Raw genomic sequence first — 214,532 nt, 5'->3', positions numbered from 1 at the left:
AAAGTTTACAATAATTAACTAAGTTCAACAACAGTATAAAAATTGCATTGTGCGCTGGAACGCTGGCAGTCACAGAGAATGTTTGCACTTTAACAAAGAGATTAAAGATGAATGCGCACGAAATCACGGTTAGAAATATTCACAACTAAAAACTAGAGTAGCCGACCATTCACTGCTGTGCTGTAAAATCGAAAACTTTTGTCTAGTTTGAAATTGAAAAAATATAATAAAGAAGGAATCGTTTCCTCGGGCAGCATTTTTTGTCGATTGATGTTGAAACAAGGAAAGAGCTAGGGTGGCCTTTTCAAAGTTTCTTATCACTAAAGCCACTAACTGCTGTACTCATTGTGCATTCCTGGCACATTTCTGATGTACCTAAATAGATCTGTGCTTTCATTAAAAGCCAGTATCTCGTTAAGGCATCGATTGGGATTTTTTCCCCTGTGAGTGCGTGGCAGGACGAAACATTAAAGAAATATTAATATCGGACGCAGGTTTATTGTTGTACAAGATTGAGAGTTTGTTTTTAAGTAATTATTAAATTAATGAAAGAAGCGTGCTTTTGCATTTGCACACAACCAACGAATAAAAACTGCGAGCCGCGACAGGTCGTATTTTATAATTAAGTTCTATTGTTTTAATTGAATGTCATGAACAGAAAAATAACTGAAATGAAATAAGGAAATTTACACATTTTTCACTACGTCTATCTTCCGTTACGACAAATTTCGGGTCACTTTGTGGCTCGAGCACTTCATATTTTTTTCATGTGTGGGTTCTCGCTTATCCGCGTCATCGGCGCCGTCTAAGCCGATAAATTATTAGACAATAGTAATATCTTCTCCGTTTGAATTATTCCATTTGCCTATGAATGCCTGTGCCTTTGTTCCTAAGCGTGACAACATTGACAAGACTTAGTCCGATATTATGCCTCGTACGAACTCGATATTGGGCTAGAAGTGTGTAAATATCACAGTCACATGATGTGCTTCACTGAATTTGTCAACGGAGTCCCTCTTTTATTAATACCATCTATCTGTAAATATGTGTCTAACCTTGTCTAATACCCAGAAAATCAATAACGCGGCGATAATTACCAAGTGCGATGATAAAATTTAAATCTCTTTCATGCTCTAAAAACAATAGTTTAAACTCGCAATAATTATTTTAGAACTAAATTTTAATTAGGAATGTAAAAGCCTACAGTTTCTTTTCCAAGACACTCAACCCTAAAATGTGTCACAGCAACTCATAATTAAAACGAAGTATTTTCCTTTGTTCTTCTACGACATCATCTAAATGCATCATTTCTTTTACGACCAACTAATTTCACAATTTTAAGCAATCTCTATGTTTTGCAATCCGCGATGCCGCCTTCTACTAGCTAAAAATATGCTTTAATCTTTACGCTTTATAGTGTACGTCTGTTCTTTATGTGGTCCACTTTACAAATCCACGTACAAGTTACCCCACTGAATTTTCGCCTCGCTACTACGTACTCCAATGAACTAAATTAAAAACTAAGGTCATTAAAAATGCATTATTCCAACATAATTAAATTAACATTTCCAGGCATTATTTAGCCGGTGATTTATATATTATGTTCTGATCAGACGAACAAAATTAGAAAGCACAGCTGCAGCTTTATTCTGGAAAGAACAACATAAAGTTGAAAAGAGGACTTGAACTATTTCAACTTTCTCACAGCAAATTCGACTTGTTTAAAGAAGTTAAAGAAACTGAGAATAATTGAAGTTCAAATTTTTTCTTCAATTTAATTTCTCGCTTGAAACATTTTTTAAGGGACTACACATTCCGCATTTAATTGTTTCGCTAAAAATAGACGCTATGTCGATGACTGAAACAATTCCAACACAAACTTAAGTCATTCAAAGTGAAACATTTCAGTTAGTGGTGGACACAAAGTATCAAAAACCTGTGATTATTTAATGAGATGGATCAGCTTAACTATGGCGAATACGCGTCAGACGCACTTTATCACGTTATGGTAATTAAGTTAAAATTAAGATTCGTTTGTATAGAAACTAAAAAGACATTTTATGTTAAGAATGTGTATACACATTTATCTCACATTTATGCTTTACGCGAAATTGTGTGTAGTACATGCTCAAGCTGCCGTCATTTAATTCTACTGATTGACTTAATGTTATTTCCCATGCACCGCAGGCGTTAACCCCAACTCTCAGGCCCTGACTCGACGAGATTCAGGCCCACTAAGACATCGTGCAAAACTTGAAAACATTTCCGCAGTCTTCCTAGCATCACCTAGATATAGTTACTCAACCTCCTGATTCCGTGTTGAGGATGTCGCCTTCGGCGTCCTAAGTTCCAAGATTTAATTAGTGGCTTGGCGTGTAAGTGTGAATTGCACCCTATGAAGGGGAGAGAAATGCGTGTGTCTATATATTCCTCCCAGAAACTTAACATATGCTTTGTTGGAATTAGTGCTACCACCGGTCAACAGTCAGGAGACTCCTGCGTGCTCTTCGTCTTCCTGGAAACTTCCTCCAGTCCCACTTTCTTTTTTGTTGCCTTAACCCCAAGATGCTACCACAAATCGGTCACCTCTATTAGTACTGGACCATTACTATTAGGAGTTAAGACAATGCCAGAACATTACCGTTAGACCCGTTAAATCTCGACTCTTCTCGCTTCGCCCTACATTCACCTACCAAGACTGAGGCCTTTATATTAAAGACCCAGAGTGGACAAAGTCATTTTTTTTCACTTGACCTCTGCATTCTACCTGATCATATATTGTGTTCTATAACTGATTCTGGAACAAGAGCTACCTGTCATTGGCGTCACCCTTTTTTTACAAAAACCTCAAAAGAATGGGTAACTCAACAAAAACTGCAGTAATTATTTACTAAATTTACTAAAATTGTCAAAATCCTGCTTGATGTTGCAGACGTTGGCAGCGATTGTTATATGTAGAGAAGAATTCGCATAGGACAGAATTGTACGATGTCGGGACACTGATATATAAGTTGTTACGAGATTTATTTCGCAAGATTAATTGAAGTACTACGAGTAATCTCATACAAGGATGTTGAAGTTTTCTTTTTAAACAGAATAACATGTTCCTATTAAAAATTAGTTGAGTATGTAGAGAACTTGCTGACTATTATTAGAATACAACAGTTCTCAATTAGTTCGAAAGTAGAACTAAGTACAAGACTCTTAAAAAAGCATCCAGAGGGCAGAGTCGTGATTATCGTGAATTAGTTCAGTTAACAAGTTACAAGTTTTCTATTCTTTCGTGTGACAAGCGTCATATTTAGACGTGAACGTACGAGAAACCGGTTTTGTCAACATCTCAGACAACAGGTTTGTGAATGACTTGCAGCAGTTAAAGAATCGTGTTTTTGTCACAAGCCTACGTTTCTTAATTTTATTCTTGCAAGGTTTTTAATCAGTGAGCAAATAAATATAATTTCATTCACATTCACAAAAAGCGCAGGAACCCGCGGAATTATAACCCGAACTTTACTTAAAAACGTAAAAATGTAAATGGCCAATATATTTTTAATTACCGAAGCTGTGCGTCTTACAAAACGAGTAAAGATCGCGGGCTGGTAAATAAAAAATTTGTCGCCTTAGAAATCTAAAATTGTCGTTTGTATTTACTAAAAATGGGTGATTGGAAGTTGATAATTAATTAGAAATCGGAACATTGAGTTTTTGCTGGAGGGATGTACATATTGGCTGTTATGAAAAATGACACTTCCGTTGAGGAGGTGGGTCGTCGCCATATCGATAAAAATTCTCGCCGCTAGTGTCTGATGCGTAAGTTTTAAGAAAGTGATTTTTTCCCAATGAGCAAAAACTGCAATTTTCTTATTGACGGAGACTAGTGTGGCTTTTAGTCGAAAGTTCGAATGTGTCGAAGTTTTTGTACGCCGTTGAATAATTTCTTAGGGGATCGCAGTATATGAAATTTCTTTCTTTGTTGATGATCGTAGGACAAAATATTTTGTCAACACGGGTGGATCCGGCGTCCGGATGTAAGTTGCGAAAATTTGCTATGTATTGGAAGACAACTAACTATATCGTTTAGTTTCTTGCGAACGTGGGATCCATGAGAATTGGAAGGAAACAATGTAGCGTTCCCATATATTAAGCGTACGGGACGTTTGCATGCGAGTTCTCATCCATTTGCCGACCGTCAAGATTGCGAAGTCATTTGCCTCCAATTCTCCACTACACACATTCCACTATCTAAATATTCGTTAACATTTTATATGCAAGACGCGGGGGGATTTTGTGATTCTGGGACATAATAACGTGCACTTGTCTGTCTGGCCAGGTCTCGAGATGCACATTTAAAATGGTTATCGCGATATCTACACACAGCAATAAATTCTACTTTGGAAACTTGGTTTGTGCCAGGTTTTGTGTGTAACGAGATGTTTCAAATCAACTTATAAGTTGCTCGATACGTGGCCTGTGGCTTGAAGTCGCAGTTTGTCATTCGCAGGAAGGAAGCATCCTGTCGTACGCCTTACCTGTTGAGTCACATGCCTTCGATTTGTATTTGGTAATGGACCGGGCGGATATCAACCATTCAGACGGAGTTTAGTAGCATGCCGGTCTCTCATTAGAATTACATCTGTCGGAGAGGCCATCCGGCCTTCCTTGGATCCATTAGGACTCTTTCCTGCCTTCCTGACCCCTAGACTGCCCGCTTTTAGTCCAACACGCCGCACGACCTTTCGACCATTCACTTGTCCACACCATCAATACCACTTATATACATTATTCTTTCCACCGATTATTCAGTGCTAATTTAAACACTACGGAAGGGATGTCCCAAAGAAATATAACTGATCTTCGGGACCTACTGACCTTACGGGTATGTAAGGAAACAACTAAGTACTGTCGTGTCATAACCTACCTCAAATACACTTTTAATCGAGTCTATAACCCACCTAGTAAGCAATTTTCAGACTAAAGCCATTAATATCTTGCAACATTCTAACGCTTATGCGCCGAGAACAGCTGCATCTTGGAATAGTTAAAGCGTTGGACGTCCGACGTGGAATACAGAATCAGTATGAATCCAGCCAGACAGCGCCTGGATTAAGGAAACACCTTTCTATGGTATCGGTATATCTCAGTTGCATGAATTGACAATTTTACACTAGTTTTAATACACGTAGCTTCTCATAACCAACTGAATTCAGTCACACAGTTTCCGTAGCAATAAACCTCTCAGGACAAACTGTTGAGAATCGTGAGGAGTTTAGTTAACAACCACGACGCACCTGAGAATCCTCTCAGGGCTCAGGTGTACACGATCGCATCTTCAGCGATTTTCGAGTCAAAAATTTTGGGTACAAACCTAAACCAACTTTCACTGTCAGAACTTGCACTCAGCCTGAGACGGTCCTGTCTGGCCAACATCACCGCTGACCCGTGACGCCCGTCGGCTGTTTTATCACCGACTGTCTACAAATTCACCCTCAACAGCTGAGATATGTGTCTTAAATGGGGGTCAGTGATTAAAACGGATTCATTCTGTAGCTCTTAAGAATGTACTGAAAATTCTGCGCACAGTAGTAAGCACGGAAACAGCGGCAATTTAAGTTTTATGCTTTATTACAAAGTTATCAGTCGACTGATACACATACTGTAAAATTGCGTCAATCTTGGGGTTACGTGAGCGCGATTGTAATCCGTTATGTGTGAAGTCTAATTTCAAAGGTCACATTTACGTTTTATTCGTCAACAAAACTTATGTTTTGGCTATTGATTTCTTCTAAGACGTCGTAAAATTTAATAGAGCATTAGACGATAAAATTATGCCTGAAAGACGGAAACCGTTTCATAACAACGGGTAGTGAAACAATAAATCAACATGGAAGTTACAACTTTACAACTGCGGTGGCTTCTCATCTACTCCGTATTGTGTGAATTATTAATAAATGATTTGTATTTAATTTTGTAGCTATATATAATACCACTTCTATTTCTCGGTTAGACGTTAGAACGACCCAAGGGTCTGTGAAGTAAATTTCTCTATTGACGTTTAAAAATAATATAAGTGAATATGGAATTCTAGAGCAAATCCTTTTCATTTTGGTTGCAGGCAAATGTTTATAAATGTGTATCTGAGAAAATCCTTAAAGGCGACAAAACCAATCAGTTTTAATTATTAACCCCCACTAAGACGCATATCTCAGATGCCGAGGCTGCATTTTGACGGCAGTTAGTCAGAGTCCGTGAGAGTCAGTGGAAAGTAGCCGATGGGTGTGAAAGCCCAGCTGTGAGGTTAGGGTGAACCTGGCCATGGTATGTTTCTGGGCACTGAGGCCGTACTCAGGTCGGGCCTTTGAACCATGACACAGCGGGTGAGCGAAAGCCGTGAAAGGGTTGTCTGCCTGTTGACCGACCGGTGGTGGCGGTGGTGGCAACCGAATGCAACAGAGAATACGTTTACTGGTTTAAGTTGGGAGATTAACCCAGTTTCTGGAGGAAACGTAGTGACGTATGGACGTGGAGGTGTCCTCTCCACTTTGGCCGTGACAGTGCTCCTTGTGAGGGGGAGATCGCGCGCCGAAGATGACGCCGTAGATTAAAGACCATTGGACTGACCTTAAATCAGCCTGTGGATACAGCAGAGCAATTGTATAAACGCTTGGAAGATATCCCGGGGAGAGTAGGTGAAATGGCATTTAAAAAGCTGTAAGATACTTATAAAAATATACCGGGTATCAAGAGCTTACACTTGTCAGCTAAATATTACAAGGCGAAAATGTAGAAAAAGATTTAAAAATGAAACCCTCTGAAATTTCTAATTTTAAATATTCTCGTTTAACATCGTACGAGGTTGGGAGATCCTTCTCTAGGTATAACAGTGTCCTAACAGACAAAAGGAACAACTCTTTTGGCGAAAATTTTGAAAAATATTTAATTTGTTATGCAAATTTTAACGATGATTAGAATCGATAATTATGTAAAATAATAAAGTAAATGTATATCTCAAAGAAAACCAGACGTTGCGTAATGCTTACCTCAAATTTATGAGGTTAAAGGACTGTACCCTTTAATTACTATTGTTTTTTTTTAAGAATAAATCGAAGTTGATCATTTGCTCAAAAGTTTGTTTATTGGAATTTGTGGTGGCAATTCCAGTTGTAGCGGCTTTTGCCCGAATAGACGAACCCGAAGTTCGGGTGTCTGGAAATGCACTTACTTAATTCTTCGGTAAGAAGCTTATGTCAGAGTGCATGTCAATGGGTTAGTTGTTCACAGTGTTTAATAAGAATTCACGGCAGGGGGTAGTAGGCTGCCGCCACGCGGTCTGTGCAGTTCTGGGGTGGAATGGGTGGCACGGTCGTGGCCTCGCAGGATTTACAAACAAACCAGCATCGATTTATTGTCTTGTAACGGGCAGAAATAATGCGATTCAAAATTAAATTTCCAGGCCCTGTTCTGGCATGCGAATGATGGTACGCTATTGCCCTGCGGCCGATACTACGACAAACGGACGAATCTCTGCCGAGCTGAGAGAGAACGATGCCGCTATTACAGCAACACTTATGTGATTCATCTGAACGAATTCGACTTTGCAGGTGGTTTAATATCGGCGCGAATCTACATTCCTTTGTGCATTTATTCACATATCTCGGATAATTTGTTTATAAATGCAGATTTACGGTACAATATGATGAGCTCGCTCGACGTAAGCCTCTACAGAAGAACGCAAGAGAACGCGTTGCTCAAAATTCTTCATAATTCCAGTGTACTTATTAACAGCATCCCTCGCCCCCCGGACTGGCAATTTGCTGCCCTGCAACCCTTCTTGTCTCCTCCCATACCAACTTCTCAACTGCTTGTTTTTGGATTTAATAAATGTTATCTACATTCTGCACATAGTTTTCGCCAGTCAATATGGATCTTAACTAACATTAAATCTGATACGCTTTGTCAACGAACGCAACGTCATAGAACCCTGCCACTAGCTACTCAACAACACACATGTAACTCCAATTAATGAATAAACAGGTAGGTACTTTTTAAAAACATTGAAACACGGACACAATCGTTAATTAATCATATATATATAAGACTTGGGCCATGAGGTTTCCCGAATTCGTGTGAATTGTTTTGCAATTTCATGCATACCAATATGTCGGCACGCATTAATAAAATACGGCGTTTTTCAGAGCTTCGTTCTGGCAGTCGTGTCATTTTCCACTTGCTTGAATGATTTAGAGAAAAGTTGATTTCATTTTTCGATGATATTACCTGAAAGTAGTAATTCGGGTACAATGATGTGTTGTAAACTGATAAATTTTGCATGATTATTTATGTCCACAATTTGACGAGGATCTCTCAAATTAAGTCTGTTTTCCTTGCTTCTTGATTCATTTATAAAGAATTAAACTGTCGTATAGGGAACGATTTTGTATTGGGCGATGCTGAATTTCAGTAAGTGATGTAAATCCGAATGCACAATAAGTTCACCACCCCCCAATTCAGGCGAACAGTATTGGATCAATGAAGATGTTGTGATTTCAAGCTCCCTAACTTATTTAGGATAGTATCACAACAAAGCTGTTTGTTTTCTTAAAAAGAAAGGCGGGATCAAATTTTTTCAATTAGTGAAGGGAATTTTAGAACGTATTTTATTGTAGTGAGTTGGGTAGAATATTTGTGTGTGGAAATGTATATTTGAAGTCAGTCAACGTCTGCGTGATTAAATAAGGTTAAAGCCAGAGTAAAAACCGGAAAATATTTTAATCAACAAAATTACAACAATGAATTAAAAACAACTATTACAGAAGAGTCGGACATAAACAAACACAGAATTTCCGTGGAAATGAGGATAACGAGGGAGGAAGGTAATAACCGGAATAAACTGGGACGTATTATATTATTATATACTCGTATGTATTAAGTGTCGTTTAAAACAGGACTGTGATTGCTTTATAAAAGTTTTGTGGAGTTTTTGATGATTTTCTTTTCCATCGCATTAGCTCGAACATGTTCAGGTGAGAAGATTGATTTTATTATGTTTTCGAGGAAATTTGGATTTCGGTTGTCCCACTCTAATGGAAGTGGAATGGAGATTGGCAACACATTCACTGGCTGTGGTAGTCTTATATATGGGTGAGGAATTACATTTTAGGGTTTTTTTACCCTCAACTGAAAATTAAATTTCACAAAGGGAGCCCTTGTCTGAAACGTCGTTCCATGAAGATCGGTTGGTTTTCCGGTTCGTGCTATATTGTGATGAGGATTGAGTGTCGTGTTCGTATTTGTTGGGTAATGATTGACGAAACTTCTCTTTTAATAACCAAAAAATATCGCTCCATAAAAGTGCAATTTATCGGAAAATTTGCCCTTCATAAAGAACAAAAATGCACTCCGGGACGGGGAAATTTAATGATATTAAAATTTTGTTGGGGGCCTTTGAAATAAATGCACCATTGCGCCGCCCTTAATCCCGACACGGGCACGACAAGACATTGCAAGCGAGCAGGATAACGATATAATCCTCCATTCATTTCACTTTATGATCCGCCGAAATCATATCCCGCACGGAGCATGTTATTAATTATTTCTGATTTCATACTCAAATTAATAAGTTATTGCTACTACGGCCCGAAAAAATGGCTTTTTTCGGAGCCGGCTATCACGCTCCAAAGCAATTAAGGAAGTTTGTACCTTCATACACTACTGATCCGAAATTAGTGAGCGCTTAGACCGCTTCAGATCTACGATTTTGCAGACTCACTGTATACTGTGGATATTGTAATAGAAAAGTTGGATTCATACCTACAAAGTTTACAAAGTAGGTAAGATTTGCATCAATACTCAAATAACCTAAAAATTCGTACACAGGGTCGTATATCATCTACTCTGTAACCTATGCAATTTACCGTGACCCGTCGACAAAACTAGAAAGTGGTTATTCGTCGGCTGGACCCTGTTACAATACTTATTAGCAGAGTTAGGCATAGCCGAAATGATGGGGAATCAATCAGACAAATATTAAATACGACGGATCGACGTCAGGCGATAAATTTGGCTGGCCGACTGGTTCCTCTCATCCTCATGAGTGTGTCCTCGTGTCGATGAGCATCACTTCCGCTATGCCGAAGACTGCTTATTAGCATACGCTCGGGAACTAAAAATACTATTATCTTTTACTACTTTTAAAAAATATATAGTCTTAAATATCACGTGCGAATTAAGATGGTAACATTACTTTGTGTTTTGTCCTGTATCATCAAAGTTGAATGATTTTCCAAATTTTTTATGCGACGTTTTTATTGCTTATTTTAGAGATTGAAGTTATTTGAATTGAAGTAAATTAAAAATCACTATTGCTTTCCAAGTTATTGTGAGAGCGTTAAAGCTTGCATTGTTTAGACTTTGCAGGAATGTTTAGGCAAGGGTTGTGTTTTTGTTGTGCAGTGAGTTTGTTGCTGTCGCTGATTGGCGTATTCCCCTTAGTGAAAACGTCCGTAAACTACAATAAATCAGAACGGTATATATCACCATTATAATTTAGCGAGCCATTGATTTGAATAACGAAAGCTGGAGACTTGCTCATTATGGAGTAGACTATTTCTTAAATCAGATTGCTGTTCAAGTCTAGATTATCTTGGCTCTTTTAAATATCAATTTCAACTGTTCACACCTCATTAAGTTTCAATTTTACAGCTATTGTCCCATCTGGGTTACAGCCTGGGGTAGCATGCATCGGAAATCCAAGCACGACACGCGTATTCCGCCGCCTGTCTACCAATTATCTTCTGCGACCTTCCTACCGTCAAAGAATCTTCTCGTACTACAAGCTCGCAGAAGATGATTAATAGTTTCTTGTTTCAACGTCTGTCCCGAAGTTACCCTAATTGTTTTCCTGTTTAACATTTCTAAGGTGTAATTGTTCCAATAAACATTTTCCATTTGTTAGCATCAAAGGATTATGTTAAAATGCTCTCGTTTAGCCCAATATTAACATTAATTCACTAATTACGCACGCCTATCACCTAGACAGAGCCATTGTCATGAGACAATAATCCCATATTACAAGATAAATTACACATTAACACGCCATATTTACCACAGGTAACGAAAAGCGCAAACGTCTCGTTATAAGAAAATCCTCGTAGGGGAAGGTCGGCCAAAACGATGGATGTGCTTAAGATTCATGATGTAAAAATCTCGATAACTGTGGTGGTGATAAATAAAGAGCGGATTTTAGGGAAAAAAAAAACAAAATAGGCGATAAAATCACGAGATTTAGGCCCGCGTAATGGTGAAATAGGCGCTTTAGGCACGTTTGTCACATTTAACCAAGTATGCAGCGTTAGTAGCAGTTTTAGTTTACCTGTATTATTTTTGTTAGGAAATAAACCCCTACGCTACCCCGGTACGCCGCCTATGGATTTTCTATTATGTGCGGCGATGATGGGTGACTTATCATGACGGCGGCCGGGCGGTGTTCGCTAAAGAAAAGCCTGGAAGCGGAAATCGCGATGGGTATTCTAGAAAGACCTCGACGTTGGAAGACGTTGAGTCTAGTCAAATCCATTCTGCATAATTCATAGTAAAAATTTATCTTAAGGTCTTTACTATGAAATGAGGAACAAAAGTTTGCCTGGCATCTTGAGTAAGATTTGTTTGTGCATGTCAGCATTTTCATGTTGAAAACCATGACATGCTACAACAACACATTTTATTTATTTTATTATTATGCCAATTTATAGAATTAATTTCGTAAACGTGGTGAAAATTGTTGTGATTCCGTTATGCCCCACCATCCCCTACGCGACACCGTTTTTATAATTTAGGATGCTTTCTACATACTTCTAGCGGCAGCTTTTTAACTCCACAGGTTTCGTGTAAAACGACAGTGCAAGAAGTGGAACAGAGTCGGTATGTATTTAATATTCTTCTCAGTGCAACTAAACAAGTGTTTCAAAAATAACCTACGTCTTGAAAAGGGATTTAACAAAAACCGCTTTTCGCACGATATGTTTGACAGCAATACGTTCGTGCATACGTTGCTTCGAACATGCAAGCAAATAAAGCGCGTTATTGGGTGAAAGTTGAACAAGAATGTTTTTCTGTTATACTAATTACATCAGAGAATTTTCTTGCTAGCTTCGCAACTTTGAAAGCTATTGCACTTTAAAACACTTTTGTTTCCAATTTCTTTCGAGTTCTCGCCGTCTACTCATTCATTCACGCTAGATTAGTTTTCATTGTTTCTTAATTTTTCCACCACAAAACCAAATTAAATTTAATTTGCATAGTTCATGTAACTGTTATCATTGCTGCTTATTTCCTTCCTTTTAATAATGGTGACAAGTTATTGTAATATGCTGTTGTGATATATTAGAAAATGTTTTATTAACGTAATAAAGATGAAAACTTAATTTAGTCGTTCGACCTACGCAACTCTGATCGAGTCTGCTATGTGCTAATATATTTTGATCTACATGATCAGACAAGTTTCAAGTTAATGTGAGTTATGTCATGTTTCTTACCGAAATGGAAAACTTACTTTACAGAATTTTAAAAAAATTAGATGATACGTTTATATTATGTATCCCAAATAACACTTGGCAGACTTATATCCTGACGAATAGAAAAATTAAAATTCTGTAAACGCCACTGTTATCAGCTTAAAGGTTAATTTAGTGCATTGCAAATATGATGCACATGTATTTCCTCTTTGTAATGTATTAAAGTAATTGTTCCCTTTCTAGCTAAAAAATGTGTCCAAGGTTGTTTAAATAGAACTAGAGAATGTATGGGGATGATCAATTATCCAAATTTGGGTTAGCGTTTTTCCATCTACGTGATATTTTCTATTACACACCAAATTTGATAACAACCAGTCCAGCAGTTTCGAAGAATATCTGTTTAATAAAAACCAACTCAACACAGACAATGGACAGACAGACAGACGGACAGAGACTCATTTCTTCGTACTCTAGGGGTCATGAAAGGTCGACAAAATATGGAAATAGCTAGTCGCCGCATGGACCCTATTACAATACTTCTTCAGCTTGCGCTGGGAAAGTAACAATTTCAATATTTCTATTTATTAATAACAATTCTCTTAAGAACATAATAGTATGTTGCTCAATGAGGACCCGGGGTGGGCTAGTTAGCATCATGCTTGCCCGCTACACCTTGGGTCGTGGGTTCGATTCCCGCCATGGCTCTGGGTGTAACGTGTATGTCCCGTTCCCCTGTAATTGGGCCTCAGTGCCTGTTGGGGGACGTAATTAATAAAAAAAAAAATAAAAAAAAAAAAAAATTTGCGTTGATTTTTGTCGGATAGATAATCTCCGAAACTACAGGATCGATTGTTTCAGGTTCTTTTAAGAGATGAATGCACACTTTGATTCCGGCAGTGATACTGTAACCAGTGTTATGAATGTTCAAATTCTTTCAAAGTATTGTAGGTAAGCAGAGAAAAATGTTGTGCCTCGGTGGGAGTCGAACCCAGGTCTCTATGCTTTCCGGGCAAGTATCTTAACCACTGGACCACGAAGCCACTTATCTTTCTCTGGTTACCGACGTGTTATTGTGCCGCCACAGTATAAACAGTCGAAGTTAAGCAACTCAGAAATTGAGAAAACATTTTTTCCGTTGTTTATCTACTTCAACTAATATATTCTTTTTTTTATTTTTAGTTTCAGTTTTTTTTACTTTATAGATGATATCAGGAAACAAAAACTCGCAAAATCAAATCTTATAATTTTTCAAAGAAGCGATTTATTGGATTGTACGTCAAGGGCGAGGGAAGTTCTGTCGAAATAACCTTCCACCAATTTTTTACCAGATGATTATAATGATCGAAAACATATTTCCGCCAAAATATAAATGAAAAATTAAGAATAAAAATTCCGGAAATTCATACTATAATTACGAGTCGTCGAGAAAGTGCAGGACTTACGTTGTGCTTGGGGAATATATTTCTACATAAAACTGGAGAATCTTAGTTATGCAGATTATATGCAAAGAATTTCATCGAAAAATAGAAATTAGGAATATTATATATAATCGATAAATTAATTGCCTGTTTGTGTTGAATATTTCTGTTCCTTTGAGGGAATGCGAAATGGATTGCAATATAAAAAAATTGGTCTAAGCTTATTCCGAGAGAAATTTCTTCGCCTCTGAAGTACAGACTAACAAATCAAACTTCTTCGAAAAATTATAAAATTTAATTTTGCGAAATCACAATGTAAGAAACAACTGACCTATGACGTCATCACATTGTTGGCGGGGATGACCCTATTACAATACATCCTTAGCTTACGCTCGGAAAGTAAAAAAGCTACGAAAAAGATTTAATTTTACAATACATATATTTCTTGTAATATCACGCTTATAATTGTTCGAGTCAAATTTAGCTTTCACGTCTATAAGAAATTTATTGTCAGAAAAACAAAATTTGAAACGTCCGGTGAGAGATGTTTGCTACCAAAGTTCAGGATAATGGAGCAAGTCTAAAAAATGCGACGCACGGTAATGTGTTTTCGGCTAATTTTTTTGCTTATCATAAATGTATCAATATAACGAAATAAAAAAGATTTTATATTTTTTATGTAGTTGAACACTCGATTATGCAAATAATATTGTATAATTTTTTTTATATATTTTAGATAAATTTAAATATTTCAATTGATTCTAAAAATCTGTTGAAGTTGTAAATGGATAACAGCCTTCAGAAAGTAGTGTAGTTTCGATTTTCGGCTAAGGCGCTTCTAAATACTGTAAGACAAATTGCCTAAAGTGTGTAAGCAATTTGCCAAGAGTAGTGAACCGCAGTTGCTGAGGTGTCTGGGTATTTTGGTATCTAGAAAGTCGGAAATTTGCGACAATAAAATTTCTGAGGCTTTCCGTTGCTTTATTCTGCAATAAACTATAGGAACTCCAAGCAGTTATTTTCTGAGTATTCTCCGAAACGACGGAGAATTACAGAAATATCCGGAAAAAATGTAGCTTTTGTGTTGTTTTTCACAACATTGACAGGAAGTTTCTGCAATAATAACGCATGTATACGTAAAACGATTAAAAAACGTTTCCCCTTAAGGTAATCGTGTTAACGCGAATCCGAACATCGAAGTAATCTCCTGATTGCAATCGCTGTTTGCAAACGCTCCTTTTAACATCTGAACAACGGTTGCACAATTCCACTTCAAAGCAGAGGATAATAGACTAATAGCGATGGTCAATAAAGTTTTTTTATTACGTTGTTGTGAAGATTCGATTTAAAAAAAAAACAAAAGATATTATTTGTATTTGTTAATTAACATGAAAGTAAAACTGTAGCTGCCAGAGTTAGTTAACACAGAAGTTTGTAAAATATGCTCAGTATCTATATTTAAGTACTTTACATGTTTAGAACGAGAACACGCACATGCTTTTATCTTGTTCTGTGATATTCATTTGAACATATTAATAATTCTATTTGTACAATTTACTTTAAGCAGCTCTAGTATTAAAGCTGTTTTACTCATCTTTTGAAACCTGAGCTACATTACGTCTCGCGAGAGCTAGAACAAACATTTTTAGTTACATACGCGCGACATTCCTCTCGAGTTTCTTGAAGATTATTTGAACACATTAAAAAAAGTTTTATTACAGAAAACTATTACGAACGAAATTAAACAGAAAGGTAATACGAAAAAAAAAGTAACGCAACTTTTATTAGTTTGAAAATCATAATCTTGTCGAAAAAATATTGTATTTTTTAATTTACATACACAGTAAATATCGCAATTTTTGCGACAGACTATTGACAAAAAATATTGAAGGATTCTTTTCACAATGACACATAGGAAACTTAAAAGTTCGAAAGAAAATTATAAAGATTGAGGAAATTTTCCTGTACTGGTGACAACTTACAGTTTTCTTTTAGTATGTGTTAAGGGTGTAGCAGTTTTCTCTTTGTAGCTTTGGAAATAAAAAGGGCTTGGTGCTGCCATCTAACCGAGCTTTATGGAACTTGTAAAAGTTGACTAAAGGTTGTGCGCTTACGTGATCTTTCCATAAACGAGATCGATCTACGAATGTGTAGTGCGCATGGAATAAGTGAAAGCAATTCAATTATATAAATGATTTATTGAATTATGTTATTGTCATCAATATACAAGTTTCACTTGCATGAGGTAAGGTATATATGTATTTATTTATACATTACACCAATTAAATACATAATAACAAAGTCTCATAACAGTTCATTTATATATTCTACTCTAGACAAACAATATTATGATTGTTCTTTGTATTTAATTACAAAATTACTCTTTGGTAATTCGTTTACATTTTATGTATAAAACAATAATAAAATAATAAGAGCCCAAAGTAAATAAAATATATTTTCTAATAAAATAAATAACAAAAATGTAACGTACATAAATACAAATTTACAACGAGAAGAAAAAAATGTTTTTGGTTGTTTTATTACCTAATACATTTGTATACAATATGTAAATATGACTTTATATACCACGAAATGTGTATAAAAAATGATAAATCACAAATATGTATAGTTTTCATTCGGAAGACATGAAGGATTTTATTACTAAATATTAAAACGATCGTTGTATTTCAAAATAAAAAAAAAAATTCAAAACTCATTTCATAAGTGCCTTATATTATATTGTATATGTTTTAAAAAAGGCTATTGTCCTTCATATATTAGGTATATATCGGATATTGTCATTTAAATTCCATATTGTTCTTGATGATGTCAGTTAGGAAAGAATCGATAATGGATATGGTTGTTTTGTGATAGTGAATAGACCCGAAGCGAAAAAGGAGGATTTAGATCAAGTGATGGTTCGTGTATGAAAGTAAGAAACCAGTTATTACTAACAATCGCAAATGGGAAGACATGGTGATATGAAACTCAGAGTGAGTTTAAATTGTACAAGGAAGACGTTTGCCAGATAAAACCTTACTAATTTGGGAGTACTCAAACATATGTTGCGTAAAATATCGAATCAATTGGGTTAGGTATTCCCTTGTTTCCTCCGAATAATGTCTCTAATTTAATAAAAATTAAACAATTTCTCTATATACAGTATACAATTGAAACATAACAAATCCAATAAAAGTATAACAACAAGATGTCTCGAAAGGCAGTCCGACTGCCGTATTTCGATGAAGATGATTCCATGGTGGAGATCGACTAGCACTTGGTACCGACATCTGCGAAGGCGACTGTGTTTTGACTTCAGGTAACAATAGCGTGGTCATTTCTTGATCCTCTTCGCTCCTACTGTCACCGGTTTCTTTTTTCTTTTGTTGTTTGTATTTTTTCTGTTTATCTTTGTTCGGTGGTTTGCGAGGTTTCGTTTCTATGTAGCGGGGTGTGCTTGCGGTGCTAGTAGATTTTATGATTATTTGTCGTTCTAAAACGTATTTGTGTGTTTAAAACGAGCAGTCGATAAGTGATAATCAAGTAAAAGTTTGATGTACCTTGTAGCCGCACGGAGCCCTCCGCTTTGCCTAAGGCGTTCGATGAGCTGCAGGTGTAGCCTCCGAAATCTCTCTTTTCTAAATTACGTATTGTCAAATTCATATATAGCGAATACTCGTTAATCGGAACCTCTTCGATAACGTATTTGTCGCTAGGAATGAGCTTTTCTCCTGGAAGAAGTATTGAGTGTGTAGGTCGTGGCGCGGGCAGATTTTAAAATATGGGAGGGAAAACGTCATGAATTAGGTTTAAGGTGTGATATATGAAGTGCCTAAAAGAACCGGAGTGTGGCGTATAATTTGAAATGTGTAGGTATCGGCCTGTGTCCAGTAATACACTATATATGACTTCGTGTTGGTTAAGCTAGGCCCGAGGGAGATGCTGCGCTTACCGGTATTCCGCATCCAGTGGTTCATGGCTTTAGGGGATGCTTCAACGTAACATTGTATGGCAACGTCACGTGCAATGGGGGCGGCCACTAACTGATTCGATACTTTAATCAGCGGATGAACTGTAAAATACGAGGTTAATTCCGGAAAATGTGCTGATTCGGAGAGGTCACTTACAGTGAACTTTCACAATCAATCGTTTAATGACAGATGGGGGCACGCCGTTGCTCGCAATACATAAGTAAGGCCCCATATCAGTGCGCTGTACATTCGTCAACGTCAGTGTCTCTCCACTGAACTGCGGTAGGGCTGCAAATGAGTACGTATGTGTTAGATCAGCGTTGTTATATTCGAGATAAATACATAGTCAATATATTTGGGAAAGTCAAACACAGCCTTATACACGTATATGAAATGTACGCCCCATACGTCGCGATATTTCAAAATGCCAAGAAATAATGTCGAGCTGGGCCAGCGTGAGCCATTGCTGGCTGCGAATCGTCGCGGTCACCATCCAACCAATTGGAAGAATAAAGACAAATGTTTAGTTGGGTTCTCAAGCGCTAGCGGATATAAATGCCACTCGCAATGCTTGTTCTGTTTGATGAAACGTACGTTCGGTCTGCAGAACAATCATTCTTAAAATTAATAATACCGAAGGAAAATCGCTAGAATGGGCTCAGTTGATGTCTGGACACGCGCATGAATCTCAATACACCTGGTTCATTTTACCGAGACTCCTGAAGATAATGGACAATTTGAATTTCAAATTAGATGAGATTTATCGGGAGCAAAATGCAGTCGTGCGAGACTTGTCAGAGCTACCAATACTATGAGTTAGTTGAATTTTTCATTGCACATGTTCCGAGACATAATGCAAACGGGATTTGGCAGAAAAGGGGATTATCTTTAAAACAGCATCTGCTCGTAGTCTCAACGAGACGCATATTCTGAATATAAATAAAAATATGAACAATTTTCGCTTTACCTTGTTTCTCGCGGATTCCGTCGTGACGCAACACTATTTTCTCGCCACCTTCCCTCTTCCAAACGACGGTGGGTTCCGGGACTCCGGTCGCATAACAACGCAGTGTGATGGTACCACCTTCAACTGCAACACCTGAACCTTGAGTTGATTCGTTGTCGTTGAGTATGTCCGGAGGGATAACGACTTCCAAGTTTCCCATCTATAAACGGTTTCGTTTTACGAGTTTCCAGCCGGTTTTGAGAAACGTACCTGGCTTCGCATGGGATCCGTGTTGATTTGACACATGTAAGTTCCGGAGTCGTTCTTTTGTACGTTGGAGACGTGCAACATCCAAGTATTGTGTCCATTATGTGTCACCGAAAGCCTAGGATTTTGGGCTACCATATGAGTATGAATTGCCAGAATCGCTTTAGTATCCGACTTGATCCATGCTACCTGAAAGTCGACGAACTTCTGTATTTAGGTACGGATATTTGCCTCTAAACGCGTTTGATCGGATAAATTCGTCGCGGACTTTTCTATATAATTCCATTTACGGTATTTGGCGAACGCGCTGAATGCTTGAGGCTTCAGGGAAGGTATACTCACTGATTTTATTACGAACAGAGTTGGTTTTGAAAGTAGTACGTAACAAACTCAATAAGTGTGAGTTGCACATCTGATTGGACGTCTTTGTGTTACCTCCGGGAGTAGTAACACAATGCAATCAACGCGTATATGTCCTACTGGTGACTGAAATGGGATGTTTGATGAAATCATTTTTCGACTCATTTTCTTTAGGTGTCTGCTTTTATCGAATTGAAATTACCCGAACTAGTTCCACTACATGTTTTATTTTATTTTATTTTTTCCCCGTGTTGTGTGTGTGAGTGCGTGCGTACGTGCGTGTGGAAAAGGAAACTTGCTGTTTGTTCTGTGGGAGTGGAAGTATAAGAGACAATTTGACAGTTAAATATTTAGTGTATGGGCCAGAGCGTCGTCAGTGTCAGTTCCGATCACAAGTAATATGTTAACCGGTGTCGTATACGGTTGTTCCTTTTTTCGTCGTAAATGGAAAGAAAGATGTGTTTGAGTCAGCAACAAACGACGTATCCGCAAGTTTTTTACCTTGTAAGAAGACAGGTGATTAACAACGCATGTGAAGTAGACGTCGCGGCCTTGCGTTACTGTGTGATTTTCCAAAGGGCCCAAGAACTCGGGTTCGGGCTGCTCGGCCATCTGACCTGTAACAAAACGAAAGATAACTGCATAGACTTGCCAACGCGATAAGTGAAGTGAAACTAAAGATATTCAAGAGAATATTTTGCTGAAAGCGAGCTGCGGACGTGTTCGGCGTGCAGAATCGTCTCGAAACATAAGAATTCAAATACTCTAAATGTCACATTCTGTAAATGAGACTGATTTACATTGGAATGTTGCTTATTAAATATTTAACTCGCTGTATAGTGGGATCTTGCAGGTGGCGAACCTATATAAGGGCGGACGTCTGCGGAGGAAACGGTGTTAGTGAATGGCCGCTATCGGCTCGTGTGCAACTAACTTCGCAGATGTGGTTTAAACAACAAGGTCTGATACCATTCAAGCTATGCCGCCCTACTGTATCGCTTCGCATACACCCTTGTCGTCCCGTCACTCACGGAAAACGTCACTTCTGGCACAGTAAATCGCAAAATCATTCAACTGAGTAGTCTGTGAAAAGCTCTGGTTATACAGTCTCGTTTAGCGTTTGTCATGCTTGAACGAGATGCCGAATTTGTTGCTGCCAGTGTTGCTATACGAACGCCGATTTCATACTCTCCATTGTTTTCAATTGTGAACACCAAAATTGCGAAACAAATAAATTCCCTCCGACTCATTGTGCGCGAATAAAAGAACGTCGCCAAACCTATTTCTATAAATAATTACAATGCAGCCACCAATATTTTCCCAAAAGAAGTGCACGTTTAGTTTTAAAGCTATATTGATTTCAGAATTGGACGAAGAGGCAAATCCCTATTATTTCTTTAACTCTATCATCATTCCCAGCGAATGGCGCAGCACTCAAGCCTTCCATTCTCTAGAGCCGACAAGCTGAAAATCTGCAATGAATTTGGATACAGTGTCAGCCGCGCGCGTGAGTTGAACTGAGAGAAGGCCAGGTCAGCAACCACATATACGTATTAGAAAATTCTACACCGTTTTAATACAACTAACTTTCCGCCGCTTCCAAAACTAAAATTAATAGAAGCCTTCTCTCCCGAATAACCGTGCCGAAACCGACTCTCTAATCACATTCTCTTATTGTTGCCAAAACAGAGAAAATCCTTACCGGGATACATCGCGCACGACCTATTAGAGAATATTACTAACTCTTCTTACATTAACCCTTTTTGTGTGTAAAGTTTTGACGCTCTAATACTGTCTGCGAGGTGTCATTAAGTGAGGCAAGGTAAACTTTGAATTCAAATAAGGCGGCTGCGAGTTGATCACTCGAAAAGTAAAAAGTCGTTTGAGCAATCAACAGTTCGTTTACCATTTGCTCGAAACAAGGACCTATTAATTTAATTCTTAAGGAAGTTGTGCGAATTAACCCCTTGTTTCAGCAATCCGCAGATCAAGAGCGGATTTTCTCATTTGCATAATTTGGCGATGGTGCCTCAATTATGTTTAATAATAACCCCCGAGGTCTTGCTTTGTCCGCATTTTTAACAATTTATTCTGTATCAAAACTGATCTGCCCTATAATTACTTTACAAGACAAAAATATGGCCAAGAAATTTCTATTGGCAGCGACATGTTTTGTTAGATAATATTAAATTCCTAAAATATCCCCGTTGAGCCTGCGGCAATCTGATGGCTTTTTGTTTATTTGAGAACCTTAAGAATGTGTATAGGTGCATTTTAGGTTTAGGGCATCGCTGATCAATGGCTGTATACGATTTTGGCGACGGTATAAGGGTAGGGGTGAAGGTTTACGAGTTGCCGTCCACAATACATTCAACGCGTTCAGCATGGTATGCTGTCTAGTAGCACATGTGAGCGCTCCCAATAATAATTCACTGTCGCCGTAGTAGAATCAACAAATTAGTATTGCAGCTACTCCAACATTGCTAATCCTGGATTAGCCGGGACTTTAACGCAGAGCCACAGTCATGGCGGCCGATCGCATTCGGTACACTCCCCGCCAAAGGCGTCGATTTTTTCACTGTTTAGGAACTTATCCAGACTAAACCATTTCTACTAACATCACACTCGGCAGTATATGTAATTCACCAAGAAAAGAGAAAAAAATTTAAAATGCTTCAACCGACAGATAAGTTGGAGTCATGTAGTCGGACAAACAAGTGTATGTCTTTTAAATGGGATACTCATTTTGTTGGTCCGTGCAGTCAATAGCGAGTCACGTTTTATGAGACACTGAACTTCAATATCTTTTTAGCTTATATCAACTAGAGCAATTCCGTAGTCAAATTAGCTTTATATGGTTGTGAATAACTTCTTTCAACTCAGTAAGACCTGGAAACGATTTGAATAAGCAGCAGCTAAGCCGTGGACGGTTTAGGTTATGGAGATCTAGTGGTTGATTTTGATGAATGTCGGAATAAAAGTTGGCAGAATCATATACGACAAAGAAGGAGTTTTTAATAAATTTTTAGGTAAAGTGCGGCGTATATTGACGTCGGAACAGTAAGTCAAGCAAGTTAGTAAAGATGAAATCGACAACCCCGCCAAGGCTCCATTCAATATTCGAATCAAATGTTGTTCGTTTTGTATTTTGAGCGATTCTACATGAGGTATCTGTAAACCGGAGCTGGCTGGCAGTAATCTCGATGAAAATATAGTTTCAAATTCATTCGTGTACGGATGTATGGAAATGGTAAAAGTTTTCAGTATTTGTTTTGTTAAGTAGGAAGCTGATGGAGGGATCGGGAGTGGTGTGGAAAAGTGGAATCGTTTTGTCTAACCGCGTTAACTTGAAGAAATGTTATTTGTCGATGCTACAATGGGTGCAGTGTGGAGCGAACAATGGATGTGTGTTTTGTTAGTGGTGTGCCTGCAGCCTGCAACCGACACAGCCCAATTCTGAGGCGGCGCATTGAGCATGGAGGCAGCTGATAGCACCCCGCATTCTCCGTTTGACTAATTTGATGTTATTCAGTGGCTCACGCTACAGAGGTCATGCAGATAAATGGACCAAGAGCGATAACTAAGCTCCTTAACTTTCCATTTTGCAGTTGGTAGCGCATATGTTGCAAGAGATTAGCAGGCAGAGTCCGCAATCAGCGCCGCTCCAAGCTTCTTCAGCGGCTCTTTTTAATACGATGTAAACCTGTTCGGCGTTTATATCTGACATTTATGGGCCAGTGCGCGCTCAAATTGAGCTGCCAGACGTGTGTACAATACAGTTCCATGAGCCGCACATACACTGTTCGAGTCGCTAGCCGGAACTTAACCGAGACTCAATTTACTGGCGGATTAAGACACTCGTAGCTATTCACTAACCCCCCTCGAACAAGCGGTGTTACGGTTCTTAATAAACGAAGACTATGTCATTGTCTCGCGTCATTAAACTCGAAATGCTCAATGCCGGGACTACAGAGCTTAGGTAGACGCTGTTTTTGAATTAAATACAATTGTTCAACAAATATCTAACGATTGACTCAAACAAAGAAGAATGTCCCTACTTCCGACAACCGTAACGCAACCGCGAAATTGACGCATAAACAAAATGCTTAGCAGCTCCCGACCGTCACCGACTTTCTTGATTAACCTCACGTTTTGACAATTCAAGATTGATTAAATCAAAATATAACATCTACTTGTTCGATCGCGAATCTTCAGGTCGTTCGTATCCTTTAAAACTTGTAAGGAAGAAACACTACGTGCTTTGTAGACACCGACATAAAGTGTATTAGGACGACGTTTTCCGGACTGGATCCTACCCTCTTCACTTCTTTCCTTTCCTCGCCTATTCTTGATTCTTGACTTTTCTTTTATGTCTTCCGTTTCTTTCGTTCCTATTCTCCACCGCCACCCTCATTTCTATTACCTCAAATTTTCTTAAAGTGCTCTCTACAGAAATAACCAAAACACTGCAACCATCCTTAAATTCGATCTAATCCTGGAAAGCTTTCCCACGATAATTCTGGTCATGATACTCTTCATATGAACTACGAAATACAACCGCACCGATTTCTTAAACGAAAGAGAAATCTCAAAAATTCTTAAGGCTGAAATTGTGTCGCCTTTTTGAAAACTTGTAGTTACGCTTACAACAAAATTCGCAAGTTTGTCTACGATTTTCTTTTCACAACTGTTGCTTTAACATGACCGCAAGATGTTTCCGTATTTAGTGCATCCTTTGTGAATGCAGACAAGAGCGGTTGATATTGTCTTTTTGAAAGTCATCGTAAAGCCAAGTTAGCATCAATTCACAGTCCTTATCAATATGATACGATATTCCGTAAAACTCCACTCACTTCCTTCTTCCACTTTTTTACACGCTATTAGAACTTCCAAATATTTGACTCCGTTGAAAATCTAAAGACATTCTGGAACTTTACCTAAGCGATTTCTACTTCCCAATTAACATATCTACAAACCCGGAAAATCTTTAAAAACATGTTCTTCCCGTGTTTCAAACCGTTTTGACTCGTCAGCAAGAAGGAGGTACTCGATACACTGCAGAGTTACTACGCAGACATGACTTCTATGAATGGGACAGATCTTTGGAGCGTCCGCTCATTGTTCAAGAACATTCCACAGGTGTAGAATATCCTTCATCGATTGCTTATGCAGCTTGCAACTTCATGCAGAGCAGTTTTTGTGGATTTTCCTAGCTGTAAGCATGCTGACTTGGATCGTCTTGATCCAGCTTCCGAATGTCTTTTTCGTATTATGTTTCTAACGTTTTCAGCAAGAATGAGTTAGGTTAATTGGTTGGAACGATTTAGTGGAGACGTAATTCTGAGGTCCTGGTTTCGCTATAAAGGTAATTTTCCTTTCCGCCATGCGTTCGATATGTAGGCAAAGGCTAAACATCGGATCACTGCCACTACCAACGGATGTAACTCATTGATTCTCCACCGCAGGAGGCTGGAGGTTCCGTTCGTTCAGTTTATTCTACTATCCGCCACCTGTGCAGCTGCAACGCAATTCTTGGATTGGTCAGTTCCATGGCTGCATTCGCAAGTCTTAAACTCTTAGGATTTCTTGCTTCGTGATGGTAAGTCTTTGTCTATATCTATATTTTTTAGGTCAGCTTTAGTTTATTCTTCAGTTATTCACAAGAATTTTTATGTACCAACCATTTGATGATGTCCTATCAAAATTTACATTTGATGAAATCACATGCAAGTGGTTCATGATTCTGCCTTGATTTTTTTCAGAATTACGTTACAAAAATTGCTGTGCAATATTTGTCGCGCGGAACGTAGCCAATATTTGTGTTCTACGCACCACGAGGTCCTGGTGGTCGTGTGGATTTATTTGTGCCTTAGCGTTGAATTTGAGGTCGACCGTGAGTTCGAATCCCGTCCTCGACCAATTTTGTTTTCTAACACATTTTTATTTGAACGTTCAAGTGTAAGGGAAGTCCTAAATAACTTTAGATTCTTTTTAATTATAGGTGTTAGCATTAAATAAACAGAATTTTGTAAAATTAAAGTTTATCCTCTGTCGGTATCGATTTTTACTTCCTGAAGTTGAGCAAAGGAAATGTTGTAATAGGTTCCATCGGGCAACTGGATACTTTCATGTTTTCTCGCATAAGTTCACCCTCTCGTGGGTCGGCTTCCATCTATTTTTATTGAGCAAATCAAGAACGGTTAATTCTATTTTCCAGAAAATTTGAGAATACAGTACTGTTATTACCAGTACTACACTGCACTTATTCAAATTGAGGTATAAGTGTCCTTGGTAAGATGTTGATGACGTCATTACAAAATTTCGTCATGGGAGAACTCACTCGAACAACGCATAACATGCTCCTTCACCTTTACTTTCGTATTACATACGTAACTTTATTTTAACACATAGGTGTTTTATAATTTTTTTTCTTTCAAGATCTCTATATTGTTTGAATTCAGTTTGTATTGGTTGAATTGAAACTCGCTGTTCTTGATGTTAGGCTTGGTTTACAGCATATCTCAGCTTTCGACACATCTTTTGTGAATCTAAGCAAAGTAAAGTTTACTTTTTTAATTAATAAACTTCTACCGTTTCTGTTTGACGGTTGAGTGGTTAGTGTTTTTTTTTCGAAACTTAAATAATAATTTTAACGTCGACGTATGAATTTCTCGCAAATTTTGTAAAAAATTAGGTGGGTATATAACTAAATTCGGTTTTCTGCTTTTACTTCGGTTAGCTTCAATTCAACAATGAAATCTAATTTTTAAATTTAGAAAAGTGTAAAACATAAGTGAATAACTTGTATTATCGTTGGCCTCTTCTTCCAAAAACGCCACTGTGAAAAGCAGAGTTCGTAATTTTTGTTAAGAGTGCGTGAATGAAAGTAGAAGTAATGCTATCTCTGTCGCCACTTAATTACCAAGAACAAATTTGATCTATTCGAAAATGATGTCTTGTTACATTTGCATGGCTTGATAAATCGCTACAATTCCCTTTGAAGCAAAAGTTAAGTGGGTTAACTCAAACAAAGAAAAACGCGTCTCTCCAGCAACCACACCGTTATCGGAAAACCGCTCGAAAAGCGATACGCTCTACAGCTTGATTAAAACAAACTGAACTTAATTTGTCCATTAATATTATAAATACCTAGTCACCCAATGGCTTAATAGATCAGTCAATGAGTTTCAGTGTTAACTAACTTTGTTCCCATTATTTAATTAACTGCCTAAGAGGTTAGACATCAGCTAAACCACTATCTTGAGTAAATCACGCAACAACAAAAAGTTACGAAACACGGATTTCAATCAGATTATACAAAGCAGTGGATAGATATGTTGAACGGTCAATGTAATGAAGTGGAAAATTTTAAATCATTTGGGATATTGGAATTCCAAATTTCTGTGTCGAGGTGTACATAATGGTGGTTCTTAATCGAGGTAGAAGTGAAGTATTGTTTTTCCCACCAGGAATTTCACGCATCATTTTTTCGGCTCTGTCAATCGAAACGCAAAATTAAACATGGGCATAAAGAAAAAACTTTCACCAAGATATACGCCAAAGCGGGGCTACAGAATTTTTAAAACCACAAAAATATGCGAAAAAACGTAAATGTATAAACTAATATTTAGGCAAAAACAGTTTCCAAACTTCTCACTCAAATTAGTTAAAGTTTTACGGAGCATTCATCTAGGAGAACGTTAGCAACTTTTCAGGCTGATTCCGGAATTGGCGTGGCTGGATGAAAAGACACGATGAATGGAAATCCCAACTGTGGCAGAAAATTGCTAAATTTGACTCATCGATGTTGTTGGCGTTATGTCGGTCCTAGCAGCGGAATTAGTGTAGCATTCAGTGTACAAATTATTAATGACACGTTTGAAATTTCTTCAACCTAAGAACAACGGCGTTTACAGAATTTCAATATTTCTATCCGGTGTCAAGATATATGGCACAATCGCTTTCCAGAGTGTCGGTTTCTGTTTGCAGAGCCCAGAAATAATGCTTTATTTACAAATCAGGTAAGGAAAATGCGATAGATACGTGGTAGTTTTTGTTTGCCGCTGAACCGCATTGATAGCTTTGAGCGTTAATTATTTTAGCAGCACGAGTTTATAGGACATGAAGGTCTTTGTGTAAGGAATGTGCAAGTTAATGGCAAACTGTTGAATTTTAGTCAGATATGACAATATTTTCCTATTGTCAACATAGAAGGGGACATCATTAAACTTAGTGTATCTGTGGTAGGAATACAAAAGCAACCCACGCACTGATCTCATAACAAACGAGGGCTGAACACAACTACCGATTAGTGTGATAATTGGCTGTGTAAGATTGCTTATTCAACCGTTTAACTTCCCATCGTCTTTTTTCGAATTTGTTGACTACTCGAATTCGTTGTTTTTGTTATAGATCGTCGCGAAATCTAATTATGGGAAGTTCTCTTGCTTTGTGTAACACGAAGCCAAGTAATCCATTGTGTTAATTATAGTAACAGTTTCCTAAACGAGACTGTACTATCAGACTAAGACAATTGACATTGTGAACATATCATGTGCGAAACCTAGAGTACCTGACTGAGAAGACGCTGTGCAGGGGAGACGTGTTTGTCGAAAGATAAGCTCCAAATTAACTTCCTTTAAATTGCCATGTTTAGAAAATCATCCGACATTGGGTTGTACTATTCTCTTAGTTTAGTTGTAGGAGGGCTAATCCGATTTAACTAAAAACAGTCGCACTTATTTCAACATTAAATGCCGTTTTCAAACAGCGTGAGGCTTGGAAAGCGAACATCGGCAAACCGGTAACAGATGCGTCTTATTTTCATAGCTTTTCGACCTAAATCACTGGTGTGAATGAGGTATTTAAGACCGGGTTTTATCGTGGAAACAGAAAGAAAACTGTTACATTCAACTTTTTGCGAAAAATGAGCTCCACAACTAGCTTTAACAAAAGACAAATTATTTTAAATGTTGCGGCTAACGCTTATGACGCTCCAAGAACGATATCACCAATATGCAGAAATGCTCTTAGTTATACCTAATATTACAAAGATATTTATTATTATTGAACATAAAGCAATCGTCGCTGCCACATTTATTGCGTGGAAATTGACTGTAATATGAGTTTCTAAACATTTTCCAACTAATTTTCAATTAACTCAGTTTGGTAATGTGATTGGTAATAATATCACGAGTAGATTCATTGTGATCGAATGTATTGCGCTGGATACAAAGACCACTACTGTTCTGAAATATGCTAATGCATTAGTACAGTACATTCCAACACAACGAATAAAACAGTGGCATTAGTTGTGATTATACAATGGTCGAAAGCAGAAAACTAAAGTCAATAAAGAACTGATTATACCTCCGAAGATATAACCACTTACCATGCGCGGTAGTCACATCCACTGGTTGATATCCAATAAGCCGTATATTGCACAATTTGTTTCTAACTTGGGGACGGATAGTAATACAATATAAAAACCACGTTGCCTAATGTACCCAGGAAACTTTTACATTTAGACAAACCATAACTACCTGACCCACATTCATCCTAAACACTATTTACGATATAATCCACTTTTCCGCGCAAAAAATGATTGTCTATAGAACTGTCCGGTCGTGCACATAAAAATATGAGAGCAGGATTTAAATCACGACAAAAACGCAAGGACAAAGCCTTTAAATTCAGGGTTATTCGTATAATCCGGAAATAAATTTAATAAGCACAGTTGTTACTTTATTGCATTAAATTGATTTGTTTGTAAACGTGGCAATTAATTTGCGGTAGAATGCATGAAACAAATTTTGTTTTCCATGGTTATCATGTCGGATCGTGTTTTGTTTTTAGTGTCAATAAATTAGTAACCAGAGTACTAAAAACAATTAACCTGGAATTTTTGATGAGGCTTTTTATTGCCACCGCTGTAACAACAATTTTTCATTGTGCTAGTTTTCGTTCTAAATATATCCGAATTTGCAACTGAAAAGTTGCCTTATTTTGTGTATTTTGTGGAAAAAGGTCTTATATTAATGCCTTGTCTAAAATAAAACACGTACAGAGTAGGCCAAAATTAATAAGTGTGTATATGAAACAATATTTAAAAATGGTTATATTTGTGCTGGAAGTCTTAATAAGGGCATATGTAAACTGCGGCGCAACTAATCCGCTGATATTCCCCACCCCATGTAATAAATTGTGGCGGATAATAAAATCAGGTATCAGCCCTTAGTAGGATTACTCGTTTACGTGTAGAAACTGGGAATTACTGGAAACTCATTGCTTCTTCGGTATCACTCGGGTTAGTTCGGGACAATTTCCTTCCCAATTTTAGTGTCGCCTAAAAACGAGGAAAATCGAACTAGGATGATAGTTTTTTTCTTAAGAATCCTTACTAGACATATTTTGATCCTCTTTATAATATAACATTATTTACAAATAACAAAAATAACTAAGTATTAATTTCTGTCTAACTAAACATCGGTTTTTATTCTGACCATTAACGAAACGTGATATTGCTAAAAGAAATGTATGGGTCACTTGCGCGCCCCGGTCGGAAAAATCAGACAGTCTTCAACTTACCGGACAGTTGCGCGTAAACTACCTGGGACTAAGGGACACTTGCGCGCAGCGGTCAGAAAGATGTGCATATGATTTGAAAAGTTAATATCATAAACAGTGACCCTACTAAGGGCTGGTACCTGATTTTATCATCCGCTTTGTAGTGGCATTTACGAAATCAAAAACAATACATTTCCATTTTTTCTCTAAATAAGAGTGAATGACTTCGGACGACCCTGTTTTCGAACCGATTCTATTTTAGCGTTGGAGGTTTGAACCTCACAGTAAATGTTGTCTGTTCGTTATTGTTGTTCGAATTGTGTACAAAATGTACGTAAACTCTGCTAATTTAGTTAATTAGTTGGTGTAAATCAGAGAAGCTACATCCACAAAGAGAGATAGGTTGTTAAGGTAGAATTCCCCTCTACATGTAGCACTGCATGTTAGTAATTCGTTGTGAAATGTAGCCAAATACAGCACTATTTAAATATAATGGGAAAATGCAATATTTGAACGATCATTTATCGCCCCCTAGTGTGATACTGTGTTGATTAACACTGAAATATTAACACGTATTTTCCTGTTGGTAGTGCGATAATTATGGAAACGAGTAGAAAATGCAGATGCGTGACGTCATCGAAACTCGTTAGTATTTTTGTTGAATGTGCGCCTGCTTCGTTTCTGTTTCAGTGTGCCCGTGGATATTTTTAAACTTAAAACAAGATAAAAATAATTGTAAAATATTTATGAAGCAAAAGGATTAAGAAAAATAATGAGTGGAGATACAGAACTGGCAGGCCTCCTCCGCCTTGCTTGTTTTCACGGAGGTTTTATTTAAACGATAATTTTTATTAATATTTTTTTCGTTTGGGATGAAAGCGATCTCTTCGGTAACTGTTTATTTTTCCGTCCTCTTATCCTAATTGTTTTAATGTTAGTAAGTAAGGTGTACGTTATTTTTTAACTTTAATTCGAGTGGAAATTTATGTTAGTTACCTTAGTTGAAATGCATACAGTGCAGGCCTACTCTGATTCGTTTTATTTTCGATAAAGCTTATATTTGCCACTAAGCAATGTAAAACCGTGTATAAGTGGATGTTTGTGCGTAGCTGAAATTCAAAAAGTGATGATTTTTGGAATTCGTTGAGTTATAGCGGGGTATTTTTTCATAAAGATTTCACAAAGTGAATTTATCCCCATAAAATCTGGCGCTCGTATTATCCGGTTAAAGTTCGGAAATGTGAGGTTTGACTAGACGGGGCACTCTTATAAGGGAACGATTTTGATTTGCATTCATGGCTGCTCTGCTATTTTAATATAATAACAAAGACTTTGCTTCTATAATGAGAAGTTGTTGTCGAGTGGCAACTGCTGGTAGCTGTCAATTATACTTGGAAATATTGATATTCCGAAATATGCATTCGGCAACACGTGAATGCAAAAACAATGCGACATGTTGAGAGTCCCGTTAAATGAATTAGGCAAGTAGTTCGAGGGTATAAAGCTAATTCGCGAAAATATTGAATTTGGGGAGCGTCTGCGAGAGAAACATTAAGGTTTGAGGGTGATTGGGGAAGTTGTAATCTAGCAATTGGTGTAAAAAGTGTGGATGAAGTTGGTGCGAGGGTTGATCATAGAATCGTCTGGTTGTTAATTTAGCAAAACCAATATTGGGAAATGGGGGAAAATGAAAGAGCCAAATCGGAGTAGTTATGAGTTTTACCTTCTGTAAGAATGGCCTGCAAGAGAGTGCAAAAAAGGAAAGTTGCTTGCGTGGCTGTCATATTGTGAAGCTGACGCGCACACTGCCTATTTAAGACTCGCATCTTCGATTCCGTCCAACGTTGCACCGATCTCCACCATTCTGGAACCTGCGAACAAATCGCTGGGTGAATATAAGCATTTTTACTCGTATAATAAATTCTCATACTAAACGCCTTGCTTTATGACGTCTCCGGAATGGGATTTAGATTTTAAATCCCGGCAAGGGAGCGTAGGGTGCATGGGTTAACTATAACAATAAAGGGATGGCTTCAATTGTTCGGCAGTAACCGAGTGCCGCAGGTGTTGGGGTGGTTCCAATCTACCGTCTACAGTCTCGACGTGACGTAGCGCCTTATGCTGTCAGATATACGCCATGCACATTATAAACTTTGTTGAGTACATTCTAAATAATTTACGCAATATGAATACGAATATGTGGGGTTTATTAAAATGAGCGCGTTCTGAATTGCAGTAGCAGTAAATTTGCAGAGCGTATCAGGAATTACTGGTATTTTATGGCTTTGCACTCCGTGGCAAATTTCATATGCGTATGCGTGAATGTTCACCAGGCTCGTCATAGCGGCTATTTCCCTAAGAATTATATGAGTGGCGTTATATTTTCACACAATATTCCTTTCCGAAATATCCGCTTTCTAAACCATAATTTCACCCCTTCAACTCGAATAAAATAAAATTCTCATAAATATGCCACAGCTCGGGGCATTCATTAAATATAATAATAGTAACCCAACTAGCACAAAAATCCTCACACAAACTTTATGGATATTCTGGTATTTTAGTCACCACTTATTACGACATATACACATACTGTTTTATCAAAATAGGGTCTATGTGGTAAAACACTAATCAAAATTTATGTAATCATCCCCAACTTGACAATTTGACGACGGCATAACAAACTTTTGTACTTGTCGTTTATGAATCCGCCTTGATTTCCTACCTTAGGCATCAAAATTTTCGCAAAAAATCCAAACTGTATAATAAGCTTTTATAAGCGACGATGAATACGATGATTCCGTGGCACAGAGGGTAACAGTACTGACTTATTTTTATGTGGAGGTTATCAAATAAAATATTCTAAAATTAAATTTTATTGTATGATGAAACAACCATCGAGAAGGACTAGAAAAACATTTTCAAATGTAGTACATTTAAAATTGTCATATCTAATAAATGAAGTACACCGAAATAACATCTAATATTAAAATTTGTAATTTACATAATGAATAATTATTGGTAATTATGGTTGTGATAATCAATGCCCTTTTCATCCACTATTGTGTCGCACTGGTCAAGAATTTAAACATGTGTAAGTCTCAAAAGGGGATTCTTTTATTTACTAGAAATATAAAGGAATAACCCCAAAACGGACACACATTCAAGCACAGGCTCGTATTTATTTTTCTCCTATTGAAAAAGGATTTGTTTGTATCACAACCCATTTTTCTTGTCAACAGTGGGACATAAATTTGACCTCATTATTGACACATATATTGTGTCTTTTAGTAATTATTAATTTCGCTCTATTGATTTAACTTTGTCGATAAACATATTTGCCATTTTTCAAACGTTTTCCAAGATTTAAAGCTAAATAGGACACATTAATTGGAAAAACATGAATCAGTTGATTTTCGTGTTAGTAATTTAGGTAAAGTTGTGGCAAGATTTTACTTTTAGTTTGTTCGTTTGTTATATTCATGTATTTTGTATAACTCTGTTGATATTATAGATTTTTGAAATGTGAATGTTATTTTACAATGTGTTTTTTGTCTGGTCGAGCGTTTTCGGGCCCGGAGGAATGGGCCTAGTACGCGTTACCTCCGAAAGGGAACGCGAAAGACTGCAGTATGATCCGATCTGGTACAACTCTATGTCAACTCCTATGTTCTCGTTGGTGCCGACCGTCCAAAACCTTTAGTTCCTTTTAAAAGGGTTGCAAAATTTGGTACTAGGTACTTTTGTGTGACCCTGGGGCAATATAGGATACGAAGAAGACAAGCGGGACCACAGAATGGCCCAAACCCAGGTGTGGAATGGTACGCACTCCCACGATTGATCGTCGGCCCGCCGGAGCCTACAAGGTTCTTCCAACTTGACAAGCTGGGTTGTTAGCTTGGATGATTGTATTCAGTTAACCTTACCCATATGGTACGCGAGGGAACAGCATACTTTTCTAGAGCGCAATTTTATGGGGAAGTAGAGACGATTATAAAGTAGACACGTCTCTAGAGGTCAACAAATCCACCTACATGCCACGAGGTTTACGGAACTATTTCACATCTAACAGTCTGGCCAACCTCACCTCCCTTGGTACAGACTGGGTAGCGGACACTAGGATGCTCCGAAGGTTCGAGAAGCTTTGGCAAATACTTTAAAGCCTAAACCGCCTTTAGGAAGGCAGGTATCTCGAGAGAGCGTCCCTCTGAGAATGCTTGCAAGACGACATACTACTGGAACGGTTTCTTTCACTGGAATATTGTACCCTTGCTTTCAATGGATACTGACGAACCAGATAAATGAGCCGGGAAAGCTGTCCTCAGGATCTTAGAACTTTGAACCTCCCAATCTAGTTTGTCTAATTCGAAGAGTTAGCCTTTAGCAGCCTTGGTTCCAGTGTAGAAATTCGAGCTATTCCACGTTTGGCTGTCTGTCCCCTTCTTGGTTCGGTTTCCTCTTATTCGGAAGTACCTACGAACCTAACACTAGCTTCAATCCATCGTAGGTCAGAGCCCCGATTGACCAAATAATGAACTTCATCAATTCCTTTCTCTTATACAGAAGTCAAGGTTACGCCCAACTTCTCGAAATCATACTTAATCAGACATGTTTAAATGACTGCATCGTCCTCATGTTTTGACCACCTGAAAGTGTCCTTATACGTAGGCCATACGTCATGTATGTACACTATAGTTCAAGTAATGGTATTGTTTGGAACTGCTTCAAAAATCCCACGATTTGCTTTTAGGGAAGACCTCCTCATATACTGTAGTGTTAAACTTAATCAGTCGAATCCAAGGAGCGGAATTTTAAATATACTATAGTCTGGCTCTCTGTACCAGGGGATTGGTACTCAGTCCTTCTACTATTCCACAAGGACCTCATTCGTTGTACCTTGCGAAGGCTGGTTGCAACCTATCCATACCATAGATCCGGCTTCTTTGTACTTTGTACCTGTTAAATACTTGCGGGCCTAACGTCGATCTCTGTATTTGACTTTGACGATCTTTACATAATGATCGACATGGATGTATAGCTTTCTCGCCCAATAGGATAGCTGTCCTATGGAAGAATGGCTAGGTTTATCAGTACCCTCGAAGAGGTAGTGACAATCTTCTTAATGGTGGTCTCTCCCTTCAGGGAATGCCTTAAATTCTAAAACGTAGAAGACTTTGTCTCGAATGAGTTTCCAAAAAGGCCACCATATTTTTTCCCTTTAAGATACCCGTAAGACTGACGAACCCGACAGGTGTCCGACTTATGGTATTCTGTGAATCTCGTAATACACGCTGTTAGTTGAGAAAGGTGATTGTCGGGTCAGGTCCGGTCAGGTCCAAGGTACCGGGTGCGGACAGAATACCACCAGAGATATGTAAGACTTATGCGAAATAATGTGAAGAAGAATGTCTGGAAAAAGGGCAAGTTCCCAAGGACGTCTGGACGTCCGGAATGCCTTCAACACGGTATCGTGGAGAGGTATTCTGGAACCTTTGGTTAGTATGAGGGTGGAACCGTACCTCGTGAACATGGTGCTGTCCTACCTGAGTGATAGAGTGGTTCAAATGGAGATGGACAAGTTTCAAATGACTGATGGGGTTCCGCAGGGATCGGTCCTGGGGCCGCTCCTTTGGAACATATTTTATGACGAGGTATTAGGAATGGAGGTACCTGATGGGGTAAAGCTCATGACCTGAGAAAGGATCAAAGAAAATAAGAGCGAAGCGGTGCTGTTGGTAGGAAAAAGGACGATATCAGAAATGAGTGTGTGTATGGAAGACAGAACGATTGAGACCCGGGAAGCGGTGAGGTACCTTGGGGTGAAACTTCTAAGAAACCTCAGGGTGGTCGAGCAAGTCGAACGGGTGGTAAGGAAGGCAAAAATGGTTGTAGGTGCCCTGGGCCGACGGCTCCCCAATGTAGGAGGATCCAGGGCGAGTAAAAGGAGAATTTAGTGTCGTCCATGGGATTTCGTGGTTTGGGGCGGAGGCGTGGATCGATGGATACCACATACAGAAGAATCCACAGATGCTTCTGGGTGTCCAGAGAAACATGCTTATGGGGGTATGTTGTGCGTATCGCAAGGTGTCCGGACGGTTAATCCCGAACCTCACTGAATAGATCAACAGGGGGCACGGGGAGGTTAACCACTACACCTGCCAAGTGCTCACTGGTCATGGGAGTTTTGGGGCCAATCTCAAAAACATGGGTAAGATTGCATCCGTAGTCTGCTGGTATTGCAAGAAAAGGGTGGAAGAAAATGTAGAGCATGCTATTTTGAATGTGACGGATGGCCGAGGGTGAGAGAAGAATGCGAACTGGAGGTGGGAAAAAGAGTGAATGCAGACAATATGATTGAGTCGATGCTAAAGAATGAAGAGGGATGGATGGCAATAGAAAGCGTGCTAGTAACAGTGATGAAAATGAAATGTGAGTATGAAAGAGAGAGAGAAAGGAGAGAGGAGGTCAGTGAATAAAAAAAGAGGAAAGGCAACAATTAATAAAGACAGGCAAGAAAGAAATATAAAAAAAAGGATGGACAAGAAAGGAAGATGAAAATAAATAAGGAACGTAAGGAAGTGATTGGAAAAAAAGGACGGACAAGAAACCTTGGATGTGAAGGAAGCAAAAAAAGGCGAAGATTCTGATGGACAAGGCAAAAGAAAGCGACGACCAACCACCCCTCTGAAGTAATGCTAACGGGGTTGGGGGGGGGGTAGGAGAACAACTGGTTGAGGAAGGGGTTTTAGCCGGTAAAAGTCCTGGCACTACCAGGGACGGTCGAACCTAAATGAAGGTTTTCCCTTCCATAGAAAAAAAAAACGAGAATCTTTTAAGCAAAGCTTGTATGGTTTATATGATTCAACCATAAAAGATCTAATATTTCGTGTTAGACCTTGGGAAGTATTAGTACCATGACACTTGATTCACATGCCCATCCGTCGATGTGTACTTTGTTGCATCTTAGAGAGCTACACACCACATTTTCGATCCGACTTTTTCGTGTCAACAAATGTCATCAGAACTTATACCGTCCGCGCACAAGTTGAATCCTATGCCTTTGAAAAACCTGGGCTGCTTTTTTTTAATAATTTCGGATGTTTCCACGGTCGGAATCAATACCTGATCGTTTTCCGGGTTGGAACCGTGTAAATTGAGTTTTTGGGCTCAACGTTTCGCCCACTTTCGTAAGTAGCATCTTCAGGAGCATGGTTAAGAATACGGCAAAAGAGCACGGTAACTCAGTAAAACGTTGAGCCCAAAAACTCAATTCACACGGTTCCAACCCGGAAAACGATCATGTGCAGTTTTTTTTAATTTGCGTGTCTAGCAAATAAGGAACGAATTCTAGAACGTCATTAAACAGTAATGTTTACATTACTTTTACACAAATCAATGTGCAACGAAAGTTCATAGTCTAAAGCTTGGCCTATACCTGTTTTGAGTTTCTACTCTTACATCTTTATATTGCATGTGCCTATATTTCAAGAACGTGCAATCCTGCTGACCGTGTGTTGTGTATCTTATATCTCTTATTTCTCCTCCAGGATTTTCCATTTAATTTTTTGTAGCAGCAACGTCCAGTCTTAACGACTCGGCACCTAACGTAAGTCATAAAGCAAAGCTTCGGTCGTCCTTTAGAAAAAATATTTCTGCTACACGGCTACATTACGAACAAACACGATGTTATTTTTCGTGCGGCAAACACGTAAATATAACACCAATTGTGTGCCATAATAATAATTATAAAACCATAAAAAGGACCTTTTAAAACACTTATCTAATTTTATTTTATTCTATTAGAAGTTTTACATGCTTACTCTAATATTCAGTGTTCAGTGCGACTAATTATACAGACTGTTCATTTTGACACTAACGCGGTGATCAAAAGCTTCCTAGGGTCAATAAAAACATCGTAAACTTTATTGCGTATCAAAGTTGTTACAAAAAAAAATAGTGTCTAAGCGTCTGTTTTCGTTAAAATCGTATTAATTTTGACATTATTTCAAGCTTTTTCTACAAAACTCAGTTAAATAAGTTAATTTGATATTATATTCAAATCCAGGATTCGTAAATCGGTCTAAAACGACTGTAATTGGTGACAATATTCAAATACGTGTGCGTAGGTGCTCACACGCTCTTCATAACTTCTATTTCCTTAAGAATTGTATGAGCGGCGTTATATTTTCACACAAAATTCCTTTTCGAAATATCCGCTTTCTAAACCATAATTTTACTCCTTCAACTCGAATAAAATAAAATTCTCATAAATATACCACAGCCCCGACGCATTCATTAAATATAGATCACACCAAAAATTCTATAGCCTCCATACAAACACACCAACAGATTCGCTACATCAACTCTGGACCTTTAATTGAAAAGCCGTCCAATGAATAATGCCCAAGGACATATTATTCTTAATACAACCTCAAAATTATTTATGAAGCATTACCCTGCTTGACAAGCACCTTTCAGCCGCAAAGCAACAAAAATCGCCCGAGGAGGTTATGCGTTACGCGGTAATTAACTAATTGCGAACCGAATACAGCTGATTTCTTGAAAAATTCCCTCACAGAAAACAACCGACCAATGTTTTAAGGCAATCTGAGAAATGGTGTTTAAATCGTCTCCCAGCGGAGCCATTTGTGTCGTGTTAGCTACAAATAAGTCAATATTACTTTTGTAAATTGTTGATCTCTCTACTCTTGGTGTTTATTCGCCACGCTCACAAAGGTGTACACAGCTCTGGCATCCAGAAACGTTGGAATGTATTCTACCAGAAAAGGTAATCAACGGTTTTATTAAAAACGGAAATGAAATATAAAACAAACTAAGAGACTATTAACGAGGAGCTTCCATAAATTGACTACAATATAATTATAATTCTTAAGGATTTCAATTCAGTTCCAATTAATTTTGTAAAAAATTTAACAACCCCTAAGTAGTTATCTATTAACTTAAGAGAAATATTATTAAATTATTATACACAAGGTAGTGCCGGCATCTTCGACTTCCGGAGCGACGGTGTAATAAGGTCATGTTGAAATTCACTTCTAGAGCTGCGGAGGTTGTAGAACACGAAAACGCAAATTTCGCCTCTTTACTCCCATCATTTACCAATGGGAAAACAAACATAGCTTTATTTGAAATTTAAATTGACAAGCCTAAATTTTGAAGCGTAAGAAGACATACTTCACTCATTAATTGAGACATACAATAAAAGCCAAGTTTAATGAAAAATTGAGTAGTATACCAAAACTGAGTAAAAAGTGTTTTCAATCGGTTCATTGTATAGGAAACAGAGTGCGGAAGCAATAACAGTTACAAGAGTTTCGACGCTATTTTTATGAGCCACTAAACTTGTCATTAAACCGACATTTGACAACATACCCACATCTTAAAGAGTAAAAAGTCAGTAATTGTTGAGTCCTCAAACGCCGCTTTCAATTTTCGGTTAAAAAAACTAAAACTTTTGGAACTTCGGTCAAAGAGAACATAGTATCTCCGAAGTTCACGAATGAATGAAAATCTATATTAAAATAATATAGTACAAACGTTAGTCTTATGTTATTACTGTTAATCATACTTTAATCATCCATACTTCGCCACTGCCTTTGATTCGAACGCATTATGCATGCGGAATGTCAGTTCGTACTTGTTCACCGAATAGGAAACAGAGAGTCGATTACAAATTGCACTCTCTCAACATAAAAAATCCGCAAGCCGTGTAAATCGTAGTCAAAAAGCTTTCTTTCGCATTCTTTTCAAACAACGCGTCATTCTTTGTTATTAAATACCAATTATGACCGGCATGAGGGCTATCCATCACCGAGTATTAAGACTGTTTTTTCTACGACTTCGGACCATCGCGAGAAACAAGATGAAAGAAACATCTTAGCTATGTTTCTTCCGAGAATAAATTCCACCTAAAGAATTTCGAATTTTTGTGCATTTAGAAAACCGCTTAATTAAAATTTGTCAGAGTATTGAGCTACAAGTAAAAAAGAGACTGGGACTTCGTAAGCTTTGTAACCAAGTCTTCTTAAATCTCCGGAATTCGGTGCGTGAACCGCATACATCATGAAGTCGTCGGAACGACTATGACTGACGGCAATTAATAGCTCGGGTAGCATTAATGGAGACACTCAAATCATATCATAATTATATAAACGTAATAAGTAAAATTACAAAAAAATGAGAAACTTTTTTTTTTTGGGGTCAAAAATCAGCGAGGGTGTTTTTTTTTCGGATGATTGGGTCAAATAGCCCTGAAGCAAAAATGTAAATGAAAAATAATTGAAATCTTTGTCGACTTGGCATCTTGTTAAGTAGATGAGTATAAATCTAAATTTATCTGAAGCGATCGATGAATTATGTGTATGTAATGTGTTAAGGTCAGTTCTCCAAAGTTGCAACAACTATGTAGGGTTTTCGCTATCTCTCTACACTTTCCGAGTATATTAAATATTACAGCACACTATAAAACAATGTACTCCGATGATTAAAATTACGGTAAACCCGATAAGATATTATCTATGCCGAGCGAATCCTATTACAATACAACTTTTAAACAAATTTACTAAAACGTTCGGATGTCTGAAAACCTCTGATATTTAACTGAAATAATTTTCGACTAAAGAATCTCCCTTTCATATTTGACGGGCAGTGTATTTCAATTAATATTTTAAAGCTTTGAAGTTAAATTGATACCAATATTACCAGTATCGACAGACTGAATAAACAGGATCAAATATAGGATGAAAGTATTCGTTTGCGATTTCCCGAATAACAATTAACGAAAAATGTGTAATACAATACTCTCGAGGAAAACATGCCAAAAGTGCACATGCTTTAATTAAAATGCACCTCACGCTGAGCTATTTTCAGATAACTAATAGAGAAGAGCCATCGTTTAACAGCTTGGGGCAACACTAGATAAACAGAGACGTAATGGCTACAGATTCGGCTAAATGTATTTCTTCGGAAATCAAAACTAGTAAAAGAACAAAATATGTTAACTGTTTATGTACATAACGGAAAAGTTTTCAAAACTTCGTGTGGAATTTAGTTAATTTATCAATAATGTATGCCCCGTTTTGCTCAAATATTTTAATTATTCGCTTCCGAATTGTTTCCAAATGATACATACTATGTTGAATTAGCGGGTAATGAATATTTAATAAAGTATTTACACATTGTAATCATATCTATTTTAAGTTGCTTTTAATAAAATCATAGAGATACAAATAAAGTGTGGTATCAAACTTCCGCAATATGTTTATACTGCGAAAATTGGCTCCCTTATGTATAAGCCTGATATGTTAAGCTACAATTTGAGATAAGGGCCAGAGTTTTAAGCTTTTCTTAAGATCAATCATTGTGTCATCAATCACTGAAATGTTAGATAACAAAGGGTAACCTTTCTACGCGCTCTAAATCAACAAGCACCGATCCGGTTTTAATAAAGCTCCGGCACTCAGACGCATTAAACCGGTTAAAGTTTTCGGCATTAAAAACTTTCAGATATTTTTGACTATCTGTTTATCTGAAAACTGCATGGAATGAATAAATGTAGAATCACAGCCACTTTAGACATGACGGGTAACGGCAGCAATTTGCCACCCGGAAAAATTGATCAAAATATATCAACCTTCACTTGTCAACGCAGGCACGGTATGCGTCAAAGGGACAATTTATCGGTTTATCGAATTAGAGCTTTTTTATACGTAGCATAAAACGTTTCCATACTTGTTTGGAGTCTTCGGGCTGAGATTAAAACCGAGTTCATTTTTTTTTTGTGACGTCATAAAGTTGAATTATTTTGTACACGCGGCAATATGCGAATAGAGTGGTATATTACAGACCTTGTTTATTGTATTTTATTCTGTCGGTTTTTAGTGTAATTGTAATGAACGCTTTGTGTCCACCACGCATTTTTGTGTCAAAATCACAAAGCGTTAGTTTATAACGTGAACAATCAAAGTGAAAATTGGCGGAGCGTAGTATTCATAATCGCTTTAATTAGTAGTTTTATTTTGACGCAGCAATCTGCCAATGGTTTATAATAAGAACTATATTAGTCTTCAAAATTTAAATTTTCTTGTGCAGATTTCTAATTATTTATATTTGTTCATTACAATAGGACAGAATGCATTCGAGGTTTAATATATCAAGGAACTATTATAGAGTTCATTTTGATGTAAATAGACGGTTTTGTATTAAAACATCTCTCCATCTTGAATTATAGAAACAGGCAAATTATGCAGAAAATTGTTCGTGTCGGAGATCGTCCGTAAAATGCGAACGGGCTGAAAATATTTCCGTGTACATCAACTGCTTCAGAAATATGTTTAAAACTAGGTATTTGTGACAAATCTTTTACATTTAGAGCAGCTAACAAGGGAGATTTAAAATCTGATTAAACTAAATTTACATCTTCCTGATAGTGTAGTGCGCAGCTATGCAGAAGAAATTACGTTTATTACGGGGCGGATTTTAAAATGTAAATTTTAGGTGTATGTTTGTTAAAGCACAAAAATTAATTCGCTTAACGTGTCGGGAGCGTTAACGTGAATTTTTGTAACCTACACGGTTATGCATCAATGTCAATTTGAAACGAGTTTCACAACCTACTGAGCATTTAATTTAATTTATCAATAATTTCCGAACGCCACAATTTTTCACATGAAATAACGATAAATGTCCATAATTCGATACAGTTGATTAGAGCGCTCTCAGTGTTTACTTTAGAATTTCATAACGCGAAACTATGTAACATTTAGGCTGCGACTCTCGCTCAAAATTAGAAATAACCAATTACGAAAATATTCTAACTTCCTAGGTATCACACTCATAGCACAGGACATTTAACAATTTTGTATTCAGCTTGCAGTTCCACTGCTTACAACTTTAGAAACACGAATTTCCACGAAATTCATTTTCTCAAAGCAAGCATGCATCCGAACGTGCTTATTAACTTATTAATTAAACTTAATATTGTTTACTAGTTACCTTAAAACTGATAGTAATTTTGCCCACCGTCTAGAAACTGAAACTACCCTATTAATATTTACGTGTACCTCGTGAGGTATTTAACTATTTAGATGTCATCAGCTAATTTCTTCCCCTCTGACTAGATCAACGTTAATGTATATCTTTCAGATACTGTTTTATTATTCCATCGCCTAAGCGCACCTTGGCTCGATATAGCTCATTCTCTAACTAAAACTATAACTAAAAACTCGGATTCATAAACTACACGTGCAAGACTATGTTATTTTATACAATTTAAAACCCATTTACTATGTAAAATTTGAATTGACGTCGTCACATTATTGGTGGGGATGATTCGATAAAGTTTGGTGAGCGTTTCTACATGATATTCCTAATATAAATACAAAATTTGACAACAATCGGTCCAGTAGTTTCCGAGATTATCTGTCTAACAAAAATCGGCACGGACGACGGACAGACAGACAGACAGACAGCTTAAAAACAAAAAGTCCTCAAACGCAGTGTAAATACGGGCGGCGACATTTAACTTAACTCACATACGTGATATCGATGACTCACATAAATTGATAGCGTTTCTAAGAACTTAAGGATTTTTTTGTAGTTACGTTCCAAAAATATTTTTAACTAATTTAATTAGCTTTTTAACGATTGTTGATTTTCTTAATATCTACTTATTGCAAAGTATACCGCAACAAATATAAGAACAAACTTAAAAAATTATTGGATAATTGTAACGAATTTCATAAAAAATATCCATCGGCTTTGTTACACCTGGTGGTTTTCAGTCGTCTTTCGAACATTCTTTGCTTATTACGAGCTATTTAAGTGTAATTAAGCGTAAACCTGCACCTTTCAAGTAAAATTTTAAATGCTCGTATTTCTGATAAATCCATTTATATAAAGGAATTGCGGAACGTGAAATAAAACCCCAGTGTTTTTCTCAATTCTGTAAATGAGTTTTGATGCGAATTCATACATCAAACGGAAAAAAATGTTTACCGAGTACGCGTAATTTTGGTCAATCTGTACAATTTCCAAACCTTTATTTTACGTCAATGTACTGAAAAAATAAGTATTTAGAGGGTTTAGAGAAGTCTAATTATTTCTTATTGTATAAACGTAAAAAAGGAAGAAATCGTGGACTTCGTATGCTATACGTTAATTTTTAATTATTTTCTATTGTTGAATCTTACATCAATTCAAATATTTTAAATATATTTTTTATAATATGTATAATCCGAACCCAGTTTTGTGTCTGGAAGGGTGGACACACTGAACCGTACAGACCTGCGGGCGGTCTGATCCTTATCGGTCACCCATCCAAGTCTTAATTCCGGGTAGCATGAGTGCCATCCCGGGACTCGACCTTTTATAATAGCATGCAAAATATAGAAAAAACATTGTCGAATTATACCAGTATGAATATATCGGGTGTTTAATTTTTTGAAACATTATCTCTGGCATAAACACAATTAAGTTTAAGAAAAAATTTTAATAACTAGGGTAAAAACTCAAGGCGGATTCATAAATCACACGGCGTGATTTCAGGAAAGAGAGTTGCTGGATATAGTAGGGATACGCGTTTTTATCAAAAATAAAATCGATTTTAAATACTAATGCAGATGTGCCAGGATATGGTGTTATATCATTCCATTTCAGGATTAAAATTAATTGTTACGATGAACGTATATGTAATGTGTGGTAGGGACAACGTTTACGGCCGGATTATGATGTTTAAATAGATTTACAACCATGTTCAGTTAGCCGCATTTCGTTCAAGGAAGATCCAGGTATAAATCTTGACCTGAGCTGACCTGACTTGACCCGAATAAAGACTAATTATGTCTTTTAAAAAACCGAATGTTATAAATCTTAGTTAAATATAATAATCCGGTCTTAAGCGTTAACTCGTTATCAAATTAAAAAGTCGAAAAAGGGTTTAGCGCTTCGTATATGCGTCATGTAACTTGTTGACATTGTGGCCAGAGCTATAAACGGTAGTATTAAGAACACAGCCAGCTTTGATCCCCCTTTTTCAGAGTTTCATTGTTTAAGCGCTGTTGAAGCGTAGCTAACTGCGAGTGCAGCAATGCATTTTGGGGAAATGGTTAAATAAAAAAACATATCTAGAAAAAAACTTCAAATTAAAAAAAACTTCAGGACGTAATATCTTCCTTGAAATTGGCGTGTCGAAGTAACTTTTGCATTGTTTCCGTTCGTTAAGCACATCTGTCGACAGTCAGTGCAGTCGAAATTCATAGAAAGAAATCTCGAAAATAATATAGTAGAAGACATTACTGATAGTGGCAAGTGACATAAAAAATGAGCGTTTTAGAGCGTGAAAAGTCCAGTGCCTGGACGCTTCGTACTAATTTAAATCCGATAAATACATTGTTGAAGTCATCCAAAGGTCGTAAAAAATGTACGAGTATGAGCTTTTGGCGTTGAAAATCGCGCTTGCGCGTTTGTAGCGTCCATTAAAACATACACAATCTGTAAAATTTAAATTTTCAGAAAACCACAAATTTTTTCGCTGCAGGAAATTAGGATTTTATTAAAAATTGCCTAAACATCCAAGCGATTTTAATGGTGCTGCCTTTTATAACAGCTTTAAATTAAATCAATACTCGAATTAAAGCAGCCAAATGTTTTGCGTTTAATTTTGCTTTGTGAAATTTTTAGTAAAGTGTGTGTCTAATTCGGATACTTTTGCATTACTGACCGTTTTTTGTTTGTTAAATACGGTTTCTGTTCGCGTTGTAAATTTAAAAACGACATTTCAAACTATTTAATTTCTCGGGACTCAATGAAATGTATCGTAAATGTTGCAAAATTTATAGCGTTTTGATGGTTTTTGTTATTTGGCCATATATAACCGCGGTTTTCCAACCACTAACTGTTCATTGTTATCCTGTTAGCCAATCGTATTTTCAGAGAAGCAATTCCACTACGACTACAGTTAATCTTGAAGTAATACCTATTTTCAGACATACTGCTCTCTTAAATGAAAATTGCTCACATAAAACAGGTTCGACATATCTTCTTACGTTTATTTGATCGACCCCTTTAATGAAAATTAAACTAAAACAAATAAAAAATCCGCTATACGCGGAACGTACTGATGTAAAATTGCCACGTATGCACAGTTTCAGTTTGCTCTAAAATTTGCTTTCCGGTTTTAAGCTTTTAATGACCAATAGTCGAGTACGTGAATAAAGAATTTAATTAAGCTTCCGCCATTTTCATTAAAATTTTTACTCGTCATTACAAGATAATCGTCATTTAATAAAATCGTTATGCAAATTACCGAATTCTTGAAAGCTTGCTCCAAAGTTTTTTGTCATGTTTGGTTAATTCCACTCAGCAAATTTCGGTTTACTAGTCGCAATCGATTGTCATTTATCACAACGGCGTGGAATAAGAATCACTGCTTTCGCACACATCGTTATCACATTAAAACCTAGTTTAAATCTTTCAACTTTAATTTATGCAACTCGCTCCAGACTTACTAACGCTACTGTTTTCATAAACACCGAATCGACCGGTAGCCGACGCGTTTTCAACATTTGCTCCAATCATTTGATATCTGACGTGTTGTGTGTTATGTCATTTCATATAAAAAGTGTATTGCACAGCTGAGTCTCTGGGGAGTTATTAGAGTCTGCATTATTCGACACAACCAAAAATTAAATGGACTAATCGACTTGGAATAACAACGCTCGACATTATAAAATACTTCCCGATCCGTAATTCCACAAAATTATGATCTGTCAAATTATGAAATGCGGCGGCACGCTTCCATCACTTTCCGTATTAAAATTAACTAGTAGAGACTTTTTGTTTAAGACGACGAGGTACAAGGTCTTGTGCGATGGTGAAGACATTAACGGACGTTCGAGGAAGGGAAGGTGTTGTAAAACGTGGGGAACGTTGGCAGCTAGAGTCACTGACAGAAAAACGAGTGGCTACTCCATTTCTAGAATGATTCTGAGGGGATCTTCGTCCTTGTACAGGGGGATGTCTGTCTGGTAAGCAGGAGAACTCAATATTTTACAGCATCAAATGGGAAAATATTGTGAGACTGAACCTGACTTGTAAAAAAGAGAAGTCGAAAACTTGAACCGTACTCTTATCTTGATTATTGTTTTAAAATGCAATCTCGGATCTACTTATCCGATAGAGCCCGAAAAGCTTTTTAGAAACTCCCATGTTCACGTTCTAGAGAATTAAGCAGTATCGAAGTAAGTATATTATGAAGAACGTCGTGTCTGAGTAAGACAGAACTATTGATATAGGTATTTAAGGTATATGTAGTGTGTTGATAGGGTTATGAATCGTGCTCGGCAAAAGTCTATGATTTATAAACCGTAGCTATAAACAAAGTTTCTACTCAACTGGTTTTTCTCTCTTAGGGTTTTTCGCGAAATGACTAAGATATTTTAGGAGTTTGTATTAAATAGAGAAAGCTTTATTTCAGTCTTGCATTTATGAAGATGGCACACTTATGTTTCTCTTTTGCGCGGAACTTGTTCGTAGTCTAGCGTAAATTGCTATTTCCCGCGAAGCGAGGTGCCTTATTGAGCAATTATTTGGTGTTGAAGAATCCGATTATTAATAATACAGTCATTTAGTGCTTACTCAGAAAAATACGAATTTTGCATGCAAAGGAGATCGGCGAAGACGATCTAGAAATACTTATTTAAAACGGGGTGTTTTTGGGAGATGAATTAAGTGAGAAAGCGGAAGTGTGGTGTGGCATGAGAATTGAATTATTATTTAGTAAAGGAATATTTGATAGTCGAGAGTGAGTGACTTATGCCTATCGGTTTCGATAAAAGGAGCAGGAGCGCCTCGGCGTCTGAGTGAGTTAAAAATGTCGAAAAGCCGTAGGGTAAGACTAATGAACATCCCCTCATAGAATAATGTGCGTTTCTTGCATAATTTCATTAAGTTTTTATGGCATTGTTTTGTGGGATGAGACGAAAGTTAGTTTTGGGGCATTATTACGATGAGTAGCGGCGATTGTTTTGTTGGATAACGGAAAAAAGAATTCGGTTGATGTTTAGTTTTAAAGAAGATTTCAATTGAATAGAATGGCAGCGTGCGATGCAAGAACATCGTTTCTAAACCTTCGCTGTGACATAGATAAATTGGCGCCGCAGAACAATTTCCGTCTTTTAATCACACTACATTCCCACAGAAGACTATGGAAGAGAATGCATCTTTTCGGGAAATCAACAGTGGTTTGTAAATAGAGACAGGAAAATAGAAGAAGGAAATCGGACAAGTTCAAGGGGGCTATTTCAATATTGCATACGATGCAATTGAACGTGTTTGTATGCTCTATAGGTCCGTATCCGACAACGATATAAAGGAGCACAATACGCCGATAGGATCTTATGGTCATGACTTATAACGGAGACACAATGCACGAGCAAACACTGATAAGGGTATTGATCAATGTTGTAAATAATGAAGAGGAGAAGGGTCGATTATTCAAATGAAACCCCAGTATAAGACAGTAAACAATAAAAACGTTTAGGAACGAGTCGTAAATTGCAGTTTGGGTGTCGAGTGAGTGGTAGTAAGCAGTCGTAGGTGGTAAGAAGTAGCTGCGGTTCGGTCGTCTGCAGTAGAATCCGCGTTTCGTATTTCGCGTTTCGCGTTCACCGGTCGGTCAGCTGTAGCGCACTCTCATCCATTTTACTGTGTCGTGTTCTATCACAGTGCCATCTCCAGACAACAGTCAGCAGTACACCACAAAAACACCCCAATATGTAGCTTTTAAATTAATGATCCTGGCAATTGCTTCCTGCCTGTCCTGCTTTCTCTGCAGACTACTAATATTTTGCACACCAACGCCATTTCTATTTGTTTTCAAATTTGCTTTCAGACTGACCGTTGTGCGATAAAATACCGCTAATATGTCAACTGACTGTTAGTGAGGCCATCATTTACTCGTTTGTTGACTGTTGCTTTTTCTGCTTGACGTGGGCGGTCGACTGCATGATGTTTTTGCGCCTGTTTTTTTCCGATAATAATTGCTATTGAACAGGGTTTGTTCAATTGGTGGATCGACGATGTAATTTCTGCTTTAGTCATTTGATGATTGCCGGAGAGGCATAATCGATGCCGATAGTTAACATGTAAGGTAAAGAAATGAAGTGTGGTCCCTTTGATGGCGTCCACTTAGAGAGTTGGCTAGTTAGAAGCAGCCAAGTAATTCCATTACGCCAGTTCGTTGACTACGAATGCTTGCTATCGACGGCACTATTGGAATAAATCGCTAAGCTACCGCACTATCGCCGTCTTTGAACTCCTCCTTTACTTTCCGAAAACATTGTGGCGCATTTTTCTCAATCGACAAAGGTGGTGCACTGACCCTGTTGACCCAAACTTAATGCTGATTTATTGAAAGTGCTAGTTGGATCCAATGAGGTTTTCTCGATATTAGCCAGTCTTGTCACGCGGCCGTCATGCGCAGCGCACTTTGATTGATGATTAGGCTTCAGCCGCCACGCTCATCAATTAGCGAATGTGTCTTAAAGGTAGAACGCAGGAGATGCTCGCAATAAACCCAGGTCTCGTAGACCGCGTCTCCGACTTATAATATCTGGTGTCAGCTGGACTACTTCCTTACTTCTGGAACACCATTCCGAAGCGAAAACTACGCTTCCACTATTAATACCACTGACATCGCAGTCACCGTGTAGCTAACTGCATTCAACGGATCGTCGCCACAAACTTTCAAAAACTAGTAGACGTGACTGTTTTAAAATCATCTATGACGATTGGCACGACTCGTATCTTCTTCGAGAACTATGCCGAATTCCGAAACTTACTAATCGACTTAGGTTTTATTGCATCGAACTCTTAGGCACGCACCTCACCTGAGAGTCCACTCGACTTCGGGCGAATATCGTGCGTTACTAGGTTCCACCAGATTCCGTTGGCTGCTCTTATCACGACGTCCAACTATTAACTATCTGCGTATGACCTTATCTCCGACCGGGTCGCCGAACTCTGTTCACTCACGAACTGACCCTAATTCCACATTCACACCCCTTCTAACACCTGTGACGTGTGTCTCGAGAGGGTTAACAATTAAGAGGGAGCTATCTAGTTTGGCGCGAGAAATTTTCTGAAGAAACGATTTCACCTCCACCCAACGCTATCCCGGCATCAAACGTCCTCCGAATCCGATGCGATTGTCAACAGCCACCTCTCGACGCGTTCGGCTCGCGTTTTGTCGCCGCTGGAGTTGGCTGCAGTTGACGGCGCTGTTTATGGCAGCTTTTCATACATGTTGCCGAAGTAACATGTTCATCTACGCAAGTAATTGATTATAGTGGGCAGGAAGTGACGTGGGCTTGTAGGTGATACATCACCAGCATGTGTGTGTGGCCGGCGCATGCATATTCATGCGGTGAACGCGGTACGAGGCTCAGGTGCTGAACCGCACCGTTCGCTATCCCACAGTCAATGCAGTGACACGGCGTGCGGTGATTGATCACCTCTATTTAGCTAAATCCTATTGCCATATCAGCCTGAATCTCATTATTACGTCAAGCCAAGATGCTACTTGAGTTAATGTATGAACAATAGGCTTCCTGGCTTGCTCCGCCTGTTGCTATAATTTATTAATAGCCTAATAAAAGTACGCTTTGGCAGCCAGTTGTGCCCTATAGCGCCCGGGTAGCCCGCATTTAATACGGATACGACATTCGAAGAAAATAGCCTTCCTTATTGTCGAGCAAAAACAACACACTTTGGGAATTCTAAAATCGCGCTACTGAATAACGACACTTAAAACTTTCAAACAAATTACTACCCAGATTGAGTTTACATAAAGTAGAACGTAATTTAATAAATAAATACGCTCAACTCTATTATCTAATTATTAGTAAACTTATGAATCAATAAAACCATCTCCGACCACTTCTCAGTCTAGAACGAAATTTCTCGTCTTCACTATGATTCCACCGGATGTCTGTCCAATTACGCACCACCGCATTTATCGCAAATAACAAAGAAATATCACACTCCGGGTTTGAATGATGGTCGCTTTGTTTTAGAAAATCATGTACAGACTTGCGAACAATTAAAAACCCGCATTAATCGCGAGTTGAAGACTTCGCTGTGATGATGGAATGTGCATATGGAATTTCTGGTTCGCTGAATCAAGAATGTAGAAAACGCTTAATTCGACAAATGTTTCGTGTCGGGCCTCCAACGAGATTGCATTTTTGCGGTATTAAGTATAAAAGCACGAATATGTCTCACACAACATATTCACCTCTTAAACATTTGTTTTATACATGGATTAAAAAAAAATGCAAAAATTGCGAACTTGTGTTGAAAACTTTTCAACTGCAACAGATTCGATATCGAAAAAATTTTTCGGACCAGAAATAACTCGAACAATGCAGATAAATGCAAACTATGCAATATACGATTTATTTGGGGGATTCTTTTGTCGGCGGTAATTATTCCTGCTCGCTTCCTTTTGTTTGCGGGAAACTAATGTTCATATGCGCAATTTTAAAAATAAATTCTGTTTACGGTTTTAAAATATCATGCTTTTGGCAGAAGAAGCTTCCCATATTTTTCGAGTTAATCCTCTCACCACGGAAAATAACTACCGGAAAAAACATTTAATTTATTCGAAACGGCGTAAGTAGATTTGGACCATAACTTGCACTTTGGAGAACTTTATGTTGCGTGTGCTAAAATGAAATGTACACGCTATGTAGGAGAATAATAGCGCGTTAAAGAATACAGCTGGTTGAAGCGAGATAAGAGCTTACCTAAAAGCACAACACAATTCACCGAAAGCTTTGGCACTGTAGGCACAGGTTTGCTCTTGGGGAGCTTGCCTGCAAATGTGGCTGTAACCCGCCGCACAGTCGCGTGCTGTTGGTAGCAGGCGTGCGCCAACATCTGACCCCTCTCGACCCGCGGCTCCTGTTGCTTCTTTCAGTTAGCTGTTCATCTAGATATGCTTGATGAAAAATACTTGAAATAGTCCCATAAGATAATTATAATAACTCAAACTGTATCCCATGGTGTTAGTGTCCGCTCGAAAAAGAAAGAGAAACGAGAAAACGAGAAAGGGGGAAAAAGATGACGGCAAAATAGAATATTTTAAATGGTTACTGTTTCCAAATACTGTTTGCGGTTTGGTGGTAGGTTTGCGGTATGAAGTTAAATATCAGGAGAAGTAAACGGAGACAAAGCGACCCATACAGCCTAAAGCAGTCGTGTAAACTAAATAGAAACTCTCTAGCATGCGGTCGGGTTATGTCATAGCGACATCAAATGAAAATATCGCAAGTAAAAATAAAAAATAAAAAAAAAATAAAATCTTCATTAGACCGAACATGTATTGAAGCGTAGAATGGGTCAGTCAAATTCGAGGAAAGCCGCAGGCTACTTTCATATCCGCACTGACGCCAACTCGCCACAGAAAATAAAATTATTACCCCTCGATTCGTACGTTATTCTTCCCCCTTTTTTGAGTTCAACTCTATTATATCGTGATGTTTATCGACTGCGTGATGTGCGGATTTATGGAATGAGGTTCCGTTTGGCAAATGATTTATCTGACCGTTATTATAAGTGCAGAGAGTACAACTAAAAAGTTAGGGTATTGAAGCCTTGGCGGACGCGTCCAATATTCAGTTCGTTTATAATGTATGACTGGTCTTGATTGATGTATTAAACGGATCAGAGGCTCCTTCGTCGTTGTATCCACAGCAAACAAAATTTGCACAGCAAATATTAGCCATCAAAAGTGTGAACAAGTTAATATGCATACGTAAATCTTGTATATTCCGGTATCAGAGCAGTAGGCCGAGTCTCGAGAGGTCTCCGGCATTCAACCGACAATTCGAAGTCTACATTTACGGACTTCATCAATCACCGTTCAGGCTTCCCAGTTGTCTGTTAAGTACAGAAGGTCTCATTACTTGTGAAATAACAGCCGCACGTATTCGATATAAATCTGTTTAGCATATATATAGTATTTGTTAACTCATCAAATTATCTAGCGGCCTTTTTTTATTTTTTCTTTTTTGTTTTTTAAGAAGATCAAACCAAATGGAAAATTCAGATAAGAAAAATTGCTTGTCATTCGAAGTGAAAAATGCACGCAGTTTAATTAAGTTTGAAACAACAAGCACCTGCAGCACAATACACTATCGAAGAGGCGAAATTATTACAGATCTATAATGAAAATATAAACGGCAATTTCAGTTTGAAAACTACTCTCGTTCCCATCAAGAATTCTAGTCGGCTATTTTAGAACAGAGAAATCCTTCAAAGAGATTTATAGTTTTATTTCAAATATCAGTTCGAAAATGCTTCGTTTGTTATGAGTAAGCTTTTTGCAAGTTTCAATTCCATATCACTTTACATGTGCGCGTGAAGTGTATATGATATATTCCAGACAGTCGGTAACGCTGATAGCGGAGATTTTGGTCGGTTACATGTATTTTATCGCATTCTTGTTCCTTGGAAACGAAGTGTATTTGTTTAGCCGCTCCTGCTGGTGAATTTAACTCGGAATGCACAGTTTTCAGCTAGCTGATCTAATAAAGAACATTACGGAACAGATTTGACAAGCAAAAGTATTGATTCGGTCTGTGTTTGTGAGTTCTAAACGGTCCAATGGACCATTTTGCGTGATGCTAGTCATGTGAATAAGGACGACACTCACATATAGAAAATTGACTTCCTATAGGCGCGAACCAGAGTCATATCGCGTGTAGTGAGCATAACACCAAGATAGGGCTGGTGAAGTTGGTGACGGTCGCGTGTTTCCCCTCCTTGAAAGAAGCAATAAAAGCTGAAATCGGCAGATAAATTCGAAAGGATTTCATTGCGCAAGGTTCTGATGCTACTCTATTACGGCTAATGTACAGATCCAATAACTCCTTTGTTATTAATAGCAGTTCCTGTCAGCCTATCGGCCGCCACACCACTAACTCATCAGATCAATATCGCCGAGCAATTATCCAACTTAATAGCATATTCTCATTAACCCAAACCAAAACTTTACAATGCCCTTTGCTTGCCAATTTGTGCCCTACGTTCTGTGTTGGCAATAGCCGATACTATCGCCGCCGTCAGCATCGCGCACCGTCATTCCTCGTCCAGTTCGTCATTGCGTTCGTTCGTTCGTTCGTTCGTTCGCGGCTCGAAACTAGTTAGCTATTCAGAATAATGGTGATTGAATTAAGAAACGAGGTACAAGCTGCGGTTATAACTACTCATTTTGCAATTAGCATTAAAAGCCGGTCATTAAAGGCAATTAGCATCTAGGCGGAACCGGACACAAACAGCGGTTGAAAGCCATCGTTACTGTTCAATGAAGTGATGTAATCATTTTATTATACGGCGCACTGGCGGACTGTGGGATTTCGCGTCTAGCGAAGGGATCAGAGCACGTCTACCAGGGGTGTCCCTCTTTCCTTTGTTGTCGCGGTCGGATTTTGCTCCGATCGTATCTCAAGAATCTTTACTTCAAAAGCATTCTGCTGTTTAGATTTCAATACGAGCACTGCAAGTCTTTTTCTATTTAAGAGAAAAAGTGTCACTCAAAAACGGAAGATAGCAAGTGTTACACCCCTGGTTACGGGCATCAAGTGAACTTGATTGAAAACTCGGCGTAGCGGACAAATACGACTAGAGTAGGATTTCCAGCTTCTGAGTCCTCTCCGCCGCATTACGGCCAACGCCTCTCTCTTTCTTCTGCCTCAACTGTAATTATTACAGACGTTCAAAAAAGTGATAGCTACAAGTAACTCGCGCCGTCTACCTAACTTTCAAGCATTCTTACCCATATTAAGGCACCTCCGCCAAAGCGGATTATTCCAAAACTTTTTACTCATCCATAAACTAAATTAAACCGCTTCTCTACTGGCACCAATCCAGTCTCTTTTGCCCCAATTTGCACGCAAAAACACCTTTTCATTTACACCTATTTATTCCTCGCTCCACGCAAACCGATTCTCCATGACACCGACAAAATAAACATAAGCAAAAAATACTATTACTAAAACGCCTTTCCTATTATACTTATATGGAAATGAACACACAGAATTGAAAAAATTACCTTAACAATCGAATGAGAGAATTTTTCTCATATGCTATACTATATCCAGTGCCGCATAAACACCATAGAGGTTATGTTAAAAAATTATTCCCTCTTAGTTAACGATCTGCTATATAACTGTCTAAAAAGATTGCCGCCTGGCGGTATTTATAATACGTCGTATGTAAGTATTTGACAAAAATAACAAATCGTGCAATTAAGAATCTTCAGAAGAATTAGTAACTTCCCGGTAAAAAAGACATTTAAAAAATTTTGGAGATTTCAACGACAGATAAGAACATTAGTCTATCGCTAATCTGTATGAATTACTCTCGTAATGTATATTATATAGTTCTGACATAGTCATTCATTATCCGAACTTTAATCATATCGACAAATTCGTTAAATTTCGACACCGTTTGTTTTTTTAAGATACCTTTATTTTTTATGGACTCATTTCGCGTATAATATGTAAAAGAGGACTATGACAGTCGAGGAAGAGAAAGGTAAAAATATATGAACACAAATAAACATTCAAAATTAAACTGTGTACCTAGAACAGAGCACAGATGAAGTTGGAACAATTCTAATACTGCAAAAATGTTTTTATTGATCTAAAATATGTAACAAGTGAGTGTGCGTCCCAAAACACGGACAAAGACAATCCCAATCAGCCTAGATTTGTACTCAAGAGATTTCAAGCTTCGGAAAATAATAGCAAACAAATAAATATTGTAGTTTTACCACCATTTCTCCAAGTTATTAAATACAAATCAAATTTTGTTTAATATATTCCCCAATGTAATCGCACACAACTGAACCAGTCAGTTTCAAAAGTTAGGGAGCTAATGTTGAAAGTAGATAATGTGGTTAGTGTGACGACGACCCTTTCCATAAATAAATATATAATCTCCCATCTATATTGTTCATGAATACATTTCTGTTTGATCGTGATAATATGACGCGTAGAAGTAATAACTGATGCGAAAGAGTAAGCATGAATGTGTTTGGGGTAAGTACATAAAGACAAACAAATATAATGGAAAAGCAAAAAAAGAGAAATAGATAACAAGTGCGTTTCGAGAGACTAGATAAGATGCAAGAGCACGCATTTTCCATTAGGAAAGTTTAACAACATCGAAATCGGGTTTCGAAAAAGCTTAAAATTTTGTTGTAACTCGTGATCGAATCGTTGCAAAGCAACCAGTGAACTATTCGTTATCGTTCCCGCTTCCGTTCTGTTTTCGCTCTGTCGTCATGGAACTCAACAGGTGTTTTTTACATTTGTATTTAGCGTCACATTTCCGGTCGTATTTTCAACAAAAGATTTGTTAGTGGAAGCAGCATTGAAAGCGGGCTCGTTTTTCCCACGTGACGTGGGAGGAGTTTGACTATTGCACTATTGAACGCGATAATTAATAGAAGGAATAATTTGAGTGGGCGATTTGATGACACTTGAGTTGTTTAGCAGTTGACGTTTAATCGCCTTGAGTACTAGAAGTTCTGATTAGTTACTTGATAACTTTCTGGCGCCTTTTGTATAGCGTATTTTTAAGTACCTAATTTCAGTATTTCGGAAGGGACTTTTATTTTCATATGTTAATGATTAATATAAAGCTTAAAAAACAAAATGGGCCCTAAAATAGGTAACAAAACGAGGGATTTAGTCCCGAAAAATGGGAAAATAGGCGCTTTAGGCAAGTTTCAGGAATACTAATCTTCGTTAAAATTTGTATAACAAATTAGATATTTTTCTAAATTTTCGGGAGACATTTTTTTTCCTTTTGTGTGTTAGAATCAGCATACTATGTTTAAAGAGAATATTTAAAATTGGAAATTTCAGTGGGTTTCATTTTTCAATCTTTGTCTACATTTTCACCTTGTAATATTTTGCCGACAAGTTTAAGCTCTTGGTACCCGGTATTTTTTTGTAAAGTTGTCTTTTCAGAACAAAAAACTTAAATCATGTTTAAAATGGTAAATTCTTGTAGACAAATATGAATCTTGTGATTAAGCTCCGCCCCTCGATCTGGCAACGAATGAAAAATTCATCACAATTGAGAATTGAGATCGGATCGGGTATGGGTGGTGCCTAATATTTGGCTTTATTTTTTCTTAGTATACCTTCATAGTATTCTTTGAACAACACGATACTCAAATCCATGTTTTTAATTTCTCCTAGTAGAAATAAGGACTTTGCAGTTAAGCTCCGCCCCCTTAGCTCACGACGAATAAAAAAGTCATCAGAATTGAGATAGGGCGGGTGGGCGGGGCTTATATTTTACCTTTTTTTCTTACGATACATAGCCACCTCTTCACAACAAGAAACTTAGAACATAGTTCAAATGGCATATTTTTGCAAGGAAATCTGGATTATGCAATTATGGGGCGAAACCTAATTACAAAATCGATATTTCGTTATATCTTAAACATGTTTTAAGTTTCATGTTGTGAAAAGAAGTCTACACATTTTAAAACTTTGTTCTGAATTTTAGATTGCTATTTTTCAGTAAAAAAAATAAGACAATGAAATAGAGAAAAAAGGAGAGCGGAACTGAGTTTGCTTTTTTTCTTCATAGTCTTATAAGCAAGCAGTAGCCCCGCCCACCCACCCCTCTTTATTTCAGGGACCACTCTTAATATTGTTCAGTGTTAACTTAGCAAGTAGTATCCCCGCCCACCCACCCTCTATTTTCTTAGAGTGTATGTCATTTGCCAAAATTAGTCCCAACGTAGCAAAAACTAAGCCCGCCCACCCGCCCTCTATTTTTTTAGAGGGTACGTCATTTTAGTCCTAACAAAAAAAAACGGAAAATTTAAAATTTGAAAATCGAAAAAATGAAGAAAGGAAAAACTAAAAAATTGGAAAACTGAAAAATTAAAAATTGAAAACTCGAACAGTTGCATATCGTAAAATTAGACAAAAAAATGAAAAACTCAAAAATTGCAAATTAAAAAATGGAAGAAACGAATAATTGAAATTGAAAAAACAAAATTTATAAAGTCGCAACACTGAAAAATCGAAAAACTGTAAAAATAAAGGAAATAAAAAATAAAAATGAAGAATCAAAAACAGAAAAGCCGGGTATAAACGGAAAAATTTTAAAATTCAATAATGTTTGAAAAATTATTATTATTACTTATTTAAAATGAAACATAGGAAAATTGCAAATCAAAAATTGAAAAAGTTAAAAATCGAAACATTTTTTCGAAAAAAAAGTCAAAATTAAATTTTATTAAAAAAGAATCTAACCCTAGATTCTTTTATTTATCTATATAAAGTCTAGTTTCCGTTATTCAGAGCTAATAATAATAAATTATCAAAATGAGATAGGGGTGGGCGGGTAGGCGGGGTCACTTTTTCCTTTGTTTTGAATTTTAGATTGATATTTTACAGTAAAAAAATAAGACAATGAAATAGAGAAAAAAGGAGAGCGGAACTGAGTTTGCCTTTTTTCTAAAGAGTCTTATAAGCAAGCAGTAGCCCCGCCCACCCACCCCTCTTTATTTCAGGGACCACTCTTAATACTGTTCAGTCTTAACTTAGCAAATACTGGCCCCACCCACCCACCCTTTATTTTCTTAGAGGGTATGTCATTTTTTAAAATTAGTCTCAACTTAGCAAAAACTAAGACCGCCCACCCGCCCTCTATTTTTTTAGAGGGTACGTCATTTGCCGAAGTCAATCTGATTTTAGCTAGTCTTAACAAAAAAAAGGAAAAATTGAAGAAAGAAAAACTAAAAAATTGGAAAACTGAAAATTTAAAAATTGAAAACTCAAAACAGTTGCGTATTGTAAAATTAGACAAAAAAATGAAAAACTGAAAAATTGCAAATCAAAAAATGCAAGAAACGAATAATTGAAATTGAAAAAACAAACAACTGTAAAAATAAAGGAAATAAAAAGCCGAAACGAAAAATTGCAAATCGAAAATTTTAAGAAATGAAAAAATGAAGAATCTAAAAAAGAAAAGTCGTATATAAACGGAAAAGTTTTAAAATCCAATAATATTTGAAAAATTATTATTATTATTAAGTACTTATTTAAAATGAAAGCTAGAAAAATTGCAAATCAAAAATTGAAAAAGTTAAAAATTGAAACATTTTTTCCAACAAAAAATGTCGAAATTAAATTTTCACATTGTTTTAAATTTTGGATTGCCATTTTACAGTAATAAAATAAGAAAATGAAATAGAAAAAAAAGATGGGCGGAACGGAGTTATTTTCTTACAGGGTATATCATTTGCCAAAATTAGTCTTAACTTATTGGGAAATACTATGCCCGCCCACCCGCCCTCTATTTTCTTAGAGGGTACGTTATTTGCCAAAATCAGTCTTATCTTATCAAGTACTAGCCCCGCCCACCCGCTCTTTAATTTTCTTAGAGCGTATGCCTTTTGGCAAAATCAGTCTCATCTTGGCAGGTACTAGCCCCGCCCACCCGCCCTTTATTTTCTTAGAAAGTGGATCATTTGCCGAAACAGTCTTATTTTGGCAAGTACTAGCCTACTTAATACCTGAATCAAGGAAATTAAATTGTTTGTCATTTAAAGTCTCTATCAACTCTTGTTTAAAGTACTTACATTTTTTAAAATTTGACAATTTTTTTTTCAAAATTAACCACAATTGTCCACAAACAAATTATCGATTTTTCACGCTTGGATGTTAATGAAAATGGTTGTAGCTTATGCAAAAATATAAAATAATCGAATATGTGGAAAGGTCTTGTTCCGTGGACTCCAAGTTTCGCTTTCGTCTTGACCATGTAGACTCTAGAATTTTAGAGTAGTTGTTGGCAAGCGAAGTTCTAGAATTTTTATAGTTTCAGCAGCAACTGAAAAATGGTCTACGGTGATGCGCACGGAACTTCCCTTGCCTCTGAAGCACATACTATACAGTCCAACTTATTCAAATTTTTCGATTTTTTTTTAATTCCTATATAAGTTAAAATAAAGATAATACGTGTGTAGGTAGGTAGAATTTTTTCCTTACAAAATTTTACATATACAGGGTGATTCACTAAGCGCGCGTTCGTCAATATTTCTTTAATCATTTGAAATAGAAAAAAAGTCAAGAGTTGTGCGGTTCTAGAGCTAGAATCCAAAATTATTTTTAATTTTTAATTGACCTCTTCTTAGGCTTCATTGTCACAGTTTATTTTTGGAATTCCAATGCGACGTTGTCACGTTATTCCAATTTCATTGAAATTTTTTAGCAATGGAAGTTGCATTATTTTTAAAATAAAAGTACGCGCTTGGTTGTGGTATAAATATAGTCAAAATTCCATGTACAGAGTGTTTAAAAGAATAATCATTACAATTTTCAAATATCAATATTTTAATTTTTCAAACTGAAGACAACACTGTATTTAATTTTTTTTTGTTAAATATTTTCTATATTTAATGTTCACACTTAATGCGATTTTTTATTCTAAGAAACCATAAACTCAGAACAGTAAACGGAGACGGCCGACGGTTAAAATTTACGATTGTTTCTGCTTGTTTGATAATTTGCCTAATATGTATTTTGAAAGCAAAACCCCCTGAAGTACAGTCCAATAAATTCAGCTTCTTCGAAATTTAAAATAATCCTTATAATTTAAAGTAGGGATATGTACGGACTTCTAAAATGCAGATAAACCAAACACATGAACATGTATGGACTTATTTAAGGACCGACTTTTCAACCAGAAATATTGAATAATCAAAATTATAATAACAAACAAAATCAAGGCAAATTCATAAACCACAAGTACAGGAGTATATTATTTTATAAAGTTTATATGGCATGTATTAGTAAAATTTCGAGACGACATCATCGGTTTCTTAAAGTTATTGATTTCGGATAACTTCAGGTACCTACTAACTAATGAACAATTCGTCACAACTGAGGTTGGGGCGGGTGGGTGGGGCTTATTTTTATTTTTTTTGTTTCTTAACATACATACTTTTCTTTCAACATCCTACTTAAAAACATGTTTCACTTGGTAGTTTCTTGTAGAGAAATAAGCATTTTGCAATTAAGCTCCGATCCTCGGCTCACGACGAATAAGAAAATTCGTCACAATTGAGATGAGGGTGGGTGGGCGGGCTTTGTATTTTGCCTTTCTTTTCTTATATCCTCGTAGTTTTCTATTCACGACAAGAAATTGAAAACTTGTTTAAAAGGGTAAATTTGTAGATAAGTGTGGGAGACAAAATTTACCATTTTAAACATGTTTTAAGTCTTTTGTTATGAAGAGTATGTATATTAAGAAAAATAAAGTCAAATTATAAGCCCCGCCCACCCGCCCTGTCAAAATCCTTATTTTTCTAACAGAAATTACCAAAAAATTCTTAATAATATATTGCTGCTTAAACCTATAAACCTCATCTTGTCACAACCGGTTCTGGAGGCAGCGGAAAATCCGGTAAGGCTTCACGGAAGGCTTGGATCCTCAAATGAGCTTTAAGAAATACTTTCTTTACGTTGGAAATGAAACCATTGACATCTTCATATTGATTCCGGATAACTTCAGCTACTAACTTTGCCTCTTGGTTGGACAACGAATGAATTGAGGTGCGGTGGGCGGGTGGGGCTTATTATTATTTTTTTTCTGAAGATATATACTTTTTATCAACAACATCGTGCTTAAAAACTGGTTTCACATGGTAGTTTCTTGTAGAGAAATAAACATTTTGCAATTCAGCTCCGCCCCTCGGCTCACGACAAATAAGAAAATTCGTCACAATCGAGATGAGGGTGGGTGGGCGGGCTTCGTTTTTGCCTTGTTTTTTCTTATATGTATGTAGTTTTCTATTCACGACAAGAAACTGAAAACTTATTTAAAAGGGTAAATTTGTAGATAAGTGTGGGAGACAAAATTTACCAGTTTAAACATGTTTTCAGTCTTTTGTTGTAAAGAGTATGTATATTAAGAAGACAAAAACAGTCAAATCATAAGTCCCGCCCACCCGCCCGGTGTCAGCTTATTCGTCGTGAGTAAGCAGCCGGAGCTTAGTTGCAAAATCGTTATTTTTCAACGAGAAATTACCAAAATGTGCGTAATAATATATTGTTGAAGATACACATTTATATACAACTTTCATGCATTTGCGTACACTCAAAATAAAAGGGCATTTACTTTAGGATCCGGCCTTTAATAATTATTAAATGAATTTACTTTATAAATATTGAGCTTCTATCAGATAATTTTATTTTGTTTAAAACTAGGCTAATAATGAAGTCAGAGTTTTCTTACTTAAATTTGCATCGATTTGTTTTATCTGTGGCGACAGCTTAGTATATTCCCTATTAGAAACAGGGTGTCGTGATTTCTACGACGGTTTGTCTGGAGCTCATTGTTTCGTAAGAATATGAAGAAAACTGTCTCAGGAAAAAACTTCTTGCTCGTTACTGGTCGAGTACACAAGCAATTAAGAATCAGTGAATTTGACAAGAATGGCTTGTCAGTGGCATGTTGCGCTGGCACCGACGTTTGAAAGCGCTCCAAACAACGCCCTACACTCTTTCTGGCAGTAGACTAACAGTTTATCTCATGCGTGCCAATTCATGAAAATATAAATAAGTTCGCAACCGGTCAAATTGGCGCTTTATCGACATCCTCATATTGACGACCGGAGACATTATGACACTAAGCCAGCTCGTATATGTTTTAGTGAGTGGTGAAAAGCGGCAGAAGAACAGGATTACCGCTATATAGACTGAGGATCCTTCCTTGATGTTTATAACGAAAGCCTGTCAGCGGCTGGTGGATGACGGGCTGCGATTTCTCACTGTCAGCCCACCTTATCCAAATTGCGCTAGTCCACTACAATTCACGGCAGCTCTAAATGATGCCGCGTGACCGGAATGCGTTTGGGCATTTCGACTGCTACGAGTTCTGCCCTCTCTAAATAACATTCATTACAATAATACGACACAAACGAACAATTTACTCGAAATCTCTTTGAAGATACATTTTCGGAATATCTGACTTCATAATTGTCTTTTAAAATACATACCTACAAGCGTGCATGTAAATATACGTTATTAAAAGTCGCCGTTGTTAGCTTCTCCCTCAGGCGTCAAATAGAGAATTCTCACTTATTCACAGCTGCATTCGTTTGATTTATATTCATCACAAGTAATTTTCAAACGAGATGAAATTTTACCCCTCATATTTCTACTAAGATTTTTAACTTCCATGCAACCCAAGTCTTAAATTGTCTTTTATTCTGTCTTCAACAGTCACCACTCTCGACGCACCACTACCAAATTCAGCACTTTTTTTAACGAATTCAGTATCAGCCACAATCAGCAATGAACCAGATTGGACACTTGAATCTTATAAACTGACCACTTTGGATACACGCCAAATCTAAACGATGCACATCCATAATTCTGAATTGTGTTTAGCACAAATTTCTCGAATAAAGCAGCCATTTTACAATGTAAACTTTTAAGTCTAAAGCCCCCGGAGCTGTCGCCATGTAACTAGTTGTAGCGGTTACAATTTCCCGTTTGGAAAAATGCAGAGAATAAATCGCACATTCCACTGTAAACAATGAGCGGTGTGTGCGGAATCACCAACGGTAGCGGACCGACCGCCAGTGAACACGAAGTCAAGAAAAAATATCCCGTAGGTGCGGAATTTTGCTCACTTCAGGCGTGATTGTGACACGATAAAGGCGTTTTATTACGTCGAGAACATGACGAGTTTTGCGTGCATCAAATCACACTATGGAGGGGCGATTAATGCTTAAGGGCACATCGCAATGTCTCTGACTAACTCTAAAAATTATCGCAAATTGAGTAGAAATTAAGCGATAACCACACTACACCTTTAGCCGGATTTTTAAAGATAAAACTACTGTCGACACCCAGCAGCGAGGGGTATTAGTCTTTTCGACCTCCTCGCGGCGGGTTTTCATAATCCCATAAACACTTAGGTAGAATAAAGTCGATAAGGACCAAAATTTCCTTTTAGATAACATTTTAAAGCATACCTACGCACGAGAAAAGTAATCCCCACGTTTCCGTCTGTCTGTCTGTCTGTCTGTCTGTCTGTCTGTCTGTCTGCCTGTATCCATTTTTATTAGACAAATAATCTCCGAAACTGCTGGACCGATTTGGCTAATCATTCCCACCAACAATTTGATGACGCTATTTCAATGAACGGTTTTCTAAAATGATTTGATGTTACACAGAAATATACTCATATACTTGTAGTGTATGAATCCACTTTCAGTTTTTTAGCTAAATTTTCCCAAAAAGATTTACAACGTTTTATTCCCGACACGGTTTGAACGTCTCCGTGGCGCAGTGGGTGTGATAATGGCGACCTGCTGCAGAAGGATGTTTTGCGTGCGTGTGTGCTCTGTCGGAGGTCACCAATATAGGTAAGTGAAGAAAAATGTTGCTGCCCCGCGAGAATCGAACCACACGTCTCCTGCATGCCGGGCAGGTGCCTTGACCACTAGACTACAGACTCGAGGGAAAAATTAAGTATATCAAAAGAAACATATAAAGATATGAAAAACTTAATCTGTCATTCCGCAGATGTTGTTATATCAAAAGTGTCAAATACGCATAATTGCTGCTTCTAAAAGTCTGTGTCCCTTTCTTTTTCTTTTTCTCTTAGATTGTGATGTCTCAAATACAATGTGAATCTGCCACGCAACAGAGTGGAGTAATTAAGGAAGTTTAAAAATGGAAATTATATAATTTTTCTTCTCCTGTATGCGGTGTCAGCAGTCCAAACGCCGTAGGCCATAATCACGGTCGCCATGTTTAATTTCCACTAACTGATTTTTAGCAAATTGTGTATCCAGCTATTTAGCCTGGAATTGTGTGGAACAAGAAAGTCTTTGAGGCGAGAATGATTAAAAGAATAATTAAGTGGAGTACATTGTCCCTTTTAAAAGTGTCATTGTCCCGAAGGTTTGTTGTGCTTTTCAGCTTTACTCTTCAGATTATCTTGGTTTCTTTTCTGCCCTCAGTGAATTCGTGACACTGAATATATCTGCACTTCAAACAACAAAGTGCTTGTGATTACTTAACCCACAATTAATTAATTGAGTGGTAATTAAGTTAAAACGTGACACCGTCAGACGTAAATTACGCTTTCTTTGATGATTTAGATTTGTGATAAATTGCTGGGATTGAAATGCATAACAAATATGAATCACCTGTTACAGTGCTATCTAATTTTGATCAATGCGCATTAATGTTGTAAATGAGACCAATAATTGACAACATATTATTCGTATATTAAGCGTTTCCAAATTGCAATTTATAGCTAGTTTAGACACAAGCTGAATAGTAATTAAACTAATTTTACCCGATGTGTCCAGTCAATTTGAATAATATGATTTTATAGAAGTGTTTGTGTGGAATATCTGTTTCGATTTGAATTAATAATTCTGAATTTGGAAAGTTTAAGAATAGGGATATTTTTTCAGGTTTGACTAAGTTTCTGTATCCCGTTAATTACAAAGTTTTATATGAGTTAATCGATAAAGGATGGGAAAATTAGGTTTTGAAAGAGCTGCTTAAAATAACCGAGAAGTGACAACCCTTTTATCGTATTAAAAAAGATAGGACCGATCACGAAACTTATCAAACTTATCTTATCTAAATAAGACTCGTTGTCATTACCAGGTGTTATACTTCTCACTAACTTGTTAATAATTGTGTCACTTATTCAAATATATCACACAAAACTCCGTCGCTTAACCAGACAAAGGCTAGCACGTATGATTTATTGTATTCATTTCATCTTAGAACAGTTATTTCACTTAATTTATTAGAGGTGAAACTCAACAGCAATCAATACTTATTGAGTTAAAATCGTTACTTTGACGCTGAATTAAAATACAAAAAGCCGACGTCAAGACGGTTACAAATTCAATAACTGTTGCTAAGAGAATAATTTAACGCAGTAAGCCTTCTTTAAAAAGTTCACTGGGAGAGTTATGTATCAATAAAATTGTTACACAATGGAAACTTGTTACAGTTGTATAATTATTACGATGCAACAAAGACGAAACTCCAAGACCAAACTTTACTCAAAGAAACTTTGTTACGTAAACACACTGTATCTCCAAATACCTATAAGATACTTGTGTCTTAATTTAGAATTAATTTTCAAACGGACGGACGCCTTGCAAGAATAATGCTACATCAGAAAAGCCGTGCCGTGCAAAATTGCACGTCTAGTTCTAGAAACTGTATGCTACGACGTGACCAACAAAAATAAAAAAAGTCTAATCGATTTATCAGACTACAGGTGTCCCCTCAAGCATTCGTGATCTACATACATGTTAAGGTAAAATTACACATCTGTCCGATTAATAAGCCGAGCTTGGTGAATAAGTGTTTACCGCGCGTTTTAATATCAACCACCAGTGAAGACAGTGTGTTGACTAAGAACAGCAGATAATTCTTGCAACCACATATTGTTGCGCCATGTGATAGTGTGACTGTTACATAACGTTATATAATTTAATCACATGTTGAGACTATTACCATATGTATGCGTATTTCATGGTGGGGACCTACAATTTACGACACACACTATCAGTTTGAATTTCATCATGTAAAACCAAGATTCTCAAGTTTTAAAACCTGAACAACACTGTAGTTATGACCTGTAAATTATTTCTATTAATGACAGCTCTTGCAGTATGTTGCGTATCTAGCGCAAAGTCGTGCTCAGCACCTCACCATAAATCGCACTCAAAAGAAATTGTTATACTTTATGAAGCTTTAAAGTTTATTGTTGGACATGTTGTTAAAAACAGTATTTTTACGAGTTTACAAGGTTTTCATATCAATGTAAAAATACAACTTTACGCAATAGTGTTACAATGTAGGGTGAAAGCAGGACCCAGTATCACTAAATTACTTTTTAAGTACTTTACACAATTTACGACGGTATCAGTGCTATATGTTTGAAAGACACTTTTTATATGGATTTTGATTATACAACAGCTTTACAAAAGAAAGATGAGTGTAAGATACGTCTTTTATGGTTGCGGCTGATCTATGTGGCAACATTGTTTTTATTCAGTCACACTTGATCCAGGGATCAGCTTTGATTCGCCTTTATGCAACCAGAAATAGGAGTTATAAAAGTCGAAAGAATTGATGTGTTTGACCAACAGAAAACAATTTGTGTACGTCGTAATTTAACTGCTTTGTCGGCGGGAAAACAATAAAGAAACGGAGAATGGCAAATTTGTTGTAACAATGGTGACTAAATTAGCGATATTCTTTAGAAGGAGGTAAGATGTTATCTGGAGTGACACGAAAGAAGGGGTCGGAAGTTTTGCTGAATTCTCTGTTGATGTGTGTCTATAAGACGTTCTTACGAAAATTGGATCATTCTCGCGGCGACGATTGCATTGTTTTGATAGATGGTTTGATTGTGTGTTAACAAAAAATCTATACGAGGACAATTTATTTGTGATTCTTCTAATATACGATATAGGAAGCGATGGTGATAGCATTTTTCAAGTTAGATTACTGACAACCGAACTCCGAGGGCTGTACTTTGTAATACTGACCACTATTTGAACTAATTTATTATTTTAACACTAGTTATTCTACTAAAATTATATACCATAGTCAAATGATGAAATTGTTTCTGTAAAACCGCTTTTTATCCCGAGCGTGAGCTAAGAAAGTATTGTAATTGAGTCCATCGGGCGAAAACACGATAAGGCCCAGTCAAATATCAATTGGTTGTCCCGTGTGTTCGGCTAACGTGTCTGACATGATGATTTTTTCCAATTCAGAGCGTGTCGACATGGTAATGCTTTAATGGAATCGCCAGGTTGGCCCGCGAATTGTGGATTGAAGTGGTCCAGCATCTCCGAGATCATGGTACTTTCAAGCCTCAAACTCACGACCGTGGCCGTAATAGGACCGAAAGAATACTACAAGCTGAAGAACAAATTTTGGAATGCGTCGAAGAAGAGCCCCACATCATCACTCGCCGACTTGCTAAGAGTACAAGGCCTAAATCCATACCACGTTCAACATGTTTGTAGCCCGCTGATTTTCCACCTCGTGTAATTTATTGAATCTCAGGGCCACCATTTTGTCTAAAGTTTGGACCATTTCATTGCGATTCAGTTACCTCAACTCGTAGAAAATGTCGTTTAGTTCTCTGTTTCACTCTCATGTGTATAGTCTTGACAAGCATTATCGCTCTTTGTCTTAAATTACGAGTCTTGATTATTGCTTTTCAGTTCAGTTGCACCTCTGCTACTACACATGGCGGACTTTTCGATATTTTATTGATTAAATGAGATTCAAGAATGGCTGACTTCATGTTCCCGAAACTTTGGGAATTAGTACCGTTATTATTAGTATTCGTATCACACTGCATCTATCCTTACTGATAAATGTAGTGACAGACTTTATGTCCGTCTGTATCCATTTTTATTAGATACGTAATATCCAAAACTGCTGGACCGATTGTTGTCAAATTTTATATGTCTATTATGAAAATCGTGTAGATGGTAAAATGCTAACCAAAATTTCGCTAAATTCCCCACCAACAATTTGATGACGTAATTCCAATGAATGGTATGGTTTAATTAATAATTTTAGTCCTGTTTTGAGAAGATAAACTCATTCAAATCAAACTAATGTCTGCGTGACATTCTTTCGATGTATAAACATAAATAAACACTTGAGCTTATTGCTATTACCCACTGCTGAAGGACAAGGGGTGTTATTTATACCTTTGGTTTTTACTTTACAGCGGGTATCACAAAACGAAAATCGTAAAATTAAATTTTATAATTTTTTTAAAGAGCTGGATTTGTCGGATTATACTTACAGCCTTCGATCAATGTTTTATTGATCTATTTAAGAACCTCATTTTTTATATTTGCTTATACAGTGTCACTCAAAAAAATTAGTGAATCAGTCAATTTATTTTATTGAATAAATCAAAAATTACAAAACTGAATACTGAAAAAATGTTGCAGGCGTTTTAAAGTTATTGTAAGCATGGTAAATTGTTAATTAGAATGAATTTGCTTATCCCCCCTAAAAAAATTATGACGTCTAATAATTTAAATTTGTGGAGGGAAATTCAAATCTTGGACTTTGACAAGTGTCACCAAATGTGCGACATCTTAAAGTTTAGAAATTATATAGTCAAAAATATTGAAATAACATTATTGAATCAAGCGAACACTCACAAAGTGTGCATATTTCTGCAATGAATTAGAACGTTTCTAGTTATGTAGTAGGATATTCTATTATCAGTGATTTTGAAGCAATGTAATTTAATCCCGAATGTTCGTTGTTAACAAAACTGACAATTATGAAATGCATTGTATTGTGAGGTAGTTATTACTCTGAAATTCGAATACATCGAATATGTATCTACGATGCACTTTTTTGACGTTTTGGACAAACCAGAATAATTTGGCAGTCGCACTAGTAAAATATTTTCAAGTTTGAAAAAACCGTTCGTCAGAGATTTGTTTATTTGAAATTTTTAGCGAAACAACACACGCAGAGTGCACATATCGAGCGGTGCAAAGCAAGGAATGCTTGTACTTACCCGTTTGTATTTTTGCAACATTCCTCTAAACTGTCGCATGAGAAAACCGTCATCCTGGTGCAGAAAACTATGCTTTTAAAGAGAAATCAAGCCGACATATTTAAATACCTTCTGATTGCCCAAAGAAATTTCGACTTTAAATATTTCGGTATTACCGATATTAAAAGATCGCGTGTATGACAAAACGGAGTCGGTTTCGTTAAGCGTTTGCGTAAAGCCAGACGTCAGAAAGATGTAACTGTTGAGCAAAATTAACCATCCGCTCATTGTGGTCTTACACGAAACACTAAATCGCAAAGAAATGCCGTCGATATTGTTATCGATGCGTGTCGTTGTATTTGCCGGTAATTGCTCTTTAAAATCACGGGTTTTGTTAGCCGGGTTTTGTAGCTTTCTCGTAAAAAGCAATGTATTAAGTGGGTCAAGTCAAGATACTGAGAATTAGATTCCACTTTGGAAAATTAAACTGTGACTCTTTATTTCTAATCGGATTTCTCGTAAAGAAACAATTTCTTTGATGTATGTAAGAGGCGGAAGCGTACGAGTGACGTAGACTCGCTTAGATGACGATTTAGCTCGGAAATCCCCTAATTTTGGTTAATCTCTGAATAAACCATGCACGTTTGCAACAATTGAAATACTATTGTAATCTGAGCTCAGCGGTCAGCATCAATGTTTCCACGCAATGTACTCCGCTCGGAATTGTTGGTTTGGAGATTGCACTCTGAGAAGTCCCTAGTTCGTGTATCTTTGAGGTAGAACCCGAAAACTTTCCACTACTCTAAGATAACTTCTCCAACTTATCTTTGTATTTAATAAGGTATGTTAATTCATTCCTTCCGGATTAATACTTTACACAACTCCCCGAGAAACGTCCAATTCTCCTCACCGTCAAATTGCGTTATCGTTCAACCTTCATCGTACACTCAAATAAATCAAAATCATTAGTTTCCTTCCGCTTCAATGCCTTTCCCGAACCTTGCTGACTAGGTGTCAATAGTCAGTTTGTTAGCAGAATTGCTTATGTGTGTTTGTATCCACAACAGAACGAATTTTTCTATCAAACATTTACTATTCCACGGATGCTCAGCAAACAACCGTCATAACAACCATTCATAAATCGCGCACGCTCTTCTCCCGTCTGCCACTATTCAAAATTAACGTCACTGTTTATAACCGTTCCCGCAACTCCAGAGAAAAACATTTTTAGTATTGCACCCCAACCGACAACCTTTTTTCAATAATACAGATCTTTTAATCCATGTCGGGGAGACTTGTTTCTTTAAACACAATAACGTCAACAAAACCATTTGTCTCCATCAACGCAAAAGTTACGAATAAGCTCGTCCTTTTTGTTGAACAAATATGTCTTGACAGCGATAAAATTCCTTTACATAGACATAACTTAATTACAACCAAACGCCGAATTATTTTTGCCAAAAACTTACTCAATCCTTTCCAAAGTTACGCTACTTAAAATTTAAGCATGCAGTGTAGCGGAAACTCGATTTTTAGTCATTTGATGACTAGATGCAAAAACTGGAAAATGAACTTCAACGTCGTGCATCACTGAGCTAAGCTAATTTACAAACGGTGCATCAGGAAAAAAACTGGATTTATTTGTTGGTGAAGGTCAGCGTGTTAAATTCCCGGACGCCACATTACTGCACAACATTTTTAATATATGCATGCTAGTATCAACTGAAATTTTTATAGACTTCAATTTTTATTTTTATAGTGTACCAATTCATCTAGAGTCAAGACGTCAGAGAATCGAGTCGTAAAATAAACTATTCGTGATCGTCGTGTGAGTTACCGTTGCCCAGAAAAACGAATTTCGTACTCGACTGAAATGCATAAGCGTACGTGTGACGGTCGCAACTGTACTTAAAAAATATAAACAAAACCCTCTAGGTATTGGTTCGATTTAGTTTCCATAACGTAAGTAAAAGTTCGTAGAAGTCAAAAATGATGACCCTACCAGTGATCCTGTCTTGAAATTCAGCTCAGTGCTCGGTTGCTATGGTTCTAGCTATTCTTACTAAATCAACGTCCTGCGTACGTTTATGGGTTGATAAGTTTATTGGGTAAGGATCCACGGCATTATTAAAATGTAGTCAATGGAAGGAAAGGATCCAGCGCTTTGTATGCATGTATATGCTCCTATAATCTTGAATAAATAATCAGTTCTTTTTATTTTTATCGGCGTCTTAAGAATTTAAGAAAGTTGCGGAAGTTTCAAAGTTTGTCAATAATTTCTGGAGAATTTTAAAGACTTCCTTAAGAAAACGTTGAGAAGTATTGATGCACAGTTTTAATCAACATCCAACCCTTCTAATAATTTAGATCTATTTTCCTCTTTAATAAGATGTGGTTGAGCTAATTTTCAGTAGAAAATTTTGTGAGATAACCTGTTGCATTTTTTGCGAGAAGTTACACGCTCCAGCTGATATTTAATTACGAGGTAGAAGATAACAAAAGCATTTTAAAAAGTTTGCGTGTCTACGTTTCATTTATATGCAATTTAATTTTACATTCTTTTAAGTTCGACTAACTTTTCCAGAATAGGTTTGTTAAGTTCAGTTTCGGAGCAAGAACTTCGTTACATTTTTAGGATCTTAATTGAGCCTCAGTGTGTTCGGTAAGCGATTTCTTGGCGACATACACGACGATTAAGGCTCCGGGGTAAACAGAAGCAAGCTATCACAGCATATTTCCTTGCTAGCAAATGGAGTTATCTCATGTCATCAACTACCTGCAAACAAAGATGATAAACAAAGCAGATCCGGATAATATACTCGTCATGATTTACGTGCGGAGTGCTTTCAGCACTATTCAGCTATACGTCATTATTATTTAATAGAAGAGTTAATTTTATAAGTGCAGCTGGATAAGTTTCAATGTTCTCCGGCAATTATTGAATATGAGAGAAAATTCTGCTCTCGAGTAGTTCCCATTATTTATTACTGAATGAGCATTAACTACTACCTCCACTGTATCCAGAGTTAGCGCTGCTCACCCGCTTTGACACGTTTTAAAGCCGCATCACGTAAATTTTGCATAATTTTAATATTATCACTGATCCTTGGTACATATTTCCCCATAGCGGCGTCTTACTTTAGAGGCTTCGGACATTGACAGAATTTTATCCTGCCTCCGTCTACAAACAACGTTTTCTTAAAAACCTTATTGAGACATTAATTTATTCCAAAGAGGAAATTGAAACATCCAAACAGTTCGTGCGGTTGCTGCTTTAATATTCAATTAAGAAAAAAACTCACACAATTAATTGCATTTAAAACTTGCAGTGATTATACGCATTTGAATGTAGTTCGTTTCATAATTCACGGACGAAAATAAATTGTCTGAAATTGGTCTTTGCAAGTCGACATAAAGAAAATTCCGTGCTAGCCTACGTGTAATATAGCAATTCTCTTTATCTATTTTTCAGTCCTTTGTCCTTATAAATAACGTACCGACATAGCTGACTTTCGTCTGATAACTTAAATGGAATTTTGCGCGTTTTCCTTACACCAGGTTTGAAATCTACTTCTACTTATATAAAGGAAAAATACATACCCAACATAACGTTAAGATTTTTGTTTGGATTAGGTATTTTACTTAACCCTTTGTAACACTGATGGTAGAATAAAAATAAACTCGGGTTAGCGCCTTCCACGGGGAACGTTGCTCGGGCGCCGGCTTTCGTGGATCCCTCTCGACAGAGACACAGATCTCCAGCGGTCTCGTGTGTGCCCACGAAATAAATAATGCAGCCGTTCAAAATATTATACAAGGTGATTTCGAAATATATGCAAGAAATCACCCTGTATTGGCTCTTTATTCGATCGCCAACTACACCGGTAAAACGCAATTATCCCAAAGTAAAAAAAAAGAAATATTGCGATCTTCCTCTAACTGCGCCCTCACCTAACAGGGTTCTGAATCAATGCAAATATTTGAATATCACAAATTTAATAAAAACCAAGAAAAATCTGAAGTAAAGTAACTGGATGCAAATACACAAGTTATTACGGAAGTGTGGCGGCAAATTTAAATTACGGCAGTTAAAAAGAGAACAATATTTTAATAAAACTTTATGGCACAGCGATGGCGGCACCAGAGCGCTATAGTGTGGCGGCAAAGTATATCAATTTCATTCTAAAACACAGCAAAAATACCCATATGTGGCGTTGTAGCACGAGCGGAGTTTGGGGCTCCCGGTCGTGGCTGTTCTCCCACCGCAGTGATTCTATTCTATCGGCAAGCACATGGCGCCCAGCGTTGTTTTTTTTTTCAGCGCGAAATTTTAATTCAAAGAATCATTTAGTGATGATACAATTAAGTTGTCATAAAGTTTGAAATTCACATAGCATAATGGCAATATAACAACTTTAGAACACAATATACTGTTTTCACTAAAACAATGTTACCCTGGTAATAAGTGAGGAGCGATAATCACGTCTGGATAGCTTAGTGGTCAAAATTCCCGTCCGGTAAGTAGGAGACAGGGTTTCGAATCACACTCCAACTGACCACGGGGTGAAAGCTCGTAAAACTTTTCACCAACAAAATATTAAATTTAGTTTTCTTCTAGAAATAAAGATGCGCCAATTTCTTAAAAGACCCTTAGAAAATTCAGTTAACACGCCACTGTGTTATCACTGGATGATGCGGTTTTTACGGGCCGATAGCCGACCCCGACAAAAAACACAGATAACACTAATAACATTCAATTACACGAAAGAAACTAAGCAGCCGCACTATCGTAATCATAATAATCAGTCATCAACACTAACAATAACAACATTAGAGAGAATAATAAGCTCTGTTACGTCGACTTATCACTTCATTCAACTAAAGTTATTTCTGTTTTTAGTTTTTTTGTAGACTGGTTGTAGTTTTAAGTGTATGTGTTTAAAAAAGTATCACATAGTTCGTTCCAAGTTTCTAAATCGTCCTTGGGTCGGGTATTATCCAGTTAAGAAAAGTAAATTATTTTAAATGAGACGTTCTTTGCAGTGGGAAATTGTAATTTGTGTTAAATAGAAGATTTCGCAGCAACTTTGTAGAATTTAGTTTGAAGTCTAAACCTAAACTTATTGAAGGCGAAATGTGCAAGTTGAAAATAATTTAGCAGCAACTGCTCGAAGCATTATTGACTTCCATTTAGCAGACGCATGTGCATCGAAAACACACTTTATGCACTTTAATCATTAGGATCTGATACCAGATCGCATCATAAGGTGACGCTTTTAGTATCGGAATGTATGTTTTATCTTCCGGAATGTTCCCATTTTGATTGCTGTTGTCTCTAACTTCATTACTAAAGGATAAAGTGGAAACACTAAAGTTCATAAAGATCTAACTTCTACGGTGCGTTTCACTTATGAACTTTAACTATACGCCAAGTTTGCTTTGGATATTAGCAAGGTTTAGCATATTATTCTGCAGCGCGTAAATACTTAACAAATTCGAGAGTTCCATGTAAAAATATGAGTTTTAATTGAATCGTTTTTGTACATGTGGTGATAGAGCAAGAGCGGGTAACGATTTGTGATTCAGTCTTTTATTAAGTGCGGTCGTGTAAAAGTTCTGAGAGTTCCATTATATTCATCATCGATAAGCCTTTACTAGGGTCGTCAAGAAGCTATAGAATGCTAAAGCTGAAATTTAGCAAATGGCACTTCGACTCCCTCTTATTTCTATTCGAACCCTATAGCACATTTTAAACTTATTTTCGTATACACCGAGAGTACTTGAAGGGCGATTGTGTAGAGATAAAATACATTTGTTTGCTGCTGTATTTCGGTCTCTCCCTGACAATCGCACAATCACGTAATAGGTGCACCCACGTTTTCTGCGGATGAACTATTAATGATCCTTTCTGCAACTTCAGAATATTGTTCGCATTAGATGTCATTTACACTGGTACGCACGATTTAAGGCATTTGTTCACCTAGCTGGAAAGCAACTGATAATAATAAACAATGTACTTACAAACAATAATACAAACCTTGTATTAACAAATAAATGTAAGGAATTAAGAAGGAGAAGTGATTTAAAAGAGAATATTGATCTGTCATAAAAAGGTATGTATGCAACACGTGTGATTTATGAAGTTAAAGTGGCGTTTATTCTCAGAATTAATGAGTTAATTACAATCGCAGTGACGCGGCCGTTGCTAGTTGATTTTTCCATTTTTGAGTGTTAAAAGTTTTAGAATCCCACATTAAATTTTTATTATATTTCTTTGCAATATCGCGTAATCAAGATGTTGCTTTATGGCGTAGCCTGGCATTCACATCGGTCATTTTCATTTTGATTACGATGTTGTAATTTTTATACTTCCGTATCTGAAATTACAAATTTTATTACATATAAATTCGTTTTAATTTGTGGAAAAAAATGAACAATTTATGGTTCAGATCCTAATTTCAATATTTTGATTTGTTCGTAATAATAAAACGGTGAAGTGCAGAAGAGAGGGGAAATAAACACGAAAGTGATCTGTTTCAAGCGCCTTTAGGAGCTTATAACAGGTGAACAAAAGTCTTAATTCTGTTCGTTTACCGAGATTGCGGACACGAGCGCAAACAATATAGTACAAAGCTGCCGATAACATGTAATTCATTTAAGACTTAAAACTTGGTTGCCGCAATCGTAACGGTTCTAACGAGTTTCCAAAATTGTATAATTTCGACAAAGTTGTAATTTTTGCAGCTGATCTTCCGAGCTCGTCCAAAAGTGCGTAATTTATTTCTCTCAAATAAACAAACTTTGGATCTGCGTATTTATACTAACGGCAAGGAAACAGAATTTTGTAATTTATCACGAGATTTATCTCAAAATGACATCTACACCGTTTAATGCAGAATCAAATTAATTGCCTAAAATACTTTAATATTGGACCTCTTGTTTGTCGTCTTGTTCACTCTACAGCAAACTTAATAAATATCCTATCGATTCGGAGGGCAAAAGTTTGGCATAAATTACTAAAGTGCATGAAAGCACCCAACATTCTGCATTCATTCGTTCGCCATACGTGACACGTTTTATTAAAATCCAACTTTTGCAACAGTTGATGCTTACCTGTTAATAACGGAGATTAAACTCACATTTATACCAAGTTTTTTATAGAACTGTGTTGCGATGAAGAAAAGTGACAAACAGTTCGTTAACTATACTAATTAATTTTAATATCGGGTGATTCTTTAAATTTTTGCTCTAGTTAGTCATGACATTTACGTCGGTTGTGAAATGAATCCGTAGAATCGCGTAACTTGAAGTAGAAGGATGTATGTATACATAAATATAACCTTCTTTGCTGTTTAGGTTGTTTATGTCTACTATCTGTCTTGACTGACAAAATATTCTAGAAATCTATCGAGAAGTCTTCTTACACTGAGACGAAACCCGCGGGTCTGTCGTGACGACGTTTCGGGTTTTGCCAATATCTTGTGACGGGTGTGGCGTACCTCGACGCCGTGCCCTGGACCGACTATTAGTAAAATTGGGTTGCGGTCGTCTTGCTGCGGTTCCTCACTGGATTTAGATCTTGGGGAGGCGACGACGCTGAAGCAAACCGTAGGGTGCAGTCCGGGGTACTTATTCTGTCACCAAAAATTGCTTCAACACACTTTCTCTTCCTTAACTTCAATCAAGTTTCCAAAGTTCAAATAGCGTTATTTTTTCATCGAGATGGTATTTCCAGTTTTCTAAAGCATTCAGAAAAGCATTTTATTTTGAAGTGGGCACAATTCGCATCTTTCAATTCCATGACTTCTGATCCCACTTTTGTAAGTTTTTTTCACAACAAAAGCATACATAAAATGTGATCTGCATTTTTTACTACAACATATTTTTCGAGACATTGGGGCTCACTACACAATGTAGCTAATTGTCAACCCGTTCGCCAAGTATGGCATTAACTATACAATACTTGCCTAAAGTAAAATGTGAATGGGAATAAAATGGAGCAGTAGTGAGTGTTGTGGCCGTTTCGTTTAGCAGATTTAAATCTTTTAACTCTATGCAGTGAGGCGCACAGAGGCAGCGGCACCAGAGCGTTATAGGAGTGTGGCGGCTAACTATCAATTTTGTTCTAGAACACAGCAAAAATACCCATGTTGTAGCACCAGCGGAGTTTGAGGCTCCCGGTCGTGGCTGTTCTCCCCCCACGATCGTGATTCTATTCTATAGCCAAGCACATAAAAATGTGATCTGCATTTTTTACTACAACATATTTTTTGAGACATTGGAGCGCACTACACAATGTAGCCAATTGTCAACCCGTTCGCCAAGTATGGCATTAACTATACAATACTTGTCTAAAGTAAAATGTGACTAGTAATGAGTGTTGTGGCCGTTTCGTTTACCAGATTTAAATCCTTTAACCCCTCTGTGGGATCACGGTCTACTCTACATACATCAGTTTATACAATGGAAAAAGAAACTGCACGTGTACATGTCTCAGAAACAATTCGTCGAAATTTCGATTCCAACGCAGTGAAACTTGACAACTGTGTAACTTTATTGACGTATTCTCAGGCATATTTTGCACTTTATGTTTGCATGTTACATTGTGTTTATTGACAGTTTTTGTCAGTGTTGCGGTTTTCATGAAAAATCTATTGTGAATTTTATCTCCCGAAGGATCGATTTTCCAAAAACCTTTAAGAAAAAGTTGGAGATGTTGATGCATTCTATTATCAGTTCTTAAGCATTCTTGTTACGCTTTATATGAACCCCAATTAGTGTAGAAGGTGACAAAAACGGCTCATTTAAATAGGAAATACGTTATTATTAGTATTTATTGGAGTTTCAGAGTATAAACTGCTCTATATCTAGTTTATATTCTAAACGTACACTTACAACACCCTTGTGTGTAAAAGCTACTGAAACATTTTCTGATTACAGTTCCATATTTTAAACAAACTGCGAGTGATGACTGGTGTTTGTTTCGTGTAAATATAATTTGCAGTGGTAAATGAAGCAAAGCGTGTAATCCATTTGTGTTTAAAAATTTGGTGTGTGTGTAAAAATTTCTCTTCGAGCAATTATAGCAGAAGAATAAATTTTATTTTAAATCAGTGACCTGGAGTCCGCTGTAGAGCAGTGGAATGTTCCGCAGGCCGGCGTCCAGTGCGAATTTCCAGCGAATGTAAACCCTAAGAATCGGCCGAAATATTTCCAGCAGGCACTAAACGTTGTTACCAGAGAGCAGTTTTATTGTGTGCCGCTGACCGAAGCAATATTTTTAATTAAAGGGCACACTTTTACAATCGGATCTAGGTGATATTGAATGGAGTTTGCAATGGACCGATGAGATAGTCTACTTTTGAGTAAGTGGAAAGTTTAGTACGGACGCAAACAGAGGACACAGGAGGGAGTTGAGCTTCGAACAGTATATGACATTCCGCGCTGAGCGCGGCATTTGGGAACTATGCCTTAAGTTCAGATGAAAAGCATTCCACGGAGACCACATGATAGTGAATAAACATATGGCTAAAGGCAAAACATTGTGGTTGCAGCTTATCTAACGGTCGCCACATACATATACGCTCATTATTTAATTCTATGGCATACTCGTTAATATCGATCATAACCATGTATTAAACTGTTGATGCAATGGAATTCCAATCACGCGTTCGCCCCTTCCACCCCTCAAGTAATTATTTTCTATTACCCATCTATATACTTAAAACCGAACCAGTTGCTACCTAAAATTCATTTTCTCGATTGCATCGAGCTGAGCAAATACAGGCTGCGCTTTCTTAGATGGAACTTTTCACAATCAGTGTCACTAACTGTTGGAACAAAAAAACATTTACAGTTGCAGCTGCATAGGCAGGGATCGGTCGATATTTGTATAGCTTCACTCTAATGGGTCTAAACCACAGTAAATACTCTAACAGCGTCAATTTATCTGCTTTTATTAAAAATGCTCTGCGGCTTTTAACGCTTTTTTCTGTGTACTTTTTCAGGTGTTACCAATTGGACTACACGTCCAAACATAAATTAACGTTACAGAAATCTACATCATTAAATAAAAAAAAGCAAACAGCTTTTATTATACGGCGAAATAAAAACAACGTGATGCATTAAGACAGCAAGCAAAAATATGTACTATTAAAATAACGTACAAACAAACTTCAATTAAAACTATGTACTTTATTATAACGTTAATGAATTATGTTAAATTAAAACACGCTGTGAGTAATGGTTCATTACTTACGATCTTGCAGTGAGAAATGGCTATCATTGCAACCAATCGCAATATTTATAACTTCGATGCCATCAACGACATGAAGACAACGTTTGAAAGAATATCACTACAGTTTTGTAGTAGGAAATTTATAGTTTTCGTACAATCAAATTAGTATATTGTTACGTAATATGTGTATTACCAAATACTTGATTTTGTCTGTCTATCTAAACAACATTTAGACCGCGTTAGTGAATTTTATTTATATTCTTCAAGTAGTTATTATGTGCTCGCGCACTGGCGTTATTGATTACAACTCCATATAAACGTTTTTAGATCTAACGCTTCATCCGCGATATCAACGCCTCCATTTGATATCATATCGATACAAGACTCTTTTCATGAACGCCTATAGCAACAAGCACCATATGAGAAAAGTAACAACTGCCGTTCTGCTGATTGTTGTCAGCGGCGATTTGTACAAAATTAATATTTGCATAAACTCTCCACTTAAACATAAACAGATCGATAAATGAACAGGACACTGTTAAAAAACACGCAGTGAATGATGTTACCCAATATAAAGCCATGAAGTGTCGGTAGACTTAATGCAACCTTCGGATTATTACTGAATACACACACATTTGTGATCCTATTTCTTCCGTCTGTCTGTCTGTCGTCTGTGTCGATATTTTATTAGACAGATCTTCGAAACTACGGGACCGATTCTTTTGAAATTTTGTACGTATGTTAGGAATATCGTGTCAATGGTGAAACACAAACCAAAATTTGTTCGATCATCCCCACCAACAAGTTGATGACGTCATATCAAAATTTTGCATAGTAACTGCTATTTAAAATGGTAAAGCTGTTACATATTGCGAAACTACGTCAAGCACGGCTCGTGGTCTAGTGGTAGAGCGCTCACTTTGCATATGAAATTAAGTTACAATAATAAGCCATGTGCAGTATGTCAGACTGAACTGAAAGACATCTTTACTGTACATGTTATTCTAAATTGTGATGTACGAGTCTATGCATAAAAAATAGCTTTATAATAATGTTACTAGAAAGCCATTTCATGTAATATGCTTAATCTCTTGTTAAATAGTGGCACACATTTAGTTATTGATTTGATAAATTAGTTGCGCTCAATTTATCCTTTCTGATACCATTGGCGTCAACTTACAGGTTCATGAAGTCTGCATGCATACATCTAGAAATCAAAGCAGTCGAACTAATTCATTTCAGTTCACAGCTTATTTAGGATCGGTAATATAGCAGAATGAAATTCTGTATGCACATTACGGCTATTATGTTCTGGTTAATTTAAGATGATAGACCGAAACTGATGACGAATAGATTATTATTGTACCAAACAAACAAACAAAAACACAAACCGACAAAGTTACTAAAAATAGTTTTCGTTTGATATTTTAAATTTTAAAATTAGTGTAGTTGGAGTAATTTGAAACAATTAAGTAGTTGGCGACTTTAGGCGCGTAGAAATACTGATGTTGGACAAACAGGAAGAATTCCGTGGAAATAACTTTACAGATTTTTTAGATCTGGATTTATCCCTGACTTTCACTAACAAGAGATCATCGTGTCCAATGTGTTTAAAACCCTGTGAGCAAGTGTAACATATCTGATATCCGATCAGTTATCGATAATAAAGTTTCTTTCTAAATCCAGTGTAATAATGGCAGTTTCACGCTGAATACTACTGCAAATGAAACAATGTTGAGTACGTAATAATTGTACACTCACAAATTCTTTGTAGCTAATTATTATCAGCTCTGTGAACATTAAAGCTCTCTTAAAAGCGAATATCGGAAGAAGTATATGGAAGAGTACTTGGTTTTTATGACATGTAATTAATAAAAGCCCGCAAATAATGTAAACAAGCTTAATTATGTATGGATATATTCCAGAATTTGTTTTATATGAACAAAGTGACTCAAGCACGATAAATTGTGTGATAGAAGCATGTAATAAATACCATGCAAACTCGCACATTCGAGATTGAGCTCCACTTCTACTTTAATATGTTGAAGAATTTACGCATTTCCAAATAGTTTGAATTCCTTAAGAGGTGTACTTACCATATTGTTTTCCATTATAGGTTTATTACCCCACAACAGCTAATAAATGAGTAAATTAAATTGTACCTCTCATCCAAAATAATCTGATTTTATCATTAAAATTTTACGGTTCATTATACCCAAACAAAATTATGAATTTCAGCAATGAGTTCAAGTGTTTATTTGGATCTTTGGCATAGTTTGTCTAATATGTGGCGACAAGGTGTTTAGTAGGACAAACCACAAACCCACAAGCATACCGGAGACAACTTCCACAGTTTGAGCACTATAAAACAAACTTAAAAGAAGAATAGTCGCTAGGTTAAACCGGTTTTGAAACCAGAAATATTGATGAAATTGAACAAAAAACACTGTCACGATCTATATGTTTCAGTTGTAAGTTCTAGACGACTGCTTTGAAATAAAACAACCCTTCGTCATTCTTCCATTTCGTTAATTTAGTACTTTTACATTCGTTATGAAATTCTTTAAAGTAACAATGTAATTATATGTGAATACTAAGGGTGCAACACATTCTACGCTAGTGTATAATAGGTATGACGACTGTTTTGTAGTATCCAATCAGATCGAGCCTCTCGTAATATCAGATTGTCAATTGTCCTCCAATATCACTTATTGTCTTATCAGTAAACCTGTCATTTATTCTTTTGAGGGAAAAATAAGCAGATGTATACCTGTATGAAACCTGAACTGAGATAAATGAAAGGGGTGGATGCTTTAGCGCCTTTTGTTTTATAGTTTGAATATTTGCGTCAATACTGGCTACAAGTTTTGTTTAAAACTGGGGTCAATTATAGTGCACTAACGCTTCGAGGAAATTTAGTCAACAAAAATAATTTGTTTTGTTTTTGTAGATTGCAATAGATGAGTTTGGACAGATGGTTCAAATTAAAAAAAAAAGTTTTGATTACGTTTTGAGTTATTTGCGTTATTAGTGGAAACAAAAATTTCCTATATAATTATTAAAAAAAAAATTTCTGTCGTTTTGATCAAAACGTTGTAATATAAGATGAATAGGTTTTTGGATATTCCATGTTGTTTATTTTCTTATAGCATGGTTCTGTTTAATGTGTTGATACATGGGCGCACCTAATTGACACATTAGTGTGAAAATGCACAGGACATTCATTAATGTGTTTGCTCTTCATGTTTCCTGTCATTAACGTCGATTTCCAAAATAAACATAGTCAACTATTGCATATAAAATCATGTACAATAAACTTTTTTCTAGAGTCTCAATGAATCTTTTAAAATTTTCTGTAACGAATACCGTGAAGAAAGTGGCAGAGCTTTGAATACACAGCCGTTACAGTTTAAATGTGAAGGAAAAACAATACCACAGTGAGTTAATTCAAGGACTTTGCATTAATGGGAATTGTTTTAGGAACGCGATTAAGTTATCTATGAAAGTCATTATTAGCTTATTTCTGTTAATTGTTTTCAGAGGTAAAGCTTTCGACCGAAAGAAACTCTTTTCATTTACAAATCCCCGCAAATTCGCGTTTTTTGCGGTAAATCCGGGAAACCATAATTCATCGGAAATTTAACTGTAACGTGTTTTATTAGGTTGCGTTACAGTACGTAAATATAAAGCTTCCTTTAATGTTAGGATGGCACAATATAAAAGCGCATTAAGATTGATTACATTCGGAAGAGCAAAATTTATTGGCCAGTTTCAAGGGAAATCCTGTTTATTATGATGTAAAGTTGAATTTTCCGGCAAAGCTGTATCTCCCTTACTTCAACACTAACATGTGGTACATTATTTATTTCTGCATGAAAAATTTATGCAGAGAATTAATAATTTAGTTAGTTAATCAATTATCTGCTCCTCAACTTTCGTAAATCTATTTTTAACGTTCTATTGGAGGTTACCGCACGATGGAGATTTCCTTTAGCAAATTGCTCCCTCAATTTCGCTCCTATAATTATTCTGAAGTGTTTCTAACAGAAAGTGTCTTTTGGCTGCCTAGTCCAAAAGTTGAATTAATTTTATCACACTCAAGCTCTAATGTCACACGTCTGTTCTAAACTGTCATTGTTTTCCAAATTTTGTTTCTAACAAATGCGGGTTTTCTCCACAGTTATGTTAATGCAGATTGCTGGTATTTGATTCGACTGTCTACGTAATCAAATTCAAAGCGCGAAGAGAATGACACTGCATATCCGCGACCGATTATTAGTCTTTTACCTAACTTTTGTGTTCGGTACATAACGGATCTAATATTTTTCATAAAACTTTTACGATTTTCATAAAACTTCACTGCGAATTCAATCTTATTCGACAGGGCTTTAACCTTTTATGTACTGTTACCAATCTAACTTCAATAAATAAAACATGTCTAATCCAATATGGCCGACACACTTTCATAAGAAATCGATCATGTCGATAGCGCGGTAATTAAGGATAACACTAATTACTCGCATTAAAAATTAATTTTTTAGATTAGCGCCATCATTGGCGTTAGATGAACTGAATTTTTATGTGCACTTACTATATTTTAATACTAAGTTTGCATATGTGAGTAAATTCGCAACTATATTTAGCTTATTAGTAAATATGTCGACATATTAGGAACATCAAATTCTTACATTTTTTAGTCTTCGGTCATTGACCGCGGTGATAATTTTCTATGCTCGAACCCTAATAAAAATTATCCCACTTCGGAATTTGCTGGCCGATTTCTTTGGCCCGGGCTCGAGGCGGCAATACAAAACACACCTCTACAAATCCGGAAACTACAGCTCCTCTATGTACAAAAATTATAAAACCTACAATCAAGGCAAAACATCTATCTCTATGAATAAATTCCGCGTCAAGGACTGACATATCTGGTGCTTAATGACTTTCGATCAGGAACGTTTCAATTTTATACTTCTAAACAACGGGGTTCCACATTATTGCTGGGTCCCATTGTGTAAAGCGCATCAAACCGTATTTTTACTTCATATATTAGTAATTCGACGTACATATCGATGTATTTCATGACATCAAACAAGTAAGAAACGAATTTTTCTAATGAAGAAAAATTTTGCGTCAAATTTTATTCATCAACTTTACAAATTTAAAAGTAATGTGAGTGCCTATTAAAGTATATTTTACAACTGTCGGCACCGTTGTATACATATTGATTGTTCAAGCTTGCGATTCTACAAGTGTTTTAATATTGACAGCTTTGTCAAGCGTTTCGCGGCGAATAAAAACGAATAAATTGGAATTATACATGGGGACTTCAGTGCAGAATTTATTAGTATCGTCTGTCAGCAATTTCTTTCTCGGTTAATTATTATTTAATCACTTGGTTCCCGCTTATTAAAATTCACCACGGTTTCGAAGTGGAATGAAGTAAATTATAATATAAGCCCAATATTCAGTAATACGCGATCGTTTGGTACGAGAAAGGAGAACCACAGTGAATTTCAGTATTTAATGCTAAACTGTCATCCGTGAAATCCGTGAATCTATTAAATTACTAGTTTGAACTTCTAGTACTTGATCTATATCTATTTCGTTTAGAGTATTGTCGCATTAACTATTAAGTTCGAGACTAAATTGTAATTAACGAACTACAATGCCGTAAAATTGATCATTCCGGACGAAGCTATTCAATAAATACTTGTTTGCCTAGCAAACAGCCTAAATTGATTCGCAAATTTACATGCAGTGTCTGGCGAATAAATTTTTTTCGACAATTACCATTTACAAAAAATTAATTGTGATTTGATAATGATAACTCCGCGTCAATCTGTACTAGTGTGATCACATTGTGTGATCCCGGATTACCATCGGCAATTTTGCACGTTATCACATTTACTCGTTGTATGATAAAGTATTAAACGCTGAACAGGTAATGTCAAAATGAAACATTAGCAATGGGGCTGTTTGAATAAAAAACAATTCGTTTAAGCCCAGATTAACCTTCGGAGCCTGTGTAACGTAACAAATGCCTCATGTTGACTATAAAACACGTTTGTACTCTCTAAACTCGTAAATTCGGTGTTATGAAACGGTAGAGAGCAGGTTCGATTTCTTAAAATGTCATTCTTTGCGAAAGAGGTGACAAAATTGGGTAGTGGAGTAAAACCGAAGAGTTACTAGACCACGGTGACTAAGGATGATGTCTGAAAAGACACAAAAACGGAAGTGGAACAAATTACACAAAAGCTCCATTTTAAATCTTAAAAAAATTAAAAATATTAAACACTACTGTTTTTTGGCGTTTCGTAATAATAGTTATTACAATTTTAAATTTAAAGACTCGTAACTAATCGATAATAATAATAAATAGACTGTAATAACCTAAACCTCGTGCCAAAAACTAAGGCGTGACGTCAACAAAATTTCTCGTGACTAGCTACCTACTTATTTATCTGAATAAATGCTAATTTGGTAATCTGTGACAAATCGTTACAACTCTAATTGTCATTCTACTGAAAAGTAAACCCGTACAATTCTTGCTTGTAAACGAATACAAGGAGCACAAATAAGTGGCGTCCCGATGACGTCATGTCACTAAAAATAGCCAATTCGGTTAAACAGTCCACTTACCTCGATTAAAATATGTATCAAAAAACGATTCATTCCACAAGAGAATTCAAGGTGCCAAAATTTGGATTTACAATGTCATGTTGTTATTTACCTGTTTTTTACTTTCAGAGCCTAAACTAGGCCTGTATTGTAATAGGGTCTATGCAGCGAACGGCTACTTTTATGTTTTCTCGACGTTTCATGATTCCCTAAAGCCTGAGAAAATAGGTCTCCCGTTTCAGTCTGTCTGTCCCCTGTCATGTGTGTCTATTTTTATTACTGAAGTGATTGTTGTGTTATTATAAATGTTTTAGGCCTATCATGTAGATGGTCAAATGTTAACAAAAAATTATCTCGATTGCGGAGTCCAGAATAACCTCGAGGCGGCGTTCGCGATCCATCCAGAGGAATGTATGGGTTTAAATAGAGGCCACCTGACTTGACCTGACCGGATTTGTATTGGTTGGCATCTAACGGGTTAGTCACCCTCACCTGCTACTGTAAAGACTGGGTACCGAGCGAAATGGATTACCCTGGACTACGTGGGACCAGGATACTGTGAGGATTTAAAATCCTTTGGAAGGGGGACAACATCCAGTGTCTCACTAGATTGCTTTGGTGAAGGCTTACTTACTTGTTTACGCGCCCCCTCGACAGATGAAACCTGGAACCTCGGGGCACGGGACGATTCTTAAATATTTCACTATCGCTAGATGTTTGAGTTCGTGGTTTATAAATTCACTTGACGTGACAGTTTAAATCGGCAATTTAAGTACAGGGTACCAAGATTCATGGTTAAGTACGAATCAGTATCCTACCACCAAATACAACTCCTACTCGCCCCTGTGTTGTAGCTCTGAAGGAGTTTTTGGAAGTGGAAGCCGACCACCGTAAGTACCGTCTTAGGTTTTTCGCCTGTTTGCGTACCGGGTTTTTCCGTTGATCCCACGAAACCGAAATCGTTGAGCACGTGTCCTTTTCCGCAGCCTCGCTTTCCTCCTGCGTCACTCTACCGTCCACGCGCAATGCCCGTTCTAGGGTCGACGTCCCCAAGACCAAGAGGAGCCCATCCCGAAGGAAACAACCGTGCCGGAAGTTTTGTTCTTTTTCTTGTAGTTCAAACCCATTTGTAATTTTATTTTTTTAAGATAAACCGTAAGATTATTTTAGGAAAGGGAGCTGGCGCCCGAGCACCGCCGCTACCGACCGAAGGCGCTACCCCCGGTGCCGTGAAGGTGACCGCGTAAGCCTAGGTCGATCAGACATGTTTCCACTATTCAGCGGCACTATTTGGCCCAAGGCTTGGCACCGAGGCACGCCACCCCCACGTGATTTCGGCGAAATTTTAGACCGTCACCTTATATGAAAAGATATATGGAATATCAATGAATCGGTGTCAGTTTTATAACCTTTAAGTTTTGTGAAGAAGACTGTTCGTGTAATATGATGTCCTAGCAATGAATTCTGGAACAACACATTATAACCTCCCTTTCGCCGACATTTTAAATTTCGAGCCAGGTGGTTTTGCTCAACTATTACTAGCCTAATGAAGATGGGTGATGCGACGAGGATACGTTTATCTGCTTTACCCAGAACGTGTTCAAGAAAAATTGGTATGTCCAGACAGGATCCTACAAAGCGCTTTTCTTGATCAAACTATTTGACCCCGAAGATCCATTGTTTTGCAGTGAAATAATTTTAAATCAATAATATGTATGAACGAATAACACTGGCACTTAAATAAGAAAAATTTTTTGTAATTATCGTAAATGACCCGACTGAATGAGTCTTGTGTTGATGTAAGAATGCTGTGATAACTTTTATTATTAATGATTACAGACCAATAAACTCCCTCAAAGAGAACAAAGCAGTCCTGGCTGCACAGGTTCGACACAGAACATATACTTAACTGCGAACATTTTAGTATTTTGGATCGCGGAAACAACATCACAAAGAGGAATGTCGCGTAAATGATCTGGATCACGTTACAAGAGCGCTCGATTAACTAGAGAGCAGACACAAAAAACTTAAACAACATCTAGAGAAGTCAATTAAGTATTAGTAATTAAAATATAAGAGGACAAGCAAGGTTGGGTTAACAGTTCAATGGTTTAATGAAGGAACACTTTAACGTGAAGGAAGTGGTAATTAATGTCGATTTTAAATCTAACATGTGTGATTACTGTAAGAAAAAATATATAGTTTAAGTATTTTTATGTAAGTGTGATTACGTGAGGTATTGATTGATTTTATGATGCATAAATGCCGAGAATATGTCTTCTAATTTTGCGGTGGAGTGTGTAGAATTCTCAGCATCGTGTTCGGTCCTGTGACAGGGTGTGACATAAGACTCTTTGGAAAAGAGGATATTTTCTGTTGGTTCGGAAGTATGGTATTTGTGAGGACAGTAAAAGCCTTCATAAGAGAGTGAAATACGACGTCCTACACGTGAAAATTATGCAACTGTATATGTAAGTGAAAACGTGGAAAAATTGAAATTTGAGTCTGAGATATTTTATGTGTTTCCTTAAGAGCGGCAATGGAAGTAGCACGAGATCAGCCACTTTTATGTATCCTGCGGAGGTCAATGAAATTTAAACCGCAGCTGCGGAAAGTTTATTCTAAAGTTTGGTGTAGTTTCCACTTATTGTTGTTGAGACTGGCAGAGATAAAAAAATGTTACTTTTAAAATTTGAATATCGAACAAAGGGAAACATTCCCTCCGTGTTTTGTCATAAAAATTTTGACTTTTAGCGTCAAGCTTAACCACTCCAATTTTTCCTGAATAACGCTGTCACTGTCCTGTCATATCTTTTCAACGCTTATTCGACAAATGGGGACTTTCATTAAAATGCCATGTATCTGTTTATCCCTTTCCATATAATTTCACCATCGCAAATTGAATCCGATAACTATCATCCCCTCGGAAAAAATCCGAATTATCCCCTTTTAAATCTCGATTGTGTATGCGTAGGTGGGAATTAGCACAGCTCCAATTAAACCAACCTAAAACTAAGAACATACATTTAATAATTCTCTCGAGTAATTCAACTGAATTCTAGACTTGTACAAATATTTATTACGTTTTAATAGCCAAAGAGAGTGGCTAAGAATTTATTTATTCTGTATGAGAATGCCATTTTAGAATACTATATTATGCCCCACTGCAAGTTCTGCTCTTTGTGTTTATTCTCGACTTCGTATTGTGTATTCGAGGCACAAATAAAAGCGATTTATGAAATTGACATTATCTTGTACAGGACAAAAAATTTAATATTATTAAATATTAAGCAAGTGCATGCACGTTTCGCTCGCCAGCCACTTGGATAAAATAAATATCCAAGAGAGGTAGCGCTGAAAACACCATCACGGAAATTGGAATAAATTAGAACGATTTGTAACACATGGGATACTCACACACAAAACACACTCACTTCGTTTAAACGTAATCATTTAACACGGTATACGGACGTCACATAACGCCGCTGTAACTTTTGCAATATTCATGTTACGTAATACAACAAAACAACGAAAAGTTTATTGTCTTAGTAAATCATCATATAACGTATATATAACCGTTAAATTAATGTAATACAACAATCCTGTAATTCTTTATAATGAAGCTCACACTCCCTCAGTTTACACTAGGCTTTTCTCTTGCGTCAATTCGCACCCGACGCATTCGTACCTCGTATACTTTGCGGTCGGACAGATTCGTCTTCCGCAAAGTTCGTGGGAATTTTTTTAACCCGATTTATTTTTAAAGCCGGCTGACATATTTTAGTAACACAGAAAATCAAACTTTAACAAAATTTAAATTGTTGTTGATCTCGGATAAAAAGGATCTTGATTACGTGGTGAAGCGTAAGACGAAATGTGTTCACAGATTACAAATACTGTTTTAACGATAATTGTGTTTGGTGTACGCTATCATGGCTATAATGAATTTTTAAATGTTTGACCCGATGGAAGTTAATACTTATAGCTATCTTGTTATATAAGTGTAACGCTTTCGCGTTTTTGCTGGGGTTTACTAATAAAGCTAAACCTTGTAGCGTAATTATTACAGTAATTAATTCCGTGGAATTTATATTAACTTCTTAGTGCACTTTTTCAAGAATGAAGAGAATAAAAGCAAGATCAATATTCTTGTGTGCCTGGGACGTTATTCGCGATCATCTACTTATAGCAATTCTTGAAAATGTTCTATCATACTCGCTATATTGCATCATTTGTCTAACAAATTCAATTTGATGCCACAATTTTAAATTCATATTTTGCAGTCCCGCATGCATCACGCTATGCATAAAATATCTTGCTAGCTGTGTCAACTCTAATTTTCGCAACATCTCGTGTTACGTTCAATAAAAATCGTCTTCGGAAATAATATATTGAACCAATTTAGAAATGGCTCGTTTGCGATTTTAATAAATCGAGTACATTTGCTTCGTCGTGTTTAACTTCTCAGGATTACAAATATTGTAAGCAGTTTTTATCCCAAGGGTGCTATTTAGACAACGATCGTACCAATTATGATTACAATCTAAAGTTCACAGTCGACTTCGCTCATTCCTAGCACATTCCGAAACGGGTCTCCGCCGGCCTCATCTGAATAAACAGGATTTTCATAAGATTTTTGGATCACTTGATAAAATTTGCTGAGTAATTATTAGCCAGCTATATTAAAAGCAACAAATATTTTAACTCAAGGAACAAAGCGAAAAAACGGGTTCGATAAATCTAATATTGCTTCTGATTTCTGCCAGAATCTTGTTAATCAACATCCAGACTTAACTTTCCAGGCAGATACTCTAAGATATTATTTTAAAGAGATAGTTTGATAGACTAGCACAAAAAAACAATGAAAATATATATCGTTACATGTATGAAACGTTAATTTATTATGAAAAAATTTGAAGTTGCTGTCATTGTCGACAAAACATGTAAAAAAACTGTTGAGCGAAAGAAATTAGAGGCTAGCATTTTCAGAAATCTTTTATTAACAAAATAGCGCTCTACAGGCACAGTTTTTGTCAATACGTAAGATTTAGAAATTTACACAGTGGGTAAATTTATTCCTGAAAAGTGATCTGTAAGTAAAATATACACAGAATTGTGCAAAATGTCTTTAATAGATTGAGGGATCTGTTTTCAACCGAAAATTTTGTGTGAGTATGTGTCCGTGATGAAAGTAACACTTTATTGATCGGTATCTGACAGCGCCCTCTGTCAGTTGGAAGCTGAAAATATCTGGTGCGCACAACAGTCTCCTACGTACTATATCGTGAAAGTTAAATCACTGTCTCATAGATCTATCTAATTTTATTATAAAGTTGGCAAATTCGCAAGTCAATTTAACATTCTCTCTCAGTTTGCACTACAGCGTAGGGAGAGGTAGACCTTTTCGTCGATGTAAAGCACGTACTTTTACAATTTTCAAGAATTATTGTTATTTAATGATGATAAATGAAAAAATTCGAGAATACAGAAAAAGCAATTACAAATATTTTGAAATATTGGCCCATTTCGCGGATAAAATACAAGAATAGGCCATAAAACATTGCCGCTTTTTTATCGAATTTAAGTGAAGACGGATGTCTTGATTGCAGATGATGAGCTGCCGTACATTTTAACAATGTAATTATTTAAAAGTTGTTAAATGATAATAAATTGCTGGCATGAACAGTATATGCCGCTAATTTCATTACTTTTATTGGCGAGGTTTACAACCTGGAAGATTTACAGGCTTGACCGTTTTTATATGAGACACATTTTATTGATCTTCGTAAAGTGTTTTAGCTTTCTCATTGTGTTTTTGTAAAGCTCGGACCAGTGGTGAAGATTTGATTTTTAATTTGTTGTTTTCGCGTCAGCGGGTATAGTTTTTGAAAATTTTAAAACGCTTTTTGGGGAGTGTAATCATAATCAATAAGGTTGAATAAACTTTTTAAAATAGTTTGGAATGTAGCAATAAAATAATTTAACCCCACAGGTTTCAGTGTTTTGTCTTGTTCGAATCAACTGGCAGAAATAAAATTGTCGATAGCAACAAAAATGAGAGCTTTTCCGGAAAATTTCCGGGCATCAGGTGTGCAGTTGGATGCGGTAGGAACAACAGTGTAAACCACATCACTCCACCTCAACTAACAAGCTACCGATAAATTTTTATTGGGAACATCTTTCACATGTCACCGGATAGAAGAATAGACAATAGTATTATTCGTTCTGATGACTTTAGTTGAACTACCTTTAAAGGAAAATTATTGCTTTAGTTTGAAGCAATTAATAATATACTAATAATAACTATTAGAATAGTTGGGCAGAGATGAAATATTTCGGTATTCAAAAATGTGTGGGTACTTTAAAGATTGTAATTTAATAAGAGACCCTTCTTCGTTCTCGCCATACCGTATTTAAATTAGATTTTCAGATGAAATTACAGTGGATAAATCAAAAGGCCTCTACTAAATCAAACTGATTAAAAACAATTATATAATGTGCTGTCGGATAAGAAAATCTATATGTTTGTATTAGGAAATTGGGTTATTATACTCTGTTGTATTGTACTTATTACGGCAAACGCCTATGCACTTTATCACAGAAAATTATAGTTCGCGCAGATATGCGGTACTCGGAGAGATGATTTACCGTCGAAGACAACTAAATTAACGACTTGATCTAAGTCTGAGAAATTGATCAGCTGATACCGACGCATTCGCACGTTAGAACTTTTAGCTGAGAATTAAGCAAATAAAACACCTTAACAATTTATAACATTCTCAACAATTAACACTATATTAACAAACTGTAAACTTAATATATGCGGAAACGATTTTTTTCGTCTGAAGAGCTTTGGGTACGTTACGTTCTTCCTCTAAGGTCGTATACAGCTCCATCACTGATGGCAGGCTGATCCGTTTCACGACGTTATTCACTGCTCGGCCGGTATTGCTGTTGTATATTAGCGTCGTTTATTTAACTTTATAACACCACAGTCCAATAACAATTCTAACACTTATTATTAAAACTGGTCAATAAAATAAAATCGTACTGATTTGACCAATGAGTAGTTATTGTAGACAAGCTAATTTGGGTCTAATTCTACCGAGAAACTCAGACGCTCAGTTAAGTTGATTTTTGAATAAATGTCAACACAGAGAGAGAACTAAACCCTTTCACGTTGTGTTTAGAAGATTCATAAAAAAGATCTCAATAATAAAGTTCCACAAGATAATTTAATTAATTAGACAACCGTAATGTATATTCGTTGCATGCTATATTAATAATAATATTAATAATAATAAAAAAATACCGAAAGATTAATATGTGGAATTTTTCTTGGATATTTGATACAGAAATGAATAGAGAAGTTTCTCTAGAACTTCCATTCCTTTCCTCTGAAGAAGTAGACTTATGTGTCTGATTGATATCGTATGAAAGACTTGAATTACAGCATCAAATGTACTGAAAGGCCACATAGACAAATATAGCAATGTAATTGGGTATACACATTTAGTTTATGCTCAATAAATCGATTATACTCGAGCAAAGAAATTTATCTACAACTAGTTACCACACTATAAATCCTGAAATGTTTCCTAATGAAAATCAACGATGTCCGTTGCACCAAAATAACACTCGTAACCAATAACCTAAAAGGACAAGAACATCAGACATTCTAAAATAAAGTGCTCAGTGCTGGATGTACTCAAAATGAGTTACGTTAACGCCGATAACAGCATCAAAGATGGCTTGGTTGTTATAGTTTTGTGAATGTGGTAGAAATTTCAACATTCTGTGGCATAGCAAAGTGTGGTTGTATAGAATTTTCCGTAAAATTTACTAAATTATTGAAAATAATTAACTTATTTCGTGAATAATTCTTGTTGCTTCTTGTCGTGTTGATCATGAATACGAGTGGCTGAAAGAGGAGGACGAAACGTAAAAGAGACAAACATAAGAGGATTAATTTATTCGAGTCACAATACATGAAATGTCTTTGCTTTTAAGAAATTAATAAGAAAAGCGTAATCAATTATGAAGTAAATATCTTAAATCGGGGACAAAATAAGAAACAAAAAACGTCTTATTTAGAAAACGCCCAAAGAAAAAGTATTTACATTTATCAAGTTTTGCCGGATTTAATTTTATAAAAAAAATTTCACGTTAAACAGTAATAACACGAGTTCGTAATATATAAAATTAGCATATCCATTATTTAAAATGACAACTACATTGCGCAAAATAACAACGATTGCACATTTAACTTAATGAATATTACATCAATATAATCCCGAACGTACGTACTGAAATAGGGTCAAATTGACAAATTTCATGTTTTGTTGACGTTTCATGACCCCTAGAGTAAGAAAAAGTAGGTCTGTCTATCGCCTGTCGTCTGTATCAATTTTTGTTGTATAGGTAATCTCCGAAACTACTGGACCAATTGTTGTCAAACTTATGCGTAAAAAGCTAACCAAAATTTGTCTGATCGTGATCATTAGAGAGCGGATTTTATGAAATTTGCATATCCGTTATTTTTTGCATATAAGTCTTGATATTTAAAATGTGGACGAATCATGTTAATTAAAAATGAATACAGCTATAAAAAAATTGCATATTAGCATATATTTGCCTTCTGCTGCATATTTCACGGAACGGGTGCATATTTTGCATTTTTATCAATTTTTGAGCTAATTTGAAAAAAAAATTATTGTCATTCTATCGCCATTTATCTAGAAAGACGAAATTTTATGAATCATATTGCAAATATTCTTCTGAGCTTCAAATAACTAGGAAAGGTTTGGGTTTTATGGTAGTTTGGAGACACCACTGGGTGTTAAGCTATCCTTCCAGGTAAATTCGCGCCCTAATTACTTTTGGAAATACCGTTCATTCTCAATATTTTTGTTTGTTAGTTAAGTGTATTAATGGTACGTTTAGTGGTGGTCGAAGAGACGTTATACTATTATTTTTCATCGTGAGTTTGTATTGAAAGCATTTAAAGGGATACAGATGTATCAATATGTCGAAGATAACTCAAATTAATTTATGGATTAAACCTTTTCCTGAACTTATTCTTCAAGAACGAACTGTGTTTTGTCGCGCCTGCCCTAAACCGGTAAGTATTTTTAAATGTGTGGATGTAGTACGCAGTTTTTCTACATATTTACAAATACATTATACCTACCTACTTTAGAATCACCGGAAAAACTTTTTGTTAGAATATTTCGAAAAATATTAAAAATAAATTGTTACCAAAATAGTAATTAAATAGTGGATTACTACTATTTTTTAATTTGTTCTGTTTATATTTAGTTTTTTGTATAAGAATATTATCTTTAAAAACATGATTTATCTGTTAGTGAGATGTAATTAAACACTATGCAAAGTGATTTCTGTATTTTTTGTATTAAAACGGAAGCTCGGGAAACCTGTTTTTATATTTTATAAATAAATTTAGTTCGCTTTTAAGCTTTTTTTTTAATTTTTGAAGCATATGCAACTGCATATGTCTGCGTATATTAAGAAAGTTACTGCATATTTGCATAAATTTGGTGCATATCATATGATCATATTTCTCAAAATTTTGCTGCATATTTTCCGCTCTCTAGTGATCATTCTTACCACCAGTGGGATGAGAAATATTTAGTCTTGTTCTGTACGTCATACTACGGCGTTTGTAATAATTTAAGGATAGTCAACTATTGTTTGACCACTTGTCAATGTCAAGATTTTTTTAACACGTACACACGATCTGTGTTTTGATTTTCCAGAAATTTGTTTAACTCGTCACCATGCATCAAATACTCTGTTGCAAGTTTTCTGGTAACGACATTTTTAAATACATAAACATTAGTGGTCCAAACACCGAACCGTGAGGTACGCCTGTATAGTAACGTGTTGATGACGACCACTTACATATGACTTAAATAAAGTTATTAATCCAGTCCAGGAAACAAGATTCAGAAGTTTTGCAACAAGAAGATGACGATTCAAACGATCGAAACCCTTTGCAGAATCTGAAAAAAAACTTTTCGTTATAACCGCTGTAAAGTAAAAACCAGATGCACAAACAACACCCCTTGTCCTTTAGCACTAGGTAATAGCAATCTAAAGCTCAAGTGTTTACGTTTATACATCGAAAGAATGTCACGTAGATTAGTTTGATTTGAATGAGTTTGTTTTCTCGAAACAGATAGAGGACTAAAATTATTAATTACTTTATTAATTATTATAAACTTTCTACAAAAAAATCGCAAAAAAGATATGAGATGGCAAAAATTAATGCGCACATGTGTCTTAAGTTTTTGTTTAGGGTTATCCAGCGGAAGTATTTGCCATGTTAATTTATTTTGTCCAAATTGATCTAGGTACGGGTTCGACAGAAGTGCATTTTGTGCAGTGCCACTTGTGCATATTTGCTGTCTGCAATTACTGCGGTAGTAAAATTTCGCTTTGTATATTTTTTCAATTAAAATCTGATGTTGCACGAATTTGTTTGCGTTCGTGTTTATTTTGATACAAGTTTGGTATTCGTACAATTAAAAATTGCGCATAATCCTTGGCGGCCCTTATTCACCGCTGACTTGTTTATTTCCCCCGACTTCCCTTTTTGATTGATATAAAAGTGGAAGTATTTTATGAAGAGGCACGGGCCGATTTGCGGTAATAAAGAGGTGGAGAACGTCAGTTTTATGCGATATTGATGGTTACGTTTCCTTTGTGGCAATAGAGAAAATGGAGAATGTGTTTCCTAATAGCAGTAACCTATTACAACATGATCGGTCCTTTGCAGACGCGTATGTGGCCACGCTTCGAACAATATAACACCGAATCCGCAGTCCATCAGAGCTATTGCCCACTGGGGAAATTCGGCATTCATGATGTGATTCGCGCTAGTTGCAGGCATCAATAACTGCGGGTGCTGGGTGCGCTGTCCGCCGCCGCCGCCGATGCAATCACTCCCTGCCACCGATATGTACCAATGCCCCAAGGAACGGCGATATTCATGCGTTGGAATCATTGCCATTACCGAATGCAACACCCTGACCACGACAGATCCGCGCTAGCTGCGACATGTCATCCGTTCAATTCAAAATTAACATATGGCCACTTTTTGGGTGACCTCCCACAAAAAATACCCCATGTGGCTCACCAATAAAACGGCAATTATGAGGCCGAACTGAATTTTAAGCCTTCGAGCTGGCCGAGTTCAGGCGACACTTTAACTTCCGACACAAGATTGATAACATTATATCCCCATACACGTCAATTTCCGAAAGCCACTTGTTCGGTTTTAAATTGATCTTCACCTTTGTTTTCATCTTCATTATTGCGCCACTTCAAAACCCTACCGGTCGACAAACCCTATCATGCTTTCACTCCTACTTCTATCTAGTTAATACAAATAGTTACTAGAATTCCTGAATATTTTATAAAGCATCGCTATTAAAACATTAATAGTACCACTTTTAGTTCTAGTAACTTTAGAGACCTAAACAAGAGTTGTTGTTTCATTGACCTAGAAAACTATACAACTATTTCGATAATAACACTACAAACCCTTCAGCTTTTTAAGATGATTTGAAACCCAGTTGTTCTAAAATCAAACTAAACGCCAGTAATCGAAAGACCGCGAAATTTAACAATGTGGCCAATGGTGGTGAATCATTCAGAAAATGGGAAATCTCCTTTTGTGTTGTGCAAACAATGTGGAGGAATTCGTTCGTAGATACAAGGGGGTGAAAATGGTGCGAAAGATTGCATACAAAAAATGAAATTAAAACTGAAATTAGAAAGATTGATTTATTACAATTTTCATAATTATTTTCTTACGTTGGTCGAATTTTATGAGTTCTCAAGTATATTTCGACTTGTTTTAACGATTCTGATCGCCGCGACCTACTTGTGATATAGAGAATCGACTTAAAAACTCTTTACATAATTGTCAGAGAGCGGACTTTTGCGGGTAAAGCAGTAAAATAATGCACCTGAACCTCGCGTCGGAGCAATGATCTTCAGATGGCCAACTATACGGTACAAAAAAAATAAACTCAAGTTTTATGGAAGGAAATATGAGAAAACAATAATTTTTAACGTACATGGTGTTAAATTAGGTGTAGTTACTTACCTAATTTGTGGCTGTTCTTCCACTACGACGGTGATTCTACGTTACGGTGGCAAACTCGTGGTCGCAAATCCCGGCTATTGAGACAAGTCGTGAACGTCAGGTCATCCCGCCCGCTCCCCTGACTTCTATTCAAGATTCGCGCGATAAATCCCGCCAGCTCGACTAGGAACCGCGCCCTCCGCTTCTGCCACGTGTTTATGTCTGATTTATCTCAATTCCATTTAAATGTTCAATTTCTATAACTCTGATATTAAACTACAACCGAACAAGTGTTAAAGTGTCAAAAAGAGCAATAAACAACATTTGAATTCGTCATACACTCTCGTGAAATTTTTAAACAGCAAAAAATTCTTACCTGAGATTAAGATTGGACATTAGACAATTTATATGAAAAACTAGGAAAGATCTATAAAAACAAAAGGTCTGGTGTGAAGTACAACTTGTGCAGACAAAAATATTAAATGCAGAGCATGAAAATTTATTTACGTTCAGTTTAAATTATACAGCAAAGAAAATTACTGAGGCTAAAATTGCGAGGTAGACAAAAATTGCATGATGTGAAAAATTGCAAAGCTAACAAAATTACATGACGTTAATATTTGCCACACTTTATCAACAATTCAAACAAAGAATTTACATTCAGTTCACGATATTATGAATTCTACCGCACTTTCACGGTCCTTTTGCCAGGGTGGCACAACGTTAAGTTAATTCAACTGCCGTAAGTGAACTATTAGCAATCTTGTGTGAAGAATTAAGAAATGTTATAATATAACACTTAAGTATAAGAATCCAGAAACCTTATTTATAACTTGATAAACAAATAATGAGTCCTGACTAAGTGAATATCGTAAAATTTCCTAGCAAGTGCTTTATCTAAATGAACTCCTGACTGCTAAATTGTGTTGGAACCAGTTAACGATTAAAATCCTCACATGAACTGTGAATTTACAAACAATAAATCAAATTTACACCACGTGTTAGCGTCGGCCGAAAATTCGCATATTTCCGATTAGAAAAACAGCAATAGCTTGTTGGGGAAATTGTGGCGTCGTCAATCGGTTTGATTAATTTTCGTTAAACACAGGTTTCCCTCTTTTTTTAACTACCAAACCAACTAAACTTAATCTACCACGTGCTTTCACTCACCGAACTCTAGGGGTCATGGAATGTCGAACCAACATGAAATTAGCAAGTCGCCCGATCGACTCCATTGCAATATTTTCTTAGTTTACGCTCGGAAAGTAAAAATATGCTTGCGATTTATAAAAAAATGTGTGCTTAAAAAATTATCGATTCTGTTTAAACGAAACAAAATCTAAATGTGCACCTACTATTTAGATCTTCTAACAGTAGGTCAGCAGCTAATAATAGAAAATTGCAGTCAGTATCGGTAAAACCTTTGATGTTTCTCTTTATAAATCCCACTATGCTGTAACGATCTTTACATATTTTACTAGTACGAAAGACAAGATTGTTTTTAACATGGCTCTCGAGTCAACTATGTTTCCCGTTTCGTTCTGGGTGTCGATTTTTATTGTAAGTATTTGTAAAACGGTACAAAAATTTGTTTAATCGTCCCCATCAACAACTTGACGTCGTCCCCATTTAAATTTTGTAAAGCAACATACTCTTGTACTTGTAGTGTATGAATCTGCCTTGATTTTTTATTATTAGTGTTGCACGTGTAATGCACGTGTCGGAATCAACATACGTGTCTTTGCTGAAACGACACGGCCTTGTACTTTATCAGTGCAGTGGACAACTGTTTGACCCTTCATCCGATTTCTGCGCACTTCGTGCTCAGTCAAATCTAAACAAGTACTTTATAATTTTGCAAAGAATAATAAATTGTTGGACTGTACTTCATGGGCGAATTAAGTGCTGTCGAAATAACCTTCGACCAATTTTTAAGAATTATCGTCAATACAATAATTGAAATAAATTACTCTAAATTTGCTATTAGTTTGTTAAGGACATAACATGTCACAAATATAATGAAGGGATCTTGCTGTGCTAGGCACATAGTATGAGTACTGATAACTTTAACAACCTTTAGGTCATTGACCAAAATAAACCAAAATTTTTCTAACACCATTTTATACAAATCTGGAACAAAATATTGTAAGTTCGAACCCTGAATTAAGCGACTAGTTGCAGAATAAATCTGTGATTGAATGAAGTTCTAAAGAGATAATTACACAAACCAAAGGTATAAAGTTAGGTTATGATTAACCATATCAAATCTCTGTGATAAATCAGTGTAGATAACATCAATCTGATGCCGTCTATTCAACGAATGATACACTAATTGAATAAATTCACTTAAATTAGTGCAAGTGGATTTATCCACTACAAAACCGCGTTGTATGTGCTCTGGAAAGTTGAGACGTGACATGACTACGTATAAGATCATTTAAGATCATCTAAGATACTATCAACTATTTTGGCGAAATTATTAATAATACATATGGGTCGCTACAAGTTAATGTCAAATTTATCACCGGATTTGAAAATAGGAATAGTTTACTTTTCCAGCTAAAATCAATGGTGTCTACAAAAATTGTCAGATTCAATATTTTGCCTTAATGCGTTGATAATCTTGGAATCGATATCGCAGTACTTATTACATTACAAAATATGTTCATAAAAAATCTTTTTGTGGTAATAATTCAGACTGCCTTAGGTCTCGTATTTATCCGTGTCCAGTGTTTTGCTTCCGGTCAAATTATGCTTTACAAACGTGTATTTTTCACAGATGTCAGCATGAAAAATTCATTTATTTCAAAAAAGGAATTAGCAAGTGATATAAGCGAAAAAATCGTCAAAATTTTTTGGTTGGGTGTCGCTGGTGGCGATGTTGAAACTGAAAATTAAAACGCTGTAAGTTATTTTTTTATCGGTTCTCTTTGATTATAACGTTCCTCTGTGGCTTTTAAAACGCTGACAAGACGTCAGCGAGACGTTTAAAGCAGAGATTTAGGGAGAGTAAATAAAAAATGGATGTCACTTTTGGCCTTACAGAAAACGATACAACAAAGTTAAAAGGTGTTTTTTAATTAGGATTTATTGCCCTGAGAGATCTGTTTTTGTCAAAGTTGTATCCACGCGTTTAAACGAGTCCTTTGCGTTATTTCGTTTGTATTGAAGAGGATAAACAAAAACGAATATTTTCATTTTCTTTATTAATTGCATCAGATTTGAGCAAGCCTTGTCATTTTGCGAGTTTAAATGAAGTCTTAATTTGTATTACTATCAACTTAATCATTTATTTAATTTATTCATAATTTAATCCATTTCTGCGAGAAGAGCAACTTATTCACTTTCATTATTGCGAAAAAGTTCTGGAAACGGGATGCTAAATCTGAATTTAACGCTACTGAAACCCACAATAAGTATTTCAGGCCGTGTGGGTGTGTTATGACCTGTAACCTCAAAGAAACAAACGAATATAATTTTTATACCCGCACATGGTATTCAAAAATCTCCATGTAAGTTATACAGATGCGGCATTTATTCCTTTGAAACCATATAATATTGAATAAAAGTGAGACACTGTACTACTGTACAAGGCAGGGAGCTCCCATAGGAAATTACTTAGGGCCCAGGTTCGTAGGAACTTTTCCCCCTTCATAAGACCTAGATAAATTTATCTGTAATTTTTTTCAGAGCTGTGTAAATATTTAAGACTAAACTTTTTTTAAATTCACCAATCTGCGTAGGCATATGAGATTATAACAAGATTCATGTAGAATGTGAAAATGCAAGTATGTTATGCGATTTCGTGGTTCTTGATACGGAGTTTTGGCTTTGCAGCACGAGCGTCGGATTTAAAGATTTACGACAAATAGACGGGACAGAGCTTATAACTATGTTATTCCATTTATATAAAATTAGTTTAAATTAAGACATTGTTTCCACGGTTTTCGTTTAAGTATATTGCGTAGCCTCCATTTACTATGAAGATTCTGTACAGCGGAGCTGGTGATGATTTGTTCTGGGGAGGATTTATAACCGAAAGATAAAATACGAATACATTATTAAACCACACATGAAGAAGCATGTCAGGATATAAATTTAAAAAGAGATTTATGTAGCCAAATTCTGAGATGACGTAGGTCAATTTTTGGTGGGAATCAACGAACAACTTTTGGTTAGAAGTTTACCAATCTACAAGAAGTTATTATTAAAATTATTCATATTTTATTATATATAAATATGGTGTTCTATTTTAAAAAACAAAAATATCGATATTGAAAATTGTAATAATCAATTTTTTTTTATAAATACTCTGTATATGACAATGTCATTTCATTTATACCACCAACAGCGCGTACCTTTATTTATCTCTTCACAAAATATTGTAACACAGATTTGAAAAATAACCCTGTTGCGATTTTTTTGTGAATACTTCCACTCCAAAAAAATCCAGGAAAATTGGAGTAATGTGGCAACGTCTTGTGTCCAGGATAGGCTAGGATACGTTGCTGATGTGCTGATAACAAAAAAGAGAAAGATGGCGACGGCGACAGGCTGCTCGTCAGGTACTTCTAACTTCTCAGTCTGCAAAAAGTGCAAATCAAAAGTAGTGACAGCCATTAAGTGTGTGAACTGTAGTAATGTATATCATTCAAGTTGTGCTAAGTTGGTGCAGTCTGTAAGACATGTGGATGTTGAAAATAAAATCCTTGTTTGTTGCGACGCTGTCGCACTCAGCGCAGATGAGGACGACGCTTTCTTTGATGCCGTAAATGCCATAGCTGGACAAGAGAAAAAAATAGATGTTGCTATATTTAATTACATTGTGAAGCAAAAAGACATTTTAATTAATGAACTGAGGGAACAAATAAGAGCTCTTAGAGAAAGTGACGGTGCTAAAAAAGGTGATAACAACATAGATAATCAGGGTGCTCCAGCCTTGGAGAAGAGAGATATAAAACATCAGTCTCTCCACAAAAACGTTAAGAAGAACAAACAAAATGATAGTGCAAAAACTTCGAAATCAATCAGTTTGAATGTAAATAATAATACTGACATGAATTCCGTCAACGAATCAACCAAACCAGATGAAAGAGAGCAAAATGATACAAGCGTGGTCCCTAAGCAGGACGAATGGCAAACTAGCAAACACCGGAATTCACGTAAGAGGCAACGGGTGATAGTAGGCGAAAGTGAAGAAAACGCAAATGGGGTGGCAACGCTACAGACCGTTCCGAAATTCATCGATCTGCACGTGTACCGACTCCATCCATCTACGACAGAAGCGGACGTAATCGGCTATTTGAAACCGATGTTCAAAGAAGTGCTGTGTGAGACCTTACCATCAAAACATCCTCTACAGTATTCGTCTTTTAAGGTTTCTTTGTATAGTTATAATTTTTCTAAGGCTATGGACTCTACCATATGGCCGAAAGGGGCATGCATTGATAAGTTTTTTCAGTGGAAGAAGAAGAATCAGCCTACTCAGAAGTAATTTTTGCTCCAGAAGTCATGTTATTAAATGTTCAAAGTCTGAATCCTAACAAGAGCCGACTTTTGGAGGTTGAACTTTCTAAATGCAGGAGTGTAAAAATTCTTTGTCTGACGGAAACATGGTCAAATTCGGCCTCGATAAACAGTAATAGTATCGATGAATTTAAATTGGTAAGTCACTATAATCGCCTCTCTTCGAGGGGTGGAGGTGTCGCTATTTGGTTAAAGATGGACATGTGTTGGGAAAAAATTTCGTTGAATGCGTTCTGCGTAGATAAACACATCGAACTATGTGCTGTCAAACTCTTACAAAATAACACTTCAGTTATTGTAATAACTTGTTATAGATCTCCAGATGGAGATCTTAAGACATTTATGGACAATCTAAACGATGCGCTAAATTCAATTTTCAAACCTTACAATAAAATCATTTTGTGCGGTGATTTTAATATAAATTCGTTTATAGAATGTAATGATTACGACATCTTATGTAGTTTATTAAAATCGTATGGGTTAGCTGATAAAGTCTGGTGGCCAACTCGTGTTACTCAATCAACTGTTTCTATTATTGATCATGCTTTCACTAACATTGAGAACGGAACATGTTATGTTTTCGACAATATTGTTTCAGATCACAGGACAGTTTATTATGAAACTGATATTTTTAAAATTACCCCTAAAACAAATAATAAGGTCTATGAGTTAAAGAGAATTTTTAGAAATGCTGATATTCAAAAATTCCTCTGTCGGTTGGTAAATCAAGATTGGGATGGTTTGTACTGTTTGAATGATTTAAATGATGCATTTGCTTACTTTTATGGAATCTTTCGGAGTCATTTCGAGGACCAATTCCCACTTAAAATGCGTACAACTAAGACAGATACGTATAGTAGGAGGTGGATAAACTCAGAAATTTTAACATCAAGTATTAAGCTAAAAGATCTGTACATTATGAAAAGTAACTACCCTCAGCTATCCTGCATTTATAAACAAGCTAAACTTATTCATTTAAAATTGGTTAGAAATAGTAAAAGGAGATTTTTTCAAAACAAAATTTTTACATCCGATAACCCTAACAAAACTTTATGGAAAATTATTTCAGAATTAACACACAACGAACCAGAGATCTCTAATAACATCGAAATTTCAGTAAAAGATACTCTTTTAAATGATCCATCTTTAGTTGCAGATAGCTTCAACGAGTTCTTCAAGCAAGCCCCTAAAGATCTCATAAAAAATATTTCAGTGAGGAATAATACACCAGCCGATAGTCATAATATTGATGGTGTTAATCAAACTTTATTTCTTCATCCGTATGTGGAGGAAGAGTTGCTTTCTCTTGTGAAAAATAAAATAAAACCTAAATGGTCGGCCGGACCAGACGATATTCCGCCAGCCATAATTAAAAAAGTACTCTCTGCAATTATAACTCCTCTAACGTACCTTATAAATTTGTCGTTTGAAAAGGGTCAGTTCCCGGAATTACTAAAAACATCAAAAATTATTCCCATACATAAGAAAAAAGATAAGGCTTGCATGGAGAACTACCGTCCTGTTGCAATTAGCTCTAGTTTTTCAAAAATTTTTGAACAAGCATTTTTGTGTCGCTTACAAAAATTTTTAGACAATCATAATGTACTTAGTAAATACCAGCATGGTTTTCGTAATAATCTTTCCACAAATACTGCCATGATTGATTTGTATAACAATGTTGTTTCAAAAATAGAGGCGGGAGAGTGTCCTGTTGGGATCTTTTGTGATCTCAGCAGGGCATTCGACTGCGTAAATCATAATCTGTTGATAACCAAATTATTCTCTTATGGATGTAGAGGTAATAGCTTGGATTGGGTAGTATCCTACCTCGAGAACAGGCATCAGTACGTTGTAATTCCGAATACCAATAAAGAAAATTTTAAAAATCAAATCAGTTCTAACATAATTGACATAGATGTAGGTGTGCCCCAGGGATCAGTTCTGGGACCCATTCTCTTCCTTCTTTACGTAAACGACATTGAAAGCATCTTTAAAAATGTATCACCTGTTTTATATGCTGATGACACGTCGATTATAATTTCAGATCGCAATGAAGTTCAATTAGAAAGAGAGGTTAATATTTTAATGACGAATCTCCAATCCTGGTTTTCCACCAACAACATTTATATAAACTCTGAAAAAACACAAGTTATAAGATTTCGTAATCGCCAAAACACCTGTAAGTATATAGATCTCAAATGTTCAAATCTACAGCATAACACTGTCGACACCATAAAATTTCTAGGTCTTATGGTAGATACAAACCTCAACTTTAAGTCACATGCCAAAATACTGGTTCCAAAATTAAACTCACTGTGTTATCTTCTAAGAAATTTAAAGATAATTTTAAATATTGATCAATTGGTTAATATATACCATGCTCATGTGGAATCCAGAATTAGGTATGGTATTTGTTTATGGGGTGGGTCACCAAGCGCAGCCAATGTGTTTATTAGTCAAAAACGTGCCATCAGAACAATTGCCGGTGCAAGTAAACATACAAGCTGCAAAAGCCTTTTTAAAAAATTAAATATATTGACTCTTCCGTCATTATACATATTTGAAATGAGTGTTCACATTTATAAAAACCGACATAATCTAACGTATGTCCATAACGTACATAAAGTAAATACCCGACAAAAACATCAGATTCATGTTCCGTTTAAACGTTGTAATGTTGGTGTGTTAGCAACTGATTGTATGGGAGTTAGAATTTTCAATTACTTGCCAGTGAATATTCAAAATTGTCAGTTAATATCATCATTTAGGAAAAATTTAAAAGTATTTTTAACAGATAAATGTTATTATTCCCTAGGTGAATTTTTTCAAGGTTGATGGCATGTTGACAATATCATTTTGTCTTTTTGTTATTTTGCTTGTTAAATGTTTAGTTTTTAATTTTTAGTTTTAGTGTTTCTTTGTTTGTATTTTTTTTCTTTTTGACTTGTCTTATATACTGTTATACATATATGTATCTGTGGAGACCAAATATATATATTATTATTATATTATTATTAACAGTGGAAACAAAATTATGTCTTATTTAGACGTTTTGTTTACACCGTTGCCATGGAAACCGTGCGTCTAGTCGTGATATTCAGCTGGAATCGGGTCCTGCTCGAACAGTAACCACTACCAGTAACTAACATGAGATTTCATTTTCATTCTACACGAGTGAAATTAGTTGAGTTTAAATAAAAATAATGAATTCAGTAGAATAGTAATTAAAAATTCGTCCTGTCTTACGACGGTCAAATTTTAGTGAAAAATTTTGGGAGTCACCCCAGATTTATTAATAAAAAAAAAGTTCATGACACGAAAAGGACGAAAAGGACGAAACGGACGAAAAGGATGAAAAAGGATGAAAAAAGACGAGAAGGCGAATAAGGAGGAAAAGGACGAAAAAGGACGAAAAGGACAAAAAGGACGAAAAGGACGAAACAGGACGAATAGGACGAAAAGGACGAGAAGGACGAAAAATACGACAAAGGCTGAAAAAGGACGACAAAGGACGAAAAAGGACGAAAAAGGACGAAAAGGACGAAATGGACGAAATAGGACGGAAAAGGTCGGAAAGGATGAAAAAGGACGAGAAAGGACGAAGCAGAATGAAAAAGGACGACAAAGGACGAAAAAGGACAAAAAAGGACGAAAAAGGACGAAAGAGAACGAAAAAGACGAAAAGGACGAATAGGACGATAGGGACGAAAAATACGAAAAAGGACGAAAAATACAAAAAAGGACGAAAAAGGACGAAAGAAGACGAACAAGGATTAAAAGGGACGACAAAGGACGAAAAAGGACGAAAAAAGACGAAAAGGACGAGTAAGGACGAAAAATACGAACAAGGACGAAAAATACGAAAGAGGACGAAACAGGACAAATAGGACGAAAAGGACGAGAAGGACGAAACATTCGAAAAAGGACGAACAAGGACGAAAAAGGACGAACAAGGACGAAAAAGGACGAACAAGGACGAAAAAGGAAGAGAAAGGACGAAAAGGACGGAAAGGACGAAAAGGACGAAATATACGAGAAAGGACGAAAAAGGACGAAAGAGGACGAAAAAGCACTAATAGGGACGAACAAGGACGAAAAAGGATGAAAAGGAACGAAAAGGACGAGTAAGGACGAAAAATACGCACAAGGACGAAAAAGGATGAACAAGGACGAACAAGGACGAAGAAGGACGAAAAGGACGAAAACGAAAAAAAAGGACGAAAAGGACGAAATGGACAAAATAGGACGAAAAAGGTCGAAAAGTACGAGAAAATACGAGAAAGGCCGAAAAAGGACGAAAAAGGACGAAAAAGGACGAAAAAAGACGAAAAGGACGAAACAGGACGAATAGGACGAAAAGGACGAGAAGGACGAAAAATACGACAAAGGCTGAAAAAGCACGACAAAGGACGAAAAAGGACGAAAAAGGACGAAAAGGACGAAATGGACGAAATAGGACGGAAAAGGTCGGAAAGGATGAAAAAGGACGAGAAAGGACGAAGCAGAATGAAAAAGGACGACAAAGGACGAAAAAGGACAAAAAAGGACGAAAAAGGACGAAAGAGAACGAAAAAGACGAAAAGGACGAATAGGACGATAGGGACGAAAAATACGAAAAAGGACGAAAAATACAAAAAAGGACGAAAAAGGACGAAAGAAGACGAACAAGGACTAAAAGGGACGACAAAGGACGAAAAAGGACGAAAAAAGACGAAAAGGACGAGTAAGGACGAAAAATACGAACAAGGACGAAAAATACGAAAGAGGACGAAACAGGACAAATAGGACGAAAAGGACGAGAAGGACGAAACATTCGAAAAAGGACGAACAAGGACGAAAAAGGACGAACAAGGACGAAAAAGGACGAACAAGGACGAAAAAGGAAGAGAAAGGACGAAAAGGACGGAAAGGACGAAAAGGACGAAATATACGAGAAAGGACGAAAAAGGACGAAAGAGGACGAAAAAGCACTAATAGGGACGAACAAGGACGAAAAAGGATGAAAAGGAACGAAAAGGACGAGTAAGGACGAAAAATACGCACAAGGACGAAAAAGGATGAACAAGGACGAACAAGGACGAAGAAGGACGAAAAGGACGAAAACGACGAAAAAGGACGAAAAGGACGAAATGGACAAAATAGGACGAAAAAGGTCGAAAAGTACGAGAAAATACGAGAAAGGCCGAAAAAGGACGAAAAAGGACGAAAAAGGACGAAAAAAGACGAAAAAGGACGAGAAAAAAGAACAAAAAAGGACGAAAAAGGACGAAACAGGGCGAAATAGGACGAAAAAGGACAACAAAAGAAAGAAAAAAGACGAGAAGGCGAATAAGGAGGAAAAGGACGAAAAAGAACGAAAAAAAACGAAAAAGGACGAAAACGACGGGTAAGGACGAAAAATGCGAACAAGGACGGAAAAGGATGAACAAGGACGAAAGGGACGAAAAATACGAAAAAGGACGAAAAGGACGAAATGGACAAAATAGGACGAAAAAGGTCGAAAAGGACGAGAAAATACGAGAAAGGACGAAAAAGGACGAAAAAGGACGAAAAAAGACACAAAAGGACGAAAAGGATGAAAGGGACCAAGAGGACGAAAAGGGACGAAAAAGGACGAAACAGGACGAAATAGGACGAAAAAGGATAACAAAAGAAAGAAAAAAGACGAGAACGCGAATAAGGAGGAAAAGGACGAAAAAGACCGAAAAAGGACGAAACAGGACAAATAGGACGAAAAGGACGAGAAGGACGAAACATTCGAAAAAGGACGAAAAAGGACGAAAAAGGAAGAGAAAGGACAAAAAGGACGGAAAGGACGAAAAGGGCGAAATATACGAAAAAGGACGAAAAAGGACGAGTAAGGACGAAAAATACGAACAAGAACGGAAAAGGATGAACAAGGACGAAAGGGACGAAAAATACGAAAAAGGACGGAAAGGACGAAAAGGACGGAAAGGACGAAAAATACGAAAAATACGAAAAAGGACGAAAAACGACGAAAAGGACGAGTAAGGACGAAAAATACGAACAAGGACGAAAAAGGATGAACAAGGACGAAGAAGGACGAAAAAGGACGAAAGAGGACGAAAAAGGACGAAAAGGACGAAAAGGACGAAAAGGACGAAAAGAACGAAAAGGACGAGAAGGACGAAACATTCGAAAAAGGACGAAAAAGGACGAAAAAGGAAGAGAAAGGACGAAAAGGACGAAAAGGACGAAAAGGGCGAAATATACGAAAAAGCACGAAAAAGGTGGAAAAGGACGAGTAATTACGAAAAATACGAACAAGGACGGATAAGGATGAACAAGGACGAAAGGGACGAAAAATACGAAAAAGGACGAAAAAGAAGAAAAAATGACGAAAAGGACGAGTAAGGACGAAAAATACGAACAAGGACGAAAAAGGATGAACAAGGACGAACAAGGACGAAAAAGGACCAAACAGGACGAAAAGGACGAAAAGGACGGAAAGGACGAAAAGAACGAAAAGGACGAAAAGGGACGAAAAAGGACGAAAGAGCACGAAAGAGGACGAAAAAGGACGATAAAGGACGAAAAATGACGAAAAGGACGAAAAGGGCGAAAAGAGTCAGTCACTCAGTCGGTCTGTCAGTCTTCAATCAGTCAATCTGTCGGTCATTCAGTCAGCCAAGGATGAAAAATATCAAAAAGACAAAAGGGATAAAAAGAATAAAAAGGACAAAAAAGACAAAAAGGAAAAAAAGGATAAAAAGGATATAGAGACTTTCATAGATATTTTAATGTAGAGAACAAGCATGATAATTTTTTGTAGATGTAAGATTGTGAAAAAAATAATAAATTGTTTTGGTTTGTGTGTCTCCACAGTAATGATTTAAAAACAAAGGTATGTGGACAAGTACTTTTTTATTTTTCTTGACTGTATTTTTGTATAGTATAGTATAAAGTATAAAGTTGGAATAACGTGGCAACGTCGCATAGTAATTTAAAAAATAAACTGTGGTTGGAAAGCCTAAGAAGTGGCCAATTAAAATGCGTAAAGATGTATAGGGTGTTTTATTCAAAAAAACTAATGTTTTAATGAGTCAGTCAGTGAAAGAGCCAGGACTTATATGGAATTATATATATATATATATATATATATATATATATATATTCATAAAATAATAATAATATTATTTATTACCATGAAAATATGTACATTTTCTGTCATCAGTGGCAAAAGTATATAAAAACAAAACAGGAATGCAAATGTACAAATATACTGTTACTCCTGGTAGGACGCGATGGGAAATCCAGAAAGACCTCGACCGCGGAAATTCTAGAAGGGAAGTATGGCTTTAAATAGATGCCACATTCGGAAACGATTATCAATCAGTCAACGAGTCGAGTCCAGTCAAGTTGCGCCGGAATTATTTTGTACATAATTGTAAAATAATTGTTGAGTTTTACCCACGCCGATTGATTTTAAAAACACCTTCAACGTAACAATACATAAGAAGAGATAACCGAAAACTGGCAAGAATCGGTCCAGACAGACGACAGATGGACAGACGAAAACCGGAGACCTATTTTTTCATACTGTAAAGGTCATGAAACGTCGAGAAAAACAAGCAAAAAGACAGTTGTCAAGCTAATGTCGTAGTTTTGGATAAATTTTTCATCTCGTTTTAGAGGATATACACCAGCGGTCATTTTATCGACATTCCCGCGGTCCCTTAAACTGTCCAAAAGGTGTAAATACAAGTCCTTTGGAGGTTCCAATCCCCACAGATATTTAATGAGAGACTTAGGTTTGTTATTTTACCTCTCTGGTTAGGCCCTTGTGGCTCTTACATCACATCCCAAGTGTCTCTGCAACTGGTTCATCTCCTAAAGGAAGAGGTCCAGTTAACTCTCTCGATTGTGCATGAAATTGGTCAGTCAACCGTACGTCATGTCCCTCGAGTTGAAGTGAAGTTTAAGTTTCAAGATCACGGCATCTTTTCCGGCTACATTTGCATGGTGTCGGGGCAACTTGGGAGTCTTCGCTACAGCTCTTCGTAATTACGTAAATTTCACCAGAAACCGGAAGCTACGAGTGTTACCGTATAAGACACAGTTTTCAGAGACGTTCCCTTAGCTCCAACGACCACTGGACAGTAATTAGACTAAATACGAGAGAGGAATGCCCTCTTGTTTTGTTATTCATGTGTTTAAGTTAGTAGTTCAAACTTAAAATTTAGCTTCTTTCGGTTTGTGTTTTATTTATTGTGTTACATAAACTTGTTCGGAAAAAAGAAGAATATGACCTTGAAACCGCGTCTGGTTTACCTGGAGAGCCTGTCTGTACCCAGATTTAAGTAAGCTTTTAATTAAATCGGGTTTAACAGACAGGAATTTGTAGAATCTGGAAACTGTCAAACACGATGCAAGGGTGTGAATTCAAATGATCGATCGCAACTAAATTATCACACATATATCTCGACATTCTTGAAGTTTACGTTGTCATGTTTTAAAATGCCCGGCATCGTTTAACGCCGAGAAACAGGTGTAAAACTTACCAAGGAAGTTATTGCCTTCCTTGTATTCCTCACATAAGTTGGCACCTCTGAACGAACGAACAACACCTGTGTTGTAAGGTTTTCAACGAAGCCGCATATGAGACAAGGAACTTATAAAAGTGCGCTCCATTAATACACTCTACGTTGATACAAAAAGATTTCGTGACCTTATTTGTGCATTTTTAGTTAGACTTCTCAGATATATTCAATTCTATTTATTATTTGCAGTCTTTAATGTCGAAAGAAATTTAGATAGTTGACAACTGTATTTATCTGAAGTGACGTGTAAGCAACTATCAGTATTACAATCGTAGAAAAAAAATCCTCACTGGCTGCTTCTAGCTAAAGTTTATTCAGCTAGCGTTTCGATTACAGCAAACAGCGGACTTTAAATCTCGCTAAAATAACAAGTGTGATAAAAAGCAATGGAATTACTTCACACCGTATCACTTCTTCAGTCAAGTTCAAACATGTAAGGAATAAGAAAAACGTGGCGTTACAAACAACTGTTGTAGTTCAAGTAGTGCCAGCATACTTTTTTTTGACAAATTGTTAGCTTTAAAGCAGTGGCGCAACTAAAAATATTGCCCCCCCTATATTTAATAATAATAATAATAATAATAATCAGAGCTAGTTACCCTAAAAATGTCCAGGACGTTTGTAAATATGCTTTAATCAATAATCAATACTTAACACAACTAGAGTCATCGTATTTCTTAAAAATGTTTTGATTATTTTCAGTTTTCAAAATGACCTTTCCGCTACTGACGTTGTTCCCGGTAGCGTCAAGGACAAAATTAAAGCTGTTGCTAAATTCGGTAGATTGCATTTCTTTTCATTTTTGCATATTTTTGCGAGAAATGTTTCAATATTCTTTTTGCCCATTTTGCATATGTAACACACGTATTCATGTGAATAGTAGCTATATAGTGGGGCTTCTAGCTCAGTTTGACCTCATTTGACCTGAGCTAGGAGCCCCACTACTTTTTATCGAACGTTTGTCATCGCCTTGTTTTCGGTCGACGGGCCCCGGGGATGGTTCTGTTTTGCGCAGACTCGAGTTCTATCCCGACTATCCTCTGATATAGCTTATTAATAAACTATTGGAGTAGCCGCGCGGTCTAAGGCGTTAGATTTAAGCTCTGATTCTCGAAATGGAGCGTGGGTTCGAATCCCACACCTGACAATTTTTTTGCGTTTAAATAAAACACGTTTGGGACAGTTTTTTCCTAGCGTTTCCATGCTTCTTGGGGTCATCATTAAAATTAAACATATTTTGAAAGAAGTATGCGTTTATTTTGCAGTTTAGAGAGAGGGAGAGATAAAAGACAAGTAAACAGCGGTTGTAAAAAATGCACAATGTCATGGAATGATTATTCTACGTATACAAGCGTAGAGCTGAAAATAATAGCGGTGGAAAGATCTAATTGTTTTGATTAATGCTAGCGTTAGTCTGATGCGGTGGGGACACGAGACAATATGATTGACCATTTGAAATATCAGTAATGTTGGCAAAGTTCTGAACAACAACTAATTAACTTTATAGTTTGTAGTTATTCCATACCGTCACTATCGCTATGTTTAGTTGGGTTTAATTACTTGCGTTTTCAATTATCGTCAGTTAAAACCCAGTTGGAACGTCTAGTTATTATTTCTTGCATGCTGGCATATATTTCTTTTTTTTGGTTAAATGTACATAATACATTTATGCTTGCGCTATAGGATTTGAAGCATCCGGTCCCGTGGTATTTGATGAACAAACTTTACGAAGTGACTCCGTAGCGTATATTCTAAAACATTTGAATATAGAGCGAACCGGAGGCGATGACTATGTAATTATGACGACTTTTAAGCAGGTCGTGTTTTTGGTCTCGCCAGGATTTATAGTTGCGGTTTGGAAGGCATCGGCTAGTGTAATGCGAGATGGTGCGAAACTGACCGACGTGTGCATTTGGCAGATTTATAACCGTGCGTCCAACCGGACGAGGTGGCCGCGGCTTCGTGATTTACAAACCGGTGCGGCAGTAGTAGGGGTAAGTGCCACCTTTCCTACTACACATCTTGTCCGTCACATATTGTGGCCGTAACTACCGCACAATCACTTTATAGTGCTCGCTTACTATGGCATTGCGTCGGGGTTTAGAAGCGTTGATCCTCCGATATTAAATCGCGAACAATCGGGGCTCTACAAACAAGCTTCGTCTGACGCAACAGCCGCGGGCAACACCTTAGGTGCACTAGTGAGGCAATCTCTGCACATTATATAGCGGCCAGCCACATAAAACTACGTCGAAGCATGGAAACTCCATTACAGAAAAGCCATACTCGTAAATCTCTGGGTCGTCTGTGGCTCGGCTCCTTTCGCTAGCCGTGCGCTTTCTTCGAGGTACCGGCCTTTAACTGCTCGTCCGTCCTGAATCGGACATGGGCGCGTTTTCACGACCGAACCTTTCTACATCTCAGATTCTCTCCGTAACTTCAACACTCACTCGAGATTACCCACAGGCCACCTTAATATTATCAACGCCTCTTCAACTAAATCAACCTTTATCACCGTCCCAACTGCCACAACTACCTTAATTGCCACCTCAACAGCTTCATTCGATTCATATCGTTATTAGTTATCATTTCTGAATTGCTACACCAATTCTAACGCGAATAATCTTGATCTCCCGCTTTATTCACGGCGTGTTTTTTCTCCGGGACCAGCCGCCTCTTGATCGGCTGTCGTAGTCTTTAAGCGCCGCCAACCACACAGGTTATTGTGTTTAAAACTTTATAAAAATTTAGTTTTGTTGTTTTGTTGTCACAATCTCTAGGACCGGAGACTTTCAACAATCAAGGTTATAGGAAAGACATTACAAAACTAGTGGAGGATCGCTTGTCTGCTCCCTTTTAAAACTAATGTTTCCCCTGGGAAAGGTGTCAGTATAAAACTAAGGTATTGATAAGGGAACAACAGTCTTCTAGTTTGGGCCGGTGCGTCACGGTGACGGATGCGATACTTACAATCAGCATAACTTGTGGGGACGTTAACGGAGGTTATGTTGAACCTTAGCTGTTTGCACTCAAATTTTCTGAAGGAGACTGGAATAATTGTGGTGTTGGACGGAGAGCTTTTTAGGTGGTACACATTTAGACTAGGAGACGGTCATAATGGCGACTATTAAGGACAACGATCGTTACAAAATACAATAGTGTTGTATCATGTGCAGCAAGATTGGGGACACATTTGGTACGTTGTGGGTATATAGCGAACTCCTCAATCTGAGTCCTAGCTGACGTACATGTGTTTAATTACGAATTATGAGTGTTATGACCGTTTGAAATAAGTTTTAATTACATCCGGGTATAAGCGGTAAGATATCTTTTTCTGTCTTCGACATCAAATTACAATTCAGTTACAAAAGTCCTTCACAATTTTAAAAGTGGATGTTTTTCTTTGTATCTTTGTGGAATTCTCTGTTTAAATTTATTAAAATAATTAATACAGCAAAACCTCCCTTAACGGACACCTCTACATAGCGGACACCCCTAATCAACGCACAATTTTTAAGAAACTGAAAGTGTCTTTAGAAAATGTAATGAACTACAACCTCCCAACAACGAACCCTGTCAACAGCGGACGCGGGCAGTGAGATTTGGTACCATTTTAATAAATTTCATACAAATTTACCTCTACACAACGGACCGATTTATTTCTTACCAAGATTTTACCTGGTAAACAGCTCAGGTACTCTTAATTAACTGATTTTGTGACATACTAATGGTTTTCTCGTTGTTCCATTTAATCCATTGTAGGGTTTACCGGTTTTCCCAAAAATGAATTTTAAAATTGTATGTTAAATTCTTTCAAATGATTGCTGGTTCATTTCGACCAGTTTTCTCAGTATTGTGAAATTTCAATAAAATTCGATATATGTGTTTTGGGCCAAAATCGATATTATTGGACCAAGACATCAGAAGAGTATCGATATGTCGTCCACTCCTGCTAATCAGTATTTGACCCAAATTCTTATTAGTAAGTAGAAGTTGTGTCTTCAGTTGTTTGGTGGTGAAAAAAAAACATTTTGCTTCTCATCGAGGAATGAGAAAGTTGCTTTAGTTTAAGTTAAAAAAAATCTGTGTAGCGCGCGTTAAAATCAATGAATTTCAATTTATTGCTTGAAAAGCAGATGATGTATAGTTGTGTGTGTTAGAGTTGCATTTAGTTTATAAAATGATTTTTTGATGAGCTTTATTTGCGCGTGTAATAATAAAGTTGTAATTAGGTTGGGTGTAAAAAAGGAATTTGGCGTTTTAGCACGTGCTCGATTAATTAGTTTGAGCGCTTTTCGAAAGTTTAAAGCGAAATTAAACTTGGTGCGTAAGAAAATAAGTGATGTATTTATAGATGTAAATTGAAATAAGTCGCGTCTTGTGGGTGTGCATTATAAGGTGAAAAAACAGGAGGAAGAAAGATGATTTTGTAGTCGAGTGAGCAGGGTGTGCCGTATGTGTATGATGAGATTCGCAAATTGTTTCAGGTATGTCGTTGGAGCGCGGGCGGCGGCGGTGGCGGCGGCAGCCGCGTCGTAAACAGTGATAAAGGGGCAGCGGTTATTCCCATTGTGAAAAATAGATCAAGCATCGTCGACCCGGTCTGAGCGTCGTGTTAATGAGCTCTAACATTCACGAGGTGTTGATGCGACGTGTCCCAAGGTGGCGGCAGGCTGGGGCATTAGTGGCTTGATATATGATAAGAGGGAGCGCTCCCGGATGCCTTATCAACTGATTAACTCTGTGACTGGCCAAGTGCAGAGAGCATCTCGTCTGCAATTAACGGCCATTCATCGGGAGGCGGCGAAGAAGAAGAGCCCCGCATGCGCTCTGCCCCCAGCACTTGGAAATGCCGGAGAGCGCTTGCAGCCTCCAGTTTCCGTCGCAGCGCGTTGCCAACAGCTGCGTCCCCTGTAGTCTTGTTGCCGATCGCCCACACGTCGGCCGCTCCACGTTTCTAACCCCTCATCTTCAGTAAGTAAAGGGACACTTACATATCAGCTGGAAGCATTTCTCTGTGCCATATTAGCGCATTTTCGACACCGGAACTTCTGTCTTGCTGCTTGCGCAAACTTTGCAAACTTTGTGTATCGCGAAATTAAATTAGAGAACAACTTTTGCGCGCCAGACATACATACAAATTCGCAAATATATTAACGTCCTGACCAATTAAGAGATCCCGCCACCGCAGACACGTCCAAATTGTTCAAACAATTTTTCGCACAGCCAGCGAAACTGACAAAAACTAATTCCAAGTGGAAAACCAGCCGCCAAAGAAAAAAACAGACAAAGCTTAATTGAAACTAATTATCCGATATTGCCAAATCGACCTGATAATAACTACAGCTTGGAACAACGAGTCCGGAACCGCTAACGACGACTCAAGTGTTTTCGTTAATGTTCTTAAAGTGTCAAGGTGAGTGACGACAGTTTTCAAAGCAAAATTTTTTGTTACTTGACCAACCACAATGTGTTTATCGATTTTGGCTCGACCATTTAAGACCAATTAAAACTGATTGGATGGTTCGCCTACAAAGCGTAAAAAATCCCCCATATCCTTTGTATACGTCAAATTCGTAATAAATTATTGTGGTCAACCTGGCTTAAATATACATACGGACAATGAACAGCAAAACATTAATCAACATTGTTTTGCTTCTAATTCTGGGGATTTCCAATATTTATGATTTTTACGTCACTCATCCTAACTCACCTTACTTAAAGGATTATTTCTCCCGTTGCAATAAACAAATTTTCGTAATTAACTATTGCGATTAAATTAGCGAGATTAAGTTTAAGGGCCTCGCTTTTGTTGTAATGAGGTGGAGATACTCGTACATTTGCAAACTTATTCAACAACACTTTACAAATTAAAGAACGGGGAACGTCAAAGTTTGCGCCAATTGTATTTATCTCGACTCTAGTATTTTTATAAATTCATTTTCCCCCAACTTCGTCGACCAAAGTATACTATTTATTTATCTGAAAAGATGGTCATGCTGCGAAACTTATGCATTTTTAATAATTCTCTTCTGAATCTCTCAACAAAAGTTTTACGAAGCGCCAAATCTTTTTGAACATTTTGATAAGACGTAAAAACGTACAGAAGCAGCATCATTAATTTTGCACCCAAGATTTTAGACAATCTATTATTTAAAGTAGTTTATTAGATGGAATAGCACCTCGTAATTTCGTTGATAAAGCCATCATGCCATCTTGATCTGACAATTTAATCTACTACTGAAAACATAACACCCATCATCATAAATTACAGTTTACATAAAATTGTGTTGGAATAATTAACCCAAAGAAGGAAAATTGGATTTGTTATTGTTAATAATGACCAAACAAACATTTTACAATGAGTCCCACAGACAGACAATAAATGCATGTAGAAATGTGCATGCTGCATGTCCTATTAGTGTTACTGTTAGGATGAGAAGACACGAACAATTACTGAAAACGTTGAAAATATTTATTTTAATAACAACATTAACAATAATATAATTTAGATTGCGGGGCCACAACTTTAATTCGTAGTAAGTGTTTTCGAACGGAATGGTCAAATTACTGGCATCGCTGTGTAGGATTGTGCCGTTAATAAAATTATGCTAATACTTTTTCTATGTATCCATCTAGGAAACGCGACGCTTTTAGTAAAAAGCGTTTAATCTTGTTTATTCAAGTTTGCGAATTGTTAACTCTAAAACTCGATACAAGCAGCACTAACCCAAAAAATTAAATTACACCAAAGTAGGTAGTGCTTCAAATTCACGAGCTGTTAATAAATGAAAGAAGACACAAAAACCATATTTGCGAACATTGTCGACATCAATATATCCCGGTTAAATGTACACATTTATTTTTGATCTTCAATCTTGCTGTTTATTTGTAGCGTATTAATATTGCATGACCGAATCTTTAATTAGAGTTTTCCGATTATTACGTTTATCAAATATGACCGGAAGCATGTGTCGAAAATTCACTGTTTTGCTAATGAGAGCTCAACTAAATTGAAAATGGGGATTTCTTAATTTGCTTTCCCAATACACAACTCTTTATTGATTGCTTGAGGGAGTCCGTCATCTAAAATCTTTTATTAGAGATTTACCACGTCTCCCAATTTACGGAATTATTTAAAAATGATTGAAATTAATTTTGAGATGTTCGCTGAACAGTGTCAATTAGCATTAAATAATGAGTCGTCCCGTTTTCAATATTACCCTGCAACTATCAACTACTAGCATTACGTGTACATGTTGTCGATGTTAGTGTTTGTTTTACTTAAGTTACGAAGTTCGGCGCTGTGCAGAAACGTTTGTTTTGCAAATAAAATCCAACCGGGGATTTAAACATGATTTCATATTTAATGATATATGTGCTTATTATGTATATTTAAGGTATTATCGTCGAATTTTGTTTGTTTTAGTCAGATTTTATATTACTATATATGTATTATATAATAATATAGCGTGTCCCACCGGTCTGTTACGTATTTGTCATGGACCACTGAAAAAATTGTTTTACACAGTCCAAAAAAATTTATGTAGACCCCCAATTTATATTATTTCCGTTTCCTTTAAAGATTACACACCAAATTTATACATTTTTACAAAGGTAGATTAGTCATGCTAAAGTCAGAATACAAAAGGTGCATTTTTATAAATTTATTTCATTGTTGCATTTTTTATATGAAACTCCATATTCGATAAACACTCGAATAATAAGAAGAATATATAGAGAGAGTTTCATTAAAGAAATAAAAAGAACAAAAAAAAAACGTATAGACGGCAGACAGACAGACAGATAGACAGACAGACAAACTTTACCAAACACGGATGGGAAAATGTCTTTTTTGATTTGTATGATACTTAACTATAATAAGTACCCTTTCTTAAGTGTTAATTAATTTATTGCTAGTCAAGAAATGTTTTAAATTTTGTTTAATGATCAGATTACACTAATTAATAAATCTTAAAATGGTAATGTGTTCAAAATTAGCTCCCTTGACTTCGACTTAAGGTGCCCCCAAAAACAAATCAAGCGGCGTGAGATCTGGTGATTACACGAGACCTCTTTTGTAAGTTCACTGGCCCCGAGATTGATTATCTAAATTCTCAGTTACAATTTGAAGAGTGAATACTCAAGGAATAGTTCTGACATTAGTCAACAACAATACACACTCTAAAATAATAATTTAATCAGTATTATTTGTTCTCGGTAGAAAAAATTTATTAAAACCATTTTTTATGATTTATTAATTCTTGCCCCAGGAAGTTCTGCCTACCTAATAAAATAATAATAATATTGCTAAATATTTGTTAATATAGAATAGTGATATTTTTGTTTTATTTTTAAATTTACCCAAGGCGTCCATGTTTTTGGAAAAAAAAATCAAAATCGTAACATATATATTTGTTTATTCCAACACTGCGTTTTTTCATTGGATAAAAAACAAATAACAATAAAATTAATTACTCCCTATTTTTTTATTTATCTTATAACTTAAACGACAAACTCATTTCTACGTACTTCCATTGTATGAGCATAACACTTGAAGTCGTTATTGCTGGTATTTCACATTTTCCTGACGTTTCATGACCCCTAGACCAAGGACAAGGGAGGCTAAGTCCCTGTAAAGAAATGTTTGACTTCCCTAAACATGAATTACAACCCCGAAAGTCAAAATAAAATGCAATATTGTATTTAATAAGCGGAAGTCGAAGAAATAAAAAAGTCTGGGGGACCACAGGTATTGTGATCCGATTATTGCAATTTGTAGAAAATGTCGTTTGGTTTACTTTCTCTGTTTCAAAGGACACCAAATCAAAACGCAACAGTTGAGTAATTTAGGGTGGCTCCTTTTCATTGAAATGCCCTGTATATAGTTACTATTATTACTAAAATTATTGTGTGGTTTATTCGCTTCTAATGTTTGAGCTGTGACATTGTGCGACACGTCTTTGTCTTGTTTCGTTTTAGTGGTTATAGAAGTGGCCGTTTTAATCGACTGCTTTGGATTTAATGGGTATAATGTTAGCAAGGGTGACTTTACGGTTATAGTAAACTGGGGATTAATCTTTTGATTTTATTTAGATCAGATTAAAAGCGTACTAATTTTGCAATTAGTGCGGACCCGTATCATATGCTGAACAATACCGAAGTTCGACTTTGTGTCTCAATGCAAAGTGGTGTGTACCTAGGTTAAATTAAATTTAGCAGATTGTTAATGTTGTAGGATTAAGTTTAGCTTCTCGTGATCAGGATTATGATCGATTGATTGATGCCGGGGCTTATAATTGCGATTAGTTAATGTGAAGGGTTTGTGAGTAATAAATAGGATGTAAGAATGGCAACGATTGAACGTATTGTCTGTGATGTATGCTTGCACGTGTTGTCGGTGGAGTCGCTTCTGCTCCCTGGGTTCTGGGTTATCGCGCCACCACCAGCTGACAACAGTTGAACTTTTAATTCTTCAACTAATATCTGACAGTCGGGCTTTCTATTTGTTCTTTAAGTAATTCTTTTATTTATCGTGACAAAGTGAATGAAGGGAATTGAAATGAAAAATTTGATATCTGTCACAGCGCCCTATTCCTCATGCTAAATATTTGACCCTTCAAATTTAAAAAGCGTAATCCATTATAAAATCCGATCGAAAGTGGAAAGTTTTCAATTAAAAATTAGTTGAAGGAAATGTGACGGCATGGTCTGGCATCCGCGGTCGGTGGTGGCGCATTGTTCCATATCAGCAATCAGTCGTTGAAGGCACGGTTCGCATAGGAGCGTAAATCAGAGCATATATTGAGATTTGTGCCGAGGGCTATCTTGCTCGGTTGCAGCTACTGAGTAATGGGTATGACGATCCGCAACCGATATTGAATATAACACAACATCGCCATCTGAGAGATAAAACTTGTCACCGAACAAAGCTCCAAACCGGAGTAAATAGGAATTAGGGTGAAGAAGTTATGTCTACACATGCAGATTTGTCGAGATTGAGAGATCTTCATCGGAAGATATTGGTTTCTGAAGACCCTATATCCATGCGCGTTTCATTACCTGTGCCATACAACGCGCGGTGACAAATCGCGTTTTACGTTTACGACCTACACATTTGCGGTACGAGGCGACAGTAATTGCGGCGGATGAGTTTTCTAGCTACGCTCCAAGACCAGGCCTACGCGGCCCCAAGAAGCCCATTTAAGCCCCGCGCCGAACCACCGTCTTTACTTATATTCACATATCACATAACGACACACAACTTATTTCTACACAACAAACTTATCAAATATTTCACCAGATTAGATCCTCTAAACAAAATTTCAGCGACACCTTATTTTTCCTCTAGACGCAAACTTACTGAACTTTCGATGCATGAATGCCACAAAAAAAGCGTTTCGCTCAAGAGAAAAATGAAAATAAAGCGCATATTGTTCTGCTTCCATTTAACACCTTTTCAAACAAAAAAAAACTCTCAACTTATTTACGCAGAACTTTCGCCGCTTCTGAAACACAACGACTACCCCCGTATGTATATCAGGCCGTACTTCACAAAGAAATTATTTAGTATCTGCTCGAAATGACTATCATTTTAGTTTAATCACTTATTTAAAGGAGCCTTTTCCGGCGCAATCGATACGTCATTTTTGAGACATCTTGTGTAAGCAGCTTTACATAAATATTGCATGTGCATGGTAGAGTAGAATGCACCGTCTCTACCACTATATGTTATCGAGTTTTACAGGGCTCTGTACTGGGACCCTTGTAATTTTTAGTACACATCAATGATATAATAATACTACAATTTTTGTAATTGGATTTCTATCGAAATCAAGAGGTGTCACAAAAAGATTAAACAAATTCCTATTGAAAATGTTATTTATTTCAGAGTATAATATCACCATTTTATTAACAGACTTATTGTTATAAAATTTTAAATACATATACCCAACCGTCTCTATATAACGCATGGGCAGTTTTTTAATACATGATTACCTTTTATTAATTTTGATGAAATTTTTCCTCGTGCATCTTTAAAAATCAATACAGTATAACCTCTATAATTGAAATTTTTAAAAATTGCGATATTTCAACGCACTGCATTAATTAACTAATTCTGGAAAAAAGATTGAAGTTATCGAAGAAATGAAGCAGGAAGTGACTTCTGCGGCCCAAAACCTACAAAAAAAATTATTTAGTTAAGTTTCGTTACATAGTGGAAAATTTCATTTTTGAAATAGTTTTCTAAAAATTCTGAAAAAATTTAGGGATATGTATTCTGAGGCGCTGATTCCAAAAATATAGCGAGTTTATGGTCACGGAGCAACATTTTAGAAAGAATCGGTATAAAATCCGAATTTTTGAAAATTTCTAAAAATTTCGATATTTCAACGGACTATTCTGGAAAAACGGTTGCATTTATCAAAGAAACGATGCCGGAAGTGAGTTCTAGAGCTCAAAATCTACAAGAAAATGTACTTAGTTAAGTTTCGAAAATATCAAAATTTGACCGAAATTTCAAGAATTTCATTGAAAAATTTTCGCTTTAAAAAAAGTTGTTAAAAATTTCGAAAAAATTCAGGGACCTAGATCTCGACATACTGATTCCAAAAATGGAGTGTGTTGATGGTCACAGGGTAACATTTTCGAAAGAATCGGTACGAAATGCGAATTTTTGAAAAAGTCTAAATATTTCGATATTTCAACGGTAGATTCTGGAAAAACGATTGCAGTTATCAAAGAATCTATGCTGGAAGTGAATTCTAGAGCTCGAAATCTACAAGAAAATGTATTTAGTTAAATTTCGAAAATGTCAAAAATTGTCCGAAATTTGAAGAAGGGGGGACCATTGGAAAAATTTCACTTTTAAAAAAGTTGTCTAAAAATTGTGAAAAAATTTAGGGATGTAGATCTCGACACACTGATTCCAAAAATATAGTGTGTTGATGGTCATGGAGCATCATTTTCCAGAGAGTCGGTATGAAATGCGAATTTTTGAAAATTTCTAAAAATTTCGTTATTTCAACAGTCGATTCCGGAAAAACGGTTGCACTTATCAAAGAAACGATGCCGGAAGTGAGTTCTATAGCTCAAAATCTACAAGAAAATGTATTTAGTTAAGTTTCGAAAATGCCAAAATTTGGCCGAAATTTGAAGAAGGGGGGACCATTGAAAAATTTTCACTTTTAAAAAACTTGACTAAAAATTGCGAAAAAATTCAGGGACTTAGATCTCGACATGGTGATTCCAAAAATATAGTGTGTTGATGGTCACGGGGCAACATTTTCGAAAGAATCAGTACGAAAAGCGAATTTTTTAAAATTTGTAAAAATTTCGATATTTCAACGGACTATTCTGGAAAAACGGTTGCAGTTATCAAAGAAACGAGGCCCGAAGTGAGTTCTATAGCTCGAAATCTACAAGAAAATGTATTTAATTAAGTTTCGAAAATGTCAAAATTTGGTCGAAATTTGAAGAAGGGGGGACCATTGAAAAATTTTCACTTTTGAAAAAGTTGTCTAAAAATTGTGAAAAAATTCAGGGATGTAGATCTCGACATGCTGATTCCAAAAATATAGTGTGTTGATGGTTGCGGAGCAACAGTTTCGAAAGAACCGGTATGAAATGCGAATTTTTGAAAATTTCTAAAAATTTCGTTATTTCAACAGTCGATTCCGGAAAAACGGTTGCACTTATCAAAGAAACGATGCCGAAAGTGAGTTCTACAGCTCAAAATCTACAAGAAAATGTATTTAGTTAAGTTTCGAAAATGCCAAAATTTGGCCGAAATTTGAAGAAGCGGGGACCATTGAAAAATTTTCACTGTTAAAAAACTTGACTAAAAATTGCGAAAAAATTCAGGGACTTAGATCTCCACATGGTGATTCCAAAAATATAGTGTGTTGATGGTCACGGGGCAACATTTTCGAAAGAATCAGTACGAAAAGCGAATTTTTTAAAATTTGTAAAAATTTCGATATTTCAACGGACTATTCTGGAAAAACGGTTGCAGTTATCAAAGAAACGAGGCCCGAAGTGAGTTCTATAGCTCGAAATCTACAAGAAAATGTATTTAATTAAGTTTCGAAAATGTCAAAATTTGGCCGAAATTTGAAGAAGGGGGGACCATTGAAAAATTTTCACTTTTAAAAAACTTGACTAAAAATTGCGAAAAAAATCAGGGACTTAGATCTCGACATGGTGATTCCAAAAATATAGTGTGTTGATGGTCGCGGAGCAACATTTTCGAAAGAGTCGGTGCAAAATGCGAATTTTTGATGATTTCTAAAAATTTCGTTATTTCAACAGTCGATTCCGGAAAAACGGTTACATTTATCAAAGAATCTATTCTGGAAGTGAGTTCTAGAGCACGAAATCTATAAGAAAATGTGTTTAGTTAAATTTGGAAAATGTCAAAATTTGGCCGAAATTTGAAAAAGGGGAGACCATTGGAAAAATTTCACTTTTAAAAAAGTCGTCTAAAAATTGCGAAAAAATTCAGGGACGTAGATCTCGCCATGCTGATTCAAAAAATACAGCGTGTTGATGGTCGCGGAGCAACATTTTCGAAAGAGTCGGTGCAAAATGCGAATTTTTGATGATTTCTAAAAATTTCGTTATTTCAACAGTCGATTCCGGAAAAACGGTTGCATTTATCAAAGAATCTATGCTGGAAGTGAGTTCTAGAGCTCGAAATCTACAAGAAAATGTATTTAGTTAAATTTCGAAAAATCAAAAATTGTCCGAAATTTGAAGAAGGGGGGACCATTGAAACATTTTTACTTATAAAAAAGTCGTCTAAAAATTGCGAAAAAATTCAAGGACTTGGATCTAGACATGCTGATTCCAAAAATATAGTGTGTTGAGGGTCACGGGGCAACATTTTAGAAAGAATCGGCAAAAAATGCGAATTTTTGAAAATTTCTAAATATTTCGATATTTCAACGGATTATTCTGGAAAAACGGTTGCACTTATCAAAGAAATGATGCCGGAAGTGAGTTCTAGAGCTCAAAATCTACAAGAAAATTTGTTTAGTTAAGTTTCGAAAATGTCAAAATTTGGCCGAAATTTGAAGAAGGGGGGACCATTGAAACATTTTTATTTATAAAAAAGTTGTCTAAAAATTGCGAAAAAATTCAGGGACGTGGATCTAGACATACTGATTCCAAAAATATAGTGTGTTGACAGTCACGGGGCAACATTTAAGAAAGAATCGGCATAAAATGCGAATTTTTGAAAATTTCTAAAAATTTCGATATTTCAACGGACTATTCTGGAAAAACGGTTGCACTTATCAAAGAAACAATGCCGGAAGTGAGTTCTACAGCTCAAAATCTACAAGAAAATGTATTTAGTTGAGTTTCGAAAATGTCAAAATTTGGCCGATTTTTGTAGAAGGGGGGACAATTGGAAAAATTTCAGTTTTAAAAAAGTCGTCTAAAAATTGCGAAAAAATTCAGGGACGTAGATCTCAACATGCTGATTTCAAAAATATAGTGTGTTGATGGTCATTGAGCAATATTTTCGAAAGAATTGGTATAAAATGCGAATTTTTGAAAATTTCTAAAAATTTCGATATTTCAACGGACTATTCTGCAAAAACGGCTGTACTTATCAAAGAAACAATGCCGGAAGTGAGTTCTACAGCTCAAAATCTACAAGAAAATGTATTTAGTTAAGTTTCGAAAATGTCAAAATTTGGCCGAAATTTGAAGAAGGGGGGACCATTGAAAAATTTCACTTTTAAGAAAGTCGTCTAAAAATTGCGAAAAAAATCAGGGATGTAGATCTCAACATGCTGATTCCAAAAATATAGTGTGTTGATGGTCACGGAGCAACAGTTTCGAAAGAACCGGTATGAAATGCGAATTTTTGAAAATTTCTAAAAATTTCGATATTTCAACGGTTGATTCCGGAAAAAGGGTCGCAGTTATCGAAGAAACGAGGCCCGAAATGAGTTCTAGAGCACGAAATCTATAAGAAAATGTGTTTAATTAAGTTTCGAAAATGTCAAAATTTGGCCGAAATTTGAAGGAGGGGGGACCATTGGAAAAATTTCACTTTTAAAAAAGTCGTCTAAAAATTGCGAAAAAATTCAGGGACGTAGATCTCGACATGCTGATTCCAAAAATATAGTGTGTTGATGGTCACGGGGCAATATTTTCGAAAGAATTGGTATAAAATGCGAATTTTTGATGATTTCTAAAAATTTCGTTATTTCAACAGTCGATTCCGGAAAAACGGTTGCATTTATCAAAGAATCTATGCTGGAAGTGAGTTCTAGAGCTCGAAATCTACAAGAAAATGTATTTAGTTAAATTTCGAAAATGTCAAAAATTGTCCGAAATTTGAAGAAGGGGGGACCATTGGAAAAATTTCACTTTTAGAAAAGTTGACTAAAAATTGCGAAAAAATTCAGGGACTTAGATCTCGACATGGTGATTCCAAAAATATAGTGTGTTGATGGTCACGGGGCAACATTTTCGAAAGAATCAGTACGAAAAGCGAATTTTTTAAAATTTGTAAAAATTTCGATATTTCAACGGACTATTCTGGAAAAACGGTTGCAGTTATCAAAGAAACTAGGCCCGAAGTGAGTTCTATAGCTCGAAATCTACAAGAAAATGTATTTAATTAAGTTTCGAAAATGTCAAAATTTGGCCGAAATTTGAAGAAGGGGGGACCATTGAAAAATTTTCACTTTTGAAAAAGTTGTCTAAAAATTGTGAAAAAATTCAGGGATGTAGATCTCGACATGCTGATTCCAAAAATATAGTGTGTTGATGGTTGCGGAGCAACAGTTTCGAAAGAACCGGAATGAAATGCGAATTTTTGAAAATTTCTAAAAATTTCGATATTTCAACGGTTGATTCCGGAAAAAGGGTCGCAGTTATCGAAGAAACGAGGCCCGAAATGAGTTCTAGAGCACGAAATCTATAAGAAAATGTGTTTAATTAAGTTTCGAAAATGTCAAAATTTGGCCGAAATTTGAAGAAGGGGGGACCATTGGAAAAATTTCACTTTTAAAAAAGTCGTCTAAAAATTGCGAAAAAATTCAAGGACGTAGATCTCGACATGCTGATTCCAAAAATACATAAAAATTTTATTGTATAAAGCTAATATTTTTACGTTTTGGTTTAAAACTCAGTAATGGTTTTAATTGCAAATTTAAAGTTAAGTAATTTTTAAACCTGATTTCAAGGCTTAGATAATTTTTTTATCGATTGGTAATTTTGAAGCTTGGGTGAGTCATTCTTGAATGTTGATTTAATCAATAAAATAAACAGTTTAGTCACGTCCGCCATGTGAGAACTGAAGATCATTTATAAGTACTCGTTATTTAGGACGATAAGACTTGTCACGTGAGTGCGAAACAAAGAAACTAAACGACATTTTCTACGAATTGTAAAAACAGGAAGACAATAAAATGGCTTCTCAGCAATAATAACAACTTGAACTGTTTATACATCGGAAGAATGTCACATAGAAATTAGTTTGATTTGAATGAGTTTGAGGGTCATGAAACGTCGAAAAAATTTGGAACTGGCAAGTCGCCCCATAGACTCGATTACTATACTTCCGCACTTTATCAGAACTACTGTGTTAATCAGAATAAGTCAGTATTTTTAAGACGACGGTCACGAAGATAAGAAAAGTTGATGACGGGATCTAAAAATTGTGCTAAGTAAATTACATTTAATAATTTGCTTCAATATCTGTAATATTAATTCACCCATGTTTTTGACCGCCAAATTCAACAAAACTACACCCTGAGCACGGTAAATTAATAATCAGAAATAATTTATTCAAACTTGCCCAAACTTGATGTAAATTTAGTTTGAAATTTATAGCCCGTTATTTGCGCTTTAATAAATTTTGGCTTCATGAGACCAATTAAAGACAGACTTAAACCTGACACCACGAGAGAAATGAACAGGACCAGCGTCCGCGTTGCTCACTCTAGCCGTGTTTTTTAAATTTCCGGATCCTCTAAATCATTTTAACAAGTGTTTACGCTTCCGTAATTTTACACAGATGTAGGACCACCAAATTGAGCCTGAGCCTGGCAAATAATAAATCTAATAGACCTTGTTTACGACATGTTATAATGTTATTAACCACCCGTGTTACAAAAACTGGGATCTAACCATGTCTTTAACTTGGTTATCACGCTGAAACGTGTTCGTTCTACAATGGCAGCGGTTGACGAATTTGGAAAATGTCGTTAGCTCGGCCTATCTAATTTAATATTTCACAAGCTTGCCTTTCAAACATGTAGCTGTGTACTTAAAATTATTTAAGACAAAAAACAAATGTAAATTTGTGGATCTTTTAAAGTGGCCAGAAAAATATAAAAGTATGAGTGCCGTTTTCAAACGTGTTAATCGTACCCTTGCGGTTAAGAAAAACCAGTTACATTTTCAGTAAAATTGGGTTATGACAAATAATTTTACCCGAGGACACACGGAATTTTATAATTGTGTACTTGGTTCCAGATTTTTCTTACGTGTAATAAAACTCCATTTAGCTTTAATAAAACGGTATAAGTGTGTGTCTATAAAAGATGGTCTTAGATGTCTTAAATCTTGATTTAATGGCTTAGTAAATTATAATCTATACAGCATTTTAGATTTGTGGTTGTTGACAGTTAAAATTTGCATAAAAAATTAGATATTTTTTTAGAAAAATTTTTCCTTTTGTCTGTTAGAACATTTTTATACCTAGATATCTCAACATCACTTGATCAGGATAACTTCAGCTTCAACAACTCTGTTTTGTGGTTTCTTAGAATAATGCGACAATGCGAAATAATTTTGAAACTGTCTTATAAATTTTTCACTCTAAATGATAATTTTACTACGATTTGTTAATTTATTTCATTTTCAACGCATGAGTATATATCGAGAAATAAAAACAGTATATTCAGTTCGTTGGAATATATCGTTATATAACGTTTTTTTTAAACGGGAACCACGACGTAATGAGAACAAAAATCGAAGTAACATCAAACAAACATTGTTAAAAATAACCACAAAGTGGGTATTTACAGTTTAGTCAGGGGATGTGCCTATAGACTCCGAATGTTTCCGAAATGATTTTTTTAATACACACCCACAAGTTATCCTGCCTAGGCAAAGCAAATGCACCTCCTACGCAGAAGCTTTTGATAATAAATTCATTGCTAGAGACAAAAGCCGGACTGAATATCAAATCATAGTTTACAAACAACTACCATTATTAAGTGGCAGAATTGCGGACGTAAACAGCATCAACATCAAGGTAGATGTAGGTAATAACAATAATAGTGGTTAAACAAACGCTTAAACGGATAATTCCAAGAAACACTGGGATTACAAATGAAATATCAGTTCCAAAAAAGCAGTTTGCGTGCTGAGATTAGTACGTAGAGGGGAACAAGTTCAGATGCGCATATACGTGATATATTCTGTTTGAACATTTGCACTTTTTTACTTACGAAAATAAAAAATACGGGCTTAGTTGTAATATTTATTCTTAAAAATTCAAAGCAGTCGGTTCGGCATTAGTTTTTAGTAAAGTGTTTTAAAAATGTATAAAAGGATTTTAAATTTAGCTGAGGATTTACTACAGTTGGAAAGATTTTCTCAGGCCACTATTTCTTTGTTAATCGTGCTACCTTTTATAGGTCTTGAGATGTTGCTTAAAAACACAGTAATACAGTCATAACCGGGTTATGTAGAAATAAGACGTTCCACACTCATGCTTGAACGTACAAATTTTATTTGAAACGAACGCTCTATCAACAGAATAGAGCGTTATCACAGGGTCGTAAAAAGGTTATAAAAACAAGAGTTGAGTGTGTTCGTTGCGTTAATTTCTGATTAATAATAAAGTAAGACGCATAGTCAAGTTTATTTGTAAATGCGTAAGTATAAATAACTAACTAAGCAAAACGGCACTGAAATTATTAAGACTTTAAATCCGTGTTTCATTATTCATATACCTTGTAATGCACCCCTGTATGGCATGCTTAATAGCTGATGTGTTGAAAAATTAATTTTAATGTCTGAAATTAACATAAAGCGGTTATAATCCATTCCATCTCAGCTAAGGCACTAAATTTAAATTATTCGTTTCCAAATCCTGTCGATTACTTGTTTCTGACGAAATAGAATTACCCTGCTTTAGTAAGTGCGCCCCAGCTTGTGGGTTGTAGATTATTAGAGGAGGGTAGAGATAGACCCTCTTCGCTGAGTCTTCACCAAATGACGACTAGGTGTTCCTTTAATTGATCTCGCGAATTACTACACGTATGCGCATACATAAGTTAGTAGACGAAAATTTATGTCTAAAAGGGTTCTCTTACTTTCTCGTTACTTTTCGCTAATTGAGAGTGCGGTATGTTTGCGGATTTTTGCTAAATTGATATATTCATGCCCACCAAGAAGTTGATAACGTCATTTCGAAAAGTTCTTGAGTAAGCCTTATTTGAAATTCATTGTCTTAAGTGGCACTCTATGTACTCGGAAACATTGATGATACCACAAAGCCGAACGAATTTCTGCGTAAATAATTTTACATATTTTTGTGATGCGTAATCCTTTCTGTACAAAGAAAATCACTTTCAAGAGTCGAGTTTTGGTTATTATCGTTGATTACTTAAATTTTGCTGCGGATATGAATATTTAGCCGTGATCAAAAACAGAGGAGCATTTCAAATAAATAATCGTTTTATTCTTTTGAGGAATCATTCGAGTGGAACATAAAAGATTTACACATGAATTAATTTGTAATTCGAATGTTTGTATCCCTTAGTGTTACTGCTTGTGCGTCTGTTTCAGACAGTGGGTTCTGTTATTTTTGACATGTGATAATTTATAAAGCTCATTCGCGAAAATAAAACAGTATTCCTTTTTGTAAAGTCTCAAATTTGCCTTTGTAAAATTAATAATACGTCTTTTTCAGATTTCATTTGTAGATATTTGGTTTAATAAATCGCGATTGTTACAGTGCGAACAACATGACTTGAGGCTGCTTTGCAACAGACAGTTATTTTATTACAACCGGATTATTGCTTTGAGTGGCTTTAAAAATTTTGACCGATACCGAAACGCCACCGAAAGCTCCGAAATTAAAGCTTCACTTACTTTGCATTCTTAATTTGCCGTTCCCATCTACATTAAGTTCACACAAGTATGTAAAGCTGACGTAACGCTGTTAGTGTTTTTGTTGGTGTACAGGTATATCATGAGACTCCTAATTCGTGTAAGTTATCAGAGTTGTGGCAAACGTATGTAAATTTGTTAGAGCAGCCGTAAGTAGGAAGCTCTTATCACAGTAGACAAAAAGAGTCGTCTACTTAGGTGCTAATTTGTATAACTGTATCAAGCTCTACTGCTAACTAAGCTACACGCTAATAGATAATATCAAAGAGTCGCTCCGATCTTCACACTTCTCTTTTAAACGGATTTTTTATGTTCTAATTCGAGTAGGTTTTCCTTCAATATAATCCTACGAAAACAAGAAATGAGATTTTTAAGAACGGCTTCTACAGGATTTATTGACACAAAACATACAGAAAATCTTCTCAAAACCCTATTCTTATTTTAGACTTATTGAGAGATATGCGTGCACGTGCTATAAAGCCGCTGCATTACCTGGCCCGTTGTCAAACTTAACACATGTTTCCCAAGAAAACAAATGAAAACTCCTTTTTTGTTCAAATTTTCCACACAATCTTTTCCTCTCCTCTTTATATCTATTTACTACCACCTTCAACAAGATCAATTTTTAACACTCTCGAACAGCATACACATGCCACTGACACCACGTTCGTAAAATTTCTATAAATTAAAAAGATCTACACTCGTTTTAACGTCCGATGCGTCCCTTGTCTCCAGGTGACGTATTTGATATCGCGAGTGTCGAAAATGCAGTAATGAGAAACCTTTGATCTTGATTTCCTCAAAAAAGCTGCATTCTAACGACCTGAAACAAATACATCTTTGTATTTGTAAAATTCAACGGGGAATCGATCATTTGTGCCGACTTTAGCCAGATAAAAGACGTCGGCACAAATATCATACCCACGACGGTGTCTCTACTAGCGCAACGAATTTTTTTAACGAGGCGATGTCCGAGTTAAAAAATCGTTCGAGCGCGCCAAAAATTGTTTGAAACGCACGCTTGCATATTTTTTCGTTTGTAAAATAGGTAAACAATTTTCGTAGCACGCATGAGTGTGGTGGGAAGGTACATAATTTACAGCAGCCAACAAGGGAAACCCCCCGTCGAATATACATATTTAGTGCGCATAAACAAATTCGCAGTGACCACATTGGTTAATTGCCCCTCCACGGGCCGAATTAAATCACGCCCCTGTTTATAATATACTATATAAATATCAAAACAAGGGCTTACCACTTCAGTTCAGTGCCCCACACTGATAAAGCAACAGCTCCTGAGCTACAACTTCGTTCTCTCTGGTGGTGAGTAGAAACTGTTGGTGTTTGCATGAAGGATACGCAATTTACAATTACAAAGGGACTTGGTACTTTAAAATTTAATGATAGCTTGTTGTCTTGGCGGCGTCTCAATTGTTTAAATAGGTGTTGTAAATCCCGTACTCTGTTTATTGACGTTGGGTTTAAGGGTCATTTTTGCGTCTTTATGACTATGTGATGGATTTGTTTTAAATAATACCGGGCGTTGTTAATTTTTTTTAATATTTACTTGGATTTGACTCATTAACTTTTACAAAATATTTCGCAATATTGTACTTTAGCAAGTTTACTTTTTGTTTAAGTGATGCTCTTTTATTTTATTGTAAGAGACTTAAATGTTGTTTTAAATTTAACGACTTTTTGGAATTTTGTTTTTTGAAAAACAAAATTTTGTTTGAAATATTTTTTAAACTTTAAATTAAATTGTTGTTTCGATTTAAGGCGAAGCGCGACATAGTATGCTTATTTTGCGCGGCAATTTGTTTATAAAATAGTTCAGAATTAATTTACATTAGAAAACTCAAATTTAGACACAATATAAATACAGGCGAACCAGTTATTTTTTAAATTTTTAATAGTTGGGTTTAAAGTGAAACAAAATCAATATTTTCTCTATACCTTAGGGAGAACTTGTTTTAAATATTTAAGAACGAATTTTATAACGATGAAGACTAGTAATATGCAATATAATTCAGAAATAATTAAAAAATTAATTAATTGTTGTTTTAAAATTGAACTATGAATAATATTTTCGCTATAAAACTTTTATGAAATAGTTTATAGATTAAATTTTTAATAGTTCGGTTTAAAGTGAAACAAAATCAATATTTTCTGTTAATATGAGGTAAAACTGTTTTTAAATATTTCAGAACGAAATCATTTTCGAAAACTAAATTTTAGATAAAGTGTAAATATGCTCTTTTTACTTCCCGAGCGTAAGCAAAGGAAGTATTGTAATCGAGTCCGTCGGCCGACTCTCTACTTTTACATTTTCTCGATCTTTCATGACCCCTAGAAGACGAAGAAATAGGTCTCCCATTTCCGTCTGTCTGTCCGTCTGTCCGTCTGTCCGTCCGTCTGTCCGTCTGTCCGTCTGTCCGTCTGTCCGTCTGTCCGTCTGTCCGTCTGTTGTCCCGGATTTTTATTAGACAGATAATCTCCGAAAGTACTCGACCGATTGTTGTGAAATTTTGTACTTATATTAAGAATATCATGTAGATGGTAAAACACTAACCAAAATTTGTCTAATCATCCCCACCACTAAAGCGATGACGTCACTTCAAAATTGTACATAGTAAATGGGTTTTCAATTGTATAAAATAACATAGTCCTACACATGTAGTTTACAACTCTGAATCGACTTTTCACCCGAAACGTCCAGATTTTTGGAAAAAAAATCAAAATTATAAAACAACATTTTGAAATTTAATTTTTAATCTGCTAACCAGAATGCTTTGAAATGTTGCAGATGTTTTAAGGTTATAAAGAGCATAATAAATGTTTAGTCAAAAAATATTTGCTTATCCCCTCCAAAAACTTGATGACGTCAGCTCAAAAGTTTGTGGAATAAATCATATCTAAAATGTACAAAATATGATGAGTCTGTACTTGTGATCTATCACTCCATTCATATTTTTTGGATTTGCATATACAGGGTGACTCAAAAAAATTAATGAATGCGTAAATATATTTTATTGATTTAATCAGGAACTACAAAACCGAATGCTCTGAAATCTTGCAGATGTTTTAAGGTCATAAAGAGCATAATAAATGTTTAGTCAAAATATATTTGCTTATCCCCTCCAAAAACTTGATGACGTCAGCTCGAAAGTTTGCCGAATAAATCATATCTAAAATGTACAAAATATGATGAGCCTGTACTTGTCATTTATCACTCCATTCATATTTTTTGGATTTGCATATACAGAGTGACTCAAAAAAATTAATGAATGCGCAAATATATTTTATTGATTTAATCAGGAACTACAAAACGGAATGCTCTGACATCTTGCAGATGTTTTAAGGTTATAAAGAGCATAATAAATGTTTAGTCAAAATATATTTGCTTATCCCCTCCAAAAACTTGATGACGTCAGCTCGAAAGTTTGCCGAATAAATCATATCTAAAATGTACAAAATATGATGAGCCTGTACTTGTCATTTATCACTCCATTCATATTTTTTGGATTTGCATATACAGAGTGACTCAACAAAATTAATGAATGCGTAAATATATTTTATTGATTTAATCAGGAACTACAAAACCGAATTCTTTGAAATCCACTGCGAAAAAAACATAATAGGCATGCAGTCGTCACATTTCCGACAGCGAGGGAAGTACTGTCTAAACTCTTTAGACCAATTTTTTAGTTTGAATTTGACTATTATATTTTGCTAGCTGCATTTAAATTCTATGAAGATTAGTATTTGTACACTATATAATTCAGAAATAATTTATTTTAGAAAACTGATTGTCAGAAAAAACGAGAGTTTTTATTTTTTTAACAAGTTTTTGCTGTCTAAATGTAAAAAACAAAACTTTTTCTACATTTCCAGAACCTCAAACTAAATTTGTATTTTAAATTGCCAGGATGGGTATCGTTTTAATTTAATTAGCATTTGTTGTACACATTTGAATAAATTATCATTTGGAGCGAAACATAAGTAGTTAAAAAACCGCTTCTAATGATTCAAGTGCAAACAACTTGGCAACAAAAATTATTCTAATATGTAATGAATAAACAATCATTTGAAGATTGAAGACCAAAGAAAGCTACAAATGAAAATTAAAAATTAATATAATGCAAATGAATACATCACAAATAATTATTATTAACATTTCCATTACCAAGCGTTGATGGATTCTGGAACACATTATTTCATAAATAATGTCGAAACAAAATGTACAGCTACCACAAAAAAGAACAAATTTGAACTCAGTATATTTAGGCTGTTAAAAATATTCAATTTACTAATTATTATTCCATCAAGGGATCGATACATCGTGGTTACTCCTATAATGTTTAACAAAAATTTATTCTGAAACTAAGCCTAACATTTTTACATTTTTACAATTTTAATAAAGACATATTTATAAATAAACTCAAGATATATCAAGTAAACTGCGTATACAGAAAAGGGGTTTTGATTACTTGATGCTCTTTTTGAAAATTTACATTTCAAAAAATATACTAACTTGTTCGGAAAAAAAAATTGCAGTCTTAATGTCGTCGTCAAAAACAAAGAAGTTCACTTTTAAGCTTTAGTTACAAAAATTTGAATCACTTTTCTGATTGGCTAGAACAAACCTTGCAAATTTTTTTATTGGTTAAACTCAAGACGATATATAGCACTCCTGCTCGTCACGGTGTCGTCATTGACTGCGTCTGACACACTTCGTCCGGAGGGCATGCCGGAGCTGAAACCAACATCATCGTCAATCCTACTTAAACGAACAAATTCTTTTAGCTATTTCGTGCTCCATTATATTTAGTATAAAATGAAGTATGTAATAAAATTCGATTGCTGCGAGGTGTACAGTAAATTTTACAATGTTTTTTAAACATGAATGGTTCTCGGCATTTGTGTGCCTACAGAGTCCTCTTTGATCTTACTTGTACGCGATTTAATAGGGTGTTTATTAATGTTTTTAATTGGGTAGTTACAATGAACATTGACCACGTCAAAAGCAGTGAGCTGTTAACGCTCCGAGATTCCGGATAACTCAACTTGTGTTTGAAGTTGAAAAATTTAACTTATTAGAGAGTATTTCATCTCGTTGATCGGTAGTGATGTGGAACGCTGAGTTTAATGATATGTTAAAAGTTAAAGTGTGTATGGATGACCAAATCTCGCAGTCAACTTCAAGTCAGGAATTTTCTTTCGAAACGAAGTCTTTTTCGTTGATGTTCAGAGGTGCGCGTTTTGTCTCAGAATGACAATGCAAAGCGTTCTCCAGATAAAACGTCACTTTTGAGCTGTGGCGAGTGTGGAAGTGGAGCAGTCCGGGTCTGTTAACGGCAGTCGTTTACCGCCATTCGGCGTCGGCAAATCAAAGACAATGGTAAATTATTCCCGACTATAACAATGCCATTAGGGTTGCTTAAGAGCGGAATGCTTTCTTAATTCATTGGTCATTAAGGATGACCGGATTTTTGGTAGCGTGGCTGAATGTTGATGTTCCCTGTTCGTGGCATAATTTCAGCATATCTCGTTAGGGAAGGCTGTGGCGCGGGTGGCCCTTAACGACAATCCGCGATGCGCCTTGCTCGCTATTAGCCGAGATGCACGGATAATTTATATCAGAGAAGCAATGAAGCAAAGACGATGGGTGGCCGGCGCGGGCGGCAACAGTCTGCGGTGCGAGGCTAATGAGGTTTCCGCTGTTAGTACCGCGCCGGGTGCCGCCATCCAGATATCAATATCAATGCGAACCAGTGGCGTTTGTTCAATGGAAGCAAAGGAACCATTGCTTCACACGCGTCATAACTGATAACATCAGTTTCAAATTTTATCGATTTTTTTGACACTAATACATATAATCCGTGACAGGTTCGTCTTTCTTGCTTGGTGTTGTGAGCATTTTTCGAAACATGAAGATCAGGTACCGCGTTTTTTTAACAAATATTTGTGTGCACGTGGAACTATGCAACTTGATAAAGTAAAACAACTAATGTATGTGTAAAATGAATATAGGAATAAGAACAGTTGTGTCAAGATATGCTGACCGTGGTAAGATATTCTCTTAATTGCTCACGCACTAGCTACCGTTTTCTATATAAGCGCAGCGAAGCGAAAATCGCGTGTAAGGGTAGAAATATTGTGCATAACCATGCTGTAAAATTAAAATAAACAGTATAAATTCGTTCGTAACTTCATCGTAAATTGCTGTAATGTTATTTAAAAGTAAAATATGTTCATTGTTTAAATAGACGTTGATTTTACACGCAGCTGAAAATATGATTAATTCACGAGACGCCACTGATGTGATCCTTGTTCCAGACTGACGCAGGAGATGTGAGAATGACCCGGGGGTCGGCATCTGCCCATCGGCCACCTCTGGCCGCTCTCCTCGCCTTAGATTTCATCGTCGTTTTAGGTAAGTCCAGATGCTAAGATTTAGTCTCCCTCTATATTCATCAACTCGGTGGCTTATCCTCAAATGGTGGGAATAATTGTGGCAAACAGCTTGAGTTTGTGATAGCCAAATAACTAGTGTCAGTACACAGAACTGACATTCGCTTCAAAGATAAGACAGTGCAAACTTCGTGGTCTTAGCTTATCACATAATACTCTCTTGCGAATTTCACGGAACGTATCTCTTCTAAATTAACGCAAGGGAATATACACTTCAAATAAATGTCCTCGCATTGCTCCGGCGATGACGGAGGGGACAACTTTTCACTTTTTCCAACTCTTCGTATTACTAAACAGCTCTTTTTTATACTTTGCTGCTTTCGGTTATAATTATCAATTATCCGGAACTGCCGCATTGCTGCAGAGTAATGTTTGCTAATAACTTGTTTTAGTCAAATATGCTCCTACTGAATAGAAGTTTATTCAATTCAATAATTACGGTATAATATTTCATGTTAGTGGGTCGTGCTTTGGTTGCAGCAAAAGTCATCGTTTTTGAATGTGATGTTCAGTTAGATATATAAAAGTAAAAAATTAATACTTGTAGTAAAAGTAAACTCCCCTGCGGCTCGCGTGCCAAGTAATTGCCACTATTACACGCTCATTGGATAATATGCTACTCTTGAAAGTTTTCCGTTTCTTTGATGCTTGATTTTTCGGCAACTTGTTCAATCGACACCAATGATGTCTCTCGTTAGCGAAGATCACTAAATATAGTTGGTATAATGCACGATCTCGGTTAAATGGTATCACACGATGAGCCTAGCTAATTTTTACTTCCCGAGCGTAAGCAAAGGAAGTATTGTAATCGAGTCCGTCGGCCGACTCTCTGCTTTTACGTTTTCTCGATCTTTCATGACCCCTAGAAGACGAAGAAATAGGTCTCCCATTTCCGTCTGTCTGTCCGTCCGTCTGTCCGTCCGTCTGTCCGTCCGTCTGTCCGTCTGCCGTCCCGGATTTTTATTAGACAGATAATCTCCGAAAGTACTGGACCGATTGTTGTGAAATTTTGTACTTATATTAGGAATATCATGTAGATGGTAAAACGCTAACCAAAATTTGTCTAATCATCCCCACCACTAATGCGATGACGTCACTTCAAAATTGTACATAGTAAATAGGTCTTAAATTGTATAAAATAACATAGTCCTACACATGTAGTTTACGACTCCGAATTCAGTTTTTACCCGAAACGTCCAGATTTTTGGAAAAAAAATCAAAATTATAAAACAACATTTTGCAATTTAATTTTGAATCTGCTAACCCGAATGTTTTGAAATGTTGCAGATGTTTTAAGGCTATAAAGAGCATCATAAATCTTTAGTCAAAATATATTTGGTTATCCCCTCCAAAAACTTGATAACGTCAGCTCAAAAGTTTGCCAAATAAATCCTATCTAAAATGTACAAAATATGTGCTTGTGATATATCACTCCATTCATATTTTTTGGATTTGCATATACAGGGTGACTCAAAAAAATTAATGAATGCGCAAAATTTATTTTACTGATTTACTCATTAACTACAAAACCGAATGCTTCGAAATCTTGAAGATGTTTTAAAGTTATCATAAGCATGGTAAATTTTTTATCAAAATGTATTTGGTCGTCCCTCCTAAAAAATTTATGACGTCACCACAAAATTTTGCCGAATAAATCCTATCTAAAATGTACAAAATATGGTGAGTCTCTTCTTGTGATTTATCATTCCATTCAAATTTTTTCGATTTGCATATACAGGGTGACTGAAAAAAATTAATGAATGCGTCAATTTATTTTATTGATTTAATCAGGAATTACATAATCGAATGCTTTGAAATCTTGGAGATGTTTTAAAGTTACCATAAGCATGGTAATTTATTTATCAAAATGTATTTGCTCTTCCCCCCTAAAAAAATCGATGACGTCACCCTAAAATTTGGTGAATAAATCCTATCTAAAATGTGAAAAATATGATGAGTCTGTACTTGTGATTTATCACTCCGTTCATATTTTTTCGATTTGCATATATAGGGTGACTGAAAAAAATTATTGAATGCGTCAATTGATTTTATTGATTTAATCAGGATTTACAGAACCGAATGCTTTGAAATCTTGGAGATATTTTAAAGTTATTATAAGCATGGTAAACTTTTGTTCAAAATGTATTTGTTCATCCCTTCTAAAAAAATTGGTGACGTCACCCTTAAATTTTGCTAAATAAATCCTATCTAAAATGCAGAAAATATGATAAGTTTGTACTTGTGATTTATCATTCCATTCATATTTTTTAGATTTTCTTAAAGGGTGGCTCAAAAAAATTAATGAAGTCAATTTATTTTATTGATCAAATTAAAGGCAACACTTATTATTAGTATTACATTGGACCAACCCAAGTTGGTAGACACAAATTTTTTAAAGTTAAAACTCGGTTGAAACATAGCTGACTAGGTTCCGCGAATGTGGTATAGACATGTTTTAAATCAACCAATTGTGAATTCCACCGTCAAAAATTAAAATAAAATCCAATGTTTTATATAATAAGCGGAAGTCGACGCAATAAAACCGATTGTCGTTTTGTTTACAGTTTCTTTGTTTGACTCTCACGTATGCTGTTACGCATGTCATCTTAAATTAAGAATGTTTATACATACACGATTTTCAGTTGCCTCTGATATGTATACGTGAGTAAATTGTTTCGTTATTTTATTGATTATTACAAATCAATATTCAAAACGACCCAATTCATTTTCCCGAAAATTTGGGAATACAATAATTTTATTCTTAGTATTACACTACATCTATCCCAACTGATATACGTGTCCTTGCAAAAATGTGTATGACGTCATCGCAATTTTTTTTTAAATTCCCACTACAAAAATGTAATGAGAAAAAAAACACAATAGGCATGCAGTCGTCAAGTTTCTGACAGCGAGGGAAGTACTGTCTAAACTCTTTAGACCAATTTTTTTGTCTTGCGTGTTGTTTACTGTTCAACCGGAAATCAGTTAAAAGTTGCACGCATCCAGTACTAAATGTTTTATAGTATGCTATAACTTGTATGAGAGGTACGATGTGTCGTTAGCCGCCTGTTGCTGTTGCCAACTCTAACAACATATAATAGGATTAGAGAAAGAACAATCGAAAATAGTAACAACAGCACAATAAAACTTCCCCGTCGTCAGCGTTAGCCCTGTTTCCTTTGCTCAGCAATACGTCTTTCTGGCGGCGGCAATAGCGCTAATAATCGCATATCATTTTGTTCGTTTTTAATTGAATGTGCTGCTCAAGCATAAAAGTGCTATCAACGGCCCATACCGCGATGCTGATCCTATTGGCCCGACCGTAGCGTCCAAGACAAATGCGATGTCACGATCCCCAACATAAATATCGGCGTGAACCCGTGTGCTTGGAAGTGAAGTTATTATGGGCTAACCTCCGGCACCGACCTCACCTAGCCCAGCAACAAATTGCAAGCTATTAATCTCGCCACATTTCTTTGCATACTCCTTAATTGTAATATATGGACCTGTATGTCCGCGTTTCGTCAGTCGGTGAGACGCTCCGCACGACTAATCGGCTAATTTTGTGTTAGTTACATGAGTAGTATCCGGCCAAGTTTAATTTAATGTTGAGCTAGCGCGGTTCAGTCGGTAATCGATCGGTTTAGAGTAGGCTGTGACTCGTAATAAGTTGTTTTGCTTTGCATATTCATTGCCGCAAATTTATGTATTTTTATGTCCCCGTTTCGTCAATTTTCAGCAACAACCCCTGACCGTGACTCGGTGCCGAAACGTCTCTCCAGTTAATTAAGAACGCGACTCGGTGTGATCCGACGCTTCGGCATTGATCCCCGTGTTGTGGTTTATTGGCGAAGTATTGCACACCACTTTCGTCTTATTTGCATGCGCACTCACCTCCGAAACCCTTTTATCTCTCTCCATTATTTAAACTGTCTTCATTAAAACTTGCACGAAAACAAGCTGTGCTCGTAACGGTATTGCGTACGTCTTACAAGATTCATTCTTATACAGGTTCGCGGCTGCTATCTACGCGGAAGTCCTTCAATCTTATCCAGCTTTCCAATATCGATTGCTTATTTATGGTACATTTAGTCGTTTCCTAATTTTCTATCTTCCCCTTGGCATTATTTACCAGATAAACAAAAACCACCTTTGTAATAAATACTCGCACTTTCTGCCACCGGGAAAAGCCACTGAATCAACTCGCACGAATCTCTAGACCGGTTTAATGAAAAAGTAAGCCCAATGCCAAATTTTTTTCACTTAACATAAAACACTATTTCCGAACTTATTTCAAGCTCAATTTGGTGATTCCGGGTAGAGGAGGGCATTCGTGCGTAAAGAAAAATACATCAGTTTCGAATCAAAGTAAACTAATAAAGCATTTCTCGAAAGACATGAATGATAATAACAATGATGATGATGATGACGATGGTGACGACATACAAAATTTTAGTTGCTACAGGTCGTCGGAGACTGATAACAATGAAAAAATATAGTATTCAGTAACAGCCAATTATTCCGTTTGTTGTGAAGTTTGCTTCTTTTTATAAATATTGTGTTAAAAGTGTATGCGATTTGTGTTTGAAAAGGAAGCGCGGCTGCAGGTTTTAACGGAGCATGAAAAAATAAATTTTTGTTATTTTTGCATGTATCATGAGTTAGCCAACGTAGAAAACAAATTGACCGAGCTGTACGTTTGCGGTTAACGCCACATATTACAACGAGCCGTTTTTTGCTTAACCGTAGTAGCAGACTGTCTTTTATGCGTGCGACGAGACTAGTTTATTACGCGGTAATCGTTACCATTATTAGATTACAGCATTACGCAGAATGTACAAATTACCATGTTAATAGGCGAGAGTGGGCGTTTTTAATGAGGGGTGAGGAGTATCCGTGGAAGTAACAAAGTTGAATAATTTAATTTAAGATTTTATTGTGTAATTCCAGCCGGTGGAGATGAAATTGAAGAATGCGATAGTTAGAGAATCTATATAATATCCGAGTCGTAAAAGAGCAGGCATGGAAGCAGCTTCACATTGTTGATAAAGTGAGTTAAAAGTAAGCTCCGTCCGGCGGCATATGATTAATGTGGTCGTGTGATTGCCAAAGTTGGAGTCACGTCTGTACAAGCAGGCCGTACTGATGGCCGTTTTTACGCGCGAAATACTCAACAAGTTGAATAACACGTTCACGTGAAATGCACTTTGGGAACGAAGCGATGCACGTCTTAATTCCTTTCATGAACATGGGGAGTCGAAGAGAGTCGATATTTGTGAATCCAATGAGTGGTGGCTGTCAACGCGTCGACTAATGGTATTGACATACTAGATTCAGACTGGCTAAAAACCACCGCAAACATAATCGTCATCGTAGATAAAGTAATATTATGTAAATATACAGCGGTAGTTGCCGAGTCGAGAGAACAAGTAGACAGACCAAGTGTATTATACGGGTTACTCCATGTCAACCGAGCCACCCTAAAATTTTTCCCGGTGGGAACTGAATGAAGTAAAATTTGGGATAGGGCAATTTTCGTGTAGATCTTTACGTTTTGGTGGTGTCTGAGCAGATTTATGTAGTTTTTAGTACCCATAATAAACGAGGGCTTCATGTAACACGCACCAACAAAGTTAGTCATTAATTAATACTTTCGGTAGGAATAGGTTATTCTTTGATAAACAATACGTACATGATCAACAACATGCTTATATTTTCTGTTTACAACGTATAAAAATCGAGAAAAATCTCCGGGCGCGCATCGTCGTGTCAAATAGACTGTGTTCGAAACATCCTGTTCCGTACTGTAAATACAGTCATGCTACGTCTATATTATACTTGGTCTGGGAGAAGTAGTGTCTGATGCGCGAATGCTTCTTGGAGGGAGGATAAAAGCATTGCTAATCGAAAAACAAGAATAGAAACGCGATCAACAGAGAGGGCTTACATTGTAACTAGTTTTCCAGAAGCGTACAAAAAGAAGTAACACTATAATTTTTAATGCCCATTGTGTTGTTTTGTGCAGTGGGATTATCTTTAAGCAGACGAGACTCTGGAGAACGAAGCGCAATTTGAGATTTCATTATGTGCCCGTTAGACGTTACGCGCCGATAGGTCTGGTCAATTTTCGCGTATTCCTCTGATGCGAATGCGTTTAGGAATCAAGACCGCGCGTCACTTTCAGCTCCGTGAGAGTTGTGCAGTTTTACATTTTTTCAGACTTTATTATTTTTATGCGGGTTTTGAAGTGCGCTATATAAGGCCATATTTTAACCAGCTCAAGGCACCTTGATATTTGCGTGCCGAGTTTGATCTCACCCCAGGCGATGGAATCCACTCACTTTAGATATTGTCGCGTTAAGTTTTCAGCACAAAAATGTTTTTGAACCAAGCAAACCTACTATATAGTTTCTTATGGACCCTGGAGCAACTTCCAGCTCGGTTTTATCTCTCAATAAAAAACCGCAGTGTTGCACAACTTTTTAATAAGGTTGAGGCGCACTTCGCTGGTGCGTCTTCAGGTTTTGCATTTTCACGTGCAACAGCTGGCTAGACTCCAGAAGTCACACATCCTTCGAGGGATGACCGAGTTTTGCTGCAATCAGGCATCGGGGGCGCTAACGAACACGGATGCTGACTCAGACTAACACCAAATGTCGTTTTAGGATAATCATTTCTGACTGATGACTACGACTGCATTGATTTAAGCCATTTTCTATTAGTAAGGCTGTCAGAGAGCTGCGCTTCCATCGCTCTGGCAGGCGATAACGCTGACATCCCCTGTTCGGGGTCACCCGCTTTCTCTTCACCACTTTATTACCTGCGGTCGCTACCACGACGTATACGACACTCTATATTTATTATTCACATTTATTCATAGTTATTTAAATGTCGAGATTTGACTACAATTCCAGGAGGCATTTCGCGATTCGCGATCCGTGCAGGTAAGGCAGCTCGGATAAGTTGAGCTGGGCCAGCTGTCTCTCTGTTTTATAGATGACAAAGAGCACTTTGGCGCGTTATGGTCGTGCCGGCTGTGTCGAGCTTGGCTTGCATATATCCGCTCTCACGAAAGGAAAATCATACCTGTGTGTATTGTGTTCCGTTCTAAGTAGTCTTTCTGCGCAGAACGAGTATGATTCCGTGGAGGATATCACCGCCAAATGGAGTTACTCGACGACCTTTTCTTGTTGACATATCATAGCGCTTATTAAAAAAGGCTACGATTTTCTAATTTACTATGTCAACCAATTATCTCAAATCATTCATTATTAAATATGCCTCCATGACTCTTCTCATAACAGACTGGTTATGCCACGTTTGCTTCAGTTCAAACATCATTTGTTAGCCTTTTAATCAAAGAATACTTGCGGTTATGTCTACAAGGAACAACAATACGTGCTACTCCTTCCGGTTCTGCTACTCACACATTTACGATTAACATCACTTAACGACGCACCAAATTTCTCAGCTTTACTGCTCTTATACAGACAATTTCATTCATACAATAATGCCTGCTAAATTACCAAAAAATATTTATTTCCCTACAGGTTTCTCCACACTCTGTTTAATATTCCGCTCTTGCTCAACTTCTTATCTTGGTTCCCGGATGTCTGAAAGCAATCCTAACTAATTAAATTATCAACCGATAACGTATGCATTATTCTGCAACAAAAGAAGCGACGAGCTTTACATAATTAACAACAGCCACCCACCAACATATATAATATTGACTTAAGTCTAACAAGTAATACGTTTATTACCCAACAGCGTAAATCATCTACATAGCAATATATATATAAATACAATTGACGCCTATGGGTTCTCTAGTATATACGACGATGAGCGGTGGGGACTCATCATTCAGGTGACGATAGCGTTCGAATAAAGAAAAGCGTGGTTGCGGTGCCGGAAGTCTCGATGGCGGACTCCATAACAACCTCGAGGCGGCATTCGCGAATTTTCTAGAAAAACGCATCGCGGTTTAAGAATAACCACATAACAGAGATTTTGAAAACATAGGAGGAATAACAATCATTTGTGTACGAAATATTATTTGTCGTGGGATTTATTTAACTCTGTTTTGTGTTACACTCTATCGCCTATGTATTTATCTACATTGAAAATAGGGTCGAGAGCACATTTCATAATCTTGTTTATATTAGATTCACCGTTTTTCCGCCTTTTGTTAAGCGAGTGTTTAAAGAGAATTACAGCGTTATTCAATAAAAGAGAAGTTCACCACCAATCCGAGAAAACAATGCAATGAATAGCAATAACAGTGAAAACCTGAATAGTTATTTCTCGGTGTCTCGAACGTTGAGGTAATTTGATGATACAGTTAGCAAAATAGTAAAGTTGGTATTCGTGTTTTCCGGATATTACCTAACCGGCATGTGGTTAGGACGCAGTGGTTTTTAATGTTGTAGTTAATACGTGTGACAAATGTGACAGTAAATCGAAGATCGCAATTGCAGTATTTGCGTCGCGTAGGTTATATTATTTGGTCTGGTGAGCAAACGGCGGCTATCCCGAATGAGAATGCAGGGAAATGGTGGGTCGCAATCCGCTGCGGCCGTGATGTAGCTACTATCTAGTCGCTAGTTACCCTCCTTATTAACATCCCGCCCTAGAGACGTATGCGTCCTCGGCAGGACCGGCTTCAGGCGCTAAGCGAGCGAAACCACTGTCTCAATCCAACTCAACACTGACAAATTCTGTTTAGACACTATTTCTATAATGAGTTGCAATATTGCTAGACGCGTTTTGTATTGTCGCATTTTGAACTGGTTTTTGGGGGATTACCATATTTTTACGAAATGATAATAATTTAATTTGGCATAAGATGACATAACCAGAAAATGGTGTGAGATATTTATAAATAGACACAATGGTTTGAAGCAGTTTTGTAGGAGTGGATAGAATTAAAACCCGGCAACAATTTCCAATGCAGGACTTGCTGCCAGATTTATGGACCGCTTACGCGTATGTTCGTTTCTATTCCGAAGCAAACTCACCTGACTTCAAAGATAAATTGAATAAAGTCTCTAAAGGAATGCTAATGTGTATTAATTAGTTTACTTTATCAAATTCATTAAAATTAATTGGCTTATTTGGAAAAGTGTTTATACATGTTAGTGCAAGCCGGCCCTGGTCGTTTGCTCGTTGGACTAATGTCGGCGAGTCGCAACTAGCACTATTAATCAGAAAAACATTTATTCTGGCATCTTTTGTTGTAAGTAGACTAATGGAATTCCGGGCGACAAGTATATCATAATTGCGGAGTTAGGCTAAAACGTCTGTGTTAGCAACAGCAAATTGCGTAAAATTATGTTTATGAAGCAATATGTTTGGTTTTTAACAAGCCCGACTGCGAGTATCCCATTTGTATGCTCCAAGCAGGATGGGATGGCAGAAGCATTCTGTGCCATAACGCACTTCCGGTCGAGGAGTTTTCAACAGGCGTTAACAGAGCACGCTGCCATCGTCGAGTCGCTAATGCCTAAGCTAGTTTTGTGAAGTTCATTTCTAATAACGATAACGCAATCGGGAGACAAACTCGCACTAGAAACGATTCAAACTACTTTACTAATGAAGTCATTTCCAAAACCCAATTTAGTTTCACCAAATTACAGTTTAATGCTTTAATTTTGATTAATATTTTATGGTTCCAATTTAAACACATTAATTATATCACTCTTAATCTCACAGCTATTTTCATTTATAACACTCGTAGCCAGCCAGCCTCCCACATAAACGCAAATTTGCTGTGCTCTTTATTAGCTATTCCTTGGACAAAAACGACATGGAACACTTTACACGGATAACTGTTACAATCTACGCAAAGCACTTACTAGCACAAAACATCTAATTACCAACACTACGCTAATTACAACAATTGCATATGTTGTATTAACACATCAAACCTCTGCGGCAAACGATATTTTACAAAAGGTTATTCACACAATTACTACGCTTTAACAACAGAAAAGGAACACTCGCTCTCCATAATATGAAGTTTCATTCATTCATTCAACTAAAATTTTGCGTAAAATCATATTTTCAAACCATTCACGAATATGAACGTGGGAGCATATTACAACAAACCGCCAACAAAACATTTAGCGTTCTAAAACGCTTCGTTGAAAACTATACCAGAGTTTAAATATTTATTGCCCGCGTTATTCACGTTCTTTTTCTTTCTCTAAAAACATCAGCGTTGGCCTTTTGGCCACGTATATGTTATGACCATCAGTTTTGCTGCGTTATTCCGTCCACCTACTTATTTTTTGTGACTTTTGCTACCTTTTCCAACAACGCTTTATGAACTTTTTACTGTTGTGTAAGAGTGCTGATGTGGGGCTCTTATTAGACGCGTTCCAAAATTTGTTCTTCAGCTTGCAGTATTCTTTCGATCCTATCACGGCCACGATCGTGGATGCTGTACCACTGATGTAATTGTTCGCGCACACGGAATCGGACGATTTGGAAGGCGCTCGGTCCACAATTCGCGAACTAACCTAGCGTTTCCAACAACCACACCATAAAGCATTACCATATGTCGACACGCTCTGAATTCGAAAAATTCGCTATTGTCAAAGACGTAAACCGAACACACGACGGCAATCAACTGATGCATGACTGGCCCTTGTCGTGTTTTTTCATTGCTAGGTCAAGAAACACTACCAGTGGCGTGTACAACAATTTATAGTTTATTTCAAATAATTTTTTCTAGATATTGCTACCACATTGGTGAGTAAAAGAGAAGGTTGGAATTAGATGGTAAAAGGTGTTGACCTGTATTATTGGCTCTTACGGACCTTCGGTCATATAATACCTAGTTCTCCTACTGGATCCGGATCGCACGGACAACTTTGAAACACTAGAGTTATCTTTATCAAGAAAAAAATTTTAATTTGCTAAAAGTGAAGTATTTACGTCAACGCCAATTGTAAAAGTGTCAGTATTATGAATTTTCTTTTTGAATACTTTTTGTCGGTCCAAATCCATTGCGCTAACCGATGTTATCGATCGAACACTGGGGGATTAATTTGACGCAGCTAAATCTAGAAATTTTCACTACAAAGACACGTGACTTTACTTGTCAGGATTCAAAGAGAGGCGGCTTTTCGCCTAAAGGGCGTACGTTTCCCTGTGCACAATCGCAATCGTTTGCAGAGATGCTAAGCGCAGATTACAACAGCTACAAAGTTATATGTGGATAATTTAGAAAAAGAATGAGATAACAGTGGATATGAAAAACATATTTACTGCGTACTTCTGGCGTTCTTTGTAGAAGGTTATGTTACATACTTTCCAATTTTATCGAAACTAGAACTAGTTTTATGTTTAAGAACGTTGTTTTTGACGCACTTGACCTGGAATTTGAAAATTTGGATATTTTCAATTTTAAAAATATTTTAACGTTTACTTTGTCAATTTGTCCGTTTAACTTCTTGGTTACGAAGAAATTTAGAACCGCTTGTTTTAAAAGAGGGTTTAAAACGCATACAATTTTATAGGCAATAAACCCAACAATTGTAAACAGGCGATCAGGAAAAAGTTCGACAAGATGAGACCTTTAATTGTGTTAAATATAGACTTGATTTTTTAACCTACCAGTTGATTTATTTACTTTGACAAATTCGCTATGAAAACAGATCTTCTAAAACGAACACAAAGCTGGAATGTATTTTTTGCGGAGTAAGATATGATTACTGTTTTGCGGTTTTAACGTATTACTTTCGTGGAGAGGTAAAGAATAAGAATATTAACAACGAACGGCAATAGGCGGAAATCGCTAACCGGTTCGCTAAACCCAACTTTTGATTAAGACGAGAAAGACCCTAGAAAAAAACTTGCTCAATCCAATCCAGCTAGATCAGATTGTGAAAGTCCAAGATTATCTGTAGAGTAAATAGTTTGTGCATGCTTCGTAAGTTTGAGGATTCAGACTCTAAGCACGCTGTTGCTAATTTGAAGACAAAATGATTTAAGCGGACGATGGCGGTTGTTAATTTAAAACTTGGATCAGATAAATCGTGTCGTCCAAGTATTTATAAAAGAGAGCGTCGAGGATGTGGTCGAGTATTATATGCAGTTGGTGAGATTTATTCTTACTACAGCGGAAGTGCTTAATATCAAAAGTTAAAGTGAATCCTTATCAAAATTTGATAATGAACATTCACAGTTTATCGTAGGAACTAATTTAACGGATCCGTTGAGAAGCGGTGGCGCAACGATAATAAATAGACGCAGTCCAGCCGTTCCTCCAGTTTTGTTTATCGAAACTACGTGGTCAGGGGAGGCAAATAATAGCTGTTTTATAGTTACTTTTAGTATGTCGTTGATTCGGAGAAACCTGCAGCAGGGTTACTGCTAGGGACTTCATTATCCATTTGTCCGCCATACAATAGGACTGTACGCGTAACTTTGGTGCGATTAGCCAACTTATTTTATCTTTAAGGTGTAGCAGTCTTGAAAATTGAGTACGTGATAGCAAGGAAGGCGGCGACAATGGTGTTAGCTTGCGTAAACTTCTTTCGCCATACATTACTGCATTTGGTAAATCGCCTAAAATAAACATTAACTGAAAATTAATTAACTAAGTAAATACAAATTAAATTTGCGGCTCTGTACACTTTTACCACTAATTTCTTCATTAGTATTTCAAGCTTTACCCCGACTTCTTCCTACACATAAAGCACATATTTATTTCTGCAATTAGGTATTTCAAATTAATCAGTATTTGTTCTGCCACACCGTGTTAACAACAGTTAACGAACAAAACATTTGCATTTTATCTGAACCTTGTGTGAGTTGAGTTATTAATATTTCTTTAACTTGGCCACCAAGTTTCGGTTTAAATGTCAATTTTTTCTTCCAAAGAAAGTTGCAAGTGGATCAGCAGAAAGCTTTAATATTTTAAGAGGCCACGATCACTGCGGGTCATTGAAAAATCGGAAACCAATAATTGCCATTGTTAAGTTTATTAAACTTTATATGCCTTACCGAAATGTATTGGATTTTGATGCACTTCATATTTATTTCATATCCTAAATCTAAAACATGTTCATCCATAGATAACGTAAAAATAGTAATCATAATAAATACTTATTTTCACTGCGGTATAGATTGTAGTTTGGATTGATGCTAAATTTAGAAGCTTTAGTTAATTCGCTCTACCTCGACTCACCGTGTTCCTATGGCAAACTGCTTGTAATAATATCAGGAACAATATATTCATCGAAAGTTAATTGTTTTAATCGGAGACACAAGATCAGAAATTCTATTGTTGCAGGTGCTCTACTTAATATAATAATCAAGCTGTTATTCCTTAAATTGTTTTGTTTTCCCTTGATATTTGTATTATCTAGTCGATAACTTCCTGGCGCCTTTTTAAAATCATCGTTTGCATATGCGTGTGACATTTTCGTGAGCCCTTGGGATTTTGTAAAATCCGCATAAATTGATAGGCGGCACGCTTCCATGACCTACTTCGACCCTACAATCATTAGAGAAACACCGTAACTTGTAATCTGTAACTGTTTGATTTAATTACAACACTTTGTACAACCATGTGTCGAAATTCACCAGAAGATAATTGGTTTTGACTTTTCCAGTCACTGCCAATTCGATTAACATTAATAAAATTTACCAAACAGCAAAATTTTTTAACCGACAATAATTCAATATTTCAGGTTTTGTGTTTAAAGTATCTGTTTTACATCGTGTATTATCGATTTGTTGATTTGTAAGCCGCGCTCGAATATTGGCGAAATAATGCCGTGATGGAATGAAACGTTGTGCAGATCAAAACATAGAACTTTACTTCGCATTGGTAAGCATTTGTTGAGTTAAATTTAATGAGGTTTCTCCTTAGGACAAATACGTTTTTTGTTTTATCGGATGAACGTTTGAACGCTTCCTCGTTAAGTTCGTTAGGGTTTTAATTTAAGAGCGTCAGTGTACGTTTTAAAAATGTGGCTGTTGTAAAACGTCGGGCGGTTGCCATTACCCGCGTCTCCCCTACGTAATAGGCGTTATTAGAGGCGGATAGCTAAGAGAGTAAGTTCGAAGACGGGGTTAAGTGCCACCATTTGAGGTATGCACATCAGGTGAACGAGAGTCTAGTTCGGGTTTACATGATAATAGTAACACTAATAATATTTTTTGTTTCTCGTTGTTAATATAATCTGTCTCTAACTAACGTGTGACTTATTTTATGTGTCTTAAAACAATAATGCATTGGATTTATGTCTGGAGCTTAAGCTGGTTCCATTAAATACGCACCGTACTCGACGTAAGTGTTTGAGTAATTTTCTCGGGATGCCTTCACTCATTTAAATGTACTGTATAAAATGGACTCGACGCATGATATCGTACTTCCTACTTATCATTTTAAAAGCATCACCGATGGAGCTATTAAGGTGTAGCAAAAAGACGAATTTAAATCTTTTGCGTTGGAACAATTATTATTATTAATTCTCAGAAAATGTAGTTAAAATTTCTTATACTTTTAGTTCTTTTCAGTTCGAAAACTAGAGGCCATTAGTGCGTTATTTGTACGATGGTGGTTTTGTTTTATCAAACAGTTGGGAGGGTGGCAAATTAACGAATCTAGTTGAGTTAGTAATATAACGTATAAGTTTCAGTTTATCGGGACAAATGATCGGGCGAGTTAAGCAGTTTGCATATTCAACGAAACGTCACTTATTAAGCTGAGTGGCTTAATTTCTTATTCTAGCCATTCTATGCAGATAAAGAAGCCGACAAATGTGACGCTCGGTCTGTCAGGGGTCGGGTGGGCGTCCCATTCTAATGAATTATCATTTGGTCTTAATAATTCCGCAGGCGATCGACGCTAGGCAACGTCTGGAGCGTTTTCAGACCGCTCTCTTCTCTGCATTTATCAAGAACGTAGCACATGACACTTCAATAATGTAATTAAATCCGCAAAATGGCCCCACTGTTGAAATATTGCTCAGATATTATAATTTCCAGTCGCCGTTTCTTCCAAGGAAGCCGTTTACATTAAAAATTAATTATCCGTCAAATTATATGATTTTTCAGTTGCTTCACAAAAGTGTCAGCCACTTCACTCCTATTATCTTTTCTTCGCAATCGTTGCCGAAATTATCCTCTTAAATAATAACTACAAATTGAACCATTGTCGCTTATATTAAATTTTCTACCGCTCTTAAACCTTAATTACATTAATAATTCCGACGCGACATGTTTATTACTCCTTCTGCAAATCCTCACACCCAAACATCTTATTATACGAACACAAACCTACATTATCCGGTTACTTTCAACATCAACCAACCCTTTAAACTAATAAAACTCTGCATCCAACTCACCTGCATTAAAGCTTTGCACACGAAATATATATTTACAAGCAAAACAACTTTTTTCTGTCAAACATATTTTTTCCCACAGCAATATATGCTAATTTATTTTTTCATTAATATTTCATAAACTTAACTGAATACTCAATTTTTACAAAATGCTCAAAAAACGAAATCGGCAACATCATTACTTAAATTCAACAAAAATATTGTTTTAATAAGCTGTCAAGTTTTTATGCTTAATTTCCCTAATGTTATTTAGTTGAGCTTTCACTTAATGAAACTCAAATAACGCCACCAGACACTCGCTTGGTCGCCAATATATTTTCCTTTATTGTTATAAAAGTATTGCTACAGTTTTAGTCTAATCACTTTAACAACCTTTCTTATAGATGACGTCACCTCAAATGTTATTTAAATTTTGTAAAATAAGATACTTTCTGATTTTTTATACTAGTTACCCGAATGTTTGGAAAAAATCAATATCTTATAACACTAATAAGTTGTCAGTCGCGACAACAATACACATCGAAATATCAAAAACAGCAGATACAAATGCATTTTTCTAAAAAACCATAAACTCAGAACAACACTATCCATTTCAATAGGTGCGGTATAATACTAATAATAATAGCATTTGTCTACGATAAAGTTTCACTTTATGTTAATTTGATATATAATTTAATTTATTATTTTTTTTTGTATATAAGTTACATGCCAGCTGCCGTACAATATATTAGAAGATAAATTAAACCCAAAACAATGATGATTATATAAAAACAAAATACGCTCTACTCCATTAATTCATACAGATAAACATGCATATTTATTTATTTGTTTAATTAGTCCAAACTGCATAATAGGATGAGAATATATATGGATGTTTAAACACCCCATGAAATAACAATTATATAATTTAAAACTCTGTTCCAGCGGTTTAAAACGAATTTGCAACAAGAACACAATCAATAATATAGCAACTTAGAACAGATTTACTCAATAATTAATCTCATCATCCAATCGAAATGTCATGTGAAAAAATATACAACAATACAGTTACATAGCAGTCTGAGTTTTACTATTACTACTACATTATTTTTTAAAATAAACATCCGTTTGGTTTGATAATTTGGAAATAAACGTCAATTTTTAGGCCAATAACAAAAACAAACAAATTCAAAACAATATACATCAATTTTAATGTGGTTTACATTGTGTGTTGTTAGCACAAAACAAATAATTACCCCTCCGAAATTACTGGGCTGGTTATTGTCAAATTTTGTATGTATATTAGGAATATCATGTAGGTGATAAAACGCTAGCCAAAATTGGTCTAATCATCGCCACCAACAATTTTCTGAGGTCAGCGCAACACTTGGATATTTAAATTTTCTGAACTACCGTGCTCCTGTACTTACGGTTTATGAATCTACCCGAATTTTGTTTTTATTATAATTTTTGTTGTTTAATTATTCCTCTCTTTTATATTCATAATACGAAGTTCGTCAAACAGATTTTGTGGAGTAGGTAATCACGAACGGTCCACCCCATTTTCTCGAAAATGTAACAATACAGTAATGTCGCGTCCGCCTATATTTAATAATAGTAAAATAATAATTATAGGAATTACTACTATTAATTTTTTACTAGTATTAATTTTCTTGTCAAAATTTTTTTAGCACTTTGTTTTAATGTAGTTTCAAAATTTCATAGAACAACAAACAAAAACAAATAAATCAACTAAGTTAGCAGTGCGAAAAGTGTACTAATTTTCAAATTTGTACGTTAATTAAAATTTTTAAAAACGTAGGAGCGTAATTGTAATTATCATTCCGTTCGCACACAACGACCAAAAAAATATTTTGTTTTAGTATTAACTAATCACCTCCGTAATGTACAAATGGGATTATACTTTTATCGATTTTTGTTGACGGTGAAAAGACAATGTAAAAACTTGCTAGTAATTTCGTTAATATGACGCGCATCTAACTAACAAGCAAAACAACTAACATGAAATTAGAATCTACATCATAGCTTTTCTGCAGAATTTTTTAATTAGGTTTCACTCTGTCGAATGACAATAAAATCTGACAATGAATGAAAAATGGTGCACAACTCATTTAGTTCACCGTATTAAAGAGAGTTGAAAATATATTTGAGCACAAGGTTAGATTCAAGCAGGTGTTTTAATTTTCCGTCAAAATTAAATCCTTTTTATTACCAATTAGAAAGGAGTAATAACGTCGTATTTTTGCAGAAATATTGCCGTTGAAACAATATGAGACGTGCAAAAAAGAATAGACATAAATTAAGAGAAAACTCACAATTTAAGAAACACTGTTGACTGAAATCAATAAGTGTTTTGTATATTTTTTGTGACGATTAAAGTGAGCAAAGCTTCGGTTAACTCATATCAAAGCTTTATTAAAGGCTGTAATGAAATTCACGTGTTCACCTTAACTTGACTTTAACAAGTTTGAATTTCACGTAGGTATAGTTGGTGTGTAGACGTGCGGTTCAGCTAAGTTTCGCCCTAATTAATTGTGTCTTTATCCGTATTGTTTTATTAATTTTAAGAGAAGTATATTTACTAACAACAATAATATTATTATTATATTTAAAGTTTATAGGATTTATAGGTTAGGTAATTTCGTTGTTACGTAAAGCGTTATCAAGTTGAAATAAAACTTCTAAAGATTTAAACTGTTTTTTGGATGGTGATTGCAAAGGGCTAAGGCAGAACTTAGCTGCAATTTAATAAAAACGCTGATTCAAGAAATTTGATTTTAATCTTAAAAGGTATTCCGTCGAAGTGAATTAATGAACGATAATTTCCTGCCTTAATTTATCAACATCGCAAATGCAGGAGGAATCTGTGATGCAACAATGGGTTATAAATGTTTCGTAGTGAAACGGTTAAAAGAAAATAATTCATGCATTACACTATCGACTTTTTATCCCGTTCGGGGAACCAAAATCAAATCTGACAAGCATAAAAATGGTGGATGCGCCGGGATACTTCAATAATTCATTTATCAGAACAACAAGGAGTGTTTGTATTAGTGGGAATCGATACTAGAAATTTAAATAAGTGCATGGAGATTGCACATCGGTGTGCAGCATATCAAAAAATTAAATTCGGTGTAAAACGACGCTTAGTGCATGTTTGCCTTTGACGACGGCGAAGCTTTCACACGAAATCACTTTGTCCAAGTCCCTGACTCGCCGTCATGCATTATCATCAGAGCATTATCTGGGGATCCTTCTCCGTTCGGTTTGCCGAAAGCAAAAACCCTTTTCGCCCTCCGCACTTGACTAAGTACGCGAATTTTATTAAATTTTATTGCAATGTGTTCTCGATTGAGCTCATCTTATTAAGATATAAATATCACCCTCACTGTTCAAGCCCATTTCAGCTTCAGGATAATTTACATAGAAATTCGACCCAACGCAGAATCAGTACCACAAATTTTCTCCACGACTTTAGCAGTGATTTAGCGACCGCCCTTGCTATCGATTTTTTACCATCATTTACATTAAGCCCCCATCAATAATTAAATTATTATTTCACTTTACTAACGCTCTTTAAAATTCAGATTTTCCTTTGCCTCAAACCATAAATGTCGATAAGCGGCGAGGGATCACTCAAATAATAATATTATAAATTGTTGTGTGAAGGCTAAAGTAAAGTTGGAAATTGACTCAAGAAGCAACGAAAGGTATTTACCGGAAAATTTTACGATTTGGCCCTTAACCGGTCTGCCGGATTCAGTTTTTATTATTATTACTACTATATACGGACTGAGACAAATTCACTCAAGCAAGTTTTACAAATAAATTGGAATAAATGTGTGGAAAGCGAAATAAAGGAAATGCGGTTCTATTATTTCCAAAAAACCTCTTCGATTCATTTATTTTTAAAATCAACACACTCTCCACGCATCATCATAACCCACAAACTCGAGTTTATTCTGTTTTACCACCGCGTCTCTACCCTCTACACAACCTCACCATCATTAAAATTCTATCGAGAATCGCTAGTTTTAAATTTTATTGTTGTTGTGGTAAAAACCGTTTTTAATAACAAGTTAATAACCACTATTTTGAATTAATTTAATTTAGTGCTAAATTTTAAATGTTTTACACAAAGCGACGAGCTGAAATTGTTCTGATTCGCAACATTTAATCCAAAATCATTAATGGAAAACAACCTTAATAATAATAATAACTGATTTGGTAATGGCGTGAATTTATAAACATAATAACACGAATCATGTATTAGGTTGTCAATAAAATTTGCGACTGAATAAAATACTCGCAACTATTGTTGCCTATAAATTGAGTGTGTTGTAACTAAATTTGTACGTGTGGATTAATTGATTCGTAGGGGATCGTTTTAAATCAGTCAAGAATAATGTGAATTGAAAATTTGTCATAATCAAGCGAGTCAGATGCGAAATAACAAGCGGAGAGCAACGGCGTATTTAATTTTTTACCCAGTTGGTATTCTTAGAAACATATTTTTAAAGTAAATTTACGCCAACAAACAATAATACCCGGCTTTCAAAGTAAACAGTGTTTAATTGGCAGGATTCAGTTGAATGATTTTAGTAAAGAGTGTATGAATTTAAATAAGACAAGAGATTTTTGCTTATTTAATGAAAAGCATAAACGTTTGCTTTATTCGAGGTGAGAAGAAAAATTAGCAATTTTGCAGCTCAAATAACGCCTCCGTTTTTGTGAATTTTTCAAAAATAAATCATCCCGTATATACATCCCGCGAAGTATCTCGTAAATGCGGCGTTCATTTCTTTTTCTTTGGTAATTTAGCCGACTTTCTGTTTCCTAGGCATGGAGTGTTGCTCGGGAGCGTGGAAAGAATTGCGTGAGAAGTCATAATATATTTAAATATAATTTTTGTAAATAGTCTGGGGCAATAATGAAATTAAAGGAGCGAGCGAATTTGGCTAAGTTTGGTTTAAGTAGGGAATTCTGTCAAAATAATGAGAACATCCCTAACAGTGTCGCTGGAAATAATTTAGGTACTGCTGGTTTTAGAACAACCCCTAAAGAAGGAAACTTCGCCAATCTTAATAGTATGTAAAACACGATGGCCCTCTTAACCACCGACTTCAGCCCTTATTTACATCGTTGGCAGGCCAATAATCGTCAACGCTGAAAACTGCTACGAAGAGGTCGACCCTCAAAAAATGCACTGTTCTTGTTAACTTCTCGAACGATAGCTAATACTATTGTAAAGTTCAATTTGATGAATGTGTAATTTCACCGAAGCCTGCGGCAATCGCGGAACTACGATTTTCGGTGTTACATTGTGCCTATCAAAACTGATCTATATTTATCCCCACCACTAAATTGGTGGCGTCACCTTTGCCGCTCCAAACTATCCGTATCTCGCGAGAGTTAGCGCTGATTCAGCGAAGGCGAGAGAAGTTTTGTGTAAATAAGTACAAATTTTTTGTCTGTGACAATGCGATTATGCCTTTTGATAAGGGCCACCGTTGTAACAATGCGAGACGTCATATCTATTTATTATTTTCGCCCAGATGGCAAGCGACCGCCAGAAGGTGTTCTGCTGTAAATATTAGGGCTGTACATGTATAATGCAATATTTCCCATGCTCGCAGCGCGCATGAAATAGTGAAACAGGATGTGGTGATGCGGCAATGCGCACCATCAGGTGCCGACCGAGAGTTACAATTGCGATGTGCTTACACTGCTGATGTTAGATAAATTCCGGATTAGAACGAACGCATAAACCGGTCAAATTATCTCACAACTTTCAATATGAAACCAGACATCCCTGGTGTTTTCTTTTCAAATCCTTTAAAATAAAACAGCAGTTTTGTGGCGCGATTTCATCTACGCGGAGACGGTTTCGATAAAGCTTCGCAACATTTTTGCGAAATATGAGTATAACCCTATTTTCTCTGAATTAAAACATGCATTACACTTTTCGCCAGCAGGTTGGTATAATTAATAATTTGTCTCTCAATTTGCTTCCTTATTAAGCTAATTAATTGCTGAGTTGAGATCACCTATATACATCATTTATTGAGGACCAAAAAGGTATTCAATTTCTGGTGTCGTTTAAATGGAAACAGACAATCTCGTTAGGGAAGTTAATTAAATTTAGTAATTCTAGTTGTTTAGTTTATTTTAGCGTTAACATTATTAGCATTATTTTTTTATTTTGTGCAATGGCATTTTTTTACTTTAAAGTATCCAGTGTTATCCGATATTTTAATCCAGATTTACTGCATAAATTGTGCAGGTATTTTTGTCAGAAAGTGTTTAATTGTAACATTTCAAAAATGTAATTATTTACCGTTCCAAACTCTAGCGCTATTAGTTTGGAAAAATTTTGACGCTAACCACTGTGGGGGTGTCAAGTCCCACAAAATTGTATATTTGTATATAATCTGCATTTAATTACTTCCAACCAGTATCACCCCGAAACTTTCTCTTCGTCCACCTGCATGTCGTAAAACCTATTTTTTGTTCACCCTTCTCAGTGATACTTATCCTTACCCAGATTTCGAATACCCTCCAAGAACCCTTTAGACACAACTGTATTCACCGCTTTCTACCGACCTTTCTTTTCATTTCAATTTCACAAACTTCCCTCATCTGCCGAACCGACAACATCAAAATAAATACGCCAAAACGCAAGTACTGTTTCAATCCCGCCGGGGTCACCAATTGTGGGGTGAACAGGTTACTGAAACAGTACTTGCGTTTTGGCGTATTTATTTTGAGGTTGTCGGTTCGGCAGCTGAGGGAAGAGTCCTGGAGTTTGTGAAATTGAAGCACGATTTCGGCTGCAATACTTTGATGTGGATATGGAGCGTCTACTGTAATATTTTAATAAAAAAAAAACTAAATCAAATATATATTTTAATAGAAAGTGATAGAAATTCAACAATTAAAGCTGAAAAAAGTTAAAGCTTCCAAAAACAGTAAAAACAATGATCACACTATCTTAGGTTCTCAATAACGGTCATCCCATGAAATCAGTAATCTATTTATTCTTGTGCAGGTACACTCAATTAATATGCTGGTTAAGAAACAATATCAAAAATAAGCCTAGTAAAAACGACGAAGCATTGGACTAAGAAAAATATTATGTGGCCCGTTTTTCGTGCCGGTGAGTATATTTTTAGAGAACAACTTAGAAAAACATTTTAGATACATGACATACAAAAAAATTTCTAAATTTTTATCTGAGAAAATGCGAATTTTAAGCATCTCGGTAACTACATTCCGCCGAATGTTAACGAAATTGAAAAATTTCGCTCTCATCGAAATTGTTAGATACTATAGGGGCAATTTTTTTTGTTCTGAATGTTTTTAGTTAATTCGTTCTCTTTTGTTCAATGCTATTACTCTTATTGCGACTAATTTCTCATTATTTCTCAAAGGCGTCTGGATACACAATGCATAAAACTGATAAACGCCTTATGACCACCTAAACACTATCTGTCATATTTCTCTAAACATAATTTAATAAAACTCAACCACCGTCTGCTCAATTTACGCGAAACCGTAACCTGAATATGATCGTAAACTCTATGTTTGAACTAGTTCTGTATATACGTTTAATTTTTATAGACGGGCAAGATAAAACACAATACGGTAGTGTCTGTAACGCAAAGACGTCGCAACACAAGTGTTCTTTTGACGACTTTCCATATACTACTTGTTATCAGCGCAAGTCAAATAGAAAAATGGATTTCATTGTTTGCAATACTGGAAGGTAAATTGCATAAAAAGAAACGGTTTTATTGTTGCATCTTTCGCAATAAAAGTTATAACGAAATCTCGACGATAATTTTGAAATTCTCTGACGAGAGAAGATTTGTTTTAGGGCGAACAAATGCATGAAAATCTGTTTAAGACACATACATTGACGCAAATGAACACTGTTGCAACGTCGTTATCTCAACGTGGAAGTAAAAATTTCACGCCATCTCGAAACTAAAGAAGGTTGGAATTTCACTGCAATTGGGTTACACCGTGAGCTTTAATGAATGCACATTACTCAATTCACCGTGAAAATCTACAATTTGTTAATGTTGGGTATTTTCGATTTGTGGATTTGTGGAATTGTGTTGAATTAACATACATATACAAAATTCCAACATATTATTTTTCTTAGTTTCGACTTTGAAAGTTCATATAATAATCTCACAAAGTACTTAATTTGACACCTTAGAGCAACCAGGTTCAATCATTCTGCCACTGAATTATAAATTAATTACACAAACCTGGTGTCGTCAACACCGGCGAGTGAAGTGTTTTCGTTATAGGATGCATAGTATTTTTGATTTATGTTTTATTGTAGAAAGGCGTCAAAAAATTTACAATTGCGTTTACTAGAATGTAAAACACCAGTTCATATGGAGGTTTCGGAAGTTGTAATTTGCGCCTGTTTTGTTGCTGAACTTTGTTAAAAATGTAGTTCATCTAGAATAATCATACTTTGATGTGGCAGAAGCAAATACGTAGAAATGTATTTTACCAAATTACAGGTTGCTACTAATTTTGGCGTTTGCAATTTGCAGGCGACTGCATGGAGTGGGAGTTTAATTTCGAGCTTTAACAAAGTTTTTTTGGCGTTTATTTATCCGGACAGTGTTTTTAGAAGGTGAATATGAGCTCCCGGAACGGTTAAATGAGTCGGCAAGTGTATCAGAGATTGATTGGTGAGATTAGAGCGGTAAAAGTGTGCTGATGAGATTGGATATCGGAGGGAGATTGTTTGATTCACATTGAGAATGGTGTAAGAATGCAGAGTGCCTCCGTATTTATATATCTAATGGTGTATAAAGTATCCAGTACCGCCCTGGCAACACTCGGAGCGACAGTAAATTAGAGTAGGTAGTAAACGTTTAGGCCTCTCGGGCAAGACGTGAAGCATTGTCGATTGCAGCAGGTGTTATTGTTGTCACTATAAATTATTGGCACAACTTTACCTGTTCATAATGCCCTCGCTTCTGCAATTATGTAAATTCACTACCACACTAATTACACGTTCAACATAAGCTTCTTGCACTTGAACGAATCAATAGCAAAAATTATTATGGATGTTTAGAAACGTTTATTATGTTAAAGGGACATTTCCAAACATACGACTCACTATAAATCTGAATTCTCTTTCACGCTTCCTGCCTTCTCCACGAATTTCCCTTTAAATATGGATGTTTAATTCTCTTCCAAAGTAGATTCCTACGTGCTTATATTATTTCAGCCACTTTCAAACAAACTTCATAACTACCCGCCGTGTAGAGACTAATATTTTTTTATATATTTTTCCTATGTGAGCTCGCTTTCTAAATCTTACTCGCTTTTCCGCGGCGGTTTACATTTTATAAATAAATTTCCAATTTATGTTCATTTTAATTGCTAATCAACTCGCAAACGCACTATCACTAAACTCAATTAAAAAGAGAATAATATGTGTACTGATTACACGCCTACTCTCTCACTTCTATTTGCAATGACAAACCATTCTCCGTGTTTAAGTTTAATTCAGTTATCACCCTCTTTAACATATTCTACTCCAAGAAAAACAAACTTGAGGAGTTAAACTGAGTTCTAATTACAAGTTAATCTTTCCACTGTGTTGCGAGTGTTTGATTCAAAAACATAACAAACTATTGCAATGATTGTTCAGCAGCCGTGAACGACTTACATTGACTCTTAGTCTCTATACTGCTTTATATGGTTGTTATTCTTATATCAAATTTTTTACAACGGCACTTTAGAGTTTGACGTTTAAATCCACATTTCCGAAATTCTTACATTTGATGAAAAATATCCAAAAAGTATTTCATTGTGTTTTATATGTAACAAATTAGACAGTCCAGTACCTCCATACATACAATTGCATGAGAACTGCGTCATGTGCTAGGTAATTTATTTTTTGTAGGTCGTTGTTGTTAATTCACTTAACTCTTCTACTCCTTATTTAATCTAACGATCATTGAAATTGCTTCCTTCCTTGACACGTCAGCTCCAACTGCTTTGGTTAATGTATTTTTCTTTTATTAAACGGTTTTGATGAACTCACTTGGGAATATGCTTTACACTTAGCTTTGTTTAGTTATAAACACCCGGTGGCGGTTGATCAATTTGTAAAGCATTAGTTGCTGCAAATTCTGATTATTGATTAGTGATTGCTTCTAGCAGTTAGTTGGTTCTCTTAAGGTCGAATTCCACGGCGTGCCTTATGAAACAATAGTAACGCCCACGTTTCAATTGCGTCTTTGTGTTGAACCTTTTGAAGTAAGCAAAATAATCTTCTATATAAAAACTAGATCTAAAATTGTCGTCACAAGAGTCGTCCATGTAGTGCATGCCGAAACCATACCGTGGAAGTCCGGTTTCTTTTGACCCACAACAACGAAGGTGCTGTATTTAATGTCAGATTGTTGACATTAGAACAATAAAGGACATAAGTTTAGTTTTCATTAAAGATATGTCTCAATACCCATAGATAGGCGGTCTTCAATTATTTAATTAAATCTAAAAATAACGTTTAATATTTGTTGAAATATTGGGAAGGGGCTGAGTATTAGATTTTAATACACCCACAATAAGAGGAAACATCGTGGGGAGGGGCTTCTCATACCACACCCACTTCCTGCAAACGTCGAACCCTGAGGGAATTGGCTGTAACAATGTTCAAAGAGCGAAACGCATACTTGAACACCAGACAATTTCTCTTTACTTGACAGGGCTTCTACCGCTTACGTACAATTTGTCGCCTTTACCAGTTCCATCATCACTAGGCTATTTTAAGACCTAAGACGTTAATGGCACCATGTACCCTCGAGTTAAACTCGATGACACGTGGGTCTGCACTTAAGCAAATAGGTCTCATCTTTAAAGACCCGACGACCGGGTAAAGCGTAGCTCCTTTGGAACCGGAAAACGGCGATTGGTAAGCGTTGCCTATCCTTGTAAACGTTGCAGAATTTGGTACCTCGTGCGTCTGCCGCAATTGGTACCAAGTCTGGCGGTAGGCCCGGTCTGTCATGAGGAGAGGCTTTGGGGACTCGAGGAAAGTGAAAAACTGGTTACCACGCCAGATTCGTCGGTACCCGGGTTAAGGATACGTCTTCAATGGCCCGAGCCCGGAGTGGAGTAGTACGGGCTGCCGCCAATTTAGGACCATTTCAAGACGGTTCCTGGATTGCCCAGACGGGTCCACCGTTAGGTCAAGTCCTTCCCGGTTTAGGTATTCCACGTTAATGGCACCATGTACCCTCGAGTTAAACTGGGTAACTCGAGGGTACATCATTTCCGAGGTCTCATCTTTAAAGACCTGATGATCGGGTAACGCGTAGCTCCTTTGGGACCGAGAAACGGCGACTGGTAAGGGTTGCCTATCCTTGTAAAAGTTGCAGAATTTGGTACCTCGTGCTTCTGCCGCAATTGGTACCAAGTCTGGCGGTAGGCCCGGTCTGTCATGAGGAGAGGCTTTGGGGACTCGGGGAAAGCGAAAAACTGGTTACCACCCAGTTTCGTCGGTACCCGGGCTAAGGATACGTCTTCAATGGCCCGAGCCCGGAGTGGAGTGGTGTCTTACGCTGCAGGCGAAGGTTAACCAGTACTTACTTGTTCGAAGTGCTCCTTCGGCAGACAAAACGGCTGCCGTGCTCCGGTGTTAACCCACATTCGTATTGGATTCTAGGGGTTAGTTAGTCGTCTTCCTTCAGGGACACCTACCCTTAGTAAGTTACTTAAATAAAGTCACTATTATTGATTGTTATTTGATCCTTCTGTTCTTTGTAAAATGTTTGATGGAAAGTTAACCTATTAGATAATGACGGTGTGATTTTGGCCGCCAGGATTTCAGTTACCGAGCGTTAGTTTTATCAAAAATTCGTTATATATTTATAGGCCACTTCACTATAATGAGTTGAACTGTTGCCAAACTATCTGTGTATTTCCCTAATCGCGCGTTAAAAATGTATCCGCGATAAATAATTGTCGCGTAAAGGAGCCCAAGTTTTAAGAAGCGGTAATTTAAAGTTGGTGTGCGTATTTTATGAATCGAGAAGTAAGTTGCGACCACAGCGAAATGCATTAAATATAAGAAAACCCTTCAAAGCACACGTCTTATTTTATTTTCATTCAGAACTACTATTTCGTTCTTGCTACAGCATTCACTTTTTTACCTGTAAAGCTACGGCTTGCGTGCACAAAAGGACAACATAATAAGGAATGCATACGTCAAAACGTTTGATCATATCTACCCAGAAGGCAGTAAATCTGCATTTCCAGATGCAGAGCGGTAGCTTAACAACAAACTTTTTGTCTGAAACAATGTTCCGCAACCTACCTGTTTATGGAGTAATTTGAGTTTGTGCGGAAAAAGTTATGTTTAATTGGGAGAGATTGCGTAATTTGTGAAGTTGCTGCGGTTTTAATAATTGTCGGTTTTGGGTCATTTTATTTAAAGCCATAAAACTGAAAACAAAGGGTGGGTCGAATAATAAAGTACTGTTTAGCAGAATTAGTTGAATAGAATCTTAGTCGGAAGTAGCCGGAGAGAGTCAGTTTCGCAATAATACTAAAACAGCAATAGCAAGTTATAGCAGGTCCGTTGCGAACGAGTACCATACGTTCGTTACTTATCGCTTTAAGGTCTGACGATTTCAGTAAATGCTCATAGTGTGAGGCAATGGCCTAAACTCATATCCCTTTGGGTTGAACATTCGAAGGTTTTAAGATCCAATCATGAGGTTACTTAACGATAAAACTTTCTTATCTTATTTTAATATGAATTTGCATGTTTTTGTTAATCCCTCCTCGGGACTAGAAAAGAATATTGGAAGAGTGACGGCTGGTTGAAGTGAGTTAATTTGAAAGAGTTCTCGAACCGCAAGCGAAGGCGGCTGTCCGTACACGCCGCGAGTCCCCGAGACACGACAAACTGTTTTAACTCAAGTTTTAATAAGTTAAAGGATTAGCCTTAGGCTGTCAGAGGTTTTTCTATTAAGACATTACGTCTTTCAATCCTCTACATCAGAAATGGGGTCGCATTGAAATGTGATTTTTATGTTAAACTTATTTAAATATCTTCCCTCTTATAATTGTTTGCTCTAAAATTAACGGCGATTTTTATCAACAGGAGCGGGGTTCCAACCCGAATTTTCAGAAGCCATAATTAATCGAACCGTCATCAAGGGACGAGAAGCCACTTTCCAATGTCTTGTCAACCATTTGGGGGGATACAGGGTAAGTTATGAACCCCTTCTGATTATCAGTTCTCTCTATTTCCATCTGTTTCATTAATTCTCTAAACTTTAAAACTGACGCCAAATTAATTGAGTCCGGAATATATGCAGTTTGCATATCGATTACTATCAATATGACAACTTAACACATTCAAATAACGTTTGCATTTTTGTACAAACATAGCGTTGTTACGAAGCCGTTAATCCATTTCCAAAATTCCTTAGTTTACCTTTCGTCATAACCGGACTGGTGGTCAAATTTAATCTTCATTGTGAACTCGTAGTGTGCAGTAGTAGATTAATGCACAAATTTAAATTTAAAATTTAAACCTAAGCTGCTTGTAATAGATTTTGGGGAAGCTATTTAGTTTATTCTTGTTTGGATACGACGCGACTGAATATAAAGTTGGCGAAGGGTGCAAAGTTCGCGATCGGTTGAGTATTGAGCTAGTGGAGCTCGCGAAGCGAGCTAGACGCACGTATGCAGTGTTGTTTAATTGAAGTAAGTGTAATGAATTCTGCAGCTCTACGTCAGGAATGAATATAAAATCTTATGCAGAGATTTTCATCATAATCCGTGCATATATTTCCGGACTCTATAATTAAGCACTAATCCGTCCACTGAGTGCTTATGACAAACACAAGATTTCATAATTCAAAACTAATTAACCTAGGAGTTGCGACTGTGACTATAAAATTGGCGATTTTATTTCCCTTATCCACAGTTTAACGCCACAAACAATTCGAATAAAAATTCTTTTATATCCGCGGGTAAGTCTGTTTTATTGGTGATAATTTTCACGGCAGGATTATTATAAAATATGACAATGCAAAATACCTTGTTTTCGAAGGCAATTATTGTTCGCGCCGATATTATTTTGCAGTTTCGCCGATCGTGTTTATTATGCTATTTATACTTTATTTTTTCTTAACAGAAATCGGTTGCTACGGTAACTTTTTTGACTTAGAAAATATTCGCAATAGCCTCATTAAAAATTGAGTCGAATGCTCCTAGGGGCCAGTGGGGATCGCACGCTTTCTGGTTCATATATTTTTTTATTGGCATCATCATCCTAAAGAGCTTGCTTTTGGTTTAAAATCAATACGACGTACAACAATGCCAATGAGGACATCCCTGTGGGTTAAAATATTAAAGGAATTACAAATTCCTGTTTGTGTGTTTGAATTTTAATACCCTGGCGGGTCTGATCTGTATATTTATGCATGTGCTCATAAAAACAAAAGCTGATAAAAATGTGTGCCTTATTTCTTATCAAAGCCATTTGTCATAAAAAGGACAACTTCACTTAGTCGCTCGTATCAAAGGGATTGTAACAATAAATGTGCCAGTTGGAAACGATATATAATTTAAGTCCACTTACGATGCTTTTCCGCCTTAGGTAAAGGCCGTAAACTGTAGATTGCGCCATATACGAGAGATTTGTCAAATCTCGCTTTGTCGACTCGGATGATACGGGTTCTGTTAATTCATCGGATGAAAGGTGTTTGGGTTTAGAACTCGAAGCGGGCAGCGGTCAATATTGCCCCAAAAAATAAACGGATCATGTGAAATTATATTTATCGAAGGAAGTTATCCCTGGCAAAAGAACAAATAATTGAAATGTTCACCACGTTATGTGGCCGTGCGGTAAACCCAGGCTACTTTCATTTAACAAATACAAAATTGCCCATGAAATTACTGCAGACTCATAAAACTACTCAAGTCAGAAACGCGAAATTTGGATAGTAGATTTATGATATAGCCTAGGTGATCAATAAGAACGGATTTTTGAAAATGTCACCTCTTAAGTACAGTAGTTATAAAGCCTGAGAAGAAGCCAATCCAAATATCTAAAGACATATATGTGTTCATTAAAAAAAAAACTAAGTTGTGTGTTACGTCCTAAAAACTGAACACTCTGTATAGTTAAAAATAATTTGGTCTTTGACTTTTTTTTCTATTTCTAATAATTAAGCGGATATCGAGGAATGTGCGCTTTGTGACTCACCCTGTATATCAAAACTCTGAAAAATACATAGTAGAATATACGTACTTTCAATCCCTAATATTTTCAAATTATAGTTTAATACTCAAAGACAAATCAGGAATATTTCGCAAATGTGAAATCACACTGTGCACTAAAATTGTCCATTAATTACTAATTAGTAGTGCTAATTACAAAATATTGCCAATAACCTAAATACGAAATCAATATCTGCAACTATGATGATGTTTATATACCTGTCTGCGTTTTTGAATGAGTTTTTATGTCATTGCTAACGTAAGCATGGTGGGTAACTAGAGCCGAAATTTAAAAAATCACCCGATATTTTTTACTGATGGAAACTTTTCAAAGTGGAGTATCTAATTTCGAATTTTTGTCTAAATATTAGTAAAAGTTTATAGTGCACAGAGTTTTCAAGGGTTTCTATGCCTAGTCGCAGAAATATTGTCTTTGTTCGACCATCCGAAAATTTTAGCCGGATCTGTTATAGGAAAAACCATAGAAATCCCATAGATGGGTTCTACAGAAATCAGGGAAAGACGATCGACTTCGAGTGACGTCGGCCGGGTTCTGTTTGTAATATTACGGAAGGTCACAAAAACCTAGCTCGTATTTCCGCCCACAAGAAATGTTAAACTCAGAGGTTGACCTTTTGGGTATGAAAAACTGTATACTTGCACCAGTAACCCCATCAAGCTAAATTTTTCTCCCCTGAAGATAAATTTAACTCGAAACCTTTCAAACAAGCTGTTCGAAGAATCGAACTTTGAATTCGGGTGTCATCACAGTACCCAAACTAGCGGCCCCAAAATTAGCAACTGTAGGTTCTGTTCGACGAAGACTTATCCCCGTCAGTTTTTAACGGGATGTTCTAAGAGAAGGTGGGGTCGGGTACTGGATAAGATAATACTGCCTTCTGTGCTTCACCCATATGGAGGTAAAGCTTATCAAGTCCAGCAGGCCGAGCTCAAAGAGATCGGTTTGAATCATCAGAGTGGTAATCTTAAATTTTTTTAGAAAACAAGGGCTTAAAGGAAAGACGCCCAAAGACAGGTGATTCAAAAATAACTCAATGTAGATAATATTTACATCTGTAAACAGAGTTATTCAGTAGGTATTATTAATTAATTAAGTCAGAAAACTCTCTACATGTAGTCATTTTTTGACGTGCAAACATTGTTCGTTTTGGTTATTGACCATCTACGGTGGATACATACCGTGATTAATTATTATTTTACGTGGTCATTGTTTTATTTCGTCGGTATCGTTTCGTTCTCGCGATCCGTCTAACTGTAGCCGTTGCGATTTGAAGCGGGCGCCGGTCAACACTAGAGCAAAAAATGGACCGATCATGTGAAATTATATTTGTCGAAGGAAGTTATCTGTGGCGAAAGAACAAATAATTGAAAATGTCGAGCATGCGACGTGGCTAGGCGGGCAGCGAGTGAGGCTGCTCCTGATAAATTGACTTCATGAGTGCTCTCCAAACCTTCTACCTGTTGCTGGCCACTAAAAACAACGCGTCTACCCATTACTATACATTTGCAGATCATTCGGTGTCCGGCATCTATAAATTATATATGAAGCCGATAGAGGTCCGGAGCCATCGCGGCAAGCCGCCTTTTTGAATAATGATAATACCGGCATGTAACGGCGTAGTTGGGCAATATCGCTGTCATTTGGGCCGGATCGGGCACTGCCCGACCGCGCTGGCCGGCATCTGTGCCCCATCAGATGTCCGGATTGATGAAGAGCAGCGCAACGGCACGCAACTCGACGGATGTAATAATAGTGCAGATATGACAAATAGCCGAAAAGCGCCACAAACTTGGGATCATTTATAATACACACAGCTGCAAGGTATAGGTCGTGCTCGTGACCGATGGCTTCAGCTTCGCCGACGAACGCCTGCCTGCAGATCCCAAACCATAGGCGTAACTAGAAATGTGAAGTGGCACGGAGTCAAATCACGATTCAATTTTTTTTTAAATCACAGTTGTTAAACCGTCCGGTGAACCCTGTGTCATATAATAATAACAATAATAATAAACTTTTCTGCGGGAAACCCCGCAGTGAATCTAATTAAAACAATTTGTTCATAGCAAGAAAAAAAAAATTGAAACAAACAAAATTGGATGCATGTTGTGGAAGCCGCACTGCATTATGTATATTTACAACCAGAATCCATTAGCCAAAATATAATACATCTCTGTTTTTGTTTGTGGTGATGTCTATTTTCTAGCGTGGGTGTTTTGCGACCAACAGCTAGTCATTCAGTAACCGTCGCTATATTTGCGGTTTGTAAAACGATGATTTGTGAATGTTAATTACAACATGGCCTTGTCCCGAAGATTTGAAAGAAAATATTGAAATGATGTCTAAGAGAAAGGTTTCTTAGTGTCTTAAAGGAAACAACGAATCAAGCAAGCGCGAAGTTGAAAAACTAATATTAGACCAAATGGACCGCCTGCGTCCGAGTTAAAAAGGGAGTATTTGCCAAAGAGTCGCCGTAAAAGTCGTGTACAAAAGTTTAAAGTAAATATTTGTTTTAAAGTCCAGCGTTAGCGTGTTTGTCAATTAAGCAAAGCTTATTCAGTGGATTCCCCGTATTAATGAAAAATTGATACGAATATTTCGAAAGTTTTATTTTTCCGCGTTTCACGATATTCATTGTTGTTTTTGGCGTAAGTTCCTGAAATAAGAAAAAGTGTATATTTTATGTATATACAGGTTGATTTCGAAATATATGTCATTACAATGTGGAAATGTAGAAAAACAAATTAAATTGAGACAAAACCCCCATGAGCCACCCTCGATGCGATGCCAATGATCCACCTTTTAAACAGTAGGTGGAGAAACGTTCGAATAAAAACGATGTAAACGCTTTCAGTTGGGTGCGAAAGATCATTAGTTGTAAAAACAAGTGCTAGTCCTGAGAAGAACCGATTTTTGGTAATGCTTCATGGTGATCGAGCACTCTAATACTAATATCTTCTTACAATAAATACTGAAAATGTTGTCCTTGACTAGCAATACAGGCTTCAGCGCGTCGCAACATGTTTGCTCGGATACGTAAAAAAACTCCGGAAGTCCACTCCTTGAAGTTCTTCGATAGTTTCTGGACACTGTTGATTTCCGTAATAAACGTTTCATTCAACTCCACAGACAAAAATCACGCGGATTCAGCTCGAGTGAACGCGGAGGAATAGCTACTGGTCCGTTTCTACCGACCCAGATCAAATGTGAGTGCTGAAGTCGGGCTCTTCTTCGACGCGTTCCAAAATTTGTTCTTCAGCTTGCAATATTCTTCACTGATACCACTTAGGAACGTGAACTTTACACAGTGTTTCCCATTTTTTTATTTACGTATATAACTGAGTACGAAAGTTAAAAAAGTAATCCAGAGAATGTTTTTTAATTTCGATTTGTTTCTTTGTGTTGCTTTAAACCAGACGCCGATCGAATGAGGTGGGGATTTTGAAAAAATAATGTTGCATCACCAATACATTCTATCATTAAATTGTATTTTTTCGTGTTGTTCGATGGGACATATTTTAATTCTGACCATAAACTACATATGCATTAAGTTTCTTCAGACATTGTGGAAATTTCTTTTTATAATATAGTTAACATTACTTACTGGTTACATAACCGGATATTGTATTGTGGGTTACTTTCACATCCTTGGTATTTATTCTAAAATCACGAGTGCAAAAATGTTGTGACAGTAAATTAATTTATGTAAAATTAATTATTGCATTTCGGTTGTCTGTATTAATGTAATATAATTGTTTCGAAAAACTTAAAACCCCTCTAGTTACGCCGCTGTCCGAAAGCATTCTCTGTCCGCTATCAAGGCACCTCAGATCACTCACTCCAAACACATCACATGCAAATAAGCCGGAATTAAAGCCCGGAACGCGCAACACGCGTTGCTAAACAAACACCACACGCTACCATCGAATCTATGTCATCATCATTAGATCAACACATTGTAACCACTCACCCTTCCCATATCGCTCATTGCTAAATTGTCACGTACAAACCTATTAATTGCTAGACACAACGTCCTACCTTGTTCACTTCTATCGAATGCTAAAACTGACCCCAATTTCAGCAACATTTTAAACACCATCCCACTGCACAAACTAGCAGAAAATAACAAAAATACGTTTGTCTGAGTACATACAAAATTTAAATCTACATGTTTACGCTTTTATTCCGTAAATACAAAACGTGATTATAGTGTTTTATGCTAAAAGTAACGAAGAATGTCCCCACTGTTGATGCGTAATGTACTCGCTCCTGGATCCTTTTGTTTGTTGAACGGGGAATTGAGCTGAATAGTTTGAGCAGGCGGCTAAAGAATGTACACTTATAACAATTTTTCGTTTGTAAAACTCGTGGAGCAGTAGTCGTGTGAATGAAATGATTTAGGAGATTTATAATAGGGCCAGCGTGCCCAGTATACACAGGGGAAATTGTAACTTCAGTTGTACTGGGACCACATAAGATTAAAAATTTACATTACTCTTATTTTAATAAAATATTTCATGGTTGCAAATTTACTGCAGTAGCAAAATATATCTGGATTAGTTTGGATTACTTGCACGCAGATTTCCTAATTTCTGTGAGTGGTAGTAGACAACATGTTTTCGCGTTAATGCAAACTAGGCTGTTTTTTTTGTGTGACCAAATACTGGACAGTCAGTAACTTTCTAGACGTGTGAATCAAATGTTATACAAAAGGCTTTATACACGACCGCTGTATCGTACACTTGTTATGAAACAATGATTTGCTACAAAAAAGTTCCCAAATACAATTTGCAAGATCCCACAATGTATGTCTAAAGGAGCATGGAAATCGTAAGACAATGAGTAGTTACAGGTAACTTAATCTTAGACACCCACATAGAAGATCTCATTTGAAGCACACAATACGGCATCTAGAGTTTTTTAGGAAGAGTAAGTAGTTAGGATCGTCTGGGTTGCCTAATGGAACAAGGGTTCCTTTAGATTTGCGCATTTCAAGGTCCAAGTGAAGTCCACAAAGGCGCCGTACTGAGGCAACTTACTAACGTACGAATTGAATTACCTTGTGTTTCCAAAGGGTCTCTAGAACAATCGCAGGTCTATTAAATATCTTCTATAGGAATATTTCGCACCATTGCACCACATAAGAGAGGCTATTTCATTTTCCAACGAAAGAGTAATTCAGTTAGTCTGCTAGAATTACAGACTTGAACCCACTCGAACATGTGTGTTAGCAAATATCATCTGTCATAAAAATTATAACTATATACCTATATTACCTCAGCATTAGGGCGCCAGTTTCGCAGATGAGAGGTCCGCGGATCAATGCCGGGCTGCAGCTTTTTTATTATAGATCAAATTCACTTGACATGATGCTTCATCTATATTTTAAAGGTCCATACATATTATTTTAAGCTACAAAGTTTCTGTAATTAAACCGGGTCCTTGTCGACTTGATTCTACCTTATGGGATTATGGAAACCTGCTGAAGAGGCGGAGAAGACTAATACCTCTTGATTCTACATTAATTTTAAGGACGCATGGAAAAAATTTCGTTACCCTCTGAAAATTAGCTTCGACGTGTCAATTATTAAAATAGACGAAAAAATAGTGTGTGAAAAGTTTTATGTTGATATAATTAAAAACTTTATTGTTCTAGCGATGCATATCATATTAACCGTATTGCAAAAAAGTACACTTCTCACTGTTGGAACTTACTCAAGATTTTTTTTGTTTGAGTTTGAAAGTTGTTTTTTAGCGTAATTTAACTTTGTCTTATTGCGAGTTAAAAATCGCTTGGTTACAACACAGAATTTATTAAAATAAAAAATTTATAACAACAGCTGTAAAAAAAATGGATCCAGCGGAACTTCATAAAATAAAAAAAAATCGTTTTATTTCACGATAGCGTTTTTTATCAGTTGTTCTGTTACACAAGAAAGCTCACAAGTATTTGTTTAGCAAACAAAAGGAACATTTGTTTGGATTTTACACACTTTAGTTAGTTAATTGCTATCATTTACTGATATTCACTGATTACTAGTTGAAGTGGAAGATTATCAAAACACCCGATTACTTCTTCTGAATTGGAGATGCTATGCTACCGGTGTTCGTCAGATTATTACATTCAGTAGGCACAATTGATTATACAATTTTCAAGAACATCTTTTTATTGTAATTTAAAACACCGTCTAGCGCGAACTTAGTTTCATCAATTCTTGAGAAAGTCTTGTTCAATTATCTTAAGCGTCACCGCATGTTTAAAATATCCCGTTTTATTAAACAAATATGTAGATTTTAGAGCTACCAAATCGGCTGCAGTTCGTAAAATGAAACAAACACATGCTACTGCGCGAGACCTCAGTCGAAAGAATATTCTCTCCAAAAATAACAGTTGAAAAAATACAGTTTATTTGCCTCCGCAGAGTCATGTGTTTCAACAAAAACAATATCTGAAACGTGTTCGTGTGGCTCGATGTTAAAAAATCTGCAAAAAGTCGTCTTCAAACAGAACAAAGTGGAAATTGCGGTTATGTTATAATACGATTAGGAGGAAAATTTCAAAGTCCATCCAAAACGTTTGATGACTTTCCATTAACTTTTACTAATAACGTAAAGTATTGTATAATAACTTCAAAGCAAACGAAAGCTGTGCATTTAGATTTTCAGGACTGTAAAGAACAGACAATAGCTGTGTAAACACAGTCTATTACGCTAACATTTCTTCAGGCACTAACCAATCAGGCCGCCTGCAATGTGTTTGTACATACTTTAACCCTTGTTTGTTGATTACGTTAATGGATTTTAATTTTCTAATAAATAAGGGTGCATTCAGAGACTAAATGTGTCAGAACACGTTTTACCATTTTTGAAATAAAAAAACAAGAAATCTTCATTTCCGTGTTCGACGACTTGTAAAACGTCAACATACATACATCCGTGTTACAATGTTTCTTTTGCTCATCGCGTGGGAAGTGAAAAAAGGTTAAACGTAGAATTTTAGATTTCTCGCTCTCGAAACCTAATCGAAACTGTGTTGAGCTTTTTATAGTGAATAAATAGGAATTTCATTTGTAAATTACGTGGTTGTCGGAAATATCATGTACCACGTTCCGAGTTTAACAAATATTGGATACCGTTGTTGACAATCTGCAAACGGATTTAGAAATGTGACTGCTGCCTGATATAATCTAACCCGTTGTTTCCTCATTCTAATAATTCTTTCCGTTAAAACAATAACCTAATCTAAATCTTAAGTAAGTATTTGCTTATTAATATTCTCGTTACTCCCAGTTGTAGTCCGCGCTAAAGCTCATTCTCCCATTTATCGATCGAGATAATATTTTCAACGAATGAAAAAGTTAAACGCTTGACGATTTAGTGGTGCTTTACGATCAAGTTTATAAGTGATAATGGTTAAAATGACGTGGCAGAGAGCGATATTTAAAAATCCCTTAATGAGGGATATACGTTTTATATATCGGCCGAGAGACGAAATAAAATGCTTTAAATTACCAGTAATTTGGTAGCAAGTAAAATGCAGATGACAGTTTGAATTATTCCAGCCTTAATGAGAGTATAAACATAAGAAGTTATGCACATAACGCAAATTCAGGAAACTTGATAAATGGACTTTTGAGACAAACTCATTTATAAAATTTTTTCGCATTCTTTACGCAAATAATTAATAAATTTCAGTCCGGCACAATAATAAACAGTAAACTTACTCCTAACGACCTTCTTCTCAAATGCTTGTCGATTAGTATTAATTTCCTGCTAAACTAAGCATGGCATCTCAGCTTTAGAAGCAAACTTGTATTTTTTCAACCCTACTTATAACAGTCATTAGCCGCAACGGGGTTATTTATTAAATTCCGCCGCTTTCACAAGCCATAAGAAAATAAAAAGTCTAGAAGACGATGCAGGCGAAAAGTACAAACAAATTACTAAAAAATGGATTGTATAACTAAAAATAACAAGAGATATTTAGATTGAGATGAGTTCGAACTTCCATTCAGAAAAAATCAAGTTCGGTCCGCGGAGCGAACGATACGTGTGCGGTATTTAATTCTCTTTTACTAGCAAAGTTTATAAATAAGTATAAAAATGTTACATTATAGTATTTAGAACATTTTGTTCGATTGTGATTTAATTAATAATTTTAGTCCTGTGTTTTGCGAAGACAAACTTGTTCAAATCAAACTAATTTCTACGTGACATTCTTTCGATGTACAAACATAAATAAACACTTGACCGTCAGATTACTATTACCTAGTGCTGAAGGACAAGGTTAGAGACGGATTATTTTAAGTTCAACCTGGTGAGTCATAAGAATCAGGCAACGGACTGTTAATCAGTAGCGTAACATGCACACTTCAGAAGGGTGTGGTTTTTGAATTGATTTTTTTAAATTGCAAACAGTAACATGTGGAAACATAAAGTTAAGTGAACTGGTCATCCCGCTAGCACGAATGCGGATGAATCTATTAGGCACTAATCTAAACAGGTAAGGTAGAAAAGTTCACAGTGAAACGCTGACGGACGCCCCTCGAGGACCCCGAGCTTAGTGACTCATCCTGTATAATATTTATATATTTATCATGACACCGGTTTCCCTACGGGGTAGACCGTGACGACAGGATGCCATTGATCCGGACCTTGCACACCTCTTTCTCTTCCTCGACGGCCACAGTCCTCCTAAATCCTGCTCTTTGTATTACAACATTTTTAAGATATTGTCTCTTTTCGTTCGAAAAATCAGAAGTAGAACATCCAAGTTTAAGTTTAAATTTTGGTGAACGAGACAGCGGGCAGAAACTAGTTTAGGTATATATAATTTTTTTTTTTTGAATATAATTTAGTGAAACGTCCAATTATTTACACCTGTCCGCAGTTAATAGTCCACACACATGAAAAACGACGCAGAGGCCAGAAGTCGGTTCTATAAAAAAAGCTAGACGGAAAATCATGAAGCGCCGTTCAGGTTTGTGTTTTGGTAATAGCCGCAGAAGAGTTAAACAACCAAAACGCAATAAATTTAACGATTTTCACAAATCTTGTTTAAGTAAAAAGATTAAAGTTTGAGATCTCTGTAATCTCTCAAAGAGTTCAAATAATATCTAATATAACAGACCTTGACGAGTAAATCTTCAGCAACATTTCCATCCCTTCCTATTATCTACTGTACCCAAGGGATAAATGACCCTGCGTTTTAGTGACCTTTTAATGCTAGAGGTCCTTTGGTTATCGTGGATTGTTTTACATCTATAACCAACAATTACAATTCTAAAACTAAGTTTCACTAATGGTTCGAGTTGCGTTGTCAAAGGGATTTTTAAACCTTGAATGACGAATTTGAAATCCGTTTACGCATGAGGGCGAAATACAAATCAAAGCATATTTAGTGCTAGATGAATCAACCGTCGTAAATAAAAACAGGAACAAAAAGACAATTTTTTGGAGATCAGCGGGATTTGCTTTAATCTCTTGGGGTAAACAGATTTGTTAGGTTTAATTGCTAAGCTGCGTAAAATAATTCTCTTTGTAAATTTTAGAAAAATTTATGCGTATCTTCCGTTACAGTGATGCGTAGCGTTCGTATTTTTCAAAGAATAGGTTTTCCATTGTTTGTTAACAATAATTGGTTACGATAAAATTGTATATTTTGAAGTTGCGTTAATAACACAACAAAAGGTTTGAACACAACTCTTGCTGCAGGCATCAAACTTACCAATATCCGTTTATTAAACTTATTGTAAAAATTTCCACTATATTGGAGCGTCTTTTATTCTTGGATAGGTTTAATATTATTCAACTGACAGCCGGATTCAAAAATAGAAGTACGAAGGTGAAATTTTTATTTCTCATTAATGTGGTGTGTTTACGTCATGACATTCTTTAGTTACTAGTATAGTAAATATGTCTCGTTTTCTCACGCGTGTCGTGTCGTGAGTTTAACAACAAGCCACCAGAGACGAACCTTAATTGTATGGATATCTTGCATGAGCGACGTTTTCTTAGGAGAGTTTGAAATAGTTTCTCAATAGCTATAATAAGAGTTGATGTTGCATACCAGAAGCAATCTGGTACTAATGTTACTCCAACAGTTGAGATTAAATAGCTGAGGCAGGGCGAAAATGGAAAATATTAGTTAATAGTAAATGTGGAGTTCAGTGGATAGTGTTTCGCATTAAAAATTAAACCCAGTCTGTCTTTCGTTAATTATATAAATTGGAGTACATCTAGTTACTAAAGCAGCTCATAAAATGTAGATGGAACACATAATGGAGAGCAACTTTATATTACAACATTTAACCATTCATAAAATTTGGACCCTATAATGTTAATTTGCACAAAACACTTTAGTTTTAGTACGGTGGCCATAACATGTTATCTTGTGTTATTATTTCATATATTGGCAAACACAGAGTTCGTTCGGTTTTTATACTATAGTTTATGAAGGCGACAGTGCGCACAAAAAGGGGAATATTTATCATCATCCTTCGAACGTGCACCCGGTGGTATATGTTGCAATAAGTAACCGAAAACTACGTGAGTTCTAAAAATGTAGATATAAATAATCGAAATTCCGTTTAAAGAAAATTTATTTAATATTCCTATTTAGAATATTTGCCAAGAATGCTCCCCATAAAGATACAGCCGTTCTGCAATTACATCTGCGAATGTATTTTCTAACACGAAAACGTGAAGTAGACAACGCTTGCCAAATTCAGACTCCTGAGGCGTCCCAAATCACTTATTTCGCTCCTGAAACACCGCATGCTTGATATTACTGTCACACAGACTAAATATTAAAAATATAAACTAACAGCATAAATCATCTTGAAGCCACAAGCGTAAAAGAAACACACTTGAAAAAATATAGCCTCCGACGTGGTAACAGCTACATTGTCACCACATTAAACCACCGACAAACTCCCACAGAAGCAATGTAAAAACGCATCCGCGATTTCATGGATATTAAGAACTAATTAGCGGAGAAACCTTGTCGCTATTATTAACTAGACCGCTACAAGACACTCGGATGTTTTAGAAGATTACTGTTGTGTGGCTGCTTGTATAGGTATTGATTAACCGCATTATTTAAAGTCAGGATTAACGAGCACTTGCGAACAAGCTCAAACGATCAGATACTAACGTTTGCAAATGTGACTCATTTCGCCTGTTTTATGGCACTCCGACACCCTTCGCTTTTGTTTTCAGACGAACACTTACAAAATCTGATTTCTAACTTGCTCTTAATAAGAACTTTAAAATGCTTTAGTTGCACGACTCACTTTGTTGTCATTAGTTGCTGCGTGGCTACGTAGATGCTTGAAATGCTCGTTAAGTAAGTGCGTACAGTGAAACCTCTCCACAACGGACACGGAGAACCTCAAATCGTCCGCTGTCAAGAGGTTTCAAGACACGAAGAAAGCACTACATTTTAACATGTACATACCAAAAGCTTAGCGGTCATGTTACAACGCTTTAAACGCAAACGCGCAAATAATAATGTTTTATAAGTCCATTGACACTTGACAAATAAAACGAGCTTTGCTATTTGGGAAAAACCCATATTTACTCGTATTATGAACAGTGTGGAGTTGAAGAGAGTTATAACCTGCTACCGAGAATCTGTTGGCCTAATCTTGTGAAAAACTATTCGGAATTTTCGAAGAAATGAAGCTGAAAATAACTATTGGATCTCGAACTCTACAAAAAAATCTCTTTAGATAATTTTCGAAAATGTTCCAGAAGCGTCAAAAAATTTCACGGGTTCAGGGGATCTGAAAACTTGAGCTTTTGGAAAAAAAGTTGCTTAAAAATCCACAAAAACTTCCTGGAAATGGTTCTTGATCAACTGATTCCGAAAATAGGACGTGTTAAGGGTCTCGAAATTCGAAAAAATTGGCAGAAATTTTCGAAAAGGTGAAGTTGTCAGTAACTTCTAGAGGTCTAAATCTACGAAAAATTCTCTTTGGGTAATTTTCAAAAGTATTCAGAAATGGGCAAAAATTTTATAACCTAGGTATTGAAAAATTGAGGTTTTGTCCTTAAAAATGCACAAACAATTTTGGGAACAGTTCTCGACGTCCTGATTTGAAGAACATGAAATTTTAAGGGTCCCGGTTCAAAATTTACGAAATATTGGCTTTTGAAATTCAGATTTTTTAGAAGTTCGGAAAATTAACAGTTTTTTATAAAGCAGTTGGGAAAAATTCTGAATTTTCGGAGAAATGAAGCTGAAAATAACCATTGGATCTCGAACTCTACAAAAAAATCTCTTTGGGTAATTTTCGAAAATGTTCTAGAAGCGTCAAAAAATTTCACGGGTTCAGGGGATCTGAAAACTTGAGCTTTTGGAAAAGTTGCTTAAAAATCCACAAAAACTTCCTGGAAATGGTTCTTGATCAACTGCTTCCGAAAATACGACGTGTTAAGGGTCTAGAAATTCGGAAAAATTGTCTTTGAAAATTGATTTTTTAAAAAAATCCCAAAAATTGCCGTTTTCTAAAAAGCGATTTTGGAAAATTGGCAGAAATTTTCGAAGACGTGAAGCCGAAAGTAACCTCTGGGGGTTGAAATCAAGGAAAAAATCTCTTTGGATAATTTTCAAAAGTGTTCAAAAATACCCAAAAATTTTATACGTATTGAAAAATTGAGTATTTGGAAAAGTTGCCTAAGAATGCACAAACAATTTTGAGACATGATTCTCGACGTCCTGATTCGACGAAGATGAAGTTTTGAGGGTACCGGTTTAAAATTTTCGAAAAACTAGATTTGAAATTCAGATTTTTAGAAGTTCGTAGAATTGACATTTTTTATAAAGCAACTATGAAAAAATAGTAGGAATTTTTGAAGAAATGAAGCTGAAAATAACTACTGGATGTTGAAGTCTACAAAAAATCTCTTTGGGTAATTTTCGAAAATGTTCGAGAAACGTCAAAAAATTTCATGGCTTCAGGGGGTCTGAAAAATTGAGCTTTTGCAAAAGTTGCCTAAAAATTCACAAAAATTTCTTGGAAATGGTTGTTGGCGAAGCTGATTCGAAAAATGCCGCGTCTGAAAATTTGGAAATGTTCGCTTTGAATTTTTTTTTAGTCCAAAAATTCCCGCTTTTCAGTGATTTTGGAAAAATGGGAGAGATTTTCGAAAAATGAAGCCAAAAGTAACTAATAATTATTATTGAAAAATTGAGCTCTTAAAAAAGTTGCCTAAAGATGCACAAAAAATTTTGGGACATGGAGTTTTGAAGGTTCGGCTCAAGATTTTCGAAATATTAGGGGGTCATGGTTTCAAGGGGTCTGAAAAATTGAGCTTTTGGAAAAGTTTCCTGCAAATCCACAAAAATTTCTTGGAAATGGTTCTCGACGAGCTGATTCGGCAAATATGGCGTCTTAATGGTCTTGAAATTTGGAAATATTCGCTTTCAAAGTTAATTTTTTTTTTAAATCCCAAAAATTGCCATTTTCCTAAAAGCGACTGTGGAAAAATGGCAAAAATTTTCGAAAAAGTGAAGTCAACAGTAACTTCGAGAAGTCCAAATCTACGAAAAAATGTCTTCAAAACTGTTCAAAAAATGATCAAAAATTTTATGTGTATTGAAGAATTTTTTGAGCTCCGGAAAAGCTGCCTAAAAATGCGCAACAAATTTTGGGCCATGGTTTTCGACGTGTCCTGATTCGAAGAACATGTAGTTTTGAAGCTCCCGGTCCAAAATTTCGAAATATTCGGTTTGAAATTCAGATTTTTTAGAAGTTCGGAAAATTAACAGTTTTTTATAAAGCAGTTGTGAAAAATTATTCGGAATTTTCGAAAAAATGAAGCTGAAAATAACTATTGGATCTCGAACTCTACAAAAAAATCTCTTTGGGTAATTTTCGAAAATGTTCCAGAAGCGTAAAAAAATTTCACGGGTTCAGGGGATCTGAAAACTTGAGCTTTTGGAAAAGATTCCTAAAAATCCACAAAAACTTCCTGGAAATGGTTCTTGACCAACTGATTCAGAAAATACGACGTGTTAAGGGTCTCGAAATTCGGAAAAATTGGCTTTGAAAATTTATTTTTTAAAAAATCCCCAAAATTGCCGTTTTCTAAAAGCGATTTTGGAAAATTGGCAGAAATTTTCGAAGACGTGAAGCCGAAAGAAACCTCTGGGGGTTGAAATCCAGGAAAAAATCTCTTTGGATCTCTTTCAAAAGTGTTCAGAAATGGGCAAAAATTTTATACATATTGAAAAATTGAGTTTTTGGGAACGTTGCATAAAAATGCACAAAAAATTTTGAAACACGATTCTCGACGTCCTGATTCGACGAAGATGAAGTTTTGAGGGTCATGGTCCAAAATTTTCGAAATACTAGTTTTGAAATTCAGATTTTTAGAAGTTCGGAGAATTGACATTTTTTTATAAAGCAACTATGAAAAAAAAAGTAGGAATTTTTGAAGAAATGGACCTGAAAATAATTATTGGATGTCGAAATCTACAAAAAATCTCAGTGGGATAATTTTCGAGAATGTTCGAGAAACGTCAAAAAATTTCATGGTTTCAGCGGTTCTGAAAAATTGATCTTTTTGACAAGTTTTCTAAAAATCCACAAAAATTTCCTGGAAATGGTTCTCGATGAGTTGATTCGGAAAATACCGTGTGTTAAGGTCTCCAATTTTGGAAATATTCGCTTTGAAAATTCATTTTTTAAAAATCTCAAAAATTCCGTTTTCCTAAAAGCGATTTTGAAAAAATGGCAAAAGTTTTCGAAGAAGTGAAGCTGAAAGTAACTTCTGGAGGTCGAAATCAACGAAAAAATCTTTTTGGGTAATTTTCAAAAGTATTAAAAAATGGCCAAAAATTTTATACGTATTGAAAAATTGAGCTTTTGGAAAAGTTGCCTAAAAATGCATAAAAAATTTTGGTAATGGTTCTCGAGGGTCTCAGCCCAAAATTTTCAAAATATTGGCTTTGAAATTCAGATTTTTAGAAGCTCCGAAAATCGACATTTTTTTTAAAGCGACTATGAAAAAATACGGAGAATTTTCGAAGAAATGAAGTTGAAAATAACATCTGGATGTTGAAATCAGCAAAAAAAATGTTTGGATTATCATTTACGAAAGTGTTCGAGAAGTGTTCTCATATGGGGCGATATTGAAAAATAGAGCTTTTGGAAAAGTTGCTTAAAAATCCACAAAAATGTCCGAAAATGGTTGTTGACGAGCCGATTCGATAAATGTGCGCTTTGAAATTATCATTTTTTTTTCCAAAAACTGCCACTTTTCATAAAAGCGATTTTGGAAAAATGGTAGTAAATTTTATTGTACGGTCTAATTCCGGGACCGCTTTACCTGTTACCTGTCCGTTGTGAAGAGGTAATTATTACAAAGAAAATAACATAAATTTTACTTCCCGTATCCGTTGTTGGGGGGTGTCCGTTACAGAGTTTTGGGAACAATATTTATTCTTTGCTGATTTACGCCGAAAAATTGATTTTTGTTACTGAATTGTCGGAATTCCCCCGACACTAACTTTTACGCAAAAATCGGGTTAGATTATCTTTCTTTATAGTATCCGAAATACTAAATATGATGTGTGTATAGAAAATTTTAGAACAAAATGGGCAGCAAAAATTAACATAGGCAAATAGGCAAAAAGCAAGTAGGGCTCAAATAAAGGGATTTCCCCTACAACCAAAATGACAAGGTTTTTGCCCTAGAGTCCGCTCTTTATTAATTTATATTAAATTCTAATTAAAGATTGTTAATTTAATAAGAAAAGTAAATTTACAGGCGTAAAAATACGTTGAATTATATTTTAACGAGCGACGCGAGCCGGACTTGCAATACCCGTAAAAACGATATCATAAATCTTCTCCGAGGATTGTCTGAGTAAATAATGAGTTCTGATTAGGAAATGTCAAATCTTTAATATGACAAATGGCACATATTTCAAACGTAAATTTTCACTTGTTACGTTCGTCAAAATAATAAACGACATCAAAAGTGACAGTGCGGACGTAAAATCTCAAAAAAATCACTAGCGAACTTTGAAAAAAAAAAACACAATGGTTGTCATTTATACTTCACCTGATCAATTGTATAAAAAAATGATCGATCACTCGTGTAAATTTGGTTATTTATGCAACAGCAGGGTTTACACTGCTCAGTCGGGACTTAACCAGTTATCGATGATTTCGAATGAGTTTTACTACAAAATGACATAAATTGTGCTGATGTATTTTAATTAAGAATTCAGCTTTTTGGGACGGATAATGTTATCTGCATCTCACTTGCTCGACCTTGGTTGCTTGTATAAATTTAACTGATGATAAAATATTGTTACGATCTCTTGGCGCTTTAAAAAAAAATTATAGTCTGAAGTGAAAACTCGTGTGCGTGTAATTGTCCTTTTTAGTCAGATGATCTCGAAACTTTAACCGGTAACATGTGACATATAATAAAGGTTTTATTGATTTCTTCCGGCGCTCCATTTGTACCTAGTGCGGTCTAAAGCTTTCAATATCTGCGAGTGTATTGATATTTCATTTGCTTTGTTTCCGTGCTCTTTGCGAGTGATCCACAAGCGCCACAGATGGCCCTTCGACTACTTGCGCATAACAAGTAGGGTTGACATATGTCTGCAGGTAGGATGGGTGAAAACCGACACCAAGGCGATCCAAGCCATCCACGACCACGTGATCACACACAACCCCCGTATCGGCGTGTCCCACACCGATCACAACACATGGAATCTCCACATCAAGAACGTACAAGAGGAGGACGCAGGCGAATACATGTGTCAGATTAACACTGATCCCATGAAAAGTCAGGTACGTTTTGCTCGGTTCCCTGTAAATCCCTATTGCAACTATTGACACCTTGTCCCGACCGACGGATTTTTACTCGTCACTGAATTAACCGCGCTTGCCATAAACATCCTTAATGCAAATACGAGGAATTCAGATGCTCCTTATTGCGATAACGAACTTCACGAAAATTGCACCGTTATTTATTTAATAAAGCCATTTTGAATATTTCAATTCCAACGTTTTAACACTCAACCTGCTCTCACTACGACTGTATGGATTTTGAAAATTTAATTTAATCAAAGCTAATTAGTTCAACTCGTGCACGAACCTGCTGGTTTTGCATTTTTGTCAAAATGCACTAATTACACCTGACACATTTTATTTATTGTAAGCTGCGAGACTTCCGGCCGATGTTCGAATTTAATGACTAGAAATGAAATCAAATTTACCGAAATAAACGATATTGTGAAATCGCTCCAATCAATTACGAACACTTTTAAAACTAGATTTAGGCGGATTCGGTTTCAACGTCAAAGATATGCGACAAAAGCGAAGTTTAATAAATGTGAAAGATAAATCAAATCATGATTGCATCTCTGAAAAAATTCAGTTACTCAATTACACTAGTAAAATAATGTGCGTTTTATATACGGTAAACGTGTGTGATTTTAAATTTGATTTCACGTAAATATCACGTTGTTCAAGTAAACAATGTTATTTTTCAAACTAGTTTATGTAAACTCGTTTCGGTTTTCGGTATTCATTTCCACTATTGTTTAAAGACCACCTCTATTATTAACATATCATCTATCGCTCGTGATGGTTGAACGCTACACTGTCCACCTCAATTTACATAAGACCCAAAATTGACTGAAATAATAGTTAGCAAAACATTTACTGACAAGCTTATTAATCATCTGAAACAAAGGAAGACCGTCCAATACTAAGTTATTTTTGCTGAATAATCACGAAACCGCACTCTAAAACAATCACAAATAAAACGTTATTCCAATCATGCCTCCATAGGCGAACAAAGTAAAATTAAAGATAAGAACTCACAACAAAGCGTTAACGATTCCATAACAAACCAACGTTCAAAGAGTCTTACTCGTTAAGTAAATAGCAGAGGATTAAAATAAAAGATTCACTTTAAAATTTTGGTACGGTTCAAAATATTGTCTATTTTCCCGTACCATTACATTCTCAGTCTTTGCGTCTTTGCAACTCAACGTGAACTAATACGTAATTATTTTCGTCGAGAAATATCAGCGTCTCGCTTTCATTGTAGTATAAATGCGCCAGGTCATCAAAACTACTTCAAGTGTTAATATAATCTATAATTAAACATTTTCACACGTAATAAATTTTCTTACTGTTTTCAGCTCGCCTTGGATTGAAGGATCAGAAGGCACAGAGAATGCAGAAACCATTTGTAAAATTATTTCATCTATTTTTTAATTAATTACAGTGGAGAAGCTTTTGTTCATATTTAATATCAATTTTATGAATTTTTGTTCATAATTTGTGTAATCTGACATTTTTCACGACTTTGCACATTTTAATTTCAAAAGATAGATAATTAGAATGAAATATTTTGTTTGAAGTATAATTTCTTCTAAGAAGAGAAGCAAGAAGGTACTGGATTTGTGCCTATATTTTCTCACTGAATAGAACTGGCATTAGCGATTGGATTGCTCACCCGGCGCCTCCACCAAAATTAAAGTCCCTTCTTTACGCTTTGTTTATTCACTCTTTAGATAAATAGCACGAATTGATTAATTTTTATTAGTAGTAGAACCAGTTATGATCTATTAATGACTTAGTCCAATTCTTTTCTGTACACAGATTTCAATTTTAGTGTCTTAAAAATACATTATTTGAATTACAATTAACTAACTCGATGATTATTTTTATTTGCTTCTTTCTATTTTGGAGGGGTTTTAGACAAAAATGTATATATTTATTTTTGTATTATGTACTTATTCTACGTTCACTTTTCAAGCAATATCTCATTTATCGTGTTGCGAAATGTTGGAACTTTCCTCACAATTTGTTTTGCTTGAATTAGTTAATAATACAAAATTAAAAACTGCTCTATGTTTCCTGGAATTGAATAGGTTTGTATTTTTGTTTGTTGATTCAATAAAGTAAACGCGGACGTTTCATATTGAATTAAAAGTCAAAACTAATAGTGAAATAAACCCGTGACGTGCGTCCGTTCATTCTAGCCACAAAAACTTTATAAACTTTCCAGGAATAATCCGCTATATTTACAGCTCATGTTGTCCATGAATTTACATCCCTAACAAAATCGTTTGCAGACGAAAACCTTTTGCTCTTTAATCGACTTTAGACTTTAAAGTGTGTAATTAAATTTTTCTAACAATTAAATAAAATGTGATGTAGGTGTTTTATCTGAATAGAATAGTACTAATATATGGTATATCGCATCACTAGTAAGCGAGGTATTGCTTGTTAAATGAAATCTAAATTTTCTAGTAGCACAATGGTAAGCCAATTTTTCTTTTCTTTTGTTTTCTTATTTTTACAAATACGGTGATTTGTTTCTAAATTTCTATATTTTTCCCCAACGTCGTCGTTATCATTCTATAGTTTACTTAGAATTGTCTTTACGATCAATACCTAACGAAATACGGTTTGTTTTCATTGTCTCTGTTTAGTTTTTTCCAAAGCGTCTTATGTTTTAGATTTATTGACAACTTTATTTCCTAACATTGTCATCATAAAAGCCACTTTATAAAAAAGTACAAAGAACAACCTTATTAAATATTAATGGCGCACCAAGTCTGATCTAGAGAAATTTTTACATTCGTTTATTTCTCTCAGTGCTCGCCGCTTTTTTCTTATTTTTCCTTCAAATCGAGATTTTCGACTTAACTCGCTCATTTTTTTTATGTTTATACTAAAGCAACATTTTTTAGGAACAGGTTAGGTCCTGGATTAGCCCCTTGGTGTACTCCGTGGTAATTATTTAAATGAATACTGTGAGTTGAAACTATCACGCTCATGTTTATTGTTTGTGTGAAAACCGCAGCGTGACAACGAAGATATCAGCTGACGTATGCGAGTTCGAGCAAAAAAAACGGCCCGTCCTTTTTCTGAATTTTATATGCCCGAGAGCAGAGTGCAGGTGGAAGCTAACGTTGTGGAAGCAAGTAGCTTCGGTGAGGTTTTAGCGTTCGATGCTACCTTTGTGAGCTCAGGAGAGGTTTCAAGTTCGCATGTGTCTGGCGAACATGGAGCTCGCAGTGGAGTTACATGTATAATGAAAGGGTTTGGACCGCCGAGACCTGACACCCCAAGCCAATCAGTGCACTGACCACCAAACTCGGGCAATCGACGCAGGACTATAAATTAACTTACTACCTAACATCTATTATTATAGCTTGTTGCAGAGACGGTGTCTTTTGTCGCATATTTTATCAGTTGTTTTTGGATGGCTTCATTTGTTAATTACGTACAACAATAGGTTTCATATAAAATCACATTACCTGATAATAAATTATTAATACGCGCATTATTCACGCGTACATAAATACAACTCCACCCTGAATTTAATTTTGATTTTATATATCACGGTGTATTTAAAACTAATGAAGCGGGATTTCACACTGAAACGTTACTATTAAATTAGCAATAGCGCAACATAGACACACTCGTCCGCTTCGTCTATCTGTCATCTGTCTGTCGATCTTTGGCGATTTCATTATCACGGAAATAAAACTTTAAGTCTTCGTGCCTTAAAAATTATACAATTTGTCACACCAGAATAACGAGTGTATTCTTGTCCTCCTTTTATTTTGAGAACGCAACATTACTCATTGTGAAGAATTATTGATCACAACGAATTGCAAAGAAAGAACGTACGTCTTTAAGATTAACGTATTACTCAAAACGTAGTGAAATTATTCATACCTCGCCAGAAAGTAACTTGGCGCCTTAGAGACAAGGGAAGTTCGCTTTCTAGCAAACAAAACTAACCCTTAACCTGTTTACACTTTTGGTTATACTAATTTTGATGTACGAGGGATATTTAAAAAACTTAGACCGATACTATTACGACTCTGTACAATGAAGTCGTGGCAGTTTATCGTATTTTACTTTTGGGAATACTTGATGATATTTATCCCGACAAATACCAGGATTTATATCTGTCAGTGATGAAAGCTACTGTTTTACATCACCACAATGCCGACCGTTTGAAAACCGGTTTTGGCGAACCGGTTATACAGGTATTTTTAGTAACAGAACCGTCGATCGATTCCTGTTTAGAGTGAAAACGTGTTCTAATTAATCGGTGGGTGCTTTAAAACGAACACTTTGATTATTTTTATTTGGTTTTCGTGTTTATACTAATTTGGTCTACAATTGTCTTGTATTTTTAGAATATGTTACAGACGTAACTGGTATTCATTACAAGTTGTGTAACAACATAAATTCGGGATGAAAATTTGTGCGTCTCGCAGGTGCTGTTTCTCATAGTGAAATGCAAAACCGCGTTTTTGTCCGTTTGCAGATTGTATTAAAAGAAAATACCGAAGCGGATATCCAACAAAATACTCATCATCCAAGTTATGGTTTTAGATGTGGCTTAATTGCACCCCCTAGTGGGCAAAATAAAACGATCTTTTTTAACACGAGGAGGTTTAATTGTATTTTTTATTAGTTTAAACACGTTAGAAGGGGGAAGTTTTGTGCGAGGCGAAGTTCTTGTTGTTCTGCAAATCACATTTGCTGAATATAATAAATGTCGTAGTTAACATTATCTTCTTGTAGAGAGTTACTTAACATGTTTTTAGATGCTAATGCATTTAAGTATTTGGCGTGAAGAGAATATTTGAATAATGAGACCCTGCACAAAAAGGTGGAGTATTATAACTCATTTCGCTACCCTACTTTACTTACCAAAGTAAACTAGTGAAACAAAAGCCCTTGCACAAGAAAAATTTACCCTAATAATGTACGCCCAAAGGATACGTTAATTTTTTATAATTAGGGTTCAACCCTTTTTATTTGCGCCAACCGGAATTTTTGATATTTTTCCTTCCCGGCAATCTACACCTTTTTGTGATCGCCACAAAAACCCACCCCACTGTAATTTATTACAAAATTAAAAAATATACTAGAACATATTAGCGGAAAAATTGACGTTGACGATAACTTCGTTCTATTGATCGAAGCGAAAACTAATTTTCACAGACGCATCACACTTCCTCACAAAAAAGAATTATTTTTAAGCCGCTTAACGACAAAAATATTAAATAAGATGTTAGATTCTAACCAGTGAAAACATCACGGGCACGTAACAAAAATCTCAATAATGGCTTAAGTCAAGAAGTCTTGCAATGCCGTGCTTTAGAAAGGGAAAAGGTCGAATTTCTAAATTGGCTAACTTAACGATAATTACCATGATTCAGCGGGGTATATAGAATTTTGTTTCAATCTTGTTCTACATCTCAAAAATATTAAATAAAGGGTCTCCTTATTCTTGCTTAAAACTCAAGATAACAAGCTTTGTTTGAATACGAAACTCCGGAATCAGCAAATATTACAAGCTCATTTTGGGTGCCTTCGAGTTTTTAAAGAGCATTTGCTACAGAACGTACGATCTCCTAATCAACTATATATTTCTCAGATCATTAGTTTCTGAGTTTCGTTCACTAATTTCACGCTGTTGCATGACCATAGTTTCAAATTTATTCTTAACGAAACTTATTGAAGGAAGTTTGTCACGTCATTAAAAAAACTTTAACGTCGACCTGTCACAACTAGGGCGCCACCTAGTTTTAACAGCTATCTTATCAACAAAATTAAAATAGCAGACGAACAATAAACTTTGACGTATAGGGAAGGATTAAATTCCTTTTTGAGCTTTATTTTACAGAATTTAACAAAATTCCGACTGCAGATCATGATTACCGGAAGCCAACCGGAAGCATAATTACTTCGCAACGACAGTTGAATAGTGGAGACTATCGACTTCTGAAGATTATTAAAACAATAGAAAGATGATTACTGTGAATTTAAATCCATTGGTGAGAGACAAGTTTAAAGCTTGCGTAAGAGTGGTACCAGTAGGTCCTGCTAATATAAACTACCTCGGGCAATAAACAAGGGAACGAAAATAATAGATGATTGCGGCTTATAAAAGTTAATCTTAAGTCACCCTACATTAAAAAACTAGGGTGATTGAAGCAACAACAAGCTAAGCCTAATGAATACTCCGACTGCTTCAAGGACATTAAAATTAACCACGATTCGTCCTACTGAAGCAGAAAAAAATCGTTACAACGGAATAAACTCAAAGAAATCTTTCGCTTCGGAGCTAGACTGAAATATTAACGTGAGAATTACCATCTCTTTGTTTGTTTATCATAATTTCAGCACCCGTGATATTGAAAAATGTTCCAGCGAAATTCTGGTCGGATATGTGGATATTAATGAGCCAGGATGTGTTTTATATCATAAATAACTGTCTTCTGGCTAAAAACGTCTTCAAATGGAGAGTAGATTTCGATTGTTTCGTTCAACGTACGACGCATCACAATAATTTCAGTGTTTTCGAGTCATTACTTGAAGCAATTTCTACTTGTATTTTCAAAATGTTTGTTAAAATATTCGACAAAAAGTCATTGTCCAAATAATAGTGTGGAGTTGAATAAAAATTAATTTAAGCAAACGATACACACAAACTAGGTTAAATATCAATTGATAGTGTACGTACGAGCGTGTTTACGATATACATTACCCGGACATCTCGTACCCACTTGATGTCGCGTTGTTATTTCATTTAAACAGACGTGACAATTAAAATGGCATTTATTCACAATAATTTTTTTCTTTAAAGTTAAATTGTTAAATCGGTTTGTCGAGTGATGGGCCTGGGTTTGTCGTATTAGTTTTGATCCGATGCTAATGGAAACCGGAGGCGGCAAATTTGGTTGAGTATCTCTTCCAAGACCGTAATGTGAGAAGTCGTGAAAAAGTGAGATGTCAAGTTGTGTTTAGGGAATTTTAATTCGTGTTGGCGAAAAATGTAACATTATCAAGTGTTATAGCTCGGCTATTTGGACATCGTCATTCCTCCCGATATTGTTGACGAAGGGACATCCGGAGACATTATGATACCCGAAGGTGGAAATATAAAGTTGATTTGTAAAACAAAGGGACACCCAGAGCCAAATGTACACTGGCGTCGGGAAGATGGCAGAGAGCTTATAGTAAGAGAGCCCACGGGAGTCCGCACTAAAGGTAACGCACCGATTTCTTTATTATTATCGAAACAATTTCGCTAATCCGACAATATTGAAATCTAAGACCTACTTTTCCGGGTTTTAAGATTCCGCACCGTAATAAAAAGCTTAAAACTTGTGACGGATTTCGTTCACAATGGACGGTGTTTTTTTTGTTTTGATGTGTGGGCTAATTGCCGCGGGAGAAAAACGCCGATTAATTTCCACTTTAAAGTCGAAACGGAAAAGGCAGAGCTTTCAAAATAATAACACGTGTGGAACGTTGTATTTGTTCATATTAACCGATCGACGTGTTATTGCCCAAAGCTATTGCGCTCCTGAGAATACTCAAGATCCCTTTTTTGAATCTTACAATACCTATTATTGTGCCACCCTAAGTATATTGCTTTGCTAAGATCAATGGAAGCGGCCTCAAGCAGCAACCGATATCGAACGTGAAGGTGATTGTTAAAAGGAAAATGTGACTATTTCTTTTCAAAGCCGCGGTCATCTTTGTGTTTATATACAGTTACAACTTTTTTCCAAAATATTGCGACTTTCTGGATAACAGCCAGAGTTTTTGCTTCGACGCAAAAGCAGAACCACATTAGAAGTAACACTACATCTTCATTCACGACGTCGGCTGATTCACGATAAATGGCTTACGTATCGAGCCGTGTCTTTTTTATTTTGATTATCTTAACCAACTTTAAACTCAGTACTTGGTAACAGCAGATGCAAAGATTTTGGCTTCGGTTACTATCAGCAGTCCACACATGTTTATCACGAAATTTAATTAAATCACTAATTATTATACAAAATACGTACACGAACTCTCTATTCATTCAAACGAAAATAAAATGCTAGCATTTCAGTTAATGTTTCCTTGCTATATTAATATTTTGTTTACTAACCCGACATTTGAGACAAGTTTTTTATATTCTGTAACATTATAGATGAAGTCGTGGCAATACTCCTACACAAAACACATTAAAGTAACTTTTTCTCTTTTGTAAGCAATATACGTAAAGCGAGTTAATCGCGATAAACCAAAACAGTTTGTTGAAAGCATGCTTGTGTAATTCTGTGTAGATTTAAGCTTCGATACAGCTGACTTTCCCACTGGTCTAGGTGATGAATGGTTCCGGGTGATGTCTCGACCGTTGTGTTACTCAACCACGAACACGGCACCACCTGGAATCCGTTCGCCATCGAAACTAAACTCTGTGCAGTTTTGTGCAAGAATTGTGAACTGTCGAACGTTAAAGTTCAAGATCTTAAAAATTCTATTACAATGTGTTATTGTGTCTAATTGTTAGTGAAAACTGTGTAAAAATCTTGATGTTATCAAAAATGATATACCAAAAAGGAGAAAAACTGGCTTGTGTTTATAATTGTGTGCTACGTAATATCTACCTTAGGGACGTAGCACATGCCGATGTACAATCCATCGATGGTGATGCTTTTATTGTTCGTTGTAGTACTTTTCCAAATTCGATATTGTGCTTTATACCTTTTCAACAGTTATCAAATCTGCCTGATACTACGACGCAGTGGCGCTGTTACTTGACAAAATGTGTCAGTTTGTAAACAGTAATGTGTTCTTGTTTAAATATTTGCCAACTAACAACAACTAACAATAATTATCTATGTAAAGTTTACACATTGTTTCAGTAGCGAACAATAAAAACGTCGCTATAATTATTATTATATAACTGTCCCAGATTTTGGTCCCCACAAGCATTTATCAGCATCTGATCCTCAAAGTTCGAAAAAATAGGTCTTCCGGTTCCGTCTGTCTGTCTATATGTCTCCCTGTCCGTCTGTCTGTCTGCCGTCTGTCCGGATTTTTTATTAGACCTATAATCTCCGAAACTGTTGGATCGATTGTTGTCAAATTTTACATATCTATAGGAATATTGTGTACCGTTGAGATCGGGACTTTTTTTTAGTTACATATAGTTTTGTTTGAACAACACGGTAGTTAAATAAGTTTTCAGTTTCTTGTTAGGAAAAGATTTCGTATTTTTAGGAAAAATGAACAAAATATATGCCCCGCCCACCCACCCCCTCTCAGTTGTGATGAAGATTTTATTCATCGTAAGCCGAGGGCGGGGCTTAGCTGCAAAATCCTCATTTCTCTACAAGAAATTCCCACATGAAATATGTTCTTGAAAGAGTAAAATTTTGCAAAGAAATATGCATTTTGCAATTAAACTCCGGCGCTCGGTCTGACAACGAGTAAAAAAATCATCACAATTGAGATAGGGTGGGCGGGTGGGGCTTATATTTTGCCCTTTCTTCTTAATATACGTAGTGTTCTTTTTACAACAAGAAACTTAAAACATGTTCAAAATTTTTCTAGGAAAATATGTATTTTGCAATTACGCCTCGCCGCTCGGTCTGACAACGAACAAAAATTCATCACCGTTGAGATCGGGACTCTTTTTAGTTACATATAGTTTTGTTTGAACAACACGGTAGTTAAATAAGTTTTCAGTTTCTTGTTAGGAAAAGATTTCGTATTTTTAGAAAAAATGAACAAAATATATGCCCCGCCCACCCACCCCTTTTCAATTGTGATGAATATTTTATTCATCATAAGCCGAGGGCGGAGCTTAGCTGCAGAATCCTCATTTCTCTACAAGAAATTACCATATGAAATATGTTCTTGAAAGAGTAAAATTTTGCAAAGAAATATTCATTTTGCAATTAAACTCCGCCGCTCGGTCTGACGACGAATAAAAAAATCATTAAAACTAAGATAGGGTGGGTGGGTGGGGCTTATATTTTCTGTTTCTTCTTAATATACGTAGTGTTCTTTTTACAAGAAGAAACTTAAAACATGTTCAAAATTTTTCTAGGAAAATATGTATTTTGCAATTACGCCTCGCCCCTCGGTCTGACAACGAACAAAAATTCATCACCATTGAGATCGGTACTTTTTTTAGTTACATATAGTTTTGTTTGAACAACACGGTAGTTAAATAAGTTTTCAGTTTATTTTTAGGAAAAGATTTCGTTTTTTTAGAAAAAATGTACAAAATATAAGCCCCGCCCACCCGCCCCATCTCAATTGTGATGAATATTTTATTCATCATAAGCCGAGGGCGGAGCTTAGCTGCAGAATCCTCATTTCTCTACAAGAAATTACCACATGAAATATGTTCTTGAAAGAGTAAAATTTTGCAAAGAAATATTCATTTTGCAATTAAACTCCGCCGCTTGGTTTGACGACGAATAAAAAAAATCATTACAACTAAGATGGGGTGGGTGGGTGGGGCTTATATTTTCTATTTCTTGCTAATATGCGTAGTGTTCTTTTCACAACAAGAAACTTAAAACATGTTCAAAATTTTTCTAGGAAAATATGTATTTTGCAATTACGCCTCGCCGCTCGGTCTGACAACGAACAAAAATTCATCACCGTTGAGATCGGGACTCTTTTTAGTTACATATAGTTTTGTTTGAACAACACGGTAGTTAAATAAGTTTTCAGTTTATTTTTAGGAAAAGATTTCGTTTTTTTAGAAAAAATGTACAAAATATAAGCCCCGCCCACCCACCCCATCTCAATTGTGATGAATATTTTATTCATCGTAAGCCGAGGGCCGAGCTTAGCTGCAGAATCTACATTTCTCTACAAGAAATTACCACATGAAATATGTTCTTGAAAGAGTAAAATTTTGCAAAGTAATATTCATTTTGCAATTAAACTCCGCCGCTCGGTCTGACGACGAATAAAAAAAATCATTACAACTAAGATAGGGTGGGTGGGTGGGGCTTATATTTTCTGTTTCTTCTTAATATACGTAGTGTTCTTTTTACAACAAGAAACTTAAAACATGTTAAAAATTTTTCTAGGAAAATATGTATTTTGCAATTACGCCTCACCCCTCGGTCTGACAACGAACAAAAATTCATCACCATTGAGATCGGTACTTTTTTTAATTACATATAGTTTTGTTTGAACAACACGGTAGTTAAATAAGTTTTCAGTTTCTTGTTAGGAAAAGATTTCGTATTTTTAGAAAAAATGAACAAAGTATTTACCCCGCCCACCCACCCCCTCTCAATTGTGATGAATATTTTATTCATCATAAGCCGAGGGCGGAGCTTAGCTGCAGAATCCTCATTTCTCTACAAGAAAGTACCACGTGAAATATGTTCTTGAAAGAGTAACATTTTGCAAAGAAATATTCATTTTTCAATTAAACTCCGCCGCTCGGTCTGACGACGAATAAAAAAAATCATTACAACTAAGATAGGGTGGGTGGGTGGGGCTTATATTTTCTATTTCTTGTTAATATGCGTAGTGTCCTTTTCACAACAAGAAACTTAAAACATGTTCAAAATTTTTCTAGGAAAATACATATAGTTTTGTTTGAACAACACGATGGTTAAATAAGTTTTCAGTTTCTTGTAGGAAAAATATTTCGTATATGAAAAAAAAAGCACAAAATATTAACCACGCCCACCCACCCCCTCGCAATTGTGATGATTTTTTTATTCATCGTGAGCCGAGGGCGGAGCTTAGCTGCAAAATCCTCAGTTATCTAAAAGAAATTACCATGTGAAAAAATAAAATTTTGCAAAGAAATATGGATTTTGCAATTAAACTGCGCCGCTCGGTCTGACGACGAATCAAAAAAATCATTACAACTGAGAAGGGGTGGGTGGGTGGGGCTTATATTTTGCCCTTTCTTCTTACTATCCGTAGTCTTCTTTTCACAACAAGATAATTAAACATTCATTATTTTTTTAAACATGTTCAAAATTTTTGTAGGGAAATATGTATTTTGCAATTACGCTTCGTCCTTGGTTCTAACAACGAACAAAAATTCATTACCATTGAGATCGTTAATCATTCCCACCAATAATAGGATGACAATATCGTCGAAATTTACATTAGTTATAAAATAAGATACTTCTGCAGTTGTAGTTTATGAATCCAAAAAATGCTGGCGTCATCTTACAATTTTGCCGAATTTATGTGTATTTTTGGGAAAAAACTGAGTGTGATTAATAATTAACCAGTCCTCTGTGGGGAGACAAAATCAATCAAATATCATTTTCTTTTAACCGCGAATGCTTGTCGCATTTTCTCGAAATATAAAGATAAACAGTCGAAAGTAAGCATATACTGAGAAATCGAGAATATCTACATGTTTTTTCTTTACAGAGGTTATCACGGAACGAAATAAAATTTTATAATTTGTCGAATTATACTTCAAGTTCCATCGAAATAACCTTCAGTCAATTTTTTCAAATTACGTTAATAGTTTTTATTCCACGTCATATGGATAAATAATTCACGGCCATTTTTTTTCCTTTTTCTGAACTATTGTACTTTGAACTGTTTTCATCCAAACATCTGTTTGTCTCTGTTTTAACATGTCACAAAAGCGATGTTCAAAAATTTGAAATACATATTCGTATCTTGAAACACACAGTTCAGGATAACCACGACGGATAAGTTACAGGCGATATAGAAATTAACGAAATGCAATGTTGGCATTTTCTTGATAATAACTAGAGAGCGGAAAATATGCAGCAAAATTTTGGGAAATATGATCATATGATATGCACTAAATTTATGCAAATATGCAGTAACTTTCTTAATATATGCAGAGATATGCAGCTGCATATGCGCCAAAAATAAAAAAAAAAGTTTAATAAGCGAACTAAATTTATTTACAAATTACAAAAACAGGTTTCCCGAGCTTACGTTTTATTACAAAAAATACATAAATCACATTGCAAAGTGTTTAATTACATCTCACTAACACACAAATCACATTTTTATTGATAATATTCTTATACTAAAAAATAAATATAAACAGAACAAATTAAAAAATAGCAGTAATCGACGATTTAATTGCTATTTAGGTAACAATTTATTTTTAAATATTTTTCGAAATCTTCTAACAAAAAGTTTTTCCGGTGAATCTAGAGTATTATGTATTTGTAAATAGAAAAACTGCGTACTACGTCCACAGATGTAAAAATACTTGCTGGTTTAGAGCAGGCGTGACAAAACACAGTTCCTTCTTGAAGAATAAGTTCAGGAAAAGGTTTAATCCATAAATTAATTTGAGTTATCTTCGACATATTGACACACCTGTATCGCTTTAAATGCTTTCAATGCTCTCACGATGAAAAATAATAGGATAACGTCTCTTCGACCACCACAACACGTATCATTAATACACTGAAGTAACGAACAAAAATATTGGGAATGAACCTAGTTCCAAAAGTAATTAGGGCGCGAATTTACCTGGAAGGATGGCTTAACACCCAGTGGTTTCTCCAAACTACCATAAAACACAAACCTTTCCTAGTTACATGAAGCTCAGGACAATATTTGCAAGATGATTCATGAAATTTCGTCTTTCTAGACAAACGCCGATAGAATGACAATCATTTTCTTTTTCAAATTAGCACAAAACTTGATAAAAATGCAAAATATGCACCCGGTACGTGAAATATGCAGCAGAAGGCAAATATATGCAAATATGCAATTTTTTTATAGCTGTATTCATTTTTAATTAGCATGATTCGTCCACATATTAAATATCAAGACTTATATGCAAAAAATAACAGATATGCAAATTTCATAAAATCCGCTCTCTAATAATAACATTTTTATTTAAAAAAATCTAATATTAATACTTAAAAAGAGTTACTTCGTAATGAAAAAACACTGGTGGATCGACCACGCACTTGACTTTGTTTTTTTTATTGTACTGCTGCTAGTAAAAACTGAGTAAAGTGAGAACGTCTGAAAACGCGCGATAAATAATGATCGTCGGGTCTACCGCGATCGCAACCCAAGCATATGTAGTAAACCCGCAAACTGTAGCTTATTTTGAGACGTTTGTGGTCGTAAATGACGCAACGGGCCCAGGTACATCCCGGCTGTGTTCTGCCGCGTGTAATGCATGCCGTTAGACTGTTGTTATGAAAAATAGGCATGTACGGGAAATCGTTAGTTTGATAAATCGCGCGGTAGAAGGAAAAACGTATCGGAATGACTGCGAATGTATCATGAGTGATTTTTGTGTAACGCAAATGGTGGAACTGTGATATTTTAAAGGCAGATTTTTACATTCGTTTTATGGGTCGCGATTTCGCAATCTTCAAGTGTTAGCAGAATTACAGATGCGAGTGGTGGGGTCGTAAAGAAGATGCGCGCTTTCGGACTACTGATAACGGTAGATACAAGCTGGAACAATGTCAATGCTCAATTTGTCACATCGCATCCACAGCTTGTAAAATTCAAGGATGGCCGGCTGGATGTTCCGAGGACTAACCGAGCTTGATATTGAAAGCCACTTTTGCCGAGCTTACTGTAGTGTATGTGTTTCAGTTCACCTACATAAGGGCCCAGAGTTGCTACTTTCGAAGATAGGACGTTCCGAAATGGGCACATATCTGTGCATAGCTTCAAACGGAGTTCCTCCAAGCGTTAGCAAGAGGATAACGGTCAGTGTGAACTGTAAGTGTCTCGTTTGCAAAGCACTAGTGGGTTGTTACCCATCACCCGGCGCACCCTCAAAATTTTAACACTACAAATATTGACCAAATTTGCTCAGCCGTCATAAATCACAAACTTTTAACTATCGCCGCTGCTACTAGTTTACTAAATCGTTTAACTTTCGTCTCACCTGTCCCAACTTCGATTCGTTACCGATAAATCGGTTAAAGAGACGACCACCTCAACAAGGTCACGACATTTTGGTCAAAGTAGTCACTGCATATTGCTAAGCACGTATGACGTCACTGGCAAGAAAACATCAAATTAATTAATGTTTGTCGTAGCATTTGTCGCTAGTTACTAGACCGTTTAATTGTCAACTCACCCACCTCCACTTATTGGTTACAGATACATCGTTATGTAAGTTTGCGACATCGCATAAAATTATCGTAAGGAGGTACGAGGAGTAAATATTAAACTTAGGAAACAGTTCATAATGCATTCGAAGTAATGTGTCAATAAAGATAAGACAATTGACTTGCCGAACTTATTCTCAAATCTGGTATTTGGCAGACTGCACATCCTGCAATTGCACATGCATATAATACCATTGATCTTTGTAGCTCCATGAGGAAACTCAACAAATGGATTTCACTGTAGTTAGTGCGCAATAATAAACTTGCTACTATAAATTAGTTCGAATGGGATTCAGTGGATGATCAGGGTTATAGGTTGTATTAATATGTTAATCCACCACCAGAGACAAGTCTATTTTGTAAAATGAGTTGAATAAAACTCTGAAGTTGGCATCAAATATGTTTTATAGGTTCAAACCCAGAAAAAGTTTATGACGTAGTTGCAAATGACAGTTGTAAATGAGATTGTCCGTAATACCAAAACAAATTAATTTTATGTAAATGTATGAATGAAATGCATTATTCCTTATCATATAAAACGTAAAAAGGACAAGCATTTATTCAATTTCTTTAAATGTTAGATGAAACTGCCAATCGAATTTTTATTGACAGTGCTCAGTGAGGTTTGTACTGCATAGGGATGATAAATTCATGATTTGTAAACACGAATACAATAGTCAAACACTAATACTATTAAATTGTTCTAAATTTAACACCAATTAAAATTTTGCCAAAAACGGAACCACAAAAATCCACGACAAATCCTCAAAGACACCAAATTCGCATTTCGGCTTTAAGCACGAGAAAGGAGTAATGAAAATTGTGGTTGAAAATTCTCGCGCGCCGCTGTTCAATTCTCATGTTTATCAAATACAAACAAAAACGATTCAAGCGCTTACGGAAAACACAATAACAAATCCCTTTTTTGTTGCATTGTTAATAGCTATCACATTTGGGTCAGTAGATCAGTTGTACAGCGATTTTCGGTATCAGCTCACGTGCTGGCGTTGCGAAAATTTAAAAATTATGAATTTCGATGTAACCATTGGTCAGTTTTTAAATACACTTCGATATACCTCAATGGGGGGTTTAGTTGCTGTTGTTTCTGTCATACTTTTCGCGCGCTTACATTAATGTAAAGCTGCAGGGTTAAAAGATAAAAGGAAATGGTTTTATCTTTTTACGATCAGCGGTATCGAATATTCGCTGGATTAAACTTTGCTTTTCAAAAACTTTACTGAGACAGCAGCAATGTGGGCGTTGTCTCCTCGTTTTACTGAAATTTCGGAAAACTTGGCGAAAATTTCAGCGATTTTGACAACTGACCCAAATCGTCTCCTTTTAACGCATGTAATAAAACGTAGATCAATGCCAGTACAAAATTTAAAACGTGTTTATTATAACGATCAATATTTGGAACCGCTCCTTTCCAGGATATTGTCTTAAGAGTCTTAATCCATATTAAGCACAAACACAAAGACGTAAGCAGATGAAAAAAATCTGCGAAAGGAATTTGTGCGCAAACATAAACAACTTGCAAATAATTAATCGGACAATTTCACAAGAGGAGAAGGCAAGGTTTACACGATTAAACATGAATAGCATACACGATTTACCTCTAGACTACCATTTCCAGCGGTAATGAAGCCTATGTTTCCCTTATTACTTATATTAATGTCTTGAATAGAAATTTTCGTTTGAGGATAATTTAATAATGTTAAGGACGTTATAAACTTAATAATAGTTACACGAGCACTTTAAAATTCCGTAGTATTGTAAATCGCGACACAGAAATGTTATTACAGAATTCGGCATTTTTGGTTAAGCAGAAATATTTTTGTCGGTAACTTGCAAATATTGAATATTCTCTGAATTTTTCGCATTTTTCGCAAGTACATCAAACATTAATAACTGCTGTAGAAATGAGCGCTTGCATGTAGAGCTGGAAATGCTTACGCCTTGCTGCATAATGTCCATAATATTAAATAAGCGACGTTGTTAGACGGCAGCAGCTAGATCGACTAATGAGAATTCGACCATAAATTATTTTACTTTCGAAATTTTGTTGTTGTTAAGTTGTTAACAATAATTATATGCAAAGCTACAAATTACTGATAACATGTGCATTAAAGGATAAAAAGTCTGCGCTCCTCACAAAGATTAACGCAACATTCAAATTAGTAGAGAGGATACGACAGATTAATAATTATGAATAGCTCCCTCAGGGAAAGTCGAAACAGTTTTCATCAAAATGAAACATAAATATGCCAAATTATCTTTTTTTTTCTGGAAAAAGTGATTACTGAAAGTCACTTATAACCACTTACTATGTACATTTATTGTCGGTTGTTTATAATTACTTTTAAGAATTTACTTCGCCATTTTTAAAGATGGAAGACTGTAGTGACTCATTTCATACTTTAACTAAAAGCTATTAGCACAGGGTTTCTGTAAATGATCGAAGTAGGTGATGGAAGCGTGCCGCCTATCACTTTATTTGTATTTTACTAAATCCCCAAGGAGGCACGACGAATACCACATGCAATAATAAGTATGAACTGACACTTTAAACAACTAGATTTGTTTAATTGTAGTTCAAGGGCGAGGACAGTTCTCTCAAATAAATAATAACAAGACCTTTTTTACATAAATGTGCATTAGCTTGACAACAAAATATCTACGCATCCAAAACACGTATTTTCATTGCGTGTTGCTTTACAGAGTTTTAAAAATACGTTAAAATTAAGTTAAAGTACACTCGTTAAATTCAAAAGGTTGAGTGAGTCAGCCTTAAACACTATAATAAAATTCGTCATTTATGTTTTATAATATCTGTTTTCCATTTTAGCTTTAAAGATTTCGTTTATATTTAAAGCGAATTTAGTAAAGTGGTTTTATATCTGTCCTCTACTATAAGATAAGGTTTTATATTCACAAATCGAAAAAAATGTGAAAATCCTTTTTGATTGGTGAATTATGTAACTAACGGTTAAAATGGCCTTAATTTTTGGTGGGGCGTATTAGCAGTGTATTCAACGTTTCGCCAGGTCGGCGTATGAGCTTCATAGATGACAGGCACACGACGTATTAACCAGACTGAATGTTAAGTTGGATTTGAATGATGTAATCGGAACATATGTCGTCATGTAGTTGTGTTAACATTCAGGATTGTTTCAGTCCATCCCGTAGTACAAGTACCAAATCAATTGGTGGGAGCGCCATTGGGAAGTGATGTGACATTAGAGTGCAACGTGGAGGCTTCCCCTAAAGCCATCAACTACTGGGTGCGAGAGAACGGTACGTCTAACTTCATTTCTAACTTGCCAACTACTCGCTACTTCCCAACGTGCTAAACTAAGTTAATTATTTAAATATATGCCACTTATAAGTTAGAACGCATGATATACACCCGCACAATAAAACAATTTCATTCCCCATAATACAGTCAGAGAAACGTTCCAGATAAATCTTTTATTAAGTTTAGTTTATCACGGGTTTTAATTAGTTTCAATCAGACTGCACCCTTTTGTGGCAAATAATCAACAGCCTTTTTGGCTTAAAGTCTTTTTTCCCCTTTTATGTTTTAATTAGAATTTAGCTCTACATAATTTGCGTTCGCAGTGGAAGCTGAACACACTGGAAACAAGAGTTCTGTCGAATATCGTTTGGCTATAGGTCATTTCATTAAATAGTGACCTGCGTTACGGACGGGTCTTTTAATCTGGTTCACATTTTCAAAGTCAATAATATGTTGAATGCAGTGAAACAAGAATCCTTTTGATTATTCCAGATTATATGAATAATTGACAGTGGATTTGAGCAGCCATAATAAACGCAACGTTAAAATTAATTAACTCACTACTACATATAAAATGGGGAAAATCGATCAAAAACTAAATTTCTATTCGAGGTTGTAGTGCTCCACGGTTGTCTATTATTTAACGCACAGTTAAAACGGTGAGAAATTACCGTTTTTAGTAGTTACAGTTAAGAATGTTTCACTTGGTTCGATATATAAGTTGAAAATAAATCAGTGTGCAATTTGATAAAGTGACCATTGCTAGGATTTTTGTCGACAAGTTAGTACAAGTTTCCCAGTGGGGTTTCGGCTTAGCGTCGCGAAGGAAGGAAAATTCATTTGTTGGTGCATGCAGAGCGTCTGAAAAAATGGGGCTAGATGCAGTTGATGTCGGGCATTTGCGAGTGATAAATGACTTCTTAGACGGAATTTATAAATCCCGTCAAGAGAATTCAGCATAAGATCAATTACTGAAATTAAGGGTTTGATGCGTAACCGACAACAGCGGAACGGTCATATCGCAAGCATCAGCCCGGACGTGACGCATTAAGAATTAACAGGATAGAATTAAGTAGCAGTTTCATTAATCATGTGCAGGAAGCTAAAGCTCAGCATATCCAGACCCATTATCAGTTTAGTACAGGCCACTCCTGTCCAGAATCTATCGACCGTCTTTATCGCGGGTCATCTCTGTAATGGACTGACCGTCAACTGTCGTTTTACAGGTGATATGGTGGTAGGCAGCGGTAAATACGACGTCAAGGTGCACATGCTGTCTACCTTCGAGAGTCGGATGACGGTCACTGTAAGGAAATTACAGAAGGACGACGCCGGCACGTACAGATGCATCGCTAAGAACTCCCTTGGAGAAGTGGAAAGCAGCATTCGCCTCTACGGTAAGCATGATATGATCAATTAGAATGCTGGTATCAGCAGTGGCGGCTCGTCAGGCTTAAGCCGAATGAGGCCAAAAATTTTGACCTTCTCATTTGTATATCAAAAACAAAAAAATCCATATACCGCATATAAAGACAAAAAAACAATAATAAATTTAAACTAAACGCGTAATTTGAATTGGTAAATTTATCAGTGATGCCTTCGTAAAATTTTGAGTTTATAGAAACTCACTAAGCAATTTTTTTCATTTGAAAATAAGTTTTTCTTGGCGCTTAGAGTTCCTTAAATAAGTTTTAGTTCTTTTTAAAGCCGAACATTTTTTGAATTTCTTCAAGTATATCTTTAAAATCTCAACGAATTAAATTCAACATTTTGACAGGGTTTGAACTCAAAAACTGAGAATCCCTGTATGTATATTATCGATGACTCACAAATCAAACATTTTAAAAAACCTACTCTTAAGTTCTGTTAATAATAAACTAGACAATTTATTTGATATTCTGAAAACCGGGTTGAATCGACGAAAGATAAAAACTTTAGTTTTTCAAAGTTTTAAAATCTACAACAGTTTCATTTGATGAGTGACTACGTTTTATAGGCAAGCGAGTTAAATTTTAGAACTAGTAATATTTTCTGTTCGTAAAGATCCAATGCGATTTTTTATGCCGTTAATACAGGTGATTTCGAAATGTGTGCAACAAAAAAGTAGGGAATAGCTCAAAATAAGAGTTATTGCACGTTGGAAGGTTCACGTTCCCAAATTATTTGTGAATAAATATAAATTGACGCCACTGGTTTTCATGGATCAGTTGGTTGCCGTCGTGTGTTCGGTTAACGTCGTTGACAATGTGAATTTTTCCAACTCAGAACCGTAATAGAACGGACTGAATACTGCAAGCTTAAAAACAAATCAGCACTCGCCGACTTGGAGCTGATGTGGTGGTGTTCCATCATGCAAGTACCACGTGCAAACTCGTTCACCTAGAGGCGCTTCCACATCTAGCTTCTTCCAAAATATTGTTTAAAAACTCGAGGCACTGTGGATATATGCCTTGTTCTTTTATGATGATGTGGGGCTCTTATTCGACGCGTTCCAAAATTTGTTCTTCGGTGTGCAGTATTCTTTCGGTTCTACAACAGCCACGAAGTCCCGAAAATTTCCATGGTCTGCTGATGTTGCTGTTTCACAGTCTTGCCAATTCTTGCTTACCAAGAAGTATTGTAACGTCTACGTCGTACGCACGCGCACATCTCCTTAAGTGAAGTCCTCCAAACCTGATCGCACTTAGGTCGTTTTTGCATTAAGAAATCGGTTTCTAAGTCACACAGTTAAAAAAGAAAAATTAGTTGCGTCGTCTGACGAGCCGTCACTGCGTTTGAGAAGCTTAAATTGACAACGTGTAATTTAAATAACGTCCCTTTAGTTACTGTTGTAGATCTTCTTGTAACATTAGTTTAGGGTGGCTTTTTGTGATTTCGCACACACTGCGAATGTGAGATTTTGTAACTTAATTAATAGGGGTTTACAGTCATGTGTTACTTGTTTCTAACAGGCCAGTCCGACTATAGATGCTAACTATTTATAAAACACTCTAACCAGGGAAATTTCATTAGGACCTGAAACTCGACTGATTCATTATCCCCTAAAATGATAGTCACCGATACACCTTTCACGATTTACAAAATTACGTGACACCTAATTAGCCAAAAGAGATCAAGAATATTATTGAATCAAAAATAATAATAATAATAATGTAAAGTTTGCTTGCGAAATCGTTTCGCCTTCGCGGAAACAAAATAGCCCGAGTTTTCGCCGCGTTTTTTCCAGCTCTTGGAAATAAAGGCCATAACATAACCATTGTGAGGGGCTAAAATGTGAATTATAATTGTAGTCAATGAAAAAGTGTGCGCGTCAACCCTGCTTACCGCACCATATGTCCACCGTGCACTAGGCGACGTTTCAAATTATATATTGGATATTGATAATTGTTGAGCGCGTTAATCTGCGCCCTAGCTAGATAATCCTTAAATTAACTCAACTGATTTGTGCAGATTAACCGCCACACTATTATAACCCTACAGCGGCAAAAAGGGTGATATAGAATAAGCCACTTGCCACAGATTTATTAGATTCTAACCTACACTAAATCCGACTTTTTAAGACTACAATAAATCGTTAAGATAACTTTCAATATAAAAGTGTTCACTAAAATACTATGTAGCGCTAATCCATAACGCAAACGAATCGTGAAATAACGCACGCGTTTCTAGCAAAGAATAATGTACCGAGTTACTGCTTACACGATAAGACTTGAAGTTCAGAATAAAATTGAAGTCATTTTAAATAAGAAATCGTAAGTTATTAGGTTTCAGTAACAAACTTTCCGTTTTTGAAGTAGTTCGATATTGCGATATTTTAATCAAGGAACATTTAAGCATCTTGCACAAGAATAGCAGAACGCAGATCTGCTGAAGAGAAGTATGTTTTTGTAGCTGACGTCACAAAACATCTAACCAAAGTGGGTTAGGCTAAAGCCGTGTAAAGTACTCAAATTCAATTTACAAGTATAACTTTGTTTATTTGGCTTTGTTTGTAATTAGAAAATGGCTGTGAAACGATCTTCAATTTTACATGCATTCTGGTATTTCGAATTCAAGAAAATTCAATAACGAAGTTGGTGTAAGGGTTTGCCAAACATAACCTGAGAAGTTTAGTCGTATCATTAAATATGAACGGTCGGATTATCGATATATTCTTGAAATGAGCGAGAATTTTTTTTGGTTGCCTATTCACATTATTATTCATGAATTCAGTATGTACATGCTTTAATGATCTTTATTTTCAAATGTGATTATGCGGAAGTACGTTTTGCTGTTAGATTGATGTGTTTTAAGCAGAATGATATCATTTGTGGTAGGATGTGATTGATGAATGAGTGTACAGTTCGCACGTAGAAAACTGGTTGCGTTCTGTGTACGACACTCATTAATGTGTCGATTGCTCTACTAATTAATCAGTTTTAAATATCTCCAGCGAAACTATACATGTAGTTCAAAATTGGTTAGTTTGTTTCTTTTTTGACTTTACAACTCGAATAACGTTTGTCCTATGTTTTTGAAACAAGTCCGCCTTACTACTTAGGCAACAACCCCGTATCGCGGACGATCGTAAAATTTCAATCAGATCGTTGCTTGCCATTGTCGATTCCACTTGATTTTGGTCCAGAGTAGTGTATTTTAAATATACTGTTCACTCATTCTGTTTCTCCGGCTCTCAATCCACGATTTTACCTACCTAGAAAATGTTTGTTTGCTTAGAGTGTAACGTGTGCGCGTTTTTGGATAACCAATTAAAATAGGAGCAGCGGTTTATTTACAGAAATTTTACAGTCAACTGTTATTGTCGTCCAACATTTGAAGATGAAGGTACACAAGTTAATTAAATTTAACTATTGTGGGAATTATGAATAAATTATAACTCAATTCTAATTAGTAAACTAGTCCACATATGCTAAAAAAGCGAGTCAAACTTTACCCACACATCGTGAAAGGTCGTGTCGTTATTTGTAGAAACAAGTCACACTTAAACGAATAGCAAGCAGTTGTGTTTGGACCACCTTGTTAGCCTGCAGTAAAAGGGGACGAAATCTGATTAATGGTACCATTTATGAGTTAAAATCACAGTTCGCTGAGTACGTAAAATGGAACACATGTTCTTGTAGTTCGTCTTACAGATATACCGACTCCGACGAAAGGATACCCTGTCTCGGTGGATCAGGACGACGACGAAGAGCAGTATGGGTCCGCGGAGCGTGAGGATGAATTCTCGAACAGCGTGTTGGAGCGCAGTCGAGACGGAGGGCACACAACCTCTGGCCCTCGGGGCCACCTGACCGGCGCCCACGAGAACTACGTCCCTGCCGACCCCGCACCGAGCCAGTCCTGCTCCTTGGTCCCCATGCTGTCGTCTCTTGTGCTGCTGCTCCTTAGGATATGACGGCCCGCTGTTCCCGACGCATTTTTGTAGTGACAATAACGTTTCATTCCTTGTTTCCCCGATTCTTGACCGTTTTTTATTTCAAAACCCGTTTCATGTGTGGTTTTGATTGTATAGTCTAATCGTGTATGGTAACTTAAAAGTAGCTGGCCAGCGGTATCAGCGGCCGAGGAGACCATACAGTATGTTGCCTTATAATGTATGTCAAATAACTTAGATTCATAAGATATAGGCAATCTAGTTACGAAATGTCATATAAATATGTTAAACCAGTTGTTTGCTGAGATGTATTAATTATGTGTTATTCTGGAATTTAAGTCATGCAAATAAATACGATAAGTCCTCGTATATTCCTTGATAAGTGGTTGTAATTTTATGCCAGTTTACACGTTCGCTCGAGTCCATCCATCTGTCTAGACTTACTGCAGCTATTTAGACAAATTGCTGCTAATTGAGAAAGCTCCATTGCGTAAAGCTCTAAATTCTATAATTTGCGCACTCCGACAAATGATCTCGCATATTTTCACCCGACTGTTAACAAAATTTCACGATCTCACACCAAACTTTATCGTTTCTTGGCTTAAAAATAAAACGATAGTGAGAGAAATCAAGCGGAAGGACACTCGAGGTAGCATAGTGGGACGGCTTGAATGGCATTCGACAACATCACACGTCACACTGATTAATGATTATTAGTGTCACTTGATACGCATTCATGAATAGGAGCTACCACTTGCTGTGATAACGTGATTACCAGCCTCTTCAAACGAAACCAGTGATAACACCATACAGCCTTCACAAGGTAAGTGCGTAGAATTCTTTCACCCATAAATCTAAAATGAAGCTTTAATATTATGAAACAGCTATTTGGTAAGCACTGCACTGTTCGTATTCATAATAAGTTGTTTTGCTGCGCACAAATAATCGCTTAAAGTTCCCGGAGCAGTTCCCTTTGGAGGTTAAGCAACGATCGTGTTGCTATATAAATATTTTCAATGTAGTAATACAATACCACGTGTAACTAAAACATGGCTCCTCTCGAGAAACTTCTTATTTATGAGTTTACTTAAACGCGTGATGTTTCTTACATTTAAAAAATATGATTCAATTCTCTAAACATTCCCCGTGCCTTTAATATTAAAGATGGAATTTAGAGATGGAAGCCGCGTTTTTTGTAAAATTGCATCAAATATTTATTATAATCGTGAATCAGGGTTGACAATTAAAGAAGACGGATTAATAAAGACACAATTAACCTAGCCAGACGTTCAAAAAATTGGTACATGAATTATAACTTAGCAAGCTGTGTGCGGTGTTTTATGCTCTAAATGATTAAAAGGTCCTGTAGCCCTCCTTGACACTCGGGATTTATCTTTTGTCTCTCTTAATTCTTTACACAACTGATAACATTGGGAATTGTATTTCGCGTTGTAACCTAACGGTGGACACTTGGGCATGTTATGAATTCCGCGATTCTACACTGAAACTTTAGAGAAAGCACACAAATATAAGTAGACAAACTGACACCAACAATAACTAAAAAATAAATAACTGTAATAATTTTTTAGATTTTGTTGTTTTACCGTTTGTTTTCAATTATTTTGTATATTTTTATTTCGTGATCGTAAGCTAAGGAAGCATTGTAATCGAGTCCACTGAACGACTGGCTACACTAGAGTACGCAAAAATGGGTCTCCCGTTCGTTTCCGTCTGTCTGTCTGTCTGCCGTCTGTCCGGATTTTTACTAAACAGATAATCTCCGAAACTACAGAACCGATTCTTGTTCAACTTTGTATGCGTATTAGGAATATCGTGTAGATGGTAAAACATTAACCAAAATTTGTCTAATCATCCCCACCAAAAATAGGATGATGTCATCACCAAAATTTGCATTAGTAGATATTATCTAAATTTTAGAAAATAAGATACTCCGACACATGCGGTTTGTAAATCTGTGTTGAGTTTTTATCTTGGACGTCCAGATTTTTGGAAAAAAGTCCAAATTGTATTGAATCTTGGAGGCCACTCGCGCTTTATTTTTGGAAAAATTCCACTATTGTTTTCAAAATTCAAAACAATTTGTACAGCTCTTTTTTGCAAAAATTTGTGTCTGCAGAATTAAAAAAAAATTTGGATCTTCTGGCCGTTTTTTAAGTTTCTTAAGGACCTTAAGAATTGTAAAAAATCTTGTAGGTGTTCTTTTTACTTCCCGAGCGTAAGCAAAGGAAGTATTGTAATCGAGTCCGACGGCCGACTCTCTACTTTTACATTTTCTCGCCGTCTGTCTGTCCGTTTGTCTGCCGTCCCGGATTTTTATTAGACAGATAATCTCTAAAAGTACTGAGCCGATTGTTGTCAAATTTTGTATTTATATTAGGAATATCACGTAGATGGTAAAACGCTAACCAAAATTTGTTTAATCATCCCCATCACTAATGCAATGACGTCACTTCAAAATTGTACATAGTAAATGGGTTTTAAAATGCATAAAATAACATAGTCCTACGCATGTAGTTTATGACTACGAATTGAGTTTTTACCCGAAACGTCCAGATTTTTGGAAAAAAAAAATCAATATTTTGAAACAAAATTTTGCAATTTAATTTGGAATCTGCAAAACCGAATGCTTTGAAATCGTGCAATTTTACAATTATGATAAACATGGTGAATTTTTAATCAAAATATAGTTACTTATCCCCTCCCAAAAATTGATGACGTCTGTTGAAAAGTTTGCCGAATAAATCCTATATAAAATGTATAAAATACGATGCGTCTGTACTTGTGATTTATCATTCCATTCATATTTTTTGGATTTGCATATACAGGGTGACTCAAAAAAAATAATTTTGGAGATGTTTTAAAATTATCAGAAGCATGGTAAATTTTTTATCAAAACGTATTTGCTCATCCTCCCTAAAAATTGATGACGTCAATGTGCAAAGTATGATGGGTCTAAGTCTATACTTGTGATTTATCATTGCGTTAATATTTTTTTGACTTGCTTATACAAGGTGTCTTAAAAAATTAATGACTGAGTCAATTTATTTAATTTTTCAAAAAAGCCGGATTTGTGGCACTGTATTTCGGAGGCGAGAGAAGTCCTGTCAAAATAACTTTCGACCAATTTTTTAATAGTTTAGTGTTTAGTTTTTAAATGATTTTTATAGAATCTTGGAGAAGGGCTGGTTTTTTTAACTTCAAGTCCCTAGTTTTTGTTTGTTGAAAGATTTTAAAATTCTTGGTGCAAATATTTGAATAAATTTTAAAACGCTTAGTGGCTTTCTCATTGAATTTAGACTTCTGTTTGTGGAGTGTTTTGTTTTTGAAAGGATATTCGGGTTCCTAGAACTTAAAAAAAATCTTGAGGCTCCTGCTTAGTTTTTGGAAAATTTTCAAAAAACATTGGGACAAAAGCGTACTGGTGTTTTTTTTGAAAACTTTTATATAATTTAGTACCTCAAGAGGTTTAACAATTCAAATTTTGCAAAAAGTCTTGGGGGTTAAAGTGTCTTTTTGTAGATTTAGAATTCTTAAAAATTTTCCAAAATAAGATACTTTGGGGCATGTGTTTTGTGAATCTGTGTTGAATTTTACCCTAGACATCCAAATTTTCGTAAAGAATCAAAACTATGTAACAACATTTTGCAATTTAACTTTGAAATTGCAAAACCGAATGCTCAAAAATCTTACAAACGTTTTAACGTTATCGTAAGCATGGTAAATAGTTTATCAGTTTTTTCGTTTTTGCCCCCCAAAAAGTGATAACGTCATTTTAAAATTTTGCCGAAAAAATGTTTCGTAAAATTTATAAAATTAAATCAGTTTTGGGTTTTTCCCTAGACATCCAGATTTTTTGAAAAAAAA

General features: G+C 36.1%; 2 protein-coding genes across 9 annotated transcripts; one reads left to right on the top strand and one right to left on the bottom strand.

Moving 5' to 3' along the window:
- Positions 1–16,479: 16,479 nt before the first annotated feature.
- Positions 16,480–134,216, bottom strand: LOC135141773 (lachesin-like). 5 transcript variants are annotated; one of them, XM_064073197.1, is made up of 10 exons: positions 69,824–69,988; positions 69,716–69,769; positions 31,761–31,908; positions 19,973–20,088; positions 19,115–19,300; positions 18,866–19,064; positions 18,055–18,186; positions 17,880–17,999; positions 17,488–17,658; positions 16,480–17,420 (listed from the first exon to the last, which is right to left on the bottom strand). In XM_064073197.1, exons 1-10 carry the CDS (start codon positions 69,980–69,982, stop codon positions 17,068–17,070), a joined length of 1,638 nt encoding a protein of 545 aa, XP_063929267.1. In that variant the 5' UTR covers positions 69,983–69,988; the 3' UTR covers positions 16,480–17,067. The 5 variants fall into 5 exon arrangements, with proteins under 5 accessions (XP_063929267.1, XP_063929270.1, XP_063929269.1 ...); XM_064073200.1 differs by lacking the exons at positions 69,716–69,769; positions 69,824–69,988 and adding an exon at positions 96,477–96,524 and having other exon boundaries at positions 16,482–17,420; XM_064073199.1 differs by lacking the exons at positions 69,716–69,769; positions 69,824–69,988 and adding an exon at positions 134,158–134,216 and having other exon boundaries at positions 16,484–17,420.
- LOC135141775 (lachesin-like) lies at positions 117,621–211,016 on the top strand. 4 transcript variants are annotated; one of them, XM_064073205.1, is made up of 9 exons: positions 117,621–117,728; positions 139,242–139,338; positions 167,886–167,992; positions 186,665–186,850; positions 193,909–194,101; positions 201,452–201,580; positions 205,153–205,272; positions 206,500–206,670; positions 210,394–211,016. In XM_064073205.1, the coding sequence occupies exons 2-9, from the start codon at positions 139,263–139,265 to the stop codon at positions 210,666–210,668; spliced, it is 1,257 nt and encodes a 418-aa protein (XP_063929275.1). In that variant the 5' UTR covers positions 117,621–117,728; positions 139,242–139,262; the 3' UTR covers positions 210,669–211,016. The 4 variants fall into 4 exon arrangements, with proteins under 4 accessions (XP_063929275.1, XP_063929276.1, XP_063929273.1 ...); XM_064073206.1 differs by lacking the exon at positions 117,621–117,728 and adding an exon at positions 134,153–134,225; XM_064073203.1 differs by lacking the exon at positions 117,621–117,728 and adding an exon at positions 138,668–138,971.
- Positions 211,017–214,532: the final 3,516 nt, after the last annotated feature.

The sequence above is a fragment of the Zophobas morio genome, unplaced genomic scaffold (genome assembly GCF_036711695.1).
Source record: "Zophobas morio isolate AGI-343-1 ecotype UQ-CSIRO unplaced genomic scaffold, CSIRO_AGI_Zmor_V1 ptg000044l, whole genome shotgun sequence".
Taxonomy (NCBI): domain Eukaryota; kingdom Metazoa; phylum Arthropoda; class Insecta; order Coleoptera; family Tenebrionidae; genus Zophobas; species Zophobas morio.
The sequence above is the reverse complement of the archived record's forward strand: the minus strand, read 5'-3'. Positions and strand labels throughout refer to the sequence as shown.

Excerpts from the sequence above, each read along its gene's own strand:
- LOC135141773 (XM_064073197.1), bottom strand. The coding sequence starts at position 69,982 with ATGAGCGGATGGTTAATTTTGCTCAACAGTTACATCTTTCTGACGTCT. Across the intron at positions 19,065-19,114 it reads CGGATCCCATGCGAAGCCAG|ATGGGAAACTTGGAAGTCGT; the intron begins GTACGTTTCTCA and ends AACCGTTTATAG. Across the intron at positions 17,421-17,487 it reads GGGCTCCGTGCGGCTACAAG|AACGACAAATAATCATAAAA; the intron begins GTACATCAAACT and ends AATACGTTTTAG.
- LOC135141775 (XM_064073203.1), top strand. Across the intron at positions 139,339-167,885 it reads AGATTTCATCGTCGTTTTAG|GAGCGGGGTTCCAACCCGAA; the intron begins GTAAGTCCAGAT and ends TTTTATCAACAG. Across the intron at positions 167,993-186,664 it reads ACCATTTGGGGGGATACAGG|GTAGGATGGGTGAAAACCGA; the intron begins GTAAGTTATGAA and ends ATATGTCTGCAG.